General features: G+C 40.9%; 1 protein-coding gene and 1 long non-coding RNA gene across 2 annotated transcripts; one reads left to right on the forward strand and one right to left on the reverse strand.

The window, feature by feature from the left end:
- The first annotated feature begins 6,705 nt into the window (after positions 1-6,705).
- LOC126353790 (E3 ubiquitin-protein ligase TRAIP) lies at positions 6,706-205,769 on the forward strand. The gene is given in 9 exon segments (XM_050002879.1): positions 6,706-7,240; positions 46,211-46,334; positions 64,028-64,071; positions 64,074-64,242; positions 93,961-94,119; positions 94,207-94,320; positions 137,780-138,122; positions 187,364-187,465; positions 204,617-205,769. Coding segments are annotated over 8 exon segments (1,410 nt in total). The 5' UTR covers positions 6,706-7,240; positions 46,211-46,221; the 3' UTR covers positions 204,983-205,769.
- A 3,801-nt stretch (positions 205,770-209,570) lies between these two features.
- Positions 209,571-210,281, reverse strand: LOC126353791 (uncharacterized). Its single transcript, XR_007565204.1, has 2 exons — positions 210,153-210,281; positions 209,571-209,979 (listed from the first exon to the last, which is right to left on the reverse strand). It is a non-coding gene; the product is annotated as an uncharacterized LOC126353791 (long non-coding RNA).
- Between the last annotated feature and the right edge of the window lie 78,077 nt (positions 210,282-288,358).

Genomic DNA, 288,358 nt, shown 5'->3' on the forward strand with positions numbered 1-288,358 from the left:
TAGGGACAACTGCCACTTTTTGCACCATAAATCGTTTTGCAGTTTGTTTTGATCTTCTGATGACTTTATTAGTCGATAAACGACAGCGTTATCTGCAAACAACCGAAGACGGTTGCTCAGATTGCCTCTGAAATCGTTTATATTGTTCAGGAACAGCAAAGGACCTATAACACTACCTTGAGCAACACCAGAAATCACTTTTGTTTTATTCGATGCCTTTCTGTCAGTTACTACGAACTGTGACTGTGACCTCTCTGACAGGAAATCACAAATCCAGTCACGTAACTGAGACGATATTCCATAACAAGCCGCTTGTGTGATACAGTGTCAAAAGCCTTCCGGAAATCCAGATATACGGAATCGACCTGAAATCCCTTGTCAATAGCACTAAACACTTCATTTGAATAAAGAGCTAATTGTGTTTCACAGGAACGTCGTTTTCTAAACCAATGTTGACTGTATGTCAATAGACCGTTTTCTTCAAGGTAATTCATAACGTTCGAACACAATAAATGTTCCAAAGTCCTGCTGCATATCGACGTTAATGATATGACCCTGTAATTTAGTGTATTACTCCTACTACCTTTCTTGAATATTGGTACGACCTGTGCAACTTTCCAATCTTTGGGTACGGATCTTTTGTCGAGCGAACGGTTGTACATGACTGTCAAGTATGGAGCTAGTGCATCAGCATACTACGAAATGAACCTAATTGGTATACAGTCTGGACCAGAATACTTGCTTTTATTAAGTGATTTGAGTTGCTTCACTACTCCGAGGATATTTACTTCTACGTTACTCATGTTAGTAGCTGTTCTCGATTCGAATTCCGGAATATTTACTTCGTCTTCCTTTGTGAAGGCATTTTGGAAGGCTGTATTTAGTACCTCTGCTTTGGAAGCACTGTCTTCGATAGTATCTCCATTGCTATCGTGCAGAGAAGACATGATTGTTTCTTGTCACTAACATACTTCACATACGACCAGAATCTCTTTGGATTTTTTTCCAGGTATCGAGACAAAATTTCGTTGTGGAAACATCTCGTATTGAATTCCGCGCTAAATTTCGAGCTTCTATAAAAGATCGCCAATCTTGGGGATTTTGCGTCTGTTTAAATTTGGCATGTTTCTTTCGTTGTTTCTGCAACAGTGTTCTAACCCGTTTTGTGTACCAAGGAGGATCAGCTACGTCGTTTGTTAATTTATTTGCTATAAATCTCTAAATTGCTGCTGAAACTATTTCTTTAATTCAAGCCGCATCTGATCTACACTTATATTATTAATTTGAAATGAGTAGAGATTGACTCTCAGGAAACCGTCAAGTGAATTGTTGTCTGTTTTTTTGAATAGGTTTTTTTGTGGTATTACAGTATTCAATCTCGCTACGACAACTCTGTGTTCACTAATCCCTGTATCGTTTTTGATGCTCGTTATTAACTCAGCATTATTTGTTGCTGAGAGGTCAAGTGTGTTTTTACAACCGTTTACTATTCGCATGGGCTCATGAACTAACTGCTCGAAATAAGTTTCAGAGAATGCATTTAGCACCATTTCGGACAATATTTTATGCGTACCTCCGAAATTAAATATATTTTTTCGGCAACATATCGAGGGTAAATTATAGTCACCACCAACTATTATTGTATGAGTCGGGTACATGTTTGAAACCAAATTCAAGTTTTCTTTGAATCTTTCAGCAACTTTATCATCTGGATTGGGAGATCGGTAAAAGGATTCAATTATTATTTTATTCCTGTTGCCAACAATGACCTCTGCCCGTACTAACTCACAGGAAGTATCTACTTCAATTTCGCGACAAGTTATCAGTGCTTTCTATTAGCGCTTAGAGCTTGGTACTTTCCCAACACAGTTACTTGTTTGTCAGACAAACCAGGGAGGCCTTATGTGAGGTACATTTAGTAACAGTGACAATGTGTATATTATAATTCAACCACATGTGCTCATCTGCGTCTCAGCAGGCATTGTAGACATTAATTTTACAACACTTGGAACTGCTAAAAATCCAACAGTAACTACACAAATGCGTTCGCAGGTTATTAACAGGTACTATGAACAATACATTTTAGTAGAAATCAATCTACCAGAATCACCCTCTCCAAAGAAAATTTCGGGGGCCTCCATTAATGCTAGAAACTGTGGAAATGGATGCAAAAAAGTAATATAGATTACGAGCAATATACTTACAATGCATTTAAATCAAGCAATTCACATACGAACTCACATGCAATAACAAATAGCCATGAATCCTGAAAATACCACATTACGAGACCAGCTTCTGTTTTACATGAAACAAAAACAAACATGGACTCATTTGCCCCACCCGATATTATGGATGAAACAAAAATTAAGCAGATTACATGTAACATATTTACAGTGCACTATACATAAGAAGGTCATAATGAGGAGCACAATGTGATGAAACCACATTGTATGTCTATCAGATCATTTTTAAGTTTCGACATTTGGTGAAGCACAATTATTTCTACATAACAATGGTCACATAATCGAAACTGAAATATTAGGTTCTACGAATAAATAATTTTACAGTTGTAATGGCAGAATTGTACGGCCTTAGCGGACAGCGGGAGAGCCGCCACACTGTGCGCTTATCACTCGGAATGCTGACGGGTAATGCAATCTGAGTAGCACGCCATGTGTACACAGCCACCGGCTACGAAGAGTAGTCTGAGACGGGCCAGTTGCGAACAAGTATCGCTCTCAACACAGTAATGACGGATTACCAGACGCACGTAATGCATTGTCGCACCATCTTTATTAATAAATGGTAAAACTAAGTTTTCCGTGTTTCACATTTTGCACTACCCGGAACTACAGCCCACGCACCCCATCCTAAAAGCAAATGGAAGCAATATCATTTTATTCGACCATCCAAATGACCCCATTAGACAGTCAAAGGGCGACCATGATATCAAAATTCAAATGGTTCAAATGGCTCTGAGCAGTATGGGACTTGACATCTGAGGTCACCAGTCCCTTAGAACATAGAACTAATTAAACCAAACTAACCTAAGGACACCACACACATCCATGTCCGAGGCAGGATTCGAACCTGCGACCGTAGCAGTAGCGCGGTTCCGGACTAAAGCGCCCAGAACCGCGTGGCCACAACGGCCGGCAACCATGATATCATTTACAACATTTTAACTGGTTGTGAAACCAAGTCAGGAGAGATTAAGCTTAGGTTTTGATTGAGTTTTCTTGAATGTATTACTTTTCAAGGTAACAGAAACGTTTCTGGGTACATACCCATTAAGTATAAATGAAAAATATTGTCTCATATTTTCCCATATTCGAAGTTCGCTACCAGGCCACTAGTAGTGCTGCTGTCGTTCTCTGTTTTCTTATAGTAACACAGGCAGTGCACTTCTTATAATTTGCTACTTTGTGTTATGTGCTTCTGTGACTTTACATTCTCTCTAATGTATCTCCGTAGTATTCACGATCTCCATTATTTAGCCCTTTGAGTATCAATGGTTTCTGTCTGAAACTATCATTTCATTAACTTTTTTAAGTATCAGTGCCTCTAGCATGAAACCTCTGATGTTGTTAGAGAGCCTATATACAGCATGACAATTATTGAACAATTTTAAAACAAAGTAAATTAATTACAAACTACGGCGTGTACACACTTTATTCAACAAATAAACGTCCTTACAGATATTCGTATTCAGGTTATGACATATTCGATATGCCTGTCATCATTGGCGATGATGTGGCGCAGCGAAATTATACATGACATGCTGAAGTGTTGGAACATCGATGCTGACGATGACCTCCTGAATGGCTGTTTTCTGTTCAGCAGTGGTTTTGGGGTTATTGCTATACACCTTGTCTTTAATATAGCCCCACAAAAAGGAGTCTCATGTGTTCAGATCTGGAGAACATGGGGGCCAATTGAGGCCTGTGTTAGTGACGGCAGGGTACCTCATGGCCAGAATGCAGTCCCCATAGTGCTCCCCCAAGGCATCAGTCTCCTGCTTCGATGAGTCGAGCTCCATCTTCTATGACTCACATCTTGTCGAAATCAGGGTCACTTTGGATAATGGGGATGAAATCATCTTCTGCAAGCTTCATGTTCTGTTCGGTAGCCACGGTGCCATCAACGAATATTGCACCTATTATTCCGTGACTGGACACTCCACACCAAACAGCCACCCGTTGAGTGTGAAGAGAGTTCTCGAACACGAAATGCGAATTCTCAGTCCCCAAAATGCGCCAATTTTGCTTATTTCACGTGAAAATGACCGACAACAATAAGGTGCTTGCGCATGTGCATACTAATTCCCATCATGCTCCATGCAGTTTGAACGTCCCAACGCAAACCTTTCAGAATTTATGACAATTTTATTTGATATAGTTCAATAATTGTCATTCTATGTGTACAGAAAGAGGGTGGTCAATGCTCGTTAGACCATAGAGGAATAAATAAGACTATCCTGTCTGGCCCTTCAGTCCATGAATAGATAGGATATAATCAGTTACAGGATTAGAGTGACGAATGTATGGAAGTAAGGTAAATGCATAATGTTCTCAACAAAAGTCAGCAACAGGGGTAGATATAAATAAGCGAGGCAGTAAGTGGTTATTGTAATATGTCAGCAAATAAAACAAAGTAGGCGTTGGGCACAAAATTGCTCTGTCCATTGAGTACCCTTGTGGGCTCATGCTTTTTGGCCTTATGAATCTCCAACTCCTCTAACAACTCGAGAGCAATTTGTTGACTGTTAATATATGGGAGACGTATCACCACATACAAGAAGCCCTCTAGCGGTTAAGTTCTTACGATCACTACATGCCTATGTAACATCCTAGCGACTGAGCTAACAGAAGGCGCTCATCATTGATCAGTCTTTTGTTCCCTATAGTTATTTTGTCATATAGACATTTGTGTTTCATAGGTAATTTATAGGTTCCTATAAGCAGTGTATTGCGTGTATTTTATTTTTGAACGTAAATTCACCAAAAAGTGTCAAAATCTATTATTTTTATACATTTCCTTTAAATAATTTTATATGTTACTGTATTCGTCTTTTGTTTTATCACAGTTGGTTTCTATAGTAATTATCAAAATTTAAAAGTCTGCTATATGTATTTTACCTACTGTATTTCCATCATATTATGATTCTTAAATAAATGAAAAACACATCTAAGCCCACAGTAGCGACATCTGTGATGCATATAGTCAAGCATATTTCTTGTAGCTACTGTACTTCAGTATACTTTGTACAGTAACGCCAGTTGCAAAATGACTGTGTGGACGATGTGGCCTATTTTACACCATATTTCAGTTCTACATGACGATACTTTGCTGAGTGTATTTACACGTTTTGACGAACCCATTACGGCTTTATCACATTAGGACATGGTGTAGAACAGACAGACTTTACTTTAATTTATCTGTACATTCTCAGTTTGTACCAGAGTATATCGTGATAGGAAATACTGTATTGTTTTGAAAGATAGACTGCCCACTAGTTCTATAGTTTTTATATTGTAAATCTGAAGATGGTCATTACTGACTGAAACCGGTTATCGTCGAAGGACTTTATGTTGTGATCAAAGATTGGAATAAAAAACATTTATCAGTACCTGGGTCACTGTTTGTATTCGTGACTATGTCGCAGCTTATGGAATCTTTACTTTTTGCCAGTTTCTCCTTGAGTTCATTGGTTGCTATGATAATAAAAGTTAAGTATGTGAACAATTTAAAAATTGTATTTTTCGTGTTGCTGGGATTCAAAGGCTAACCTGGAGCAACCTTACCCATGTCTACTCCACTGGGTCTTGGACTGGCTTTGCAATCACTTAAGAAAAAGAGGAAGTATTGATCGATGAAAGAGTGGTATAAGAAGAGAGGAAGATTGAAGCATGAAAATTTACTAAGTGATTTGAGGATAAGCGAGCCTAATGATTATCGGAACTTTCTGAGGATAGACGCTCCCTCACTAGACGTACTTTTGAAAATGGTGACGCTTACAATTGTGATTATATCCGAGTAATATTTATTTATTTACATATAATTTTATGAACAAGAAGTACACACATTTTTATTTAAATTGTGTTCAAAAAAGTACCAAAGTGTTGGCTTCAGTAGAGGGTAAATTTTCCTATATTGCGACAACAACCGCCGTTTTGCTCCGTTTTCTTTTGGCAGTTGCTATATTCGTTTCATTTAACACACCATGTGGCTGGAAATCATCTCAAATGAACGACAGTTTCGCTGATTTTGAATTCTTTCCGCTTATCGACCTAACAAATCACGCAAAATAAACAGTTTAACTGTCGAACGAGACCAAGTTGATAAAGACATACAATATGGCCTGGTACTATACAGCATAAGCAGTTAGTTCAATAAAGTTCATAATTTTGGTAGTTCCGTCAACATATTACAGATATTCAACCGCATCTACTCCACTGTCAATTATATACAGTATGGCATTATTGACAATTTAGCGGCCGCTCGACCCCTGCACGACTTATTTCAGATAATACCTTGTTGGAATAAGTGTCAATTGAAAATCAGTTGGGTGGAAAAATTATTTAGACCACGAAGGTGATAGAGAGAATGTACGTGCAAGTGTTTCTTGTATGGAAAAGGCTGCTTTACATTTTTCGTCCTAATTGTTGGTACAAGTGATAGGTGGTTTGGCGCGCGCATGATTCCATAGCGTAATATTGGTATTCATGCAGCGGCAATATTTTGAAAGTGGTGGTGGTGTGAGGAGAGAAAGAGACAGTGCTTATTTCGTTCAGAAGTGAGATACCCGTGACTCTAGCTAAGTATCTGAACGAATTATACACAACTTTGAAGTTCATGACAGTGGCCTTCATGCTTTCTGTCTTAGTACAAGTATTTCGTTCATGACAGTGGCCTTCATGCTTTCTGTCTTAGTACAAGTATTTCATTTCTCTGCGGCGTTGACTTGAAGCATTAGTGCTCGTCGAAAGTAGCTCATGCCTAAACGACGCTCTAATTTGATCAAAGGCTTATCAGAAATGGATAGTGATGCGTTGTGACATAGGATAATTGAAAATATTTTACGGAAACGACGAAGGAGTTAAATGAGGGTTTTAAATATTTTGCCTCCTTGTAGCCGTCATGATATTACGTTAAGACTTTTAACTCATTGAATACTTTCTTGCCTTTTGCCGCTGAGATGGAAACACTGTAATAGTACAAACATATTACTATTTCAAAGGTAAAGTAAATTCTATAGGTGTGTGTGTTATTGCCTACATATTTACCTTACGTAACTACATTCATTTACTGTTCCGTTGGTTCCTGGAAGAAAATTTTATACATTAAGAAATAAACTACTTATATAAAATATTTAGTTGGCTTATTTTTGCTGTATGTTTCCAGTGCTATTCATATGCTTTGAATCATGCCCAATTTCAGTGTTTTGAGTGCAGTTTTTTTAAATTTAGTGTATCCTACACACATTGCTCATAACATTTACGATTGGAAGAACTACCAGTGATCCGGTGAGACTCAAAAAGATGAGAAAAAGAGCTTCAGTCTACAATTTTCTGTATAGTTATAATAAGAAGTTACATGCCAAAGTTTGTTTCATACTATTCTGGGCTGAATATAAAAATGAATGAAAAGTATCAGTTTGGTCGATCTTAAATTTGTGTGTGTTGTTGCTTGCTGTTCTAAAAGTCTTGTGGAATTTTCATGCTTGATTTACTGCATTCTTGGAAAAAAAAATCTCAAGTTGCATTAATCGTTTGGCTGAAAGAGTGGCTAAAATTGACAAAATGGTAAACAAAAAAATGTTTCGTCCTTTAGACACCACCTTCTAATGTACTGGAGCGGAAGAGGCAAACAATTTAAAATTATTTACAAATATTATGGTGCCTGTTGCACTTTATTAATAAATTAGACATCTAGTAGCAGATAAATGTGAAAGGTGTAAGATTAATATTATATTCTTGATTTTTTTTTCTTTCTTTTGAAAATCTACTCTATCATATATTCCTCAGAATTACTTTTGTTATGTTGTAAACAGTTCATTTTCTTTCCCCGTACAAAGTCAATCCTCTGATAAAATAAATGACACTCAGAAATGTTGTGTATTTGCTAAAAGTTAATACTTTATGGAAGACTGAGAATAATGTTTTGACCTGTGCTCTTCCAACTAAATCATTCAACTACTTGTAGATTCAGAATTTTGACCCGTATTGGAAGATTGTTGTAGTCTTCTGTGGATTTTGTCAACATATGGAAGCCAGCTTCATAAATTAACATAACAGTATAAATTACGTTACACACGATGTACCACTGAAATTACAATGCCAAGTAATCAGAGGCATATGTAACTTTTGACCAAAATCATCTGCACCACTACTCAAACAGTTCATTAACTTTATCAAAAATTCTTCTAATGATACCATTTTAGTTCATTCTACCATTTCACAGCCAGACTGTCAGTTTCCAATATAAGGAAGATCTCGGACTGCTCTGCAGATTAGTCTGTTACAACGGTCTTGCAGTCATTTTACGAGATAAGAATCAGAGGAAATGCCTCTTGTCAATGTGGGCTCTTGGAAATGAGAGATTCTTAGCAATGCTAGACACTTTTCTTGTAGTAGGTGTTATTGGATTTAATTGAGTGTTTAGTTGGCTCTCTCATGATACACTGCTGATAAAACAGGAATTAATTTGTTGCTCTCCCCACTTTGTTTTTGTCTATTCAGCTATTATTTGTCAGTTAGAATTTAGCATCATTTGTCTCTTTAGTGCAAATCTCTGTAGTTTCACAGTAACTTTCTAACATTGTTATAGAACTGGCAAAACGGAAAGCTGCAATTTAACATGTCTGCTTTGACTCATAAAAGGTGGCAGGCACCTCTATTTCAATATCTTATACAACTTAGGCTCACTATCACATCACTCATTACACCTGCGGAAAAAAAACTATATAATATGCAATATTTGGGCTTCTGGGTGGGGACAAACAAAATCTGACAATGAGAATAACACCACCATTCCAAAACAAGTAGTAACCCAAAAATCAAGCACACGAAATTCTCTACATTCAAGATCATGATAAAATACAAAAACCATTGGAATTGGTAATTTTGCTTGACCCATATAGCTCAAATGAAGACCACGATACTAGGAACCCACACAAAACTCACAACACCTGATCTCACTTGACCTACATGGAAGCTAAAATGAAGCCTGCAGTACTAAAAACCATCAAGTCGTCAAATTCGTCCACACACACACACACACACACACACACACACACACACACACACACACACACACACCTTCTGCAATCAGTCCAAATAACTGCTGGAACTTGGTTGTAGACAATCTTTCTCTGCCCATTGCAAATGAACAATAGCCATGACTGACAAAAATTATATTATAAAACTCGTGATTCTGCCATTGGCTGCCAGCCACTTGGTAAAAATGAACAAGCAGAGTCAAATGTATCAGGAGGTGCAGAACTGTCATGAGTATTGGGTGACATTGTAATCAGCACACTGGAATGAACAATTTACAGTGTATATTGCTGTGGTACATTGTACTGTTACATAGCTAAGGCTGACAATGGACAAAAACAATCCATATTGGCATGAAATCTGTTTTTCCCTGATGCCTCCAGACCCAGAAAAGTACTAGCTAGGTTGAGCAGTGCATACTATGGCCTTCAGTCATGTTTCATTATAAAGTAGAACTGGTCATCGGGATCAGTGGCAATCGTGGACCATGTCCTCTGTAGCACATAGGTTGGTAATGTCAGTTTTGCAAAGCCAATGGAAGGATAATTTTAGTTAACCCACAGCAAGTGAGAAAGAGGTGTCGTACTTAAAGTATTGGAATTGGCATTTCTTTACAAATTATTTTTTGTTTATTTAAGTTTTCATCTTGTCAGATTTGACAGTTTTGTACAGCTAGTTTGGAATGGAGGTTGTATTGGCAGCCAGATTAGTAGTGTACTGTCAGGTCTGGTTTAGGTTGAAAGATGGTAGCTTGTTTATGAGCTTTTGAAGCCAGAGAAAGTGGTATCATAACATGCTCTGCTACATTTACAGAACAGTTTAAGTTCTTATTCAGAAGACAGAGCGAGATGCTGCAGTCGTTAGCACACTGGACTTGCATTTGGGAGGACGACGGTTCGATCCCGTGTGCGCTTATCCTTATATAGGTTTTCCGTGATTTCCCTAAATCACGTCAGGCAAATGCCATGATGGTTCCTTTGAAAGCGCATGGCCGACATCCTTCCCTATCCAATGAGGCCGATGACCTCGCAGTTTGGTCTCCTCACCCCAAATCAACCCAACCCCCTGTTATTCAGAAGTCAGAGAGCACAGGTTCGGTACACTTACCCTTCCATAAATTGGCAGTGGAAAATTGCAGCCAGAGTCAAAGTCCAATACAGCAGAGATGTGAAGAAAATGCTAAATGCCTATTTCTTAGATTATCTTGAGCATGTGTGAAGCGGAATTATTATTTGAAATACTATGCAATAATGGACTTATTGGTATCGTAGACTAATTCCAACAAGACACAAAGGCTTTTGTGCAAATAAAATGTGCTTTTATTACCTATTTCCCTTCACAGGAAATTTTTGCTGGTCATCATTGTAGCTACATGGTCAATTTGTAGGGATTCTATGTAAAAGGGCAGAGGTTCAATTTCATGTCAAGCTGCAACAGTTACCACATGAAAAATAGAAAAACATAAGTATGAGTATTTGATTCCACTTCCTGACCGGAACGTAATTGCTCATCTTGCACTACCAGCTGCTCAGTGGAAGGTAGTAAAGTGCTCTAAAATGATGAGTGTTACCCAGATAGTTCTGAAATCTAGGGCCTTAGTGGCCCATAATAATACTTTATTCAACATCAAATGATTAGTTGTGTGCAGGTCTCTTTCTAGACAAACCTGTATGGACACATTCAGAGAGATTGAACTTCCGACCTTGTAGAATGACATTATCCTAAGAGGAACATCATTTTAGAGCAATTTATCATGTTAGACATTCCTTGCATTTGATGGCACTATTCTCTTGCATTTTGTGACAGTGAAATCTGGCTAGTTATGTCTGTTGTCGTGTCATTTGTTATAAGAGCCAACGACAGTACATGACTAAAGGTCAGACACGAGAACCACATTGCTTTGAGTTCAACAATTATATGCTAAGCCATGCCTCATTATCAAGAGGCTGTTCATGATTGTGTTATTACTCTTGTGGAGGAAGAGAATTTGACAGCGTCAAAGGCTGGGGCATGGTGTGTAATTCTGAGTACTCTGCACAGCAATGGATAAAACAATGTTGTGATGGTGGAGAATCCACTAAGTGTGTGGGAACTGGACATTGGCATGTAACACCAGTCAAGGATAACATGGCGAAATGATTTTTTAAACATGATGTAATTGAAACTGGCTCTGTGTTTCGTGTAGTGGCTGACACAGCTTTCGGAGGCTGTAGTGCAAAGAGAAATTGTAGCTATCAAGAGAAGCTCTGTGATCATTGATTCAACTGGTTAGTGTTTTCAGAAGAAAACAGTTGTCTGGTTGAATGTAATATTTTCTGGAAGATCAGTTTTCAACAGTGAATGATGGCCACTACAAGTTAGTTTTGACATCAATCATGTCCACAAATGGCTGTCTGGTGCTGGATGTATTCCCATGGACATAGGGTGCTTCACAGGGTAGATAGCTGACTTGTTGTTGTTCTCTGTGCTCATGTTATGGGTAATGTTATGAGCCCATCAGCATGACAACTGTTTCCTGAGGGCTTAATCTGTTTCCAACAGGAGCAGATTCCAGTATACATTATAGTTATGGTGCAGGAGTGGTCTGCAGAACAAAATAGGGTTTCTCTGTTGTTTTGACTTTCTTCTGTATTGTACCTCATGCCCATACAAAAAGAGTGAACAAAAATTTAATGGAACTTGCAAGAACACTGGTTTGACCCTGTGTCAACAAACCCCTGACTATTTGTGTAACTTTGCCCAAGCTGCTTTGGAGGAAATAGCATAAAATTACTCACCTCATAGATTCCCTTCCTCATAGGATGCAATTTGTCATATGTAGGAGACTTTTGGACTGGATATTAAGTGGTGAAAAAACTACATGTACCTTTCTTGAGGGCCAAAAGAATCATAAGAAATATGCATTATTTGTTCAGTTAATTTATGGTTTTACCGTGTAAACAAACTACACAGTAAAACAGAAAATAATTGCCAAATTTTGTTATAATATAGTTGCACATCAGTATGCTGACTACAGCACTGTCCTACATAGTCACTGTACTAAGTGCTGTAATATTTGGTTGCTTTGTGTCGTATTCACCAAATATCTTTGGCACCCAACATAAAGGTAGCAGGAAGTGAACCCCATACCACAGAAGTAGTTGCTATAAAGAGTTATTTGTTTACACATTGGCACCTGGTTTACTCACAGTGCAATATTAACTAGGTCACATAAAAGATCACAGAATGATGAACAGGTAAATAGCATCTGTTAAAATAATTTACTGTGAAATACTCAACTTTGAATGATGTATGATGAGGATCTGTAGTTGAAGCTGTATCTGTACATGCTGACTTAACCTAAGCTAACTTAACCTAACGTAAGAGAACCTAACAAAGTGAAAGAGAACTATCTAACCTATAGAAGTTCACTCTGGATTGCTGCAACAAAAAGTTTGTTGTACAGGTTCTAATAGTAAATAGCACTTTGACACTCAGTGTGTAATGTCCGGTGATCTCTATCACCTTGCTATAACTGTAAAATGGCAAGAACTGGTCAGCAACTGTTGCTGGTGATGAACTAGGTGAGTGTGGCTGTGTGCCCAAATGTATCCTTGAATGGTGGAATGATGTACATCTACGATCTTCCCATTTAAGAAAACCATCTATGTGGTGACAGACTGGAACTTTGTGGTGCCATGGGTGGAGACTGCCTGACTGATGGCACACTCTGTAGCTATCTACATCTACATCCATACTCCACAAGCCACCTGACGGTGTGTGGCGGAGGGTACCTTGAGTACCTCTATCGGTTCTCCCTTCTGTTCTAGTCTCGTATTGTTCGTGGAAAGGATTGTTGGTATGCTTCTGTGTGGGCTCTAATCTTTCTGATTTTATCCTCATCGTCTCTTCATGAGCTATACGTAGGAGGGAGCAATATACTGCTTGACTCTTCGGTGAAGGTATGTTCTCGAAACTTTAACAAAAGCCTGTACCGAGCTACTGAGCGTCTCTCCTGCAGAGTCTTCCACTGGAGTTTATCTGTTATCTCCGTAACACTTTCGCGATTACTAAATGATCATGTAACGAAGCGCGCTGCTCTCAGTTGGATCTTCTCTACCTCTTCTATCAACCCTATCTGGTACGGATCCCACACTGCTGAGCAGTATTCAAGCAGTGGGTGAACAAGTGTACTGTAACCTACTTCCTTTGTTTTCGGATTGCATTTCCTTAGGATTCTTCTATAGTTGAGTACCATTTGTGACTGCAGCACAGCATTCCTTCCATGGAGTCGGGGGAGGGGGGGGGGGGGGGTTATTGTGACAAACAGTGGAAATAAACACTGTACAGTTAACTTGTTTGTTGAACCAAACACCAAACTCCAGATGGCACAGAATAAAATTAGAAAAGTACAGCCAACAGCAAAACAAAGTCCATAACACAGTTCTTATCCAGCACAATGTTGTAGATTGGTAGTGTAACTAAAAGTGGTCCAACAGCACAGCATTCCCTAAATTTAGGGTGCAGCAAGCTATGATGACAGTGAACAGCATGATGGAGGGTGAATCTAAGAAACTGGCATTGGCCTAGATGTAGGCTGGCAGTTGTTACGGGCATTGTCGGCACTAGTGTTGAAGTCAGCAAGCACATCCAGTGTTATAGTCTCACACATTGACGTTGGACACAACTCTGTGGCTTGTGTGTGTCTTAGCTCAATGCGAAGAGATGTGATTGTGGCATGCTGGTATGATGAACTGCTCACGTGACCACGCATTGTACCCCTCTGTTAGTGCGGCAGGTGGTGAAGGGTAGTGGTAAATGTGTACTTACCATACTCCTCCCCTTCTGGAATGGGGTTGGGAATGGAGGAATGCCAAATCATGTCCTGGTCCCGTGCTGAGCCAAGAGCAAGGTGTGCATTCTCCACAACTGCAGCCCTGCGTGAGGAGCCAGGGGTAACTGGTTTGTGGGCCCCAAGTTTAGGGCTGCTAGTGGCCTGGACAGTGATGGCTGCACCTGGTGGGCCAATTTGGGAACACTGGTGTGGTGACTGAAGCTAAAGCCAATGGCAAGATGACATCTGGTCTCCTGAGTTGTGGCTATCCCTATGGTGTGTTGTCTGTCCCTGTGTTGGCTGCTATATCTTAATCTAAAGCTGTGGCCTGCTCCACAGTGAGAAAGCTGGAGGCGAGCCTTGATTCTCCGCCTGTTGCTGCGGTGGTGTGGAACAGCTAACAGTGGAATGAGAAAGGGTCGGGTGGAGAAGGGAGGGGGGGAGGTGGGCTCGAGAGTGAGCTTGTCTTCTGCTGACTGCTGAGAAACTGGGGACTGATGGAAGGAATAGTGAAAAGTGAAACGTGGACTGAAGTGGCATAAATGTCGCTGGTTCTGGGATCAAGAGATAGTTCGGTCTAGTGTGAAGTTCAATATCTAGTATGCAGACCCATTGCCCTCATTGCTGATGAATGATAACAGGTAAAGACTGAGCTTGTCAGCCAAACCCTTGGGCTCAAACCTGTGTGCTAGGTCAGAACTTAGGTGTAGGAGGAATGACCGGAGGCCTGTTTGCGGTGATCAGCAAATGCAGTCGAGAGTAGGGTTCGCATCCCTGTAATAGCACCGACAGGCTCTTGTCGCCATACAGTGTCGTTCTATATGGACTCTAGAACAGCATTAGGGCGTCTTCTACAGATGCATATTGCCTATATTTTTTCATTTGGTGTTTGAATGTCGGAACCAACCACTCAGCTTCTCCATTCAACTGGAGATGAAAGGGAGGGGAATATAAGTGCTTTACTCCATTTGTAGTGGACAAATTCTCAGAGAGCTTTTCCCACAATTGTCAATGACTTACATCTACACTTACATCTATATTCTGCAAACCACCATGAGATGCATGGCAGAGGCTATGTCTCATTGTACCAGTCATTAGGGTTTCTTCCTGTTCCACTCATGTACAGAGCACGGGAAGAATGATTGAATATATGTGTGGATGCAGTATCTATTCTACTCTTATCCTCACGATCCCTGTATGAGTGATATGTAGGAGTTTTTAGTAATTATTTAAAGCCGGTTCTTGAAACTTTGTTAATAGATGTTCTCCGTATGATTTATGTCTGTCTTCAAGAATCTGCCAGTTCAGTTCCCTCACTCCCTCTGTGACACTCACCTGTGGATTAAACAAACCTGTGACCATTGGTGCTGACCTTCTTTGTATATGTTAAATATCCCCCGTTACTCCTGTCCTGCATGGGTCTCACACACTTGAGCAATATTCTAGAATAGGTCACATGAGTAATTTGTAATCAATCTCTTTTTTAGACTGATTGCACTTCTCCAGTATTCTACCAATAAATTGAAGTCTACCACCTGCTTTACCCACAATTGAACCTATGTGATCATTCCATTTGATATCCATACAAAGTGTTACATCCAGGTATTTGTATGAGTTAGCTGACTCCAACTGTGACCCATTGATATTATAGTCATAGGATATTATGTTTTTCCTTTTTGTGAAGTGCAAAATTTACATTTCTGAACATTTAGAGCAGGTTGCCAATCTCTGCATCTTATTGAAATCTTATCTTGATCTGACTGAATATTTATGCAGCTTCTCTCAGATAGTAATTCATTATAGATAACGGCATCATCTGCAAAATTTAACTATAGATCATTAGTATACAACATGAACAGCAAGGGTCCCAACACACTTCCGTGGGGCGCATCCGAAGTTACTTCTACATCTGAAGATAAGGCTACATCCAAGATAACATGTTGTGTCCTCCCTACCAAAAAGTTTTCAATCCAGTCTCAAATTTCACTTGATACCCCATATGATTGTACTTTTGACAACAAGTGTGGTGCACTACTGAGTTGAATGCTTTTCAGGAATCAAGGAACACTCTATCTACCTGGTTGTCTTGATCCAAACCTTCCAGTATGTCATGTGAGAAAAGTGAGAGTTGGGTTTCACATGATCGACATGTACGAAATCCATGCTGGTTGGCATTGAGGAGGTCATTCTGTTCCAGATAACTCATTATGTTTGAGCTCAGAATATGTTCTAAGATTCTACAAAAAAACTTGTCAAGGATGTTGGACTGTAGTTTTGAGGATCACTTTTACTACCCTTCTTGTAGACAGGTTGACCTGTGCCTTTTTCCAAGAATTGGGCATGGCTTTTTGCTTGAGGGATCTGTGATAGATTATAATTAGAAGAGGGCTATCTCAGACAAAAATTCAGTATAGTATCCGACATGGGTACTACCAGGGCCTGGAACTTTGTTCAACTTTGATTTCAGCTGATTCTCAACACCACTGGCAGTAATACTTATTTCATACATCTTTTCAGTGGTTTGAGGGCTGAATTGGGGAAATTCTCCTGAGTTTCCCTTTGCAAAGAAACATTTAAAAATGGAGTTAATCATTTCAGCTTTTACTTTGCCACCCTCAATTTCAGTTCCTATCTCGTTTGCTAGTGACTGTACACCAACTTTGGTAACACTTACAGCCTTTACATATGACCAAAATTTCTTTGGATTTTGTGAAATGTTATTTGACAGTATTCTGCTACAGTAGTCATTGAAGGCTTTACACATTGCTCTCTTGACAGCAAATTGTGTTTCAGTCAGCATTTATCTGTCTATAGCCCTATGCTTTGTTTTACACCTGTTATGCAGTAATCTCTGTTTCTTCTGAAGTTTCTTTACAGTGACCGTATATCATGGAGGTATTTTTCTTTCTGGACTAGTCTACTGAGTACATACCTACCCAGTACATGGCCAGTTATTCTTTTAAACTTGAGCCAGAGTTCCTATACATACTCCTGACCTCTGCTGAAAGTTTTAAGTTCCTTATTGAGATATGACACTACTGATTTTTTTATCTAGTTTACTGAACACACATCTCTCTGCTTGTTTTAGTTGCCCTTTGTGCTTTGGTAATCGTTGTTGCCACAACCACATCTTCATTGCTGATACCAGTTTCAATGTGGATATCCTCAAAAAGATCAGGTCTATTTGTTGCCATTAAATGCAATATATTTCCATTATCAGTGGGGTTCCTAACAATCTGTTCTAGGTAGTTTTCAGACAAAGGCGTTTGATAAAGTTTCACAGGGCATCTTATCATGCTCACCACTAATGGAACTGTAATTTTCCCAGTTAACTGCTGGATGATTAAAGTATCCACCGATGATTACAGTATGATTGGGAAACTTACTTACAAGTGAACTGAGGCTTTCTCTGAAGTTTTTGGTTGCACCAGGAGGCGATTCTGGTTGGGGATAAAAGACTCCAATTATTTTATGCCCACCCCTGATACTGAGTCTTGCCCAATCAATCTCACATGCAACTTCAATTTGTATCTTGGTGGATTAGGGTTTTTTTTTTTTTTTTTTTTTTTACTGCGACAAATTCACCACCTGCATTTCTCATTTGCCTTTCCTTTTGATATACTCTTTCCCCAAAAATACCACTGCTATCAATTTCAGGTTTAGACCAGCTCTCTGTATTTAGTATTGTGTGAGCTTCACTGCTTTCATGAGTGCTTCAAACTCTGGCACTTTGTTGCAAATGCTTTGTCAGTTTAACCTTAGGACTTTAATACTACCGCCTGTGGGAGGCCCCTCAGTGGGCTCACGGTTCTTTCGTGAGTTTGTACGTGGCTCACCCGGGGCCCCGAACTACTGCAGCTCATTCTTTATTCCCTAACTGCATTTCCTTCTCCCTGCCTCCTCGCTCCCTATCCCCGCTCCTCCCCCTTTGCCACCTCCTTCCCATCTCTGTCTCCCCTGTGGGTCCGGGGTTTAGAATAGGCCCAAGGTATTCCTGCCTATCATAAGAGGTGACTAAGGCCGATATTACCCTATCAAATTTTTTTGCCCAATATCTTTGTCAAAGAAATTTGATTATGTAATAGGGAACTTTACTGATTGCTGACTCCATAGAGTGCTGTGTGCACAACAACCATATACGTGAAATTAGAGAGGTCAGCGTTGGCCGTAATATTGATGGTTTCTTGACAGCAAAATAGATTTTCAATCACATAGTGGTCATCTTCAGTGCTGTGGCGTACAGATTAAACTCGTAGGCACTGGTGTCAAGTTATTATCAGTAACCAAAGCTTGTGATCATTTCATAATCTTTGGTCTCTGATAATAACTTGACACCAGTGCCTATGAGTTTAATCTGTACACCACAGCACTGAAGATGACCACTATGTGATTGAAAATCGATTTTGCTGTCAAGAAACCATAAATATTACAGCCAACACTGACCTTCTCTCTAATAGGGAACTTTGGCAAATGTCATCAAATATTTGATCAAATCTTGAGCATCGTTGTAGATTTGATCAACGAAGTCGCTTGTCTTCTGTTCACTACAATGTGACATGTTACCACATGGAGCACTAGCATCGCTGCAGCATTCTGTCATCTGTAGTGTTTTTATAAACATTGACGGTAAATACAATTGGTGTGTACCGACACTACAAAATTAATAGAGATGTATGGAGCTGATGAAGCGCTTTACAACGTGAGGCACCCTGAATACAAAAATAGATTAAAAAGATTGGAGACCTAACCTAACCTATTCCTCTCCTGTAGCAAGGAATCTGAGTGTTCCAGTCAGCCTGTTTTCTGCAGATATAGCAGTCCTTAAGTGAGTATTGTGCTTTGTGATATGAGGATACACTTCACTGAGCACATACAGAAATATATGCTCATCCATTCTTAAGTAATTGATGTACGATTTGACATCCTCCACTATAAGCTCACGTAACAAGTTTTGTTGAATGCTTTTATTGTGCTGTCGTAAAACCCACTGCTTCACCCAGGTACGTATGCGGGACTGCCCCTTAAAATTTTGGAATCTTGTGCCAATGACTCCTACAGTTACTGACTGGCAGTGTAGTCACCTCCACTGTCTGACATATTCTTTCATACTCTCTGTAGGAGCACCTGTACATATTGTAACCACCACAGGAATATCTCACCTACTGAAGCACCACTTAAGGTTGATTCTGACAACATGTTACTAGAACATAATTCCTGTCGCATATCTTGTCCATTGTCATTCTGGATTAATGTAATTTTTTTTATGATTACCCATGTCTCATTCTCCAAACTACCATTTGGGCCTAGATGTTGTAGAAGTTAGTTTTCCAAATGAGTAATCAATGGTGAATTGCTCTTCATCACATCATTTCTGTTTGAACTATTGTTCTGCCAGTTCATCCCCATAGGGTAACTACTGAACTGAGGCTGCCACTACTAATTTTTATTTCTGTTGGCATATCTAGGATTGAAATACTAGTTTTGTTTCTTCTGTTTATGCCTATTGTGGTAATTGTGACCATTCTTACTACTATCATTATTATTGTTATGGTGGTGTGTTTCAGAAGGCGAGATACACTGGTGAAGTATCAGTGCAGTAGCGAGTTGCGTATTTAGCTTTCATATTTGCTTTGTAGTTTGATACTTAATTTCTTTCCGAGTGTTTGTGTGCTTGCATATTTAATTACATAAAATCCTTGCGCATTCTCATATGTGAGAGGAGTAATATTGCTTATTGATAGCTGTAGAGTATAAATTCGGAGAGTCATTAGATATAAGCAGTAGGATGGATAGGGTGTGTGCGGGCACAGGAGGAACTGGCCGCGGTTTGCAAGCAGCTGTGCATGCTGTTGGCCACGGTCACCCGCCTTCAGACTGCTGCCTAGAGGTGTAGCGATGGCGGAGGGTCTGGCTTGTCACTTGAGACACCCCAGGTGTTGCTTGCTGCGGCCACTGACTCAGCCGCCGATGCACCTTCTAGTGTACCTGTCGCTTTGGGGCTGCCCTCACCCTAGGGTGAGTGGCAGACTGCAACGCATTCGCGTCGTTCGAGGCGGAGTGCCAATGTGGAGGCTGGCCTCGCCCGTTCATCCTGTAAGTGGGCAGGTGGCCACTCCTTCAGCAGGGCCCGAGCAGGCACATGGGGGCAAAGGCTTGCTGGTTATTGGGAGCTCCAATGTTAGGCGGGTGATGGAGCCCCTTAGGGAAATAGTGTACAGGGCTGGAAAGAAATCAAAGGTGCACTCGGTTTGTCTGCTGGGGGGCCTCATCCAAGATGTGGAGGTGGCCTTGCCTGTGGCTATCGAGTGTACGGTGAAACTGTCGTTCCACTATTGTTATTTTGTAATAAAACCTGGCATAGATCAAATAAAGTAGTCACTTTTTTGTATATATATAATAGTTCAATTCCTTCAGGTGGCTTCAGTTGTCTAATATGAGTATGATTCCAATAGTGCCGTTTGTTGGATGCAGAAGTTCCGCTGTTCACCGCGTCTGTCTCAATTTGGGTGTTTCTAATACCATTTTTCTTTCTGGATGTGCTTGCTTGCTGCTACTTGATATAAAAAGTAATACAAAAAACTCATAAGTTCATCATTCACTTTCGATTTATTTCACAGGGAAGTACAACTTTGTTCCACGACTGTGTCTCAACCGACCACAGCCGACTCTACAAGTGACAAAGAATGACTCTAGCTTCAAAGATATTCCACTTGACACCCAAACTTTCGCTTGTAATAAGTCTCTTTGATATTGTTCGTCATATCCACCAATATCAATCAATATATTGCAATTTTTAAACATAATAGTAAATTAACATAAAAATAAGTAGATTATAATTTATAAAAATTCCGACAAAAATATAAGAGAAAAACATTCACCACTTCGCCCACTAAATTCGGTATCGATAACTTCAGTTGAAAATAATACATCTCCCAGATCCATTACAACGGGGTGCAGTCGTCTGCAAGTAGTTGCTCACATCGGCACCAATGATGCCTGTCGCTTGGGTTCTGAGGCGATCCTCAGTTCATACAGGTGGCTGACTGATTTGGTGAAGACCGCTGGCTTCGCACGCGGGGTGCAAGCAGAGCTCTCTATTTGCAGCATCGTTCCCAGAGTGGATAGGGGTCCTTTGGTGTGGAGCCGGGTGGAGGGTCTCAACCAGAGGCTTCGTCGACTCTGTGACGGTCTTGGTTGCAGATTTCTAGAATTCGCTATTGAGTGGGGAATTGTAGGACGCCCCTAGATAGGTCAGGAAGCAGCTACTCGGGTAGCAGAGTACTTGTGGCATGCACATGGGGCTTTTTAGGCTAGGCAGTAGTGTGAGGTGTCCTGATGAACACTCCCCAGTCGACGTGTAGGAAGGGAAATCAGGATGCACTCAATATAAAGATACTTCAACTATCAAGATATTAGCAGTAAATTTTCAGAGTGCTCAGAATAAAGTTCCTGAATTTAATACCCTCTAGGAAGTGTGTGACACGCAAATTATTCTCGGGACTGAGACCTGGCTGAACACTGAGATAGGAAGTTCTGAAATATTTAGTGAGGGTTGGAACGTGTATTGGAAAGACAGATTAGACACCGTAGGAGATGGTGTCTTCATTGCAGGTGACAAAAATTTTGTGTCTACTGAGGTCGAAGTAGTGTGATTGTGAAGTTATCTGGACACATTTAACAGGGCTAGGGGAAATAAAGTTAATTGTGGGGTGTTATTACCGGCCACCAGGTTCCACCATGACAGTTTTAGAATCATTCAAAGGGAGTCTACATTCCGTATCCCAGAAGTGCCCGGATCATGCTATATTAGTTGGAGGCGACTTCGACTTCAACCTACCTAGTATAGACTGGGGTGTCTATGGATTCATTACAGGTGGTACAGACAAGCTGTCTTGTGAATTACTTTTGAACACATTATCTGAAAACTGTCTTGAGCAGCTAAATCGACAGCAAACGCGTAATGGAAATATTGTAGAACCTACAGCCACAAACAGATCAGACCCCATCGACGGTGTCAGTGGTGAGACAGGGATTAGTGATCATGATGATGTCATTACGACTATTGTTACGAAAGTAGGCTAGGAGAGTATTCTTACTAGAAAGAGCAGATAAGCAGTTGTTAGCATCCCACTTAGTAAATGAATCGACTTCATTTACTTCCTGTATGATGGATGTGGAAGAATTATGGGCAAATTTAAACACATTGTAAATCATGGACTGGAAAAGTATGTGGCAAAAAAGTGGGTTACGGATGGAAAAGACCCACCGTGGTAATAGCGCAATTAGGAGAATGCTCAGGAAGCAAAGGCAGTTGCACTCGCAGTACAAGAAAGATTGGGAGAATGAGGGCAGGCAAAAGTTAGTAGAGATTCGTACTGCTGTAAAAAGAGCGATGCGTGAAGCATTCAACCACTACCACCGTCATACCTTAGCAAAAGCTCTTGCTGAAAACTCAAGGAAATTCTGGTCGAAGGTTTCCATCCAGTCACTCACTGATCAGTGTGGCCTGGCAACAGAAGACAGCAAAAAGAAAGCTGAAAATTTAAATTTAGCATTTGAGAAATCTTTCACACAGGAGGATCGTACAAACATACTGCCGTTTGTCGTGTACAGATTCCTGTATGGAGGACATAGTGATAGACATTCCTGGGGTTGTGAAGCAGCTGAATGGGTTGAAAGTAAATATATCGCCAGGTCCTGATGGGATTCCAGTTCAGTTTTACAGAGAGTACTCTACTGCATTGGCTCCTTACTTAGCTTGCATTTATCGTGAATCTCTTGCCCAACGTAAAGTCATGAGCAAATGGAAAAAAGCGCAGGTGATGTCTGTATATAAGAAGGGTAGAAGGACGGATCCTCAAAATTACAGACCAATATCCTTAACATCAGTTTGTTGCAGGATTCTCGAACATATTCTCAGTTCGAATATAATGAATTTCCTTGAGACAGAGAAGTTGCTGTCCATGCATCAGCACGGCTTTAGAACACATCGCTCCTGCGAAATGCAACTCACCCTTTTTTCACATGATGTCTTGCGAACCATGGATGAAGTGTATCAGACGGATGCCCTATTCCTTGACTTCCGGAAAGCGTTTGACTCGGTGCCCCACTGCAGGCTCCTATCTAAGGTACGGGCATGTGGGATTGATTCCCAAGTATGTGAGTGGCTTGAATACTTCTTAAGTAATAGAACCCAGTTCGTTGTCCTCGGTTGTGAGTGTTCATCCGAGGTGAGGGTATCATCTGGAGTGCCCCAGGGAAGTGTGGTAGGTCCGCTGTTGTTTTCTATCTACATAAATGATCTTTTGGATAGAGTGGATAGCAATGTACGGCTGTTTGCCGATGATGCTATGGTGTATAGGAAGGTGTCATCGTTGAGTGACTGTAGGAGGATACAGGATTTGTGATTGGCGTAAAGAATGGCAGATAACTCTAAATATAGATAAATGTAAATTAATGCAGATGAATAAGAAAAAGAATCCTGTAATGTTTGAATATTCAATTAGTAGTGTAGCGCTTGACAGTCATGTCTATTAACTATTTGGACGTAGCATTGCAAAGCGTTATGAAGTGGGACAAGCATGTAATGGCAGGTGTGGGGAAGGCGGATAGTCGTCTTCGGTTCATTGGTAGAATTTTGGGAAGATGTGGTTCATCTGTAAAGGAGACCACGTATAAAACACTAGTACTACCTATTCTTGAGTACTGCTCGAGCGTTTGGGATCCGTATCAGGTTGGGTTGAGGGAGGATTGTTAGTGGTAAGTTTGATCATCACGCGAGTGTTACGGAAATGCTTCAGGAACTCGGGTAGGAGTCTCTAGAGGAAAGGAGGCGTTCTTTTCGTGAATTGCTACTGAGGAAATTTAGAGAACCAGCCTTTGAGGCTAACTGCAGTACAATTTTACTGCCGCCAACTTACATTTCATGGAAAGACCACAAAGATAAGATAAGAGAGATTAGGGCTCGTACAGAGACATATAGGCAGTCGTTTTTCCCTCGTTCTGTTTCCGAGTGGAACAGGGAGAGAAGATGCACTGTGTGGTGGATTGTGGAGTATGTATGTAGATGTAGATTTCTGTGGTGGTTGCAATTGGTACAGGTGCTACAGCTAGTGTTGTCTCCTATGGATTGTATGAAAGATTATGTCACACAATGGAAGTGCCTACATTGTCAGTCAGCAATTGTACACTCTCCGTTACCATTACCTTGGTAGTAATTATTATGCACACAATTTCTGAGCCTTTAATTATTATCAAGAGTGTCACTGTTTTTACCATTTTGGTAACACACCTTGGCATCTTCTTTTATCAGATGAATGGAATCTTTTACTGTCATGAACTCCTCAATATTTAACTCCAACACGTTAATTAAATTTTCTCAAATATATACAACTATTTTGGCCTTTGATATCCGGATAACATCTCTCTGTGATGTTGGATTGTTCCAATATTTTGTCTTTTTTAATCTTCCCGGGACAGCACATAAGTACTGGAATTGCATGTTCAAAGTCATCATAACTCTTACAATACTCAGCAACACTTGTTGCCCATAATGATCTGTTTCCTGGTTGTATCTGGTCACAAATGCAATCTTTAGTGCATTAGTCCATGAACTCATTGCTCCTCTAAAAGTCTTAATGAATGTGGTCAACTGAATGCCTTTTTTATCAGGTACAAAGACTTGAAATTCATGGTGCCTGATTAGGTTTTCCTCCATCATTACATGTGCAAAATATGGCACTGCTCCCAATGGCACACATGAAGTTAGGTGATTTGGCATTGCCCGATTGCTTTGCATCCGTGGACCTTTCCTCTGTAGCAGTTCATATATTCTTCACTTCAATGAAATCTCTTGCATCACGTAAGTGTTTGTTAACTGCATTCCGCAAAACCAAAAGGTCTTGGTTTAGTTGATCATTTGATCACTGAGCTCCTTAATCCACTGGAGTGTCCAATCTTGGTTGTAATTCAGCCACTTCAGCATAAATCTGCCCCACGACTTCTTGAATCTTTACATCGGCTAGCTGCACAATCTGTGCTTCTGTGGCAGCCAACCAAGTATTAAATTCATAAGATAAGATCTTATGTTGGGTTCTGTTTGCTAAGTTATAGTTTTATCTTGATCAAAAGTTGGCTGTTCAGCCTTCCAGGTTAAATGTTCAACAGTTTTGGATAAATCATTTTGATCTCTCCGAAGACTATTAACATCCAAAGTAAGTTTGTGCACTGATTATGGCAAACCCATACTGTTGAGTTTGTACCATGGGAAGCAAGGGACAGGGTGTTGTTATGGCTGGTATTCTCTTTCTACAACACAAATGCATATGTGGATTAACATAGTTCTTCATTTACATGAACAGATAGCTTCTACTTAACTTTAACAGAGTCAAGAGCCCGTAGTTGTCCTCAGCAGACAATATCAGTAATGAAACTTCCTGGCACACAGTTTTAATCTGCCAGGAAGTTTCATATCAGCGCACACTCCGCTGCAGAGTGAAAATCTCATTCGGGAATATCGGTAATGTTGTTATGTCACAATGTGGACGCTATGTACTGGTGCAGACTGTGCCAAACAATGCCGCTCCGTGAATGAATCACAGATGCCAACCTCTAGTAGTGACTTGAGTGAGTGAGTCTGGCGACAGATTTCGCCAGCACATTCCTCTCCCCTGGAATGTCGCACCATTGTCATGTAGGGAAGACAATGACGATGGCAGGGGGGGGGGGGGGAAGGACACTGGACGTAGAGATGAGCTGGGAGCCGTGACTATGGTGGACAGTGTACCCCCAACTGTATCCTACCATCTGGCTTGCAAGGCAACAAGAACACCCTCCAGAAAACTGCTGCCAGGGCATATGTCCAGGCCTGAGGACTCATCCTGGAGGGATGATGGCGACAGTGACAACAGATCCACGTCTATCAGGTCGGCAAGCGGGGTGGGGGTGGGGGAGTGCATAGTCTTGTCCGTCGTCCCCTCCTCCAAGATGCCATGGTTGAATTTGGTTCTGTGGCTGTGCTCAAACCATCGGGACCTGCAATAAAGTGCATAAATGAGACAATGCGTTCCTGGATCATGCCTATTTCCCAGCGCCCATGGTTGCCACAAACCCTGAAAAGAACAAGATCACACCGTGCAAAGCAATACTTGCAGACCATTGGCGGAGCTGGATGCTGCGGTGGCTGTAGCAAGTGTAGCAGTTTCCAATGGCGGTGGCCATGCAGAAGTTCTGCTGGTGATGATCCAGCTTATGGGTGAGGACAATAGGAGGGGAGAGAGAGTTGCAGTGCCTGTTCCCATGTGTGGGTGGTGCAAAGATGGGCCATCTGTTGTATAAAAGTGTGTATCCAACTTTCTGCTTCTCCGTTGGACTGGGGTGAACTGGAGCACTTGTTAGATGACAGATGCCATTTCGTTCACAAAACTGTTCGGAATCATGTGAAGTGAACTGTGGTCCATTGACCAACACAAGTACTTCCGATAAACTTTCGATGCAAAATATGGTGCTATGTGATGTGCTTGAAGCCATAGGTACTGCAAATGGGAGTGTGCTAAAAGAGTCTACCACTATGAGCCAAAAAGTGTTGCAAACTGGTCCTGCAAAATCAGTGTGCATTCATTGCCATGGCGACTGAGGCTAAGCTGAGAATGTCTGTTTTGACAATGGTTTTCTGTGCATGCGTGACTATAACATCTATTCAATGTGGGCATCCATGCCCTACCAAGTACAGTGCCATTGCACTATCTGTTTAGTGCGAACAGTTCCCCAATGTCCTTGGTGTAGGAATTGCAACACATCCTTTTGCAACACTGTGGGAATAAACACACGTGATCGCCCACTGTCATTTTGAACTAGAATCTCAACTTGTTGAGGTATAACATTATGCTGACGAGCAAAATATCGGCACACCACTGAGTTCTGGATACTGTTCGATGAACGAGGCCAAGCTGTGTAAATGTAATGCAACAAAATCTTGAGATCTAGGTCTGCTTCCAGGGCTTGTGGAATTTTTCTGTAGTGCAAGGCAAAGATTCCAGCAATTCAGAGTCCTGTGCATTGGTTTGGTAACAAGATATGGCGTATTCATCAAAATCAGATTCTGAGCCAATCAGAAGGCGAGATAGGTTGTCTGCATTTCCATGCTTTGCCACAGGTCTCTACACAATTTCACACTTATACTCTGAAAGCAACAAAGCCCAACATTGCAATTTATTTGAGCAGTGCATGTAGGAACTGGCCTTAGATGAAACAAGAACTGCAAAGACTTGTGATCTGTCACCACAAAAAGAACTTGGGACTGTACAAATAGTAATTGAATTTTGTCACACCATACACAATAGCGAGAGCCCCTTTTTTCCTATTTGAGTTTGAGTTAAAAACTTTGGGACAAGAGCAATAGGTCTATCTTGTGCACCAATTCTGAACAAAAGCACAGTGCCGATTCATTAGGAAGAAGTTTTGACTTGCAAAGCTACAGGTTTGGCTAGGTTAGAATGCACCAAATATGTCACTGAGCAAGGTATTTTTGAGTTTCTGAAATGCGTCCAGACAACAGTCTTTAGTCCACACTAAAGGTACGTTTTCGTGACACAAGCAATGCAATGGAGTTGCGATCTGAGTGGCATTCAATATGAACCGAGGGTAGTATGTCATTTTGCCTAGTACTGACTGCAGTTCACACATTGCAAGGAACAGGCAGGTCAGGGATTGCAAGGAAATGAGATTGGAGGGTGTGCACTCCGTGACTGTTTATGCATGAACTAAGCACTGTAGTTCAGTTTGAAAAATGTCACTTTTCGAGACAACACTTGAGAATAGCTTCTGACAACACTTGAAAAAGAGTACGCAAATTGGCAATGTTTTCCTCTGGTGTATGACCTGAGATGACAATATCATTAAGATAGTTTGAACAGAGTGGCACTTTAGCAGTCAGCCATTCCAAGTAACGTTGAAAACTGGCGGGTATGGAAGAACTGCTGAAGGGCAAACACAAATACTTGAACAGTCCCAAGAATTTATCTACAAGAAACACTTTCTGCGATCCAATGGAATTTGTAAGTAGGCACCATGCAAATTTATCTAAGAAAAGTAACGTCCTGTACCAAGTCTGTCCACGAGTTCCTCAGGGTGAGGTAATGGATAAGTGTCAACTATGGTGTATGGGTTGACTGTAGACTTGAGGTCAACCAAATGCGAATGCTACCAGAATGCTTAGGCAACAGAACAAGAGGACTTCCCCTTTGACTAGCTTGAATGAAAGCAATTACATCATTATCTTGCAATTATTTAAATTCACTGGCTATCTTGTCTCTTAAAGCAATTGGAACAGGTCGGGCCCAGAAAAACTTCTAGGCTGTGCATTGTCTTTCAAAGTAACGTGCTACAAAGTCATTAGCTTTTCCCATTACATCTGAAAATAGTTCAGAAAATTCTTTAAGCAAGCTAGCTACACTGTGTTGCTATGCAAAAGCTGACACTGAAAGTACCTTGTCTTGGATGCTAAGGCCAAACAAATCAAAGGCATATAAACGGAAAATGTTTCCGCTGTGTCTTGATTTCAATACAATAAAATTCATTGTCCTAGTGTGAGATCTATAAGTGACAGGCAAACTACACTGTCCAAGCACTGGAATTTCCTGTCCAGTGTGAGCAGTGAGGTGCTAGATTTAGAAAGTCATGGTGAGCCTAACTGTTCATATGTGGCACAATTAAGCAAAGTCAATGAGGCACCTGTGTCTAACTGAAAGGTCACATGCAGGACAGCAGTTCGTAATGACACAAATAGTTCATAATGACACTAATAGTTTGTTAGAATGTTGCTGCACAGCATGAGGGCAAGAAGGAGGCACAACCTTCATCTTATTTATGTCAGAACCTGTTGTAGGTATTGAATAAACAGTGTTCACTTTATGTGCACGAGCCTGGTTTTTCTGGGAGCGGCCAGAATTGGTGTTTTTGTGCCATTGCAAACAAACTGCTTGGACATGGCCTTGTTTTCCACAAGTGTTACTGGATGGGAAATCCTGTCTTTCATTGTGAGTAAAACACCTGGAGCAGGACTTCACTAAAATCACAAGCCTGTTTACATGCCTGTGTGGCTGTGTGTGCAGCTGTGTATGCGTTCATTGTTGTGGCTGCTTGGGGTGGTCATGAGCAAGCTGTGACTCCACCTGACAAATCAAGGCTTGGTCATACTTATCGGCCGCTATGGCACCCAAATCATATTTCTCTAAGATTTGCAACACTTGATAAAGTGATAGATCAGAGTACTTTAAGATCTGTTCCTGTATTCTACTATCTGGGATATTGAATGTTATTGCATCCTGTATCACAAGATCACTGTAAAACTTGCCACAACAATGCTTAAATTTACACTTCCTAGTCATCCCTGTTAATGCTGTGTACCACTAGTGACACATCTGTCCTGGCTTTTCTGCTAGTGAAAGAACTGATAACTAGCTGCAGCTACTTGAACTTGTTGGTCATAGTACTGAGTTAATCCAGTGATTACTTTGTCATAGTTGAATTCGTCAGGAGATGTGGTTGGGTATAGTTTTTGTATTAACCTGAACACTGGGGACCTCGCAGTCGAAAGGAAGTATTCTAGCCTTACAGTACCTTGAAAGTGATGAACTAGACAATGTGCTTGGAAATGAGTCAGGTACTCAACCCACTCCTCTTCTGCTGCATTAAATTGCTGGGACATTTGAAAGCTGGTCAGCGACACTTTTTGGGCTGGCTGGTAGGTCAGTTTTGCGGCTGACACACTTTGTGCAGTCAGTAGTCCTACCGTTGCCAGTAGGGTAGCAATTTGTTCGTTCTGCAACTGAATAACTTCTTAGATCCATCACATTGGCCCTCTGCATGTCAGGGTCAGGGGGTGGAGGGTACAGAGAATTCATGATTTATACAAATACGCTCTATCAAAAAGCAAGCAAAGCTTCTGAAAAGAGAAATGTCATTGGTTCTGCAGATCCTCTCCTGGAATACATTCAAGAACACAACAAAAAATTAGCACACACTTGAGCATCATCACTCCTGTAAGCTAAAACATGAGAAGCAAACAAAATCTTCACCAAAGTTGTTGAACTTCGATCCTTACTGAATTATCTTCATTGCCACAGTAGAATCCTCATTGCCACTGACAAGTCTTGTACCGTAGGAACCAAGGGAGAGGATGTTGTTATGGGTGGCCGGTATTCTTTCTACAGCACAAATGTAGCCTGTGCTGAACTGTCACTCCGTGAATGAATGTTGGACACCAACCTGGAGTGTTGAGTCGAGTCAGTTACTGTGAGTTAGTGAGCCTCTCTTGGCCTCTCTTGTGATAGGTGTGCTTGATCAAGTGCCTACTGTTGATACTCGTGCTACATCTTTGCGAACTGGTGTGCTGGCGACAGCTTACGGCAGCACTAGTACAGTAGAACTTTGATTTTACGTTCTCCGATTTTTTTTTTTTTTTTTTTTTTTTTTTTTCGCTGTTCTACACCATAAACTCGTAGCCCCTAGAAAAACCTGTAAGATCATTTCCTCCTAGTAAGATTTACCTCAATTTTAACTTCTTACTCAATGTCTTGCTTGACTTTATCCCATTTTCTTCCTATTAACATTTATAAGTGGAACAAAAGACAGATGATTTGCACCATGGGCGGTCGTGGAGTTAGGGAATATTTTAGGCCACTGTGAAGAGGGGAGACGTGAGAGGAGTTGCTGATGTAATTCATGATCATTGTTGCCAACACAACTTGCAACAGTTAGCTTCACCATGTTGTTATGATAAGAGTACTGCTAGGATGCAGCAGTAGTGGAAAAGCAAGACAGTTGACGCGAAGTGTTCTGGACTGAGCCAATACGTGACAAAGGGGCCCAGCTGCCACGATTTCTTGTGCCACATATAACTCAATCTAATCTTTTTGCATTTATTTCCAATGTACTATATTGAGCAACAATATCAATCATCAACCTATTAAGTTCAAACACTGAGTCTCAAAGAATATGGTTGGCCATAATTGAGGAAATGTCACTCTTTTCCGGCTAGTGAACTCTTATTGGCTGGCGACTTGTTAAGTCACCCAACAGCCAGCAGGGACACCACACCGTACTAACACATATAAAATGAGATCACCTACTGGGTGCGTGGAGAGAGACTTCAATGACAGGAATGCAGGTAAGAGTGCAAGCATTTTGTGAAGACAATATGCTTTTCATGCATATGATGTGCTGTGACAAAGATTTCACATGGAAATAGAACAAGGGTTTTGCGATAGCACACACTTTAAAGACTATCATGTTCAAAACTGAAATGATACAATTGAAGTAGCTACATACACTACTCATGTATATACTTTGCACCACACACACTGTAGATCGTAAAGATTGGCAGCAGTGACAGCAAAACTGTAGCAACTGAGTTTTCTTTCAAATTTACATTTTACACATTGTACAGAAATTCACTGAGCCAACTTGTAACAAGCTTGTAACGTAAATTGGGGAAGTAAACCAATTTTTTCATGTTAACGTTGCTCTCATCAAGCCTAAAATAACACCTTAACGGTGCTGAGCATATGAAGTGTGGTTCATAAGAAAAGCATTAAACATCATTGCGAAGTTTGTCATTAAGCAGAGGTCCGCATTTATGCTTATGGTTTAACCACATAGCTGCTGTGATGTTTTTGGCTTAATTCAACATTTTTGTCAATTTTTGCTTTTTTTCTGGATGACCACAAAGGATGATTTCTCAAAAATGCTTGTTTTGAACGTATAATTTGTGGTCTTAGTATGTCGGAAAATAGCTCGATTACCTTGTACCCAGGTACCAGCTTCAATTTTTTGACGAGTTTTTACTTGCTGTTACAAATCTTTAATTTTTTTGAGAACTGGTGAAATTCATTACCGAAGATTATTGTATATGTACATTTAATTTCCTTTGCTTATACCGATTTTATACAAAGTATTGGAGAGGATTGCAGTTTTTAATCATGTATACCAATTTCATGCACTTTTGCTTGTATTTGGGGGATTTTAACATTTTCTCAATTCTGCATTTTCTTCAGTTTTGTGTTTAAGTTCGAACTACATGAAAACATAAAATAGGGGTTTCACTATATATGCTTGTTTTAGTGCTGTTATTTCATCCGTTAACTCTTTTGGCTATATCATCCTGTTTCTCTGCAAGCTGAAAAATTTATTTATTATTTTTTTATTTACATTTTCTTTGCATGGAGCCATCGTAATCCAGATTAGATAGCAACTTTCTGTTGTTTTGCAAACTCATAAGCAATAGAATCTTGTTTTTGTACTAAGTCTTTAACCATCGCATAATTTTTTTGATCCATTTGTTCAATTTTTCATAATAAAAGAGTAAAAGTATCTATTGTCTGACTAGCCGACACTATAGCAACTTCCATCTCCGAAGCTCTTTCAGTTGATTGCCCCCATGCAGACTGTATTTGACCATTTGTGGGGAAGCCTTTACCATTGCGAGAATTCTCACCAAATTTGAAAGAATCTGATTCCCACTAATGGAAAAACTAATATTAACACTGGTGGGCAGTAATGTTTTCATTAAGCAATAATGTTGCTGATGTTACAATTGATATGCATTTACAAAAAAATTTATAGTGCTTCTGTAATTATTGCACTGTGGTACAATAAAAATGACAGTTACTGATAACACTCTATAGCAGCTCTAAAAGTTGAATCACATTGCAACTGAGAGATGCTGTATTGTTTAATACAAGCATTCACTCTGAAAGAATGTAAATGTACTTACTTGAGCTTGCTGCTCCACTGATGCTAACCTGCTTGGCTATCTGTGGGTTCTTGTATTATGGATGTTATCGCCAATTTGGTTTCTTTTTTTACCAGACAATAAAATGAGGCAGAAAGAAAAATTATATTAATAACAAGAATAAGCAGTGTAAATGACTTTTAAGTGTTCTTGAATGGGCACAAAATTGAAGTAAGTCTCTGCTTATTTTACAAACAGAACATAAAAGTGCAATATTACACCCATCTCATCTGGTATTAGCAGGAATTATTCATAGGAAACTCTACGTTCAACAATACTACAGCCATGGCTATCAAACTGAAAATCACACACACACACACACACACACACACACACACACACACACACACACACACACCCATCCATACATATAGACACAAGCAGACATATTTAAAGGCACAGAGTTTGGGCAGAGATGTCAGTCGAGGCGGAAGTGCAGAGGCAAAGATGATGTTGAATGACAGATGAGGTATGAGTGGCGGCAACTTGAAATTAGCGGAGATTAAGGCCTGGTGGATAACGAGAAGAGAGGATATACTGAAGGGCAAGTTCCCATCTCCGGAGTTCAGATAGGTTGGTGTTGGTGGGAAGTATCCAGATAACCTGGACGGTGTAACACTGTGCCAAGATGTGCTGGCCGTGCACCAAGGCATGTTTAGCCACAGGGTGATCCTCATTACCAACAAACACTGTCTGCCTGTGTCCATTCATGCGAATGGACAGTTTGTTGCTGGTCATTCCCACATAGAAAGTGTCACAGTGTAGGCAGGTCAGTTGGTAAATCACGTGGGTGCTTTCACACGTGGCTCTGCCTTTGATTGTGTACACCTTCCGGGTTGCAGGACTGGAGTAGGTGGTGGTGGGAGGGTGCATAGGACAGGTTTTACACCGGGGGAGGTTACAAGGGTAGGAGCCAGAGGGTAGGGAAGGTGGTTTGGGGACTTCATACGGATGAACCAAGAGGTTACGAAGGTTAGGTGGACGGCGGAAAGACACTCGTGGTGGAGTGGGAAGGATTTCATGAAGGATGGATCTCATTTCGGGGCAGGAATTAAGGAAGTCTTATCCCTGTTGGAGAACCACATTCAAAGTCTGATCCAGTCCCGGGAAGTATCCTGTCACAAGTGAGGCACTTTTGGAGTTCTTCTGCGAGAGGTTCTGGGTTTGAGAGGATGAGGAAGTGGCTCTGGTTATTTGCTTCTGTACCAGGTCGGGAGGGTAGTTGCGAGATGCGAAAGCTGTTTTCAGGTTGTTTGTGTAATGGTTCAGGGAATCAGGACTGGAGCAGATTCGTTTGCCACTAAGGCCTAGGCTGTAGGGAAGGGACCGTTTGATATCAACAATTAAAGGGAACAGCCATGGGTACCAGGATGGCCCCCTCGTATGCCAACCTATTTATGGGTCGCTTAGAGGAAGCCTTCTTGGTTACCGAAGTCTGCCAACCCAAAGTTTGGTACAGATTTATTGATGACATCTTCATTATCTGGACTCACAGTGAAGAACAACTTCAGAATTTCTTCTCCAACCTCAACTCCTTTGGTTCCATCAGATTCACCTGGTCCTACTCCAAATCCCATTCCACTTTCATTGACGTTGACCTCAATCTGTCCAATGGCCAGCTTCACACATCCGTCCACATCAAACCCACCAACAAGCAACATTACCTCCATTATGACAGCTGCCACCCATTCCATATCAAACAGTCCCTTCCCTACAGCCTAGGCGTTCATGGCAAACCATTACACCAACAACCTGAAAACAGCTTTCGCATCCCGCAACTACCCTCCCGACCTGGTACAGAAGCAAATAACCAGAGCCACTTCCTCATCCTCTCAAACCCAGAACCTCTCGCAGAAGAACCCCAAAAGGCCTCACTTGTGACAGGATACTTCCTGGGACTGGATCAGACTTTGAATGTGGTTCTCCAACAGGGATAAGACTTCCTTAATTCCTGCCCCGAAATGAGATCCATCCTTCATGAAATCCTTCCCACTCTACCACGAGTGTCTTTCCGCCGTCCACCTAACCTTCGTAACCTCTTGGTTCATCCGTATGAAGTCCCCAAACCACCTTCCCTACCCTCTGGCTCCTACCCTTGTAACCTCCCCCGGTGTAAAACCTGTCCTATGCACCCTCACACCACCACCTACTCCAGTCCTGCAACCCGGAAGGTGTACACAATCAAAGGCAGAGCCACGTGTGAAAGCACCCACGTGATTTACCAACTGACCTGCCTACACTGTGACACTTTCTATGTGGGAATGACCAGCAACAAACTGTCCATTCGCATGAATGGACACAGGCAGACAGTGTTTGTTGGTAATGAGGATCACCCTGTGGCTAAACATGCCTTGGTGCACGGCCAGCACATCTTGGCACAGTGTTACACCGTCCAGGTTATCTGGATACTTCCCACCAACACCAACCTATCCGAACTCCGGAGATGGGAACTTGCCCTTCAGTATATCCTCTCTTCTCGTTATCCACCAGGCCTTAATCTCCGCTAATTTCAAGTTGCCGCCACTCATACCTCACCTGTCATTCAACATCATCTTTGCCTCTGCACTTCCGCCTCGACTGACATCTCTGCCCAAACTCTTTGCCTTTAAATATGTCTACTTGTGTCTGTATATGTATGGATGGATATGTGTATGTGTGTGTGCGCGAGTATATACCTATCCTTTTTTCCCCCTAAGGTAAGTCTTTCCGCTCCCGGGATTGGAATGACTCCTTACCCTCTCCCTTAAAACCCACATCCTTTCGTCTTTCCCTCTCCTTCCCTCTTTCCTGAAGAAGCAACCGTTGGTTGCGAAAGCCAGAAATTTTGTGTGTGTGTGTGTGTTTGTGTTTGTGTGTGTGTTTGTGTTTGTGTGTTTGTGTGTGTGTTTGTGTTTGTGTGTTTGTGTTTGTTTGTGTGTGTGTGTTTGTGTGTGTGTGTTTGTGTGTGTGTGTTTGTGTGTGTGTGTTTGTGTGTGTGTGTTTGTGTGTGTGTGTTTGTGTGTGTGTGTTTGTGTGTGTGTGTTTGTGTGTGTGTGTTTGTGTGTGTGTGTTTGTGTGTGTTTGTGTGTGTTTGTGTGTGTGTTTGTGTGTGTGTTTGTGTGTTTGTGTGTTTTTTTATTGTGCCTGTCTACTGGCGCTTTCCCGCTTGGTAAGTCTTGGAGTCTTTGTTTTTAATATATTTTTCCCATGTGGAAGTTTCTTTCATATATAGCACATTCATGTCGCTGTGTAAGATAGGGGCTGGGCGTACTGCTAGTAGCTGCAGTTATGTTGTGAGATAGGATTCAACATTATTACAATTAATTATTTACTGTGTTTGGCAATATCACAATAGTTGCTGGAAATGTTTTGCTCTTTTTTGAAGGCATAGTTAAACATCTTTACATTTATTTGCAAACACCTTTACCAAAATTCCACATGCAATTAAATGCAGATAATTAATTATTGCTTTCTTCTGTTCATCTATTGTCTTTGGGTTATTTTGATACACAAATGTTTTAGCCGCACTCCAGAGAAAATAGTTGGGTGGAGACAGATACAGTGAGTGTAGGGGCTTAGAGGCCTTTTGTAATTTCTCTCTCTCCAAAAATTTCATCTAAAAGTGTGTTTTAGGTGCAGTAACATTGTGTCACTTGAAAAATGAATGATTGATCTCATTTTCATTCAGAAGGGCAACAAGTGGATAAATTGTATGGGAATGATGGTAGTATCGAAAAAGATCGGCCCTGTAATTTGCGCTCTTGTTATGGCAATCTACACTCAGATTTTCTCTGCATGCAATGGTGCTTCTCTTAAGGTATGGGAGTTTTCTGATGAAGAAATTTATGAATTTTGGGTATTAATGTAGCCAGAGAGGTGAAAACAAGCATCATCAGTGAAAAAAGTTAGATATAAAACACAAACTCCATGTTGGCTAATAAATTGCTAAAACGATTCACAATACACTATGGGTTTCGCATGGTCCACATATTGTAATTGTTACACAGCAGTCATTTTATATGGATACATCCCCAGTTCTTTGATTATGTAAGAGATACTTTAGCCTATCGCGATAATCTCCTCACTAATTATGTTGGATTTCACAGCTTTATGTCCAAAATGTCATCCAGCTGCCATTCTGTTAAAACAGTGGACCTACCAGTTTGTGGAAATCATGAACTGAATCTGTTGTCTGGAATTTATAAGCAGGAAAACTTGATCTAAATTGCCACCTCACATGCTCCGTAAAGTTTCCTCACGTATGGAAAACCTTGTCCACTAGAAACTCAATCTCTGCAATATTAATTATTCTCACTACCCAGTTTATACATAATCTAGGCAATAACACAACTAAAAGCTGCAATGGACGCACAATACTACTACCCCTACCCTACCACTGCAGTTCCACAGAACACCTGCAGGTGAGACTTGAATGTATTGCCAACTTTGCACACCGCACAACGTGAGAGACACAGGGCTCACCGCTGTGGAGAGACTTTGCGGACTCCGTAGTTTACTCTACTTGTAGAGCAATGAAAATTGCTATTTGCCATAATTAATTCCTTAATTTTCATCAGATCCAAATAAGGTTTTTGGTCTACCTGAATGAAAGCAGAAATTACATAATATTTGATTTAGTACCGATCAGATATCATCATTCCTTTAACAAAAAGCGCCATAGCAAAATTGAATAAGTATTTTTTCATACAGATCATTATATTATATCTTCTGAGAATAACCCTAGTACAAGCAGTTAATACTGGATCACGATGACATTTTCTCAAATTATGTGGTTAGACAGATGTGGGAATTTCATCCTTAAGGATGCTCATTGGGCCAATCATCTTTCTTCATTGCTCACTGAAGAGATTGTTATTGCTTTATGGATACTACTGAAATGAGAATTGTGTTTATCGAGTTATGTGTGTAGGCAGGTCCCATTGTTTGGCAACAACATATTTCAGTGAGGAATGTGTGTGTGTGTATATATAACAGAAAGAAACTTCCACATGGGAAAAATATATTAAAAACAAAGATTCCAAGACTTACCAAGCGGGAAAGCGCCGGCAGACAGGCACATGAACAAAACACACAAACACACACACAGAATTACGAGCTTTCGCAACTGGCAGTTGCTTCGTCAGGAAGGAAGGAAGGAGAGGGAAAAATGAAAGGATGTGGGTTTTAAGGGAGAGGGTAAGGAGTCATTCCAATCCCGGGAGCGCACATCCTTTCATTTTTCCCTCTCCTTCCTTCCTTCCTTCCTGACGAAGCAACTGCCAGTTGCGAAAGCTCGTAATTCTGTGTGTGTGTTTGTGTGTTTTGTTCATGTGCCTGTCTGCCGGCGCTTTCCCGCTTGGTAAGTCTTGGAATCTTTGTTTTTAATATATATATATATAAATTTTTTTTTCCCTAGGTGCCCTACTATTTGATGGATATGATCTCATGTAGTGTAAAGCAACATTCAAAACACTCGTAAGTGATACAGATCACAGTGTGAATAAACTTTTTCACAGGCATCAAAGCTTGCTAGACATAGCAAATACCCCCCTGTGGGTCCAGGGGTTAGAACAGGCCCGAGGTATTCCTGCCAGTCCTATGAGGCAACTAAAAGGAGTTCCACACATTTCAGCCTTTATGTGATGGCCCCCTGTCGGGTTTGACCTCCATTCTTCAAAATTTTCCCGCAGAGCGAGCCAATTGGGGAAGGGCGCCTTGCAAGGTGCATCGTGTCCATCGTGCATTGAGATCTTTAGCCCACTTTCTTGTCGTCTCATTGCAGTCCTGCCCATTCTCCATCTCTTGGGCAAGGACTCCTTACTGGGTGCATTTTCCACCATGCACTATCCAGTGTCCATTTCTGCATCGATGATGACTATGGACTCCTTTGCACCTGATGTCCAGCACGTAGCCAGTCGTTTGTGGTGGGGCCACCATGTAACCTGTTGGTTGTAGCCCCCTGACCACACAGGGATCGCTGTGCTGATGCCTGCGCCGTTAACTCTCCACGTATGCCAAGGGGTAGATGCCCATTCCCCTGGGGCATCGGGACTCCCGGCAATGGCCATCCTGCCAGGTGATCTTTGCTGCGGATGGGTGGCGCCTGTGGGGAGGGCCCCTTGTTGGAGTGGGTGGCATCAAGGTGGATGACACGTGATGAATGGTAGTCCATTATCTGTTCCTGGTGGTGAAACACCAGCAGTCTCTAAGTGATCATGATATCAATTAAACCCACAGAAGTAGCCCCGGTACCTTGTATGTTCGAGAGCTGATAGGGAATCTTTCATGACGATGAAGCCTCAGTTTTTTGTTGAGCAGAGCATTTAGAGGACAAGTTCGGGAAGGTGGAGGGCTTGTCCAAAATGAGACCTGGGTCAGTCTTGATCAAAACAGCATCCTCTGTCCAGTCATGGGAGTTACCGGCTTGTGACAAGTTGGTGGATATTTCTGTAACCGTCACGCCCCATAAGAGCTTAAATATGGTCCAGGGTATCATATTTCACAGAGACCTTCTTTTGCAGCCCGACGAAGAGATGCGCCAATTTAGAATGGCGAAGTGTACATTTCGTCCGGCGTATCCACTGGGTTCCGAAGGGTAATCAGGTTGCCACCGGTGCCGTCATCTTGGCCTTTGAGGGTGATACATTGCCTGAGAAGGTCAAGGTAATGGTCTGCAGGTGTGATGTAAAGCCCTATATCCCTCCCTCGATGCGGTAAATCAAGTGCTGGAAGTTCGGCCATTTGTCTTCCCACTGTACTTCCAGTGTCACCTGCCGAGATTGCAGATGCCCATCACATCCCAATACTCCATGTGCCCCACCTCCCATCTGTGCCAACTGTGGAGAGCACCATTTGCTTTGCTCGCCTGGCTGCAGGGTTCTCCAGAAATAAAGGAAAATCGTGGAGTACAAGACCCTGGACAGACTGACCTACTCTGAGGCTAAGAGAAAATATGAACGCCTGCATCCTGTGTGTATGACATCGTCTTACGCCGCCATTACAACACTTCTGGCACCATCAGCTCTGCCAACCCAGGTCACCTCTCAGAGCCGGAAGACTACACCTGCCCCCTTGGTGGTGGTGGTGGTGGTGGTGGTGGTGGTGGTGGTGGTGGTGGTGGGCGAGGGGGGGGGGGGGAGGGCAGCACGTCCCAGGTTTCTTCTAGTGGGAAAGACGACACCCACCAGTGGCTGAAGAGCCCAAAAGAAGCTGGTCGTAGGGCTTCATGCTCATACTCAGTCCCGGAGACTGAGCCAGTGAATCCTCCCAGCCGGGAAACCCAAGGAGCAGTGAGAGAAATCCAAAAAGAAAACCCCCCAAAGAGCAAGGAACTTGCGGTGGCACCCACACCACCGCTACCAAGCTCTGTGGCTGAAGATGGGGTGGAGACTTTGGCATCCGCTGAGGACCTAGATCTCTGCAGAACCTCAGACACAATGGATATAGACTGCTGAGGCAATAGACTGGTGGCAGCATGTGACTCTGAGGTGTAAACTGCCTCATTGAATGTTCCATGCCTTCCCAGTCTCACGATGTCATCCTCCAGTGGAATTGTGGTGTTTTTTTCCACTGCCTGGCTGAGCTACGGCAACTGTTAAGCTTTACACCTGCTATATGCATTGCCCTCCAGGAAACCTGGTTTCTAGCATTGTGGACCCCTGCCCTCCGCAGCTATAAGGGATCTTACAGGAACGGTAGCGACGATAATAGTGTCAGGTGGAGTTTCCATTTATGTCCTAAACTCGATCTGTAGTGAACATGTGCCCCTTCAAACCCCTCTTGAAGCTGTGGCTGTCACAATATGGACGATGCAGGAAATAACTGTCTGCAGTGTATATCTTCTTCCAGATGGTGCAGTACCCCTGAATGTATTAGCTGGACTGATTGATCAACTCCCTAAACATTTCCTACTTCTGGGAGATTTTAATGCCCATAACCCCTTGTTGGGTGGTACCATGCTTACTGGCCGAGGCAGAGATGTCGAAACTTTACTGATGCAATTCGACCTCTGCGGCTTAAATACTGGGGCCACCATACATTTTAGTGTGGCTCATGGTAGTTGCTCGGCCATTGATTTATCAATTTGCAGTCCAGGACTTCTCCCATCTATCCACTGGAGAGCACATGACGACCTGTGTGCTAGTGACACTTCCCCGTATTCCTGTCACTGCCCCAGCGCCAGGAACACGGACGCCTGCCCAGATGGGCTTTGAACAAGGCAGACTGGGGAACTTTCACTATTGCTGTCACTGCTGATCTCCCCCACACGGTAACGTCGATATGATGGTTGAGCAGGTGACTAGCACAATTGTTTCTGCGGCAGATAACGCGATCCCTTGCTCTTTAGGATGCCCGAGGTATAAGACAGTCTCTTGGTGGTCGCCAGAAGTCGCTGAAGCAATTAAGGAGTGTCGGTGAGCTCTACAGCGGCATAAGTGGCACCCTTCCCTGGAGCACCTCATAGCTTTTAAACGGCTCCGTGCCCATGTTCGCTACCTTATCAAACAATGGAAGGAGGAGTGTTGGGAGAGATACGTATCTACCATTGGGTGCCACACGTCACCTTCCCGTCTGGACTAAGAGCAAACGTATTTTCGGGTACCAGGCCCCAACAACTGTCCCCAGTGTTAACATAAATGGCGAGTTATGTAACAATAACATAAATGGCAAGTTATGTACCAACGCAAACGCAATTGTCAAGTGCTTTGCTCGAGCCTCTGCGTCAGAGAATTGCCCCCCAACCTATTGCACACTCAAACAACAGCTGGAAGGGAATGTCCTCTCATTCACTACACGCTGCAGTGAATCCTATAATGCCCCATTTATTGAGTGGAAGCTTCTTAGTGCCCTTGCACATTGCCCCGACACAGACCCTGGTCTTGATCACATCCACAGCCAGATGATTAAACATCTCTCATCTGACTACAAGCAACATCTTCTCGTCATCTTGAGACGGATCTGGCGTGATGGCGTCTTTCCATCGCAATGGCGAAAGAGCACCATCATTCCGGTGCTCAAACCCAGTAAAAACCCGCTAGATGTGGATAGCTATCAGCCCATCAGCCTCACCAATGTTCTTTGTAAGCTGCTGGAATGTCTGGTATGTCGGCAGTTGGTTTGGGTCCTTGAGTCACATGGCTTGCTGACTCCATGTCAGAGCGGCTTCCGCCAGGGTTGCTCTACCACTGATAATCTTGTGTCCATTGAGTCTGCCATCTGAACAGCCTTTTCCAGATGGCAACACCTGATTGCTGTCTTTTTCTTTACTTACGTAAAGCATATGACACAACTTGGTGACATCATATTCTTGCCACATTGTATGAGTGGGGTCTCCGTTGACCACTCCCAATTTTTAACCAAAGCTTCCTGTCTCTCCATACTTTCCATGTCCAAGTTGGTGACTCCCATAGTTCCATCCATATCCAGGAGAATGGAGTCCTGCAGGGCTCTGTATTGACTGTATCACTATTTTTAGTGGCCATTAACAGTCTAGCAGCGGCTGTCAGGCCCTCCGTCTCACCTTCTCTGTAGGCAGACGACTTCTGCATTTCGCACTGTTGCTCCAGTACTGTTGTTGCTCCAGGGAGCCATCCACAAGGCGCAATCATGGCTCTAGCCAATGGTTTCTAGTTTTCAGCCGCAAAGTCGTGTGTCGTGCACTTCTGTCGGCGTTGTACCATTCATCCGGAACCCACACTTTATCTTACTGACGATCAACTCAATGTAGTGGAGACATGTCAGTTCCTAGGACTGGTTTTAGACGCTTGATTGACTTGGCTCCCTCATCTTCATCAGCTTAAGCAGAAGTGATGGCAGCACCTCAATGCCCTCCATTGCCTGACCAACATTAATTGAGGTGCAGATCGCTCTACGCTGCTGCAGCTCTACAGAGTGAGTGTCCAATCCCGAATTGACTATAGGAGTGTGATTTATGGTTCGGCACCGCCTTCAGCATTGCATTTACTCGACCCTGTGCACCACTGTGGGGTTCGATTAGCGACAGGAGCTTTTAGGACGAGTCTGGTGACCAGTGTACTGGTGGATGCTGGTGTCCCTTCACTGCAGATCAGATGTGTACAACTGCTCGCCAGTTACGCAGCACACATTCATAGTTCCCAAGAGCATCCGAATTACTGTCTTCTTTTCCTGCTGCCCGCGACAGTCCATCTCCTGCGTTGGCGGCCCAGATCGGGGCTAGCAATTTTGGTTCGCGTGCTGTCCCTTCTCTCCGAGCTGGAGTCCTTCCCTTTACCATCTCTACTTGCGGTCTGTTCACATACGCCTCCATGGTGTACGACTCGGCCGCAGCTTCTTCTGGACCTTTTGCATGGCCCTAAGGGCTCCGTTAACCCCGCCGCTCTCTGCTGTAACTTCATCTAGATTCTTGAAGTGTTCCGGGGATCTGAAGTGGTTTACACTGACAGCTCAATGGCTGATGGTCACGTAGGCTTTGCCTTCATGGAGGACATGTTGAGCAGCACTCCTTGCCAGTTGGCTGCAGTGTTTTCACTGCAGAGCTGGTGGCCATATCTCGTGCTTTTGAGTACATCCGCTCATGCCCTGGCGAGTCATTCCTCCTGTGTACTGACTCATTGAGCAGCCTACAAGCTATTGATCAGTGCCACCCTCGCCACCCTCTGGTAGAATCCATTCAGGAGTCAATCTATACTCTGGAACAGTCCCGCCGTTCCTTGGTGCTTGTGTGGACCCCAGGACACATCAGAATCCCTGGCAAGAAACTTGCAGACAGGCTGGCCAATCAGGCACTGTGTTAACAGCTTCTGGAGATAGGCATCTCCGAAGCTGACCTGCGTTCCTTCTTACACCGCAGGGTTTTCCAGCTTTGGGAGACTGAATGGCAGAACAACATGCACAGCAAACTGCGTGTCATTAAGGAGATTTTGTATGTGTGGAGGTCTTCCAAGCAGGCCTCTCGCAGGGAATCAGTTGTCCTCTGCCGACTCCACATTGGCCATATGTGGCTAACGCATGGTTACCTACTCCGTCATGAGGACCCACCTCAGTGTAGCTGTGGCTCCCAAATGACAATCGTCCACCTCTTGCTGGACTGCCCACTTTTAGCCACTCTGTGGCAGACTTTTAACTTCCCCAGCACCCTGCCTTCATTGTTGGGCGACACTGCCTCCACAGTAGCTTTAGTTTTATGTTTTATCCGTGAGAGTGGGTTTTATACTTCTATGTAGGTTTTATATTAAAAACAAAGATTACAAGACTTACCAAGCGGAAAAGCGCTGGCAGACAGGCACAATGAACAAAACACACAAACACACACACAGAATTAGCTTTCGCAACCGATGGTTGCTTCTTCAGGAAAGAGGGAAGGAGAGGGAAAGACGAAAGGATGTGGGTTTTAAGGGAGAGGGTAAGGAGTCATTCCAATCCCGGGAGCGGAAAGACTTCCCTTAGGGGGAAAAAAGGACAGGTGTACACTCGCGCGCGCACACACACATATCCATGCGCACATACACAGACACAAGCAGACATATTTAAAGGCCGTGCTGAACTTAAGTTGGTGAACAACAATGGGTGCAAAGGTTAGGTAGTTATGTTGTCTCCAGATCACGTTAAAGGGTGGGGAAATTCAAGAAAATTTCGAAAAAAGTTTCTAAAAAAATTTTCCGAAAAAGAAAAATTCGAAAAAATTTTTTGAATAAAATCTCAAAAAATATGTGTGTAAATGTATTCAAAGGACTGGTTGTGTACTGGCGGGTTATGAGAATGAGGCTAACAATTGTTTCATGAAGAAATAATAACGTTGAAACCTGTGGGAAGCTGCTGAAAAATGATCGGTTATGTGGAAAAAACGGGAATGGAAATAAAACGAAAGTTGTTGGAAATAACTGAGATGCTTGCTTAATGGGTGAAAGGCACTGAAGCTGTGAAATAGTATTCACGAGTTTAAACGAAATGTTTGTAAACTTGGAACAGTGGATTTTATAGCAGCGGTTATGTTGAAAGCGTTAAAAATTTTTAGGTTATGGTTTGGAAGTAAATTGCGTATTATTGAGTATAATTAGGCAGGATAAAATGTATGGTAGATTACGGAAAAAGGGAGGATGTATACAAAGTGAAACTACTTGTACAAACAAAAAGAGAAAGTAAGATGATAGAGAAGATTTTGAAATGCAACAGACAATAACAAACGTAATTGTTGGGTTCAAATTAATGATGATGTAAATAAAATAGAAAGAAACTTCCACATGGAAAAATATATTAAAAACAAAGATTCCAAGACTTACCAAGCGGGAAAGGCACAATGAACAAAACACACACACACACACACACACACACACACACACACACACACAGAATTAGCTTTCGCAACCGATGGTTGCTTCTTCAGGAAAGAGGGAAGGAGAGGGAAAGACGAAAGGATGTGGGTTTTAAGGGACAGGTTAAGGAGTCATTCCAATCCCGGGAGCGGAAAGACTTCCCTTAGGGGGAAAAAAGGACAGGTGTACACTCGCGCGCTCACACACACACACACACACACACACACACACACACACACACACACACACACACACACACCCATCCGCACATACACAGACACAAGCAGACATATTTAAAGGCCTATGTAGGTTTTAGCGCATGTCCTTCGTCTCTGTGTCTTCCACCCTAATGCTTTTAGGGTGGAGGTGTTAATGTGTTGCAGAGTGGCTAGCTTTCCCTTTTTATTCTCGTGGTTGGCCAGCCACGGTAATCTACTTTCTTGTTTTATTCCCTTCTATTTCTAGTGTCTCCCTCATGTTTTCTTGCCTTCTTTTGTTCCTTTTAGTATTCGTTGTCTTCCCTTTGTTCTTGTGGCTTTTCCTTTCTTTCCGTTTTGTGTTGCATATTTCGTCCGTTTTATTCTCACCCTTGTGGCATTGTTTTATTAGGAACAAGGAACCGATACTCTCATAGTTTGGTCCCTTCTCTTTCTTTAAACCAACCAACATAGCAAATAGCCATTTGAAGGTACACATTGACCCAGCATAGACAAGATGAAATGTGCATGGCAGACATGTCCAGTCACCTGTTCTTAGATACATATCTCCATTATCATTTCACAAATGGTTATTGATCTGTACAATATAGATTAATTTTAAATGGTGTTACCTTTTCTCTTACATTCACCAGCCTCATTTTTATTTATGATAAGGTAATAAAATATTCTTCACTTACAACATTATCTTGTGTAGTTTTGCATTGTATTAGCAGTGAGAAAAATAGTTATTTACAAAAAAATTATACTATTTCAGTTGATTTACCTTATCAAGGTGTCAAATTTTCCACTTCATAAAATATCCAAATATTAATTTTGATCTTGATGATTATCTGTTTCAGTGATAACAAATATGCATGTAAGTTGCGTAATCTGCAGTGACCTGTTCGTTGCAGCTGACGATACGTTCTGCACGCAGTGTGGTCACCTTTTTCATTACCAGTGTTTGATACAGTGGATTGAAAGGTGAGCCTTCAGTGAAGTGCATTTTTTTGGTAATTACAGAGGTACCAGTTATACAGAATAATTGTGTCCGAGTACATTGGTATTTAAAAAGAAAATGTTTATAAAACATAGAAAGTAAGTGAAATGGTGAGATGTGTGATGACAGTAAATGAAATTTGAAGCTGTGGCATACGAAAGAAGAAATATCATTGTACTTTAGTCTGGTTATGCATCCCATCAAAAGCTTGCAGTAAAACATGCTGATCAGTCTTCTGCAATTCTGTCTGAATTCTCAACATAAAGGTTCCAGCCTTTTTTTGCCAGAAATCTATTGTAGTTTTACACTGAAGAGCCAAAGAAATTGGTACACCGGCCTAATGTTCTGTAGAGCCCCTGCATGCAACATGACATATCATGGGCTACACTAATATCTGAAATGGTGCTTGAAGGCATTGACACCATAAATCCAGCAGGGGTCCATAAATCTGTAAGAGTATGAGGAGCTGGAGATATCTGAATAGCACATTGCAAGGCATCCCAGGTATGCTCAATAATGTTTGGTGGCCAGCAGAAGTGTTTAAACTCAGAAGTGTGTTCCTTGAGCCACTATGTAGCAGTTCTGAACGTATGAGGTGTAACATTGTCCTGTTGGAATTGCACAAGTCCATCGGAATGCACAGTGGACATGAGTAGATGCAGGTGATCAGACAGGGTGCTTACAAATGTTTCACCTGTCAGAGCTGTATCTGAATGTATCAGGGGTCTCATATCACTGCAACTGTACATGCCCTCATACCATTACAGAGCCTCCATCAGCTTGAACAGTCCCCTGCTGACATGCAAGGTCTGTGGATACATTAGGTTATCTCCGTAACCCTACATGTCCATCTGCTTAACACAATTTGAACTGAGACATGTTCAACCAGGCAACATTTTCCAGTCAACAACGATCCATTGTCAGTGTTGAAGGGCCCAGGCGAGGTGTAAAGCTTTGTGTCACGCAGTCATCAAAGGTACACGGCTGGGCCTTCTGCTCCAAAAGCCCATAACACTGATGTTTCATTGAATGAATCACACTGTGACCCTTGTTGATGGCCCAGCACTGAAATTTTCAGCAGTTCGGGGAAGGGTTGCACTTCTGTCACGTTGAACGATTCCCCTCAGTCGTCGTAGGTCTGCTCTTGCAGGGCCTTTTTCCGGCTTCAGCGCTGTTGGAGATTAGATGTTTTGCCAGATTCCAGATATTTAGGATACACTCTTGAAATGGTTGTACGGGAAAATCTCCAGTTCTTTGCTCACCCCCTCTCCCCCTCCCCCTCTCCCCCTCGAAATAACTTGGTACCCTGATACTTTCAGTTCAGGTATATTTTCATTTCCACAAGTTTCATATCAGCATAAAAACTCTTGCAAGTCAACTACATCAATAACCATCAGATACTATTAACTATAAATACAATGTGATGGGTTTAATAACCACCAAAAAGTAAAAGAAAACAAAAAAAACAGGTCTTGTTTCTAGCAAGTCTAACGCCAAGATTAAGTAAGAGTCACTGGACACATCATGTTTCAATTGTCTATAACAATTACAATTATTCGACCACCAAGGAAAAAAAGTAGTAACTCCTTGCACCCTCCATACAGGCTCTATGGCGCAAGTGGCAAACACTTGTCAGCATCGCTCGCCTGACGCAACTCCTGTCGTCCCACAACCAACATCCATCCTGCACACACACATATGTTGCACAGTAAACAGGCTCTCATTGTCACACTTATCTTTAAAACATCGTGTGTTCAAGACGGCAGAAGGTCGAGTGGTTCCAGAATTTATGTGGAAATTCTCAAATCATTACATATCCCCCTCCTTAGATCGAGCATGCCATATTTTATACATAATTACATGTACATTAATACCTCATAGGATAGTACTTCATTTTTCAAAAATACATTTTTTTCTATTTATCATAAATACTCTTGTTCTTATTGTTTGGTCATTCCTTTTTTCCATTCTACTACAATTTCAATCCATGTTGGAATTAGCTCGTTCAATATTTAAAATTGAGAGGATACAAATTGTTCTGTTTTTTGCTCTTTTTTCCAATCATAAATTGCAGGTGTGCATGACACATGAGTAATCTACTGCTTGTTCCTACTTTCCATACTACCTTTTCTAAGTATGTACTTATTTATTACTTATTGTAGTCTGGAGGAATTCTGGGCAGAATAAAAGTGTTATTATTGACACCCATAAAACATAATAATGCTAGTGAAATATAGAATTCAAACTTACCAGAATAATTTCTACAAAATGTGTGCCTGCTGTCACGATACTGCCCTTTATCCCTCGGATCAGCATCCATACCTTACACTTGGATTGATCCTATGAGTGCCCTTCCTCCTTCCATTTCTGAAGGTACGCCCCTGTAAATTCCTATTATCACATGGTACGGGTCAATCCCCTTCTTGGTGCCCCTGTCTGCACAGTATAGGTCAGCCTTCCTTAGGTCTGCCTATCTGCCCTTTATATCCAGTAAATGCTGGGTGCACCCTCCATATCTTTTTGAGTAGGCCTCTAGGTTCATTACCCAAGTATACATCTTTATGTGTTCTATAATTAAATATCCTCTGGTAAAAATATAAAATCTATTTCACACTTCACACTTGCTTTTTAATACTTCATTTAGTACCCTAGAGTCCTCCTCTACTTTTCAACTTTTTTACTCTTGGTATATGCTCTACCTCTGTATGCCATTCATACAAAAAATCTTTACTTGGGTTATGAGAGTCACACTACCCTAAAAGTCATCAGAATATTTGTCTGATCTTTCTTAACAATTATCACAAACCCTTCCTCTCTGGCTTATGCTTCCTACTTATGTATACTCGATGTAAAATTAGCATAGTTCTTCTATACTTAACGCACATAGGCGATATGGAATGATGATTATTCTTATAGATACACATGTGTGTGCAATGTAGAACCATTACAATAAACAACAATGTGTGCATACTTAACGATGTACACACACCTCTCCCCCCACAATACTTGATGGTTCTTAAATCATTTCAATCTCTCATTGTTTGCATCTTCGTGTTCCCTTGTGTGCAGGCATAAGCGTGTCTGTGCTTCCTTATTCTTCGGCCCACTTATATGAAATGAAATGAGTTGAAGGTTATTGGAAACCACGGAAAATAAGGAGGACTTCAGCGATAGAAGTGTAAGAATAAGAGAAAGATAGCCCCAAAGAAGGATCCGCCCATTCCCCAGGATCCCTACCATGCTGGTACTTGAGTTTGAAGCTGGAGGAGGCATGGTGTTAAATCACCTCCTACAGAACAGACATTCTCACCTTCACCCTTGAGGTCCCCAAAGAAAAATCTTAGCAACACCTATAGAACAGCAAATAGTGAAGAATCAGTCACACTTGTTTGCGAGGATTGTCTGGAAGGGGTGATGTGTGTTTAGTGTTAGCATGATTTACACGAACAGATAAATCATGACTATTTCTTACACCACCCACCCCTTTGCAAATTGATACAAACCCTCCCATTAACATTGCCTTTTATAAAAGGTATAAAACATTCTATAGAAAATTATACACTACGATAAAATAGTTGTCTAATTAGTCAGTTTATACCGTATTTTATACACATAAAATGCTTTGTTCAGTTTATATTGTCTCGATATCACTCTGTTTGAATAGTACCATGACATACTCATTTCATTTCATGTCTAGAGACCATTGTTGATCTGTGATTCTCTTAAATCTATTATTTTTCTGTCGTATCCGGTTTTCTATGTGCTAAAATTATAGGATAGTTTAAAAATTCATTAATAGTTAACAGAGTAGGTTAAGATTTGAAGGGAATTTGGTGCAGGAAAAATAGTACAGAAGGGACACCGAAAACAACTTGGGATCTGACTGTCGTCACTCTGCCCGTTAACACAGAATTTTCTCATCCCTGGGAGTCAGATGTGACTCCGCCCGGATCCCATGGACCTGACATTAACCTCACTTGACCAAGTGCAGACCAGTACTTCTCGTTAAATTTCATGTGAAAGTCTCCCCACAGAAAAACAATTACCACTTTACTAGGAAACACATTATTAGGTAAAGTTATTCTATATTCTTCTTTGTCATGGACAAGTTTGAATTATTTGCACAAGCCATCTATAACCTTATTTAGCATCATTAAGTTTGGAAAAAGCAACTGTTGAAATGTTTCTGGAGATTATACTCTCGGTAACTTCTCAATCTTTAGTTAGTTCAAATGGTTCTACCAAACTACTTACATTTATAATGTCAACGTTGGCAGTTTTTCCTTTAAAACTTTGTGCAATGTTATCTACTCGCGAACTAAAAACGCATGTAGTAACACCTGGGATTTTCGATTGAATAATTGACATTACTTCCTTAGGTCAATCTGTGCTCTTTCAAAGTATTCATTTCCTGTCTTACAGAATTAAATTTAACATTACATACATTATCACAAGATTCTAGTTTTTCATTTAGATCAGGTTCTTTATTATTATATTTGACTTCAATATCAAATTCTAACTTCTGGGTCAACTTCTGAAATTGGTCATTCTGTGTCTGACTTAAGTCAGTGAACAGTTGGTTTACATGGATAGTCAGGGAATTACTTAATTCATTCTTTAAATCTATTTGCAAACTCTCCACTTTATTATTTAAGACATTGAACTTAGCATTTAAAACCTCACTCTGTGCTTCTAGTTTTTTACTTAAAGTAGCACTTAGTTCCTTTCTTATAGCAGCTGAACCCATCTTCTGTTCATCTAATCTAGAATTTAGTTGAGTATTCATTGAGTCTAATTTAAGACTTAGTGCTTTAATTAAATTTGCGACCTCAGTCCAGTATGGCATTTCTTTTCTCACTGCCATGGCCATGACTGCTTCTGATATTTCCCAATTTTTTAGTATTATCCATATTCCCCATACTTTTATCTCTAGTGATCATTAAAATAAATTCACCTCTGAGTATAATAGCTATACTAACAGTCTATTATTGAACCGTGTCCTTAACTTCACACTCAAATAATTGTCTTTCGCTCAACCGGTGTAGAGTTTTAGGCTGCGTTGGTGAGCCAGTGTGGAATCAGCACCAGTGAACTGCATGGGCACTAGCAGCTTTGAAGGTTGGTTTCAGTGTCGGTGCTGTTGAACGGATTTGTAGTCGACACTGGCATTGTAACTCTTCTTAGTCCAAATTGTTGAGTTTTCCTTGTATGGTATTTATTTATTTTCACTCATTTTTACTGTGAAACAATTTCCCTTTCTTGTTACTATTGGTTGCTACGGCAACTCACAATATCTTTTTATCTTGATTTCGTTTCAAAATTCCTCTTTCTTAGAATCTTGATCATGTCAGTCGCCACATTCTAATGGATTCTGCGATGAGAGAAATGGTGCAAAACTGGATTGCAAACTTCACACTTCTGTTAAGACAATTGATTTACTTGGAACGTTTAGCCGACCCTCTTCTTTAGCTATGCGGCTGCGTCAATCTCCACAACTTCTTCTCTGAAGAAATAATGCTGGTCAGAGGAACAAAAAACTCTCTCTCTCTCTCTCTCTCTCTCTCTCTCTCTCTCTCTCTCTCTCTCTCTCTCTCTCTCTCTCTCACACACACACACACACACACACACACACACACACACACTAGAAATAACTCGGTACTCTCATACTTACAGTTCAGTTTATCTTTTCATTTCCACAAGTTTCATGTAAGCATACAAACTCTTGCAAGTCAGCTACATTGATAACCATCAGATACTATTAACTATAATTTATTACAATGTGGCGGGTTTAATAACCACCAGAAATTTTTTTAAAAAAGTCTTGCTTCTAGCATGTCCTAACACCAAGATTAAATAAGAGTCTCTATACACATCATGTTTCCATTATCTATAACAATTATAATTATTCGACCACCAAGGAATAATACGTAGTTACTACTTGCACCCTCTACACAAGTTCTATGGCACGAGCGGCAAACACTTGTCGACGTCGCTCGTCTGACGCAACTCATGTCCTCTCATAACCAACGTCCACCCTGCACACACAGACTTGTGTTGCACAGTACATAGGCTCTCATTCTCACACTTATCTTTAAAACATCACGTGTTCGAGGCATCAGAAGGTTGAGTGGTTCCAGAATTTATGTGAAAATTCTCGAATCACTGCAAGTGCTTTCTTGCTATTAAGGCAAAGAGCTATGCACCTATTCAGCAAAGATTGGCTGATGGTAAAGCAAAAGGGGCTGTTATCTTATCCCATGTGTGTTGTGCCCATTACCAAGTGAGTTAGTGCTCTGGTGAGAGAAGCCCCCAATATCTGCTGCTTGTGGCATATAGATCTCTTTAAAACCATGGAGTGTGTTTTGTGTTCTGACAGGAGTGTCCTCTATTTTTGCTGGCTGCTAATTTGAGGTTTTAATGTGTTGTGAGAGTGGTTTGCTTGTACCTCAGTCCCCAGTCTCCCCCTTCAGCCCATTTAGATTTATGTTGATTGTTTAAAGCAAATCCTGACATGATATGTAGACAACTGATTTCTTCCCTTTTTCTTGTTCATGTTTAAGCTCTGTCTCTCATGGCATTGCCTTTGATAATTCATTAAACTCTGATCTTCATTAATTTCTTAGACAAGAGATCAGATGGCTATCTTTTTTTGCTGTGTACAGTAGTTTCAGATCTTGTAGGATGGGATTACTTTTATTTTGGTTTTCAGAAATTACAGCTCTCATTGTTTTAGTGTGATGTAATTCAAGAGGATTGTATTTATATTGTTCTTTTCAATCTCTCTCATCCCACAATATTTCAGAAATGGTTCTTGCACAGTGCATGAATCATTAAACTATAAACTTAACTCAGTTTCACATAATTTTGTTTGATAAATATTAGTATGTCATTTTACTCAGCTAGTTAAAGTTGTAGCGAATGAATAGCTAGCAATACAGGTCCGCAGATTATTAATCGAAGAATCTGCAGACAATTTTTAAAAAACTGACCACTCTTTGCACCTGCACTAGCATTTGGGAGTTATGAGTAATGTTGTATTTTTACTTATTTAATAAAACTGTAAAAAATGTGATATAGGTTATGTCTAAATAAAACTTTAGAGAGAAAAGTTCCAACTCCTGCAAGGAACTCCTGCACAGAGTAGTAGTAGTAGTAGTAGTAGTAGTAGTATTCCACAAGGATGCTATTCATTTTAGATTTCAGAGTTAAAGTATATTATTAATTCTTTTTCTGGTGGAAGTTTGTTGAAAATTAACCTGTTCAATAGTTTCAAAGAGTTACAAGCTCTGCACAGATGATGCCGCCATGAGAGATTGGCTATATTAGGGAACACTTAATCAGTAATGTATGCTGCCAAAACTCTTCTCTGAGTATGTAATTGGCAAAATGGGACTCCAAGCCCTGCATGCATTGTATGTGAAGAGGTGTGGGATGGGAAAAAATATACAGGCCAGAAAATAAGACATAAGAAACTAAAAGGGAGTGAAGAAAAATAGAAGAAATGCTGACCCCCCCCCCCCCCCCCCTCTCTCTCTCTCTCTCTCTCTCTCTCTCTCTCTCTCTCTCTCTCTCTCTCTCTCTGTGTGTGTGTGTGTGGGGTGTGTGTGTGTGTGTGTGTGTGTGTGTGTGTGTGTGTGTGTGTGTGTGTGTGTGTGTGTCAGACATGTCTAGAGATGATGCAGCATGTTGTTCTAGGCTATGACCTGAGGCTGTGAAAACACCACTCTCAACAAGGTGGAATTTCCACTTGTTGAGACATGCTCTGCAGATTGTGTCTGTACCTCAATCATCAATGTACAAGAAAGTTGATAATCCACTTTCTGATCAGCTATTTAGAAACTGGCAAAATACAACAAAACATTCCGCATCTAAACACACAAGTGCTGTGTGGGTTTAGAAGTGATAGATTCTAATATTATACATCATGGTTGAAACAAGTTGCTGCTATGCTTATTTAAGAGCCTTAATATATAACAAAGTGACTGGCATTTTATTTTAATTTATTTATTTTAAGTCAAGTGAGATCAAGAGCTCGGAAGCTTCTTGTGAGACGTTTCTGCGCTCCACAGATCAATCTAGTGTTGGTAGTTAGATTTCTGTTATTTTACATATTGCTCCACAATACCAAATGGTCACTTTTAATGTCTGTACAAAGCATTTGCTTGCCTTGATAAGAAAAGCTTAAGTTTTCTTTGAAACTGTTAATGTTTTAAATACCTGGTTTCAATCATTCTTAAATAAAGGAATGCAAAAAAAATGATGCTGAATAATTCAACAATTTAGGAAGCAGAGAAATCATGAATGGACTCCTCCTAGCTTGAATTTTAGATCAGTCCTATTCGTTATTCGTGTGAATGACCATCTATGCAACACCTAAATTATACTGCAGAGCAGTGGTGGGCAGGGTGTATGGGTGGAGGTGGGGGAGGGGGGGGGGGGGGGGGGAGGAGGAGGAGGTGGTGTGTGTGTGGGGGCGGGGAGGGGGGGGGGTGGCATGTAGAAAGCCTTGTTGTTGTTGTTGTTGTCTTCAGTCCTGAGACTGGTTTGATGCAGCTCTCCATGCTACTCTATCCTGTGCAAGCTGCTTCATCTCCCAGTACCTACTGCAACCTACATCCTTCTGAATCTGCTTAGTGTACTCATCTCTCGGTCTCCCTCTACGATTTTTACCCTCCACGCTGCCCTCCAATGCTAAATTTGTGATCCCTTGATGCCTCAAAACATGTCCTACCAACCGATCCCTTCTTCTAGTCAAGTTGTGCCACAAACTTCTCTTCTCCCCAATCCTATTCAATACCTCCTCATTAGTTACGTGATCTATCCACCTTATCTTCAGTATTCTTCTGTAGCACCACATTTCGAAAGCTTCTATTCTCTTCTTGTCCAAACTAGTTATCGTCCATGTTTCACTTCCATACATGGCTACACTCCAAACAAATACTTTCAGAAACGACTTCCTGATACATAAATCTATATTCGATGTTAACAAATTTCTCTTCTTCAGAAACGCTTTCCTTGCCATTGCCAGTCTACATTTTATATCCTCTCTACTTCGACCATCATCAGTTATTTTGCTCCCCAAATAGCAAAACTCCTTTACTACTTTAAGTGTCTCATTTCCTAATCTAATTCCCTCAGCATCACCCGATTTAATTTGACTACATTCCATTATCCTCGTTTTGCTTTTGTTAATGTTCATCTTATATCCTCCTTTCAAGACACTGTCCATTCCGTTCAACTGCTCTTCCAAGTCCTTTGCCGTCTCTGACAGAATTACAATGTCATCGGCGAACCTCAAAGTTTTTACTTCGTCTCCTTGAATTTTAATACCTACTCCAAATTTTTCTTTTGTTTCCTTTACTGCTTGCTCAATATACAGATTGAATAACATCGGGGAGAGGCTACAACCCTGTCTCACTCCTTTCCCAACCACTGCTTCCCTTTCATGCCCCTCGATTCTTATTACTGCCATCTGGTTTCTGTACAAATTATAAATAGCCTTTCGCTCCCTGTATTTTACCCCTGCCACCTTTAGAATTTGAAAAAGAGTATTCCAGTCAACATTGTCAAAAGCTTTCTCTAAGTCTACAAATGCTAGAAACGTAGGTTTGCCTTTTCTTAATCTTTCTTCTAAGATAAGTCGTAAGGTCAGTATTGCCTCACGTGTTCCAACATTTCGACGGAATCCAAACTGATCTTCCCCGAGGTCTGCATCTACCAGTTTTTCCATTCGTCTGTAAAGAATTCGCGTTAGTATTTTGCAGCCGTGGCTTATTAAACTGATAGTTCGGTAATTTTCACATCTGTCAGCACCTGCTTTCTTTGGGATTGGAATTATTATATTCTTCTTGAAGTCTGAGGGTATTTCGCCTGTCTCATACATCTTGCTCACCAGCTGGTAGAGTTTTGTCATGACTGGCTCTCCCAAGGCCGTCAGTAGTTCTAATGGAATGTTGTCTACTCCGGGGGCCTTGTTTCGACTCAGGTCTTTCAGTGCTCTGTCAAACTCTTCACGCAGTATCTTATCTCCCATTTCGTCTAGCAAACAATATTAACATAGACCCAAGTGTTTTCCACTATGTGACTGTTGGGAATCGCTGCTGTTCTATATCAGCATCAGAATGTTGGCCATCAAACAAGGAACATTACATTGTGGTTTAAACTGTCAGATATATTTGTTGGAGGGGCTTGCACAAAGCATACTACTTACTTCAACCCCATCAAAAATTTTTTTGGTGGACTTAAGTGTAGTTACACGGTAGACCTAAACACCAGCAACTAGTGTGTACCAAGCTTGTAGACCAATGTAAACAGATTCCAGTTCAGAGAATCAGAAATAAGGGACAAGCATCCCTCATAAATAAAACATAATAGTAAGTAAGAAATCCTAAATACTGTTGGTTAATGACTGCCATCTATGGAGTGAACAGCATTGCATGTCTGGAGATGTGTGACCACAACAGTAAATATTAATTGGAAATAAAGAACTTAGATAGACAGATATTCAGCGATAACAGGCCCTGCAGACCACACGCTGCTTCCACGAACTGCCTTCGTTCCTTCCTATTTTGTGCCTGGTTCCTCCAAGTGTCTTCAATTCCCAGGGCTGCTAGGTCCTTTGCCAAGTTGTCCATCCAGTGCTGCCTTGGTCGTCCAATTGGGCTTAGATTCACAAGATCAGTAAACGTCCTTGTGTCTCCAGTTGTGGTGATAAGGGACGTCACAAGTAAATGAATAAAAGCTGGAAATCTCACTTTAGGAGCTTTTCATTATATTAATAATTTCCCATTTTCATCTTACTGGGCTGATGTTAACACACACAAGACTGATTGTAAAACAAAGAAATGAAAGGTCCTCTGATACTCCAAAGCAGTGTCTAAAATATTTTACAAATGGTTGATGCACTATCGATGTGAAGACAAATACCTTTTACATTAGCTCATGGCATTTGATTTGGATTGCAGGCTCCAGTTTGCTGCTTACATCACTATAGTTGGAATTACCTGTTCTTAAACTCCTATTTCAATGTAGGCCAATATGAAAGTTACAAAAGCATTTATTTTTCTGGGGACTGTGGTCTCCCAGTTGTTTTGAATGGAAAATTCCAGTTGTTTCCATACACACTTTTGCTTTATCTTTCCATGTCAAATAATCTTGTCTATATACCTTTCTTTCAGGAACTGTCAGTGTAGAGCAATTTGGAAAGCAATTTAACATGAATTTCTTTATATAATTGAAAAAAATTATGTAAGTAGAAGCTGCTCTCTAGCTGTATATGTGAAACTACTTGTTACTAACACGTGGTACAATCAGAAACACAATATATAATGTAATGAGACCACCCCTTATTAAAATGAGGGTTGGCACTTTCTTCTGCCAACCACTGCAGTTTTCAGTGATTTGCATATATCTGAATACTTTTCATGAATTTCATCCTCTGCTTCACTTTGTACCACAGAAATGACTTATCCGTTGTAGGTTTTATTCAGTTAAAAGAAATAGATGAAGAGCCGTAGTCTGTATGCAACAGCAGCAAAACAAATTGAGTATATTTAAGTCATTTGGTTACAACAGTGACAAATTTCGTCAATTTGCAACCACTGAAATCACCCCAGCCAAGCATATGATGATTGTAGTTGGGGGTTTAACTGTTAATTGACCCACTTTTGTATTGGAAACAATCTATAGTAGTTTGTGATTGAGTTTTCCACGTCAGTTATATTCAGAGATGGTTTTACTTTACCTTGAAATTTTCTGAACTTTTACTTAAATCTGTCTTTGTGCTTATAACGCATTTTCTATGGTCAGATATTGCCGTGTTGCATTTCCTTCTTCTAAATAATTAAACTGAGTAGTCCTCCGCTCTCAGATGTTACTTTGTTTCTTTTATTCCTATATTTATTTCCTGTTATGTTATGCTTCAGCATCTGTTTCATGACCCTATTCAGTTAAGAGCTGAGAATTTATAATATATTCAGTATCATATTCTTCTTCTTCTTGTCAGGACATTGGCTTATAAAAAATACTTTGTTTTTTAGTTTCAATCTTTCAGTTCCCTATTTCTGGACTGTGATCTGATTAACATAATGAAATGGTGTCGTTGGTCACTCCTGATTTTTCCTGTCTGATTAAGGTTTTCTAATAAGTTGTTGTTAATAAGTTATGGGTGATAAGTTACACAGCATGCCACTTAATAAATTGCTAAAGCCTTTCTGTTTTTTATTTGAAATATTATTTTCTTGTTGATGTTGGTATGATCTTTACAAGTACAGAAATATGCTGCCTTACGGGAACGCTGCAATGACAGGGAGTATCACTGAATGTTGACCGGAACTGTCTGATGATTAGTCTTTCTTATGGCTTTGTTGTGTTTGGTCATTTGTCTTGTGTATGCTCTGTGCTATAATAAAAATGTTTTATATTGTATCTGAGTTGTGTGGTTGTTCATCGCTGTCATCACCTTTACCCTGTAGAACCACAGCCTCAATGCCAAAGAAATGAGACTGTTGATATTATTAACTGTTTAATGTGGGGTGTTTGTGCATCACAGTTGATTTTGGGTTGTGTTCTAATAGAGGGATATTCCATGAATAGCAGTTAATTCAGTGGCAGTATACTGAGAGTTTAATTTATAAGTGTTCTTGCAATGGAAGACAAAATAGCATAACTGATGCAAATCTTAATGGAAAATATTATCTAGAAATATATTGAGCAGTGAAAGGAACAAATGCACATGTGTGGTCTCAAATGTCTCCTACTTACCAAATATGTTCAGTTAGTGTTGGTTTTCTCCCAAGTACACAAATTTGCAGTATCGAAACCCAAACACAAATATTTGATACAGATCAAAAGAACTTGTCTGTACTAAATTATTCCTCCATCAACTCTGAGTTGATCAATCTTGTGCAAGTTACCACTGCTTAAGGGTACAATTCAAGGCAGGAAATCAGTACACACTAAAACATAATGACGAATAGTGTCTGAATGATGTGAACAATCTTGTTTCTTGTGTGTGGAGTTAATCGGTCTATGCATGACAGTACACTGTACCAATACGTTCCAAAAAGCCACACGGGACAGTACAATTTTTCAGGGGGTCCTCAGTTTCTATTGCTCACAGAGGCAAGGGGTCAAGTGTTTCGGATAGCTCTTGCCTAGCAACTATTTGGGTATCCATGAGAAGCTATCCTACAATTCTGGGTCAAGATTTAAACATTTCATACTTTCTCCAGTCCAGGCAAATTGAACAAATCAGTAGATTTTTTTGTACTAGTTGTGCCCTGGGACAGATCTTGGGCAGCTTACAAAAGGAAAATAAGTTCAAGGGCATTTCATGAGAGAACCTCAAAAATTGCACAAAGGACAACAAGCAAATGTTAGTAGAGATTCATGCCTCTGTGAAAATATCTATGCACGAAGCATACAAGAACTACCAGTGTCACACCTTAGCTAAAAATCTGGCAGAGTACCTGAGAAAATTGAGGTCCTATGTAAAGTCGCTAAGTGGGTCTAAAGCTTCCATTCAGTCCCTTGTTGACCAGTCTGGTGTCGCATTTGAAGATAGCAAAATGAAAGCCAAAGCTTTAAATTTCACATTCAAGATATCATTCACATAGGAGAATCAGAAAAAACTTACCGTCGTTTGACCATTGGACAGACTCCCATATGGATGACGTCATAATAAGCATACCTGAAGTAGAGAAACAACTGAAAGATTTGAAAGCAAGTAAATCACCAGGTCTGGGTAGGATCCCAATTTGGTTGTAGAAAGAGTACTCTGCAGCATTGACCCCTTACCTAGCTTGCATTTATCGTGAATCCTTCGCCCAGCACAAAGTCCCAAGCGCAGGGTAAAAGAACAGATCCAGAAAATTACAGACCAATATCCATAACTCCAGTTTGCTGCAGAATCCTTGAACATATTCTCAGCTCGAATATAATAAACTTTCTTTAGACTGAGAAGGTTATGTCCAGGAGTCAGCATGGTTTTAGAAAGCAGTGCTCATGCAATACTCAGCCTGCTCTTTTCTCACATGAGATACTGCGAACCATGGATGAAGGGCAACAGACCGATTCCATAGTTCTATCTTTTTGGAAAGCATTTGACATGGTGCCCCATTGCAGGTTGTTAGTGAAGGTACGAGCATATGGAATAAGTCCACAGATATGTGACTCAAAGACTTCTTAAGTAATAGAACCCAATATATTGTCCTTGATGGCAAATCATCATCAGAGACAAGGATGTCATCAGGAGTGGCCCAGGGAATTGTAATAGGACTGCTATTGTTCTCTATATACATAAATGATTTGGAAGACAGGGTGGGCAGTAATGTGCATTTGTTTGCTGATGGTGCTGTGGTGTACGGTAAAGATGTCAAAGTTGAGTGATTGTAGGAAGATACAAGACAACTTAGACAAAATGTCCAGTTAGTGTGATGAATGGCAACTGGCCCTAAATGTGGAAAAATGTAAGCTAATGTGCATAAGTAGGAAGATCAAACTTGTGATGTTGGAATATGGCATTAGTAGTGTACTTCTTGACACAGTCAAGTCCTTTAAATATCTGGGCATAACATTGAAAGCAATATTAAATGGAACGAACTTGCAAGAACTGTGGTAGGGGAGGCGAATTGTCGACGTAGGTATATGGGAGACTTTTAGGAAAGAGTGGTTCACCTGTGAAGGAGACCACATATAGATGCTGGTGAAACTCCCTCTTGAGTATTGCAAAAGTGTTTGGGATCCAAACCAGGTCGGATTGGACGAAGATGTCAAATTAATGCAGAGGTAGACTGCTAGATTTGTTACCAGTAGGGTCAAATCACATGTAAGTTTGCTTCAGGATCTCATATCGGAATCCCTGTAGGGAGGGTGATGTTCTTCTCAAGAAACACTATTGATAAAATTTAGAGAACCAGCATTTGAAGCTGACTACCAAAAGATTCTACTGCCGCCAACATACATTGCCCTTAAGGACCAAGAAAATAAGACATGAGAAATTAGGGCTCATACAGAGGCGCATATGCAATAGTTTTACCCTCTCACTATTTGCTAGTGGAACAGGAAAGAAAATGGCTAGTAATTGTACAGGGTTCCCTCCACCACACACCATATGGTGACTTGCAGAGTATCTGTGTAGTTGTACATGTAGATGTAGATAATTGGGTACAAACAATACCTATCGTAGGGATGACCACATTTATAATTCCTATGCATGGCAAATTGTAGTAATTTTAACCATATGCTCTTAATAAAATGATATCGGGGAACCTTGAAACTTGTTTTGGTATCATTATTCATTATCAAGAGCCAGAGGTTCAGAGTTACTGTACTTACGCAAAAAACTGCAAAAAACTGGTTGTTACCCATTTATGCACCATGGGCCACAATTATCTAAATAAATAACCATAGCAGATGGTTCAAATTTTAAATGTACATTCTTGAGTCATTCATCTAGGAATGCTATTTTCCTGTTTTCAAAAGTCTGTATCACTTACGAAGAATATATATAAAAACATGATTTTTGGGTACAGAAAGTACCATTTGTGCAGATGGCCACTAGTATGTTTTCAAAGTTACTGTACCTGTGCACGTAAACTCTGCACATAATATCTGGTCTAACAGGTAAGATGTAATTGAAGTTTTAATTGTCATAATGAACACATGGCGAGGTTTCTAGGGCCATCATAGGGGTTCTAATGTTGCCAAACTATGCTTTTAATAGAATTTTTCCATCAATAACTTTATGATGTGCTGTGTATGTATAAGGGGCACTTCAAGCATGTAGAAATATTCCTGAAGTGGTACTGCAGTGACCAAACAATTGGTTAGATGTTTCTTAACATGCCTGGAAAGAACTTAAAATGACCTCAAAAATTTCGTAAAACTGTAATGACTGCAAAATCAGTGAAATGTTTCTAATAACATTTTACTCTTTTAAGATGCAAATCATAAGCTGGGCATTTTTGACAAATCGTGATTGATGAGCGTAGTATGCAAAACATGTAAAGCAAATGGTGTAGTGTGAACATTTAATTTAAGAGTACTTATTTTTTTCTTACAAGTGTCAAAGTATACAAGAGTGGTGAAGTACATAAATAAGCTGTCAAAATTCTACTGACTTATTGATTTTGTTTTTTGTAAGCAACATACCCTGCTGCAGCGGGGAAAAGAAGGGAACTAGCAAAAAATTGCTCCTGTTGGAGAACAAAAAAGGTGAATCTGTTCCTCTTGAAAAGACTGACAGAAAAGTACACTAGATCGCGTGTTACCTTCCTTGCCAAAAATTTTTGCACGCATATTTGCCAGTTTTTGAGCTAAAGAGAGTAGCAGAGAGACAGTGATCGTGGGGGGAGGGGGGGGGGGGGGAGAGAGAGAGAGAAGAGAGAAGAGATGAGAGAGAGAGAGAGAGAGAGAGAGAGAGGAGATACTGATGATCAGTTAGTTAAAGAGAAAGAGAGATGAAGAGAGATAGGGGATATTGTGAAAATAAAAAAATATAGAAGAGTGGAGACCATAAATGGGGGGGGGGGGGGGGGGTTGGATCCTCCCACATTGGTGAACTATAACACTTAAGTATGGGCGTGGGGGGGCTGAATTTTGCACCAAAATTTTAAATATGTGGGGTGGGGGAAAGGATAAGTTTGACCCCCCCCCCCCCCAGAATTTGTGAGCTGCTGAAGTATGGAGGAAATTGTAGCATGGAGTGGAAAGACAAAGGGAAACTGTGTAACTGAGAGAGGAGACTGGGGCGGTGGGATTTACTGTAAGTCAATGAGAGAAAAAGGGAGACAGTGTGCTTCAACGAGAGACCGTGTAAAAAGGATTTCAAATTTACTTTATTAAAATAGTGCATATATTTTCAGATGCCACGATTTTTGGTGAGGAAGGTGGAATGAAGATTTGGACAGCTGGTTCCTCACTTTTCTGGCACTAGTCTTTTAAAGAGACATACTGACCTTTCTTGTGCTCCAACAGGAGCAATTTTCTGTAGTTCACAGACAATGGCAGTAAAAGTTAGGGGTAAGAAGTGTTACAGGCACAGTCAAAACATTGATATGGAAGAGAGAGCAAGAAGTACCTAAACAAACACCAAGTAACTCACATTTAAATGAGAGAAATGCTGACACACACACACAACACACACACACACACACACACACACACACAACAGAGAGAGAGAGAGAGAGAGAGAGAGAGAGAGAGAGAGAGAGAGAGAGAGAGAGAGAGAGAGAGAGAGAGAGAGCGGGGGGGGGGGGGGGGGAAGGGGGCATTGTTGCTATATCTCTCTGTTTTGTGAGGGTGCAAGCTGCTGCTTCATGTATTACAATAATAATTGTTTTATCTAGTAAGTTTGTTTAAATGATTATAGGCAGAAAATTGGTTCTGTAACTAACAATAAGTTTAGATTTTCTTTCTTAGATGTCAGCTCTCAACTCACCATTTGCCATGTGAAGATATGAAGCCAAATTGAAGCATATAGCGTAATAAACTTCTTTCCCTGTCTTCTCTGCACGATTCAAAGCAAACTGGATTGTGAAACTATTTTATCTGATGATTATAAGAATTATGTCATAAGCCATATTTATGATCTTATTTCACAAGTTAGTTAAAGCAAGGCAGAAGCTAGAATTTGTTGGGATAAGACTGAATAATTTTAATTTGGTTTACTTTTCAGGTCTAAATCATGCCCACAGTGTCGAACAAAAACCACGGAAAAAACATTCATAGAATATATTTCAATATTCCAAATGTTGATGAAAAATATGAAGATCCAAGTGTCCTGCACAATAAAATTGATGGTCTACATTTTCAGCTTCGTTTGAGAGATACAGATTTGAAAAATTCTGAAGAAAAAAATGTGAAATTGGTTAATCAGAACGTGATATTGAAGTAAGTTTACTATGTGTATATTATTTCCTCCAGTTTGTTTTGCTATTTTTATCAAATGGAGGTTCGGATAAACTTTACAAAGGGCTGTCCATTCTTGCACTTGATCATGGTGTAAAGATGATGATAGCATGTCTCCTTGGCAGATTGGTTACAACCAAGCTATTGCTGTTTACAGGAGTTTCTCCTGTTGATGCATATAAAGCACTTTTTTTAAATTCTGTGTGGAAATATTATGAATGATTTCTTCTCAAAGGCAGAAACTAAGTGTAGTGATAGATTGATGTGTATTGCAGATTGAAATCTAGGTTAGGTTGAGAGTTGGTGAAACTTAAATTTTAGGTAGTGGTGGCAGACTGGTATGTAACAGAAGTGGAGGTCAATGTTTGTTTGGAACACACACACACACACACACACACACACACACACACACACACACACACCTAGAAATACAGATGTGTGTATGAGATCTGTAGGGGACTCAGTGAAGGTAGCCTCCCAAATTCAGTCATGTTAAAAACACCTTATATTACAAATTTTTAGGAAATTCAGATATTTTTGAAAGTGGATGAGTAGTACCTGGATTGCTGTTTGTTATGTTTTTTTTTTTTTTAATCGAACTAATTAGGTGCTCGTGACTTTAAAGTTACACTGTTCTGAAATTTACTGTATTTATTTGTAACAGAGCTTGCCTACAGTATTCTTTAAATAAGACGTGATGATCACAATATATTAGCTACTGATTCATCTATAAATTAATACCATAAAAATTAATTTAAATTGTGAAAATACGTTCTACTCTCACTTAAGTCCCATCTGTGACAATTTATTGCCCCCCAATCTGTGATAATCTTCGATTATAACTTTTACAAGTAAATATTAATAAGTTGTACTATTTATTGATATTTAATCTTGTAGAGAATTGTGTTAACAATGTGGATTCAGTGTTCTCAAAACAAAATCAATGCAATAATCCACAGAATTCTTGTAGTGAAAAGTTGGTGGGCATTCAGTGCTGTGTCAGTTGCTGTCCCCCCCGCCCCCCCACCCCCCCCTTTTACGGCACTGCGTAGGATCCTACGGTCTTGGCGTGCATCCGTGCGTCGCTGGCGGTCCGGTCCCAGGTCGACGGGCACGTGCACCTTCCGCCGACCATTGGCGACTACATCGATGTACTGTGGAGACCTCACGCCCCACGTGTTGAGCAATTCGGCGGTACGTCCACCCGGCCTCCCGCATGCCTACTATACGCCCTCGCTCAAAGTCCGTCAACTGCACATACGGTTCACGTCCACACTGTCGCGGCATGCTACCAGTGTTAAAGATTTCGATGGAGCTCCGTATGCCACGGCAAACTGGCTGACACTGACGACGGCGGTGCACAAATGCTGCGCAGCTAGCGCCATTCGACGGCCAACACCGCGGTTCCTTGTGTGTCTGCTGTGCCGTGCGTGCGATCATTGCTTGTACAGCCCTTTCGCAGAGTCCGGAGCAAGTATGGTGGGTCTGACACACCGGTGTCAATGTGTTCTTTTTTCCATTTCCAGGAGTGTAAGAAGCAATTATATAAATGTGTGAAGAGTGAAAAATAATTAGCAAAATACCTTCACTGTAATAGACTATAATCCTATTAGATTGCACCTATTCCACAAAAAATTAAATTTAAACTCCTCTTACCGCCTTCATACTGAAGTACAGCTTTTGTACATAGTGGTAACCAGCCGACATGCAAATAAGGTGAAGGTCTTGGCAGGTATTTGCTAAAAAGCAATTGCCTCAGTGCCTAGTTCACAAAATAAGTATTGCATATCGTAACATTCCATTCTATGTCCCATCGTGCACTGCTTATGATTAGTAATGAAAAAGTTTTCACTTCATAATAGGCATACTCCATATCATTTCAGGTAGGCTAGGAAAATAGATTAGATTGATTGGATTCAGTTTTCGTACCATAGGCCAAAAAAATGAGATGATTCTTGTGGGTGTGGAACATCTCAGAAAATATAACATAAAAACATAAAAAATTTGAATATAATATTTACTACCATGATCATTTGTCAGGAGATAGTCGAAATAGGTGAACACAATGCGGTAAACTGGAAAAGCTAATGTTTACAAAATTAATTCACTGTCAGAATGAAACACTGTTATGCACTGTTAGTAAATTTATCATACACAAAATACCTAATCTTGACTGTTGTGACCAAGTGCTGTCAAAACAGAAGTCTAACAGATATTTTTACTTCAGCTGGCTTAACAGCCTCTGCTAAGATATTCATCTATGGAGTAGAAGGAGTTGCCGGTCAAAAAGTCTCTCAAATTCTGTTAAACTGTGCTTTACCTGAAACCAAGTTTTTAATGATTGCTGGCAATTTATTGAAAATGTATGTTCCTGAATATTTGACCTCTCTTTGGACCAAGATAAGTGATTTTAGGTCTTCATGTAGATTGTTCTTATTCCTAGTATTGATACTATGTATTGAGCTATTGGTTGGAAACAGAGATGCATTACTTGCAACAAATTTCATCAAGGAATAAATATACTGAGTTCGTTGAATTGGTTTCTACATGATGTTCTTGAATTTACGCCACAAATGATTCTTACCATATGATTTTGCACCCTAAAAATTTTTGCTTGGTTTGATGACCTGCACTAGAATGTGACCCCATATGACATAATAGAACGAAAGTAAGTTTAAAAGTTTTTTTTTATATATTTATGTCTCCTACATCTGACATCATTCTCGCGGCAAATACAGACTTGTTTAGGTGCTTAAGCAATTCTGTGGTATGCCCTTCCCAACTGAATTTATTATTGACTTGTAATCTCAGAACCCCCCCCCCCCCCCCCCACTTGAACCATGGACCTTGCTGTTGGTGGGGAGGCTTGCATGCCTCAGTGATGCTTCAGATAGCCATACTGTAGGTGCAACCATAACGGAGGGGTATCTGTTGAGAGGCCAGACAAATGTGTGGTTCCTGAAGAGGGGCAGCAGCCTTTTTCAGTAGTTTCAGGGGCAACAGTCTGGATGATTGATCTGGCCTTGTAACACTAACCAAAACGGCCTCGCTGTGCAGGTACTGCGAACAGCTGAAAGCAAGGGGAAACTATAGTCGTAATTTTTTCCGTGGGCATGCAGCTTTACTGTATGATTAAATGATGGCGTCCTCTTGGGTAAAATATTCCGAAGGTAAAATAGTTCCCCATTTGGATCTCCGGGCGGGGCTACTCAAGACAACGTAGTTATCAGGAGAAAGAAAACCGGTGTTCTACGGATCGGAGCGTGGAATGTCGGATCCCTTAATAGGGCACGTAGGTTAGAAAACTTAATAAGGGAAATGGATAGGTTGAAGTTGGATATAGTGGGAATTAGTGAAGTTTGGTGGCAGGAGGAACAAGACTTTTGGTCAGGTGAATACAGGGTTATAAATACAAAATCAAATAGGGCTAATGCAGGAGTAGGTTCAATAATGAATGGAAAAAAATAGAAGTGCGGGTAAGCTACCACCAACAGCATAGTGAACGCATTGTTGTGGCCAAGATAGACACGAAGCCCACACCTACTACAATAGTACAAATTTCTATGCCAACTAGCCCTGCAGATTACGAAGAAATTGATGAAATGTAAGATGAGATAAAAGAAATTATTCAGGTAGTGAAAGGAGACGAAAATTTAATAGTCACGGGTGACTGGAATTCGATAGTAGGAAAAGGGAGAGAAGGAAACATAGTAGGTGAATATACGTGACCGCTACGGTTGCAGGTTCAAATCCTGCCTTGGGTGTGCCCTATACATAGTTCTTCAGTCTGTCAGCCTGTACACACCCTTTCACTTCTGCAATGTGTTGTTCAATTTTTTCAGATGCTGGTGTGTTATTGCTTTCACTAACCATTTACCAAGTTCATCAGTGAAACTGTCAATGGCAACAGTTTTCTTAATTAGTTTATCTTCCTCCCATATCACATATGGAATATCTGCGGAGTTGTCTGCTACGTCCTCCAGGCCAAGTGCCTATAAAGACAGTCCTCCTGTTCCACGGCAATCACCACATTCTTGAAACAAATAAGTCTATCACTTTACATCACAGGCTACTAATGAATCCGAAAGCCTAACCAAGGTGTCATATGTCATGTGCCCCAGTAAGTTCTTCAAAGTTAGTACACAAAAGTTCAAAGTTCATGCAGTACATGCATAAACAGACATCTCTGGCTGGGTGCGGAACTACCTGCTTAGGGTGTAGTGCATGAAATTTTGATATTTCAATATATGAAGTCGTATAGTTGCTCTTATAAATTGCAAAAGTTTCTTTAATACTGATAATTGTGTACCTTTTCACTTTCACAACTCTTTGACCTTCAACTGCCGGCCGGTGTGGCCGAGCGGTTCTAGGCGCTTCATTCTGGAACCGCGCGACTGCTACAGTCACAGGTTCGAATCCTGCCTCGGGCATGGATGTGTGTGATGTTCTTAGGTTAGCTAGGTTAAGTAGTTCTTAGTTCTAGGGGACTGATGACCTCAGATGTCAAGTCCTATAGTGCTCAGGGCCATTTGAACCATCTGACCTTCACCTGTTACGGTTACAGTATCTTTTTTGTTGACACTCTGGAGAGAACAGTTATATTTATCTTGCAGGTAAAATGACTGCACTATTTGAACTTGAGCTGCTTCTACATGATGACCATAATAGGGATCTGATCTTCCAGAGACTCCAAACAGGCCTCACATTTCTTGATTTGTCTACCATGTACTTTGGTACTGGTGGAACGTGGTTCAAAATTGTTTTCCTTGGAAATGTCTCTGGAATAATAGATAAAACTTGAACCTTTTCACTGCAGGATGAATGATATTCAACAGCTGAATTGATATTTGTGAAAAATTTCTGGCAAGAGGTGCTTTTGTTCATTTTCTTCTGAAGACGGAATTTCTACTTTGAAGCATATGGTCATTGTTGCTGTAGTATATGCATCCATAGCTTTAGTAATTTCTCTGCACTTTCTTGATACATAGAGCTTATGACTCAACTTCACTGACCACAGGACTAACACCTACCTCTGTAGTTGACTGATTCAGAGTATTTAACTTTTCTTCTATTGATGCAAAATCTGCATCATCTCCACCATGGGAGGCCTCATCTTGTCCAGATACTATCATTGTTGCTGTTCAGTCAAAAAATTTAGAAGACAAAAGTTCATCACTGTAAGCATATTCACTTTGAAACAGAGTCTTCAAATGAGAACACTTATTTCCAACCTGAACAAAGTCTGTTTCTTTGTTTGTCTTGTACAGGGTGTCCCATTTATCTTGATCACTCTGAATAACTGTTTATCCAGATGCAAATTACAAAATGTCAAGCAAGTGTTCTTTAGCTGTCAGTGGGACATCAATCAGCATGACTGCCTTTGTTGTAGTTTTGTTTTTTTACAAAGATATGAACAGCAGTATGACTTTTTTAAATGACACCCTGTAGTTTTTATTCGGTAATTCATTTCCTCTCCTAAAGACCTATTCAAAAATGTATCACAGTGTACCATTCACTGAAACACAATGTTATTAATTACATAACACAACATAGACGTTGACACTCTCAGTGCTTAGTGCAGGTACTCGGCGTAAAGGAACACATCCATGTGCTGACGTTGACAGAGGTCAAATGTAAACATAAGTAAAATGCACACCCGTCATTCCATCGACCATCGTCAGTTGCAGAGTTGTGCGAGTAGAATGTACACCAGCGAAAAGAAGGTAGAAATGCTACTTATTTATGGGGAATGTACGTTAGCAGAGCAGTAATTGCAACACGTTTTCTTATGTACGGGTACATTTAGTACAGTTGTTTAGTCCTTTTAAATACTGTATTGTAGAGTAGGTATACAGTAACAGATGTCGTTCCTACAAACTGCATCAAAATAACATTTCTTTTGTTGTTGTTGTTGTTGTTGTTGAAGGTAGGCAAAATGCTATGCAGGCAGCAGAACTGTACGGGAGGTGATATCCTGACAAGAACCCACCTTCCTCACGGATGTTTTCTCGTCTTGTTGTGATGCTTCAGGAGATGGGATGTTTCAATCCACAACAATGCAATCGTCATTACACTCGCACAGACAAAGCTGCCAAAGTTACTGTTCTCACTTCTGTTGCTATGAATCCACGTGTGAGCACATGGCAGCTTGAACATGAGATTGGCATTCCTAAAACCAGTGTACATCGTATTCTTATACGTCATCGGTTCCGTCTTTACTATGTACACCTACATCAAGAATTGCATGAGAATGATTTCCATAATGGTGTACAGTTCTGTCAGTGTGCAAAGCAAATCCTCACCAACACGAACTTCTTCTCCAATGTTCTGTTTACCGATGGATGTTCGTTCCTTCTCAGACAAAGGACAGGTAAATACAAGGAACTTGAATTATTGGTCCAACAACAACTCACGATGGATTAGACAGGTGGAACATAAGTGTCAATGGAGAGTTAATGTCTGGTGTGGGATGCTTGGTACTACTATTATTGGCCCTTATTTCATCAATGGTAGTCTAAATGGCACAGCATATGCCAGCTTCCTCAGACTAATTCTACCTCCTATTCTGGATGAAGTGCCGCTAAGCTCCCTTCCGGCGTTGGATAAGCAGCTGCAGCAGCAAGTCGTATACTCCTAGCTCACTCATTTGTTACATAGTTTAATTCTTAATTTCTTTGCATGTTTTTGGGACTTGCATTGTTCAATTCATAAATTTCGGGCGTATTATAGTACTTGAGAGTTGTAGCTTCGCGTTTTTAGTACCTGAATAGTGCAAAATCGCGTAGTCTCCTTCCGCCGCCAAGCAGTGTGTCAGCAGTGCGCAAGTAGCAGCATTACTGCATTTACTAGGCACTCTTGTATTTAAATTTTGTGTCAAATTGTTTGTGCTCTCTGTAGATTAATTCAGACGTTCTTTGCACAACAGTTTTTAGCATGGATAGGGACTGCAACTGCTGTGTTCGGATGCAGGCTGAGTTGGCATCCCTTTGTTCCCAGCTTCAGGCAGTGTTGGCTTTGGTCACACAGCTTGAGGCTGTTGCCAATGGGCATCACTGTGGGGGTCCGGATGGGGGTTTTTCGGGGACGGCCAGCTCATCCCACGCATCCCCCGATCGGACTATAACTGTGGCTACCCGGGATACCGCCCACATTGTGGCTGATCCCTCACCTGTGGTAGAGTGGGAGGTCGTCTCGAGGTGTGGCAGGGGGCGAAAGACATTCCTGAGGGCTGAATGGAAGGCCTCTCCAGTTTGTCTGACGAACCGGTTTCAGGCTCTGTCTCCGGCTGATACTGATGTTCGGCCGGAGATGTCTGCTTGTTCTGTTCCAGAGGTTGCCTCTCAGTCTGCAAGATCCGGGCAGTCGTAGAGGGTGGGCTTCCTGGTAGTTGGGAGCTCCAATGTCGGGCACGTAATGGGGCCCCTTAGGTATATGGCAGCAAGAGAGGGGAAGAAAACCAATGTGCACTCAGTGTGCATACTGGGGGTAGTCATTCCAGATGTGGAAAGGGTCTTTCTGGTTGCCATGAAGGGTACAGGGTGCACCCATCTGCAGGTAGTCGCTCATGTCGGCACCAATGATATGTGTCGCTATGGTTCGGAGGAAATCCTCTCTGGCTTCCGGCGGCTATCTGATTTGGTGAAGACTGCCAGTCTCGCTAGCGGGATGAAAGCAGAGCTCACCATTTGCAGCATCGTTGACAGGACTGACTGCGGACCTTTGGAACAGAGCCGAGTGGAGGGTCTGAATCAGAGGCTGAGACGGTTCTGCGACTGTGTGGGCTGCAGATTCCTCGACTTGCGCCATAGGGTGGTGGGGTTTCAGGTTCCACTGGATAGGTCCCGAGTCCACTACACGGGTAGCAGGGGCTGTGTGGCGTGGACTGGGTGGTTTTTTAGGTTAGATGGCCTCGGGCAAGTACAGAAAGGGCAACAGCTTCAAAGGGTGCGGGGCAAAGTCAGGACATGTGGGGACCAAGCAGCAATCGGTATTGTAATTGTAAACTGTCGAAGCTGCATTGGTAAAGTACAGGAATTTCAAGCGCTGATAGAAAGTACCGAAGTTGAAATCGTTATAGTTACAGAAAGCTGGCTGAAGCCAGAGATAAATTCAGCCGAAATTTTTACAAAGGCACAGACGGTGTTTTAGAAAGGATAGATTGCATGCAACCGGTGGTGGCGTGTTTGTCGCTGTTAGTAGTAGATTATCCTGTAGTTAAGTAGAAGTGGATAGTTCCTGTGAAATATTATGGGCGGAGGTTACACTCAACAATCGAGCTAGGTTAATAATTGGCTCCTTTTACCGACCTCCCGACTCAGCCGCATTAGTGGCAGAACAGCTACGAGAAAATTTGGAATACATTTCACATAAATTTTCTCAGCATATTGTAGTCTTAGGTGGAGATTCCAATTTACCAGATATAGACTGGGATACTCAGATGTTTAGGACGGGTGGTAGGGACAGAGCATCGAGTGACATTATACTGAGTGTACTATCCGAAAATTACCTCAAGCGAATAAACAGAGAACTGACTCGTGGAGATAACATCTTGGACCTACCCATAACAAACAGACCCGAACCTTTCGACTCTGTAAGTGCAGAACAGGGAATCAGTGATCATAAGGCCGTTGCAGCATCCCTGAATATGGAAGTTAATAGGAATATAAAAAAAAAAGGAGGAAGAATAATAGAAGGCAGATTTCAGACTACCTAACAGATCAAAACGAAAATTTCTGTTCCAACACTGACAATGTTGAGTGTTCATGGTAAAAGTTCAAGGCGATCGTAAAATGCGTTTTAGACAGATACTTGCCATGTAAAACTGTGAGGGACGGGAAAAACCCACCGTGGTTCAACAGCAAAGTTAGGAAACTACTGCGGAAGCAAAGAGAGCTTCACTCCAAGTTTAAATGCAGCCAAAACTTTTCAGACAAACAAAACCTAAACGATGTCAAAGTTAGCGTAAGGAGGGCTATGCGTGAAGCGTTCAGTGAATTCGAAAGTAAAATTCTATGTACCGACTTGACAGAAAATCCTACAAAGTTCTGGTCTTACGCTAAATCAGCAAGTGGCTTGAAACAGCATATCCAGTCACTCCGGGATGATGATAGCTTTGAAACAGAGGATGACACGCGTAAAGCTGAAATACTAAACACCTTTTTCCAAAGCTGTTTCACAGAGGAAGACCGCACTGCAGTTCCTTCTCAAAATCCTCGCACAAATGAAAAAATGGCTGACATCGAAATAAGTGTCCAAGAAATAGAAAAGCAACTGAAATCACTCAACAGGGGAAAGTCCACTGAACCTGACGGAATACCAGTTCGATTCTACACAGAGTACGCGAAAGAACTTGCCCCCTTCTAACAGCCGTGTACCGCAAGTCTCTAGAGGAACGGAAGGTTCCAAATGATTGGAAAAGAGCACAGGTAGTCCCAGTCTTCAAGAAGGGTCGTCGAGCAGATGCGCAAAACTATATGCCTATATCTCTGATGTCGATCTGTTGTAGAATTTTAGAACATGTTTTTTGCTCGAGTATCATGTCGTTTTTGGAAACCCAGAATCTGCTCTGTAGGAATCAACATGGATTCCGGAAATAGCGATCGTGTGAGACCCAACTTGCTTTATTTGTTCATGAGACCCAGAAATTATTGGATACAGGCTCCCAGGTAGATGCTATTTTCCTAGACTTCCGGGAGGCGTCCGATACAGTTCCGCACTGTCGCCTGATAAACAAAGTAAGAGCCTATGGAATATCAGACCAGCTGTGTGGCTGGATTGTCGAGTTTTTAGCAAACAGAACACAGCATGTTGTTATCAATGGAGAGACGTCTACAGACGTTAAAGTAACCTGTGGCGTGCCATAGGGGAGTCTTATGGGACCATTGCTTTTCACAATATATATAAATGACCTAGTAGATAGTGTCGGAAGTTCCATCCGGCTTTTCGTGGATGATGCTGTAGTATACAGAGAAGCTGCAGCATTAGAAAATTGTAGCAAAACGCAGGAAGATCTGCAGCGGAAAAGGCACTTGGTGAAGGGAGTGGCAACTGACCCTTAACATAGACAAATGTAATGTATTGCAAATACATAGAAAGAAGGATCCTTTATTGTATGATTATATGATAGCAGAACAAACACTGGTAGCAGTTACTTCTGTTAAATATCTGGGAGTATGCATGCGGAACGATTTGAAATGGAATGATCATATAAAATTAATTGTTGGTAAGGTGGATACCAGGTTGAGATTCATTGGGAGAGTCCTTCGAAAATGTAGTCCATCAACAAAGGAGGTGGCTTACAAAACACTCGTTCGACCTATACTTGAGTATTGCTCATCAGTGTGGGATCCGTACCAGATCGGGTTGACTGAGGAGATAGAGAAGATCCAAAGAAGAGTGGCACATTTTGTCACAGGGTTATTGGGTAACCGTGATAGCGTTACGGAGATGTTTAGCAAACTCAAGTGGCAGACTCTGCAAGAGAGGCGCTCTGCATCGCGGTGTAGCTTGCTCGCCAGGTTTCGAGAGGGTGCGTTTCTGGATGAGGTACCGAATATACTACTTCCCCCTACTTATACCTCCCGTGGAGATCACGAATGTAAAATTAGAGACACTAGAGTGCGCACGGAGGCTTTCAGACAGTCATTCTTCCTGCGAACCATATGCGACTGGAACAGAAAAGGGAGGTAATGACAGTGGCACATAAAGTGCCCTCCGCCACACACCGTTGGGTGGCTTGCGGAGTATGAATGCAGATGTAGATGTAGATGTAAGAACCAGAATGCTTATGTGGTATAAACACGATGGATGTCCAGCACATAATGCTTTGCGTGCACGTTGTGAAGGTATCTTGCCAGATGGATTGGTCGAGGAGGAACAGTTAGTTGCCCTGCCAGGTCTCCTGATTTAAATACGCTGAAATTTTTTTTTTTGGGGATGCATTAAAGACATTGTCTATCGCGATATTCCAACAACTTCAGAGGACATGTAAGAACGTATCGTGCTTGCTTGTAATTCTCTTCAGCAGGCAACACTTGAAACAGTAAATAATTCTTCCATTCAATAAGTGCACCAGTGTATTTGTGTCCAGGATCACCACTTTGAGCATTTTCGAATGTTCTGCTCCTGGGCAACGGTAAAGGAGAGTCAAAGTTAATTTTGCATTATGTTTTTACTTGGTTTTCATTTGTTTTCTGACAACTCCAGCAAGTGGACAAATTTGTGGTCCTGGGCTCAGAGTCTATGTTGTGTTATGTAATTAATAACATTGTGTTGCATTGAATGGTACACTGTGATACATTTTTCATTAGGTCTTTAGGAGAGGAAATGAATTACCAAATAAAAATACAGGGTGCCATTTAAAAAAAGTCGTATCGCTGTTCATATCTTTTAAAAAAACTAAGCACAACGAAGGCAATCATGCTGATAGATGTTGCCCAGACGGCTAAAGAACGTTTGCTTGAAACATTTTATAATTTGCATCTGGACAAATAGTTACTTTGGGTGCTCAAGAGAAATGGGACACCCTGTATATCACTCTCTTATGGATATTCACATAGTCAGCACACTTCACTCGCCTGTGGCCCCAGTCAGAAGACATTTCAAACAGTCCTTTTCACAACATACACTGCAACTGTGTCAACTGGCAAATTCCTCACGAAAACACAGAACTCGCTGGATAGTCTGATTTCTTAGAAGCCTCTTCAGTAAGCAAATTAGCAATGAACAACTACAATGCAGAAACCTTCGGTGAACAGCTGACAAGAATCTTTAACAACGTGTGAGAAGTATCTGCAACAATGACAGTGAAAAGAAATAACTGCCACAAAGAAAGTGATACAAAGTAACTGCAACAAAGATAATAGAAATAAACAGTGTAACAAAGGAATTAGTAAGAAACAACCTCAGTGAAGACGTAAATACCCTTGAAAGTTTTTTAAATAAATAATACCTGTCCAGCTCGAAACTGTAAGCTCTCCTTTACAGAGAAAGTATATTACATGGTACTAATCAACAGGAAGAATATAACTTTTCTGGACTGGCATTTTTGGAAAACAAATTCTCTAAATCATAAAAAAATTCAAAAGGCAATGGTAGAAGAAATTAGACAGATATGTCCAAACAGAGGATACCATTGTAATAATAAAGCAATTATCGTTCAAATAAAAAAAAAAGCCCTCTAACAGAATATCTACAACGGTTAGAGACAGAGCATTATAAAAAAAATTTCCAAAGTTATCACCTTCAAAATAGTGTTCACAGTGTCATCTTTGGAGGTCTGTATCCCGGGGTAGGAATTTTTTGGAGAAAACAAAAAAATGCATGTTTCTTACTTACTCCTGAATTTTAACATATGCTACATTCAATAACAACTGAGACTATGAAGGTAATCCCTTTCCCGAAGTGATACAGATAATGACAATACTTTTGGACTAAAGGAGACCCCACACTGGATAGGCACACACTAAAGACAGAAAATATCCTAGCTCAGAGTAATTTTTTTTAGTTAGAGTAAAACAAACGCCGCGTGCGCGCGCGCCACACACACACACACACACACACACACACACACACACACACACCCTGTCATCTGCCCCTCCTTCAAAAAGTGTGAAGTAAATTTTTCAGTTAACTGATCATTAACTGCACTAAATTTGCTATTGTTATCTGTCTTCATTTCTTGTAGTTTTGCCAAAATTAACTGCAAAATATCATTTTCACTGTTTCTTTGCTGACTATTATTTCACTTGCCTCAGATATGATGTGACTGGATCCTACAGCTATCACTTCTACCTTGCTCCTACCCTTGTCTCTCTTCATTTTGTTAACAAGCATATGAGTCTACAAACAAATTAACTTCACAAATAGTTCTTATTTATCAATCCTTTTTGATGTCCCTGGTTGCAGTTGTAAGTCCTTTTCATTAGATCTGGTCCATCATTGTTGTTAGTACTTTGTCACCATTGATATGACTTGCTTTATTGGGCAACCCTCAATCTTTTTTTCGTTTGCGATAGGAAATCCATTCATAGCTAATCTGCAAGACACAAATCACTCTCCCTTCTTCTGCAACAAACGAAACTTCATTATTAGTCAATTGACTCCAGATGACACCACCAGTTGCAGTCTCCCCCTCCCTCAAAATTCATCTACATCTACATGACTACTCTGCAATTCACATTTATGTGCTTGGCAGAGGGTTCATTGAACCACAATCATACTATCTCTCTACTATTCCACTCCCGAACAGCGAGCAGGAAAAACGAACACCTAAACCTTTCTGTTCGAGCTCTGATTTCTCTTATTTTATTTTGATGATCATTCCTACCTATGTAGGTTGGGCTCAACAAAATATTTTCGCATTTGGAAGAGAAAGTTGGTGACTGAAATTTCGTAAAAAGGTCTCGCCGCGACGAAAAACGTCTGTGCTGTAATGACTTCCATCCCAACTCGTGTATCATATCTGCCACACTCTCTCCCCTATAACGTGATAATACAAAACGAGCTGCCCTTCTTTGCACCCTTTCGATGTCCTTCGTCAATCCCACCTGGTAAGGATCCCACACCGCGCAGCAATATTCTAACAGAGGACGAACTAGTGTAGTGTAAGCTGTCTCTTTAGTGGACTTGTTGCATCTTCTAAGTGTCCTGCCAATGAAACGCAACCTTTGGCTCGCCTTCCCCACAATATTATCTATGTGGTCCTTCCAACTGAAGTTGTTCGTAATTTTAACACCCAGGTACTTAGTTGAATTGACAGCCTTGAGAATTGTACTATTTATCGAGTAATCGAATTCCAACGGATTTCTTTTGGAACTCATGTGGATCATCTCACACTTTTCGTTATTTAGTGTCAACTGCCACCTGACACACCATACAGCAATCTTTTCTAAATCGCTTTGCAACTGATACTGGTCTTCGGATGACCTTACTAGACGGTAAATTACAGCATCATCTGCGAACAGTCTAAGGGAACTGCTCAGATTGTCACCCAGGTCATTTATATAGATCAGGAACAGTAGAGGTCCCAGGACGCTTCCCTGGGGAACACCTGATATCACTTCAGTTTTACTCGATGATTTGCCGTCTATTACTACGAATTGCGACCTTCCTTACAGGAAATCACGAATCCAGTCACACAACTGAGACGATACCCCATAGCTCCGCAGCTTGATTAGAAGTCGCTTGTGAGGAACGGTGTCAAAAGCTTTCCGGAAATCTAGAAGTACGGAATCAACTTGAGATGCCCTGTCGATAGCGGCCATTACTTCGTGCAAATAAAGAGCTAGCTGTGTTGCACAAGAGCGATGTTTTCTGAAGCCATGCTGATTACGTGTCAATAGATCGTTCCCTTCGAGGTGATTCATAATGTTTGAATACAGTATATGCTCCAAAACCCTACTGCAAACCGACGTCAATGATATAGGTCTGTAGTTAAATGGATTACTCCTACTACCCTTCTTGAACACTGGTGCGACCTGCACAATTTTCCAATCTGTAGGTACAGATCTATCGGTGAGCGAGCGGTTGTATATGAGTGCTAAGTAGGGAACTATAGTATCAGCGTAATCTGAAAGGAACCTAATCGGTATACAATCTGGACCTGAAGACTTACCCGTATCAAGCGATTTGAGTTGCTTCGCAACCCCTAAGGTATCTACTTCTAAGAGACTCATGCTAGCAGATGTTCGTGTTTCAAATTCTGGAATATTCCATTCGTCTTCCCTGGTGAAGGAATTTCGGAAAACTGCGTTCAATAACTCCGCTTTAGCGGCACAGTCGTCGATAACAGTACCATCGGCACTGCACAGCGAAGGTATTGACTGCGTCTTGCCGCTTGTGTACTTTACATATGACCAGAATTTCTTCGGATTTTCTACCAAATTTCGAGACAATGTTTCGTTGTGGAACCTATTAAAGGCATCTCGCATCGAAGTACGTGCCAAATTTCGCGCGTCTGTAAATTTTAGCCCATCTTCGGGATTTCGCGTTCTTCTGAACTTCGCATGCTTTTTTCGTTGCCTCTGCAACAGCGTTCGGACCTTTTTTGTGTACCACGGGGGATCCGTTCCATCTCTTACCAATTTATGAGGTATGAATATCTCAATTGCTGTTGCTACTATATCTTTGAATTTGAGCCACATCTCGTCTACATTCGCATAGTCAGTTCGGAAGGAATGGAAATTGTCTTTTAGGAAGGCTTCTAGTGACACTTTATCCGCTTTTTTAAATAAAATTATTTTGCGTTTGTTTCTGATGGATTTGGAAGAAATGGTATTGAGCCTAGCTACAACGACCTTGTGATCACTAATCCCTGTATCAGTCATGATGCTCTCTATCAGCTCTGGATTGTTTGTGGCTAAGAGATCAAGTGTGTTTTCGCAACCATTTACAATTCGCGTGGGTTCGTGGACTAACTGCTCGAAATAATTTTCTGAGAAAGCATTTAGGACAATCTCGGAATACGTTTTCTGCCTACCACCGGTTTTGAACAAGTATTTTTGCCAACATACCGAGGGTAGGTTGAAGTCCCCACCAACTATAACCGTATGAGTGGGGTATTTATTTGTTACGAGACTCAAACTTTCTCTGAACTGTTCCACAACTGTATCATCGGAGTCTGGGGGTGGGTAGAAGGAGCCAATTATTAACTTAATTCGGCTGTTAAGTATATCCTCCACCGATACCAATTCGCACGGAGTATCTACTTCGACTTCACTAAAAGATAAACCACTACTGACAGACACAAACACTCCACCACCAATTCTGCCTAATCTATCTTTCCTGAACACCGTCTGAGACTTCGTAAAAATTTCTGCAGAACTTATTTCAGGCTTTAGCCAGCTTTCTGTACCTATAACAATATCAGCTTCTGTGCTTTCTATTAGCGCTTGAAGCTCAGGGACTTTTCCAGCGCAACTACAACAATTTACAACTCCACCACCCTATGGCGCAAGTCAAGGAATATGCAGCCAATACGGTCGCAAAACCGTCTGAGCCTCTGATTCAGACCCTCCACCCGGCTCTGCACCAAAGGTCCGCAGTCGGTTCTGTCAACGATGCTGCAGATGGTGAGCTCTGCCTTCATCTCGTAAGCAAGACCGGCAGCCTTCACCAAATTGTTGTTGTTGTCACTACTATTGCCGATGGTATGGTCTCTTTTTTCAAAAATACGAGAGGAGTAAGATTTGCAATAAACTTTTTACTTATCTTCTTTCCTCATAGTTGGCTCCAGTTCTTCATGTCTAGGGGCTGATACTTGAAGCTGAATTTTTCGTATTTTAGGATCTCATGGTTCCAGTTGACATAATAAACTTTGAAGTAACCCTGCACAAATTTTTTTTATTTAACGATAAATTAATCTTTCACATTTTTCTATATCACACTCTCTTTTGAATTTTACACATTAACAAAGCTTAAATTACATTATCAGATTGCATAATTTACAGTAGAAATTTTTAGTGTACCAAATATTTTGTAACTTTAAATGTTTCTTTCTTGCTTTTATTTTATTTTATTTTTTTTTTTTTTTAACTTTGCATCCAGAGGTAGTACATATCGATTGTAGTAAAGAAAATAAAGTAATTTCTTTTTACAGATTTTAGCTTGTACCACATTGTGTACAAAGTCATATGAAATTTTTCAGAAAAACAGCTGAGATAATATTCACCTATTCAGAATCCAAAAATATTTCTGGTGTTCCCTACTTATGTTGAGGAAAAGTAATGCTAAAGGAGGGTGTCCATTTGCCCCTATGTAGTGCCGGATTGATGAATGGTGCTGGTTCTGCATTTTTGCAGGTGGAGTAGGTTGTGCTGGGGGTTGTGTTGGGTGTGGTGGGTGGGTGTGGTGGGTGGGTGTGGTGGGTGGAGGGGGGAGAGAGGTGGGAGTCAGGGAGAGGGATTGGGGATGGGTGGCTAGTTGTTTAAAGATGGGCAGTCGGTTTGCTGGCTTGGAATGTGGGAGGGAGGGTGGCAGATATATGGGCTATGCTTGTGATGCATGTTTGTCAGAATACGTTTGTGTGGCACGTGTTGAAGTTATTTGGGGACTTGAATAGGGGGAAGGTGACAGTGTGGGGGATGAGGAAACTGTTAATTGTAGAGTGTGGGGTCATTTGGTTATCGAAGATTGGGGCCAAGACGATTATGAGAATCGATGATGTGTTGCAAGGGTAACTCTCATCTGCCTAGCTCAGAGAAACTGATTGTGGAGGGAAGGATCCAGATGGCCTGGGATGTGAAGAAGCCGTTTTAATAAAGGATGTTGGGTTCATCTACATGTTGTACCACTGGGTGGTCAACTCTGTTCTTGCAACAGTTTGTAAGTGGTCACTCATCCTGGTTGGTAGTCATTCTGACATAAAAAAACTGTTTGCAGCAGAGTTGGTATATGACATGTCTGCTTTCACAGTTGGCCCGGCCTCTGATGGGGCAGAATAAGGCTGCAGCACAACTGATGTAGAAAGTTCTGAGTGGGTGGATTGGGCAGGGCTTTGAGTACACATAACCATGCTTGGAAATGAGGGATTTCCTGTCCTAGATCCTTCCCATCCCTCCTAAAGTGGTAACAGGATCTTCGGCTGAGTGCCGTTTCACACTGTCGGTCACAAGCTCTGAGTAGTCGTTGAGTTGACGGCAACCTAGGTCACATTTTTCCATTTTCTGTCCACCCTATGTCCATTATCCATTGGAATATCCGTGGAATTCGAGCCAATCGGGATGAATTGACGATCCTCTTACGATCCTACTCACCAGTCATCTTCTGTCTTCAGGAAACAAAGCTGCATCCCCATGACCGCTTTGTTTTCCCCCATTTTCAGTCAGTCCGATTTGATCTCCCCTCTGTTGAAGGCACTCCAGCACTTGGAGGACTCGTGATTCTTCTCCATGATACTCTCCATTATCACCCAGTCCCCTTAAACACTTCCTTCCAAGCAGTCACTGTCCGTCTTTCCCTTTCTGTATAAACCTTCTCTCTTTGTACTATACATATTCCATCGTCCACACCAGTGGCAGGAGCTGATCTCCTTCATCTTCTTGGTCAGCTTCCAGCCCCCTATTTGCTGGATGGGGACTTCAATGCCCGCCACCCGCTTTGGGGATCTCCATATCCTTGTCCGCATGGCTCACTGTTGCTAGACATCTTCCACCAAGCAGATTTTGTTTGCCTCAACACTGGGGACCCTACATTTTTATCTGCCTCCACGACAAATTTCTCTCATTTGGACCATTCGGTCGGTACTGTTCCACTAGCTCGGCTCTTCGAATGGTTCGCCCTTGCTGATACATTCAAGTGACCACTTTCCATGTGTCTTTCAATTGCAGCCACAACTGCCATATTTGCGCCCGAGATCCTGGAAATTTGCCCAAGCCGATTGGACACTTTTTTCGTCTCTAGCGACATTCGATGACAGTCACTTTCCTAGCATCGACGATGAGGTCGCTCATATTACAGACGTTATTCTTACAGCTGCGGAACGTTCAATACTTCGCACCTCTGAATTGCCCCGGCGCCCCCCAGTTCCTTGGTGGAACGAGGCATGCCGTCACACAATACGTGAGCGGCGATGCGCTCTTCGCGTTTTCAGACACCATCCTACTTTGTCCATCTGTATCCGCTATAAGCAGTTTTGTGCGCGGTGCCGTCGCATCATCCGTGATAGCAAGAAGGCAATCTGGGACTTCTTTACTAGCTCATTTAACACCTTCACTCCCTCCTCGGAAGTTTGGAGTCCAATTCGCCTAGTTTCTCCCCGGTGTCTGGGCTCACTGTCACGCATGATACATTAGTGGACCCCGTCGCAATTTCTAATTCATTGGGTCAACACTTTGCTGAGATTTTGAGCTCTTCAAATTACCCTCCAGCGTTTCTCCCGAAGAAACATGCAGCGGAAGTGCGACCTCTTGCTTTCTCCTCTCAAAATCGCGAAAGCTTCAATACTGTTTTCTCCATGCGGGAACTCCAACATGCACTCTCTTCTTCTCACTCCTTTGCCCCAGGACCGGATGGTATCCACATCCAAATGTTGCTGCATTTATCATACCATAGACTGCATTACCTCCTTCGCCTTTATAATCGAATTTGGACCGGCAGTACTTTCCCCAGACAATGGCAGGAAGCTATCGTCATTCCTGTTCAATGTCTGCTTTAAGATCTGGCCCATCTGTATCCTTCCCTCTGTCACCAGCTACTCTAAACTACGCAGATGGGACCTATCCCTGCAACATATCCTCTGTTCCCATAATCTCCTATCCTCAGTCTGCAGTATCCCCACTGTCCCCTCACTCTCCACTCAGTGTGTGCTGCTCCCCACTAGCTCCAACAACCAAACATCACTTGCCTAGCCCATGTACTTGCCACCTCTTGCCCCTTCTGAGCCACTGGCCACCCACCCCAATCCCCGTATCTACTCTCTGCCTCTCTCTCCCTTCAACCACCCCATTCAACATAACACACACCACAATCTGTTCCACCTGCCAAAATGAAGCACTTGCACTGTTCATCTTCCATCCACCTATTTTGAATATTCTGCTCCATTTAATGTCACTTCTGCTACCATCATCATCCTCTGTGGCCTATAATCCTATGGATCCCTTGGGATTAAGGATGACCTCCTTCATCTCTTCACCACTATTTACATCAATTTCATGATTGGCATCTCTATCTGCTTCTAAAGTAGACCAGTCTTCTCATCTTACCAACTGTGCTACTCTTCATACTTGACAAGGAAGTCCATCATTTCTAGTTCATTTTTTTACATTTTTGGGTTAGCTTTTCTCCATATTTCACTGGTCTGAGTAGACAACAGTACAAAAATATTTTTATAATATATTATTCTGTACAGTATCTGCTGTTGTTCAGTCTTGTGGCCTTACCCAACTCTACATAGCCTCTGTAGATTATACAACCTTTTGTTGCACAGCAACAATTTTATTTGATAACTGTATTCAGCAGGGTCAGTGTGTGTTCCATTTGTTCACCTGATGCAGCATATTGATGGGTTTGGTTTTACTTTAAGTTAGTTCCAGCCTCTTCAAGTATATTAGGTTTACAGCTATATTTCATATGTACAGTTGGGTCTGCCCATGACCATTTAAGATGTATTTGAAGAGTATGCAGCAGCTTAGTATTCAATTGTTTAGTTGAAGTGCTCACTCCGATTGTTGAATATGAAATTAAACAAATCACTGAAGAGGCACCTCCAGAGCATACAGGTACAAAGACAACAACAGCTGTGTGGTGCTTACACAATTAAAGAATAGAAGTTTATTGTCACATAACATGAAATTTCAAGATTTTGACTTTAATGTACAGGAGACAGGTCAGAACACAGGCATCGCTTTATAGTTTTCGTTAAGATGTCTCTAATATAATAAATTTCACTGGAAACATAACTGATGTTTTTTTTTTTTTTTTAAAATAACAAACTTTTGTTTTAAGTATGCGTTTTCTACTGCTCAGCTTCTCAGATCATTCCTCATCAAAACTTCAGTCGGATACTAACATTTCTGTATCAATTTGTTGGTGGCCAGAGACAGTGGTCGTGTGTGTGTGTGTGTGTGTGTGTGTGTGTGTGTGTGTGTGTGTGTGTGTGTGTGTGTGTGTGTGTGTGTGTGTGTTTCCTGCTTTAGAAGAAGGACTTTTGGCTGAAAAGTAAGTTGTTTAGCAGTCTTTTTCTTGTGCCTGTCTGTGACTCAACATCTCCATTGTGGTGAGTAGCAATCTATCCTTTTCAAATATTGTCAATTTCTCTTATTAGGTTTTTTCCAGTGATTCTAAATTAATAGTGTGCAAAAGTTTTTTGATTTCTGACATTGTAATTTTGTTGACGTTGATCTGCTACCAATAAATCAAATTTTGTATAAACAAAGAAAATCAGTCATATTATATTTCTTTAGTTTGTGTTGTGCATATTTCTAATTATGGTTTGTTTGAGATGTTAATATTCAAGACATATTGCTTGAGCTGCCCCAAAATATAATTCTGTATCTCATTACAGTTTCATAGTAGTAGTACAGCATTTTTGTTATGTTCATGCTGGCTGCATTGTATAATATCATCATTGCAAGTGCAAGGTACCTAATTCAATTGGGAGCTACAGTATATGTGAGCCCCATGATAAATATTAATCCAGTTGCATTGAATAGTGGCGGGGGAAATAAAATGTGATATATCATGGAAACTGATTAAGAATTGCTACTTCCATAATTAAAAGAGAAATTTTGAAAGAATAATTGAAAGAAATTGGAAGGTACAGCATTTACATTTACATACTTCTTTTTCTTGTTATTGCCATTGTCCATAAAGCTTGGTGTGACAGTACTGGTTCTGGATCACCCCTCTTGTGCTCAGGTAAATTATTCTTGTCTGCTTGGATCCTCTTGATGCAGGATTCTTGGCTCGTCGCGGAATAATGAACAGTCGGGTATGGTCGTTGTGAATGTACAAATAAACTTTCCTATCTTGATCAGTTTTCATTTGAACCTTTTAATGTAAGATTGGATAACGAGGAAGAAAAGAAAAGGAAAAAAATAATGTGATACATTACAAAATTCACACACATTTCTTGCACATTCCAGTTTTTGTATTGATTTGAACATCACTTACCTTTGCTTGTTTTGTTTTTCCCTGTTTCATTTTAACACATATAGGTTAAACTATATATTTTTCTACACTATTTGCGACAGTTTGATGAATCTGAATTTGGTTGGTACTGTTAGTTTCAATGAATACAGGTGTGTCATCTGCAATTTAAACTGAGTGACAGTCAATATTATGTAAAGCAAAAACGGAATGGGTAATAAGATTGACTGTTGGGGGCTCTTGTGAAATGGTTTTCCACTCCAAAGCATAATATCCTCTCTTTGTTTTTATATGTAAAAGCACTCTTTGGTTGGTTAGGTAGAATTCAAAGCATGCTAATTAATGCAGTGCCTGTAATTTCACAGTTTTCCATGTAGACAGTAGCAAGCTGTGGTATACACTATTAAAGGCCTTTAATAGGTTACAAAAAATTATTGTGATGTGCAGGGAATTTTGCAGAGGAACTAATTTAGCCTAGAGATTTGTTAATAGTAGATACTGTGCGTATGCATTGTTAAAACCCTACTGATTTTATGAAATTATAATCAATTTTCATACAAAATTTTTTAATTTGTATTGTAACAACATTTTTAGAGTGATGGTAGAAGAAAAATTAGATGATAGTTTCCCATAAATTCTTCTGTGTCTCTTTTGAATAGTGATATAACTATTGTGCCCTGGAAAACAACTATTTTCAAAGATCTGATTAACTGTTGTGGGTAGTAGCTGCACAATTATTTTATACTGCTTTTAACACTTTGGTGGGTATTCTCTCTTACACTGCTGCTGTTGTATTTTTTCATTGATTGTATTGCATTCTCTGCATCTTTTGCTGTAGTTTCCCAAGAATTCAGAAAAAAACCTCAGAAATTGAGCTACTTTGTTCTGTAGTTCATTGGACCTTATTTAACCTGTGGTGGAGTAAGTTCATGTTTTATGTGTTGTGCTATTGTTCAGTACAGGTTTGTTTAGAACAATGTGCTATTGTTTTAGGTAAACCCATAAACAGAGCACAGTGGCAAGAAACCATTTTTTTTTCCTTTTATGTGGTTCAGGTTCCACAAGAACTAAAAATCTGTAGGTCTCTCTGAAATTGTCTCGGTGAGTTGCTTTGCAGGTTCGAGGAAGGTAAAGGTATTCCACCTTTAATAACAGGACAAGAGCATCATAAAGCAATGTGGTGTTCATGTAAGTTTAGTGTAACTCCTTTATGACTAAAGTCAGCTACAAGTGCTGTAACCAACCACTTTGCAACCATTTTAAAAGTGACTCACTGCTGCTTAACTGTGACTGTAGTCCTGCAGGTTGAAGTGTGGTTTTGCAATGGCATGTGAATAACTTTTCAATACTAAATTTTTCCAATACAATTCAAATTGCCCATTTAATTGATTTCCTCCTCCTGCTTAACCTGTACTTAAAAATTCTTATCATATATGCCCCTTCCCTTTCTTAGTTAGCATTATTAAATAGCTTCCATCTCCTACAAAATAATAGGCATAAAGGTCTCACTGTACATTAATCTCATTGAGGATAGAACATCAAATCCTGCATATGTTATCCAGTGTTCGACCCCCAAAGTGTGGAATACCTTTATTCTGCCATCACAGTTCCTTTCACCAGAACTGGTCTGTCATATTACATAATCCATCGCCATCACAACATGCTGTTCAAAACAGCTGAGTGGTACAATTTGAAACTGAAGTATACTGACCACTATTTGCTAAATTTTCAACTCTGCATGATCATAATCTATTGACCCAATAATGCTCAGAATACTCCATAACTTACCACCCAACATTGATCCATTCTTTTCCAAAAATGGTTCAAATGGCTCTGAGCACTATGCGACTTAACTTCTGTGGTCATTAGTCACCTAGAACTCGGAACTAATTAAACCTAACTTACCTAAGGACATCACACACATCCATGCCCGAGGCAGGATTCGAACCTGCGACCGTAGCGGACGCTCTGCTCCAGATTGTAGCACCCAGAACCACACGACCAGTTCTTTTCCAGTTTAGTCCTTTCAGCACAGATGTATACAGTATATTCCATAGGGTACATACAAAAACATTTTTATGGTGCCAGCTACAGTGTGTCCATTAATGATTTCACCTCATGCAAAGCACAGTGAAAGTGAAGGAAATGTCGACCCTGTAGTCAAGGGCCTGTAAATAAAGAAAATTTGCTGTGTAAGTTATTCATTTATATCGTAATTCTCTGGCATTTTATTTCTTCCTTTTCATTTCCTAGAGATGTGGTCACAATTTGCATTGCTTCAAAGAAAAGTGGATGCACATATAGACTTTTTTTGTTTGGAACATGAAAATCAAACTTACTTAATGTGCATGTAAATAAAATCAGTGCTGTTATATGTCGGACTTCCGCTGCAGTATTACACTGTACTAAGGTGTCAGAAATCATCTATACTAAAATACTGTAGCACTATTTAGCCATTCTATAAAAAAATTATAAAATTTACATCTTTCCATCTATTTACAGCTCTTCTGGCATTACAAATAGCTTGGTGTTTGTTTTTCTGAGTAGAAGAATGAAGCCAATATCTTGGTTTTCTAATTCATCTGTGATGATGATGATACAATACACACCTATCTCAGAGACTGAATCTCTACTTGATACAGTGAGTGTAACAGAAACAAAGTTGAATACGTAAAAACAAACAGTAGTATATGTCCATCAGCTCTCCCCCCCCCCCCCCCCCCTTCCCAAATGCCACAATGGTGAAGTTGCCATGCGGTTATTGTTTAAATTACTGTGGAGAATCTATGAGACTGGAGACTGTCATTATTCAGAAGCACATCACCCACACAGTTCCAAAGATTATGCGATAACTACAGTTGAGGCATACACCAAGTTGTTGACACAAATAATATTCAGAAGAATGGAAAAGAAAACTGAGGTTCTGTTTAATGTTAATTATATGGTCCAGTCACATTAATGTAACCACCAGCTATATTCAGTGTCAACATGCAATAAACACACACAGGCGGCCGGTGGCAGCAGTCTCATTGGAAGGTGTATAAAGCTTGTTGGGGAGATGTGGAAAACTGCAGTCATTGTCATAATACTGAAATGGAGTGATTTATCTGGTGTTCATTGACTTTTGGACCAAGGCTGAAAGCATTTCAGGATACCATGATGGCAAAATGGCACTATCCAGACCAGCTCCGAGGCAAACTTTGTTGCACCACGGGCCTTAGATTGCAGGGATGAATGACAACTGCCAAGATGAATAAACATGCAGCTGTTGAGCAACTGACTGCCCAAGTGAACTCCTCATGACCATTCAGTGAATGTTGCTGCTTATGGGCCTCTGCAGTAGGTGTCTGGTTCATATATCCATGCTGGCTGACTGTTCATTGGCCAAGAATGGTAGAATTTTGCATGCCAATACCTCAGTTAGATGTCCAGTGAATGGCAGCATATGGCTTTTTCGGATGAATCATGTTTTATGATCCATTGGACAGATGACTATTGGCATGTATGGTGTGAAATGTCTGAAAACAAATCCCTGCAACAACCATTGGACGGATCCAGGCCAGAGGGCATTCCATAAGCAATCTTGTCATTCTGGAGCTTCCGTGGGTCAACACAAGTAGTCATCTATCCTTTTGGACCATGTCCACCTCTACATGCAGTTTGTTTCTCATCAGTAGAAGGCATCTAGCAACAGGATGATGCAACATGTCACACAGCTTGTATTATATGTGCATGGTTTGAGTTCACCGTATTTCTGCGGCCACCAAACTTCCCAGATTTCAACCCAATCAAGAATCTGAGACCACCTCAATCGGGCTGTTTGCACCATAGATCCTCAACCAGACAACCTAATGGAGCTGGTCATGACGTGGGAGTTGGCATGGCTCTGCATGCTTCTTAGTACCTTCCAGAATCTCACTGACTCTCTTTTTGCACATCTCATAGCAATCTGTGCTGTAAAATATAGTTATTCAGGCTTTTGGCAGGTTGTCTTTTTAATGTGAGGGGACAGCGGAGTTTGGCTTTCGGAAATGCAAAGGTGCCAGAGGGGCAGTTCTGTTGTTGCAGCTGATAATGGAGGCAGGATATGAGAAAGATAAATATACATGCATAGGATTTGTCAACTTAAAAGTGTTGGACAATGAAAAATAATACAAGATGTTCGAAATTCTCAGGAAAATAGGTATAATATACAGGGAAAGACAAGAATATACAGTTTGTGCAAACACCAAGAGGAAGAGCTCCGAATTGAATGAAAGGTTCAGGGGTAAATTTAAAATTCAGGATGAGAGGGTATAAATGCTAAGATTCACTGACAACATTGTTAGTCTCAAAATTGGGGACGATGGCATGGAGGAATTCTGCTGCCATGCCTTGGAAGCTAAACAACACCCAGCGATAAAGCAAGGAGGATGGAGGAGGAAGAAGAACAAGAAGCAGCAGCCTAGCCCAGACAAAGGGCTTAGTAGGTGAAATCTCTTACTATCAGCCATAGGCAATAATTTGAGGAAGACATTTTTAGGATGTACATTTAGAGCACAGCATTGTATGGAAGTGAATCATGCATTGTGTGAAAACTGGAAAAAGAGGAAAATTGAAGTGTTTGCAAAGTGCTGTTACAGAAGGAGACCAAAAATTAAGCAGGCTGCTAAGATGAGAGATTATGAGATTCTCAGTGGGATCAGTGAGGGAAGGAATGTGATTAGCAGAAGGGGCAGGATGATAAGACATCTATTAAGATATCAAAGAATGACTTCCATGGTACTAGAGAGAGCAAACAGTTGTATATGTACCGATGGTATGTTCATGAATGAATCTTGAAACTCGAACAGCCTTCCAGAACTAGGAGTAACTTTACATATTACGCTGTATTCACAACACAACCAGATGTAGGAGCCAAAAATCCACAGTCTACATCCTTCCTTTATGTTACCACTATTATGACAGCATTATTTTAGCTCAGTTGCAGTAACACATTAAATTTTTTGTGTTAAACAGGTCCTTTTTGCTTTGTTCTTATTGCCCAGTCTTCTCTGTCCATGTGTTTTAGAAGTACATAATAAGACATCAAACTTTTCCATACCTCTACTAATCATACAAACAGCTACATATTATAAAACTTCCTGGCAGATTAAAAGTGTGTGCCACACCGAAACTTAAACTCAGAACCTTGTCCTTTCGTGGACAAGTGCTCTACCATCTGAGCTACCCAAGCACTTCTCATGCCCCGACCTCACAACTTTACTTCTGCCAGTATCTCATCTCCTACCTTCCAAACTTTTCAGAAGCTCTCCTGCGATGCAATGTTCTCAGGGGTGTGAGTTGTGCTAGGGTAGCTCAGATGGTAGAGCACTTGCCCGCGAAAGGCAAAGATCCCGAGATAGAGTTTCTACATCTACATCTGCATTTATACTCCGCAAGCCACCCAATGGTGTGTGACGGAGGGCACTTTACGTGCCACTGTCATTACCTCTCTTTCCTGTTCCAGTCTCGTATGGTTCGCGGGAAGAACGACTGTCTGAAAGCCTCCGTGCGCGCTCTAATCTCTCTAATTTTACATTCGTGATCTCCTCGGGAGGTATAAGTAAGGGGAAGCAATATATTCGATACCTCATCCAGGAACGCACCCTCTCGAAACCTAGCGAGCAAGCTACACCGCGATGCAGAGCGCCTCTCTTGTAGAGTCTGCCACTTGAGTTTGTTAAACATCTCCGTAACACTATCACAGTTACCAAATAACCCTGTGACGAAACGCGCGCTCTTCTTTGGACCTTCTCTATCTCCTCTGTCAACCCGATCTGGTCCGGCACACAGTTTTAATCTGCCAGGAAGTTTCATATCAATGCACACTCCACTGCAGAGTAAAAATGTCGTTCTAGCTACAAATTATGTTCAAAGAATTAAGATGCCCTAAGTATTGCCATATAACATGAACAAAAAAGAATGTGATGGTCTGAAATTGCAAGGACAGTGTACTCCCAATTATTCATGTGCAGATTATCTGGTTTGCAGATTATTCGTATATCTAAAAAAAGAAAAGGCACACACATCTCATACACAAGAAGTGACAGCACGGGTTGCTGGCCACAAGGAGCAGCAGTAGACGCTAAGCGAAACCAGCAGCAGATGATGACTGTGCCGAAGCATGTCTGGAAGTGCGCAGACGTCTGCCACTGCCACTGCCTCTATTACGCATCCAGCTACACATTACCTGAATACATGTATGAAAATATCTCTTTTATGAATGCTTTTGAGATTGTTCGTGCATTTTCTCAACCGCATTACGTCAAACAATTAGAAGTATATTGTGATTTTGTGAACATTTCCGTAACCTCATCAGAAGGTTTTGGTAGTATGCCCCCGAGCATAATCTGTTAGTGCAACACACTATGATGTTCACAGCTTACTTTGCTGCTTTGCCTTGGGTCATAGTGATACACCCAGTACTCATCTGTGGTAACTGGGTTACCAAAGAAGTCATTTGGATTGGGAACATACCTGCATTTCCACTGCTGCCTCAATTTGGTGAGCATTTTGAATGGGTGTGAGCAGTCATGAAGCCCAGTGGGTGGTGGTTTTTATCATGTTCCAAATGTTGTGGAAGACTGTAATAACTGATCCATGGCTGATTTTTCACTTTTCCCGGCATTGTTTAGATTGTGATAAGCCAGTCTAAGAGCACCAAGACCTTCAGTTCTTTTGAGATTCCTAGATTTTCTCAGAGAGTGTGTCTACCGTTTCATTTTTTGCCATATAGGCTCGCTTGATCGCACTAGAAGTGTCTGCGCCACTTAACCACTGTATCATATTACGGTAAATTTTTTTTTCTCAATGGTCCCACCAACTCAGCATAGATTGCTGCAGTATTGCACCCACTGAAATGCAAAAATAAATAAAATAAAATAAAAAAAAAAATAAATCCACACAAGACTCCACTTTGTCAGTAGTCTGTGCCTTTGCTTTTTTATTTTTTTTTAATAAAAAAAGCATTCTTCAGTGCTGTGGTGCAGGGATTCCATTGTATACTGTGGACTCAAACATGTACAGGCAAATGAACAGATTTTTGCCTGTGATAATTAGAGTTTTGACTACCATTCATAATTGCTGTTCAAGACTGGCTGTTTGTTTTCTCCACAGATACCTGGCTGGTAGGCCATACTTACACAAGAGGAAATGCTCAAATGCTAGAAAGATCCTTTAGAGATGTTTAAAGTATTTGTGCCCCCACATACAATTCACCTGCAGGAGAGTGGGGTCCATTTCTCCCTTTTTTTCAATTCTGGGATTTCACTTTCATGCCACTTAAAATGTGTTGTTTTACATTTGCAGTATTTAAAAGTCACAACTTAAACACCTAGAATAAATTTTGCTTGAACCACAACAAACCAGTCATTGAAAATCACTAAACAAGTTTTAAACAGCAAATTTTATCATAGATTATAATCATCTCAACAAATTCAAAAGAATTGTCCATGGAGAAAACAATCAGTATCTTTATAAAGACAATAACTTTGTAGCCGTGATGATCTAATGGGTAGAGCACTAGACTCTGACCATAGAGATCTCAGGTTCAATCTCATATAGTGGTAGGAAAATGTTCTTGTTACAGTCCCTTCGGGATGGCCCCAGGTCCACTCAGTTTGCTATCAGTTGAGTAAAGGGGGTGAAAGGAGAGCCTGCCACCCTCCCTCTCTTAGTGTCACAGTGAAGAATGGCTGCACACTGCCTGCAATCAGGTCAAGTGCCCAGGCTGAGTCTTGTGCCACCGATTTTACATTTTTACATCAATATTAAATGCCGGTGGAGCTTGTACTTAAAGACAACAGATCCAAAAACAGTATGTAAGATCAGTTCATGGTGTGCAATGGAATGTGACAGATTAAGATTTCTTTTTTTCACTTACAAATACCTTCTTTTATAAAGCTATGTCTGTAGCATAGTAGTTAGAGTGGACAATGTGGTTTAATTTTATTTATTTTCAATTACATGTGGGGCCTAAGGCTTCTTGTATAGCATGTCTGTGAGTGTGTATAGAGTATAAAACTAAAGCATCCTGCAGCTGCCCTTTATTTTTTATTGCATTGTTAAACTTTGTGTTGTCTCTTCCCTCCAAAGAGAAGAACTACTGCAGGCTCAACAAAAATGCAAAAACTTAGAAAGAGATATTTTAACACTTAAAGAGCAAATAAAATTCATGCGTGATCAGACAAAGAATGCTGAGCAGGCTCAGAATGATGCTAAGCAACTGAAAAGACAATTGGAATTCTTCAAAAGGTACCACTTTCCATATTTTGTATTTATTGTTGTTCAAACTAATGTTTCATTTAATATATTTTAATAAAATGATTATTATTTTAACAGTGTTGAGATGGTGGTTAAAGCTGCAGCAGCAGAAGTAGATGAAATGTTGGGCAATTTTGATGGTACATTTGACTCCTTTAAAAGAATGAGTACTTATGTTTCAGTTCTCAAAAGGTGAGTGATGTGTTTTTGTTTGATGCAGTGTGTATAATGATCAAATATTAGTTATTAGCTTATAGTTTGTTCTTGCAGAGGCTTTAGAGTTTAGCATACATTGTCATTACCCATCTCTGCATCCTTGCCTGTCAGTCCCAAATCTTGTCCATACACATACTGCGAATATTTCAGTCCCGGATTATGTTGGCAGGATATTAGGTGTCAAGCTGAGTGTTTTTACTTGCAGTCCTCAAAGAGTGTATCTATCCATGCAAATGAGTGACGAACTTGAGAATATTCTTGTATAGTTAGTGGCACATACTTTTAACATAACAGTAAAATTATGTTCATTTCTATATGATTGTGAGGCTATACGAACAGAAATATTAAAACAGAAAAGAAAGAACCACCACAATATTATATTCATAGATACATAAAATAAGGGGAAGGCAACCACTCACCTATAGCGGACTGATACATGGAGCACAATAACACACAATAGAAAACAGCATACACACTTTGAGCACTAGCTCTTTTTCCAATAACACACAGTAATAATGGCTCGTGAAACATGCTTTACCAGGCCTGTTCTACAGGAACAGATTAACTGTAATAGGCACTTGATTACTGAATTGAAAGAACCTTGCCACAAAATACAGACAGGGAAATGGAAATATTTCATTCAGTACCTGTAGATGCTGTCACACAGTAGAAAATGCTGATAATAGGTTACAGGAAATTATAGGGCAGGCAGCAAAGATTGGTAACCACACTAAAAGAATTGATAGTAAAGATAGTGGAGATAGAGATTGTAGGACCCAAACTATTGATTTGAAGTAGAAATTTGAGAAATCTGAAAACAAAGGAGAATTAAAAGGGAGTACTGTGCCCTTGCCCAGAATGATAAGCAATGTGAACGGTGGTGGAAGGAATTTTGCCTAGAAGGTGGAAGTCATCTATCCAGTAAGTTTCAGTGTTTCATGCCTGGAAAGGAAATACACCCTGTAATCTTTGTACAAAAATTTGAAAATGGTTTTCCACCAAAGTGGGATGAGATAGTCCTTGATATGAGTGATTGGTATTGACAGTTCAGGCGGGCAGACGGCAGTGTTGCCAAATGTGGCTTACAGAACTCTGTACTTAGTCTTTTCTTGTATGCTTTCTCTAGCGACAGAAACAAAAGCACTGATAACATGCAGATCGTATTTGTACATGTGAATTTATTTACAGTACTTGTAATACATAATTTCAAAAAACTGAAGAGAGCTATTTAGTATCTAATATGCTGTAATATTGGAAAGTTATTTGTCAAACTTCGCAGTATAAATGAAAACTATTTTCTCAAAAATCATTTAACATTAAAAGTTTTTGTTTCCATTGTTAAATATTAGCAACATTTATTGGTTCTTCGATGAGCAACTGAATAATTTATCAGTATATTATAATCTGAAGATAGTACACTCAGTATGATGATAGGTCAGTGGCGTGCTTACTCATTACATTCTTGAGTGTGTTGTAGTTATGCTAATGTAAAAACACCACTCTCATTACTGTCAGAATCTGATTTAAAATAGTCTTCTTTAGCACTGCTCGAACTATCACTGCTCACTATAATTAAATGTTATATGCATTCTTCCACAACACCTTCATTTTTGGCTGCCTCTCTGGTAGTACTTGTAGTACTGTTCACAATTTTTGTCCGTGTCTTGCTTGTCACTTGATTGATAGCTGCTAAAAGATTTTCAACTTAAGAGATCGTGAATTTTTTGTTGTTTGCAGCCATGTAAATTTTTTTTCCGCAGCTGGTCCCGCCGGAGGTTCAAGTCTTCTCTTTGGGCATGGGTGTGTGTGTTTGTCCTTAGGATAATTTAGGTTAAGTAGTGTGTAAGCATAGGGACTAATGATCTTAGCAGTTAAGTCCCATAAGATTTCACACACATTTGAACATTTTTTTTTTTAATTTCCACCTACACCCCTTCAGTGGAGTGACAATGTTATGGAAGAAGCTGAACAATTTTAAGCCTATGCCTTTTGGCATTCTCATCAATTACATACATACATCAGAAATTGTGGTTTCTTTTGTGCCACAATTTTGAGTAATTCTGCCTTCTTCATATCTTCTCTGAAATACACTCTTCATCATTTCAGCCACTGAATATCTTCTTTTTTTTTCGTCACCAAAGCTGGTGTCCAATCATGAACAACGGGATTATAATGACGATCACTAATGGACTTGTCAGATTCATCATAAGTGGTGACTTTTGAAAGGCCACACTGTTCATCTCTACATGGCAGTTACCTATCCTTTTTTAAAATTCCTTTTCCAGCAGGTACTGCCATGACACCCTCAAGAGTTCAGTCACTCCAGCCTCTACGTAATTAATGGCTGACATTAACCCAAGTTTCATCTGCCCACACTATATTTTTGAATCACACACCCATGATTTTGTGCAGAAATTTGCACCGCCATGTGACTACACCTGTCCTTTTCATGACTAGTTTGCATCTATTAAACAGTGAATAAGTGAAGCTATGTCTTTCAGCACTGTACATAATGAAAATTTGCTTCCTCTAAAAAAGATCATCTTTCTGAAGTGACATGAGTAATTTTGATAGTAGGCTGTTCCCTTCTCTTATAATAGCCACAATGAATAGCATCTTTCTGGAAACTGTCCAAAGCTGTCACTTGCTTCTCCCTCAGCCGCTTCTTTCCTGGTGTATGCAGCCTTGTTGTGCCACTCTCAGCCGGCCGGGATGGCCAAGCGGTTCTAGGCGCTACAGTCTGGAACCGCACGACCGCTACGGTCGCTGGTTGGAATCCTTCCTCGGGCATGGGTGTGTGTGATGTCCTTATGTTAGTTAGGTTTAAGTAGTTCTAAGTTCTAGGGGACTGATGACCTCAGAACTTAAGTCCCATAGTGCTCAGAGCCATTTGAACCATTTTTTCGCCTCTCTCATCACAGTCTATACTATACTGTACTGTTCTTTCCCTATTTTTACAGCTGTGTTCTTGCTTATTTTCAATGCTGCAGTAGTCCTTTTAATAACCTGAGGAACAGGAAATAAGAGCTCACCTTTTTCCTTTTCTTTTTCAAATTAGTTGCTCACTGAACACACGAATTTGCGGGCCTGGCTCTGTAGCACACTTTTCTTCCTCTATTCCGCTTCACATTTTGGGCCACCACTACTTGTTGCACTGGAATTGTTTAAAAGGAAACAGAAGCAAATAAACACTAACAAAAACAAAACGAATAAATACAAAATGAATTAGTAACACAAACTGTGAAACAACTGGTGCCTACTATGGCTCAAGTATAAAAATCAGGTAACCAGTGAACAATGACTCTACATAGCTGTCAGTATCAAGGCTTGTCTTCAGGACTACAAGAGCCAAAGCTGGAAAATGAGTCTTCAAAGCAAAGGAATTCCAGAAATGGAAAGGTTTTGAGAAGCAATTTAAAGAGAAAGATTGGTCTGGGGAGAATAGCAGAAAATAACTCCAGATTTACTCTACACAAGCCACACAATGCTAAATGGGGTGGGTTCTGAAAGTATTTAGACTGGTATCTAACAAGGATGAAGTTCTTACATGAACTAATAAGTGAGAGCCATCTAATGAGAGAATTAATTGGTAGGATCCCCAACTACGTTTGGGGAAAAATTATTGGAAAGGAGTGTTCCAGAGTCAGTTCAATATTGAATTACTGGGGACAGTTGTGAATATCCTTAATTAAGCTTGTGAAGAAGAGAAGTGGAAAAAGAATGGTCAGAACTCACAAGAGGAGACTAAACCCCACCAGGGTCTGACAGCAAGCAAAATAGTTACCGTTGTAAGTGAAGAAACAAAAACCAAGAGGTTCTAATATAGAGGAAGAAGAATAGCTGGAAGCAGATCTTATGAAGGGGAAATATGCACAAATGGAATTCTTGAAACTGAAGATAAGGAAAACTATTTGGACACCAAGAAAGAGGTGCTCAAAGAGAGTGTACTGTGTAAAACAGGTCATGAGGTATATTGGAGAAATACAAACTGCACAAAATCTCATGAAGAGGTGCCAGCTGTAAATTACAAAGATAACACTGATTTTCATAGTTTTGTAATCTGTACTAGCTCCAGTTTAGAGTAACAGGGAAGGACTCTTATAACTTCTGTAAGTCGTTTACAGACACTCATTAAGAAATTGAGGTTTGTAGTTGGCTGTGCAAAATACTAATGCAAAATATAATTTTATAGCTTTATGTTTCTCTAGTATTAAACAAAATTATGTCAAGGTTTTTCTAGTGTGATGAGAAAATAGAAGAAAATGTTTCACAGGACAAGTAAGAATCAAACCAGGGAAGTAGCTCCTTAGGTCACAACCAGTGATTGCTAATACTCAACTTGATTGTTCATTAAGTTAAGTGTTTGCAAATAGGAATACATTGTGATGGGTTGTAATTGTATTATTGGTATGTATATAGATTAAACTTTATTCTAAGAAGGGGGCAGGGGTCTCATGCAAAAAAACTTGCATATTGAGATGACTCTGCAAGCAGAACTGCCGTTGTGGGAAACCCAGTCACCTATCTGCTACAGATTAGAGCTTTCTTGAACACAAAGTCTTCACAGAATCTCCAGATGGAAAATTTGATTAACCGTCTGAACTGGTGTAATGAACTCTAAATGCAGTATCCCCCTCCCATGATATTGGACTTCACTCTCGACACGCTTTTTCTGAGCAAGACAACATTGGCATATTCCATTGGCTTGATTGTTCTTTGCTTTTGGGGACATGAGAATCCCACCATGAAGTTAACCCTTTGCCTTATGATTTAAGTTCTGTTAGCGTGAGCCATAAGTGCCTGTGAGGTAGGGATGCGCCTTAAGATTCCTGGCACTTACACACGCTAAGGCTGTGGTGCACTACGCATGGTGGCGTACGAAGTCGTGCAGACACCCTCGGGATTTGTAAGTACGTGTCTGATATACCAGTAACCATTTCTACAGGTATCGTAAATAACGACGATTAGTTGCCCATTGGAAACGAAACATTCATTGTCTCAAACGCAACTGTATATTCACTATCATTTTATTTCCCTTTATAATCGAACATACATTGATGATATATATCTTAATAATAATATTCACAACAATGCAATGATCTAAAATTGTATAATATTTTGTTCAAAACATTCTGGGACCTGTTACGTCAGTATGTCGGCAAACATGTTTTCAAGTGCGTCTTCACAATGACATGTACGTGAATTTAATAGTCTTCTGGCAAATGCAACCCTGCACTTTTTGTGTTCCCACATTATTTCGCTGCGTCGTTTATGCTTTCTGCACAGTACACAAGCTCTCGCAGGGTTTACATTTGATGGTGTTGGCTAAATATGTTTGGGGGAAATGTGCCCAATGTTGCACGTGTAGTCTTTGTGGTATATCGCCGAATGCTAATCAGCCCTTCTGATTATATTCCGGTAAAGGCGTAGTTTCCAACAGTTATTCTGCAATGTGAATCCCATATTCTGCGTAGCTCTGCTGTTTGCTGCAATGTATTTGGTAATATAAAATGTATGTGTTTAATAAAGCAACATCAATTAGGTAATAGGATATCTTGCGGTATCCTTTCATACATTTTCTCATCACAGGGAAGCATGCGAGCATCTGATTTTCGTGATCAATTCCAATCATGCCTCTATTGTATTCGACGACACATTTGTTTCCACGACGCATTGTGGAGAGGTGTGTCTGTGGCAATCATTTCTGCTGTTGAATGTTTTGTGGAAAGCATGTAAACGTCTCGTATATCTTTCCATTTTAGTGCCAGTATTCCATTACAACTCCTCACTGTATATTCTCCCTTCTTTAATTTTGCCTCCAGGAAGTCTGTGTGCATATTTTTTCTTTTTGGCACACTGTTCCAATCACATTAGTTTTATTGGTGAGGAGAGTTTTGAAAAGTTTTGGTGAAGAAAACCAGAACCAGTTATCTAAATATAGAGTATGCCCTTTGTGTAATACCGACTGTGATAGTTCTAGAACTACACTTTGAGGCACCACCACTAGCATCACATTTGTCACTACCCGTGTGTATCTTAAAATCATAGCAGTATCCTGAACTTCACTCACACAATTTATAAATTTTAATACCAAACCTCGCTCTTTTTTATGGGTTTGTAGGATAAACTCCCTTTAAATTTCGTTAATTATCCATCAATGGCAATATTCTCTTGAATTGTGTACATTTACTTAAATTTTTGACTGAACATATCTATGACTGGCCTTAGTTTGTACAGCTTATCTGTGTTGTTGGCTAAACTGTTATTCGCTAGATGCAGAAATCGACTTATGTGCAGAAATCTCCTGAATGGCATAGTCTTCCTAAATATTGGCCTTTCTATAACAGCCCTCCTAGACCAATACATATGAATCGACGGTTTCCTTACTTCATCCATGATTATACATAGTGCAATGCATATTTTTATTTCATTATAGCCTGATAGGAGACCACTTTTGGTCTGTTTTTCGTCTCTTCTGTTCATTGTTGAGTACGTCTTGTGCATATCTATTCATCTCGGTTACGGTGTTTTCTCAAAATGTGCTATTAAATATTACATAGAAAATGTCTAATTCTCTTATGCTTGTACTCTTGTGCTGTAAAGCTGCTTCCTTTATTCAGAAAATTTCTGTATACATCCAGATTGTTGGTTCATTGTCTTCCTTTTGCCACATCCACGACTCTGATTGTTGCTGGTAGGTTTGCTGTTCTTTGACAGTATCATCTTGAATCACCAGCCGCTTTCACCGTTTTCGTACAGGAGGTAAAACATCCCTACCTCTGTCACTGCCGCTGTCAAAATATCCTGCAAAATCATTGTTGGCTGTGCCACCATATGTCTCCCTTTTCTCTTGAACACGTTTGCTGCATGTCTGGAACATTGTGAAAGTATTTTTGTAACATCTGCAGGTCCAAATGCGGCGAAGAACACTTTGTGTATGCCGTGTGTACTCAGTCAGCTCCGCAACGTGTCAGACGTTCTGCTTACATTTGGCGCAGCTGACTGATGTCGTCTCTCACACGACATGTGCTTGTTTGGCGTGGTAAAGGTACCACATCTCTGATACGTCTAGTTGATGTTTGGCCAGGTCGGCATGCTACGTCGCTCACACAACATTGTAAGCTAAGTGGTTAACCAGTAATTAAAATTTTTTTGAAATAAGAAAACCACTTTTACTTGAATTTTTACTATTGTACTTATATTGCAAGCTGTTTTCAATATCATAACCAGAAAGCAAAATTTTACAGCCCACCTCTCTTTGCTTTTGCAAAAAAATAGGTGGGGAGTGGGGGAGAAACAGATACAGCAAAAAATTCACCATTTGAAAGACAAAACATTCCTCAGTGACCAGATGCCATACTGAACTTGCAAGAAGTTGTGCAACATACTTGCAGCTTGAAAAATGCATAATAAGCAAGCTGTGGCCAGAGCTGCTCCCTTTTGAGGAATTTTTGGATATCCCCTTGTATGTGAAATATGGTTGTGGTGTAATGTATGTCTGCAGGAGAGCTTATAATTATGAGTGATATATGGTCAACAAGATATCTTATTGTGTATTTGTTCAACAGCTCTACAGTTATTTGTCTGCTGCTGTGTACCACCAGTCAAATCAAACTCTTGGCTCCTTTATTAGCCAATCACTTGCTACTTATTGCTGTCCACTACAGTTACCAAGCGAGGTGGTGCAATGGTCAACGCACTGGACTCCCATTTGGGAGGATGACTGTTCAAACCCATGTCTGGCCATCCTGATTTAGGTTTTCTGTGATTTCTCTAAATCGCTCCAGGCAAATGCCGGGATGGTTCCTTTGAAAGGGCATGGCCAACTTCCTTCGCTAATCTGATGGGACTAATGACCTCACTGTTTGGTCCCCTCCTTCCAAACCAACCTACCTCTACAGTTGTGTGAATTGCTCATCATTTCCCTGTTCAGAATCTGGTGATAATAAACATTAACTAAAGCATCTCTGAAATATCACAGGGATACAGTCATTCACTAGATCTTGTCTGAAGACTTGGAGGCTCCAAGTTGGGGTTGTAAAGCCTTACAGACAGTAATTTATTCTGTAGAGTGGTATGCTCCCTCCTTGCTCTCCATTCTAAGCTTAGTCTTCTGAATTTTTTACTCTGATATTGGCAGACTGCTCATGTAAATTGAACTGGTTCTCCATTTTCTCTGTGAAAGTGGTTTTTATTCTCAATTATAACATTGTAAACTGCCTTCGAGAAAGGGACAGCATGGCTTGGGTTAAGGTTGGGTCTTCTTCACATGCTGGGTCTGAGGAAACCCATAATGCTGTCTTCTTTGCCAGTTGCTCTGTCATCTCTCTTATACTCTGTTGTAATTGCGTTTGGATGCTGTTCAGTTACTCCCTTTCATGCTTTGACTATAACTGACCGGGTGTGGGGCGGATATGGGAGAGATGGTCCCGTCGCATGCAGAGGCCCTCGTGTTACTCCCTTGGGTCAATTCACTTTCTGCTGTATTGTTTCTCCCATCTTGTTTTAATATTGGTGGCCCAACTGGTGTCCATGACATTTTTAGCCTTCTCACTTTTACTGGTATGTATCTTCCAACTAAAAGGTACTCTTTACTCTGTAAATGTCTTCATCCTTAATCGAATTGGCTGGGGTTCAAATACTGGTGGGGTTTATCTTGCCCCACATGAGCCCTGAGAGACACCCTCATCTTTTTTGATCTACTTACAAGCACTTCTATTTCTTTGTAAATTATTACTGTCTTTGACTTCAGTATTACCTTCAGTGCCTCGACTTTACCATTCATACGTACTTTCATCATCCTTGTCTTATTTCTGGCAGACATAACAAATCCAGGTGAACTAACTCCTGATGGAGGTATTCATGATCTCACAGTTCAGTTCCTTAAACCCAATCAACCACACAGACTCCAAAATTTGCCCTCTATGAAACACACAAAAATTATATTCTTTCATCATATTGTTAGAATTCAAGCTGTGCATAAACATTTTTCGATACAACACACTACACAAACGTGCAATAGTCTTTCATGTGTAAAAGACATGGGGGATGAATTTAATTGGAGTCAAAACAACCTTAAAAACTATAATTCCTTCATCATAAAAATAAACCTGATGTAAACATTGCACTATGTGTTCTTCCACATTTGCTGTAACCTCATAGGATTTCACTTTCATGTGGGAATTTAGACAAGCTGTCGTGAGTACTGACAAGTATGATAATAAGGATATGTTTTGTGCTGTGCATTATGTGCACGTCGACTTCAGCGAAAACAGGGGACAACAGCTTTACCTGTGCTTGGACAGCACTGGCCGGTCAGCTGGTACAGCTAGCCTGCAGTGACGCAGCCAGATGCAGCGCACACATAATAAGAGATGAGCAGATGAGCAGAGGAGCAATACAGCTTCGAATATCATTTATTTTTTTGAACAGAATGAAGTGATACATTGCAAATCTCCCACAATACACTTTTTAGACGACTAGACGAAAACCACAACACATTGTTTTTAGTTAACGTACTGTTGTAATTAAAAACAAAAATTATGAAAATTCCTGACTGAACCACAGGGTAATTTTTCTTCATAAGCTGTATGTCCCCCCATGAACCATGGACCTTGTCTTTGGTGGGGAGGCTTGCCGTGCCTCAGCGATAAAGATAGCCGTACCAAAGGTACAACCACAACGGAGGGGTATCTGTTGAGAGGCCAGACAAACGTGTGGTTCCTGAAGAGGGGCAGCAGCCTTTTCAGTAGTTACAAGGGCAACAGTCTGGATGATTGACTGATCTGGCCTTGTAACAATAACGAAAACGGCCTTGCTGTGCTGGTACTGCGAATGGCTGAAAGCAAGGGGGAAACTACGGCCGTAATTTTTCCCGAGGGCATGCAGCTTTACTGTGTGATTAAATGATGATGGCACCCTCTTGGGTAAAATATTCCGGAGGTAAAATAGTCCCCCAGTCAGATCTCCGGGCGGGGACTACTCAAGAGGATGTCATTATCAGGAGAAAGAAAACTGGCGTTCTAGGGATTGGAGTGTGGAATGTCAGATCCCTTAATCGGGCAGGTAGGTTAGAAAATTTAAAAAGGGAAATGGATAGGTTAAAGTTAGATATAGTGGGAATTAGTGAAGTTCGGTGGCAGGAGGAACAGGACTTCTGGTCAGGTGAATACAGGGTTATAAACACAAAATCAAATAGGGGTAATGCAGGGGTAGGTTTAATAATGAATAGGAAAATAGGAATGAGGGTAAGCTACTACAAACAGCATAGTGAACGCATTGTGGCCAAAATAGATACGAAGCCCACACCTACTACAGTAGTACAAGTTTATATGCCAACTAGCTCTGCAGATGACGAAGAAATTGAAGAAATGTATGATCAAATAAAAGAAATTACTCAGATAGTGAGGGGAGACGAAAATTTAATAGGCATGGGTGACTGGAATTCGAGTGTAGGAAAAGGGAGAGAAGGAAATATAGTAGGTGAATATGGATTGGGGCTAAGAAATGAAAGAGGAAGCCGCCTGGTAGAATTTTGTACAGAACATAACTTAATCATAGCTAACACTTGGTTTCAGAATCATGAAAGGAGGTTGTATACATGGAAGAACCCTGGAGATACTAAAAGGTATCAGGTAGATTATATACTGGTAAGACATAGATTTAGCAACCAGGTTTTAAATTGTAAGACATTTCCAGGGGCTGATGTGGGCTCTGACCACAATCTATTGGTTATGAACTGTAGATTAAAACTGAAGAAACTGCAAAAAGGTGTGAATTTAAGGAGATGGGACCTGGATAAACTGACTAAACCAGAGGTTGTACAGTGTTTCAGGGAGAGCATAAGGGAACCATTGACAGGAATGGGGGAAAGAAATACAGTAGAAGAAGAATGGGTAGCTCTGAGGGATGAAGTAGTGAAGGTAGCAGAGGATCAAGCAGGTAAAAAGATGAGGGCTAGTAGAAATTATTGGGTAACAGAAGAAATATTGAAATTAATTGATGAAAGGAGAAAATATAAAAATGCAGTAAATGGAGCAGGCAAAAAGGAATACAAATGTTTCAAAAATGAGATCGACAGGAAGTGCAAAATGGCTAAGCAGGGATGGCTAGAGGACAAATGTAAGGATTTAGAGGCTTATCTCACTAGGGGTAAGATAGATACTGCCTACAGGAAAATTAAAGAGACCTTTGGAGAAAAGAGAACCACTTGTATGGATATCAAGAGCTCAGATGGAAACCCAGTTATAAGCAAAGAAGGGAAAGCAGACAGGTGGAAGGAGTATATAGAAGGTCTATACAAGGGCGATGTACTTGAGGACAATATTATAGAAATGGAAGAAAATGTAGATGAAGATGAAATGGGAGATATGATACTGCGTGAAGAGTTTGACAGAGCACTGAAAGACCTGAGTTGAAACAAAGCTCCCGGAGTAGACTACATTCCATTAGAACTACTGACAGCCTCGGGAGAGCCAGTCCTGACAAAACTCTACCATCTGGTGAGCAAGATGTATGAGACAGGGGAAATACCCTCAGACTTCAAGAAGAATATAATAATTCCAATCCCAAAGAAAGCAGGTGTTGACAGACGAGAAAATTACCGAACTATCAGTTTAATAAGTCACAGCTGCAAAATACTAACACGAATTCTTTATAAACGAATGGAAAAACTGGTAGTAGCTGACCTCGGCAAAGATCAGTTTGGATTCCGCAGAAATGTTGGAACACGTAATGCAGTACTGACCCTACGGCTTATCTTAGAAGAAAGATTAAGGAAAGGCAAACCTATGTTTCTAGCAGTTGTAGACTTAGAGAAAGCTTTTGACAATGTTGACTGGAATACTCCCTTTCAAATTCTAAAGGTGGCAGGGGTAAAATACAGGGAGCGAGAGGCTATTTACAATTCGTACAGAAACCAGATGGCAGTTATAAGAGCCGAGGGACATGAAAGGGAAGCAGTGGATCGGAAGGGAGTGAGACAGGGTTATAGCCTCTCCCCTACGTTATTCAATCTGTATATTGAGCAAGCAGTAAAGGAAACAAAAGAAAAATTCGGAGTAGGTATTAAAATCCATGGAGAAGAAATAAAAACTTTGAGGTTCGCCGATGACATTGTAATTCTGTTAGAGACAGCAAGGGACTTGGAAGAGCAGTTGAATGGAATGGACAGTGTCTTGAAAGGAGGATGTAAGATGAACATCAACAAAAGCAAAACGAAGATATTGGAATGTAGTCGAATTAGGTCGGGTGATGCTGAGGGAATTAGATTAGGAAATGAGACATTTAAAGTAGTAAAGGAGTTTTGCTATTTGGGGAGCAAAATAATTGATGATGGTCGAAGTAGAGACGATATAAAATTTAGACTGGCAATGGCAAGGAAAGCGTTTCTTAAGAAGAGAAATTTGTTAACATCGAGTATTAAGTGTCAGGAAGTCGTTTCTGAAAGTATTTGTATGGAGTGTAGCCATGTATGGAAGTGAAAAATGGACAATAAATAGTTTGGAAAAGAAGAGAGTAGAAGCTTTCAAAATGTGGTGCTACAGAAGAATGCTGAAGATTAGATGGGTAAATCACGTAACTAATGAGGAGGTATTGAATAGAATTGGGGAGAAGAGGAGTTTGTGGCACAACTTGACAAGAAGAAGGGACCGGTTGGTAGGACATGTTATGAGGCATTAAGGGATCACAAATTTAGCATTGGAGGGCAGCATGGAGGGTAAAAATCGTAGAGGGAGACCGAGATGAATACACTAAGCAGATTCAGAAGGATGTAGGTTGCAGTAAGTACTGGGAGATGAAGCAGCTTGCACAGGATAGAGTAGCATGGAGAGCTGCATCAAACCAGTCTGAGGACTTAAGACAACAAAACAAGAGCTAAAGCGCGATTAAGAAAAATGTCAATGGCTGTTATTACATTTGAATATCGTAAAGTTTCATATAATGTAACTTAGTAATAAGATATCCAGTACCTAAGTAGGACCTACTTCCAAGAGCGTAACACCACCTGTGTACGTGTGCTACAGCTTCTGACCAATCAATGCGTTTGCGTTTGTTTAAATCAGGTTAATTCTTACGATTATTGGATTATTGAACAAATTTCAGAAGATGTCTCTTTATAAAGAACTAAAAATTTAAATCCACTATATGAAATGAGCAATGGGAAGGCAGTGGCTACTCTGTTGTCTGTAGCAATAGCCAGCTCTCTTATGGAGCGATTTTAGGATTGCACATTAAAGCCGATTTTATTTGCTAACTTTCATTTTCTTCATACAGTGACAACATGTCTATGGTCCACCCACATAGCACTGAAGCTCTTGAGCATTTTCTTGATAAAATGAACAGCATGCACCTGAGAATTTGGTTCTTTGTTGACCAGAAAGAGGTGAAAAGAAACGTTTTTAGTTGTTTTTGAAGAAAAAAATATATGAGCAGTTTGGCCAATCTGTATACTGCAAGCCATCACACATTCATTTATAACTCAACATCATCATCTAGTCCACAACGGTTTCTTACAAGGACCACTTTGATTCCAAGATGAAGCATGTAAAGTACATTTTCTAAAAGAATGTCTACAGAGTCTGAGATATGCACACAGGTGGCAGAAGTCTTGGGATTCCTCATAATGTCACGTCAAACATCATTTTACCCGGCATAGCACAACTACTCAATGTGGCATGGTGTCAACAAGTCGTTAGAAGCCCCTGCAGAAATACTGCCTCTATAGCTTTCCTTAACTGTAAAAGTGTTGCTGGTGGTGGATTTTGTGCTCAAACTGACCTGTTGATTGTGTCCTACAAATGTTTGATGGGATTCATGTCAGGCAATCTTTGTGGCCACATCATTCACTCGAATTGTCCAGAATGTTCTTCAAACCAGTTGCAAACATCTGTGGCCCAGTGACATGACACATTGTCATCTACAAAAAGTCATCATTTTTTGGGAACAGGAAGTCCGTGAATGGCTGCAAATAGCCTCCAAGTAGCCGAACATATCCGTTTTCAGTCAGTGGTCAGTTCAGTTGGACCATGGGACCCAGACCATTCCACGTAAACACAGCACACACCATTATGGGGCCACTACCAGCTTCCATAGTGCCTTGTTGACAATTTGTGTCCATGTTTTTGAAAGGTCCACACCACTCTCAAACCCTACAATAAGTTCTTGCCAATTGAAATAGTCTCTTCTGACCAGGCTATAGTTTTCCAATCACCTACAGTCCAAACGATATGTTCATGAGCCCAGGAGAGGCGCTGCAGTCAATGTCATGCTGTTAGCAAAGGCACTTGTGTTGTTCAATTGCTGCCCTAATCCAAAAGTGCCAAATTTTGCCACACGTTCCTAAGTGATAAGTTTGACATATGTCCCACATTGAATTCTGTGGTTATTTCACTGACAAGTCTATGCAGATGCTGCTGCTCTCAGCCTTTAAGTGAAGGCCAGTGGCCACTGCATTGTTCATGTTGAGAAGTAATGGCTGAAATTTGGTATTCTTGGCACAGTCTTGACACTGTGGATCTGAGTACTGAATTCCTGAATGATTTCTAAAATGGAATGTCCCACGCTTCTAGCTCCAACTACCATTCTGTGTTCAGAGTCTGTTAATTCCCGTTATGCAGCCATAATCCCTTCATAAACCTTTTCACGTGAATCACTTAACCAAAAGTGACAGCTCTGCCAATGCAGTGCTCTTTTATACGTTGAATATGTGATACTACTGCCATCTGTAAATGTGCATACCACTATTCCATGACTTCAGCATAAAGAGAAACAAAAATGCAGAAATCTTCGTTAATTATGTGATGATCCACCTATTGTGTTCCTTACTTTCTGTAGTGTTACATCTAGCAAAATAGCCAGCAGTGTGGGAGTATGAGGCATAAGACCTGCTTTCTATCTACCTAAGAAGATAAAGGAGATGCATCACCCAGCATTGGTTGCAGAGTCCCTGGGATTTGTAAGATTTGTTGCAAGTGTGGAAGTAACTAAAGCAGTCAGTCCATTCATACTATTTTTTTACTACTATGCAGAACACCAACAGCTCATTCACTACTGGGCACAAGAGAAATCAGCAACTGATACTCAGTCTCATGATTAAAGACAGAGTAATGTCTGAAGAAACTAATATCTTGCCTTATGCTACAATGTATTATAATTCTCTTATTTAAGAAGGAGTAGAAATCAGAATGTGCAAGATCAGCATCAGTTGGGACAGAAGATATAATCTTAGTGGAGCATGGAAGCAAGCTTTTAATGTTGAGAAGATACAGAGGAATTTACCAATTGGTTTAATCTCCTATGACAGCGATAGGGCCATCAGTATAAAAAGTTTCACCATCTGTTGAACCATGATGTAATTATTATTATTATTATTATTATTATTAGAAAATATAAAATTATTTTTGAGGCCCATAATTCAGGAGTCTTGATTGCTGGAGCATTTGCTGAAACCTGGTTCTCCAGTATGTAGGCTTCAGGCAACTTTGACTAGATGAAGAGTTGTTCAGCATCTTGAAGCTCTCTCCACATTTGCAAGTTGCATCTCCAGTAATGTAGCCCCATTGCTTAAATTTTTGTTTGCACTGCGTCACACTAGTTTGCAGTTAAGTTAGACTGGTTAGTTAGTTAGTCAGGTAGGTAGGTTGTTAGTTAGTTTCATGTTCCACTGATCATTTTGCATGATAAATCATGATGTGGAACGAGTCCTCTTATATTAACATCACAAATTAATTTGTACGTATGGTTCAATGTCGAACATTTCTAATTTTTTTCTCCTATTCAATGTCTCCACCTCTGCCAGGATAGTTGGACTACAGTAGTGGGTTCTTTCTTTAGGTTTTGGTTGTTAATTCCAGTTGCCTTATTTCATGAAAGTTCTGTTCGCCCAGCAGGAGGTGATGATATAAAGGCTTCAGTTCTCCAAAGAAAACTGTTTCTCGACTTGAGCCTTGGACATGATGGTTCGTTTCCAAACATGGGATTATTGGAATCATTCTCCTGTTCTTTCTTACCAACCTCTTTCTTTGTTCTTCGTCTAATGTCTGGGGGTGCTATGCCTATTCCAGGGTACATTTTGTCTGCTGGAGTTAGTCATAGGCAACGATTTATAATGTGACCTGTGTTGTTGATGGTGGTGTCAACATATCTGGTATGTGTGGAGTTCTGCCAGACTAGTGCAGCATATTCAGCCATAGAGAAGCATAGAGCTAGAGCAGAGCTGCACAGAACATTTGGTTGTATGCACCATGTGGTGTTTGTGAGCTTGCTTGTAATATTAGTTCGGTTGCAGACTTTTAACTTCATGTTCCACAGTCGTCTTTGAAAATAATTGTGTAGTTGAGCTTTACTCCAAGGTATGTTGGAGTGTCCCAGTGCTGTAGTTGCTTTCCCCTCCAGGTTACTTACAATTTTTTTCCTAGCTTTTCTATTTCTCAAGTTTTAGATGGATTAGGCTGTGGGTGGTTATTGTCATAGTATTCTGCCAGATCTTCAGGGACTGCAGTCAGGTTCATTGTTACTCCCTCAAAAGTTCTTCCTTGGGCTGCAACTTCTGTACATCAGCATAATGAAAGATCTTTTACCTGTTTCGACAAGTCAGTCATTGGTACAGAAATTGTATAGCAGTAGTGCCAACAACTGCTTTGAGGAAGACCATTTTTCTCGATTCTCCATTGGCTTTTCTTGTTGCTCAGGATGACAGTCACCTGTTCTGTAATAGGCTTTGGATGAACTGTATTAATCTGTAGTCCTTTGTGACTATAAATCTGTCTTCAAAAGTTTATGGTTTACAGTGTCATACACCACAGTTAGGTCCATGAATGCCATGCTTATAACTTGCCACCCTTCTCGTATCTGTTCTCTATGTGCTGAGTTACATTGAGAATCTGGCCACAATGTGACTTTCCTGGGCAGAATCCTGCCTGTTGTTTAATAAAGGTCTGGTCTACATGTTCCAAAATGCGGTTCATAATTATTGTTTCCAACAGATTGTATAGATGACAGAGAAGCAAGACTGGTCAAAAATTCTTGGTATCAGTTGGATATTTCCCAGGATTCAGTATGGCAACCACTTCAGCTTTACACCAGATTTTGTGTATCTTTAACTGGGAGATACATAATGAAGTATACTGAGTAATCACAGGACCTCTATTGGCTGTAAAAGTCCACCACAGCAGCAGGCACGACAGTCAGTTGCTCCCGAAGTAGTTCTTGAGGTGACAGTTAAGAGCTGGGGATTTTACCTAGATTTGATATGGCAAAATAATAGAGAACATGAAAAGGTATTTCAGAGAATAGTACAGAAGTTGATTGTCTCATAACATAAAATTTCAAGTCATTGACTTAATGTACAGGAGACTTGCCAAAACACAAAAATTGTTTTACAATTATTCTTATAATGTCGTTAATTTAATATACTGCACTGAATATGTATTTAATATGCCACTAATAATTTTTCTTAAAAAGTAACCATCTTTTCAAAATTAACAGATCTAAGTACTTGCTCTATTCCACTCAAATTTTCAGGTCGTCCCTCATGAATTATTCTACTGAAAGGTAACATTTCTGCACTAGTTACTAACATAAGGTTTTTTCAGTGTTTCTAAAATTATACTGAGCAATTCTCTTCCTTTCACTTTGTTATAAATTTTCGTACCCATGTACTGTGGAGTTTGAGCATAAAATTTTAAACAGTGGGTGGGCAGCATAAAATTATTTTGATTTCTGATGTAGTCATGTTGAAAACGATATGCTACAAATAAAGTAGGTTTACTATGTACAAAGATAACCACCTCATAGATGTATAGTGACGGAACACTTATTATACTTTAATTTTTTAGAAGTGGGCTACATAATTTTCTTTCCCGGCATTGTGCGTATTTCTAATTATGGTTTTCTGAAGTATTCAACACGCGCAGGTTGAGTTACCCAAAATACAAATTCATACCTTACAACTGATTGGAAGCAGCAGTGCTATACTACTTTTCTTATGTCCATACTGGTAGCATTGTACAGTATCCTCATTTGCAAGTGCTAGGCTATTTAATTTATTTGCAGGGTACTGTATATGTGAGCCCGAGGATATATTTTTATCCAGTAACATTCCTAGCAATTTCACACAGCTATCTTCCTGCAAATCCTGGTTTTTGAGAATGATTTGAACATCACTTAATTTTGATTGCTTTGTTTAAATTATTTTCCACCTTTAATTGTAACCTGTTTAAATCAAACCAGGTTTGTAATTTTTCTAAAGTATTTAATACAGTTTGAGGAATTTGGTCACTACTGTTACTTTCAGCAATTACTGATGTGTCATCTGCCAATAAAACTGAGTAGTACTCAATATTAAGTGGTAGATCATTTATGTAAACCAGAAACAAAGAGATACCTAATACAGTAACTTGAGATATTCCTTATAAAATGGTTTTCCATTTTGAAGTATAAGGTCCTCTCTCTGGTGATAACCACTCTTAGTCTTCAGTTGGTTTGGTAGGACTTAATCCATTCTAATACAGTGCCCCTAATTCCATATTTTTCCAGTTTACACTGTAGGAGTTGTTCAGACTATGAAAGGCCTTTTGTAGGTCACAAAAAAATCTTGTGGCATGCAGTGAGTTGGCTAGAGGAGCTAATTTTTCTACAAAATGGTTTTAGCAGATATTGTGTTTTTGCCTTTTTGATATCCATCCTGGTTTTCTGAGATTATTTTAAATATTTCTATGAAATTTTGAATTGGTTTTGTGACAACCTTTTCAAATATTTTTGGTAGCGATGGATGGAGAGTGACTGGTCAGTAATTTCCGATGTGTTCTTATGTGCCTTAACTACTGCGTACTTGCATTCTGGAAAATTACCATTTTGAAAGAACTGGTTAATTGTTATAGATAGTGGCTCTGTAATTATCTTAAAGACAGTTTTTAACGCTTTTGCTGGTATCCCATTCCATCCTGATGATGTTTTACTTTTTAATGATATTACATTTTCTATATCTATTACAGTAGTTCTGCTGAATGTGCTAGAAAAGTTCATCTTCAAATCTCACAGAGTTAAAGAAACTTAACTTCACTGGGTAATTTTCTACAATTATGTTTTATTTGTTCACATTTGTAAAGATCTCATTAAATAATTCTAAAATTTGAGCAGGATTTGCGATAGTTTTGTTATATATCTTGATTTCAGAAATATCATAGCCTATAGCTGTGGCACATGTTTCTGCTTTGATTACTCACTATAATGCCTTTGCTTTATTTTCACCATTCAAAATAAATCTATTATTTGTCAGTTCTTTTGCTGCCTTTACAACTTTTTAAAAGTATATATTGTAATTTTTTGCATAGGTAACAAAATCAGGACTTATGTTATGTTTTAGTTCCCTGTGTAGCTGTCTTTTTCTTGCATTAGAGATTTTTATTCCTTTAGTTACCCACTTTACTTTTATTTCTACCTTTTTATGATGTGAAGTAAGTGGGACAGTTTAACTAAAAACATGAGTAGAGTTTTCCAAGAAAGTAGTAAAATTTTCTGAACATGAAATACTATGAACTATACGTAGATCACACCACCTTATTTAATCTATTGTGGAATAAGTCAATATTTTCTGCGCTGAACTAGCATTCAGTGTTTGTTTTTTTTTTTTTTTTTTTTTTTTTAGCAAGGTTCTACTGTCTTTGGCAAGTCCTAAATCGAAACAAAAATTATTTGCTTCATTATAAATAAAGTTGGTTACAAAATTATCTGTACATGTTGCTGGCATTTCGTTTACCCAAGTAAAATCAGTGAAATTAGCACTGAAACCTGATATTTGAATCATGTAAATGAATTTTATTGGTTTCACTGGCTAAACCTGTGTCAAAATCAGCGGTTATTAAGAATCTTTCTCTTGATTTCTTTTTGAAATTTTTGCAATGGGCACTGGAATTTTGACATTGTTTCATTATTTCTGCATCTGGAATTCTATACACAGACAAAATTACAATATTTTGCCATAACTCTACACAGCAGCTTTCAAATATACAGTCTTCGTTAAGGGAATCAAAATCAAATCTTGCTTTATATTCCATTCATCTGTCCACAAGTGTGTACGATCCTCGTTGAGTTAAATTACTCCTACAAAAGCTGATGGGAACATAAAAATTAGTAATGTTATTTAAGATTTTGATACTATCCTTTGTAAGCCAGTGTTCATTCGAGCATACAACTGTGATTTTTGACAAAATGGTTTGCATGCAGGTCATTAAGGTTTGTTTCTCTGTCATTTGTATAGTTTGAACTTATTTAGCCCAATTATGTTCGGTTACATTAAGAATTCATTGCTACTTTTTTTAATATTCTTAATAGCATCTGTTTTGAAACTCTGTCTGTATATTTTCTTTCAATTTTTAGGCCCACATCTTTGCATACTAGTTTCCTTTACTAAGTATGATCTCACAAATATCACTGTTCATATTGCTGAATGTAGCCGAAACTAGCCTGTTTTGATGCTGCCCATCTTGTCCTAAACATTTATCACTAATAATTTTATTTGAGTGCACAAAAACTGCACCAAGTCTCTTGCACTGCTCTCTGATGTGATTTCTTATCCTGTCTAAGTATTTGTCACTTACCAATCTTCTGTGCAGGATACTACTTAAAATTAACTTTAATGCTGGGTACGTGTTTTTCGCCACCAGATTAATTTCATGCTTTGTTTACGATCTCTTCTTCACTGCTGTTTTGAAGCAAGGTCGTCCCCATATGGATGAAAACACCTTTATAGTTTTCATTGCGATTTACTCATGGGAGACTACTACCGGTCACAATTTTGTGGACTTACTTAAATTATTTAAGAAAGGTACAAAACTCATGATCTGGCTTTAGATATCCAGTGGAGAAAGAGGAGGATACCCTAATATGGGGAAATATTCCTTTCATTTGGGTGATTTGTTTAGTAACTTCATAGCTTCTTGGATCTTTTAAACCACTATTTAAGGATCTATGGCAATGGGGGAATAGCAGTGAGCATCCACATGACAGGGTGGACTGTGTTTTTCCCGGGGAGCCCCACCAGCAATGGCTGGGTAAAGGTGTGGCACCCCAGGTTACCTGAGCCAAGAGCTGGTTTGCACTGCCAGACCTCTTCTGCCATAAACTCTGGGCGTACTTAACAGACATTGTTAGGCGCAGCTTTGGAATATTGTGTGTTTCGAAGAATGGGGGCCTTGACTCTGCTGCCTGGACTATGAGGAAGGTATATACCTCTGTAAAGAAACCTCAACCTCAAGGTGTGCTACTTTCTGATGCGGTGAATAGCCGTTGTGATAACAATTGCTAGTGAGCAACATTTGGGGAATCTGCTCAGGCACATGAGGCTCTGTCTGAGTCAACACTTGTTTCCTTGGCGGCTTGTAGGATGCATGTGGGGCAATTGAAATTCAAATCTCCTCCTGACAGGACAGGCGTTGTGTCAGGTAGTATCTACGCCAACCCAACAGAGATACTTTTTTACAACCATATGAACGAGTTGAAAAAATAAACTCAGTATTCTACCCCACCTTTTGCAAGGTATATCTGCTATTTGACTGGACTAAAGAGGAAACTGCCTGTTCAGTTTTTTCATAATATCTCAGTTTCATTTGCTCCTATTGCTTTGACATCTATTTTCTTTTTAAAAGAGCGCAAAATTCTCTACTAATTTGATTCTTATTTTTTTTCTACTCACAGTATCTAAGGTGCTACCGCATGTCAAAAAATACCAATTTTTCAAATTTCGAGCAAAGTGGCAAATTACCTAATTTTTTAACACTGTTATTTCAGTTTCTATTTGTGTAGTATAAACATATTACTCATCATTTTGTTCACTGGAATTTACCATCTCACTCTGCTGCAGGGCCAGGACAAACAGCATCATATTCAGTAACTACAAACACATTCACTTTCGATTGCGAGAAGTTTATTTGTGTTACAGTATGTAATATGATTGCATGCAGGTGTCGCACATTTTCTACAGTTGATTGACATTAATGATCAATTATAAGAAAAAGTATGTAGGGATTGTTCTTTAGCGGACAAAAGCGTATTTATTCTTTGGCCAGTGGAAGGCGATTATCTCTGGTGATTGTTCACAGCGCGCTGACACAACAATAAGGGGCCTACAGTTTGGAGTATCTTCCATTCAGTATATGTTGTGGTGCTGAAAATGAGTATGTCTGACACGAATTTGTGTTTCATTTGCGAAAAAACTGTGGTGAGTGGTGGATGCAGTGTGAAAAGGAAAGGACTGAGCACACTTATCGATTGTAGTGCTAAACGCAGGGAGTTGACTCACCTGGATTTTTTTTTTTTAAAAAAAACACTGCTGAGTGAAGTGATGGTGCATGGAGCATGCTACAAGAAGTACATTAATGAAAGAATGATAGCAGCTAGCCTTTGACATCCTCAGGAACCAACAGGCGTGCTACGTCGGTCGCAGGAAAAAGGTCAGTTCAATTTTAAAGAGAAATGCTTCTTATGTGCAAAAGGGAATTCTGATGACTTTTTAACCAAGCAGTTACGATTGCCATATGCCAAACGAAATTTTGTTTACAAAGTAATGAAATTGGAAGTGCAATCGAAAGTATTAGAACAGGCTAAACAACATGATGATGAATTTGGTCAACAAGTGATAGAGCGGATTCAAAATGTAAATGATTTGGTTGCTGCAGATGGGTGGTATCACAGATTTTGCTTCAGAAAGTTCTTTCACAGTGTTTCAGCTACTGGACAGACACGAGAAGTTACAGACCTGCAACACAAGTAGATAAATGCATGGCGGCTATATTTGCCTACCTGGAAACCAATATGGAATCTATGGACAATCTGTTAGAGCAAATACTCACATCACCTCGTCCTGATATTCGAACTGTCAAGGCTTGCTTTTTCCAGCAAGAAAGACTATGAATCGTCAAAGCAGCTGCAAATATCGTATTAGACGATATAAGATCAGTAGTGTACGATGTAAAACAGTAGCATCCCTCTGATAATTTTGTATGTGATGTAGAGTCTCTCTTACCAGAATCTGTAAGATTGCCCTTTGAAACTATAATTTTGAAACACAAGTGGTCTCCCAGAAAATGGGGGAAAATGTTTTTCTCTTGTTCATGCACTCATAAGTGCTGTGAGGCCATGTTCATTTATTTCATCACTTTTGACTGCTATTAGTGCATGCTTGTACTGAAAGTTTGGCTCAAAACATCTCATCCAGGTTTTGTCTTCCCTTGGCTTTGCAGCATCTTACACGGAAGCTGCCCTATTGGAAGTGTCTTCAGTCCTTCAGCTTGACAACGAAAGACAACAAAGTGACGCATGTTGCCAATTTGTGTTTGATAATGCAGATTTCAATGTAAACACCCTAGATGGGACTGGTACTTTTCATGCAATGGGAGGTATAATGTGTGTTACTCCTCCTCAGTAGTAGTCACCTGCGGTGTTTCAGTCTACACCTAAAACTTGAGTCTGGGTGTGGAGTTCTCCCCCTTCTGCCCTCCAGATAGTATGGAGTTGTTCACAGTTGGTAGCCCATTTTGATAAGGAGAGACTGATCAATTTCCTTAGGGTTACAAGTTCATAGTATATAGCTATAACCAAATTATCACCTTCTACTGAGATCACAAAGTCATCCATGTATGCAGTCTTGTTTATAAGTAGTGCTACGGTGGGAAATGCTGTCATACACTTGTTGGCAAGTTCTCTTAGGGTTGCAGAAAGTAAAAATGGGCTGCAGGTCAGGCCGAATGGGAGTCTGTTAAAACGGTATTCTGTTAGTTCGTCCGTCGTTTGCAGATTTCCTGTTGGATCCTGGCTAATTTTGAACCAGAAAAATCTGGTAAAGTCTTTGTCCCTTTTGTTCAAGGTTAATTGAAGGAAAGCTTGTGTGATGTCCACGACGATAGCCATAGAATATAGTCTAAAACGCGGTAAAATTTCCAGAATCTCTGGTAATAGGTTTGGTCCTACTCCTAATACCTCATCCAGAGAAGGTGCATTGTTTTTGTGAGATGAGGCGTCAAAGACTATTCTCCACTTAGTGGTTCCGTATTTCTCCTTCCTCACCGCATGATGAGGAAGATAAAATAGCTCCTTTCCTGAGAGTGGGGTGGGAGCGACCTCTACTGGCCCCTTCGTAATGTAGTCTAGCATAAGATCGAAATACATTTGCTTAAAGGTCTCTTGACGTTGAAATCTTTCCCTAAGGTGCTTGAATCGTTTTTCCGCGATAGTTCTGTTACTCGAAAGCACTGTATGTTGTCTTTTGGGAAGTTTAACCACTGCTCAATGATCCTTTATAGAGAAAGATGCTCTAAAGTCTTCAAGAAGTCTCGTATCCTTGTTGTTCACAGGTAGATCCCGATCGGCAGTGATCCCTATAGTTTCCAAGTCCCAAAATCGTCTGAAATCATTGTCCGAGTGCAGATGAGATCGTTCAGTCTGAGCAAAATTCATCACGGTTGCATGCACACAGGCTTGTGACTTGTTACCACTAAGTATCCAGCCAAACAGAGAAGAAACTAACACTAAGGCTTCAGATATGCGTATGGGCGAATTGTGCTTCACTATCTTCCAATAAAAATCGCCTCCTACAAGAATCTCCATGGGAAGATCTTCCGTTGAATCGGTTTTCGGATCTGCTAGCGTAATGTTACGGGCATCTGGTAAACTCTTTATATGTTGTGGAACTGAAGGCTGGTGAGAAATAACATGAGTACTTTCGAAGGCTGTAAGTGGCACTGAAGAATTCTTCATATTAAACTGAACAAGCCTGCGGTGGCGTGGGTGTGTAGGGTTTGATTCAAAGGAACAAATGGTTAGTTCTTGTCGGTCTACCGTTTGTAGTTTCAGATCATCAATCAGCGATTTTGCTATGAAGCTGGCCTGACTACCTGCATCCAGTAGACATTGCGTTGTCCTACTCAATCCTGCAGGTCCTGAGACGCATACTTGAGCTGTCTGAAGGTACGTGTATCCATGGAGAGCAACAGATACTTTTCCCATGAAAGTAACGTTTTTCTGACCCGCAAGACCCCTAATATCCTTTCGTTCTTCACAAATGGACTTATGATGCAGTCTTTTGCAGTTAAAACACCGAACCTTTTCTTTCTTTTTGCAATTTGACACTTTATGCCCACGTTGAAGACAAAGAAAGCATCTGTTTGCAGTTTCAATTTATCTATTCAATCATTGACACGTACAATCTTCTTACAGTCTTGCACCCAGTGACCGCAAGATTCGCAAAAGACGCAGAATGGTTCTTTTATGCTGGTATCCTTCGGAGTTGATCTTTTAGATTTCGCGTGTACGTGAAGTGTGGACACTGTGGGAAGGTTACTAGAAATGCTGGAAAATTCACCGCGTATCTTCTGCGTGGTAAGCGCCCCGTCGACTTCCTCGTTCAGAAACTCCATCAGTTGCAAAATGTCCCCTTTGGGTATTCCTGTATGCTTGGCGTGAATTATCCAGTGGCGGCATATGTCATCCGGAAAAGCGCGTAAAATTTTCCGCGCGAGGACTTGGCCGTATCCATTCACGTCTTCCCCAAGTGCCCGGAGAGCTTGAATACGTCGCTGACATTCAATGAATGTTGAATTAAGTTTCTCTGGGGTGGACAGCTTAAATGGTTTTATGGCTTCGAGATAATCTAAGTGGGATTGAATTATTCGATCCTTGAGGCCATAACGCGCTTTGAGAATCCTCTTCATTTCTGCGTACGTCTCGGCCGTCACAGCAATACCGTCCACTAAATCCTTTGGTTCTCCTGAGAGATAGTCGCGAAGAAAGATGTGTTTATTAATTGTAGTTACCGTCGGATTGTTGTCAACCGACTGCTCAAACTGCTCCCAGAATCATGCCCATGTCTCCCCCCTGCGGGTCCGGGAGTTAGAATAGGCCCGAGGTATTCCTCCCTGTCGTAAGAGGCGACTAAAAGGAGTCCCTGCCCCTCAAGGGGGTAGTTAGCGCCTGCGTCCAGAGATCGACGGTTCCACGACCTATATTTTCGGTCATTTTGGTTTTTCACTACTTCTGGTTTCTTCCTTCCTTTGGTTGGTTCCTTTCTTTGTTCTTCTCCATCTCACTGTCTTCCTTACTCTTCTCCTTGCCTTCTTCTCCTTGCGTTCTCTGGTCTCCGCCTCGGCGTTTGACACAGTCTGCCCTCTCTTTCCCTCTGCCCTCTCTTTCCCTCTGCCCTCTCTTTCCCTCTGCCCTCTCTTTCCCTCTGCCCTCTCTTTCCCTCTGCCCTCTCTTTCCCTCTGCCCTCTCTTTCCCTCTGCCCTCTCTTTCCCTCTGCCCTCTCTTTCCCTCTGCCCTCTCTTTCCCTCTGCCCTCTCTTTCCCTCTGCCCTCTCTTTCCCTCTGCCCTCTCTTTCCCTCTGCCCTCTCTTTCCCTCTGCCCTCTCTTTCCCTCTGCCCTCTCTTTCCCTCTGCCCTCTCTTTCCCTCTGCCCTCTCTTTCCCTCTGCCCTCTCTTTCCCTCTGCCCTCTCTTTCCCTCTGCCCTCTCTTTCCCTCTGCCCTCTCTTTCCCTCTGCCCTCTCTTTCCCTCTGCCCTCTCTTTCCCTCTGCCCTCTCTTTCCCTCTGCCCTCTCTTTCCCTCTGCCCTCTCTTTCCCTCTGCCCTCTCTTTCCCTCTGCCCTCTCTTTCCCTCTGCCCTCTCTTTCCCTCTGCCCTCTCTTTCCCTCTGCCCTCTCTTTCCCTCTGCCCTCTCTTTCCCTCTGCCCTCTCTTTCCCTCTGCCCTCTCTTTCCCTCTGCCCTCTCTTTCCCTCTGCCCTCTCTTTCCCTCTGCCCTCTCTTTCCCTCTGCCCTCTCTTTCCCTCTGCCCTCTCTTTCCCTCTGCCCTCTCTTTCCCTCTGCCCTCTCTTTCCCTCTGCCCTCTCTTTCCCTCTGCCCTCTCTTTCCCTCTGCCCTCTCTTTCCCTCTGCCCTCTCTTTCCCCCTGCCCTCTCTTTCCCCCTGCCCTCTCTTTCCCCCTGCCCTCTCTTTCCCCCTGCCCTCTCTTTCCCCCTGCCCTCTCTTTCCCCCTGCCCTCTCTTTCCCCCTGCCCTCTCTTTCCCCCTGCCCTCTCTTTCCCTCTGCCCTCTCTTTCCCTCTGCCCTCTCTTTCCCTCTGCCCTCTCTTTCCCTCTGCCCTCTCTTTCCCTCTGCCCTCTCTTTCCCTCTGCCCTCTCTTTCCCTCTGCCCTCTCTTTCCCTCTGCCCTCTCTTTCCCTCTGCCCTCTCTTTCCCTCTGCCCTCTCTTTCCCCCTGCCCTCTCTTTCCCCCTGCCCTCTCTTTCCCCCTGCCCTCTCTTTCCCTCTGCCCTCTCTTTCCCCCTGCCCTCTCTTTCCCCCTGCCCTCTCTTTCCCCCTGCCCTCTCTTTCCCCCTGCCCTCTCTTTCCCCCTGCCCTCTCTTTCCCCCTGCCCTCTCTTTCCCCCTGCCCTCTCTTTCCCCCTGCCCTCTCTTTCCCCCTGCCCTCTCTTTCCCCCTGCCCTCTCTTTCCCCCTGCCCTCTCTTTCCCCCTGCCCTCTCTTTCCCCCTGCCCTCTCTTTCCCCCTGCCCTCTCTTTCCCCCTGCCCTCTCTTTCCCCCTGCCCTCTCTTTCCCCCTGCCCTCTCTTTCCCCCTGCCCTCTCTTTCCCCCTGCCCTCTCTTTCCCCCTGCCCTCTCTTTCCCCCTGCCCTCTCTTTCCCCCTGCCCTCTCTTTCCCCCTGCCCTCTCTTTCCCCCTGCCCTCTCTTTCCCCCTGCCCTCTCTTTCCCCCTGCCCTCTCTTTCCCCCTGCCCTCTCTTTCCCCCTGCCCTCTCTTTCCCCCTGCCCTCTCTTTCCCCCTGCCCTCTCTTTCCCCCTGCCCTCTCTTTCCCCCTGCCCTCTCTTTCCCCCTGCCCTCTCTTTCCCCCTGCCCTCTCTTTCCCCCTGCCCTCTCTTTCCCCCTGCCCTCTCTTTCCCCCTGCCCTCTCTTTCCCCCTGCCCTCTCTTTCCCCCTGCCCTCTCTTTCCCCCTGCCCTCTCTTTCCCCCTGCCCTCTCTTTCCCCCTGCCCTCTCTTTCCCCCTGCCCTCTCTTTCCCCCTGCCCTCTCTTTCCCCCTGCCCTCTCTTTCCCCCTGCCCTCTCTTTCCCCCTGCCCTCTCTTTCCCCCTGCCCTCTCTTTCCCCCTGCCCTCTCTTTCCCCCTGCCCTCTCTTTCCCCCTGCCCTCTCTTTCCCCCTGCCCTCTCTTTCCCCCTGCCCTCTCTCTCCCCCTGCCCTCTCTCTCCCCCTGCCCTCTCTCTCCCTCTGCCCTCTCTCTCCCTCTGCCCTCTCTCTCCCTCTGCCCTCTCTCTCCCTCTGCCCTCTCTCTCCCTCTGCCCTCTCTCTCCCTCTGCCCTCTCTCTCCCTCTGCCCTCTCTCTCCCTCTGCCCTCTCTCTCCCTCTGCCCTCTCTCTCCCTCTGCCCTCTCTCTCCCTCTGCCCTCTCTCTCCCTCTGCCCTCTCTCTCCCTCTGCCCTCTCTCTCCCTCTGCCCTCTCTCTCCCTCTGCCCTCTCTCTCCCTCTGCCCTCTCTCTCCCTCTGCCCTCTCTCTCCCTCTGCCCTCTCTCTCCCTCTGCCCTCTCTCTCCCTCTGCCCTCTCTCTCCCTCTGCCCTCTCTCTCCCTCTGCCCTCTCTCTCCCTCTGCCCTCTCTCTCCCTCTGCCCTCTCTCTCCCTCTGCCCTCTCTCTCCCTCTGCCCTCTCTCTCCCTCTGCCCTCTCTCTCCCTCTGCCCTCTCTCTCCCTCTGCCCTCTCTCTCCCTCTGCCCTCTCTCTCCCTCTGCCCTCTCTCTCCCTCTGCCCTCTCTCTCCCTCTGCCCTCTCTCTCCCTCTGCCCTCTCTCTCCCTCTGCCCTCTCTCTCCCTCTGCCCTCTCTCTCCCTCTGCCCTCTCTCTCCCTCTGCCCTCTCTCTCCCTCTGCCCTCTCTCTCCCTCTGCCCTCTCTCTCCCTCTGCCCTCTCTCTCCCTCTGCCCTCTCTCTCCCTCTGCCCTCTCTCTCCCTCTGCCCTCTCTCTCCCTCTGCCCTCTCTCTCCCTCTGCCCTCTCTCTCCCTCTGCCCTCTCTCTCCCTCTGCCCTCTCTCTCCCTCTGCCCTCTCTCTCCCTCTGCCCTCTCTCTCCCTCTGCCCTCTCTCTCCCTCTGCCCTCTCTCTCCCTCTGCCCTCTCTCTCCCTCTGCCCTCTCTCTCCCTCTGCCCTCTCTCTCCCTCTGCCCTCTCTCTCCCTCTGCCCTCTCTCTCCCTCTGCCCTCTCTCTCCCTCTGCCCTCTCTCTCCCTCTGCCCTCTCTCTCCCTCTGCCCTCTCTCTCCCTCTGCCCTCTCTCTCCCTCTGCCCCTCTCTCTCCCTCTGCCCCTCTCTCTCCCTCTGCCCCCTCTCTCCCTCTGCCCCCTCTCTCCCTCTGCCCCCTCTCTCCCTCTGCCCCCTCTCTCCCTCTGCCCCCTCTCTCCCTCTGCCCCCTCTCTCCCTCTGCCCCCTCTCTCCCTCTGCCCCCTCTCTCCCTCTGCCCCCTCTCTCCCTCTGCCCCCTCTCTCCCTCTGCCCCCTCTCTCCCTCTGCCCCCTCTCTCCCTCTGCCCCCTCTCTCCCTCTGCCCCCTCTCTCCCTCTGCCCCCTCTCTCCCTCTGCCCCCTCTCTCCCTCTGCCCCCTCTCTCCCTCTGCCCCCTCTCTCCCTCTGCCCCCTCTCTCCCTCTGCCCCCTCTCTCCCTCTGCCCCCTCTCTCCCTCTGCCCCCTCTCTCCCTCTGCCCCCTCTCTCCCTCTGCCCCCTCTCTCCCTCTGCCCCCTCTCTCCCTCTGCCCCCTCTCTCCCTCTGCCCCCTCTCTCCCTCTGCCCCCTCTCTCCCTCTGCCCCCTCTCTCCCTCTGCCCCCTCTCTCCCTCTGCCCCCTCTCTCCCTCTGCCCCCTCTCTCCCTCTGCCCCCTCTCTCCCTCTGCCCCCTCTCTCCCTCTGCCCCCTCTCTCCCTCTGCCCCCTCTCTCCCTCTGCCCCCTCTCTCCCTCTGCCCCCTCTCTCCCTCTGCCCCCTCTCTCCCTCTGCCCCCTCTCTCCCTCTGCCCCCTCTCTCCCTCTGCCCCCTCTCTCCCTCTGCCCCCTCTCTCCCTCTGCCCCCTCTCTCCCTCTGCCCCCTCTCTCCCTCTGCCCCCTCTCTCCCTCTGCCCCCTCTCTCCCTCTGCCCCCTCTCTCCCTCTGCCCCCTCTCTCCCTCTGCCCCCTCTCTCCCTCTGCCCCCTCTCTCCCTCTGCCCCCTCTCTCCCTCTGCCCCCTCTCTCCCTCTGCCCCCTCTCTCCCTCTGCCCCCTCTCTCCCTCTGCCCCCTCTCTCCCTCTGCCCCCTCTCTCCCTCTGCCCCCTCTCTCCCTCTGCCCCCTCTCTCCCTCTGCCCCCTCTCTCCCTCTGCCCCCTCTCTCCCTCTGCCCCCTCTCTCCCTCTGCCCCCTCTCTCCCTCTGCCCCCTCTCTCCCTCTGCCCCCTCTCTCCCTCTGCCCCCTCTCTCCCTCTGCCCCCTCTCTCCCTCTGCCCCCTCTCTCCCTCTGCCCCCTCTCTCCCTCTGCCCCCTCTCTCCCTCTGCCCCCTCTCTCCCTCTGCCCCCTCTCTCCCTCTGCCCCCTCTCTCCCTCTGCCCCCTCTCTCCCTCTGCCCCCTCTCTCCCTCTGCCCCCTCTCTCCCTCTGCCCCCTCTCTCCCTCTGCCCCCTCTCTCCCTCTGCCCCCTCTCTCCCTCTGCCCCCTCTCTCCCTCTGCCCCCTCTCTCCCTCTGCCCCCTCTCTCCCTCTGCCCCCTCTCTCCCTCTGCCCCCTCTCTCCCTCTGCCCCCTCTCTCCCTCTGCCCCCTCTCTCCCTCTGCCCCCTCTCTCCCTCTGCCCCCTCTCTCCCTCTGCCCCCTCTCTCCCTCTGCCCCCTCTCTCCCTCTGCCCCCTCTCTCCCTCTGCCCCCTCTCTCCCTCTGCCCCCTCTCTCCCTCTGCCCCCTCTCTCCCTCTGCCCCCTCTCTCCCTCTGCCCCCTCTCTCCCTCTGCCCCCTCTCTCCCTCTGCCCCCTCTCTCCCTCTGCCCCCTCTCTCCCTCTGCCCCCTCTCTCCCTCTGCCCCCTCTCTCCCTCTGCCCCCTCTCTCCCTCTGCCCCCTCTCTCCCTCTGCCCCCTCTCTCCCTCTGCCCCCTCTCTCCCTCTGCCCCCTCTCTCCCTCTGCCCCCTCTCTCCCTCTGCCCCCTCTCTCCCTCTGCCCCCTCTCTCCCTCTGCCCCCTCTCTCCCTCTGCCCCCTCTCTCCCTCTGCCCCCTCTCTCCCTCTGCCCCCTCTCTCCCTCTGCCCCCTCTCTCCCTCTGCCCCCTCTCTCCCTCTGCCCCCTCTCTCCCTCTGCCCCCTCTCTCCCTCTGCCCCCTCTCTCCCTCTGCCCCCTCTCTCCCTCTGCCCCCTCTCTCCCTCTGCCCCCTCTCTCCCTCTGCCCCCTCTCTCCCTCTGCCCCCTCTCTCCCTCTGCCCCCTCTCTCCCTCTGCCCCCTCTCTCCCTCTGCCCCCTCTCTCCCTCTGCCCCCTCTCTCCCTCTGCCCCCTCTCTCCCTCTGCCCCCTCTCTCCCTCTGCCCCCTCTCTCCCTCTGCCCCCTCTCTCCCTCTGCCCCCTCTCTCCCTCTGCCCCCTCTCTCCCTCTGCCCCCTCTCTCCCTCTGCCCCCTCTCTCCCTCTGCCCCCTCTCTCCCTCTGCCCCCTCTCTCCCTCTGCCCCCTCTCTCCCTCTGCCCCCTCTCTCCCTCTGCCCCCTCTCTCCCTCTGCCCCCTCTCTCCCTCTGCCCCCTCTCTCCCTCTGCCCCCTCTCTCCCTCTGCCCCCTCTCTCCCTCTGCCCCCTCTCTCCCTCTGCCCCCTCTCTCCCTCTGCCCCCTCTCTCCCTCTGCCCCCTCTCTCCCTCTGCCCCCTCTCTCCCTCTGCCCCCTCTCTCCCTCTGCCCCCTCTCTCCCTCTGCCCCCTCTCTCCCTCTGCCCCCTCTCTCCCTCTGCCCCCTCTCTCCCTCTGCCCCCTCTCTCCCTCTGCCCCCTCTCTCCCTCTGCCCCCTCTCTCCCTCTGCCCCCTCTCTCCCTCTGCCCCCTCTCTCCCTCTGCCCCCTCTCTCCCTCTGCCCCCTCTCTCCCTCTGCCCCCTCTCTCCCTCTGCCCCCTCTCTCCCTCTGCCCCCTCTCTCCCTCTGCCCCCTCTCTCCCTCTGCCCCCTCTCTCCCTCTGCCCCCTCTCTCCCTCTGCCCCCTCTCTCCCTCTGCCCCCTCTCTCCCTCTGCCCCCTCTCTTCTTCCTTCCTCCCTGTGCGTGCCTGAAGGCCAACCCACATGTTCACACGCGTAGCTGGTGACGGCTGGTGACGGGGTAACGCTTAATTCCCTGCCCTGTGTAGACAAGTAAGGCACGCACGTACCCCCTGGTAAAGGCCAGGCCCAGGGAGGGGTGATTGCCTGAGCTGACACCTTCCGACCATGCCGATTGGTCCCTCCGTCCGTTCCTCGGGAGGTGTGACCTGAGGTGTGAACAATCACCTAAGGCGGGAGTGCCCTCTGAGAGGGTCCCCACAAGGAAGGAGCACGCCATCGGAGACGCTGGCAATCATGGGGGATTCCTCCGCAATGGATTTCTCTTCTTCTTCTCTCTTGACTTCTGCCCACAAACGGAAACTTGACCATCCACCAGTGACAAAAGTACTGCCGCCTGCCCCACAGTTCCTCATAGTTTCTCGATCTGAGGACGGAAAGGATTTTTCCTCTGTCAACCCTTTCGTTATCCAGAAGGGCGTAGATGCCATAGCCGGATCGGTCAAGTCTTGTACCAGGTTGCGTAACGGTAATTGTGACTAGAAACTGAGAGCACCTTTCAGGCACAAAAACTGCTTCGGGCCACACTCCTGTACATGTTCCCTGTCCGGGTGGAGGCTCACCACACTTTGAATTCGTCTCGTGGTGTGGTATATACTAGATCACTCGACGGATTGACTGACGAGGAGATTCAGTCTTTCCCCACTGAGCAGGGTGTGACGGCTGTCCATAGGGTCATGAAAAAGGTCAACAATGACCTTGTACCGACCCGGACACTTTTCTTGACCTTTGATAGTGTTCAGCTGCTGTCGCGCATCAAAGCGGGCTACGAGGTTATTTCTGTTCGCCCCTATGTCCCGACACCTACGCGCTGCTGCCATTGTCAGCGTTTTAATCACACTGCCAGTCTTGTTCCAATGCGGCTAAATGTGTCACTTGTGGCAGGGATGCCCATGAGGGTGACTGTCCACCTCCGTCTCCTCGTTGTGTGAACTGTCAGGGTCACCATGCAGCGTCCTCCCGCGACTGTCCCATGTACAAGGAAGAACACTGTATACAGGAAATTCGGGTCAAAGAGAAAGTGTCCACCTCAGCTGCTCGCAAGCTATTTGCTAGTAGGAAGCCCACGCTGCTCCCAACGAGGAAATACAGTACTGTCCTCGCCTCTCCTCGGACTACCAGGGAGATGGCGACGCAGACATGCGATCTGACCTTCAGCACTACGGTCGTCCGTTCGGCCAGTGCTAAGATTGCCCGGTCGACATCTCCTCTTCCTCCCGTCACCCCTCAGACACAAGCACCTTTATCAGCTTCTGCCACGACGAAGACCCAGAAGTCAGATGCACGGGCCTTCAAGAAGGGACCGTCTCGTGCAGACCTACGTACCTCGAACTCCCAACCATCGACCAATACTTCCACAAAACGACCTTCCAAGAAGGCTTATAGGAAGCACAGTTCTCCTTCCCCGCCACGGCGCATTTCTTCTCCTGCGCCACCCAGCGGTTGCCGCCCCAGGCCGTCATCCGTTTTGCCTGGCCGCACCGCTGGTAGCCGAACATCTTTCCGTTCACCAGCGGAGGAAGCTCCCCCTCCCAGCCATCTTAACAAGATGGCCGATGAACCTACAGAACAAATGGACGATGACTGACCGCCTACTGCTAGCGGCGGCAGTGCTCGCTCGAAGCCGGGCCCTCAGCGGCCTTCGAGATGACCCCTCCTTGCATCTTCTTCTTCTCACGATGGCACTTATTCGCTGGAATATTCGCAGCATTCACTCCAACTGAGAGGACTTAAAGCTGCTGCTGCTCCGCTTGCACTGTCCGCTCGTCGTAGCCCTCCAGGAAACGAAGCTACGCCCATATGATCACATTGCCTTGGCTCACTACACCTCTGTGCGTTTTGACCTACCCCCTGTGGCAGGTATTCCGGCTCATGGAGGGGTTATGTTGCTGGTCCGGGATGATATCTACTATGATCCCATCACATTTGCACACCGGCCTGCAGGCAGTTGCCGTCCGCATTACTCTCCCCATTTTTACATTTTCCATTTGTACCGTTTACACTCCATCGTCATCTGCCATTACCAGGACAGATACGATGCAAATTATTGCTCAGCTACCTGCACCATTTTTGTTAACTGGAGACTTCAATGCTCACCATCCTCTTTGGGGCTCTCCAGCATCCTGTCCGAGGGGCTCCCTGTTAGCAGACGTTTTCAACCAGCTCAATCTTGTCTGCCTCAATACTGGCGCCCCTACTTGTCTTTCAGACACATCTCACACCTATTCCCATTTAGACCTCTCTGTATGTACTTCCCAACTTGCACGCCGGTTTGAGTGGTATGCACTTTCTGATAGATATTCGAGCGACCACTTCCCATGTGTTATCCATCTCCTGCATCATACCCCCTCTGCGTGCTCAACTAATTGGAACATCTCCAAAGCAGACTGGGGGCTCTTCTCTTCCAGGGCGACCTTTCGGGATCAAACCTTCACAAGGTGCGATAGTCAGGTCGCACACCTCACAGGAGTCATTCTCACTGCTGCTGAACATTCCATCCCTCACACTACTTCTTCTCCAAGTCGCATACCGGTCCCCTGGTGGACCGCAGCATGTAGAGACGCATTATGTGCTCATCGACGTGCTTTACGCACCTTCAAACGCCACCCTACAGTGGCGAATTGTATCAATTATAAAAGATTACGTGCGCAGTGTCATCGTGTTATTAAAGAAAGCAAGAAAGCCAACTGGGCTGCTTTCACAAGCACCTTCAACAGTTTTACTCCTTCTGTTGTCTGGGGTAGCCTGCGCTGGCTATCTGGCCCTAAGGTCCACTCACCAGCTTCTGGCTTGAGGGTCGCGAATGATGTCCCTGTGGCCCCTGAGGATGTCTCCAATGCCTTCGGCCGCTTTTTTGCAGAGGTTTCGAGCTCCGCTCATTACCACCCTGCCTTCCTCCCCCGAAAACAGGCAGAGGAGGCTAGGCCACCTAACTTCCGCTCCTCGAATGGTGTAAGTTACAATGCGCCATTCACCATGCGGGAACTCGAAAATGCACTTTTCCCGGACATGGTCCTCCGCTCCAGGGCCTGATTCTATTCATATTCCGATGCTGAAGAACCCTTCTCGTGCGGGTAAAGGTTTCCTTCTTCGTACTTACAATCGCATCTGGATTGAGGGACATGTTCCCGCATGCTGGCGCGAGTCTGTTGTTGTACTGATTCCTAAGCCGGGGAAGGACAAGCACTTGCCTTCCAGTTATCGACCCATCTCGCTTACCAGCTGTGTCTGTAAGGTGATGGAGCGAATGGTTAACTCTCGTTTGGTTTGGCTGCTCGAATCTCGACGCCTACTTACCAATGTAGAATGTGGATTTCGTAGGCACCGCTCTGCTGTTGACCATCTGGTTACCTTGTCGACCTTCATTATGAATAACTTCTTGCGGAAGCGCCCGACCGCGGCTGTGTTTTTTGATTTGGAGAAGGCTTACGACACCTGTTGGAGGGCAGGCATTCGCCACACCATTCATATATGGGGCCTTCGCGGTCGCCTCCCTCTTTTTATTCGTTCCTTTTTAATGGATCGACAGTTCAGGGTACGTGTGGGTTCTGTCCTGTCACACCTTTCGCCAGGAGAATGGGGTGCCACAGGGCTCAGTTTTGAGCGTTGCTCTCTTCGCCATAGCGATCAATCCAATAATGGATTGCCTCCCAGCTGATGTATCAGGTTCCCTTTTCGTGGACGACTTTACCATCTATTGCAGCACGCAGTGCACATGTTTCCTGGAGCGCTGTCTTCAGCGTTCTCTTGACCGTCTTTACTCCTGGAGTGTCTCCAATGGCTTCCGTTTTTCTGCCGAGAAGACGGTCTGTATTAACTTCTGGCGCTACAAAGACTTTATCTCACCGTCCTTACGACTCGGTCCCGTTGCTCTCCCATTCATGGAGACGACAAAATTTTTTGGTCTTACATTTGACAGGAAACTTAGCTGGTCTCCACATGTGATATTTGGCCGCCCGTTTTACCCGTTCTCTAAATGTCCTTCGTGTTCTCAGTGGTATGTCGTGGGGAGCGGATTGAACTGTCCTACTTCGCCTATATCGGTCGATCATCCTCTCCAAGCTGGATTATGGGAGCTTCGTATACTCCTCTGCACGGCCGTCCATCTTACGCCGCCTCAACATCGAGGTTTACGTCTTGCAATTGGAGCATTTTATACTAGTCCCGTCGAGGTTTCCTTGCTGAAGCCGGTGAATTGCCACTCACCTACCGGCGCAATATACTGCTTTGTCGTTATGCCTGATGGCTACTGTCAATGCCCGACCACCCATTGTATCGTTCTTTTTTTGACGACTCTCTCGACCGTCAATACGGGTTGTATGTCTCTCCCCTACTACCCCCTGAAGTTCGCTTTCTCGCCTCCTTCAACACCTTGATTTTGCACTCCCTGCAACCTTTAGAGTGGGCGAGAGCCACATGCCACCTTGGCTCCAGACTCAGGTTCGCGTTCACCTTGACCTCAGCTCGCTCCCAAAGGAGGTTACCCCCGGTTCGGTATACCACTCCCGTTTTGTCGAACTTCATTCGAAGTTCATTAATATGACCTTCATTTATACAGATAGCTCTAAGACCAATGACGTGGTCGGGTGTTCTTTTATTGTCGGGGCACAAAGTTTCAAATACCGGCTACATGGCCATTGTTCGGTCTTCACAGCTGAGCTCTTTGCCCTCTACCAGGCTGTTATTTACATCTGCCGCCACCGATATTCTGCTTATGTCATCTGCTCCGATTCTCTGAACGCCATCCAGAGCCTCGGTGATCCGTATCTGGTTCACCCTTTCGTGCACCGGATCCAATGCTCTCTTCAGCAGCTGGTGGACGACGGTTGTCCAGTTAGCTTTATGTTGGTTCCTGCCCATGTTGGTATCCCTGGGAACAAAGCTGCAGATGCTGCGACCAAGGCTGCGGTTCTCCAGCCTCAGACGGCTTCTTGTTGTGTCCCTTCATTAGATTGTAGCAGGGTCATTTGTCGGCACATTTTATCGCTGTGGCATGCCGATTGGGCTGCACTTACGGACAACAAGCTTCGGGCGTTGAAACCTCTTCCCACGGTTTAGACGTCCTCCTCATGCCCTTCTTGGCTGGAGGAGGTCGTTTTGGCCCGGCTACGAATTGGACACTGCCTGTTCAGCCATCGCCATCTGCTGACAGCTGCGCCGGCGCCGTTCTGTCCATGTGGGCAATTGCTGATGGTCTGCCACATTTTAATGTCCTGTCCGGATTTTACTACACTGTGTCTTGATCTTGGCCTGCGATGTACTCTGGATGCCATTTTAGCGGATGACCCAGGAGCTGTTGCTCGCGTTCTTCGTTTTATCAACTTGGCACACCTGTCTCAGGAAGTTTGATTATGCAGTTGTTGTTGTTATTGTTGTTGGTTTTTTTTTTTTTAAATCCTATTCCTTTTAATACGTCTTTTATAGTGTTGTCCCTTTTAGTTGCTGTTTTAACCTTGTGCCTCGCGGTGCATTCCTAACTTAGTCAGGGCGCTAATGACCATTGTAGTTGTGCGCATTAAAACCACAAAAAAAAAAAAAAAAAGCCCATGTCTCGATATCGCTTGAAAAAGGCTCAAGCTTGATCGGCGGAAGTTTTACTGAAGGTGTGGGAACATTCATTGTTACAGATTGTACCGGCGGATTGTCGGGAATCTATGTCTGCTACCGATTTCTCAAGCTGTTTCTCTATTTCATGAGACAATTGAGAAATTGTGATTTTCGCGGTGTCTATATAATCTTCGCATTTAGGAACATCATCTTCGTATTCGTCATCATCTAACAGCTTGTGAATATCCTCATCTAATGTAATGAGGCTGTCCAGAACGCTTCTCAATCTGTCATTGTAATATTTATAATCCGTGATTTCCTATGTGTCTGACAACCTTGCAACTTCCGCTATGAGTCGCGTAATGTTTGCTCTTTCTTTCAAACGTTTTCTCTTTAGAAAGTGTAACTGTGCTTCTGGTTTGTGGTCTGGCACGTCCATTCCGTCCGATTACTCCAAAGTTTAAAGCAGTGTCGGTGAGCGATCAGCTAGTCCTAGTAAAGTGTTATCTTTGGATTGCTAGGTGAAGTAGTTCAATTGATGGTCGCTAGATGGCAGCACTAGTCATAAACAATCTACAGGCGTCACGTAGGACCTGATAATTCGTTAAAGTGCTAATCGAACAGCTACAATAGCAGTACACAGTGGCAATAATGTAATCAGTAGTCTTTACAAATGGCACTACAAAACATGTTGGGTTATAATTCAATTGAACTTAGTTGTGTATGCAGACGGTTGTCATCGAAGAGCTTGTTGCGTGGTGTGACAAATCGCTGCAGTAATCCCACTCGTAGTATTGCCCTGTGACGTGCGTCCAAAATTCGGTTCACTACGACAATCGTGGAAATTGTATCGGGCAAAGTCTAGCCCGGGTTTCAGCACCAAATTTTTATGTCGTGAATCACAGTAGAACAGCGATTAGCAGTCTAACAACACTTTATTACATAGTCACAGAGCATACAATACAACAAGTCAAAGATACGTTGTCGTAAGAGTAAACAAACAGTCTCTCACTTGCCCGAAGTACATCACTGTGTGACACAGGGACATATGTGTTTGCAGTGGAACTTAAGACACCAGTCACATCTGTAAGAATTACAGCTCCTGTCTCCTGAGATACTGTTTAGTATTTACTTAGAAGAAACTTTTTTAAAGTAACTGATACACCTGCATTAAGAGCCTACCACTCATACAGGAAGGACTATGTTATTGATTGGAGACAGGGCGAATGGTGGTGTGGCTGTTTTCATTCATGTCAGACGCCTCTTCTCTCCTCTTTTCTTATCACAGCCTTTTGAGCAGTTGCTGTGGAAGTTTTCACAACAACAAAAAATCACAGTGTGTTCTTTATATCTTACACATCATGATCTGTTGGATGCAGATGCACTGACAGAACTCTTCTGTGCAATCCCCCATCCATTGTCCTCAGGAAATCTTCAAGGCACACAATGTACTGTGGGCTAGACTGCCCCTTGCTGCAGGGGTTGAATTATTGAGTGTCTCGCCCCGTTCAGAGGGTGACTTCCTTTTGATCTCTGCACAGATGACACACTTTTCCACAGCTACATGGTTATTTTCAGCCATTGACCTTCGGTTTTGCTCTCCAACTATTGCAACTCATTCCATTAACCATTTCCCAGATTCGTCTGCCGACTTGGATGGTTCAAAAGACAAATTGCTCACGATATACTCAGCAGGTCATCTTGAAATGACAGAACGGTGTCTGGGAGATAGTGGACATCACCACCTGTGAGATCCAGTGACCACCTCATATGATGGCCTGCCCTTGATGGAATGGCGAATATCGCTTGGAAATCAAAGCCAGGCATGCAGCTTTGCAGAAAGACCTCTGTACCTTCAGATCTGCTAGAGCACAAATGAGGCGAGTGAAAAAAGATCACAAGAGGATCTCCTGGAAGAAATTGTAACTTCCATTAATCCATCCCCTTCCATTGTGCAAGTTTGGAATTCAGTAAGGCAGATATCAAGCAAAAACAGTACACTTTCCCTTACAGCCTTCTTGAGAAATGGGATCATGCCGGATGCACCAAAAGAAATGGTTCAGGTTTTCATTGAACATTTCTTTACCATCACTGCATTATCAATACAAACTTCTTAATTCCAGTTATTCTGTAAGACTGTGGAGGTGAGGAGACTTACTGCTTCTCCTCATCTAACGAAAAAGTTTGCAACCTTCCATTCTCCATGTGGGCACTGGAATCAGCTCTGTCAGTGGCCCGAGATGCTGCTCCAGGACCTGATTAGATTCATTATACAATGCACCATCATCTGTGCCCTGAAGCCAATGACAAGCTCCTATCTTGTTTGAACTAGATCTGGTTTGATGGACAGAACCCCATGACTTGGAAGGAAGTGATATTACTACTATTGTGGTAAACAGACAAGGGTCATACTAACACTAGCAGTTATTGAACTGTAGCTCTTACCAGCTGCATGGGTAAAACTCTTGAACGCCTGGTCAATTGTTGCCTCGACTGGCTCCTTGAATCCAGAAGTCATCTGTGCTGGTCCTAGTGCGGTTTCAGGCACTAGCATTCTGGCCTTGTCAACTTGATACAGCTGGGGATGGCAATATAGGATTCCTTCTTAAGGTGTAGCCACTTGGTTGGAATTTTTTTTTTTTTTACCTCGAAAAAAGCATACGAGACCACTTGTGGGTACAACATCCTTTGCCGACTTCATAAATGGGGGCTACGTGGACATATGCCACTTCTTACTGAATCCTTTCTCAGGGACTGCTACTTCGGTATTGCATTGGTGATGCCTTGTCTGATTGCTATATTCGAGAGAATGGAGTCCTCCAAGGCCCTGTACTTAGTGTCGCATTGCTTGCAATCACTATCAGTGGTATCTCCTCCACTGTCAGGAGCCCTGTTAAATGCTCTTTGTTTGTGGATGACTTTGCAGTCTCCTACTGTTCCTTCAGTCTTACAATGACAATGAGGCAACTACAGCTGACCATCAAGAGGCTGCAAGCTTGGGCCAATAAAATTTGTTTTTGGTTATCACCACAGAAGACTACATATGTCAATTTTAGCCACGCTCTTCGAAGTTTTAACCAACCAGAGCTCACAGTGGGGGACATTTTAAATTTTAAGAGCACTGTGCACTTTTTAGGCCAACTATTTGACTCAGAATTAACCCTCAGAAAGACACCAGGAGCTGACAGGTCCCATTTCCTGCAGTTTTACAGGGCATTTGTTAGGTCACAGTTGAATTACAGCATGGTTTATGGAATGGCCCTTATTTCCTGCTTCAAGATGTTAAACACTTGATTTGGATATCAGCTGATGCGTTTCGGACCAGCCCAATTTGGAGTCTGTGTACAGAGGCTGGTGAACTGCCACTCTGGATTTAGTGGAATTTCCTGCTGGCTCACCAGGTCCTGAAAATCTCAGCCTTGCCTCAGTCATGGACATTTAGTGCAGCAGTCCACCCCAGCTTCGAATGGTTGTTCAGGAATTGTCCCCATGTGACCAAGCCACGGGGGAAACATGCTACTGACTGTCTGAAGGATCTGAATATGTCAGACCTCAGAATACACAGCCAGGGGTGGAACTAACTGTTACCTTCACATCTCCAGAAGCCTAAAGTGATTTTAAGCCTTGTGCAATACAAGACAACTTGTGCTCCATATTATGTTTTTACAACTCTGTTTTCTTCAATTTTAAGTATTTACTACTGTTTTATTGTTGTTTATAAAGATGGATACCAGCCAGAGAATGTCCTCAGTTGTTCCCCTGTGTTTTCTGAAAGGATTTCCAAAGTGTGTTTTCTGCAAAAATTAACAAATCATTGAGTTGTGTGGCATTATGATGACACTGGAGTGGATTAACAGGCACCACAGTACTAGGTTTCTCGTCTATTCTAAACTCACTCAGTGTGATGTAAGCAGTCCACCATATGTATTCGCTCATCCATGACTCCTTACAGTGGCTCCAACACTGTAGCAAGCATTTGTTCTTTTGCTAGGTACCTGGACATATCAGGATACAGGGAAATAACAAAGGAGTCAGAGAAGCATGTCAGGATGCTGGTGTATGTTGATGTGGCATTTGCTTGTATGCCACTATCTCATTATCAAACAGACAAATAATGTTACTGGAAAATTGAATGATTGGAGGTGGTGGGAAACTATGGTCACTCAAATTGACCAAACAGACATGGCAGATTTCATATCAACTGCACTGATGGAAAGATGGAAATTGAATGATTGGAGTGGCAGGAAACAAACTATGATCACTCAGATTGATCACACAGGCATGGTAGACTTCATGCCAACTGCTCTGATGGAAGGAAGTGCTGCTTGCCAGATTGCGCACAGGACATTGCTCTTTAAAGCGTGGTTTCCTCCTCTGGCAAGAGGATCCACCCCTCTATGAAGTTTGTGGTGTGGCACTTCGGTTCAGCATATTTTTGCTGTGTGTGTCTCATATACTGACATTAGGACTGCCCTTGGTTTGGCTGGAGATCTGTGCACCATCCTTGTCAATACTGACACCAGTGTTACATTGATTCTGAAATTTTGTGAACTGTTGGCCCTCATCCCCCCCCCACACACACACACACACAATTAAACTCTAATCTACTTTCCTTCCTATTACTCACCCCAGTTGATGAGATGCAGTCACAGTCAGGGCATTAGCACCCAGAGATGACAGTGTCTCTCTCTCTCTCTCTCTCTCTCTCTCTCTCTCTCTCTCTCTCTCTGTGTCTGTGTGTGTGTGTCTGTGTGTCTGTGTGTGTGTCTGTGTGTCTGTGTGTGTGTGTGTGTGTGTGTGTGTGTCTGTGTGTGTGTGTGTGTCTGTGTGTGTGTGTGTGTGTGTGTGTGTGTGTGTGTAATAATATCCCACAGTCTTTTCATTGTGCCATATTACCTTTGTATTATGTGGCACTTCCATATATTCTCAAGTCTTTGAAACATAATTATGCATTAATGTAACATGTGTAGCATTAAATACTAGGTATAGTTTTCCCATGCTGCCTAACCTATTCATGTACTAGTTATTTTCTAAATTCTTTCAGTATTATTTTCGTAATGTTTAAAAGGTACTGCAGCCAGTGATCCATTTTCACTAATTATTTACCAGTCTGTAAAGGGGAGTTTGTTTGTTTGCGTCATTCAACTGGAGAGAGAGAGAAAAAAAAAATGCTGATGTCTGTCTGGCTTTTCAGATTTTACAATGAATATTATAAAATACACTCAACAACACATTCGGCATTTCTCTCTAAGGCATAAACAATTTTTCTAATTGTTAATGATGATGTCAATTATTTATTGCTATTTAAACACAAGGTTTTCAATTATACATTCATGAATTTGTGTTGTAGATTTTCTAACCACTTTTTGTTAAAACAATGATAAATCTGTATGTTAAAGATACAATACATTGAAAGGAGCAGAATTTAGTGTCTCACTGGTAAGCGACATCAGAGTTGCCCTAAATTCATATGAGGTTCCTAGCTTGTTAATTTTGTCGTATTACACCTCTGTCGTGAACTATATTTTATAAACTGCAACAAAGATCTTACAATAATGCTAGGAAACTTAAAAATTAATATTTAATTTTTAAGGGAATTACAAGGTTCAACAGAGAAGAGGCGAAATCTTCAAACACAATTGAAAGAATCTGAAAAAGATTTGAATTCAGCTCTAAATGAGTTGAACCGTTTGAAGAAAGAACTGAGTAATCAGGTGGAAAAGAATGCATTATTAACAGACGATATCAAACACCAGGAAGAAGAGAACAGAAGTCTACAGAAAAAGATAAAAAACCTTGAGGCAGCCTTAGTATCACCTACAGCATCTCATCCTAGTCAGAGTGCTCTTAGGCGATTTGTAACTGAAAGCCCAGCACCTAACACACTGAAGTTGTCTCACAACATTATTGAGAAGAGGAAGTCTACACTTGCTGAGGTATAGTTGCATTATTATTCTTTTCTGTTTCTAAGATAGGATTTGTCTGTTTATGTGAGAGTGTATTTTTAGCTGTTGACCACACCACTGGACTAATAGGAATTGATAAGGGATTCTTGATAAACAGTATAGTGTAAAGTACTAAAGTATATAGGTACAGTTTTTGTTTTAAAATAATTTTTAAGTCTGACCAAATTTCGTGTAGTATTTCTCGGATTCAAGTGTGCTTTTTCATCTGTCTGCTTGGCTCAAAAGCTGAGTGCACACTTATGGTGTACTATTATCTTTCCATATACTGTCTCTGTGTGTTAAAGTGGATAAATAACTGTGTAACCAAATTCTGAAGTTAGCTTTGCACATGGTTGGGGTGGGCCACACAACTGTCACATTATCGTGTTATTGTTCTGTAAACTACGTATAATTTGATTAAACTGCAGGAAGGATGTGGTTGGTGAATGCAAATATGTTCTTAACACAAGCTGCGTACCATTTAGTAACGAAAATATATACAACCCTTGCTTAATACCATAAGAGCAGCGACTGGATCACTAGCTCTATCGAAATTAGACAAAGTCTGGAACTTTACGATGCTCTTCAAAGTTAAAGTTCAAAAGTAGGTTGTGGATAACTTTTCAAAGTCTGCAAAGCCATGCAGAAATTTTCCAAATGTCTGAAAGTGATGCTGCAGTTCAGAATTAAAAGTCCAAAAAGCTATGCAGAAATTCACAAGTCTTTAACTGCTCTACTGCTCAGGATTTAAAGACCAGAAGCACAACTGTCATAAACAAGCCATGTTTCCCGCTTGTAGGGCAGCAGCCTACACCTGTATTCTGCGTTTCACTGATCCCTTTTAGTGCTGTGGGGACCGTAATCTGATTCCATGATGGGCTAGCATTAGTCTGTTTACACATTTCAAAATAACAAAGAAAAACAATGAGCAACACACAATAAAAAGTATTTGGTAAAGGTTACCGTGTAATTATTTGCTGAGGTTCACATAGTTGTAAACAAAATAGGGGAAGAGGGGGGGAAAAAAAAGTGCAAGCCCAACCTCTACCAGTATTTGATGCGACAACAGTTCAAAACACTCAGCACCTAAAACTACCATGTTAAATGTGTGTACATAATACCAACAATTAAACTATAGCTAGCACACATACTTGCATCATCTTTATTGTAAGATGATAGGTCCAATGGCCGAGTTTTACATATTATGTGATACGTATCTTGTACAGGTCATTGAACAGCTCACAGTTGGCATTGCACCAGAGCATTCAGTACACTGATGCATTGTTGTGCTTGTGCCCTTTTTTATTTTGCAAACATATTATTATGCACATTATCTTTGGAAATTGGGCTTCACCAGATGATGTGCAATACCAGTTACTGAAAACTGATTACATTTTGGAATTTTTGTGCAGAAAATAAAGCTGTTTCAAATGACCTCTGAGAATAGTCATCTGGATACCATTAGGTATAAATAGCGTCTGTTGGGTAATTTCATGCTTCCACATTTTGAGGCAAAATTCACTCTGATAATGCAAATTTCTCATGTTCTTATTTATTAGTGCGGGTTTTACTTATGTGGTGGCTGTGAAATAATGTGCAGCCTCTGAGTTTGTGTCATGGAATCACCCTCACACCACGTACTGGCCAGCAAATACCACTCTCCCTGGGAAAACCACTTGCAGTAACTGTTCAGGTTATCTGCTGCCCTTATGATAGCTGCCTTTCCTCATGGCACCCATATTCCACTGATAACGGGCTGGTGTGTTAACTGCTGGTCAGGCAGAAAGCTCCACACGCTACCTCCTCACCAGTTATGCTTACCTGTGTCAGGTAACCCACATCCCGACATCTATCGGGATGTGGGTTACAGCCCAATGGATTGCTGGGGGTAGCTGATACACTAGGGCCCATCCATTTGGGTCTGGTGATTCAGTGGTGTTCTCATCACTCAAATATGCTGCTGTACTTCCATTGACAGAGATAGCATTGTTTCCCCTTTTATTCAAAATGTTAGTATCCTGTCACCCCTTTCTATGCCCGTGCAGAGGCCGTACACAGTGGTTCCAAAACCTTTCATAAAGAGAGACTGTGCAGAGAGACATGATTTGGTGTGGCTTTGTCTGTGAAAATAAGTTGGCTCATTTGTTGTGACCTGAGGATAACATTAGTCACTTCCATTCCATCTTCTTCCTCAGATTTGTTAGGATTCCTGGTATAGTGCACTTAGGCATGGTACACAGGAAAAAGAACTCACCTAGCAAACGTGGAGGCTCGTCACACATCAGTTGTTCTGCAGACCCCCTGACAGTTCTCACTCAAATTTCTGCCTAGTCTGAACAGCAGTAGTGGAAATACACCTGCCCATTGAAAGTTAGGAATTGAGAGATGGTTCTGACAAGACAAAGTGTCGGCACCAACATTATTGATGCTGCTGCTGTTTCCAAATTTCTGGAGGAAACTGAACAGTGAAATTAAAGTACTTAAACTGAATTGGTGGAAAATTGTGGGATTATGGAAACATGAACCATAGTGGCTGGTAATCAGTATAAACAATGATGATGATGTGACATTCAATGATAAAGATGAAGTATTTCATGGCTGTGGAGCCAGTGAGAAGTTTTTATAAAACAGTAATCAAGAACAATATTTTTCTGTCAGCTTTTTGGAGAAAAGAATAAGGGTTGCAACACTCCACTGGTATGCTACTAAAGAACTGCACCCAGAGACCACAGCATGGGCTAAAGCATCTGAAAAGATCACCAAGGGGCTTTTGGTGATGGGATGTGTGAGCAGAACAACCTGTGTGAGGCTCTTGTGATCTGCTTATAATGCATCGTGTTGCTATTTATTCCTTGCGTGAGTTATGGAACCATAGATGGTCAGCTAGGACCATACAGGGTGATGCTTGGATTTCTTCAGTTCAAGGTTTGCATTGGTGATACAAGTTTATTGTACGTAAGTATTGTCACAATTTACACTGTTGTTGGGGTTAAATACTGTTTTGAGGTGGCATTTTGTGCCTTGTTAGGAATGGGTGTGAGCAGCAGACACATTAAATTCAACAAAGATCACTTGTGTATAACAACAATTGAAATTCCTGGCTGGAATAATACGTAAAACAAAGGAAAACGTAATCATTCTCCAATAGCTGGTGTGTGGTGCATAGAAACCCACAGCAGAAAACTATTCATGCTAACTTTCGAGCTCTTGCTCTTTCTCTGGTAGAACAACATGTATAAGGCCTGGGACAACTAGGAAAACCCAGGAAATTTTTTCATTCGGGATAAAACTGGGAAAAACCCAGAATTTTTTTAGAATTCTGGGAATTTTTCGTTGTCTTACTTCTGAGTTAACTTTTTGTGATTTTGACTGGTAAGAACTGATACTCTAACAAAAAATTTTACTTTAGCCTGCTACTGTAGAATAATACTGTGGCAGTAAAACATAAACGAGAGAGAAACACCAATGTAAAACTTATAATAACGAAACACAGTGTGCACATAAGTGTTCACCGCAGCAAAATGTCATAGGCTTCAGGACGAAGTCTATGCAATACTTCACAACTGCTTTCGATGAGCATGATGTTACAAATGTTTAATTTCTAACAGGTCGTGGGAAAATATTCCAAATGATGGTTTGAGAAGCATTGATTTCAAAGTAAATTTCCTTTTGCGCAAGATGAATTATGTTACGTGCGAAAGCATGTGATGAATTCCTTAAATCACAGAGCGATTGACTCTCATTCAAAACTTAAAACTTTGAGGACGAGCCATTTAGAAGAATTTCAAGCCCAGAAGACAAGAAATTTGTCATCATTTAAAATTTTACTGGCATGTTTGTGTTTGACATATCTTCATCTTCTTCATTCTTCTTCTTTTCCCCTTCTCTGTGTTATATGTGGAAACTTAGCTTTTCTTTTAGCTGTGCTTCATATGTATTAATTTAAACCATAAACTTTTTCTGTTTGTTCATCTGCTCTACTTAACAGTGATGTAGCTACTGGCTGTCCTATGTTCTGAATATCTGCTTTCTTTTACTGGTGAGATAACGTGATGTGAGCTGTGATTAGCTGAGAAAAGCAAATCACAGTCTGGACCTCAGTGCTTTGGAAACTAATGTGATGTGCTTGGTATTCATTTTTATGTTTCCCTAATATGAAAATAGGCTGCATACATGGTGCTGCGCATCAAAGATCTTTACAAAACGCGTTTTTTACTGGGTTCCATTTCCTAAAGTGCCGGGATGTGGTGTCTAAAACCTTTACTGCTCCAGGAATTGATAAATTTTACTGTTCTGAGGGATATTTTCACCCAGGAAAATGTGTATTTTCACGTGGGAAACAGTGTATTTTTACCTGGGAAACAGTGTATTTTTATCCAGGAGAAAACTGGGAATTCTTTTTCCTTGCCCATATATACACTCTGTAGAAAGAAGTTCATGTATGTACACACACACACACACACACACACACACACACACACACACACACACACACACAAACTCATCCGCCTGTGGCCACTGCAATAATAACTGTTGATTGTCGATAGCAGATGCCTGGATAGATGGAGGTGAGGAGGGGGCAGGGACTGACACCTGAGTCTAGGAGGAGGCAGTGGGATATTGTGAGGCAGATCTTTCCACAGATTACTCGGCAGCTGCACAAGATTAAAGGGAGTTCAGAGGATGCGGGATATAAGAGATAGTGTGAGGGGAGGAATGGAGAGGAAGATGGAGTCACAGAGGGAGACAAGGGAAGAGAGAAAGGGAGAGGAAGGTTGAAAAGAGGGGGTAGGGAGGGAGTTCCTCTTTTCATTCCACTCTCCTTCTCCCCTGTCCCTACTTTTCCACCCCTCTCCCTGTCTCCCTTCCCTCCCCTCTCCCTCCTCATCTCCACCACCTTCCTCTTCTTTCCTCCCCTACCTTTGCGTCCCTTCCCTCCCTGTGTTCCTACATCTTATATAGTCTACCACCTGAATTCCTTTTATCTTCTTTGTAGTTGCTGAGTCAACTATAGGAAGACCTGCCTTACTTTATTCCACTATGTCCTTCTGTAGCACGGCAGGATTCAGTGGGCTGTCAAAGTGATTAGAAGACTCTTTGCAGGTGGTGGTCCACATTCTTCTGGCAAAGATGGTGCCACCAAAATATCATTAACATAGATGAAACAGAAGTCAAAGCCCCAGGGCACTTCAACAATTGATCTTTGGAAGGTTTTTGTGGTCCTTAGTGTGTAGAGGAATTCTCAATGACAGCTGGGCTCTAATTATAGTCCTTGACAGGACCCAGAGTGGGAAAAATGTACAGCCACAAGATGCTACAAAAAAATCACCAATGTGGCACACTGTGTCTTGATCATAGATTGTCCATGCATTTAGTGCTCTGGTTGTTATCACAATTCAGATGTCAGCCATCTAGCTTATTTGCCACTGGATGCAACAGTGACTTGCAGTACTTTCTGACAGTCCTGCTTTGCTGGCCTGAACCATTGTTCAAAAGCATCCTTGCTGCTTCGAAATTTTTTGGTAGCAATACCAATAGGACGACAAGCTGAAGCCCACACATGGTACATTGTTATGTGGGCTTAGTGCTCTGGTGCACCAAATGGACAAATAATTGACAGTTATTTCATTATCAGGTTTGTCAGCTTTAGTGATCCTGTGACAAAATGATCTATTAGATCAGATCCGTAGTGTGACTTAGATGGTTGGTTGTACTTACTGAAGCCATTCACTCGTGTGGGTGAGGATTATGCACATGTGAGATCCATGTGAAGTAGTGTATCCCTTTTTATTCTGGGCTGTGGGTGGGGTTAACCAGCCTTTACACACTCAAAAAGCAGCAAGGTAGCATGCAAGATTGTCAAGCTATGATATCAGATCATCCATAGTGGTCCTATGTAGCAGGGCACACATAGTGGAGCCACAACAAATATAGGAATCCATGTGATACTCCTGGACCCAATGAAAGGTGGAGATAGGGAGAGCTGCTGAAAGCTCTCTCTAGTGAGTGCATCTCTGGGGGATTCATACGAAATCACTCACTTCAAAAGCAGCACGACTGCCTTGAAATGAAATGCTGTAATTACATGTCTTGTGTATTGCGTTATGCCAGCAGGGTGCAAAGGAAAGCACAACATGACATAATACACAGGGCTATTCAGTCAGTCCAAAATGTCAGCGCTTTGAAGGCTAAATGGGGCACTTTTCTGCCTGAATGACACAGACTGTACATTACAAAATAGATTCACATATAGTGAATATGAATTGACATCCACTGTGTATGACACATGAAAATTTGTGGTTTTGATGTGAAGATACAGACACTGTATGAACACAGACATTGTAATCGTCATTGATGTATCCGTGCCTCATGAGGATAAATGACGAAGAAACGTTTCTCTCTCCCTGTACAGAAATCATGAAATGTGTAAGTGTAAGCTTTGTAGACTGGAAGACATGTGGAAGTTTGAATCGGTCTTGGAGACATAATCAGAGAGCCAAAGTGGTTAAGACGACCACTCGTGATAAGTGGAAAATTCTGGTTCCAGTCCCAGTCCAGCACAAATTTTCAGGTGCACAAACAGCTGACATCAAATCGTATTTGTGAAATGCAAATCCATTTCATAACATTTACCACAGCTGTAATCGTCAACAACAGCACATATTCCTTCAGACATGCATGCGTGTCTGAATGACATTGTAGTATGAAGATACAGGCATAAAGACAGACATTGTAACCATCATTGACAAACAGTATAGTTGGCTGGCTTTATCTGTGTAGGCAGCTACTGGCTGACTCATAGGGCCTGTCATTATGGTGGGTGGTTTCGTATTTACCGGCCCCGAGCTGCTGCTGCTGCTGCTGCTGCTGCTGCTGTTGTCTTGAATGTAACTAAGTTTGTTGCTGCAAATATATTTCACATCAGTGACATGTACTGTAGGTTTGTTGCAGTGTTGCCAGTAATTCTTAGAAAGATCTTGCTGGTTCCATGGGTGGGGGAGTGTGGAGCTTTGAGGCTGCCACATGTATTGGATAAAATATAAAAAAAAATCCTGTTCTGCATATTTAAAGAATAAAACATGTATTTGGTAAAATCTTGATAACTCTAATAATATAACTAGTATGCCAGTCTAGTTCTTCATGTTATTAAAATTCAGTTGTAAATATATTCTAAAGTATTATGTAGTGGTTTGTCGTTGAAAAGAGTACAAGGATGATTATATCCTGTGATAACACAATGATAGGTAGCAACATAACCATTAACTAGAATAATGGAAAATCCAGGATGTAATAATGACAGTATTATGGAAAGATAGATTGCTACTCACCATATAACGAATATGATGAGTCACAGATAGGCACAACAAAGACGGTCAAACAAATAAGCTTTCAGCTTAAAAGGCCAAAAATCTATGTGTAGTTTTTTAATCAAGTAAAGAAAAATCCAGAATGTAATAACAATGGATAGATGGAGATTGGCTGTACAGATGAGACTTTGAGTCACAGGCAGGCACAACAAAAAGGCTGCTTATACATTTGAGCTTTCAGGGAAAAAAATCCTTTAGACTGGAAGCTCAGATGTACAGCATTGTTTTTGTTATGCCTCTCTGTGAGTCAGCATCTCCTCTATATGGTGAGTAACAATTTATCAGAGTCTTCCCTTTTCATCTCATCCAGTCAGTTTCCCCTGATTCAGGGCTCTGGGCGACTTTTCCAAACTTCCTTTCCTAGATCTCGTGCATCCTTTTCCTTCATCCCACTTCCACGCTTCAACCCTTCTACCAGAAGGAGCCATTGGCTCCAAAAGCTGGCAAACTGTAATACTTTTCTTGTGTGTGTTCTGCTGCTGCTTGGTGAGAATCTTGTTTATTTATCCAATTACTTATATTTTCAGAAATTATTTTCATTGATAAATTTATCCTTTACATCGTAATGAGTTTTGTTGTTTCCAACATATGTTTGGAATTCCCATGCCTCTCTTTATGGTGTCAGTTATGTGAGAAGCTGTAATGGTGAGTGCAGTGGCACTGATAACTAGATTTGGATGTAAGGCATTCCAAATAATGAATATAAACAAATTTGACTGTATATGCTAGGTGATCTTTTCTAAGGGTATTTTTCTGGGGTGTAGACACGTATTGATGTGACGTATGGACAACTAATAGTTCCAACAAGAATGCAAACTTTTGGAATGTGGTGTTATTGGAGATTAAAGGGATTCACTGAATAACAAATCGGGAGCTACTGATTCAAATTGGAGAGAAAATAAATTATGGAACAACTTCACTAAAATAAGCGATGATTAATAGGACAGATCCTGAAACATCAAAATGTCATTAATATGGTAATGGAGGGAAATGTGTGCATGTGGTGGGAGGGGTGGGCGTTGTTAACTGTAGATGGAGACCAAGACTTGACTACAGTAAGCTGTTTGAACTATGTAGTTTGCTTTTGTTGTGCATAGATGAAGTCAGTTGCATAGGATAGACCAGTGTGGAGAGCTGCATCGAACCAGTATATGAACTGACTATAATACCAACAATAACATAATTTAACTTGGGGCAAAACTGTAATCATCAAAATCATGATGGATTTTACATACACCAGTTAACCCAGGCTTCAAATGTCTGATTACTTTACAAATGACTTACTGTGTTAAATATTTTCCTTCAACCATGTAAATGGAAAGAAAGGTTTGAAATTATACTTAGTTTATTGGAAACCACTAAGTACAGGCATTATGAAACATTGGATGAATATAACAGGATAATTTGTGTGCCATTTTAAGCAAAAGCTAGTTTTTCATTCATCTAAAGGTTTGGTGTCATATCTCCTGAACTATACGGTTTCTGGTGATTAAAGAGGGCAGTGTGGTAATGGTGTGCAAGACTCACACTCCTCCTTGGTTATCGAACTTACTTGGTGTTGCTTCGCCGATCTTCTTTTCAGGATAGCCGGCTGCAGTGTCCTGTACAACTTCTCCGAAGATAAAATGCTGCTTTTGAGGAATTTTTTATACTTTTGAAATAACTCCATACACTCAAGAATACTTTGAACTCAATCTCACTGTATCCTCATGACACATAACAGCTTTCATACAACTAAAACATTTTTCGTAAGCTTTACACCTTCCAGTCCGTCAAACTGTCACATTCATTTTTCCATAAATACAGTCTACAAATCTCTCCAAATTTAACAAGACAACTGTCTGGACCTTACGAAAGTAAGAGAATGAATGAATAAGTAATAGTCTCTTCTCTTCTTTCAACAACATTCAAATGTTCACACAATAATGTTTGACGTCACACGGAGTGTGGCGTGTTTATTCCTTGAGGTGGGCATGTAACTTCTTAGGCGGGCTTGGCGACTATCTGCCTACACTGATCATCCGTCCTGCACACACATAATTGTGGTGCAGTAGACAAAATTCTACTTTACCACACTCATCTCTAAAATAACATGTGTTCGAGAAGGTGGAAATAAGAGGGTCTCAGGAATTTACCTCAAAATTCTCGAGGCACTACATATCCCTCCCCTTAGCTCGAACACACAATGTTTGTTATATACATCAATATTTTATTCATATAATATTACTTTGCATTTCCATCAATTTATATAACATTTTTTATTATATTCATTGACCTTTTGATCAATGTAAACTTTGTAAGGACAAGAATCTTTCTGTTCCCTTTCCAATTGTAAATTCAGAGTGTATACGACCTGGGACAACCGGGAAGTCCGGGAATAACCTGTGAATTTTTTCATCTGGGAGAAAACCCGGGAATTAAAGAATTCTAGAAATTTTTCATTGTTTTAGTTTTCAGTTAAAATTTTGTGATTTTGACTGGTAAGAAGCAATACTCTAACAAAGGATATTACTGTATCCCGCTATTGCAGAATAATGCTGCAGCAACAAAACGTGAATGAGATAAAAGAAAACAAAAATAAAACTTAAATTGCAAAGGACATGTGCCATATACAACAAAGCACAGTGCTCATACAAGCTGTCTGCCAACAGCAAAGTGTGTCAAAGGCTTTAGGAAGACTATAATGCTTCAGAACAACAAATTGCCTCTGATGAGCGAGACGTGACAACCTGTTTAAATTGGATAACTTTGAGCAGTTGCGGGCAGGCTCTTGCGCATGCGCAGTTGAGTCGCATACGAGTTCTACCTTCTTTTGCTTCTGGTTACTGAAGCAGGCTGGGAGCCACTTCTTAATATCGTCCCGGTTCGGAAATATAGAAAAGCTAGCGCTGATGCCCAGAGCAGTCTGAGTTAAAGTGGGGAGGTGGGTCGTCTCCACGTGACCTGTGCTTACGTTCAGTGATTTTGTTGTTCCCTCTTCGTTTATTGCTCTCACGTCAAATTGTACGGATTTTTGCGGCCGGGAGTTATCAAATGGATTAAAATACGTTCGCATAATTGCAGAAAGCTAAAATACATTATAAGTTTTACATTTTATTTCCACGTTCCTGACAGTAAAGCATTAATCGCCTTGCAGAACAATTAAGTTATTTTTGTCAGTTTGCTAAAGAGATTTGGGTTTCATTAATTTTTTCTGTTTTATTTGAAACGAAATGTTTGATTTCACACCATTGGCTAGTTTCAAGCTATTCGCTGCATTTCAATTGCACCTATGGCATTATGCCATAATAAAGAACCAAACATCAGATAATATAGTACTGGTACTCCAAGAAAATTTACATACGAATCTGGACATATGAATGTGCATGTAAGCAGAATTATGCATTTCAGTATGGTTCACGAAATTCCGATGCTCTTTAACTATCCTCTGATGTCTTGTTTCTTTTATGACTTAATGTATCTATCTTTTAATGTTTTACAAACTTATTTCTAACAGGTCGCAGGAAAATATTGTGAATGGTGGATTGAAAAGCGTTACATTCAAATCAAATTTCCTTTTAAGCAAGATGAACTATGTGCGATAATAAACAATGATGTGGGAAAAACGGAAATGGAAATAAAGTGAAAGTTATTAGAACTGGCCGAAATGGTTGCTTCATAGGTGAAAGGAACTGTTTGTGAACTAGAAACGGTTGATTTTATAGTAGCGGTAGTGTTGAAAGCGGAAAAAAGAAACGATTTTATGGTTTGGAAGTGGGTTACGTATTATTGAGTATATATAAGCGGGATAAAATTGTATAGTAGATTACGGTAAAAAGGAGAAGGTGAATACAAAGTGAAACTACTGGCAAAAACAGAAAGAGAAAATAAGATGACAGAAAAGATTTCGAAATCCAACAGTGACAATAACAAATGTAATTGTTGGGTTCAAATTAATGATATGAATATAATAGAGGGAAACATTCCACGTGGGAAAAATATACCTAAAAACAAAGATGATATGACTTACCAAACAAAAGTGCTGGCAGGTCAATAGACACACAAACATACACACAAATTTCGAGCTTTCCCAACCGGCGGTTGCTTCGTCAGGAAAGAGGGAAGGAGAGGGAAAGAAGAAAGGGTTTTAAGGGAGAGGGTAAGGAGTCATTCCAATACACACGCACACGCACACGCACACGCACACGCGCACACGCACACGCGCACGCGCACACGCGCACACACACGCACACACACACGCGCACACGCGCACGCGCACACGCGCACACGCACACGCACACACACGCACACACACACGCACACACACACACACACACACACACACACAGAGAGACAGAGAGAGAGAGAGAGAGAGAGAGAGAGAGAGAGAGAGACATTTGTAAAGGCAAAGAGTTTGGGCAGAGATGTCAGTCGAGGCGGAAGTACAGAGGCAAAGAAGTTGTTGAAAGACAGGTGAGGTATGAGTGGCAGCAACTTGAAATTAGCAGAGGTGGACGCCTGGCGGATATCGATCAAAGGCAGAGCCATGTGTGAAAGCACCCACGTGATTTACCAACTGACCTGCCTACACTGTGAAGCTTTCTATGTGGGAATGACCAGCAACAAACTGTCCATTCGCATGAATGGACACAGGCAGACAGTGTTTGTTGGTAATGAGGATCACCCTGTGGCTGAACATGCCTTGGTGCACGGCCAGCACATATTGGCACAGTGTTACACCGTCCAAGTTGTCTGGATACTTCCAACTAACACCAACCTGTCAGAACTCCGGAGATGGGAACTTGCCCTTCAGTATATCCTCTCTCCTCGATATCTGCCAGGCCTCAACCTCCGCTAATTTCAAGTTGCCGCCACTCATACCTCACCTGTCTTTCAACAACTTCTTTGCCTCTGTACTTCCGCCTCAACTGGCATCTCTGCCCAAACTCTTTGCCGTTACAAATGTCTGCTTGTGTATGTATGTGTGTGTGTGTGTGTGTGTGTGTGTGTGTGTGTGTGTGTGTGTATCCCTTTTCCCCCCTAAGGTAAGTCTTTCCGCTCCCGGGATTGGAATGACTCCTTACCCTCTCCCTTAAAACCCACATCCTTTCATCTTTCCCTCTCCTTCCCTCTTTCCTGACGAAGCAGCTGCTGGTTGCGAAAGCTCGAAATTCTGTGTGTGTGTTTGTGTGTTTTATTCATTGTGCCTATCTACCGGCGCTTTCCCGCTTGGTAAGTCTTGGAATCTTTGTTTTTTAATATATTTTTCCCATGTGGAAACCATACATTTTATCCTGCCTAATTATACTCAATAATACGTAATTTACTTCCAAATCATAACCTAAAAATTTTTAACGCTTTCAACATAACCGCTGCTATAAAATCCACTGTTCCAAGTTTACAAACATTTCGTGTAAAATCGTGAATACTATTTCACAGCTTCAGTTCCTTTCACCCATTAAACAACCATCTCAGCTATTTCCAACAACTTTCGTTTTATTTCCAATCCCGTTTTTCCCACATAACCGATCATTTTTTAGCAGCTTTCCACAGGTTTAAACGTTATTATTTCTTCATCAAACAATTGTTAGCCTCATTCTCATAACCTGCCAGTACACAACCAGCCCTTTGAATACATTTACACGCATATTTTTCGAGATTTTTTTCGAAATTTTATTTTCGGAAAATCTTTCGAAACTTTTTCGAAAAAATTTCTTTTTTTTTTTCGAAAACATTTTCGAGAAAAAATTTTTTTTCGAAGTTTTCCTGAATTTCCCCACCTTTTAACATGTTTTGGAGACAACTACCTAACCTTTGCACCCATTGTTGTTCACCAACCTAAGTTCAGCACAGGATCAACATAGCTCATCTCAAACCAACACTTTTTCAACTTTTTTAACACCTTTGTTTCTCCCTATATATATTTCTATTTATTTTCACTTAAACCTCATATTACCCTTTCCACCTTCTAATACCATGTCAACCTCACAACATCCCTACGACCACCCCATTAAGCCTTTTTTCCCCCTAAGGTAAGTCTTTCCGCTCCCGGGATTGGAATGACTCCTTACCCTCTCCCTTAAAACCCACATCCTTCCATCTTTCCTTTTCCTTCCCTCTTTCCTGACGAAGCAGCCGCCGGTTGCGAAAGCTCGAAATTCTGTGTGTGTGTTTGTGTGTTTTATTCATTGTGCTTATCTACCGGTGCTTATATATTCAACTCATTTTTACCTTGAGACTAGAGCGGAGCATGCTTTTGACTTACATATTACAAGGCATTACCAAATCCTTCAGTCTTGACTCAATACAATAACAAATCCATCAAAGTGATTATATTACTGGGGATCCTAGTGTCCTTAAAACAAGTAAGTCTTTGTATAATGACAAGATCACTTACTGCTACCTCCACAAGAAGCAGTATGACCTTGATATCAGTGATTTGCTGCAACTCTTGCTTGTCCACTACGTCAAGACGAGTATACTGAAGTACTAGCCTATACAACAGTATAAGAGGATGAGAACAGAATACGGGATAGTTTAAGACTTGAAGATAATTCAGTGTGGGCAAACGAATATGGAAGTGACACCGAACCCAACTCGGGATCCAATGGTCGTCACTCTGCCTGTTAACACACAATATTAACGTCGCTGGGGAATGAGGTGACTCCACCCGGATCCCATGGATCTGCTCTTAACCTCACTTCAGCAACTGCTGACCAGCACTTTCCATTACATTTTGTGTGAAAGTCTCCCGTCAAGAAAACAATTACCACTTTACTAGTTAACACTACATTCTGTGAAGGTACACCTTTCTCTACCTTATTGTGGATAAGTTTAAATTCCTTCCACAAATCGTCTATGCCTTTTTTAGTATCATCTAGTTCTGACATTAAATGTGGTGGAAAGTTGTCTGAGTTTATCCTCTCGGCAACATTCCGGTAGATTAATTCCTCTACCTGTTCCTCCAGACTGCTTGTATTTATGGTGTCTGAGGTTGCTAACCTTTCGCTAAAATTTCTCTGTAGTGCGTCTACACGAGTGTTGAACCCTGCAATTTGCGACTGGACAATAAGAATCAGTTTCTCTTGTCTTTCAATGGTATCTTTTAAGGTATGTAATCTCTGTTTCAATGCGTTGAATGTAACATTACACACACTTTGAAATTACCCTAACTTATTATTAAATTCAGATTCCATATTGGTACACTTGTCCTCAATATCAAATTCTAATCTCTGAATTAGCTTCTGAAATTGATCATCTTGCTTTTTGTTAAAGTCCGTAAACATTTGATTTATTTGTACAGTTAAAGAATTACTTAATTCATTCTTTAAATGTACTCGTAAATTTTCCACTTTATCATTTAACACCTCAAATTTAGAATTTAAAGCTTCACTCTGTGCTTCTAGTTTTTCATTTAAAGAAACATATTGATCACTTATTTCGTTCCTCCAGGAGGAAATCTGAGCAGCCGAAGTTACACTCAGTGCTTCTAACTTTTCACTTAAAGTAGTTCTTATTTCATTTCTCAAAGAGTCAATTTGAGCAGTGGCGGCTACACTTTGCCCATCTATTTTTTTCACTTAACGTAGCATTCTGAGCATCTAATTTGGTATTTAAGTGAAGACTTAGTCCTTTAATTAAATTAGCTACTTCAGTCCAGTCTGGCATGGCCTTATTCACTGTCATTGCCATGGCTAGTTCTGCAGTTTCTGTAGGTTGTTGTTCCTTCTCCATAGTCCTAATTTTTTTTGATGTCATGATCATTAAAAAAATCACCTCTGTGAATAATGACCACCCTAGTTTACATTCAGATAGTTATTATCTTGAGCTCACATGGCACAGGTTTGTAGGCTGCGTTATTGAAGTGTAGAAACAGCACTGGTGAACCGCACGGGCACCAGCAGCGTCAAATGTTAGTCACAGTGTCAGCATTGGCGGCGGCGGGCACGAAGTCGGCAACTCTTAACAGCAACCAACAATGATGGCGGGTTACTGCAACTATGTCAGTGTCGGCTAGCTACTGCTTCGGCGTCGGCTGGTTACTGCGTGTGTGAGGATTGCTTCATCCTCACAACCAAATCATCTTAATCGAATCGAGACCAATTTTTTCATCTCATTATTATATATTGTTATGGCAACTCTCAACTTTTTCTCACCTCAATCTTCATAAAAAAAAAAATCCTCCTTTTTGTGTCCTGTTCACTTTGGTCGCCATGTTCTGGCAGTTTTAATGTGATGATTTGCTTTGGCAGTTAATCGATCAATTACACATCATCTATTGTACACCTCAAGTGGACAAAGCAAGTATACACACTGAGATTGTCTTGAGCCTTTGACACACAGGTATTGATGTTTAGTAAGTTTCAGTACGTCGTCTTAACTTCGGAGACTATCACGTACATTTTCAATAAATACAGTTTCAAAATTTTAACTTGACAACTGTCTGAACCTTACAAAAGTAAGAGAATGCATGAGTAAGTAATTGGGTCTTCTCTTCAATCAACAACATGTAAATGTTCATGCAATTATGTTTGACGTTGCGCGGAGGAAGACGTGTTTATTCCTTGAGCTGGACGTGTAACTACTTAGGCAGGCCGATCATCCGTCAGATACACGTCTGTCGTGCACACACATAATTGTGGTGCAGTAGACACAGTTCTACTTTACCATACTCATTTCTAAAATAACGCTTGTTTGAGATGGTGGAAATATGAGGGTCTCTAGAATTTACCCCAAAATTTTCGAGGCACTACAATGGTAATATAATTTTGCAGGTATATTCAGAGGTACATGTGGATACTGTGTGGAAACACTGTTGTGTACAGAGAGTTCACAAGTAACAAATTAAAACATTTTGCTAGATGTGGCAATCTGACTGCATGAACAGCGAAAATTTAGTAAGCAATAAACCTTTTTTCTTTCATCATTTTGTGGGGCATGTCCATGAGGAGAAGTTTCATAAAAGTTTGAAATTATATACAATGTTTGTTTGGGAGTTAAGTGATATCATTCTCAGATACTAGCTGAATGAATTCAGTATATTTTCATGTCATCAGTCACACTGCATAAAGACGCACTGTAAGTATCTAACTGCAGTATGTATCCCATTGTATGCAACTTTTAACATTGTTACAGTTTTCAGTGAGTATATTGCAAAATCATTTTAAATTTTTAAATTCAGTCAATAATTAGGTGAAATATTGAAAACTGAATTTTGTTGCTCCTACACTTAATCTGGCACCGGGTTTCCGAATTACATTATTGTAACATAGATTAGCTAAAGTCATATATTATGTAAGTACAACCAGTGACTTTATTTGCATCTCGAGTTATGCTTATTTTGAAATTAGAATGAAATCTGTTTTGTTGGTGTATTATTCAGACTCTTACAATGAGATGTAGATTAAAACTGGTAGCATAATAAACAAATTCACTTATCAGCTGTCAGTTTGTATTCCAACATGACATTCATAAATTTCATTTTCTGCTGGTCGTTCGTTCTGTTGTACAGGACAGTTATTTGTGTTCATGTTAAGGCACAGGCAGAAGAGTAAATCTCCTTGTTTGGGGAGATGGAAGCACAAAACAGTTCATTGTGTATGTATTTATTCTGCTTGATGTCATCAGAGAAAAACTAAATGAATTCCAATGGGAGACACTACAACAAAGATACTGTGTGTAAAAGAAAGCTCACATGGGTAAAGAAATGTATTACATCACATAATGACTGCAAGAGAGAAATTTGATTTATTTGGGAGTATACAGATTGTAAACTTTCTTGCCACATACCACCAAGTAGCATAGTTAGCTTCTCTGTTTGTGTGCTTGCAAAGTTTAATTCTTAAATTCATAGCATATTTTTGCATTTGAGAGGTGTAGTAAAGCATTTTATTAATGGTCATGTGTACATTCATGCGATTGTCATTAGTTTGTTTGTTTTTAGATAGTTAGTTATCATTGACCACAACTCAGTTAGCTGCCAGCCTCCATTTTGAAGCACCATGGGACTAGCGAGCCAAATATCCAAATATTTAGCTTTTTTAAAAAAAAGAAATAAGTCTCATTCTCAAGTTAATTGTACCATGTGCCCGGTCCCAGTGATCCTCACTCACTGCATGTTCAGTGGCGGCTCATTACACAGTTGGGTCGCTTGAGTCGGAAAGTCATTGTGGACAGGCGGCCTCTCTTTTACCAGAAAGAATTTCATTGTGCACTCAGGGTATCTACCAGGGGGCTTCATATGAGATATGGATGAGACCTTGCCTACTGTGAGAGGCGGATGAGACCTTGCCTACTGTGAGAGGCGGATGAGGCCTTGCCTACTGTGAGAGGCGGATGAGGCCTTGCCTACTGTGAGAGGCGGCTGAGGCCTTGCCTACTGTGAGAGGCGGCTGAGGCCTTGCCTACTGTGAGAGGCGGCTGAGGCCTTGCCTACTGTGAGAGGCGGATGAGGCCTTGCCTACTGTGAGAGGCGGATGAGGCCTTGCCTACTGTGAGAGGCGGATGAGACCTTGCCTACTGTGAGAGGCGGATGAGACCTTGCCTACTGTGAGAGGCGGATGAGACCTTGCCTACTGTGAGAGGCGGATGAGACCTTGCCTACTGTGAGAGGCGGATGAGACCTTGCCTACTGTGAGAGGCGGATGAGACCTTGCCTACTGTGAGAGGCGGATGAGACCTTGCCTACTGTGAGAGGCGGATGAGACCTTGCCTACTGTGAGAGGCGGATGAGACCTTGCCTACTGTGAGAGGCGGATGAGACCTTGCCTACTGTGAGAGGCGGATGAGACCTTGCCTACTGTGAGAGGCGGATGAGACCTTGCCTACTGTGAGAGGCGGAGGAGACCTTGCCTATAGCTATCGAGGGTGCAGAGCGCAATCTGCAAGTTGTTGCTCATGTTAACACCAATAATGCTTGTTGCTTGGATTCTGAGGACACCCTCAGTTCCTAAGGATAGCTGCCAGAAGTGGTGAGGACTGTTGACCTCAATTGTGAGGTTCAAGTGGAGCTCACAATTTATAACATTGTATCCAGAATCTATCAGGGTCTCAACCAGAGGCTCCATCCATTCTGTGACCGTCATGGCTGCAGATCCCAGGACTTTTGTTATATATTGCAGAGCTGTAGGACTCACCTTGATGGGCCAGGGATGCACCACTCAAAAAAAGCAACTACTCCGGTAGCAGAGTACTTGTTGGGTTCACAAGGGGGTTTTGAGGTCCTCTGATGAATGGTCGCCAGTTGATATGCAGAAAGCGAAATCAGATCACATACAAAGTACATACACTTCCACTGTCAGTATTTTGACAGTAAAATAGTCTAAGTATTCATAACCAAGTTCCTTAATTTACTGCCCTCCACGAAATTTCTCTCTTTCAAATTGTTCTCACAACCGAGAGCTGGCTGAAACCCTAAGTAGCAATCTCTGACATAGCAATTCATGGAACATATATTAGAAAGACACATTACAAGGCATACAAGGGGGTGTGTTCATTGCAGTTGACAAAAATCTTCTCTCTATCGAGGTTGAATTTAAATGTGATATTGAAGTTGTCTAGACCCATATAATACGTCCAGGTGAAATCAAGTTAACTGTTGAATGTTTTTACAGCTGTTTTGATTCCACTGTGACAGTTTTAGTCATTCGAGCAAAGTCTACAGTCAGTATTGTGGAAATACCCAGATCATGCAATATAAGCGGGAGATGACTTTAACCTACCAAGTATAGACTGGAACATTTATGGATTCACTACATTTACCAGAAGCGAATTTTATTATATCATCAGTGTGCTTTAATAGTTTAGTTTCTTGAGTTTCTGCATGTAAATTTAATATATAATAGCTGCAGTTCTTGTATTGGAAAGTAAACTGATTTTGTGACATATTACAAGTTCCTAATCAGGAGCAAATTATTTAGTTTCACCTGAGTGCTTCGGTAGTTAGATTTTTGAAATCTGCGTATTATTAGACACAGTTCCTGTGTTTTCATCAGTGTCTACAGTAAAGTTGCGGAGCACGTGCCGATAGCCTGTTTATCTGCACAGTTTAATTTTCCTCAGTCTTTAGTATGGACAGGACTTGTGTGTGGATGCAAGCCAAGTTGGTGACACTTCACTCTCAGCTTCGGGCTGTGATGGCTTCGGTTACACGGCTTGAGGCCGTAGTGGATGGGCACCACTGTTGTGGGCCAGCTATGAGGATCCAATGGACATCCATCACGTCAGAGTCCTCCGATCGGTTCTCACCGGTGACTAACCCAGTTTCTGCTTGCACTGAGGTTGACCCCTCACCTAGGGTCGAATGGGAGGTCACCCCAGTGCGAAGCAGGCAGCAAAAGACTTCAGAGGCAGCTGCACATAAGGCCTCCCTGGTTTGTCTTATAAACAGGTTCCAGGTGCTGTCTGTGGCTGACTGTCGCTGAGCCAGATGCTGTCGCCTGTCCTGTTTCAGAGGAAACTACTCAGCCGGTAAGATCCGGGCAATCACAGTGGTTGGGATTATTGGTAGTTGGGAGCTCCAACATTAATTGCATTATGGAGACCGTTAGGGACGTGACTGACAAGAAGGGAAAGAAAACCAATGTGCACTCCGTGTGCATACCAGGTGGAGACATTCCAGATGTGGTAAGGGTCCTCTCGGATGCCATGAAGAGCACTGGGTGTAGCCAATTGCAGATGGTTGCTCATGTCGGTATCAATGATGTGTGTCACTTTTGGATCAGAAAAGATTCTCTCTGGTTTCGAACGGCTAACAGAAATGGTAAAGGCTGCTAGTCTCGCTTGCAAGATGAAAGCAGAGCTGACCATTTGCAGCATAGTCGACAGGACCGATTGCGGGCCTCTGTTACAGAGCCGAGTGGAAGGTCTGAATCAGAGGCTCAGTCAGTTCTGTGACAGTGTAGGCTGGAGATTCCTCGACTTGCGCCAAAGGGTGGTTGGGTTTCAGGTGCCGATGAATAGGTCAGGTGTCCACTATATGTTGGAGGTGGCTGCACGGTTCACAGGGGCAGTGTAGTGTGGACTGGGCTGTTTTTTAGGTTAGAGGGTCTCAGGAAATCACAATAAGGGCTTCAGTTGCAAAGGGTTCAGGCCGAACACAGCAAAAACATAGATACAGGAACCATTGGTACAACAGTTGTAAATTGTCGTAGCTGTGTTGGGAAAGTACCAGAGCACCAAGTGCTAATAGAAAGCACTGATGCTCAAATCGTTATAGGCACTGAAAGCTGGCTAAGCTGGATATAATCTCAGACCAAATTTTTTGCAAAGATGAAGTGTTCCGGAAGGATAGGCTAATCGTGGTTGGCGGTGGTTTGTTGCTGTTAGAAGTAGTTTAACTTGTCGCAAAATTGAAGTAGATACTTCCTGAGCGTTAGTATAGGCAGAGGTCATTGTTGGCAACTGGAACAAAATAATAATAAGATCCTTTTACTGACCTCCCAGTTCATATGATACAGTTGCTAAAAGGTTCAAAGAAAACTTAAGTTTCATTTCAAACACGTTCCCGACTCATACGATAATAGTTGGTGGTGACTTTAATTTACCCTCGACGTATTGGCGAAAATACATGTTTAATTCTGGAGGTATTAAATTTACACGCAGACACTCAAGAAACTAAGCTATTGAAGCACACAGATGATATAATAAAATTTGCTCCTGGTTAGGAACTCATAAATGTCACAAAATCGGTTACTTCACTGTTGCTGCTTCAGTCTCTGCCTGCCTAATGCCAACAAGCGGTCACTAGTTTTCAAAACAAGCAAACAAACGAATATCGACTTGCACTATGGAAATCTACTGTAGGCCCTCACGAAAATGCAGGAACTGTGTCTAATGATTCGCAGATTTGAAAAATCTAACTACCGAAGCATGCAGGTGAAACTAAGTAATTCACCCCTGATTAGGAACTTGTAATTTGTAACAAAATCGGTTTACTTTCTGACGCAAATGAAAACGCGAGAACTGTGGCTATTTGATATTAAATTTACATGCAGAAACTCAAGAAACTAAACTATTAAAGCACACAAACGATACATTATAATTTGCATAAAAATATCAACCGAAATTGTGCAAATGCTTTCTCTGTTAAATTATTTCGAGCACTTAGTTCGTGAGACCACGCGAATAGTAAATGGTTGTGAAAACACGCTTGACCTCTTAGCAACAAATAATCCTGAGTTAATAACGACCATCAAAACCGATACAGGGATTAGTGAACACAGGGTGGTTGTAGCGAGATTGAATATTGTAACCCCAAATCCTCCAAAAAAAGAAAAGAAAAAAAAGAGGCAAAAAATATACCTATTAAAAAAAGCAGACAGAAATTCACTTGACGCTTTCCTGAGGGACAATCTCAACTCATTTCAAATTAATAATATAAGTGTGCACCAGATGTGGCTTGAATTCAAAGAAATAGTTTTGCCAACAATTGAGAGATTTATACCACATAAATTAACAAACGACGGAGCTGATCCTCCTTGGTACATAATATGGTTTAGAACACTGTTGCAGAAACAACGAAACAAACATGCCAAATTTAAACAGACGCAAAATCCCCAAGATTGGCGATCTTTTACAGAAGCTCAAAATTTAGTGTGGACATCAATGCGAGATGCTTATAACAGTTTCCACAATGAAGCTTTGTCTCAAAACACGGCAGAAAATCCAAAGAGATTCTGGTTGTATGCGAAGTATGTTAGCGGCAAGAAACAATCAATGCCTTCTCTGCGCGATAGCAATGGAGATACTATTGAAGACAGTGCTGCCATAGCAGAGTTACGAAACACAGCCTTCCAAAATGCCTTCACAAAGGAAGACGAAGTAAATATTCTGGAATTCGAATCGACAACAGCTGCCAACATGAGTAACATAGAAGTAAATATCCTCGGAGTTGTGAAGCAACTCAAATCACTTAATAAAAGCAAGTCTTCTGGTCCAGACTGTATACCAATTAGGTTCCTTTCAGAGTATGCTGATGCATTAGCTCCATACTTAACAATCATATACAACTGTTCACTCCACGAAAGATCTGTACGCAAAGACTGGAAAGCTGCACAGGTCACACCAATATTCAAGAAAGGTAGTAGGAGATATCCACTAAATTACATGCCCATATCGTTAACATCTATATGCAGCAGGATTTTTAACATATATTGTGTTCAAACATTACAAATTACCTCGAAGAAAACTGTCTATTGACACACAGTCAACAAGGATTTAAAAAACATCGTTCCTGTGAAACAAGACTAGCTTTTTATTCACATGAATTGTTGAGTGTTATTGACAAGAGGTTTCAGATGGATTCTGGATTTCTGAAGGCTTTTGACATTGTACCACACAAGTGGCTTCTAGTGAAATTGCATGCTTACAGAATATCGTCTCAGTTATGTGACTGGATTTGTGATTCCCTGTCAGAGAGGTCACAGTTCGTAGTAATTGACAAAAAGTCATCGAGTAAAACAGAAGTGATTTCTGGCGTTTCCCAAGGTAGTGTTACAGGCCCTTTTCTGTTCCTTATCTATATAAACGATTTGGGAGACAATCTTAGTAGCCGTCTTAGGTTGTTTGCAGATGATGCTGTCATTTATCGACTAATAAAATCATCAGAAGATCAAAAAAATTTAGGAAAGATGTCTGTATGGTGTGAAAATTGGCAGTTGAATTCAGTCCAATCTAAAAACCGTTAATTCAACTAAGTACCCAGGTATTACAATTATGAACAATTGGAAGGAACACTTAGAAGATGTTGTGAGGAAGGCTAACCAAAGATTGCATTATATTGGCAGGACACTTAGGAAATACAATAGATCTCCTAAGGAGACTACCTACACTACGCTTGTCTGTCCTCTTTTAGAATACTGCTGCACGGTGTGGGTTCCTTACCGGACAGGACTGACGGAGTACATCAAAAAAGTTCAAAGAAGGGCAGCACGTTTTGTATTATCGCGAAATTTGGGAGAGTGTGTCACAGAAATGATACAGTATTTGGGCTGGAAATCATTAAAAGAAAGGCGTTTTTCATTGCGACAGAATCTTCTCATGAAATTCCAACCACCAACTTTCTCTCAGAATGCGAAAATATTTTGTTGACGCTGACCTACATAGGGAGAAATGATCACCGCAGTAAAATAAAGGAAATCAGAGCTCATACAGAAAGATATAGGTGTTATTTCCGCACGCTATGCGAGATTGACATAATAGAGAATTGTGAATGTGGTCTGATGAAGCCTCTGCCAATCACTTAAATGTGATTTGCAGAGTATCCATGTTGATGTAGACTACAGGTGGTATGGTCAGTCAGTCTTGTGAAGTTCTACTGAATATGTCTTCCAACATCTGCCTTGAACAACTAGTTAGACAAATCATACACAATGGAAATGCTTTCTGTCCTTACCAATAGTGTCAGTATAGAAACAGGAATTAGCGATTGTGATGTCACCATAGTGACAATGGATACGTAAGTTAATAAAGCCATCAACAAGGCCAGCATATAAGTGGTTGTTGGCATCCCACTTAGACATGGATGGACATCATTTTAGCTCCAGGCTGATTGACATACACTCGTGGCGTCCTCTATCGGTAATGCTGGAATTCAATATGGTGTTGGCTCACCCTTAGCTTTGATGACAACTTGTCACAGGTATATTTTCAACTGAGTGCTGAAAGGTTTCTTGGGAATGGCAGCCCATTCTTCACAGAGTCCTGCACTGAGGAGAGGTATGGATATCGGTCGGTGAGACCTGGCATGAAGTTGGCGTTCCAAAACATCCCAACCACTTCGCCACAGCCCGTTCGGGAAGCAAGAAGGTGCTTAAAGCGTCAATGTAGGCCTGTGCTGTGATAGTGCCATGCAAAACAAGGGGTGCAGGTCCCCTCCGTAAAAAATACAACCACACCATAGCACCACCACCTCCGAATTTTACTGTTGGCACTACCCACGCCGGCACATGATGTTCACCGGGCATTCGCAATACCCCCACCCTGCCATCAGATCGCCACATTGTGTACCATGATTTGTCACTCCACACAATGTTTTCCACTGTTCAGTCGTCCAATGTTTACGCTCGTTACACCAAGCGAGGCGTCGTTTGGCATTTACCAGCGTGATGTGCGGCTTATGAGCAGGTCCACGACCATGAAATCTAAGTTTTCTCACCTCCCGCCTAACTGTCGTAGTACGTGCACTGGATCCTGATGCAATTTGGAATTCCTGTGTGATGGTCTGGATAGATGTCTGCTTTTAAACATTGCGACCCTCTTCAACTGTGAGTCAACAGACAAGGTCGGCCTGTATGCTTTTGTGCTGTATGTGCCCCTTCACGTTTCCACTTCACTATCACATCAGAAACAGTGGACCTGGGGATGTTTAGGATTGTAGAAATCTCATGTACAGGCATATAACACAAGTGACACCCAGTCACCTGACCAGGTTATAAGGTTGTGATTTCCGCAGAGCAACCCATTCTGCTCTCTCACGATGTCTAATGACTACTGAGGTCACTGATATGGACTACCTGGTGCTAGGTGGCAGCACAATGCACCTAATATAAAAAACGTATGTTTTTGGGGGTATCCGGATACTTTTGATCACATAGTATAGATGGATTATGAGCAAAGTTTAAACTGACTGTAAATCACACTCTGGGGGCTTGTGTGCCAAGTAAGTGGATTAAAGATGGAAGGGACCCACTGTGGCTTGATAATCAAATTCAGAAAATTCTAAGTTCAAAAACGAGCGTGCAGATGTTGACAGGGAAAAGTTAGCAGAAATTTGTGCATCTGTAAGAAGGGCACAACATGAAACATACAACTTCCCCCGTCACACCTTCGCAAAAGATGTTGCTGAGAACTGGAGAAAATTATTGTCATATGTAAAATCACTAATTGCGTTGAAGACTTCTATCCAGTCACTCATCAACCAGTCTAGGATGGCTACAGAAGGTAGCCAAAGGAAAGCTACAGTTTTAAGTTTCATGTTTAAGAAATCATTCACACGAGAGGATTATACACTGCTGGCCATTAAAATTGCTACACCAAGAATAAATGCAGATGATAAAAGGGTATTCATTGGACAAATATGTTATACTAGAACTGACATGTGATTACATTTTCACAGAAATTGGGTGCATAGATCCTGAGAAATCAGTACCCAGAACAACCACCTCTGGCCGTAATAACGGCCTTGATATGCCTGGGCATTGAGTCAAACAGAGCTTGGATGGCGTGTACAGGTACAGCTGCCCATGCAGCTTCAACACGATACCACAGTTCATCAAGAGTAGTGACTGGCGTATCGTGACGAGCCAGTTGCTTGGCCACCATTGACCAGATGTTTTCAGTTGGTGTGAGATGTGGAGAATGTGCTGGCAAGGGCAGCAGTCGAACATTTTCTGTATCCAGAAAGGCCCGTACAGGACCTGCAACATGCGGTGTGTGTTATCTTGCTGAAAGATAAGGTTTTGCAGGGATCGAACGAAGGGTAGAGCCAAGGGTCGTAGCCCGTTTGAAATGTAACGTTCACTGTTCAAAGTGTCGTCAGTGTGAACAAGAGGTGACAGAGACGTGTAACCAACGGCACCCCGTACCGTCATGCCAGGTGATACGCCAGTATGGCGATGACGAATACTTGCTTCCAATGTGCGTTCACCGCGATGTCGCCAAACATGGAAACATGGATGTGACCATAATGATGCCGTAAACAGAACCTGGATTCATCCGAAAAAGTGACGTTTTGTCATTCATACACCCAGGTTCACCATTGAGTACACCATCGCAAGTGCTCCTGTCTGTGATGCAGCGTCAAGGGCAACCGAAGACATGGTTTCCGAGCTGACAGTCCATGCTGCTGCAAACGTCATCGAACTGTTCGTGCAGATGGTTGTTGTCTTGCAAACGTCCCCATCTGTTGCCTCAGGGATCGAGACGTGGCTGTACGATTCGTTACAGCCATGCGGATAAGGTGCCTGTCATCTCGACTGCTAGTGATACGAGGCCTTTGGGATACCGCACGGCGTTCTGTATTACCCTCCTGAACCCACCAATTCCATATTCTGTTAACAGTCGTTGGATCACGACCAACGCGAGCAGCAGTGTCATGATACGATAAAGCGCAATCGCGATAGGCTACAATCCAACCTTTATCAAAGTCTGAAACGTGATGGTACACATTTCTCCTCCTCACATGAGGCATCACAACACTGTTTCACCAAGCAACGCCGATCAACCACTGTTTGCGTATGAGAAATCGGTTGGAAACTTTCCCTCATGTCAGCACGTTGTAGGTGTCGCCACTGGCGTCAACCTTGTGTGAATGCTCTGAAAAGCTATTCATTTGCATATCACAGCATCTTCTCCCTGTCGGTTAAATTTTGCGTCTGTAGCACGTCATTGTGTTGCAGCAATTTTAATGGCCAGTAATGTACAAATATACCATCCTTTGACTGTTAGACTCCACATGAAGGAAATTGAATTTGTTGTCCATGTCGTAGAGAATTTTTATTTTCTGCCATTTACAAATGCCCTGCCACCTAATTACTAAGGCAGGTCATATTTTCACAATATGAAATTATACGCACACAGAATGTGAAATTTACTTGGTATTATCTGTTTGCAGTAATGATTAATAGTATTGCAGCTTTAAATACTTATAGGGTTAAAAGTAATTTACAAATAAAAGTCTTAAAATTAACGATTTATGAATAGGAATTTCGAAAGATAGAAAAGTGGTTGGGACATATCATCACTTTATGACATATGACATCAGAAAAATTTTCTAAAATAATGCAATTCTTGCATTTAAGAATGAGAAAGAAAAGGTGATAGGGAAGAACATAGATTTTTATTAGGGATCCTGCCTTGGCAAATCATCCAGCTGTCGCATTCGAGTTATCGTACAAAATATATATTTAATGTTCGTTTGATATACTGACATGTACAGACATGTATTTGTATTAATTGTACACTACGTTTGTGATCCTGTGTACTTTACACAAGGAATAATCGTACCTTATTTGTGTATCTTTGACTTCCTTATTTTTGTGAATTGTGTTCATGATGTTTGTGTTGTCTGTAAGGTAAAACTTCGATGCGAGCTGCCATGAATTCCTCTCCGATGCGAACCTCTTCATCTTAGAGCAGCACTTGCAACCTATGTCCACAATTATTTGCTGGCTATATTCCAATGTCTGTTGCACTCTACAGTTTTTACCCTCTACAGCTCCCTCTAGTATCATGGAAGCTATTCTGTGCTGTCTTAACAGATGTCCTACCACTCTGCCCCAATTATCCAGAGAACTCATTCCTTACCTTATCAGTCCACCTAATTTTCGACATTCTTTTGTAGCACCACATCTCAAGTGCTTCTAGATTTTCATCTCCCTTTATGTTCTGAATTACCTGCTCAATATCTTCATTTACTTTCTCAATCTCTTCATCTTCAGCTTGGTATGTTGGCATGTATACCTGGACTATTGTTGTCAGTGATGACTTGCTGTCTATTCTGATGAGAACAACCCTAGTGCTGGACTCTTCACAGTAACTCATTCTCTGCCCGAACTTCCTCTTCATAATGACTCCTGCTCTCATAATACCATTTCCTGATGTTGATGGTATTACCCTGTACTCATGTGACCAGAAATTCTTCTCTTCGTTTCATTGCACTTCACTTACCCCCACTATCTCTAGACTGAGCCTTAGCATTTCCCTTTTCAGATTTTCTGGCTTTCCATTCACAATCAGACTTCTGACATTCCATACCCTGTCCTGTTGAATGTTATCCTTCTGTTGGTTATTCAGTCTGTTTCTCATGGTTACCACCCTTTTGGCAGTCCCCTCCCAGAGATCCAAATGGGGGACTAGTCCAGAATCTTTTTCTAGTGGAGAGATCATCATGACACTTTTCAGTTACAGGCTACATATCCTGTGGATACATATTATATGTCTGCATACTTATTCTGTTGATTATTGGTTATTTATCCAGCTTTAGGGGCAGTTTCCCACCCCAAGGGCAAGAAGTGCCCTGAGCCTCTGTGAGCTCCTCTGCTCTCTTTAACAAGGCCATTGGCTGAATGAGGGTGACATCTTATGCCAAAAGTCTTCGGCTGCCATTGCTGATGATTCTTATTCATTAAGTGATGGTTGGATTCGAACCCGGAACTGAGGACATTTTTATTACTAGACCACATCTTAGACCTTATCTAAGTTTAATAACTAATTACTACGAAAAGGAAAGTCGCCATTCACCATCTTGCGGAGATGCTGAGTCGCACATGTAACTCACACGCCAGTTTGTGTGTGTGTGTGTGTGTGTGTGTGTGTGTGTGTGTGTGTGTGTGTGTGTGTGTGAGAGTGTGTCTTCATGTTCAAGAGTTTTAGCTCTTCACAAGTGCACATTGCTACTTGGCTGAGACCAAACTGATGGAGGTGTTCTGGGTATGGACCATGTCCTATGAGGAAATGTGCCATGCCACTTGCAGGATCTATATGTTTTAGCCTCAGTTATTCCTTGATGTTTGGGAGAAGGTGCAGATGTGACACCCCTTTACTATGGAATCCCATTATCTCTGCCAGGTATAATTTCGCCATTGATGTAGTTGGTGCCTTTCTGTGATGTCTGCTTGTATAATTTCAAATACCTTGCCTTTCTTCAACCAGTACGCTACTGCTCTTTGATGGATAGTTATGTCAGTCAGGCACACTCCTGTTACCACACATCTATGTCCTCTAGGTAGTCTATCTGTGGCTCGATAGCAGTGTCCCAGAATATGAGTTGGGATTTTCGTTTGTCTTCACTTTGTGAATAGTGTAGGCCACTGAAGGTTATCGAAAGTGCCAGAAATATTAGTTAATATTGCCACCAAATATTCGTCCTGTGTGCTCTGTTATATGTAAATCTCCATTTACTACATCACTGATACACCTGTGTGGTTGAACACATACTGAAATGGACTGAGTCCAAGAAGCTGTCTGAATGACTGTGCTCTGTCACACAGCAGCCTCTCCTAGACGTTGTCTAGAACATTCAGTAGACAGATTGTCTGTATAATTTTGTGCGTGTTGAGACCTTGTCCTCTGACGTTTTTGTATCACTGCATTGGCTGTCTTCCAACAGGTGGTATTCTCCGTTACTGTAAGGAGTCATTAAGTAAGTCCATCAGGTAGGGATGGTCTGTGGTGCAGCAGTTTATATGGCTTCTGAGTAGACTCCATTTAGGCCCGGAGATTTTCTCTGTTTACATTTCATTACTGCCAGCCCAACCTCCTTCTCAACAAAATTCCACCATTTATGTATTTAATGTCCATTTGTCTGCTGAAGGTCTATGTGGTGGTTTTGGTCATATGGAGAGTCATTGTCTGGTAGCAGCTTGTCTAGCAGATGCTCTGCTGAGCATCTCCAGTCGTGTTTCATAGTACCGTTTGGTTGCTTTAATGTTGACATTACCATTGGTGTTTTAATTATCTCAGTTTGTATTTTGAGGGCTCTTTAGATATGTTATTTTGGTAAGTTGGTACTGACAAAGTTGCCCCAATGACACTGCCTTGTTTTTTTTGTAATTCATCTTTGTATCATTTGACTTCAAGGTATTGATGCAGTCTGACTACATTTTGTGGTGTTGTGTTTGCTTGTTGGTATATCGTCTTCTATCTTGTGAGCCCCTCCTTAGTTTTGTTAATAATTTTGATCACGATATCATATGTTTACATATGTCATTGATATATGGGATTTCAGTGATTTTGGGGGAGGGGGGTGGGAGGTAAGTCAAAGAACTGACCTGCATAATTACAGACCAATATTCTTAACATCGATTTGCTGCTGAATTCTTGAACATATTCTGAGTTAAAGTATAATAAGTTTACCTGAGACAGAAAAGCTTCTGTCCACAAGTCAGTATGAATTTAGAGAGCATTGCTTGTAAGAAACTCGGCTTGTCTTTTTCTCGTACGACATCCTACAAAGCATGAATGGAGGGCAACAGGCAGATTCTTAGGTTTTCAGAAAGCATTTAACATGGTGCCCCACTGCAGACTGTTGACAAAGGTCTGAGCATACGGTTTAGGTTTCCAGATATTTGAGTGGCTCAAAGACTATTGAAGTAATAGAGCTCAGTATGTGGTTGTCGATGGTAAACGTTCATCAGAGACAGGGGTATAAAGTTCTCCAGGGAGGTTGATAGGACTGCTTTTGTTCTCTATGCACATAAATGACCTTACAGACAGGATGAGCCGGAATTTACGGCTGTTTGCTGATTATGTTGTGGTGTACAGGAAGGTATTACTGTTTAGTGACTGTAGGAATATATAAAACGATTTAGACAAAATTTCTAGTTGGTATGGTGAAAGACCGCTTGCTCTAAATGTAGACAAATGTATGTTAATGAGGATGAGTGTGAAAAACAGTCCTGTAATGTTCGAATACGGCGTTAGTAGGGTGCAGCTTGACACAGTCACTTTGATTAAATATGTAAGCATAATGTTGCAAAGTGACATGAAATGGAATGAGCATGTCAGGTTGGTATCAGGAAAGACAAATGCTCAGCTTTGTTTTATTGTGAGACTTCTGGGAAAGTGTAGTTCATCGGTAAAGGAGACGGCATATAGAATACTAGTGTGACCCATTCTGGAGTACAGTTTGAATGTTCATGATCCCTACCAGGTTGGATTAAAGGAAGACATGAAAGCGATTCAGAGGTGGGCTGCTAGGTTTGTTACTGATAGGCTCGATTAGCGAGCAAGTATTACAAAGGTGCTTTGTAAACTCAAATGGAATCCCTAGAGGAAAATGATGCTCTTCCTGCAAGGCAGTAATGCGCAGATTTAGGGAACTGGCATTTGAGGCTAACTGCAACAGTATTCTACTGCCAACAACGTATCTTTCACGTAAGGACCAAGAAGATAAGGTGCGAGAAATTAGGGCTTGTAAAGAGGTGCTTAGACAGTCGTTTTTCCCTTGCTCCGTTTGCGAGTGGAATAGGAGAGGAAATGATCAGTAGTGATACAAGGTACCCGCCACCATGAACCTATGGGTATGTAGATGTAGGTGTAGAACAGACTAACAAATTGGTAGAAAATTGTGATGGTACATTTATCCTTCTGTTATGCATTATAAGATGGTTTGCAGACTATAGAGGTAGGTGTAAAAATCTGAAGAGCTACACTTTAATACTGTACTCCATATCCAAAATGTTCAGAACAAGACCTTCACTTTTTTTTTAGTCACTAAGTACCCTTCATTGCTTTAGCAACCTATAGTATACTACTGCTAGAAGGGGAGCAGGTTCTTTTACATAATCTTACAGGTATCTCATCTAGTCCATATGCCTGTCCCCTGTTAAGTGATTCTAGCTGCTTTTCTATTCCATGATCATTTATCTCTGTATCTGCCATTTCAGTGTTCATGCAATGATTGGAATAAGAGACTGTAATACAATACTCAGTAGTGAAACCGTTTTCGAAGACTGGGTTCTGTATTTCGGCTTTCTCTTTGTCATCTTACATTTCAGTGCTAATATGATGACTAAATGACTGAGTAAATGATTTCACTTACTTACTGAACTCGGGTAAGATCAAAACTACTTAGGGTTTTTAGTTACATTGACCAACAAAATTTTGCTTTCAAATTCATTGAACACTTCTCTCATTGATCCACTTATGTTCACTTTTCACTTCATTCAGCTTTATTTGTCATTTAGGTTTTGACTTCTCATAAATATTTGATGAAGCTCTCTTTGTTTCCATGGAAACTTTCAAACTCTGCTATTGCACGACAAGGGTTAGGCGCGTTAAAATGAGGCTCGAGAAGGCACTTATGGCAGAGGGCATGAGTCACATTGCAGTGGTACCTGTTGAGTCCATCAGTAGATCAGGTTTTACTAGACACGGTCTACCCTCAATAGGTATGGGAAGGGGAGGTTGGCGAAGCTTATAGGTGACAGTGTAATGGGTGGTGATGGTATCACTCATGGAAAAATTCCTGTAGTGTTAGAGGTGTACCTTTTTTTGATTGAAGTCAGCCGATAGGTATACCTGCTTAAAGGAATTCCCTCTAACTAAGGAATTATCTTCAGAGGATGTCATGCTTCCAAGTAGGGAAGGAATTAGCATATTCCATCAAAATATAAGAGATATTAGAGATGAAGTTAGTGAACTGCTTATAGATGTTGACTCTGAAATTATTGGTGTATCGGAGCACCACTTAAATAATTTGACAGTTCAGAAGCTTCCTTTGCCAGGATACAGATTAGCAGGCTGTTTTTCAAGGACTTCCTTGTGGAGTGGGGGAGTGGCCATGTACGTAAAAAAAGTTTTCAATTTGAGTCCATAGACGTATCACGGTGCTGCACTGAACAGATATTTGAATGTTGTGCAGGTGCAGCTGAATTTAATGACACTAAACTTCTAACTGTTGTTGTTTATAGGCCTCCTACCTCTTGACTTCAGAGCATTTCTGCTCAAGCTAGAGAGGGTTCTTGATTCACGTTATAGGAAGTACCAGAAATTAGTCATATGTTGTGATTTCAATATAAATTTTGTATATGATGGTGCAAGAAAAAGGTATTGGTAGATCTAAATTCCTATGATCTGATGCAGACTGTGGTTTTTTTTCCAACTAGGGTGGAGGGGAACAGCCATAGACATTATTTTTATTCATTCTTCATTACTAGATGGGTATTCTGTTAGTAAAAGGGTGAATGGAATTTCAGACCATGATGCACAAATTTTAGCATGAAAAAGCTTTTGTACCAAAAACAAATCTCGTATATAATTACAAACTATGCAGAAAAATTAATCCAATGGCAATAGATGAGTTTTTTTAATCCTCTTCTAGGAACAAGAGTGGCAGGATGTTTATAGTGCTGATAACATAGAGGACAGATACGATGCTTTCCTTAACATTTTCTCATGCTCTTTGCGAGTTGCTTACCATCAGATCTTTCTAGGGGTACTAGCAGTAAAAGGCAACCTGAGTGGTTGACTGGGGTGAACAGTATTGTAAGATTCTTAAAAATGTTATTAGAAAGGCAAAGAGTATGTGGTATGAAAATAGAATAGCTAATTCACAGGATAAAATTAAAACCATATGATCAGTTGTGAAGGAAGTGTCTGATCAGCAACACAAGACTGATGATATAAAGTCAGTCAGTAGTGAAAATATTTCTATTACTGAAAAATCAGATATATGTACAGTACTTAACAATCATTTTCTGAGCATTGCTGGTGAATTAAATAAAAGTTTAGTTTCTGCAGGGAATCATATAACTCTATTGGCAAATGCCTTTCCAAGATTGATGTCTAATTAAATCACTGAAGACTAAGGACTCCTATGGATATGATGGAGGCTCAAGCAGAATATTAAAGCACTGCACTGCACTTGCTAGCCCTGTACTTAGGCATATGTGTAATTTTTCTTTAGGAATGGTCAGTTTCCTGAACGATTAAAGTACTCAGTAGGAAAGCTGCTTTATAAAAAGGGAGTAAGGGATAATGTAGACAATTTTAGACCTACTTCTATGCCATCAATGTTTGCTAAAGTTATTGAAAAGGCTGTGTATGTAAGGATAATTGATCATTTTATATCACATAATTTGCTATCAAATGTACAGTTCGGCTTTAGAAGTTGTTTAATAACTGAAAATGCTATATTCCCTTTTCTCTTTGTGGTACTGGATGGTTTAAACAAAAGGTTTCGAAAGCTAGGCATATTTTTTTGGTTTAACTCAGGTGTTTGTTCGTGATGACCACAAAATATTGCTCCAGAAGTTGGACCATTATGGAATACGGGGACTAACTCACAATTGGTCCACATCTTACTTCAACAACAGACAGTTCATGACATGTTCATGGCTTGTAGAAAATAAAGTAATGCTAAATCCCAGTAAGACTCAGTTTTTACAGTTTCTAACACACAATTCAACAAAACCCGACGTTTTAATTTCACCGAATGGGCATATGATTAGTGTAACTGAACAGTTCAAATTTCTAGGTGTTCATATAGATAATACACTGTCATGGAAAGCCCACATTTAGGATCTTGTTCAGACTTAATGCTGCGAAGTATGTGATTGTTTGACACGAAAATTGGTCTACTTTGCTTGTTTTCGATTATGTCATATGGTATTATATTTTGGGGTAACTCTTCCCATTCTAAATGGCTAATTTTGGCTGAGAAATGGGCGGTTCGGGCAATAAGTGGCGTAAATTCACAAAATTTCTTGTTAACATCATCAGCTTATTCCCAAGAATAAGCAGCTTTCACTCAGTTAATATTTGGCAGAAATCCAACCTGCATTTGGATCGGACCGCCTCAACTCTTGTGCAGAAAGGGTGGCAGTGAAGAAGAAGTGTAGCTCATGGCGCGCAGGTACCATGACTTCATCCATTTTCAATAAGCTACCACAAGAATTCAAAAATCTTAGCAGTAATCTATGCACTTTCAAATTGAAACTGAATGGTTTCCTCATGGGTCACTCCTTCTATTCTGTTGAGGAGTTCTTTGAAAAATTAGCAGATTCTTATGTTATATTGTTGATTGCATTTACTTAATCTTGTAGCTTGACTTTTTTTTTTTTTTGTTCATAAACATTTTTATTTTATCTGTTATTACTTTTATGTTGTAATTTCATGTACTGACACGTTCGATGACCTTGGAGATTTGCTCCTCAGTTTCATCCTACAGAATTTGATGTGTAAATGAAATAAAAAAAATCACTTAAATCTTTGTTTGGATTGTACTTGTCTATTATTTATATATGGATACTTTTGAATTTTACCCATTTGTGCTCCACACCTTTGTCCTCAACACTGAATGCTTGATCTTGACTCTCAGATACTATGCAATTTGTAGCCTGTCACTCTTGCTAAGCAAATATATTTTCCTACCTTTTTAACATTCCTCAGTCGCAGTAGTTTGAGAAAGCTTTTGATAAGATACTTAACTATCATTGTTGATAGCAGTCAACTACATGAAACATATTTGTTGTTATGTTTTTCCATAAAATAGACAAAGATAAAATTAACCTGAAGTTGTGCAATGGTTGAGCAATACCCACACATATTATAAAAATGTGTGTATGTACATATGTTCCACATCTCCTCCTAAACCAGTAAACATATTTCATTTAAACTTGGTACAGATATCACTTATTATCAGGAAAGAATCACTGTTGGAGTAAGAACCATGTACCTATCAGAGGCTTGAGGGTGGGAGTGAAAAAGAAGTGTAGCTCATGGCGCACAGGCGCATCTGACACGTTCCACATCATTACGAAGTGTCGTATTCATGATCTATGGAACAAGTATTAATCTAATCTAATCTAATCAGGTAACCTGACTTCATTCACCCAGTATGTGAGAAAGAGAGCACTTAATGACTTGCAACAAACTTTACAAATGGTTTCAAACATTTACGAAACTTTTTCTCACTGACAGCCCCCACAAAGTGATTAAAGGGAAAAAGTTTATTGCTTAGTACATAGTTGCTGTTTATGTAGTAAAACTGCCACATCAGGCATGATATTTTAATTTATTACTTCTGTCTGTAGTCATGACAAATTTTGCAGACAGTACGTGCATATACCACTAAAAGTACATGCAAAATTATATCATTGTATGAGAGACACTTCAGGAGATGTGACGTCATAAACACTAAGATGCCCAAAAAACTGCCACATGCTGCATGGCATCTAAATTTATTACTTCTCAGCTATTAACTCTATTCTCAACACATTTTACAAAGAGTACCCACATAGGCTGCTGGATCTACCCAGAAAAATATATCACTGTATGACACAGTATTCAAGAGATAAGATGGCATAAAGATTGAGATGCATGAAAGCAAAACTGCAGAGTGAGATTTTCTACAGAAATAAGATATGTGTATGAATATGTGTGAAATGTGTTAAATATATGAGAAAGATGTGTAACATGCGCATATTCTGATGAAGCTGCAGGTAAAAAGCTGCTCCTGCACCACTTAATAGACTTCAGCCACACTTGGTAGACATATTCCTTACTACCAGTAACAACACACGTTGAGGGTAAAAACTACCAGCCTGCTAATGGGGGGAGGTCATAACTTGGAGAGAGGGTGAGGAGGAAGGGTGGACACAGAGGAGGAACAAGGAGATTAACACAGATAGGGGTGAGAAGGACATAGAAAGAGAGAGGCTAAGGAGGAAATAGCCAGAGCCAGGGAAGAGGATGAGATGGAGAGGGGGGGAAGAAGAAGATGGAGAGGGGGGGGGCAGGTCAATATTAGAGGGGAGTGAGGGGGGGAAGGGAGGGAGGGGGAGGAAAGAAGCAGACGGACTAGGGACTAGAGAGGGGAGTGAAACAGGTGATCATGGAGATGGGCAGTAGGAGATTGACGGGGAGAGAGGGGGGGGGGGGGGGCAGGAGATGAGAAGACTGGACTAAATACATATCCAGGCAATGCTGGGTACCCAGCTAGAGTGGGAATAAAGTGTTTTGTGTCACTAAGAGTAACTTCTGCCTAATTCAGGTGCAAAACTGCAGCCATAAGATTAAATTCAGTTTGCAAAGTACTGTCAAGTCGTACAGTCTGCTACCAGAAAAAGACACACAGTTTGTACAGAATAGAGAATCTTATGAAGTAAATACACTATCTGGAGAATTTTAAATAGTAAATAAATAAAAAAAACTGTGGCAAATAAAATGGAGTTTTCAGGTAATACAGGTGACAGAAGTAATTTCACTTTGAAATCATTGACCACCAACTTCAGTGACTGCTTGCACATAATGAGAACAAACTGTTGTTCCTACTACGAAACAATCAAACCCATATGCATTTGATTTCAGGAAACTGAAATATTTGCTAGTGGTACTAGGGTAGGAATCGAGGACACAAACTCAATTACACTAGACATATCCCAGAAGATAGTTCAACAAGTTCTGTTTCAGTCAAGAAACTAAATTACTTTCAAAATATCATTACTATTGTCACAGTTTTGTAAGAATCTAATATTGATTATATAAGTTATCAGTAATTACTTTTGCTCAAGTGGTAGCATTAATTCAGTGGAGGTTCCAGGTGCCTCACATATCCCATCCACAACACACACATGTTGTGCTTTGTCCCCTACATTGCTGATGATAAAAGTGAGACATAAACATAAAAATGCAGAATATTTCAAGGAAATGTCTTCTCTAATTTGTAGATAGTTCTGCAGATGTCTAGAAATAGCTTCATTACAGTTTGAAACAGATAAATGAATTAATCCCCCCCCCATGAACCATGGACCTTGCCATTGGGGGGAGGCTTGCGTGCTTCAACGATACAGATAGCCATACCGTAGGTGCAACCACAACAGAGGGGTATCTGTTGAGAGGCCAGGCAGACATGTGGTTCCTGAAGAGGGGCAGCAGCCTTTTCAGTAGTTGCAGGGGCAACAGTCTGGATGATTGACTGATCTGGCCCTGTAACACTAACCAAAACGGCCTTGCTGTGCTGGTACTGCGAAAGGCTGAAAGCAAGGGGAAACTACACCAGTAATTTTTCCCGAGGGCATGTAGCTTTACTGTATGGTTAAATGATGATGGTGTCCTCTTGGGTAAAATATTCCGGAGGTAAAATAGTCCCCCATTCAAATCTCCGGGCGGGGACTACTCGAGGACGTCGTTATCAGGAGAAGGGAAACTGGCGTTCTACGGATCGGAGCGTGGAATGTCAGATCCCTTAATCGGGCATGTAGGTTAGAAAACTTAATAAGGGAAATGGATAGGTTAAAGTTAGATATAGTGGGAATTAGTGAAGTTTGGTGGCAGGAGGAACAAGACTTCTGGTCTGGTGAATACAGGGTTATAAATACAAAATCAAATAGGGGTAATGCAGAAGTAGGTTTAATAATGAATAAAAAATAGGAGAGCGGGTAAGCTACTACAAACAGCATAGTGAATGTATTATAGTGGCAAAGATACACGAAGCCCACGCCTACTACAGGAGTACGAGTTTATATGCCAACTAGCTCTGCAGATGACGAAGAAATTGCAGAAATGTATGAGATACAAGAAATTATTCAGGTAGTGAAGGGAGACGAAAATTTAGTAGTCATGGGTGACTGGAATTCGAGAGTAGGAAAAGGGAGAGAAGGAAACATAGTAGGTGAATATGGATTGGGGGTAAGAAATGAAAGAGGAAGCCGTCTGGTATTTTGCACAGAGCATAACTTAATCATAGCTAACACTTAGTTCAAGAATCATAAAAGAAGGTTGTATACATGGAAGAATCCTGGAGATTCTAAATGGTATCAGACAGATTATATAACGGTAAGACAGAGATTTAGGAACCAGGTTTTAAATTGTAAGACATTTCCAGGGGCAGATGTGGACTCTGACCACGATCTATTGGTTATGAACTGTAGATTAAAACTGAAGAAACTGCAAAAAGGTGGGAATTTAAGGAGATGGGACCTGGATAAACTGACTAAACCAGAGGTTGTACAGAGATTCAGGGAGAGCATAAGGGAACAATTGACAGGAATGGGGGAAAGAAATACAGTAGAAGAAAAATGGGTAGCTCTGAGGGATGAGGTAGTGAAGGCAGCAGAGGATCAAGTAGGTTAAAAGATGAGGGCTAGTAGAAATCCTTGGGTAACAGAAGAAATATTGAATTTAATTGATGAAAGGAGAAAATATAAAAATGCAGTAAATGAAGCAGCCAGAAAGGAATACAAACGTCTCAAAAATGAGATCGACAGGAAGTGCAAAATGGCTAAGCAGGCATGGCTAGAGGACAAATGTAAGGATGTAGAGGCTTATCTCACTGGGGGTAAGATACATAATGCCTACAGGATAATTAAAGAGACCTTTGGAGAAAAGAGAGCCATCTGTGTGAATATCAAGAACTCAGATGGAAACCCAGTCCTAAGCAAAGAAGGGAAAGCAGAAAGATGGAAGGAGTTCATAGAGGGTCTATACAAGGGCGATGTACTTGAGGACAATATTATGGAAATGGAAGAGGATGTAGATGAAGATGAAATGGGAGATACGATACTGCGTGAAGAGTTTGACAGAGCACTGAAAGATCTGAGTTGAAGCAAGGCCCCCGGAGTAGACAACATTCCAGTAGAACTAATGACAGCCTTGGGAGAGCCAGTCCTGACAAAACTCTACCATCTGGTGAGCAAGATGTATGAGACAGGCGAAATACCCTCAGACTTCAAGAAAAATATAATAATTCCAATCCCAAAGAAAGAAGGTGTTGACAGATGTGAAAATAACCGAACTATTAGTTTAATAAGTCACAGCTGCAAAATACTGATGCAAATTATTTACAGACGAATGAAAAACTTGTAGAAGCCGACCTCGGGGAAGATAAGTTTGGATTCCGTAGAAATATTGGAATCTTCTGAGATAAGTTGTAGGTCAGTATTCTCTCTCATGTTCCTACATTTCTCCAGGTCCCTAACTGATCTTTCCTAAGGCCGATTTCTACCAGTTTTTCCATTGTTTTATAAACAATTTGTGTCAGTATTTTGTAACTGTGACTTATTAAACTGGTAGTTTGCTAATATGCACACATGTCAGGACCTGTTTTCTTTGTAATTGCAATTATTACATTCTTCTAGAAATCTGAGGATATTTCACCTGCCTCGTGTGTCTTGCGTGTCATGTGGAATAGTTTTGTCATGGCTGGCTATATCTACAGCTATACTCTACAAACCACTGTGAAATGCATGGCAGAGGATAAGGCCCATTGTACCAGTTATTAGGGTTTCTTCTGTACCATTCGTGTATAGAGCATGGGAAGAATGATAATTTAAATGCCTCTGTGTGCTGTAATTAAGCTAATCTTGTCCTCGCAATTCCTATGTGAGTGATATGTAGAGTGTTGTAGAATATTCCTAGTCATCTTTTGAAGCTTCTCGAAACTTCGTAAGTAAGCTTTCTCGAGGTTGTCTACATCTATCAAGTGTCTGCCAGTTCAGTTTCTTCAGCATCTCTGTGACATTCTCCCACAGCTGAAACAAATCTATGAAAATTAGTACTGCCCTTCTTTGTATGTGTTCAATGTCCACTGTTAGCCCTATTTGATATGGGTCTCTGACAGTTGAGCAGTATTCCAGAATGGTTTGTACAAGCGATTTGTAAGCGATCTCCTTTGTAGACCGATTCCATTTTCCCCAGTATTTTACTAATAAACTGAAGTCTACCACCTCCTTCACTCGTGACTGAGCCTGTGTAATCATCCCTGTGTCCTCAGAGTCTTTCACAGTGGCATGCTTCAATGAAATCTCGGTGTACAAGCCATGTCATTTTGAATAAAACACTTGAGCTTTCAACAGCTGTCTCCACCATTGTGATCAAGATTTTGAAATCGCTGACTGCCAGGGGTCCCACTGTGTTCCGCTTATATAGATGTAATGGCAGTGTTGGGAACCTTCCAGAGAGGACCCGAGTGACACTTGCGCAGAAGGTAAGTTGTGCAGCTCGTTGCGACTCCATCCACCATGGGACATTGAGTGGAAGCAAATTCATAGACTTGAAGCTTGTAAGGTCACGGGAGCAGCAGATTCAAATGTCACCAGCCACGTACTACATTTTTCTCAGTTTGTGAAGTGTACAGTTTTAAATTTCTCGACATTTAAACAAATTACCAGTTTTTGCACCACTTAGAAATTTTTCCAACATATGACCGAATATTTATGCAGCTCGTTTCAGACAGTACTTAATTATAGATAACCTCATCATCTCCAAAAAGTCTGAGGATACTATTTTCCACAAGATCATTAATATAAAACATGAACAGCAAGGGCACCAACACACTTCCCTGGGGCATACCCAAAGTAACTTCTAGATCTGACAATGACTCTCCATCCAAAATAACATGCTGCATCCTCCCAATAAAAAAATACCCAATCCAGTCACAAATTTTTCTTGATATCACATGTGATTGTACTTTTGACAGTAAGTGTAGACATGGTATTGAGTCAAAAGCTTTTTGGAAATCAAGAAATACTGCATCTACATGGTTGCCTTGTCCAAAGATTTCATTATGTCATTTGTGAAGAGCACAACTTGGATTTCACATGATAGAAGTTTTCAGAATCCATACTGATTGGCATGGAGGAAATCATTGTGTTTGACCTCAGAATATGTTTGAAGATTCTAAAAAATCGAGGATATTGGATGGTAGTATTGTGGATCACTTCTACTACTCTTCTTGTAAATGGGTATGACCTGTGCTTTCGTTTGTCTAGTGGGCAAGGTATTTTGTTCAAGGGATCTAGGATAGATCATAGTTAGAAGAGGGGCCAGCATGGCTGAAAATTCAGGCCCCAGAATTTTGTTCATTTTTAATTATGTCAGCTGTTCAACACCACTGACACTAACAGATTTCACTCTTTCTTTCTGTGGTACGAGAATTAAATTGGGACAGTTCTCTTGGTTTTCTTTTGTAAAGGAACAAATGAAAACAGAGTTAAGTGTTTCAGCTTTCACATTGCTATCCTCAGTTTCAGTTCTATCTCATTCCCAAGTGATTGGACATGAACTTTGGTGCCACTAACAGCCTATACGTATGAGCAAAATTTCTTTGTGTTTTGTGAAAGATCATTTGAGGATTTGCTGCTGTGGTAGTCATTGAAGGCTTCACACTTTGCTCTCTTGACGGCCAAACGCATTTCATTCATCATCTCTCTATCTGTAGTCCTATGTTCTGTTTTACACCTTTTAGGAAGTATTCTGTTTTTGTTCTTTACAGTGATTGTGTACTGTGGAGGGTCCCTCCCATTATGAACTATAACAATCACCAATAACAAAACTGTAATATTCACAATTGATTGTTGGATGATTAAGATTTCCACTGACTGACATCAGAAGGATCCAGTTACCATTTTATGCGCACCTGATTTCTTATCTACTGTGACAAATACACCACCTCCATTCCCCATTAGCCTACCCTTTCGATATAGACTTAAATTTTCCTCAAAAATCTCATTGCTATCAAATTCAGGTTTCAACTAGCTTTCTTATTATGCAAGCTTCACTGCTTTTCAGGAGTGCTTCAAACTCTGTCACTTTGTTGTGAATGCTTCGGCAGTTAGCTACTTGGATTCTAATACTGTAGCCTGTAGTGGACATTCTTTTGCACCTTACACTAATACTTCTGGGCTCGAACTGCTGTTGTTATTTGGACTGGATGGAAAGTTGCCTAATCTAAAAAAAAAATTGTTTGCAACCCACATACGGTCAGTTACCTGTAGTGCAGCCTCTGATGTGTAATGCACATCTGACCAATTTAGGGGTACCCCACAGTTTTCAAACCTTTGGTGCAAGTCCTGAAAGTCTCAGCCTAGCTTGTCACAGAACCCTTGAAGTCTCTGGTTCAATCTTTTGACTAGACTCAAAACCAGAAATCAGTTTTGGAGACAACACTGCAAATTGTGAGCTCCATTGAGACTCAGTGTGCAAGGATGGTCTTCTCAGTCTTCTCTTCTGGTCGCTGTAATGATCCAAATATTATCTCAGAACCCAAACGACAGGTGTCATTTGTTCCAACATGCATCACAATCTGCAGTTGGTTGCAACATGTTCTCTCAGTGGCTGCAGGAATAGTCTCTTCAATTTGTTGAATGATGCCCCCATGCATACACAATTACTGTGTTTCTGCCTGTCCCTTGCTGACATTTCCCTATGATGTACCATTACTTGCCACACATTTGAAGTGCCGACAATTAATAAACCCCTGCCCTTCTGTTTTTGCCTCTTCTTGATACAGTCAAAGCAGGTTTCCCCAGACCAAGTAAAGTGGGCTCCAGCGGCTCAGTTTCAGTGAAAGACAGCACCTTTAACTTGTTGGTTAGAAGGATTTGTACAGCATGTTGAGTCCTCCCTGGTTCCTGTCTGCCCTGTACAGGACATCTAGATCTTCCAGTGACATGCCACAAGCAGTCAAGTGGACAAGTGGTGATAGATCCCGTACTTCCTGCAGAGGAGGTAGGACCTGCAGGAGAGGGTAGTACTTGAGATACCTTTGGTATCCTCGCTCTCCCAGGGATCTCAGTAATTCTGAGGTAATTTCATCTACTCCAGGGTTCTTGCTTTAGCTTTGGTCTTTCAGTGCTCCTTAAATTCTTCTCATGGTGTCATATCTCCCAACTCATCTTCATTTGCTTCTTCTTCCCTTTCTCTGACATTGCATTAAAGTTCACAGTAAAAGTGGGGAAAATAAAATCACTATAGAATTAGTCACCTTGTGTAGGATTCAGAGTGGCATTTTGTATGTTGGTGGGAAGTTTCTGAGGAACTTCCATCTAATGTTAAGCAAGAAACTGAGATTTCTTACGAATTAAAAGACAATTAAAAACATACATTACTGATCACCCATGCAAATTGTATGGTATACATTCAATGACTGAAGACTTCTATTAGCCTTGAACAGTGTGATTGTTCTTTGGAAGTATGACAATGTCTTTGTTACCTTGATACTGGTGTATGATAAATCTCATTGTGGGTATGAACCCAACTGTAGAAAATAAATATCATCTATTTCATGTTAGCCATTCGTGGGTTCTTGGCACTGCATTAGAAGGCAGTTATTATGATTGCTTCACCATTTTATGTGCTAGGCTAATGTATCCTTTCATGTCAAGTCATGTAGACAAATGTTTATTTAAGGTAGTCTTACACATTAAACAATCTGAAAATATTTCTTACTATGTATGGTACCAGAGGGAAAAGCATAATGTGTGATATTTCGTTTGATCTGAAAAATACTTTGACTGACATTTGTTCCATATTGGTAACTACTTCTATAAAATAAATTTAATTTGACAAAGTTCTTAAAATTAGAGAGGCAGAAAGATTGAGCAGTACTTAGAGGAGGTACACCTCCCAGCATGGTCTACAGATATTACCTTACATTAAAAGTTCTGTAGAGCTGCAATGTAACATCCCCCACACTCAGTCGCGCGCGCGCACCCACACCCACACCCACACCCACACCCACACCCACACCCACACCCACACCCACACCCACACCCACACCCACACCCACACCCACACACACCCACACACACACACACACACACACACACACACACACACAGTGCTTTAAGTAATTCCAATTTTACATGCTACTAGTTTAGGAGATGCATTCAAGTTACAACACCCCCATTCCCCACCCTCCACCTCACGCAAAACACAAACTAATCATATGAAAACTGTGAACCTTGTGTCACTTCCCTACATAATCTGTCCACAGCTGTGCATATTTTTCCAAACGTTGATGCCATGATTCCATGGTCACTGCCTTGTCTATTGTTACAGCTGATTTAAAGTTCCATTCGTGCTATCATCACACATCAACATTGCCTGGAAATATGCCATAAACACAGTCATGTGGTCGTCTTGATGGCACTCAGCATTTATGGCACCCACGAGGAAGACTTTTTGCCATTATATCGAAAACAGTCCCCACTCTTACCGCAGCCTGAGATCTGTGTGCTGTATGGTGCTGCCATCTCCATCACACATTCACAATGAGTACAACACAACACTGGGTGAGAGCTAGTGGCTCCACCAAACAAGAGACAGTTATTTTCTGGGATACATAAGGAAATCTCTCTATTCATTAATATAAGAGAAAACAACACATGAATAATTTGCTAGTCTTTCGGTCCAACTGGATGCAAAATATGAGAAGAAACTTACACTGCAAAAGTACAAATACTAATACTAAAGAACCATTGTAGAAGATGCATTGCCCTGATGAAAGATGGTATGTTGAAGTGTGTATTTTTAGAACATGTCTCACTCACCAGCTTGCTGACATGCATCTATGTCCATATCTAAGGAAATGGTGGCTGACGTATATTTTGAGTCTGATGAAGTAATTATGGCAGCCATAGGTGTTGTTTTTTTTTTTTCACACTTTCAAGAACTGTGTTTTGGAGATGCAGTGTACTCATTAGAAAGTAATGGAAAAAGTTCTTTGGCCTATATAGGGCCTATATTGAGAAATAAGATTTTTCCCCCCTTACTGAAAAGGAATCTTTCACTGCCAGGCCAAGAAGTGTATATCCTCACTTTGTAGTGTTGTTGAACACATACATGGAAATAAGCTATTAGGTCAGAATTGCTTGCCACAGAAATTAGAATCACTCAATTCATCAGCGACATATGTATATGATATAAATGTCACTAGCAATATTATAAGAAGAATAGTTACTTCTCACCCTATAGAGAAGATGCTGAGTAGCAGATAGGCACAACAAAAAAACTGTCAGAAAGTAAGCTTTCGGCCAACAAGGCCTTTGTCAAACATAGACAACACACAACTCAAACACACCAGTCTCTGGCAACTGGAGCCAGACTGTGAGCATCAGCGGATGATGGAAGAGACAAACATGTAGGGGTAAGGAGGCGGCTAAGTAGGGGAGAGGGAGGGGGAGGGATAGCAGGGTAGGTGTGAAAGTGCTGTTAGTGGGAGCATATAGGGATGAGGTGGAGAGTAGGGCAGCTAGGTGCAGTAAGGCAATTAGATGGAGGGTCAGGGAGAGAGGGGCTTAGCAGAAAAGGAGATAAGTAAAAAGACTGAGTGGGAACAGGGAAGGGGCTAGGTGGGTAAGGACAACGGCTAATGAAGGTTGAGGCCAGGAGGGTTATGGTAATGTAGGATGTATTGTAGGGAGAGTTCCCACCTGTGCAATTCAGAAAAGCTGCTGTTTATGGGAAGGATCCAGGTGGCACAGGCTGTGAAGCAGTCAGTGCAATGAAGAATGTCAGCAACAGTGTGGTCCAGTTGTTTCGTGGCCACAGTTTGTCGGTGGGCATTGATGCAGGCAGACAGCTTGTTTGGTTGTCGTGCCCTGAAGAATGCAGCAGTGTGGTTGCAGCTTAGCTTGTAGATCAAATGACTGGTTTCACATATAGCCCTGGCTTTGGTGGAATAGGTGACCTTTGTGACTGAACTGGAGGAGGTTGTGGTGGTGGAAGGATGTATGTGACTGGTCTTGCATCAAGATATATTACTGGGATATAAACCATTAGGCAAGGGTTTGGGAGCAGAGGTTGTTTAGGGATGGATGAGGATATTGTGTAGGTTTGATGTGTGGGAATATCACTGGGGGGGGGGGGGGGGGGGTAGTGGGTAGGTCTTTTCTCATTTCAGGGCACAATAAAAGGTAGTCAAAACACTGGCAGAGGGTGTAATTCAGTTGCTCCATCCTGGGTGGTACTGTTGTCATGAGGGGAATGTTCCTTTGTGACTGGATGGTGGGACTTTGGGAAGTGGCCAAGAAACAATTGAACCATGCCACTCAACACGTCATTCTTCATTTCAGTGACTGTTTCACAGCCTGTGCCAACTGGATCCTGTCCACAAACACCAGCTTTTCTGAATTGCCCAGGTGGGAACCTTCCTTCAATATATCTTACATTCCCGTAACCCTCCTGGCCTCACTATTCCTTTGTCATTGTCCTTTCCCATCTAGCCCTTTACCTGTTTCCATTCCACAAATGCACTCAGTCTTTTTACTTCTCTCTTTTTCTGCTACCCACCCTCTGTCCCCCGCCCTCTGACTAACCTCCCGACTGCACCTAACTGCCCTATTGTCCACCTCATCCCTGCCGACTCCCACTAACAGAACTTCACTGTTCCGCACTCCTGCCCTACAATCCCTTGTGTGTGTGTGTGTGTGTGTGTGTGTGTGTGTGTGTGTGTGTGTGTGTGTGTGTTGCCTATATTTGACAAAGGCCTTGGGGTCAAAAGCTTATCTACTGACAGTCTTTTTGTTGTGTCTATCTGCAACTCAGTATCTCTACTATATGGTGAGTAGCAACTACCCTTTTCATAATATTGTTACAGTTCATCTTGGACTTTTCATTGTTGATAAATGTCACCAACATAAATATAATATGCTACTAATGTAAATGCTACTCATCAGAATCTTCTGTCGTCTACAGCATTCAGTTATGCAAATCATAGCATTTATTTGGAGAAAGTAAAATTTCATGTACCTAAAGATGGAACTATTACTTTCTTTAACTCATGGTTAGCTAACAGGAAACAAAGTGACAATTAGGAAGCTCCACTGACAGCAAAAAAGAATCACCTCCCAACTGGACTTGTCTGTGACAGCTAGAGCCCTGTAAAGATCTTTAAAAGTTAAGTACTTAACTTGCGTTGGCCTGTGGTTCATCAATGTTGTGGAAGCTGCAAATAATGAGAACAGTATGAAAATTTCAAGCTTGACAAATTATTTATTGACATCATCTGATCAACAGAGCTGACATAAGTGCAAAACATCTGATGAAACTGAGCTAAACCGAACTGAACTGCACTGACTCCTGAAGTAAACAAAACTTGACTGACTGCCTGCACAGCGTCGCTGCATTGCTTTAAATTCAATTTTAACAATTGCTACCACTGTTAATTTATTACAAAATGTAACTTACAATTAAAAACAATTCCATCTAAACTAACTGCTGTTACATTTATACAGGTTATAAAATATAATGTCAAATAACATAATATTTTTATCATCATCTTGGTTTTATGTGTGAAAATTAATTTACAATCTGATTTCAACAGTTATTTTGATTTTACTTTAATTTCGAATTAGTGACTGTATGGATTTTATTGCTAACATTTGCTCAAAGTATACATATCCTGCTTCGCCAGATTACATAAATTAATTACACATTTTCTCAAATATCGGAATTTCTTAAATTTGGGAGGTGTAACTAACAAGAGGTAAATATCTGCATAATTTACAGTCATCATTAATTACAAAGAATTACATAAAAATGAATAACGAATGAAATTACCTCACTGGATAATGATTGTTATTTTCATTTAAATTGTAATGAGCTTTTTCCATTGGTGAATTTACAGATTCAATTGTGGTAATTAGAGGCATTAGTTATTTATGCTAACATTTCCACAGCCTCATAATATTTGTTGCTAAACATTTATTATTTCAGTTTCATGATCTGATATTTAACTTGGCATACGTACATATTTTTGTTAATGACAATAATCTATTAACAATCACGAGAATGTACGTCATTCCAGAATATTCTTTATGTATTTACAAAGAAGAATATGTTTTTGGGCAAATTGAAATGAATGATACCTATAAAAATACACACAAAAGGTCCTAAGAAGCATTGAATCATACGATAAATACACGGATGCATATAAAAAAAAAGTGGTGTCGGACAGTTCATAATGATCTTGGGGGAGGCTGTTGCATAATAACCTTCAATTGATATCGGGTCCATTTCAGGTCATGTTATGTGTAAATAATGTCTCATGTAATGGAAATTTAGCTTAAGTTTTACATTGTTTCTCTGAATTTCATTGCTGGTTTGGAAGAGGTAATTCTCACAAAGTTAGTTTGTATTTCTCAGTTTGTTTTGTGACTTATGAAATATTATTTTTGCAAATGAATTCGCATGTGCCATGTGTGAATGTAATCTACGTGACTTAGAAGTAATTATCTTGTTTATTGCAGCATCAAGGTTGACCTTAATTCCAACCATTTCTAAGTTCCACCCTAGTATTTTGTTGTTGAGACAGCTGTACATTGTGGTGAAGTTACGCTGTAGCTGCAGTGAGAAAGTGTTATGTATATCTGAAGACAGGTGATAAAAGCCAAGACCAGTTATCACCTGTATTGAACTGCAACTGTGACTGAAATAAACAATCAACTAAAACTTTCCAACAATTGCTTCATCTCTGTACAGACAATATGAGTGCCCTAAAATTATGTCTCTTGATGAGAGTAACTAGCATTTTGCTTGGCATCATTTTTTGCCTACCTGTGAATATTGGTAAAATCTTAATTGTGTTAGCTACTAAGATATTACTGTATTTTGTTCTTACCTTAGTTAAAACAATAATGGTTCTTTTTTATTCTGAACACTCAGGGAAGTACTGCAAAAGAGGATGTGCCTTATGGGGAACTTACGACTTGTCCACAAAGTACATTCAGTGAAGAGAAGTTTGATGATGATCCAATGGAAAATTGTGTAAGTGACAATGTGAATTTGTTTGCTAACTTCATGTACTGTCCCCTCACCTGCCCTCCTTCCCCCTCCACACATTCCACTTAAGTTTAAAATTACAGCCAGTTTTCATTTATGGTTCTCTTGTGAAAGCTTCTTGTAAATTGTATTTCTATGAATTATATTGATGACTCAAAATATTTATACTTTTATGGTCATTACCTGTGGTGTGACAACCAGTGTCCATTTTTAGCAGTTATCTGTTACCAATATTCATGGCACTTCTGTGATATAAGTTACCATTATTAAAAAATTACTTTAATGTATCAGAAAATGTTTGTACTCTACTTTTACTTAAAAATCCAGAAAACCATCTTGAAGTTTAAAATATCATTTGTGTTCTCACATGTCGCTGCCAAAAAATTTTCTTGCGCCTAGTAATTATCCTTAGGTTTGTAAAGCTCTAAAGTGGCTTAATTACCTGACGAAACAATAAAATGGGATTCTGTAATTTTTGCAAAAAATGGTTGTCTCAGTTTTCTTGCTGAAACATGTTTGAGCAACTCTATGCCACCTCCAGCAGTTGGTTTCTAGAACAGTCAATCATTTTTATTTAGTTTGGTGCAAGTCAGCATAGAATTCATTAAAGATACACCCCCTAGGGTCACATCATTCTTTTGTGAGTTTGTGTTTGGCCCCAGACTTTGCAGCACCTTCTCCCTTTCTGTGCTGCATGTCTATTCTCATAGCATTCTTTTTCCCCTCCCTTGGGGAATGTGTCTGGGATATTTTTGGTAAAGTGTTGTGGGGTTGTAATAGTCTGACACCAGAACAGCACCTCATATGTTTTTCTTTCTTTCCTCATTCTCCATCTCCTATCCTTCCTCAGCTTTGGCATTTGAGGTTCCTCCACATTTCTTCTTCCTCTCTGTGAGCACCTGAAGGTGAGCCCATGCATTTGACATGTAATGGGTGACTGGGTAACACTTATTTCCCACCTCTGGGTTGACAGGTAGGGTTCACACGTAACCCCCCTCCCCGGGGAGGCCAAGCCCAGGGAGGGGCGATTGCCTGAGCTTTTACCTTCCTAAATTGCCAATTCGTCCCTCCTCTGTAAGGAGTTAGGAAGGTGTGGCTTTAAGCAGTCACCTAAGGCTAGGGAGGCCCCCTGAGGGGGGACCCCCAGTTGGAAGGAGCACACACACCATCGGAGATGCTGACAGTCATGGGGGATTTTTTTTTTTTTTTTTTTTTTTTTTCTTCACAGTGAGCCAATCACCATCTCAGTCTGCTTCTACTAAACGTACATGGAGTGAGACTAAAGATTGAAAGAATCATCCAAAAGCACTTTAGTTCCTCATGGTACCATGTACTGAAGGTGGTCAGCCCTTTGCTGCAATTAATTCATGTATTATTCAGAAAGATGTTGATGCAGTTGTAGGCCCTGTGAAATCCTGCTCTCATTTATGTGATGGAACTTTACATTTGAAGACCAGTTGTGATTTTCAAGTCCAACAACTGCTTACGGCTTCACTCCTCCATGGCTATCGTGTTTGTGTCGAGTCCCATCAAACACTGAATTTTTCACATGTGTTATTGACACTCAGCTGTTTGATCGCCTGACGGAGGGATATATCCAAACTTACCTCTTTGACCAGGGCTCACTGCAGTCATCGAGTAATGTCAAAGATTGATGAAACCATAGAGCCTACACGCAATCTGTTTCTCATGTTTGATTGGGTACTGCTTCCATCAAAGATCAAAGCAGGCTATGAAGTCACCATTGTCCAAATCCAATGTATTGCTACCAGTGTCAATATTACAACCACACTTGCATATCCTGTCAAAACATGACTAAATATGTTACTTGTGGTAGGGATGCTCACAAGGGTAATTGCACACCACCTCTCCACTGTATCAATTGCAATGGCAACCATGCTGCCTCATCCTGAGAATGACCTACGTATTTCGATGAGCGGGCTGTCCATGAGATCAGGGTGAAGGAAAAGTACCTTACCCTGTCGTTTGCAAGTTGTTGGCTAGTCAAAAGCCCTGCATTTTACCATTTGCCACTTAACAGTACTGTTCTTCCTATGCCTCACTCCATGAAGGACATGGCCACGCAGACTTGCGACCTCAAATTCAACACTCCAGTTGTATCATGATAGCATCCCCATCTCTTTCTTGTCCAACTGCACAACAAGGCACCAAATCTATGCCCATGACAGCAAAATCATCTGCTTCACACCCAGCAGGCTGCAAAGGGCAAAACTCGCACTTCCGCGAAAACTTCATACGTCCCTCCAGCCACAAACATCTGAGTCTTCATCTGCCAGCCACAAAAGAATCAAAGAAAGAAAAACAGTTTTCTCCTTCCTCAACTCGGAGATCCTCTTCAACAGTGTCATCACATGACACCCTCACCCAGCTGTCCTACCATTTTGCCAGCATGCACTGCCTGCTGTTTCTCTGTTCTGGAATCTGCAGGCTGACCAAGAGAGAAGTCCAACACCTATGCAGATCTCATGGAACAGGATCCTCCAGCCTCTGCTCCATGTAGCGCTGAGTCTTCAAAGGCTGGCATTTGGCAACTGCCAAGGTGACAACCGTTCATTTGTTCCCTCTTCCTTTTTTCATGATGACTCTCCTCCAATTGTATGTTTATGGCGTTAGATCCAACAAGGAGGAATTACGGTCACTCTTGAAATCGTAGCATCTGCATGTTTTCTGCCTCCTAGTAACATAATTGCATCCTCATGTCTGCCCTGACCTCTCGCATTTCCTTCTGTCTGCTTTGACCTTCCTTCCCTAGGGTGGCATTCTATCTCATAGAGGGAGTCATGCTGCTCACCCAGGACCATTTTCATAGCCAAACCATATAACTGAACACTTGATTGCAAACTATTGGAGTCCACATTATCCTTCCTCACTTCGTCTTTTCTCTTTACAAACTGTATTTCCCTCCATCATTCGGCAGGACCAGGACAGACTTCCTCCGCTTATTGATCAACTCCCTCTTCCCTTTTTGTTGCTTGATGACTTTTGTGCACACCATCCCCTTTGTGGTTCTTCCAGAGCCTGTCTGACAGGTACCCTCTTGACTGACGTTCTCAGTCAACTCAATCTCATTTGTCTTAACACTGAAGAACCCATGTTCCTTTCAGACTCCATGCACATCTATTCTCATTTAGACCTCTTTATGATGTCACACATGGTCAGCCCTGCCCTAGTCTTCACAACACATCTTCAATCTCCATAAAATGACGCCCATCTGTGACACAACAGAAAGATTCATATTAAGCCATTGGACCACATCACTTTGTGACTGTCCTACTTCGATTTTTCCTATGGCCCTCCACCAAAGATTGTCTGGTAGGTGTCTTCTCTGTGCCATACTGCACAGACAGCTGAATTTCATTTACTAGTTATTTTAACAGTTTCACTTCCTCTTCTGTTATGTGCGGCAACATCTGTTGGCTCTCTGGGATCAAGGTCCAATGCCCAATTTCCAGCCTGACCGTAGCAGATGATGTCACTGTGGACCCTATTGCTACCTCCAACACCTTAGGCCATTATTTTGCGGAGATTGTACACATGGTGTGGCCTGCACGCTCTCTTGATTTGGATCCCATAGAGCATGCATTAGGGACATGGGTTGCATAACATCACCATCCACCAACCACTGTCCAAGACTTTCGAGCAGCTCTGCAGATATAATGGGCATTATTGCCTCAACATGAGATTGATGATATCATTCACAGCATGCCACATTGTTGTCAGGCCTGTATCGCTGCCAGAGGTGATCGCACTGCATACTGAGCACATTAACCAGTTGTTTGTCGGAATCTGGGTTTAAATCAGTTAAGTTGGAAAAAATGCAGAACTTTTTTGTCTACTGTCACGCATGTTACAGTTGTTTAAGTTCTGTATTCTTTACATCTTTACTATCACTTGTTTATGCTGTTTTGTGGCAAAAGAAACACAACCTTGCAAAATTTTTGTTTGTTGCTTTAATTTTTAACACAGTGGAGATCATACTCTCACTTCATCCTCATCTTCCGCTCCAGGGCCAGACAAAGTTCACAATCAGATGTTGCAGCATCTTTCCCTTGCAGGCAAGCACTCTCTCAATTTGGGCAGATGGCACATTTACCAGGTGCTGGTGCGAAGTCACTTTCGTACCGATACCTAACCCTGATAGAGACAACACATTCCTTCTAGGTACCACCCATTTCTCTCACATGCTGTGTTTGCAGGGTGATGGAATATATGATTCATGGCCAGTTGGTATGTTGGGCTCGAATCTCACAATCTTCTAACCACTGCACAGTGTGGATTTTGAGTGTGCCATTCTGCAGTTGAGCACCTAATCACTTTGTCAATCATGTCATGAATGTTTCTCTGTAGAAATACCAGCAGACTTTGGCCCTGGTTTTTAAAATTACAGAAAGCCTACAACACTTACAAGGAGATTGGTACTCCATACTCTATACATGTGGGGCTTCTGAGGCCACATGTCCCATTTCCTTCACCAATCTTTAAAAGACCGAGTTCTCAAGATATGTCTGGGTTTGGTCTTATCAGACATCTTTATCTAGGAGAACAGGGTGCCTCAAGGCTCCATCCTGAGTGTCAGCCTCTTTGCTGTAGCCATTAACCCTGTTATGCCCTGTCTCCTGCCGTGCATCTCCAACTCCATTTTCGTCGATGACTTTGCAATCTATTGCAGTTCCCCATGGACTTGTCTCTTTGAGTAGTGTCCTCAGTGATGTGTCGGTCGTCTGTACCTGTGGAATGGCTTTTGCTTTTCCACTGACGAAACCTTTTGTATAAATTTTTGGCGGCGCAGTGGGCTTCTTCCAACATCTTCAGTTTCTCGATTTGCCACACATTAAGGTCCTAGGCCATGGTTTTATTCATAATGAGCCAACATCCCCCTCACCGACTCAATTTACTTACAGTCTTCAACCATAATTGGCTAAAAGATATTTTCCTTTCACAAGGGAGGGATAGTGTTTTCATCCCCACTCCATGACAGGCTTTTGGGGATCCTTACTGATTCTTATTAGGCACATTTTGTCTCAATGATCATTTCGTGGTAGAGTTGATACATCAGTCTCTCAGCTTCACACAGTTCCTAGAGAATAGTGTTACTCGCGTTTACTTGCTGAGTGTAACACACTTCCTTATCATCATTGATGGGCTAGTCACCTCTGTTGGACCAGTGGTTACATTCTCACTGTACATTAATGACTTTTGAATTTGGTATAAATCCAGTCTGAGTCTTGGTTGATCACGATCTCTAAAAAGCCATCTGAAGGGCATCCATTTGGACCATTTCCCATGGTTTCACATTTTCTCTCATAACTTGGCTGGCCCATATTCATGAGCTTAATGTTAGCTGCACAAACTAGGACAGATATAATTCAAGGAAGTAAAGTTTCAGTCCCCCTCAAAACTATTTAGCATCTAGACGTCTCAGTGCAGCTTGTCACCCTATGATATCTGCTTTTTGCTATCTTCTCTCTGACCTTAGTCATTAGTGCCAGCTCATCTGTCTTTCTGTGAGTGGATGTATCAAGGAAATTTCTGTCCAATATATCTAATTGCTGCTGGACTGTCCCTTGAATAAGGGATTGAGGACCTTGCTGTTTAGTCCCTTAACATCCCCTCCCAACCAACCAGCAAACCAAGTTTATGAGTAAGAAATGCTTTTACAATCATAGTCAGTAATGACATTAAATTATTTTTATATGTGAGACAGTATGTCCTCCTTCCTTTTTATTGTAATTAATGTTTGTTTATCCATTTCCTCATATAGTTGCAACATCTGTGTCTCATTGTTGCTTAACACCATATTAGAGTAACCATTATGAAATATACCTTCGAACTGTAAAATGTGATATGTTGTAGTGACCCAGAGCAGTAGACAATGTGAAGCATGTGAACAGTTATAAGAAAATAAATTAGCAAGGATTGATGCCATTTAAACATTCTGCAGAATCAGTTCATTACAGCCAAACTAGTTAATGCAATAGCTGTGTACTGCATTGCACACTTATTTAAAAGTAAACCTTTTACATACAGGGTATAACAAAAAGATGTGGTCAAATCTTCAAGAAATATTCCTAACACACACAGAGAAATAAAATGTGTTACGAAGATATAGGTCCACATAAACATTATTTCCATGTTGGAGCTCATTTTTGCTGCTCTTCATAATCACATTAATCATTGGGAACACAGAGAAATAGAGCATATCAATATTACACTAAACATTTTCCTACATGAAATGTTCCAAATATCCCCTTGATTACATTTGGTTAGAATGTACAGTAAGTTGTAATTCTTAGGCTCACCACCAGTGTTTGTTGTTCCAGCCGAACAAAGATAATATTGACATGCGCCTCGCGTCACTTCTTGTGTTGGCATACAACTAAATTCATTGCTATATTACCATCAAGTATGTAGCATCAGCTGTGTATTGTTCATCACAAACTGATTTCTGGCACAGTGCAGTCGAAGTGCACTCAAATGCGGAGTTGGAGGGAACCCATTTCCTATACTGATTAGCAGGTGGTAAATTGCTGTAGTGCTCAATATTTGTCTTAGAAGAGATTTCCAGAACAACAGTGCTGCTACAGGAAGAAGTTTGAAGCAGTTGATTGTCATCTTAGGGAGCATGGGACAGCCGACTTCTCACAACTGGGGGAGGCCTAGAGGGATGAGGACACCTCAACTGGAGGAAGAACCTCTTTGTGCAGTTGACAACAACATTGTCAGTGTGAAGACAATTAGCTGCAATAAGTGATGTTGAGCACTTCTGTGAATGGTTCATTCAACAGTGTGTCAACCTTAACTTTAGTGCAAATATGCTGTTCACAGATGAGGCTTTGTTTCAAAACAGATGATTAATGTGTTGAAGAGTTGTAAGAAATGAGCTCTAACGTCGAAATAAAGTGTTGCTGGACCATGTCCATGTAACCTGTTCTTTTCTGTATATGTGGGAAATGCTTCCTAAAAGTTTGGCTACATCTTTTTGTTACACCCTGTGTACATATGATACTAAAATAAGATTAACTGCATTGACTGTCTGTTTCAACAGTCTGTGGTAGAATATTTTATGTATTATGAATGAAACGCTCACAACCCTGGAATAATTTTCTACATTAATCCTTTTTTTACAATCAGTCTTTCAGCTGTTACACCATCATCAGGTAGAAAGATAAATACAGTATGTGTGGCTACAAAATTTTGTAGGAGTATAGATTTTAAGCTACGGGATTACAGAGTATCTCAGTGAAATGTTATGTAAAATGATTGAATTGAGACAAAATATGTGACACATTAAATAATGACAAATTACAACAGTTGTTCTGCAAAGAAAAAAAATGAACAATAAAGTTTGGTCACACATTCCAAGGGAGTGGCCAAACACACTAATCTTACCTGTAATAGGTCAAATATTACAAGTAGGTGAGATACACAAATCAGATAAACCAGATAAGTGAAGTAACTGACTATAAAAAGTATTTTTTTTTTTTTTTACATTGCAAATGAAACTATAGTAAATGATGTAAAGGAAAAACAAATGGGCATTTGAGTAGGAGGGGTAATTTGCAATATGTTCTGGATGAGATTAGCTGCAGCTAGCAGTGGTGGTCATTCACTACTAAGCTTGGGGAAGTTGAAATACACTGGTGTCCAAAATTACAGCAAAAAAACTATTTTCCCATCCCGTGTCTAATTCACGATTGAATCATACAAACTGTCCGCCAGATATACATACAATATTGATCTGCATGGAAGATGGCACCCCAGTCAACGGACAATCATGCTAACGATGGCAGCAGGGCAAGGCACGCATAAAACTAGGTAATGTTTGCCAGGTAGTCCCACATCCTTAATCGTTGTGTACATAGTCAGAGATGGCTCAGTATAGCAGAGAGAAAATACCTACCAGACGCTCTCCGGAAGAGGGTCATAGAAAGAATGGAAGCATAAGTCGCAGACTGATTTGACATGATGGCTGGGTGTGAATCGCTCTATCATTTCTCAGTTTACAGAGACCGAAACTATATCTGGAAGACCAGGACAGGGCTAACTATGTCTGACTTCAGAAGAGAGAACAATCATTTGGCTGTAAGGGCACGACAGTACTGCCTTAGTATTGCATGGCAACTGGCTTGTGAGCTCGCAGCATCCACTGGATATGTTTTATTGAGGTTTTAGCAGAGTGACCTTTATTACCGGAGACCTCTGTCTACATCTTGACATGTCTTCACAGAAGGAAACATCTAGTCATCAACATGCCACCTAGGCAGTTGAACAGTAGGCCAGTGTTACTTTAACAGACAAGTCCTGATTTAGTCTGGAGGGTGATTTTTGATGGATTCGCATCTGGAGGAAACATGGAACATGAGTTCGGAACCCAAACACTGTGGAAACAACAGATATCGTGGAGAATCCTTCGTGGTGTGACCAAGGATTATGTTTACCACTCGAACTTCTACTCATGAAACAGTACGGGTGAATCACAAGGTTCAACTGCTGTCAGGTATCATGATGAGATCTTGGGACCCTATTTGTGGTTATTGCGAGGTGCTGTGGGCCCGTACTTTGTACTAATAGACAGTAATGCCCAACCTTATGTTGATGTTTTGCCGGAAACAGAAGATACCATGTGATGGCAAGGCCTGCTTGCTCTACCAATTTGAATCCCATAGAACATGTCTGGGATGCACTAGGGAGGTGGCTTGCATCATGTCAGCAGCTACCAACCACTCTCCAGGACTGTGAGCAGCTCTGCAGTAAGAATGGACATTATTACCTCAGCATGAGGCTGGTGACATTCACAGCATTCCCTATTGTTGTCAGGCCAGTATTGTTCCAGAGGGGGGTCACACCGCGTACTGAGCACAGTTGTCGGAATGTGGGTACAAATCCGTTAAGTTGTAAAAAATGAACATTTTTGTCTACCATTATGCATGTTGCACAGGTGTTTTATGTTCTGAATTCTACCTGTTTATGCTGTTTTGTGGAAAAATAAAAGCAACCTTGCAAAATTTCCGTTTGTTGCTTCAATTTTAGACACCAGTGTATGTTCATTAATTTACATCATTTCAAGGCAGTTCACCTTCCTCTCTCTATGGATATAATGTAGGACTTCATGTTGCACCATGTAAGTATGACCTTTTTTAAATAGGTGGTCTGCAATTTAGAGTCCTGTTTTCCATGTTTCCAACTTTTATGATGTTCCTTCAAGGCGGTGCTTATTGCCCTGCCGGACTGACCTATATGTAATTTGCCACAATTACAAATAATTTTATACACTCCATTCTTTTCCAAAGCGGGAATGCTGCCTTTACCATTGACCAAAAACTGACCCAAAGAGTTCTTCATATCTCAAAATTCATCTATGGAGTAGGAGGAGTTGTCGTTCAGAAATACTTTTAAAGCTATTTGGTACATGAGCAAAGATTTTTGTGGCAGCATAATTCACCCCTTTCTGTGCCAAAGTTAGATTTAACCCAAAATAGTGAAGCTGTGGACAGATCTCATAAGTGAATATATATATTGTGAATATACTGTGTTCCTTAAATAAATGTTTGCAAGGTGATCTTGGTTGGGCTCTAGCTATTATTCTTATTAACAGTGTAGGAAATGACAGATTGCTACTTACCATAAAGAAGACATGTCAAGTTGCAGTCAGGCGCAAGACACTAACAATGGTGTTTGGCTATGGCTTTTGCCACACACACACACACACACACACACACACACACACACACACACACATACACATATGTTTGAACGCTTTCTGGCCTAAGATGCTGCAGCTGGCAGTTTCTTTCTTTCCTCCCCCCCCCCTTTTTGTGTGTGAGAGAGAGATTTGTCATAGTAGGCTAATTTACTGATATGTGTATCTTCAAAATTTGTAATTTCCCTGTTAGCATAAGTACATGAACCTAAACGTTCCAGCAGATCAGCAATGTGTTTTTTTCCAGTTCAGTTTCTCATCAATGTGTACACCCAGCAATTTTGAATATTCTGCCTTAGCAACAGACTTCTCTTCAAAGTCTATATTTACCAATGTTGTTATGCCTTTTTCCTATACAGAATTGTATATACTGTATTTTCTCAAAATTTAGTGAGAGTCCATTTGCAGTGAACCACTTAATAATTTTCTGAAAGATATTATTTACAATTTCGTCACATAATTCTTGTTTGGTGGACGTGATTAGTGTACTTGTACCATCAGCAAAAAGAACTAGCTTTGCACCTTCATGAATATAGAGGTGAGTCATTAATATATATTAAGAACAATGAGGGACCCAAGACTGAATAGTGTGGGACTCCATTCTTGATGCCTCCCCAGTTAGAGGACTCCGCTGATTTTCACTGACTATCTGTCATGTTAATTTCAATTTTCGGCATTCGTCCAGTTGAATACGAATTAAACCATTTGTGCACTGTCCCAGTCATACCACAATATGTAAGCTTATCTCGAAGAATTTCATGATTCACACAGTCAAAAGCCTTTGAGAGATCACAAAAAATCCCAATAGTCCAGTTATTCAGAGCATTTAATATTTGATCAGTGGAAGCATATATAGGATTTTCTGTTGAAAAGCCTTTCTGGAAATCGAATTGACATTTTGTTAGTACATCATTTTTTACAAATACATGAAGCTGCTCTTGAATACATTACTTTTTCAAGAGTTTTGGATATAACTGTCAGAAGTGAGATTGGATGGTACTTAGCATCAGACCTATACCGATTTCTTATGCAATTGTTTAACAATTTTTCATTCAATAATGTCATATGGTATAATATTTTGGGGTAACTCTTCAAGTCAAACAAAAGTTTTCAGAGTCCAAAAGCGTGTAATACATATTATTTGTGGAGTAAACTCACAGACGTCTTGTAGAAACCTCTTCAAAGAACTCTCAGTATATTTACTTCTTAATGAAATTTGTCCTAAATAATATATCTCTTTTTCCAACAAACAGCTCAGTTCATACACACAATACCAGGAACAAAAATGATCTGCACGAGGACTTAAAGCACTTACTTTAGTTCAAAAAAAGGGGTCCACTACTCAGGAACACTCATCTTCAATAATTTGCCAGCAAACATAAAAAATTTAGTTACAAATAGAGATCAGTTTGAAAGGAGCCTGAAAGACTTACTAGTGGCCAACTCTTTCTACTCCATTGACGAATTTTTTAATAGAAACAAATGATGTGTTGTATATATTTATACTATTAGTATTGTTATTGCAGCTTTTCTCAAAAAAAAAAAAAAGAAAAAAAAAAGTGACATGTTCCACATCCACAAGGATCTCCTCAACACGGATCTGTGGAACGAAAAACTAATCTAATCTAATAGCATATTTCAGTCTATCCAGAAAACTTCCCTGTTTCAGTGGAGCTATTACTTGTGTGGTGTAGAATCCTACTTACCTTTTGAGTGAATTTATTATTTACTTATTTTCAGGAGGAGAGGTGGCTTGAATTTCAGTTTTATCAAATTGCATAGGTATTGTCTCTTCCATGACCAGCTGTATCCTATTTTCCTATAACACTTAAAAAAAGATTATTAAAATTATTTTCTAAGTCTGACTTTTTGTTAACAAACTTTTCATTGAATTTACAATATTATGAGAAGGGAAGTTGCTACTCACCATATAGCGGATATGCTGAGCCGCAGATAGACACAACAAAAAGACACTCACAACTATAGCTTTCAGACAATTAAGGCCTTCGTCAACAATAGACTCATATATGCATGCGTGCGCGCGCCAACAAACACACACACACACACACACACACACACACACACAACACACACACACACACACACACACACACACACACACACACACAAACTGCATTCTCAGACAACTGAAACCACTCTGCGAGCAGCAGCACCAGTGCATGATGGGAGTGGCAATTGGATGGGTACAAGGAAGAGGCTGGGGCAGGGAGGGGAGGGATTGTACAGTGGGGTTGGCAGACAGTGAACTGCTGCAGATTAGGCGGAGGGCACAGCAAAAGTGGGGAGGGGAGGGGGACAAGTAGTGGAAAAGGAGAGGAAAAAACTGGGTGTGTGGGTGGAATGATGGCAGTGTAGTGCTGGAATGGGAACGGGGAAGTGCCTGGATGGGTGAGGACAAGTGACTAATGAAGGTTGAGGCCAGGAGGGTTACAGGAACGTAGGATGTCTTGCAGGGAAAGTTCCCACCTCCGCAATTCAAAAAAGCTGGTGTTTGTGGGAGGGATCCGTATGACACAGGCTGAGAAGCAGTCACTGAAATTAAAGATATCGTGTTTGGCAGCGTGTTCAGCAACAGGGTGGTTTTTTTTCCTCCACAGTTTGTCAGTGGCGATTCATGCCCCCCCCCCCCCCCCCCCCCCTCCGTCCCCCACTTCTCCCAACCATTTGCCCACCATCTGGTAGATCAGTGTTTCAGGAATGTAGGGGTATTTATATTTCACCCAACGCTCAGCTCCTGTGTGTACTGAAGGTGGTGCTTGAAATTCTTCAGCCTCCAATGCTGGCAGTAACTGTACGCCTTCCTCTTGTGGCATTAAGAAGGTGTCGTTCGTGTCCAGTAGAGTGGAAGGTGACACTATGTTTGGCGTGTACATCTTCTTCGGTATATAACTGATGTGCAGGTTTGACCGTTCTGATGATACCACTTGGCTCTTCCCATTTTGATCTACATGCATGGTATGTTTGTCCCAGGAGAGCACTCTGTAGGGCACAGAATAAGGGGGCTGCAGTGGTGACATAGTTACTGCCTCATGTCTCAAGACAGCAGATGGGTGAAGTCTGTCCAAATTCTCGCTCACCTTTGCAGTTCAGTCTGTCATCATGCCCCGATTTGGTCAGCGAAGAATTCCAGCGAAGAATTCTATGGGCAGTCATATGGGTTCACTTAAAACCAGTTCTGCAGTGAATGCTCCTTAATCTGCTTTTAATGCTGTACAAAAGCCCAACAAGACTGATGGCAAAGCTGACAACCAAGATTGCACATGGAACATTAATGCTGCTTTAAATGCCCTATGCCAGTGTTCCACCATTACATTGCATGTTGGGTGGTACGCCGTGGTATGATGGTGTTGGAAACTGCAGAGGTTGGCCAATTCCAAGAACAGCTTCAATTCGAATTGACTCCCCTGGTTTGTGGTGACATGTAAAGAACAGCCAAAATGTGTGATCCATGATGAAAAAAATACTTGTGCCACCGTGTCTGGGGGAAATGTCAGATAATGAAATCACCTCCACCCATCTGGGGAAGCAGACCACTGGAGTGAGGAGGTAACAGTAGTCCACAGTGTCCAGGTGTACATTTGTGGAACATTGCATCGTAAGTGGGAACTCTCCTACAGCTTTGTTCAGATGGCAACAGAAGTCCACAGTATCTAGGTGCACATTTGTGGAACGTTGCATCGTAAGTGTGAACTCTCCTACAGTTTTGTGCATGTGTCATCCAACCTTGGCCCTCCGACAACCTGAGTACATTTTTGTCCAACTACGGCAATTGTTATTTATATTGGACCACACGTATCTGTCCATCATCAGTTTGACGGAAGTGTTTATTCCCAGGTGAGCCAGCCCGTGGATGCTGTCAAACAACTGCCATCGCAATTTCTCAGGTACAAAAGGTCTTGGATTTCATCGTGATAAGTTGCACCAAACTTGGAAATGTTTAGCAACAGGTTGTATTTGCCGCAGATATAACCTGGATGTACTGTCGTAACAGAATTCGGCAAATTGTTGGTTTTTCTGTTGCACAGTAGCTAGCTCCTTGTAGTCAGTAGCCTGAGAGATCGATTCCAACTGAGACAAGACATCTGCCATGGCGTTCTCAGCTCCTTTTATATGCTGTCATGAATTGGGTGATGTGCTGAAGTTGTCTAAATTGTCATAGTAAGCATTCATCTTTTTTTTTTCTTCTGAAGGTGAAAGTAATCAGGTTGTGGTCTGTGAAAAGCGTGAATGGTTTGGTTTCAATTCTTGAGTGGCAAGCAGGAGTTCAATGGTTGCTGTTCTATTGTCAAGCACACTAATGGCAATCATAAATTTGATATCTTTGTTTACAGTGCCATGGTACTGGAAAGTCGGATCAAGCATTGCAAAGACATAATTCAGGTGTATCAGAATGAACTGCAGTGGGCGTATTTTCATATTGCTACTGTTATCCGCTGAATGATGCAATGGAAAAGTTCAATGCAATGTTTTCCTGGTTTACTGTGTGTGTCATGTGGACGCGCCAATTCTGCAGTAGATGACACTGAACAGTGCTGTATTTGTAGAGCGTGATTTGAGGTACCATGTGGACTTCGTGGCCCCTCCCGCCAGAGGTTCGAGTCTTCCTTTGGGCACGAGTGTGTGCATTGCTCTTAGTATAAGTTAGCTTAAGTAGTGTGCAAGTCTAGGGACCAATGACCTGAGCAGTTTGGTCCCTTATAAATTCACACACATTTGAACATTTGGTGTATTTGTTTGTCGATGACAGAATTCAGTGTACGTGGTCACCAATTTGGTTGGTTAATTTGGGAGAGGAAACCAAACAGGGAGGTCATTGGTCTCATTGGATTAGGGAGGGATGGGGAAAGAAGTCGGCCATGCCCTTTCAAAGAAACCATCCCGGCATTTAAGTGAAGCAATTTAGGGAAATCATGTGAAACCTAAGTCAGGAGACCAGACACAGATTTGACCCATCATCCTCCCGAATGAAAGTCCAATGTGCTAACCACTGCACCACCTCGCTCGATTGGTCACCACTTTAGCCAATTACAGCTTCTCTCTGCTCACTAACAAGATTCAACAAAGTAGTTAGACAATAGCTTTTTATTTTAAGCTCAAACACCATTAACTGAAAAATGTAAGCCAATAAAAAGAATAGTGATATAAATCGTAGAGTAAAGAAGATTGTCTGTGCACTCGTCACCACGGGATAATGCTGCACATCACTGTGCTTTCACAGATGTTCTTCTGGCGAATCCCACAATTTTCATACAAGCTTAGTACATGTATTTTGCGCTCAATTTCTAAAAAAAAAAAAAAAAAAAAAAACCAAGAAGCTCGCCTACTTTCTTTTGTAATGTCCTGATATTCTGATGTAATATACTAACATTACTTTTCACTGTCCTTTAATGAGAATATTGTGATATTTCAACATCTCTAGTACCTGCCTGTCTAAGCTTCTCGTTACGCTTAATTTCATTCAATGTTCAATCACTGGTCCCTGATCTTAGGGTAAAAAAGGATACTCCCATGAGTTTCAATGCCCCTTCCCACCTTAAAGACTTTGCAATCATCCTGGCCATTTTACCTTTCCCTTTCCTACTGAAAAAAAGACAGCAAAAACATCTGTAGCGTGTATCAAGAAGAAATTGGGAAGTTTAGACAGTTTAAAGTGCTATGTAACAGAACTTCCTGAGTGATTTTCCTAAATTCCTTTAATTTATTTTCCATTGTGTGCAGTTAATATTACAGGCATCACAAAAGTAACTTAAAATTTTGCAGCAAGTAACTGATAAAAAGTTGAAGCACAGACAAAGCACTAAACCACATGCAAGTGCTGCCTGAAAGCTGCCAGTACTAAGAGATATGAGCGGTGTTGAGACTCTGACATTAGATATTGATTCAGTAATGTGTCCACTTAACAATAAGAATACTTTCGGGATCAAGATTGTTATTTGACAATAAACTATGTAAATTCATTAAAATAATGAACTCTGTAGTACTAAAATAATAAATTTCTGCAGAGTGGATGACTGAAAACTTCATTACTAAATCACTACTTTTTTCAATATTCATATTGTACATTTAATAAAAACAACATTTATTTGCAATGTGGATGAATAGTACTTACAACCTCAGCACCCCACAAATTAAACAAGGAGAACGATGCGCAAGATTTATTCTTCACATGAAGCTTTATGATGAAAGCTATTAAATCTTGTCTACTACAATATATCCACTGGGTGTAAGCTGTTGCAATCAATCACTGAAACATCCGCCATTACAGATAAACAGTTCTACATTTTCATAAAGTGTATGATACGTATGCAATATTTCCCACATCCCTTTTTTGTGTGTGGATATTCTATGGGAGATAGTGGCTACAATACCTGTTCAACACATATAGGAAAGTTTGTATTAATCCATTCAGTTTTATGTTCTTAATGGCATCAAATAAATATTAATTGTATAAAATGATAGTCAAGTTACACCAAATTTTCATATTATAATTACTAAACTACAGTCAGTATACAAAGTAACACTTGAAAGTATGTTGCACTGAAGAGAATGGTTCTATTTATGCTGCTTGAAGGAACTCCATAGAAACTGGAAACATAAGAAAGGGGGCTCTGCTTGTGCAGGTCATGTACTTAAAATAGGTCATAGTTACAGGATGCACTGAAGTCCTACAACACATCATCAATAAAGGGAGGAAATTGAACTGCCTTGAAATAATGGAAATTAATAAACATATGTCAATTTCCTCAAGCTTAGTACTGAATGATCAGCCACATTTTCCATTCTTGCTACTTCTAACTGCAGTTACTACGGTACTCATAATACCATCCAGATCATGTACTTTATACCACCAATGCCCCATTTTTTTCCTTTATACCACTTACTATAGTTCCATGTGCACTGTTAAAAAATTTTTGCTTTGTCTAATCACAGCTATTTCACTTGCTCGCTTATTCTCATTTGTATATGTTACCTATCTGTAACAAGATTATTTTGTTCAGCCACTCCCATGGAACACATCATCAAAATTTATTGTTCAGTTTATTTTCTTCTGAACACAACTGTTGTAATTTTTTATTTAGTTCATTCTTTGTGTCGCATATTAATTCATTAATTTTACCTAATGTTTTCACTGAGATACTCTATAACGCACTAGTTTAAAAACTTTGATCCTGCAGAGTTTCACAGCCACACGTCATCATCAGGTACAAAGATTAATACACTAGCAGCAGCCAAAAGCCTCTTTGTAAAATAGTAAGTGTTGTAGAATGTAACACTAGTGTTGTGTGTATTTCCTTCATAGTGTCAAAAAATTGATTGCTTACTATATCAATGTTTCTACTATTTGTAGGGCATAATGAAATGTAAAAAAATAGATAAATAACTTCTTGTTCCAGCTGCAGAATCAGGAGGAGGAGCCCCAAAAAAAGACTCTGAAATTGAAATTTAACTGCGAAGAAACTGCTACTGATTTGACTCCACTGAGAGGAATTAAGTTCAGAACCATTCCAGTGTATAACAAATTCAGTATTTTTAAAAAACCTAGAAGTGAAGGTACAGCTGATGTAATAGGAAGTGTAAATTATGATAGTGAAGTAACATACGATGGACATGGAGGTCATTCCAAATTAGATGAATTTCCGAAACTTGGCCCAAAATTAAGGCCAGAAAAAAGAACTATGAAGATACCTATAGCACGAATGAAGAAGAAAGCAGCAAGTTCAGATAGTTTAAAACGCTATGTAACAGGACTTCCTGAGTGATTTTCCTAAATTCATTTAAGTTATTGTCCATTATGTGCAGATAATATTACAGGCATCACAATAGTAAATTAAATTTTTGAAACAAGTAGGCGTTAAAAAATTGTAGCCATTACACAGACAAAGTGCTAAACCATATGCAAGCGTCATTTGAAACTTCCCAGTACTAAGAGATATGAATGGTACCGAGACGTTGATGTTCGATATAGACCCAGTAATGTGTCCACACATTGCACACTAAGAATACTTTGGGAATCAAGGCTGATACTTGAAAATAAACTATGTAAATTCATTAAAATAATGAACTTTGTGGTACTAAAATAATAAATTTCTGCAGAGTGGATGACTGAAAACTTCATTACTAAATGACTACTTTTTTTTCAGTAGTCATATTGCACATTTAACAAAAAAACATTTATTTGCAATGTGGATGAATAGTACTTACAAACTCAGCAGCGCACAAATTAAACAAGGAAAACAATGTGCAAAATTTATTCTTCACATAAAGCTTTGTGACGAAATACTACAATATATCCACAATACTACAATATATCCCTTGTGTAAGCTGTTGCAGTCAATCACTGAAACATAAGCCATTTCAGATAAACAATTCTACTTCTTTTTACAAAGTGTATGATAAATATGCAATATTTCTCGCATCCCTCTTTCATGTGTGAATTTTCTATGGGGAGTAGTGGCTACGAGACCTGCACAGTACATATATTAAAATTTGTGTTAATCCGTTGAGTTTTATGTTCTTGATGGCATTAAATAAATATTTTGTATAAAAGTTGCTATGTGGATCTTGATTTTTGATGCCTCACTTTTTAAACAGTGAATAAAAATGATGGTGAAATTACACCAAATTTTCACATTATAATTACTAAACTATAGTCAGTATACAAAGTAATGGTTGAAAGTATTTTCACTTAAGAGTATGATTCTATTTTTTGCTACAGCTTTGTCATACACAACATGGAAATTGCAGTTTATTTTCAATCTTTCTCACACAAACGATAAATACAAAATTATAGAAGGTGATGAACATTACCTGTACCAGTACCTTAACTGCACAAATATGAGTTATACTGGAGGGCAGCAACTGAACAGTGCAAGCTCTCAGTAAGGCAGTAATTTAGTGTTGTAATTTGTTGGCCAAAAAACTGCCATTTTTAAGAACAATAACTCCTACTTTGCTGGTTATATTATTTGGCTGCTACTCAGTTAGTAGTAAATATTTCATGATGATGTCCCATACTCAGAGGAGTGTAGGGGACGATGCAGGAGACCCGCACCGCTGTACTAGGCAAGGTCCTAGTGGAGGTGGTTTGCCATTGCCTTCCTTCAACCTTAATGGGGATGAATGATGATGAAGACTACACAACACCCAGTCATCTTGAGGCAGGAAAAATCCCTGACCCCGCCGGGAATCGAACCTGGGACCCATGCGCGGTAAGCGAGAACGCTACTGCAAGACCTTATTTAAATAAATATTGAAGAATAACTGTTATGTTCTCGTATAAAGGTGACCTTTTTGCAGTGAACATTGTTTCTTACATTGTAAGACAGGAATAAAGGTGACCTATTTGCTGTGAACATTGTTTGTTACATTGTAAGACAGGAATTAGCAAATCCGCTATTCCAAAAACTTATTATACTGGCTAATAAAAGTGCTTTTAGTTTTTTGGATTTCTTAGTTTTCTGTGCCAGGTCTATGGGTAACTTGTTATTACAGTTTGCATCAGAGTATAAGGAACTCCTTTGCATCTAAGACCGAGATGCAGAATCCATGTGGAAATTACTTTTATACTTCTTATTACCTACAGAATAACAATCATCCATTTCAAACTGATTTTTATTACTTGCTGATAACATGCATAGATGTAATATACAGATGGGAGTACAGTAACTTCAGTATCTATAAGGTGGCCTGTGCAAGCTATTTCTTTATCTGATGTAAAAAATATTCTTACTGTTCCTTTTTTTGCTCATTTAGATATGCTTCACTGTAGAGCAATATATGCTAGTATTTCTGTCTGGTGATGACACTGAGAGGAGCAGATTCTTAGTACCAAAACAGGCCAAATTGTGATTTTTGGTTATATTAATAATACATTGATTTTGTTTTAAAAACTCATCAAAAAAATTGAAGTCTGAATCTGGGTACAAATTAATCGATCTGTTTTTGACATGCTACAATTACAAAATATATGTTCAAAACACGAATCTTTGAGAGCGCCTACTTTGTGACCATTGAGAAAAAAGCAAAAATCGATGAACATGTTTAATTAAATCATAAACATCACAGCAGGTAAGTGGTTAAACTATGAGCATAAATGCAGACATTTGCTTCATTACATACTGTGTCACCATTACTGTTATTGTTAAATGCTTTTCTTATGAGCTGCACTTCATATGCTCACCAGTGTCAAAGTGTTATTTCAGTTCTGATGAGAGAAACAGGGATGTGAAAAAATGAGTTTACTTTCCCAAATTGATGTTACAAGCTTATCAGAAGTCAGCTCAGTGAATTTCTGTACAATGCAAAATGAAAATTTGAAAGAAACCTTAGGTGCTACAGTTTCACTTCATGCCCTCTATCACTATTGCCAATCTTCATGACTACAGTGTGGGCTGTGTGTGGTGCAAAGTGTATGCATGAGTAGTGTATGTAGCTGTTGCAACCGTATTATGTCAGATTTGAACACGAAAGTCTTTAAAATATACTACCGTAAAACCCTTGTTCTATTTCTGTGTGACATCTCTGTCATAGCATATCATCTGCATGAAAAGCACATTTTCAGCACTTCACAAAATGCTTTCACCCCTGCCTGCACTCCCGTCGCTGGAGGCCCACTCTCCCTCACCGCACATCTCATAGGTGAGCTCATTTTATATTTAATAGTGTTGTGTGGTGGCTGCACTGGCTATAGGGTAACTTAACAAGTCACCAGTCAATAAGAGTTCACTAACCGGAGATGGGCAACATTTCTTCGATTATGAGCGAGCATATTTGAGACTCAGTGTTTGAATTTAAAGGGTTGATGATTGATATTGTTGCTGAATACAGTACATTGGAAATACATGCAAAAAGATGAGACTGAATTATATGAGTGGCACAAGAAAAGGTGGAGTCTGGGCCCCTTCGTCACATATTGGTTCGGTTCAGAACATTTTCTGTTGACTGTCTTGTTTTTCCATTCCAGCTGCAACCCAGCAGTAGTTGTATTGTAATTGTGAAGTAAAGCTAAATGTTGCAACTTGTGTTGGCAACAGCAATTGTAGTTTTTCGGCATTTCCCCTCTCACATCTCCCATCGCCACAACAGTCTAAAGTATTCCCTTGATTCTGCCACCACCCGTGATGCGAACCATCTGTTTTTTGAGCTACTTATAACTTGTTCTGTCACACAAAATGTCAACAGAAAGAAAACAGGAGAGCGAGACACCATGTAAAAACTCAAAATTGAGGTAAACCATACTAAGAAGAAATGTAAAATCGGGGAATTTTTAGCATTGATCTTATGGGTTTTTCACAGGGGCTACGAATTTATGGTGCAGAATTGTGAAAACCATAAAATCTGATAATGTAAAATCAAAGTTCCACTGTAATCAAGAAGTGTAATATAAATTCGTATACAATGAACTTTGCTGGACATTTTATAAGATTAAATTACATACATTGCTTAGCACTCTAGAGTGCTTCGTGGAGAGCACTTCACACCATATTGCAACTTTGTCACATTCCGTTCCCATATGAAGAGAGTCAAAATTGACTGACTGTGCTTTAATCTGTCTTACCTGATTCTCACATGATACAGGAAGGCAACGGGGCTATTGAACAAACTTCTTTGGTTATAAGTTTTCTAAGCTTACTCCAATAAGGCTTTGCATGAACAAAAGTATCATCATTACAAATATTTTGATTATGTTAGTTGAGCACCATTGTTACACTTTATATTGGCTGTACTCAGGATTTCAAATGTGTCAGATAAATGTGAAAAAACACTAGAAAAACTTTATTTTTGTCTCAGTATATGAAATGGTTTATTTACTGAGATGTCATGCATCATCGCACATGCACCGCTTCCCTACTCCCTCATTCCCATTGCTTCCCCCCTTCCTACCACTCCCCTCAGCTTCCAGTCAGTGCTGCCAAGCAGCTGCTGATGAGGGGCAGGCAGGCATGAGGAGTGGTTTGTTTGGATCTGATTCTGAGAGACTAGATGCAGTGGCTGGAGAGCAGGAGTTGTGTCTGTGTGAATGTGTGTGTGCGTGTGCTCTCATTTTCTGACAAAGGCTATGGCAGAAAATTTAGTTATGAGAATGTTATTGTCTTTGCTACGTGCATGTCTGTGGCTTAGCAATCATCAGGGGGAGTTGCTAACTATCCTTATTATTATTGATCCTCAGGCTATTCACACAAGTTATCTGTTGCTTGGATTGATCCACGCAGCCTCATTTCATGAACATGTTTTTCGTCTGCAACTCGTGAAAGCTGGTCACACGAGTGGACTTCCACGACGGGCCAAAACTGCAGGCCATTTCTGCTTATAATACCTGCAGTTGTTATAAAGTAATTAACGACAATATGGCCACACAAATGGAGAATTTTTTTTCTGAAACTTACAATTTTGTTGCTTAATTTTTATATCAACACTATGGTCCACAGCTGGAATACTGTCTACAAATTTTGCAACCATCTCTTTGTAGGCACAATTTGTTTCATTCTTGGTTGTGTAATGTTCCTGTAGCAGCCTTCTCAAAACACGGTACAATTGCATGTTTTTCGATATGGTTATTGGTCCAGCCCCATCATTATATTTTTAGCAACTAAAACTTGCTGTCTCTTCTAAAACACTCACTCAGAAATGATGAATTTCAAGTAACAGCTACATTTCTCATTTCTGTATTAAAATTTACTTCCTTTGGCAAAACGAAGCATAGTTTGCACAATGTCATCTCACTAACATCCTAATTCACTTTAATTATGGCGGAATCCTGAAACAGTGATTTCTGAAATGAGGAAATGTCGGTTCAGGTCAAAAGTGTATGAAAACAAATGTGTAATATCTTAACTTTTCCAAAGCCACCCTAATTCTTATTTCAGCTGCTATCAAAGACTTTAAAAAATTTCGTCATTCCATTACATAAGTCTACAGTTACTCATTTACCGTATTTACTCGAATCGAAGTCGCACTTTTTTCCGGTTTTTGTAGTCCAAAAAACCGCTTGCGGCTTAGAATCGAGTGCAAAGCAAGCGCAAGTTCTGAAAAACGTTGGTGGCTGCCGCCACCAGTCACGCCTACCAGTTGCAGTGCTGGCACTACAAATTGTGTGTCATGCTTAAACGAAAGCAGACGAAAGACTTGGAAGTAAAACTCGCTTTAAATGTTGTTCGTAAACGAACTGAATTGGTCATGTACATTAAAATCTATATATGTATATATAAATGAATGTATGTATGTTTGTCTACTATGGGCTCACAAACCATTCATTCGATTGCAATGAAACTTTGGTGAGTTGTTCACCGAACGCCCGAAAAGAGTAATGGACAATGTTTCAACAGTTGAGTCACTGTAGAATGCGTAGCGCAATTGTTTTGTTCGGTCAGAGAGCCAGTTGGACTCAGTAATAAACTGATTGGAAGGATCAACAAACGAACTTGGACGGATGTCACTGTGACGTCCGCAACGACCAAACACAACGATCAACAACGAACAAAATGAAAAAAAAAAAAAAGTTTAGGTAAAGGCTCATCATGCAGCGGACCAGGGTTCCATTCCCATTACTCGCAATTTTTTTTCATTTTACTTCTTTCCCCGCAATGTTAAACTATTAATTTTAAAATTTAAATATACTTAAACAGGTCATATAGTATAACATAACTGTCAATCTTTATATATAAAAATGAATGTATGTATGTCTGCCCTCTGTGCGTTCCCAAACCATTCATCCGATTGCGATGAAATTTTGGTGCTTTGTTCTCTGTACGCCCACAAAGGTACCTAGCCGAAAAAAAAGTAAGACACATTCTTGAGGAGATATGACGTCATAAACAATGAGATGCCACGGCGAGAAAATACCCAGATTTATGCATCCACTATTTGAGAATGAGAGCACTTAGCGACTAGCAACAAACGTTAAATACAATTTCAAACCATTACGAAAATTTTTCTCGCTGACATCTCCCACAAAATAATGAAAGGAAGAAAGGTTGTCGCTTACTACATTTTCCAGTACATACCGTAAATCTGCCGCAGTAGTTACTATTAACTCTAATCGCAACATATTTCGCATACAGTATCCACATACATCAGTAAATACGCCGGCAAATTTATGTCTCTTTACGACATAAAATTCAGGAGATATGACGTGGTAAACATCGAGATGCGTGAAAAAGTGCCGCGTCAGGCATAACGTTTTGTTCTATTATTTCTTCACTACTAACACTATTCGCAACACGTATCGCAAAAGTTTTTTTTAAAAAAAGTATATAAAACCACGGGGGTTGTTGGCAACTCCCGAGATGGGCCAGCAACTGCCTCTTCACTCATTCTGATAATGTTTAGCACAACTGCACAATAAAAACACGCAGAACAGTACAGCGCAGAACAATAAAGAAGCAGACGACAATGGCTACCTTGTACAACACAGTCGGCTACGTAATGCTGGCAGCAGTCGAAACTGCGTGCCCACCGAAGCCTCCCGACTTCTACCGATTCACGACTAGGGAGAGGTCTGCCATCTTAAAAGTTTACACACTGTACAGTCTCAAGGTCGGGCCTCCACAAATAAATAGGCTGAGCCTGTTGGTATCAAAGAATCTGCTGGAAATATTCGTGGCTCGTCGCCTAAATCCATTTTTTGTGTGGCATCTCGCCTTCGAAGTCGCACCAGTTTTTTATTGTTGCAGGAATGTTGTCAGCAAATAACTTGAAGTCCTCAATCATGTGATGTGGCAACTCTCTCTGTATTCTCGTAGTATTTAATGATGAAAAGGAGCAAGGTGAAATTCAATGCCGAATGGCTGGAGATTTGAGAGCATCAAGACCAACAAGACATCAGGATTCCATGTGTATTGCACAGTCTGAAGCATGTCTATCGCTCCCAGCAACACAGAGAAGATGACCTTAATATGCCGTATGGAAGGAAATAAGCGCTCCAAGGCAGTTGCAGCAGTCAACAGACATTCTTTTTCATCAGTCCTCAGTAAGCGAAGTGGTAAAACTGTTAAGTGATGCATAGGCTGCACAACATCTCACTGACTGTAATGTTTTTTTTTGTTTTTTTTTTACCCTGCCAGTTTACTGATGTGGTAGGCTATTAAAAGGGTATTCCAGAAATGCTTTAAAACGCAAGCGAGGAGAACAGGAACATCGTGGGAAACCTTAACAACAGTGTGTTGCTCAAAAGTGACCAAAACCAGCAGACATTGGCATTTTCGACATATCCTTGCGCAGCTTGATGTAACCTATCCTTTTCTAGTCAAATTTTGGCATTCATTACAGAAACTTTCCACTGGTTTTTCAGTGAAGAGAGAGGATCAGCAAGATACACCTCACAGCCCTTTTGTCCCAATATTTCTGTTCTTGCTTTCTCTTTAAACGGCGGGGTTGATTTCATTAATCTCTTCTTCATCGCGCATGTGTTCTGAAACTGGACATACCCATTTACTGGTGACAATTGGTCTTCCCCTGATAGCACATGCCTGCCAACTCTTCTGATTTAGTATGGAGACTCCTGATTTCAGCTTTTTGTCCCGCCTTCCGATTATTCCCTTATTTCTCCAAATTTTTAGCTAATGATTGTCAAACCTACGACAGTTGTTTTGAAAAACCACCATTTCGGTTTTTGGTCAATTGTTGAAAGTCCTTTGCTTATTAATCTTTTTAATCAATGTACTTCTTGGAGTCTGTAGAAAACAGGAAGTCGCATGCGAACTGTTGTAGATTGGACTTATTCCTCTTTCCAGTGTGTTTTGTAGAATGTACAATCGTATTGATCAACTTTGTGCTCTGTCTGGACTTGAGCCTGTGGCTTGTCACTGTGCCAGTGCTGCCAAGTTATTGGTTTTCCTACTAAATCTGGTGTTTTTTTGTACCTGTCTAGTGGCTAGTGGGAATTATGGTAGATTTTAAACACATTAGGATGGTTTAGCACTGAAAGACCTGAGTCGTAACAAGGCCCCAGGAGTAGACACCATTCCATTGGAACTACTGATGGCCTTGGGAGAGCCAGTCCTGACAAAACTCTACCATCTGGTGAGCAAGATGCATGAGACAGGCGAAATACCCTCAGACTTCAAGAAGAATATAATAATTCCAATCCCAAAGAAAGCAGGTGGTGACAGATGTGAAAATTACCGAATTATCAGTTTAATAAGTCACAGCTGCAAAATACTAATGCGAATTATTTACAGACGAATGGAAAAACTGATAGAAGCTGACCTCGTCGAACATCAGTTTGGATTCTGCAGAAATGTTGGAACACGTGAGGCAATACTGACCTTACGACTTATCCTAGAAGAAAGGTTAAGGAAGGCAAACCTACATTTCTAGCATTTGTAGACTTCGAGAAATCTTTTGACAATGTTGACTGGAATACTCTCTTTTAAATTCTGAAGGTGGCAGGGGTAAAATACAGCGAAAGGCTATTTACAATTTGTACAGAAATCAGATGGCAGTTATAAGAGTCAAGGGACACGAAAGGGAAGCAGTGGTTGGGAAGGGAGTAAGACAGGGTTGCAGCTTCTCCCCGATGTTATTCAATCTGTATATTGAGCAAGCAGTAAAGGAAACAAAAGAAAAATTCGGAGTAGGTATTAAACTCCGAGGAGAAGAAATTAAAACGTTGAGGTTCGCCGATGACATTGTAATTCTGACAGAGACAGCAAAGGACTTTGAAGAGCAGTTAAACGGGATGGACCGTGTCTTGAAAGGAGGATATAAGATGAACATCAACAAAAGCAAAATGAGGATAATGGAATGTAGTCGAATTAGGTCGAGTGATGCTGAGGGAATTAGATTAGGAAATGAGACTCTTAAAGTAGTAAAAGAGTTTCGCTATTTGGGGAGCAAAATAACTGATGATGGTCGAAGTAGAGAGGATATAAAAGGTAGACTGGCAATGGCAAGGAAAGCGTTTCTGAAGAAGAGTAATTTGTTAACATAAAGTATAGATTTAAGTGTCAGGAAGTCGATTATGAAAGTATCTGTATGGAGTGTAGCCATGTATGGAAGTGAAATATGGACAATAAATAGTTTGGACAAGAAGAGAATAGAAGCTTTCGAAATGTGGTGCTACAGAAGAATGCTGAAGATTAGGTGGGTAGATCACATAACTAATGAGGAGTTATTGAATAGAATTGGGGAGAAGAGAAGTTTGTGGCACAACTTGACAAGAAGAAGGGACCGGTTGGTAGGACATGTTCTGAGGCATCAAGGGATCACAAATTTAGCATTGGGGGGGCAGCTTGGAGGGTAAAAATCGTAGAGGGAGACCAAGAGATGAATACACTAAGCAGATTCAGAAGGATGTAGGTTGCAGTCTGTACTGGGAGAAGAAGCAGCTTGCACAGGATAGAGTTGCATGGAGAGCTGCATCAAACCAGTCTCAGGACTGAAGACAACAACAGGGTGGTTTTACAGTAAAATTACTTTATCCATTCAACATGCACAAAATAGCACCGTTTAATTAATTAACATCTACTAACTTTGAATTTATATCACCTAAACATTTATAATTACAGTATTCTGTCTCCTTACCTGTAGTGTTGTGTGGTTCTAGTATTAACAAATCTGCAGCTGCATGCAGCAACACCCTTAGTGCTGGTGTTAATATTGTGTTTTTTTACATCACTGGATATTGTTTTAGCACTAAACATGGGTAAAGTAAATGCACAGAAATGTAATGCTGAATGGCTACACGATAGGAAATTTGCAAATTGGTTAGAAAGAATTTTTGGTGATGATACAAAGGCATATTGTAAATTGCCAATCTCAAACATTTTCATTCTGTTTTCTTGAAGCAATATTGCTACAATTTCCATGCATTACTAGCCCGTAATACACATTAAAGAGCCTGGCAGAGAGGTCATCGTATTATTTTCAGATTATTTCTTTACCATTCCGCCTTGCATAGTGCACTGGAAAAACAAACACCAGAATCTTTTCACCCGTGCTCTGATTTATTTTATTATGATGATACTTTCTCCCTGTGGATGTGAAAGTCAACAAAACATTTCTGCATTCAGAGGAGAAAGTTGGCGATAGAAATATTCTAAATAGCTCTCTTCGCAAAGAATAATACCTTTGTTTTCATGATCGGCACCCAGTAATAAAATGTGGCGAAAATATTTTTGTCGAAGTTAGGGATGTGTATTATTGCTTAACACAAGAAAAACAATATTTCAATATACCAAGTCTTATTACAGCTATTCTTACTCTAAACAAGTAAGTATCTTGTGTAATCCGGGGCGCTGCTTCATGATGCTGCCATAGGTTCATTTTGGTGTTACTGCATCACCACATGGGATTTATGTAATATATTTCATTTCACACACCAGATGTTCGGTGGCAAACTTACAAAGTCTGACTATATGCTCTTGATACAAAATTCAATCTAACATATGACCTCTGGCCATGTACTTGTCGCCTATATTTATATAAGTTTAAACAATTACTATCATTATTACATATTGAATTTTGCATATTAACAATTAGAGTTCTCACATACATCTTCCCAAATTACTAGGAATAAAAGTGAATAATTTCATACAAAGTCAGAAAAGACTATTAATTACGTTTTATCTTTGCAACAATATATTTTGTTAATTTGCATATACTATTTTATTCACTTAATGGAAAATTATCTTATCATTTTCAGGTGAACAGAGTGATTAGTTTTATTGAGTGAAAGGCCTAGATACAGTTAATTAAATTTTGTATGAGTGCAAGTTTACATTTCTATCTGGTTGTAATTACTGTTCTGTTAACTAACACCAATTAGATCATGAGCATGTTTGATTCTGACTGTAAAATCATTGTCATATTTCTGTTAGGGATACAAATAATTTCTGATTTAAGATACATAATATTAGCTGTCTCTCGATGACCTGGAAATATTGCGACTTTAATTGTTAATTACTCTATAATTACAATAGCAAAACTGTTCCTACCATCTGCTCACAGTCTGAATTGTGTGTAAATTATGATGGTACATCAGCTCTTAATCCAACATGTTTGTTTCACTCTATATACTGGTGAGATGCAATGTAGACAATGTCAAAGCAACAGTTTAAATTGGTGTAAGTTACTAATATTACTTATATGTTCTCTTCAGGAGAGTGGAGATGAGATTGGAATATGATACAGGATCCCCAAAGAGGTTGTGGTATTACAATACCCTCCGAAGAGGTTTGACTATCACAGAGAGACAAAGCTCTTCTAAATCTCTGGCTAAAATTAAGGGAATAAAATCATGAGTAGTGATACAAATAAATAATTTGTGTACCTGAAAAATATCCAATACCATAATGAAATTCCACAATATATGTGTGATTTTAATTCAATATATGTGTTATTGTGTATAGGTTATGTATAAAGTTTAGCCAATCAACTTTCTCATATTCAAGACGAAGTTTTTGTCACTATAGAAAAAAAGCAAACAAAATTTTACAGATTTATGATCTTGCTGCACTCCATTGAATGTTCTATGACATTTTCTATCACTGTGTTCAATTGTTCATATATTATTAGCTAAGAAATTTTGTCTTAGCTCTAAAAATGTTAAGGCGAGTTAGTTTCTCGCAAGTTTCTGTTTAGTTGTGTCTCAAGATATGGATATGGATTTGATTTTGGCAGGGAAGCTAAACCAGCTTTGGTCTAACCCACCATTGCCCACACCGAAACCAAGTTTATTATGTGTTATCGCTCCCTGTATATCTACTAAAGCCAACTAATGCCCTTACATAGTGCAAGGAGTCCCATTACCAGTTTTTTGTTGAACACAATTTCTTCAGGTGTAATTGTCCCGAAAATTCAGTGTCTCGCTCATCACAGATCCTAGATTTAGGGTCTTCTTCCATTATACGCATTGTATGTAGGTGAGGTATGGATATATTATCACATAAATTATTATTATTATTTTAAATATGTGGTCACAAATAAATAATAATAATAATAATATTTATTCAACATCGAATAATCAAATACAATCCCTAGAAATAATACAGTTTCAGGACATCATATAGATTATTCTTCTGAATACGTCAGTTTATAAATTTAAAAACTAATGGTTTGTTTGTATTAATAAATTTTACATTTGATGCATTGTATACAATCACAATATTACAAATATTGTTGTTATCAACATCGTATTAGTTGTAAGTTACTTTAAACTATGAGCTTGACATACTTATGAAGCACTTTTCATATAGATATAGTACTCGTCTAAGGAATAAAAAGGGTTTTCAATTAGAATTTTTTTTAGCTGATCTTTTAATTTGTTACTAGGAAGGGTTGTGAAACTTTTTGGTAGGGCATTAGCTAGCTTCAGCCCAGCATAAAGTGCATTTTTTTCATATAAAGCTGTTCTGTGGCTATTTACATGGTCTCTGAACTTTTGCCTTGTATCGTACTGGTGCAGGTCACAGTTGAAATTTGGATTTATTGTTTTAACGAGAAATATAACTTTCAATATGTATAAACCTATAATGGTAAGCACTCCTAATTTTGGGAACAGATTTCGACATGATTCTCTGGGTTTGGCACCACAAATAATTCTGATAACTTTTTTCTGTAGTATTAATAATGTGCTTCGGTTGGCTTGAGTTGTTGCACCCCATATTTCTACAGCATAGTTTAAATTTGATGAGAATAGTGCATGATAAGCAGTTTTTAGTACACCCATATCCTTACAATATTTGCTCATCATATTTATAGCAAATACATTCTTTGACAGCTTACAGGCTAAGGAATCGATATGCATGTCCCATTTGAGGCTGTCCTGGATTGTAATTCCCAAGAACTTACTCCATTTTTCTTTTTTCACAATGTCATTTCCTATGGGTAATTTCATACCGAATTCTATTTGTTTCCTTGTGTTAAATTCCATCATTGCAGTCTTTGAAGCACTTACATTTAGATGGCTTTCATTAAAATACTTCACTATTTCATTAGTTACACTGTTGCACAGCACCTCCAGACTGTCATAGTCTTCGTGTCTACACACAATTGATGTATCATCTGCATACAATATTTTTTTTACAGTTAGGGGAACAATACTGTATGTCATTAACATAAATTAAGAAAAGAAGGGGTCCCAAGACAGAACCTTGAGGCACTCCATATTCGGTATCAGTAATTTTAGATTTGAAAGACCCACTTTTTGTTTTAAGCAAGACAAATTGTTTTCTATTGCACATATAGGATTTTATTAGATCATAGCCAGTTCCTCTAATACCCAGGTCATACTTTCATTTTTCTAAACAAGTACATGGCTCAACCGCAATGACAGACATTTGACGCTGTATCAAACCGACCTCAATGTTAAAATTTCAGTAGACCAAAGAAATGCATCATCTTCCAAATTTAATGGTCAGATTGATTACATTTATATCAGTGTCCTCATCAGGGCCGCCGGGAACGGGCATGCAAGGTGTGTGGCGCACACGGTTGGCACGCCTAGGGGGAGCAGCAAATTCAGCCAGATCACTTTCATTGGATTCGTTTGTCTCTAAATATGCATGACACAATTATATAATCTTGCCCTAGGAATGTAATCTATATCAGACTGTTCTAATTAAAATACGAAACGTCTGTCTGTTGGGCCTCATTAACAATGGCAGGTATTCCTACATGCGAAGGAACATCCCCAACGGGGATATTACTAAGTACAAGCCGGCAGAGGCGGCCTCCAGATGGCGGTTCCCGCATAGGGAATCCCCGAGGCTCCTTGCAGGTGCATTTAACTGACGAAACTCCTCTCTTCGTTCACTTGTTGTGAGCTGTTAGCGCGACACACAACGCAGCACACTGCCTACTGATTGTTTGCTGCAACTTAAGAGTGCTATCAGTGCATATTCTTTTAAGTTTTAGAAACTATAGGCGGAGAAAGAAGCGTCCTTATGATGAGTACAGTTTTCCATTTTTATTGTACTAATTTCTAAAACTAAATATTTCATGTTTTATAGTCGCTGTTTTAGCACATTGTTTGTTGACGGCAGTGTCTATACAGAACTTTAAATCCTCGGTCGGACGTAACATTCTCCAAAAGTGGTCGCAATTCACCTTTGACATAAAAAATAAAATTTTCGGTGTATTTTATAACATGTGTGCAGTGATCATTTAGGCTAGTACTACTCTAATTTACTTTCCTATTGCCTTTTCGGAGTGATGGTATTTTTATTAGTAACGCCACTTGAAAGCGTCATTTACAACCAGTAAGTAACTGTATGAACGAAGAACTTTTAAACAATAATAGCACAGTTAATTCTCAAAATAATGTAGCCATCATCTTTATCTGCTTTTAAGGAAGGAGGGCGCAAATTTATGCCAATACGCATTTGATTCTTGTGGTAAACTGACTTTATGAAATTTTGCCAGTAATATAATCATGATTTCTAACTTTCTGATTTCTAATCTATCATAAATAGTTTCGCATATAAGCTCAGTTGTCTTGGCGAGTTTTGCCGTCTTGTAGGATAATTTCAATGCCCCCACCTAGTACACCTGCAAATATTACGTAAATTTCATTCGTTGTGCCAATCATACATAACTTGCTGCTTTCACATATTACACTGTCTGACACATACGAGTTTTTGATATCATAGGCTGCGTTGTTAATATCAGAATTAATATCGAAAAAGAGTTCGTTTTAGTTATATACCAACACGCGATAGAAAAGAATTAACCTAATTTTAGTGCGATTTCCGGCTCACAGTCGAGGAGAAATGACGAAATTTTACTGCGATTTACGACTTGCATTCGTAGATAAATGGCATAATTTGCGTACTAGACTTGCAGTCTGCTGTTGCACAGTCAGTGGCGAATATAGAATTTGTTTTTTTTGGGGGGAGGGGGGGAGGGGGGCAAGATTAATGTAAAAACAACTAATTTCAAGTGATGATATCTTGTATCAGTTTTGGTGGTCAAGCGTAGAGGATAATTTGCGCTTAAGGCCCTTTCACTTTACCAAGATCAAGCTTTTTAATTGTTCAAATGAAATCATAAAAAATATAGCTATTTAAAAAAACAAATGATGAAAAGATCTGGGTTACTATTGCCTCGCTATGATGGTTGTCCAGCGGCTCGCTTTGTTTCCTCTCCGCTTTTATAATTACAAAATCCCGACTATCGCGTCAACGTCGAATTCAGTAATGTACCATACGTTGTCATGGTAGTCGGCATCGCGTGATTACAACAGCGTAGAGGAAAATAAGCGCGGGCGCTGAAGACCTTGCTGTCGTACGCCCAAAACCCCTCTACTACTACGAAAATAAGCGAGTCGCCGGAGGACCAACATAGCGAGGCAATAATACTATATTTCAAACATTAGTCAAGATTTTAAGAATCTCTCATCTACAAAACACTTACCCAAATAAAAAGAGTGGAAAGGTGATTTAAGCTGCTGGTGTGGAGATACTTCAACTAACAGAACTTGATCACAAAACTTTTTGTCTCAAACATAGCTTCAGCTCAGACGAGGCTAAGATATACGGCATTTGAACACTAATCTCTTAAAACCTCTTTCAGGAATTCCTTGTGCAGAAATCAGCTTACATTTTTACAATTACCTAAAGACAAATAACATGTTTCGAACGATGAATATTGATAAAAAATCAAGATTGTTTTTGAATTGGAGCAAAACGGAATCGACGCGATTTAATGAGTATTTTGATATACTCTCTTGCGCTTATTTTTAAATACATTATACATGTACACGTCACACAAAAACAGCTGGACGATGAGAAGCAGGAGTCTTGTCACGTCAACTTACGGAAGGTTGACGGAAGCTAGCCTGAATGCTACACCATTTTCTGAGACGGTACACACACTGAAAGGAACGCAAATAAACAGGAGCGGAAAGGGATAATGTGACTTTGCCTTTATTCCAAACGTGGTAGAATAGTCCGCATACGCGCATTTGACCGGCTGGAGCACGACTCGAACCGAATCAACCCGAACTGGCAAGAACTTCACACCACCCCCTTCACCAATTCAGTGAAGTATGGCTGCCTGCCACGGCGATACCATCACACATTCACCAACATAATTCATATGCCATACTTTTCCTATTATATTCATTATTTCGGTAGTTGCCGGGACCAGCCACCCCCCTCTTTATATACGCCCCTGTGCACAGTAACACGTGATCACCAGCAGCCACTGGCTACAAACTCATGATGTAGCAGCGCATTCAAGGAGACTTGGCTTCTGTACCAACGATTAACAACAAACATATTGTCGCTTTCTTTACTGGTTGCTTATCATCTCCAGTATATCATCAATAATCTCACTGTTAAACCCGACCACATATGGATGCAATGTCAACCAAAAAGCGAATCAACAGTTTCCAACAAATTGGCTAAACGATTTACTAATGTTAAAACAGTAAATGCTCCATATTACATTACCATACATAAAATTGGTTTCCTATTAAGATAGATTAATTGGCTCTGCCTTACTGTCTCTGTTGTCAATTGTAATATAAATTAATAAACTCTTCGTAAAAATTAAGATACATTGCATAGTGTTATCAACCACATGCTGAATATAGTCACTTATATGCGGGGAAAATTTATTTGTAAATTTGTTCAAGTAGCCAGCCCCTGTGGCCGAGCGGTTCTAGGCGCTTCAGTCCAGAGCTGCGCTGCTGCTATGGTCGCAGGTTCGAATCGTGCCTCGGGCATGGATGTGTGTGATGTCCTTAGGTTAGTTAGGTTTAAGTAGTTCTAAATCTAGGGGACTGATGACCTTAGATAAGTTCCATAGTGCTTAGAGCCATTTGAACCATTTTTTTGTTCAAGTACCAACAAACAATTTCATTAGTTTCACCAAAAATTGTTTCAGGAATCACAGAATAGAAAAAAAAACCTCTGGGGCTCAATTTCATAATCGGAAACGATAGAAGGAAAGGCAAAAGGAAAAACTGGCAGGTTCTATTACGAAACTTTTGACCAAATCTGTAAATGACTGTCAAGAAGCTTTGCCTCTACCACATGCTCGGTGTTTGGATTTGAAAGTATGGAAGCAAGTGAAGACAAGACATCTTGCGCTCCTAGTTCCAATGGCGGAATCAACGATAGAAATGACACATGTAACGTTGTTGCTGAAGAATCTTCAAGCAATACAGCGGCAGTTTGTGAGAGTTTGTCAATTAGCGAAGACCCAGGGCTGTGGCCTCTTAATAGTAATCTAGTTAACATTCTAGTTGAACGTGGTCTGTTCAAGTACATAATCATACTTATCTCATCGCTGTTATTAATTTTCTGTCACAACAATGTCTGGCTTCTCACGGCTCTTTCAAAAAAATATATGAATACGAAAATGGAAATTTTTTTAATAGCAGTAGAGATGGCGGCATCTTTTGATTCAGTTATCTGGGAACATATTTGTAGAATTGAATCAAAATCTGACTCAAGTCAGGTGGGTATGGCCCACTATTTCGAAGATCACATTCAAAATGAAATTATCGATTTACTAGGCACGATGACACACAAACATATTTTGAAGAAAGTAAAAGAATCTAAAAAAATTCCACCATATTAGACTGTACACCAGAAGCAAGAAATGCAGAACAAATAACAGTAAAATTGAGGCATGTTTATCTAAATCACACAGACAAGAAAGTAGATATATGTGAACATGTCATTGGTGAGGATTTCTTAAATTTCGTTTTGAATTTATTTTCTGAATTGAACATGGACATTCAAAATTTGCACAGACAGTATTATGGCAATGACTCTAAGAGGCGTGGAAAACACAGCGGACTGAAGAAAAGAATTTTGGATATCAATAAGCATGCATTTTACGTCCCATGCTCAGCTCATAGTTTATGTTAAACAATGCAGCATATATTTGTCACGAAACCATCAATTTCTTCGACATAATTGAAGAAATTTACATCTTCTTTCCATCATCAACAATTAGGTGGTCAATCATTTGCAAACGTTTACCAGATCTAAAGCCAAAAGCTTTAAGTGCTACAAGATAGTCTAGCAGAATTGAAACATAGAACCCTTACAGTTCTACAGCGAAAATGTAATTGACGCTCTGTTGCGAATATCAGAAACTGCTTCTAGTTGGGATTGTACCACCACTTGAGCAAAGTCACTTGCTTTAAAAATTCAAATTTATAAATTCATTTGTTCTGTTGTAATCTGGTATGATGTTTCGAGCAAAACTAATTCTTTTAGTACAATTTTGCAAAACGCATCAATTAATACAGAGATATGCATTAATTTCTTAAAGAGCTTGATTGAGAAAGTTACACATTATTGCACAGATGAAAACTTTGAAACAGTTTTAAAAGGCACCTACCAATGTGGCAAACAAATTAAATGCTAAAGCAAATTTCCCTCTAGTAAATATACTTTCTCCAAGAAGAAAAACCAACTCAGTTTCAGTATGAACATCATGACAAAGTTTTGTTAGACCCCCAAAATGAATTTCGAAATAGTTTTTTTTCGAATTCTAGATCAGACATTAATTTACTTAACAAACGGATTTGAAGAGTTAAAAAGTTTAGACAACGTTTTTGGTTTTTTTAGCAGCGCATTATTTAGTTATCCTAAAGAAGAACTAATGAAACATTGTAAAGATTTGCATATGAAGCTTAAAGAACATTCAAGGAATGAAACCGACAGTGACAGTACTGATTTGTACAATGAAATCAACACTATAAGGTTGCATTTCCTATAAAATCGGTATTGTGAACTATATACAATTCTTCAATATCTTTTCAAATATTATTTAATATCAATTTTTCCCAACACAACAATAGCCCTAAGAATATTTCTTACTCTGCCAGTCACAGTTGCATGTGGTGAAAGATCATTTTAGAAATTAAAAATTATAACCAATTATCTAAGATAAACAGTGCACCAACAGACTTACAAATTTGGCTATTATTTCAGTAGAACATGAGAGCTAACACAATTTAGATACTAGAAAGATAATAGAAGATTTCGCAGTTATGAAAGCGAGAAAAGTTCAGGTTGTGTGAATATATGTATGTGTTGAAGAAGCTTTCACTTTAGTCAGCAAACAAGCTGGAAATACAGTATTCTTAAATTTGCTAACAGTAATTCTCATTTCTATGTAATAGATAGTGAATCAGTATGTAAATTGATTTTCTATTTGTTAAAATTATTATTAAAGAAAAATTATATCAGGAAAATGTCTATGACAAGTCTTTAATACATGTGTGAAAAAAACTTTTGTATTTTTTGGAGGGGGGAGGGGTGGGGGGCAGCAAAATCTGATTTGCATGCGGGTGGCATGGAGGCAAGCAGTGAGCCTGATTGGAACCCCAACTTGTGTATCATTTCCGAGACACTCTCCCACCTATATTGCGATAATATATAACGAGCTGCCATTCTTTGGACTTTCTCGATGTTCTCCATCAATCCTATCTGGGTAAGGATCCCATTCCGTGATGCAGTACTCTAGCAAAGGGTGGACAAGTCTAGTGTAGGCAGTCTCTTAAATGGGGTTGCTGCATCTTCTAAGTGTTCTGCCAACAAATCTTAGACTTTGGTTCGCCTTCCCCACACATTATCTGTATTGCCACCTATCACGCCATACAGATATCTTGTCTTTGCTGATGCGACATTTGTATATTACATGCTGGAGAAAGTGTTAGTTCAAACCACCGAAAAAATGTTAAGTTTGTGACTAATTTTTTTAAAAAAGATTGGAATTCGGTGTTAGAATTATTTACATCATTTATAATTTTCCAATTAATTGCACTGACCATGTGAGTGACCTGTTCAGGAAAATGTTACCAGATAGCAATACAGCAAAAAAATAGAACTCTTCAAGAACAAAAACTGTCACAATTATAGGAGAAATGGTCAAAAACCATTCCAACCTAGTACTGCAATTGAACTACACTACAGATAGTGGGTATGGAATTGTCGCTTCGGTTAGTTCCAGTGTTCATATGTGTATTTTTATAGCCATTATACTGAAAATGAGCCATGCTTTTTATCATTCATACCTCCTGACTTTGATCTTTTAATTTTTTTTAATGCATCTCCCAATTTTTCGATTTTAAATGTTGGCAGATATTTAGTATCATAAAAGTCATGTCATCATCTTATTTGGATATTTGATTGTCTTCAGGTTGCTGGTACTTCCAGATCATGCTCCCCGTCGTCTGGCAAGATAACTGGGTATGATGAAGTTGCTCCCTTGACGCTGATAAGATCCCAGTGACTGGTGAATCAGGAAGCTCATAGTTGATGATTGGTTTTCTGACCTCCCAGCTATTGTAGCCCAGCATCACCTTCACCACTGCTGCTAACACTGTGTCAACTATCAATCATATTGTCACCTCCACCATTGCCACTAAAGCTGCATCAGTTGACGTTGTATTTCAAAGTATCTGATCCGGGATAATGATACAAGGGCAGAAATATTATGGACTTTGTAGGCTGTCGAAAATCATGTGTCCTTTGCTACTGTAGAAAAGCAGACTGCTTTGTTTCCAGCCTGTTCTATAATGATAATGTAGTTAGTAAGTTGCAGCTTGGGCAGACCAAGACATCATACAGGATTGTAGCTCCATACTTTAGGAAAAATATTCTCAGAGATCTTGAAGGGAACATTCCTTTTGTAATTTTACTTGATGAGAGCCTTAACAAGGTGGCCGAGTTGCAGCAAATGGATATTGCATTCAGATATTGGTACAAAGTTAACAAACAAGTTGAAATGTACAGTTCTTCATCTGCTTTTTAGGCCTTACCACTGCTGCCAATATATTGAATGATTTTAAGACAGAAACTTCTGATATGAATCTTACCAACATGCTTCAGGTATCAGTGGATGGGCCTAATGTCAATTCTTGAAGGATTTACATCTTGATCTGAAGAGTATTCATCGGGGCAGTGCATCTACTTTTATTGATATGGGATCTTGTGGTCTTAATACAATTAATGAGTTTCAAGAATACAACCTTACAGATTAACTCGGGCATTGTACCTTTACGGAGACTGATTTTTAATGTGTTGAAGAACGTACCTGCAAGAAGAGCTGATTGCAAAAGATTTAATAAACCCTTCGCTAAAAAAAATGTACTTCATGCACTGGCTGGAAAACAAGGAAGCAGCCAATCTGGGTATAAAAATCGTCCTCCATCTACAGACTTACATGTACAAAGTAAAGTAGCACAAGATTAAAATAGATACTTACAGCTGGCAAACAATGTTAAAGAACCAAAAGATCCTCTGCTGTCAGCTAAAATATCTTTTTTAGTTTTGTTTCAGGACATGTCACTCCCTTTTTGAGGGAATTACAATGTGTGGCCCCAAAGGCACCTTCCCCTACACAGTACTTTTACATCTGTACTTGTTGATGTGATGTCCCTACTTGTTAAGGCTGAAGTATTATCTGCCACGAAATCAGTGTTTGATATAAAACCTGATAACAAAGCTGGTGTTATTCCTGCAATGGACATGAACATAGGTCATGCTGTATGGCCTGAGCTCAGAAAAGTAAAAGTGTTTGTGAAAGATATTTTAACTCTCAGGACTGAGTGCAGGAACTTTCTGATCAAAATGTGCACAAACCTCCTTCTAAAGTCATCCTTGAAGCACAACAGTTGTAGATACATAATCTTCTGTGATCCAGTTGTGATAAATAGCAGCCCAAGAACTAGCAAGGATAGAACCTTGACTGCCTTGCGGAAATTCTCTTCACAGAATTGGATAAGGGCTAAGCATTGTGATAAAGTTGAAAAAGAATTCGTGCAACTTCTTGGTAAGGAGGTAGTTTTGGATCTCTGCGCAAACTACAGGAGGACTGAGAAGGTGATCTCTCACTTTTGGGGAAGGTTATTGGATGTTGATACCACCTGTCAACATTTGTACAGCTTTTATCAAAAACTTGTCATTCTGAGCCATGGTCATGACTTTGCAGAGTAAGGTCTTTCCATCAATAAAGATTGTGTTATAGTCAACCAAGTCACTGTTAGCCATACATCAAGTATACGATGATCTGAAATCAGCCGGTTGTGTCTTCAAGATTGACATTGTCATGTAATCCCCACCGCACTTTGACTTTATATGCAGTTTGTGTGGCATAATATTTTAATTAACTATATATTGCTTATTGTTGTGAGCACAACAGATAAAATGCGATTCTCACTATCAGTTTCTGCAGTTGAAAATATTTCAACTTTGTGCACCTTGATCTATTATGTGAGGATTCGCACAACACTAAAAGATTTCCTGCTGTGTACATATGATCTTTTCTTTGCAAACAATTTTTATATAATCCTGATCTGGCTTGTTAGAAGTGGAACATAGTATCATTACTGTAACTAATTATGAAATTAAACATGTCCTTCGCTACTTTCATCTCTGAAATGCACTGAAAATTACTCTTATTATACATACAAAAGTTACAGTATTCTATGTTTCCGAATGTAAAAGCTGCAGTGTATTTTTTTCATATATGAACACTATTGATTGCCACGACTAAAACGAGAACATGAAACTAAAAATGAAATTTGGTTTTTCTGTTATTAGTCAGAACAGGTTTCATCACTGTAGTCTTTGATATCACACAAGTAAAATTTTATTGTTCTGATTTACAACCCTGTAGTGACCAGTGGGAACGATAGTTCCCAGTTATCTGTTTTCACCTCCATGGTTTTCGCTGTAAGTTCAGTGGTAATCCGTGGTCCCACTTCTAACTTGTTCTGCCATCTCTGTTAGAGTGCGCTAACTACATGTAGATTGTCAACGGGTGCGTGAGAGTGGTTGTATTTGTACCTTGTTACTCAATCAATGCAGAAGCGTAGTTCCCACATGAAAACGAGCCACTGTTTCGACCGCTACAGCGTTTTTTTGTATAGTGTGCTTTCCTTTTGCATTTGACTTGTGTTGTGTTTATCTACTTTTATATTTATGCGGGAGATAGTATTCGTGTATATTTGCTGGATTTGGCTGAAAATTACATAAATAATACAAGGTAAGTTAGTGGGAACAATTTATCACACTGAACTTGAGTGAAGTGCAATGCATATGGCTGTGCAATAGGCATCGTAGTTATTGTTTGTTTCTTATTGTCTAGAATGCCTGGACTGACGCCAGAAGAGGTTTTCAGAATTTTGTACACTTTACCAGAAGACGTAGATGATTCAGATATCGATGCTGACTTTGATGATGATTTTGAGTCACAAAATACTTCACAGATTTTGAACGAAAATAGTGGTAACATTATTGTTTCAAATGAAGGCAATTGTTTCAATTTGACAATAGACACTAGTGACATTGGGAACATGTCTCCTTGTCAGGCAAGTTTATCTGATTCAATCCCAGAAACAGCTGCAGCAAACTTTTCTTCTAGTGATAAAATGTGGAATGAGAATATTTCTTATTTTAAAAATCTTCCACTGAAATTAGAAGAAAGCGCAGAAAATATTGCAAATTTCTCAATGTCTATATTTACACAAGAGCTGTTGCTTCATATTTTCAATCAGACGAACTTATATGCAGGATAGGAAAGGTGCGTTGAGAAGTTAGGGAAGAAAACAACTAAAGTATCTTCCAACTGGCAGGACACTACTGTCCCTGAGCTAAAAGCTTTTTTGGGAATGCTTATTTTGATGGGTGTTCATCAGCTTTCACAGCTCAGCAATTATTGGAGCAGTGATGCTATTCTTGGAGTAACTGCTATCTCATCAGTCCTGACAAAGCTTTGATAACCACGTTAAAAAAAAAAATTACCGTGTTATGAACCTGCTTTGCAATGACAACAGCACACATGTCAAAAAAGGAAAACCAGGTTATGACAAGTCACACAAACTTCAACCTACATCAGTGCAATTTCAAATAAGCTTTGTCAAGTGTACAAACCTGTGATTTAGCAGTTGACAAATGTATGGTGGCCTTCAAAGGACGGTCAACACTTAAACAATATATGCCAATGAAACCAGTGAACTGTGGATATAAAGTGTGGTGTCTAGCTGATGTTAGTACTGGGTTCATCATAAATGTCAACATCTACACTGGAAAAAAAGAGATACAAATGATACGTCTGTGTTTACTTTGGGTGAAGAAGTTGTGCTTGCTCTAACAAAGGCAATGGCTGGCAGCAAAAGTTGGTAGCATTTGACAGTTATTTTACAACAGTACGAATAGTGCAAGTGTTACAGTCTCGTGGACTTTATGGCACTGGAACTGTTCATTCAAACAGGAACGATTTGCCTGATATGCTGAAAAAAAATTCTAGACTTAGCAAGGGAATTCGAATTTGCTGTCAGGTCATGTGTTGCAGCAGTGAAGTAGCAGGACAGTAAACCTGTTTGTATACTGTCAAATTACCACAATCCCAAACACTTTACAACTGCTTTGAGAAGAAACAAACATGGTAGCAAAAGTGAAGTATTCTGCTCATTGGCTGTGGCAGAGTATATTAAAATAATGGGAGGAGTGGATAGATTTGATCAGCAGCATGAACAGTACACTTTAGGCCGTTGTTCATGCAAGTGGTGGCACAGATTGTTTTTATTTTTATAGATTTTTCAGTTGTCAATTCCTACATTATGTGGAAGCTACAGAAGACAGAAGCAAACCAGCTAACATTTAGATAGCTCTTGGCAAGGCAGCTTATCTCCGGCTTCTCTAGATTGTCGCACAGTTGACAAAATGGTAGATATCGAAATAGACGACAGAGGGATAGATAAACAATTAAAATCGCTCAAAAGAGGAAAGGCCGCTGGTTCTGATGGGATACCAGTTCGATTTTACACAGAGTACGCGAAGGAACTTGCCCCCCCTTCTTGCAGCGGTGTACCGTAGGTCTCTAGAAGAGCGAAGCGTTCCAAAGGATTGGAAAAGGGCACAGGTCATCCCCGTTTTCAAGAAGGGACGTCGAACAGATGTGCAGAACTATAGACCTATATCTCTAACATCGATCAGTTGTAGAATTTTGGAACACATATTATGTTCGAGTATAATGTCTTTTCTGGAGACTAGAAATCTACTCTGTAGGAATCAGCATGGGTTTCAAAAAAGATGGTCGTGTGAAACCCAGCACGCGCTATTCGTCCATGAGACTCAGAGGGCCTTAGACACGGGTTCACAGGTAGATGCCGTGTTTCTTGACTTCCGCAAGGCGTTTGACACAGTTCCCCACAGTCGTTTAATGAACAAAGTAAGAGCATACGGACTATCAGATCAATTGTGTGATTGGATTGAGGAGTTCCTAGATAACAAAACGCAGCATTTCATTCACAATGGAGAGAAGTCTTCCGAAGTAAGAGTGATTTCAGGTGTGCCGCAGTGGAGTGTCATAGGACCGTTGCTATTCACAATATACATAAATGACCTGGTGGACGACATCGGAAGTTCACTGAGGCTTTTATCAGATGATGCTGTTGTGTATCGAGAGGTTGCAACAATGGAAAATTGTACTGAAATGCAGGAGGATCTGCAGCGAATTGAAGCATGGTGCACGGAATGGCAATTGAATCTCAATGTAGACAAGTGTAATGTGATGCGAATACATAGAAAGATAGGTCCCTTATCATTTAGCTACAAAATAGCAGGTCAGCAACTGGAAGCAGTTAATTCCATAAATTATCTGGGAGTACGCATTAGGAGTGATTTAAAATGGAATGATCATATAAAGTTGATCGTCGGTAAAGCAGATGCCAGACTGAGATTCATTGGAAGAATCCTAAGGAAATGCAATCCGACAACAAAGGAAGTAGGTTACAGTACGCTTGTTCGCCCAATGCTTGAATACTGCTCAGCAGTGTGGGATCCGCACCAGGTAGGGTTGATAGAAGAGATAGAGAAGATCCAACGGAGAGCAGCGCGCTTCGTTACAGGATCATTTAGTAATTGCGAAAGTGTTACAGAGATGATAGATAAACTCCAGTGGAAGACTCTGCAGGAGAGACGCTCAGTAGCTCGGTACGGGCGTTTGTTAAAGTTTCGAGAACATACCTTCACCGAAGAGTCAAGCAGTATATTGCTCCCTCCTACATATATCTCGCGAAGAGACCATGAGGATAAAATCAGAGAGATTAGAGCCCACACAGAAGCATACCGACAATCCTTCTTTCCACGTACAATACGAGACTGGAATAGAAGGGAGAACCAATAGAGGTACTCAGGGTACCCTTCGCCACACACCGTCAGGTGGCTTGCGGAGTATGGATGTACACTCCTGGAAATGGAAAAAAGAACACATTGACACCGGTGTGTCAGACCCACCATACTTGGTCCAGACACTGCGAGAGGGCTATACAAGCAATGATCACACGCGCGGCACAGCGGACACACCAGGAACCGCGGTGTTGGCCGTCGAATGGCGCTAGCTGCGCAGGATTTGTGCACCGCCGCCATCACTGTCAGCCAGTTTGCCGTGGCATACGGAGCTCCATCGCAGTCCTTAACACTGGTAGCATGCCGCGACAGCGTGGACGTGAACTGTATGTGCAGTTGACGGACTTTGAGCGAGGGCGTATAGTGGGCATGCGGGAGGCCGGGTGGATGTACCGCCGAATTGCTCAACACGTGGGGCGTGATGTCTCCACAGTACATCGATGTTGTTGCCAGTGGTCGGCGGAAGGTGCACGTGCTCGTCGACCTGGGACCGGACCGCAGCGATGCACGGATGCACGCCAAGACCGTAGGATCCTACGCAGTGCCGTAGGGGACCGCACCGCCACTTCCCAGCAAATTAGGGACACTGTTGCTCCTGGGGTATCAGCGAGGACCATTCGCAACCGTCTCCATGAAGCTGGGCTATGGTCCCGCACACCGTTAGGCCGTCTTCCGCTCACGCCCCAACATCGTGCAGCCCGCCTCCAGTGGTGTCACGACAGGCGTGAATGGAGGGACGAATGGAGACGTGTCGTCTTCAGCGATGAGAGTCGCTTCTGCCTTGGTGCCAATGATGATCGTATGCGTGTTTGGCGCCGTGCAGGTGAGCGCCACAATCAGGACTGCATACGACCGAGGCACACAGGGCCAACACCCGGCATCATGGTGTGGGGAGCGATCTCCTACACTGGCTGTACACCTCTGGTGATGGTCGTGGGGACACTGAATAGTGCACGGTACATCCAAACTGTCATCGAACCCATCGTTCTACCATTCCTAGACCGGCAAGGGAACTAGCTGTTCCAACAGGACAATGCACGTCCGCATGTAACCCGTGCCACCCAACGTGCTCTAGAAGGTGTAAGTCAACTACCCTGGCCAGCAAGATCTCCGGATCTGTCCCTCATTGAGCATGTTTGGGACTGGATGAAGCGTCGTCTCACGCGGTCTGCACGTCCAGCACGAACTGGTCCAACTGAGGCGCCAGGTGGAAATGGCATGGCAAGCCGTTCCACAGGACTACATCCAGCATCTCTATGATCGTCTCCATGGGTGAATAGCAGCCTGTATTGCTGCGAAAGGTGGATATACACTGTACTAGTGCCGACATTGTGCATGCTCTGTTGCCTGTGTCTATGTGCCTGTGGTTCTGTCAGTGTGATCATGTGATGTATCTGACCCCAGGAATGTGTCAATAAAGTTTCCCCTTCCTGGGACAATGAAATCACGGTGTTCTTATTTCAATTTCCAGGAGTGTAGATGTAGATGTAAGCGAAGAGGAAGGCCCATTCAGTTTCAAACACCAAAAAGAGGCGTGTCTGGAGTACCAGATGAAGGTCATCTGGAGAAAGTTGGAACACATTTGCCTAAAACAGGTACAACAGAAGATGCCACCAATGAAAAGCACCAAGAACAAAGAAAAGAGAACAAAAATAATGTGTAGCAACTGTTGTGTACCTTTGTGTGTAGCATCATGCTTCTTTAAGGTCCATAGTACATCACCTTAGTGAATTCAGAGGACAGTATGAACTAATACAAATATAAATGTAATGTTTAACATGTTTTTTGTACTAAAAAATAAAGGATATACATTTTTTAAATTATCAGGTGAAGTTACTCCAGAGTTCGATGGGAACAATAGTTACCTCTGATTTCTTTATACTCTAACTTTCAAGACTTAAAGTATGATTTTGTGAATGGTTTCTTATCCCAATAAAGTGTTCATAAAAAGTCTACAACTTCTGGAAATAATTTGGTTACTAATTATTTACGTCACTGATATTGTAATAGCAGTTGCCCATGTCCACCTGAAAATGACATAATAAAATCCACCATTCACCTCTGAGGTCTCTGGGAATCTGAAAGAAATAATTTTAATGTACTGTTACCTGCCCGCTTAATTGCAGGAAAACTGCTTTCATACAATCTGATTTGAATTTGCCGTGGCAGCGGCTTCCGCGATGTCTGCACAGCTCTGCGTCATGAAAAATTCTAACTATGCTGAAAACGGCTAGAAATGTGGAATGAAATATTGGTCAAGCTAGCAATAAATTATTATAAGTATTTTTAACAATTTCTATATTCAAAATCAATATAAATTTAAAGTACACACCTTTTTCATTCATCAGCCTACAAGGGCGTCTTTCTCGAACAAGAAACAAAAGAAAGCTAACCAATCATTCAATAAAGGGTTACAGCCTCTTACACAACTTTAACTGCTACAAGAAGACAGAGAAAGTAATGTTTTAACATCCACTATTTATAGGCAATTTAATATGCATCTTTGTTATCTTTTTTAATTATCATTGTCTGCTTTGATTTCTACTCTTGCCGACCACAGACATTATTTGCAAAATACAGATATATAAATATTGCACAAACATAAAAATGAAAAGAATTTTTTTTTTTTACAGAATCAAAATAACCGACAACCGTTCATACAGAAATGAAATAATAATAATAATAATAATAATAATAATAATACAGATAAATGTTTCTTTTTTTTACATACATTTCAACGATTTTGTGAATGCATGCCAGGGGACTTCACAACTATTCTGGAATATTGCAGTGCTTGAGATTGGTACAGTGAAGCTTTAAAGCAAAACCAACATGAAGAAGATGAAGAATCCAAGAGAGCTAGATGGGAGAGGTCCATCGTCCAGCAAGTTAAAGAACTGTGCGACGAAGCAAGCTGGGATACTTTTAATGCCCCTCTTGTTTCGCCACTTGCCTCATTAAATTCGTTTTTTTCCTTTTTACAATTTACCATTAACATATGCGAATATAATCTGCGTTTTTCATAAAACTTTAAAGAATATAACACCAGATCTAATTCGTGCTTAGTTTTATGTACAATTGCTTTTCTAATTTATTTTGACTATTACTACTTAGTATCTTTCGTTATAGGGTGAATTCAGTAATTATTCCATAAATTAAATTCTATTGTTGACATATAAACATATATAAATTCTGTACTAATTATAAACATATGGTAGACGAACTAACAATATTCTTAAAGGATTCATTTGGCACTATTCGAAAACATGTTAGCAAAACCAGCCCTGAATTAATTCCAAAGTAATTAACACTCTTGTCCTAAGTATTGTTTGCGTACTTAAATTTGTTAGTTTCATGCTGTAAACCAATAATTGGGCCTTAACTCTTGCAGTAGAAGAAACTGTTAAAAAGAAGCAATTTTTCGATATATTCAGTTAATGTAATGAGTTAAGTTTTAATCGTAATTTCTGTAAATTAAACTTCGAACAACATATAGTTTAAGTATCTATTATTGTGATGATATATAAGGGCCAGATTTTTGGTCACGAGGCAGTCAGTCCATGGCAGAGTTACGGACAAATAACCTGTGCTGGTTAGAACAACAACAGTGCTATGGTTTAACAATGTAAAAGTGTTACACAGTTAGGCTGTGGGGAAGAAAACAATGACAGTGTCACCTCGATATGTACCTGATTATTCAAGAACTGTGAACTTTGTGGTTAGGTTTTTACTGCTAAGACATGTTTATCAGTATTGTAGCAGTATGTGGAGGTTCACATACAAACTATTAATGAGACTTATGGAAAGTTTAAACAATAGTGCACTGGCCATACATATACAACTGTATTATTGGGGGATTGTGCAAAGTGAAAGTAAAAGTCAGTGAAACGCAACTGTGCATTTGTCGGCTACATTATTTACTGTAGTCAGCGTCCAAATTACAAATCCCATTTTTCAGCCAGTGTAGCAACGCAGACTAGACTCTAGCGACAGTGAAACACGGAAGTTACGTAATTCACAAAAGTTACCACATCCATTTGAAGGTGTTGCGAGTATTATCTTTGAAGAAGAAATTTTTGGCGGGCAGAGAGATCGGTGTTTGTTATTGTTTTCTTCGAGGTGTTTGGATGATGTGTGGAACTTTTGTGGTAACTCAGTAATAGGCTTTATGGTATTGTGATTTCTAAGTGACGAAAAGCAGAACGCAAAATTGTTGGAGAGAAAACAGGAAACGTAATATACATTCGCATTCTGGGAGGCAAACAAGCTGATTGGCTAAAATGATTGTGGTTAGGATATCGTGTTTTCTCAGAGTATAAATGCATAGGATTTATTTAATACTGTGACTTATTTACTCAAGCTGCACGTGTAGTGTTGTATTCGTGAATGTTACAAACGGCAGATTTAGCTATATAGCTGTGTTGTGTGCAACTTAGTACTGTTGCAGTGGCTGTTGGAAGGCTTCTTTAAATGTAACTATCGTTTAAACATGTTGAGATGTAATTAATGGAGTTGCTGGACTTTATTTTTAGTCACTGAAGTATATAGCGATGAAACTCGCCGAAAACAGGAAGTGAAATGCAGCAAAACTGGAGATACTGTGGGAAATTCGCATTTGCAAAATAAGGGTTCAAATGAATGTCTCGCCTGACATTTAGAAAATTCGTAAATCAAATAAGTGTCTAGTAAATTCAAACTTCATTATTAATCATAAGGACAATTAGGGAGTAAATGGTTTAGGATGTAAGTATTAGAATTTCAATGTTAGAATTGAAATTTTTTTAGATCTTAGCTGCCATGCTTAGAAAAAAAAATGGTGTAGGACGGATTGAATAAAAGTATTATGTTTATACTCTGAACAAATGTTCCAATAGTAATTGAGTTTCATTCTCGATAGAGATATTTATCAGGAGCTCATTGCTTGTTGGGCGAAATTGTTTGTCTATATTGAAATTGGTGGTGGCGAAAGTTTTCATGAATTTTTGGGATTTCCTTGATAGTAATTGTTGGAATGTTATTGGTAGGTATCATGGGTACTCATGTACCATCGTTGTTAAGGATACATTTCTGAGATTACTCATATGAGCATTGTTTGGTTTGTTGTACTGAGAACTTTGTTTTAGATAGAGTAAGTGAAAGTGTTGTATCTAGGGCTTTGCTTGAGCTTTGTGGGTGAAATGAAGTTTACAATGCCATGTTTTAGAGTGGTTGGTTCGTGGTATCGAGGGCTTTGTTGGAGCTGTGTAGCTCAAGTGAACATTGAGTTGAGTTTTTGAGTTCTGTATGGATTAGTGGTATTGAGGTCTTCATTTGCGATATATAGGTCTTGTGAAATTTACAACACCAATAGTTTTCATATTTGTAAGTTTTTTGTTAAATTTTGAGTATTTTGTGGGCTTGATTTTTGGGTGAATACTTGTTTTGCACTGATTTCATTATTGAAAGTGAGTGGAAGAAATCACTATCCTTTTGAAATTGTGATTATTTATGTCATTCCACATTAGTAAATGTAAATATTGTGGATGTGCTGTGAGAATGCTTAATGCCTTGAAGATGCATCCAAGAAATGACAGTTGTTAAACACTAGTGTCTATCTCCAGCTTCTCACTTACAATTTTATGCAATATGTTATCAGATTAGCTGGATAAGTGCTTCAACATTTTACAACTTAATATTTGTTCAGATGTAGAAGATTTTACTCATGGGTACCTCATTAGATGTTGATTTGTATCTCACTGGTGACAGCGTAGGTGTACTCTACATACAAAATTCATGTTACCATTCAGTATGTACTTAATACTTTTGTAATTTGACATGTAGTGATGATATTCTACTTATGTTTGATGTTTTCTATACTGCCAGGTTCTACCAACAGAAACACATCACATATCCACTACCACACCAGAACTACAGGATTGTACAACCAAATGTTACCATCTGTGCCTTATTAATGTGTCTCAATATATTAATGTTATGGCACTGTCAATAGCAGTATCACAGATAAACTTTAATAAAATGAAACTGTCATATAATCTTATTGAAGTGGATGATACTTGTATCTCTTGTATTGGAGTTACTGTTGCAATGAATGTGATTTTTTTAGTACGACATGTTTAAAAAAAACTGCATTAAAATAAATATTTTTTACTGCAAAAGGAGTTATGTCTTTTAAATATGTTGTATTGTCCCATTTTATATGTATGTTGTTCACAATCCCTGCTCCCATCCCCACCTAGAGAAAGTAATTAAAGAATCACCCACTGTCCCTGCTGTCGAGACATCTTCGCGGGTACCGGGCGCAGTTGGGTCACCCTCTCCCCAAGGGGAGTGGCGGGTTCAGCGGCGTTCGCGGCGCACGAGGCGGAGGGTCAATGTGGAGGCTGGCCGTGTGGCATCGCCCGCTCTGCCTGTGAGTGGACATGTGGCTGCTCCTTCAGCAAGGTCCGAGCAGGCACACGGGGGGAGGGGTTTATTAGTTATTGGGAGCTCCAACGTTAGGTGGGTGATGGAGCCCCTTAGCGAAGTAGCGGAAAGGTTGGGGAAGAAGGCCAGTGTTCACTCTGTCTGCTTGCCGGGGGGTCTCATCCGAGATGTGGAGGAGGCCCTACCGGCTGCGATAGAGAGCACTGGGTGCACCCGACTGCAAATTGTTGCTCATGTCGGCACCAATGACTCTTGCCGTCTGGGTTCAGAGGTCATCCTCAGTTCGTACAGGCGTTGGCGGAGTTGGTGAAGGTGGAAAGCCTCAATCGCGGGGTGGAATCAGAGCTAACTATTTGTAGTATCGTTCCGAGAACCGATCGCGGTCCTCTGGTTTGGAGCCGAGTGGAAGGCTTAAACCAGAGGCTCAGACGATTCTGCGGAGAGCTGGGGTGCAAATTTCTCGACCTCCGCTATCGGGTGGAGAAATGTAGGGTCCCCATGAATAGGTCAGGCGTGCACTACACGCCGGAAGCAGCTACGAGGGTAGCGGAGTACGTGTGGAGTGCACATGGGGTTTTTTTTAGGTTAGAGAATTCCCTCCCTAGGCCCGACAAGACTCCTCCTGAGACGCGGCAAGGCAGGAGTAGGCAAAATGCAACCTCTATTAATGTGCTAATAGTAAACTGCAGGAGCGTCTATAGAAAGGTCCCAGAACTGCTCTCATTAATAAACGGTCACAACGCCCATATAGTACTAGGAACAGAAAGTTGGCTGAAACCAGACGTAAACAGTAATGAAATCCTAAACTCTGATTGGAATGTATACCGCAGAGATAGGCTGGACAGTGAAGGGGGAGGCGTGTTTATAGCGATAAACAGTGCAATAGTATCGAAGGAAATTGACGGAGATTCGAATTGTGAAATGATTTGGGTGAAGGTCACGGTTAAAGCAGGCTCAGACACGGTAATTGGATGTCTCTATAGGCCCCCGGGCTCAGCAGCTGTTGTGGCTCAGCACCTGAAGAATAATTTGGAAAATATTTCGAGTAGATTTCCCCACCATGTTATAGTTCTGGGTGGAGATTTTAATTTGCCGGATATAGACTGGGAGACTCAAACGTTCATAACGGGTGGCAGGGACAAAGAATCCAGTGAAATATTTTTAAGTGCTTTATCTGAAAACTACCTTGAGCAGTTAAACAGAAAACCGACTTGTGGCGATAATATGTTAGACCTTCTGGTGACAAACAGACCCAAACTATTTGAATCAGTTAATGCAGAACAGGGAATCAGCGATCATAAAGCGGTTACTGCGTCGATGATTTCAGCCGTAAATAGAAATATTAAAAAAGTTAGGAATATTTTTCTGTTTAGCAAAAGTGACAAAAAGCAGATTACAGAGTACCTGACGGCTCAACACAAAAGTTTTGTCTCAAGTGCAGATAGTGTTGAGGATCAGTGGACAAAGTTCAAAACCATGGTACAATATGCATTAGATGAGTATGTGCCAAGCAAGATCGTAAGAGATGGAAAAGAGCCACCGTGGTACAACAACCGAGTTAGAAAACTGCTGCGGAAGCAAAGGGAACTTCACAGCAAACATAAACATAGCCAAAGCCTTGCAGACAAACAAAAATTATGCGAAGCGAAATGTAGTGTGAGGAGGGCTATGCGAGAGGCTTTCAATGAATTCGAAAGTAAAGTTCTATGTACTGTCTTGGCAGAAAATCCTAAGAAATTTTGGTCCTATGTCAAAGCGGTAGGTGGATCAAAACAAAATGTCCAGACACTCTGTGACCAAAATGGTACTGAAACAGAGGATGACAGACTAAAGGCCGAAATACTAAATGTCTTCTTCCAAAGCTGTTTCACAGAGGAAGACTGCACTGTGCTTCCTTCTCTAGATTGTCGCACAGTTGACAAAATGGTAGATATCGAAGTAGACGACAGAGGGATAGATAAACAATTAAAATCGCTCAAAAGAGGAAAGGCCGCTGGTCCTGATGGGATACCAGTTCGATTTTACACAGAGTACGCGTAGGAACTTGCCCCCCTTCTTGCAGCGGTGTACCGTAGGTCTCTAGAAGAGTGAAGCGTTCCAAAGGATTGGAAAAGGGCACAGGTCATCCCCGTTCTCAAGAAGGGACGTCGAACAGATGTGCAGAACTATAGACCTATATCTCTAACATCGATCAGTTGTAGAATTTTGGAACACGTATTATGTTCGAGTATAATGTCTTTTCTGGAGACTAGAAATCTACTCTGTAGGAATCAGCATGGGTTTCGAAAAAGACGATCGTGTGAAACCCAGCTCGCGCTATTCGTCCACGAGACTCAGAGGGCCTTAGACACAGGTTCACAGGTAGATGCCGTGTTTCTTGACTTCCGCAAGGCGTTTGACACAGTTCCCCACAGTCGTTTAATGAACAAAGTAAGAGCATACGGACTATCAGATCAATTGTGTGATTGGATTGAGGAGTTCCTAGATAACAGAACGCAGCACGTCATTCTCAATGGAGAGAAGTCTTCTGAAGTAAGAGTGATTTCAGGTGTGCCGCAGGGGAGTGTCATAGGACCGTTGCTATTCACAATATACATAAATGACCTGGTGGATGACATCGGAAGTTCACTGAGGCTTTTTGCAGATGATGCTGTGGTGTATTGAGAGGTTGCATCAATGGAAAATTTTACTGAAATGCAGGAGGATCTGCAGCGAATTGACGCATGGTGCACGGAATGGCAATTGAATCTCAATGTAGCGAAGTGTAATGTGATGCGAATACATAGAAAGATAGGTCCCTTATCATTTAGCTATAAAATAGCAGGTCAGCAACTGGAAGCCGTTAATTCCATAAATTATCTGGGAGTACGCATTAGGAGTGATTTAAAATGGAATGATCATATAAAGTTGATCGTCGGTAAAGCAGATGCCAGACTGAGATTCATTGGAAGAATCCTAAGGAAATGCAATCCGACAACAAAGGAAGTAGGTTACAGTACGCTTGTTCGCCCAATGCTTGAATACTGCTCAGCAGTGTGGGATCCGCACCAGGTAGGGTTGATAGAAGAGATAGAGAAGATCCAACGGAGAGCAGCGCGCTTCGTTACAGGATCATTTAGTAATTGTGAAAGTGTTACGGAGATGATAGATAAACTCCAGTGGAAGACTCTGCAGGAGAGACGCTCAGTAGCTCGGTACGGGCTTTTGTTAAAGTTTCGAGAACATACCTTCACCGAAGAGTCAAGCAGTATATTGCTCCCTCCTACGTATATCTCGCGAAGAGACCATGAGGATAAAATCAGAGAGATTAGAGCCCACACAGAAGCATACCGACAATCCTTCTTTCCACGTACAATACGAGACTGGAATAGAAGGGAGAACCGATAGAGGTACTCAGGGTACCCTCCGCCACACACCGTCAGGTGGCTTGCGGAGTACGGATGTAGATGTAGATGTAGATGTAGAATCATTGCATAATGTTAGATCATGTGAGTGTATGTCTTAGAAGGGGGGAGGGGGAGTGCACACACTTTTGAGAAGAGTTTATCGGTCCATCCACTAATGATTATAGGTCGTAGGATAATATTTTTTGACCGAATTGCTTACATTTCTTCAAAAGTAAAGCTGTGAAAAATATGAAATTAAAATATTTTCTCATTGGCTCTGCATGGAATGTTGAATCTTTTGTGATAATATATTCAATTACTCAACATTCATTCACTTACTGTTAACTGTTAGACATTTGCAGTATTAGGGACAACTGTAATACCATTAGTGACATGAAAATTTCTGCCGGACTGCAACTTGAATCTACATTTCTCTCTTGTGAGGAAATATTCCATGAAGTTCTGGGTTTGCTGTCAGATGTCTTTTGACTGCATAGCTTCCAGCAATGTGAATGGGATGAAGAAATACTGAATATTCATCTGTCCTAGAAAACTCAGCAAAGATTCACTGTGTTTATTTTCAGAATAAGGTATAATGATCCATTTGTAACACAGTCAGCCAATGATACACAGCTTCTTATTTGTCATGTGTTCAGTTCTTTTCCTTTGATTCTTTCCACATATCACCTCTCCTCTGCTTGTAACTTCAGATTGATCCATCTGTGAGAGTACATAATGGGCTCTGAAAATGAACACTAAGTTCTTCTAGATATGTTGTTTGGTTTGTCATTTTGGATATGACATGATCTTAAAGAAATAGAACAAGCAGAAGTAGCAACTGTTATGACCAGTGCTTGATCTGTAAAAATGTAGTAGTGCCAGTACTGTGACCTACCATGGACTTTTTTTATTTATGTCTTAAAATATTGTTTAAATGGTTTCGTATCAGAGGTATCGGTATGGTATACCATCACGAATCAAGCATTGGTTATAATAACAAAAACAAGTGACTGATTTAAAATAATCACACTGACTGTACCTGGATTGCTTTGTCACAGCAATAAAAAAGAAAGATTGTTTGACAATATTATAAAAAAAGGATAGGTGCTACTCCTTATATAGTGGAGATACTGATTCACAATTAGGCACAACAAAGAGATTGTCAAACAAAGCTTTCAGCCAAATGCATTCATCACAATCAGACAACATATATTCAGTATCTCCACTATGTGGTGGGTAGCAGTTACCCTTTTTGTAACATTGTCATTATTATGTAATAGATTTTCCATTGTGTGAAGATTAGTGTTTGATGTACCATTGACCACAGTAGAAAGGACAGACTATCAGGTTTCTACCAACAGACAGAGCTTATCTCTTACTATGTGGTTTCCATCAAGATGGACACAATCTTCCTCAAAGCTTTTCACATCAGGTCTGTGTCTGATTAGCAGCCAACTGAATGTTGTCTCAAACTGAATTAGTGATAAGTAATGAATATAAAAAGAGAGGAAATTTGTTCAGTGCATAAACTTGAAACTGATATTAAATTGACAGATTCTTTGACCAAAAGTTGGCTTACACTACACAAAGTGTTTTCGCAGTAAAGTTTGCTTCTTAATTGAAATTCATGACAGTTTCTTTTCATCAGTATGTTTGAAAACTATTACCAAACTAAATGCATATATGTAAAAGATTTTAGTGGCAACTGAAGTGTAGTAAGTTTGATTTCATCGCTATTATTTATTTCCTTTTATCTGCTTTCCTTTCCTCATTTTCTTCAGCTGCCATATGTGGCACAGCTGTTCCTGCCAGAATGATGGATTTTTATTTCCTTACATTGCAAAAGAAGGTGGAAAATATACTGCTTAAGTCAAACATGGTTAAAAAAAAAAAGTATGGAAATTCCGTGTAACATCAAAAGAATGAAATACTGCGCAACTGGAGCTTCAGTAGTTACGCGAGACTATTTGTCTGTATGGAGGCTGAGAAGCTGGAAGACAGCAGTGAAGAGAAGGAAGGTTTGCAGAGAATCGGCAATTGCACTGTGAATAACTGTCAAGACAGATCTCCATGTTGATGCACCACTTTCTAGTGAGCAACAGTTTGTCACTGAAGAGATCATTCCAATTTCCATCAGCTGAGAGCTTGGTACAAGAACTGCTCTCCGCACAACAATAACCTGTGCCTGTGCACATTTATGCAAAAGCAAAGTCAATTATGTTGTATTTGTATCTTCAGTGACAGTATGTCTATAGGTAATAAGTTTCCAGTAACATTACAGTGAGAGTTACAGAAGATGTAATGGGTTGTTGCTAAGACTGTGAATTCGTTTGTTTATCAGGTACAGTGATGTAAATTCTTTATCAGAGGCCATCAACTGATTTGGACATAAACTTACAAGATTGAAGTTACTTCTTTTGTCTGGGATAAATACATTTAAAAATAATGTAACATATCATACAGCGATGTTACTTACCTGGTTCATGCTTCAGGAGTAAAGGGTGTGAGAATTTCAGGTCTTCTGATGCTATAAATCCATCATTTTAGGATGATCTGGGCAATAATTTACTTATTTCTGCAAGCACATGTGGGAAAAATAACGTCTTAATAGAGACTCTGCTTCTGTGTATGTAACAAGATAATATCTAAAAATAAAGATGCTGTAACTTACCAAACAAAAGCGTTGATATGTTGATAGGAGACAATAAAAAACACACACACAAATTTCAAGCTTTCGCAACCCACGGTTGCTTCGTCAGGAAAGAGAGAAGGAGAGGGAAAGACGAAAGGATGTGGGTTTTAAGGGAGAGGGTATGGAGTCATTCCAATCCCGGGAGCAGAAAGACTTACCTTAGGTGGAAAAAGGGACAGGTATACACTCGCACACACACACATATCCATCCGCACATATACAGACACAAGCAGACACTGTAAAGACAAAGAGTTAGGTCAGAGATGCCATCGAGGCAGAAGTACAGAGGCAAAGATGTTGTTGAGTGAGAGGTGAGGTATGAGGGGCGGCAACTTGAAATTAGCGGAGGTTGAGGCCAGGTGGGTTATGGGAAGAGAGGAAATGTTGAAGGGCAAGTTCCCATCTCCGGAGTTCTGGTAGGTTGATGTCAGTGGGAAGTATCCAGATAACCCAGACAGTGTAACACTGTGCCAAGATGTGCTGGCCGTGCACCAGGGCGTGTTTAGCCACAGGGTGATCCTCATTACCAACAAACACTGTCTGCCTGTGTCCGTTCATGTGAATGGACAGTTTTTTGCTGGTCATTCCACATAGAACGCTTCGCAGATTAAGCATGTCAGTTTGTAAATCACGTGGGTGCTTTCACATGTGGCTCTGCCTTTAATCGTGTACACCTTCCGGGTTACGGGACTGGAGTAGGTGGTGGTGGGAGGGTGCATGGGACAGATCTTACTCCGGGGGTGGTTACAAGGGTAGGATCCAGAGTGTAGGGAAGGTGGTTGGGGGATTTCATAGGGATGAACCAAGGGGTTACAAAGGTTAGGTGGACTGCGGAAAGGCACTCTTGGTGGAGGTGGGGAGAATTTTATGAAGTATGGATCTCATTTCATTAAGGATGTTGTATCCATGCTGGAGAGCCACATTCAGAGTCTGATCCAGTCCCCGAAAGTATCCTGTCACAAGTGGGGCGCTTTTGGGGTTCTTCTGTGGGAGGTTCTGGGTTTGAGGGGATGAGAAAGTGGCTGTAGCTATTTGCTTCTGTACCAGGTTGGGAGGGTAGTTGCGGGATGCAAAAGCTGTTTTCAGGTTATTGGTGTAATGGTTCAGGGATTCAGGACTGGAGCAGATTCATTTGCCACGAAGACCTAGACTGTAGTGAAGGGATCGTTTGATATGGAATGGGTGGCAGCTGTCATATTGGAGGTACTGTTGCTTGTTGGTGGGTTTGATGTGGATGGATGTGTGAAGCTGTCCATTGGACAGATGGAGGTGAACGTCAAGGAAAGTGGCATGGGATTTGGAGTAGAACCAGGTGAATCTGATGGAACCAAAGGAGTTGAGGTTGGAGAGGAAATTCTGGAGTACTTCTTCACTGTTAGTCCAGATTATGAATATGTCATCAATAAATCTGTACCAAACTTTGGGTTGGCAAGCTTGGGTAACCAAGAAGGCTTCCTCTAAGTGAGCCTATGAGGGGGCCATCCTGGTACCCATGGTTGTTTCCTTCAATTGCTGGCATGTCTGGCCTTCAAAAGTGAAGAAGTTGTGGGTTAGGATGAAGCTGGCTAAGGTAATGAGGAAAGAGGTTTTAGGTAGGGTAGCAGGTGATCGGCGTGAAAGCAAGTGCGCCATCGCAGCGAGGCCCTGGATGTGCCGGATATTTGTGTAGAAGGAAGTGGCATCAATGGTTACAAGGATGGTTTCCGGGGGTAACAGATTGGGTAAGGATTCCAGCGTTTGAGAAAGTGGTTTGTGTCTTTGATGAAGGATGGGAGATTGCATATAATGGGTTGAAGGTGTTGATGTACGTAGGCAGAGATACATTCTGTGGGGGCTTGGTAACCAGCTACAATGGGGCGGCCGGGATGATTGGGTTTGTGAATTTTAGGAAGTAGGTAGAAGGTAGGGGTGCTGGGTGTTGATAATATTAATGACAAAATTTCTGTGATTGAAATGGAAATGTCTAGTTGCGGGCACTGACTTGGTTGTGTAACTTAAGCCATACCTAATGTAAATGATGTGGTTGAGAGATGGTTATGACAGTGCACTTCATGGTGTATGGCTGGTGAGTGCCAAATCTAGACTTTTGTGAAGGGATATATTTTTTTTTTTTGGGAGGGGGGGGGTGTCTGATGTGAAAGTTTACACTGTCATATCATATCTATAACTGAGTAGGCTGATGACCAAACAAAAAGATAGCACCACTGTAGTTTATTTGTTGCAGTAAACATGATGCAGCCACATGGTTTCAATGTCTGCCTGATCCCTCTCCTGTTATGCAGTGCTGTAATGGGAGAACTCAGCAACATCTTTTGACACGCATCTGGCTGTTGGTGTTAAGCACTTTTCCGGATCACCGAACCCATTCACAAGAGTTTCACTAATATATTGACAGCAATAGTACAATTAACGCTGAAACACACACTGCCTGAGAAAGCAGAGAAATGTAATTATGACTTTTGCAGAAAAGTTGCAGAACATATCAACAATGTTTTGTGTTCAGTAGCTGCAGAAGATTAAATTAGTGTCAAACCCCTCCTCTGTTTGAAATGGGGGCCCCACTCTTGGTACCAAGTTTGATGACACTTTGCAAGAAGTATGCAATTTCCTAGAGTCTTCTTCGAAATCCCAATTTTCACTGTAGGATTTATTACAGAAAGCCAATGAATGACTTCCGGACTGTAAAAATGCTTAGAATACAAATGGACTGAACAGTACAGTTATGGAGTCATTCCACAAATATTCAGTGATCCATCTCCCAGCCCCCATCCTGGTTAAGGTTCGTTGATGATAGATCCGATCTCAGGGCCAAGGCAACCTATCCACATTCCTTCAGAACCTCAACACGATTTCTCCTATCTGCTTCACCTGGTCCTCTTCTACACAGTGTGCCACCTTCTTGGAAGTTGACCTCGACCTCTCTGATGGCTCCATCTACACCTCAGTCAACATCAAACTCACTAACCACCAACAGTACCTCCATTTTGTTAGCTGCCATCCCTTCCACACACAAAAAATTCCCCCACATACAGCTTAGCTACCTGTGGACGGCATGTCTCCTCTGAGAAGAACTCTCTTGCCTGGTATGCTGAAGGGCTCACAGACGCCTTCGCAGACAACAACATTCCCCTAATCTAGTCCACAAGCAAATTTCGAATGCCCTATCCTCACACACCTGCAATCCTCCCACCATCCCCAAGAATCGGCTAAAAGGAGTGCTCCCTCATCACCCAATATTACTCTAGACTGGAACAAGTGAACCATATTGTCACCAGTGCTTTATCTCTCTTTCTGCCCTGACAGATGGACATCCTACCCAAGGTCCTTCACTCCCCTCCTAAAGTGGTGTTTCATTGCCCACCCAACCTACACATCACCGTAGTGTATCTCTATGCCATTCCTACTTTCATCTGCTTATTACAGAGATCATATACATGTGGCAGACCAAAGTAAAAGATCTGCCTAATCCACGCACCCAGCACCTACTACTCTAGTAATCTCACTGGCTTATCCTACCCCATCAGAGGCTGGGCCACCTGTGAAAGCAGCCATCATATACCAGCTCTGGTGCAATCACTGCACAGCTTTCTGTATTGTATGACTATCAACCAGCTGTTCGCCAGGATGAATTGCCACCCCCAAACTAAGGCCAAAGGAAAGTAGACCATACTTCTGGCACAACATGCAGCTGAATGTAAAATGATTGATTTTAATGGCTGGTTCACAACCCAGATTATATAGACCCCCCCCCCCCGCCCCCCCCCCCCCCAGCACCACTAGCTCTTCTTAACCACACAGGCCAGAGTTATCCTTACAATATATTCTCTGTTTCTGAAATTATCCCAGCCTAAACCTACTTTAACCTGCTGTCCTCACATCCTCCTCTCCATCCTGTCACCCCTCCCAAGTTAAATTGCTTTCAGCATGTGCCCCTTCCTACTGGCCACTACAATTGTGCCAGCTAATATACCTGCCACCCCTCCCTACCACATTCCTACCTGGCAAACTGGCCATCTCTGTCCGAGCTACTAGCTACCCATTACCAGCTCATCTCCCTGTCCTCCCACCTCCTTTGCCTCTACCCACCCTGCTTGACACTACCGCGCCACAATCAGCCCACGTGCCACAAAATCAAAATAGCACTGACACTGTCAGCATAGCTGGCAGCATGCTGAGAGAGAGTGTGTGTGTTTGTTTTTGTCAGTCTAGCTCGGCAAAGGATAAATCTTAAAGCTAGCAAGTTTTCCTTCTTTTGTTTGTGCCTAGCAACAACTCAATACTTCTGTTTTTCAGTGAGTGGTCTCCAGTAATCCTAATATGTTTGTCTTGGTTAAAACATCCATATGAACTTCTTTGAGCAGAATTTCACTATAAATATTTGTTGCAATAATAGATGTCTTTGAAAGATGAACCGTTTTTCATAAAAACAGAAAAATAAAGATCAAAAAACTGAATTAAGGGGTGGTGGAGTAGTTGCTCATCCACTAGGGGAGGGAACTTTGCTGTTTCTCACTACTACATCCAGTATGACTATTTTCCTAAAGTTTCAAAAGCTTATAAATTATTTCCCCTATTTTTCTTAATTTACCTGGGGTATAAGAAAGGCTGCAAGCTACAGGTTCTCCATTGATTATTCTTAACTGTTTAGAAAAAGATAATGTTATCTCGAAGAAATAACACAGATAAATAACTATCAGCTATATTTGCTGAGTAACAGAAATTTAGAACCATGGGTACGCCATGGTTTAACACTGTATCTTATAGTTATTGATATTAACAAACACAAATCGCTCCATTGCTATCCGAGCCCCCAAAATTCAAGGTAAGGACATTATCATCTATACCCTCCCCCCAGTCTGTTTGAGAGCATGCTAACTATCCTTTCCAGCCATAGGTTTTAACAAATTTTATTTTTATTACATTTATATCCCTTTTCTTGCAAAAAGTGGGTAATTTCTCTTGTTCAGTCTTACCATTTTAAGTTATTTCTTTAGATTGCTGTTACAAATTTTACACACAAATAATACATATAGCTAAAGAAAAGAGAATAACAATGAATTTATATGTGGTACGTGTATAGCTAAAGAAAATATTATAAGAAAGTATCAAGTAAATAATGTTATGTCTTGGGGTTTTTTCCTCGAGTTCCAGACTAATCTTTTCCTTTCCAGTATGGTAGCCAAAATGGTCTGCCATGGTGTCTCACAGATGACTCAGACTTGGGGTGCCTTTTATCTTCTTCGAAGTTGCTAATATTATGATACAGTTCTTCCTACTGTGCCAGCTGCCGTTTGAAGTGCATTACTTCATCAGTTATCACTGTTTCATCAGTCTTCACCGTTCAAGTTGATCTGACCCTATCCTCTCAGGTAGCTCCCGTCATTCATGTGCAGTTTGCCAGCATCACCTCTTTGCGTTTCATATCAGAGTGATCATTTTGGATGTCCACCTATGGTATCAGTGTCTCTCGTGTTGTTGATCTTAAATTTGGAGGTTGTTGTGACACCCATTTATGCACTGACCTACATCAATAACGATTCTGCTTGTGCTTGCCAGTAGTGGGCTGATCAGTAGGTGGCAAGCCTCCTTCGGTAGGGACCAGGCTGCTTCCAACTCGGCAGATTGTATGCTGCTCACAATGAAATTGTATAGGATTCCCAATGAAGTATTTAAATGAATGTGATGATTCTCGTTGTAAATGCATCGAATCCATGTTCACCTGTAGTAACTGCATTAACAAACTAGAAACATGTAATTTAAAAGAGGTGTCTTATTTTAAATAGGATTCAACAGAACTTTTAAAAAATCAGCAAAAGACTGTTCCCACACCAAAACATGGGAAGTAACATCATTCACAGAAGTTGCCCCATCCACTTCAACTACTGAGTATTGTCTCTATGCTGTCAGACTATGCCCAAATATTGATGCTGCATGCTTGAGGAATGTGCATAAAATACAGAAGAAGACATTGTTATGTGCTTTAAGAATGGCTACAGATTTTTTGCTTATTTAAGATACATAGGCAGGAAGAATACATTATGGCAGTGCTCAAAAAATGACTGTATTCCAATCATGGAATGGTAAGTAAAATATGTAAGATTTTTAAATTGAATAGCTTACGATGTGTGCATTTAAGGTAGTTTTATTTTTCCTATCAACAAGTGAAGAACAGTTCGGTATATTTCTCGAGTTTCATCCATTGTGGCCATTATTCTGATACAGTTTTAAAGGCTTATTTTGATGTGTGTATGAAGATTTTTCTTTGTATTAACGCCTCATCTTCTGAAGAATTTGCTTCTATTCTACATTAAAGTCATAAACATGCTAATCAACAATGGTTAATGTAGTGTCTAGTTTTGTTAGCTAATAACAGTACTCACTGTAATTTGTACAGTATTGATAGCATATCTACACACTGTATTGTGATCATTACAATTACATTTTTACAGATTTATTATTCAGTTGTGGCAAAGAAAATGCACTGAGAGTAAAGATGAGCAAAATGTGGAATTATAATTGTATTAAACATTACAGTATTGATTGAGTTTTATTACACTGGCATTCATTGCCTAATATTCCAGGTTCAACTTGGTTTGCAGGGATCAAGGGCATAAGGTATATTGCATTAGTAACACCACTGACAAAGTACTGCCAAAGGATGTGAATTTTGCCTTGAGGGAGTATCCTGTACAGCTTGCTTCCTGTGTTGAAATACATATCTAATGCTCTTTATCCGTGGGAAAGCAATTTCTAGATAGCCAATTTTTTAATTAGTGATTTTATAACATTGAAATAAAAAATATCGCAAACATGCAAATCTGCTAGGAGTGATAATTCTACACAGTAAACATAAATATTTGGAGCTCATAATGATTAAAAATTATTTTGTATTTAATGTTTTTTGTGTAAACATTCTGATGTCTGTGAGTTATGTAATACACCAAAGAACATGTGGAAGACAATTGCGCCCTAGTTTCCTTTGGTCAAACCATAATAAAAAATCCCCCCTGTGGGTTCGGGGGTAAGAATAGGCCTGCAGTATTCGTGCCTGTCATAAGGAGTGACGAAAAGGAGTCTCAAACATTTCAGCCTTTATATGATGGTCCCCTGTCGGGTTTGACCTCCATATCCCAAAATTGTTCCAAACAGCGAGCCAAATGGGGAAGGGCGCCTTACTTGGTACATTGTGTCCATTGTGCATTGAGACCTTTTGCCAGCTTATTCATCGTTGCATTGCAGTCCTGCCCGCTCTCCATCTCTTGGGCATGAATATGTTCCTGCATGCATTTTCCACAATGCAATGTGCAGTGCCGCTTTCTGCACTGATGACGAACATGGACTACTTGTCACCTAATATCCAGCATGGTAGCCAGTCCGTTGTGGTGGCGCTGACATGTACCCTGTTGGTTGTAGCCCCCTGACAACACAGGGATCGCTCTGCTGATGCCTGCTCCATTAACTCCCCATGTATTCCAACGAGTAGATGCCTCTCTCCCTGGGGCAGCAGGACTCCCTGCAATGGCCATCCTGCTAGGTGGACCTTGTTGAGGCTGGGTGGCGCCCGTGGGGAGGGCCCTTGGTCAGAGTGGGGGGCATCAGGGCAGATGACTCGCAGTGATGTATGGTATATCATCTCTTACTTGTGGCCAGCCACCAGCAGTCTCTAACCATTCTTGGCCTCAATTTAAAGCTCAGAAATATGATCCCAAAATGTTGCCCTCCCTGGTCACACTGTGGGAGGAACGTAAGTCTCAGGATGGCAGTGACAGTTATTCACTCCGGTTCCTAGTTTGTACAAGAGCTGATGGGGAGTCTTTCACGTCTACAAAGCCTCAGTTCTTCATAGAGCATTTAGAGGACAAGTTTGAGGAGGTGGAGGGCTTGTCCTAAATGCACTCTGGGTGGGTCAGTCTTGATAAAAATGGCATCCTCTGCCCAGTCACGACGGTTACTTGCTTGTGACAAGGTGGGGGATGTTCCCCTTACCATCACACCCCATAAGAGTTTAAGTATGGTCCAGGGTGTTATTTTCCATAGGGACCTTCTCTTGCAGGCTGATGATGAGCTGTGCGCCAATTTAGAGCGTCGAGGTGTTCATTTCATCAGGCGTGTTCGTTGGGGTCCAAAGGATAATCAGATTGCTACCAGTGCCTTCATCTTGGCCTTTGAGGGTGATACATTACCGGAGATGGTCAAGGTGATGGTCTACCGATGTGATGTCAAGCCCTATATACCTCCCCCGATGCGGTGCCTTAAGTGCTGGAAGTTCAGCCATATGTTGTCCTGTTGTACTTCCAGCCTCACATGTCGAGATTGCAGACACCCATCATGTCCCAATACTCCATGTGCCCCACCTCCCATCTGTGTCAACTGCGGAGAGCATCATTCATCTTGCTCTCCAGACTGCAGGATCTTACAGAAAGAGCAAAAAATCATGGAATATAAGACCCTGGACTGACTGACCTATACTGAGGCTAAGAGGAAATATGATCGACTACATCCTGTATGAATGACGTCTTCATATGCCCCTGCTAAAACAACCGTGTTAGCCCCTTCTGTTCCACGAATTCCAGTCGGATTGCCAAACCATACAATACATGCGCCCTTGCCCGTAGGAGGCACTATCCCCCCTGTTGCTCCTGCGCCACCTACCTCGGGAGCATCACCCCCCCCCCCCCCCCCCCATCGCCCACCCATCGGAGACATCCATCCCCACTTCTAAGCCGGAGAAGCGTCCAACTTCTTTGGCTCCCCTAGTTTGCAAGGGGTCCTTTGGGCCCCTCCCTTCCCAAGTTTTCCACAAGAGGGAAGGCTGATGCCCGACAGTGGCATAAGTGCCCACAACCAGCTGGTCATAGGGCTTCGCAATCCTTCTCTGTCCCAGAGACTGAATTGGTGAAGCCCTCCCAGCCAGTGAAACCCAAGGAGTAGCGTGAGAAATCCAAGAAGAAGACCTCTAAGACCAAGGAACTGATGGTGGCACGCACCCCACCGCAACATTCAAGCTCTGTGTCTGAGGATGAGGTGGAGATTCTGGCGTCCACTGAGGACCTGGATCTCGCCAGTCCCTCAGACACAATGGATAGCATTTGCACAGGTACCCAATCAGAGGCAGCAGGTGACCCTGTGGCATAATTTGTCTCCTCGGTCCCTTCACGCCTTTCTCAGCCATGGAAAATGTCGTCCTCCAGTGAAATAGCAGTGGTTTTTTCCACCATCTTGCTGAGCTTCGACAACTTCTCCGCCTTCACCATTTCCTCTGCACTGCTCTTCAAGATACTCGGTCTCCAGCAATGCGAACCCCCACCCTCCGTGGCTATCGAGGTTACTATAGGAACTGGGCAGCTTATGAAAGGGCATCTGGTGGCGTTTGCATCTACGTCCTTCACTTCCTTCACAGCAAGCCTTTCCCTCTGCAAACACCTTTAGAGGCTGTCGCTGTTTGGGTGTGGATGCCTCAGGCTGTTACTGTCTGCAGTCTGTATCTTCCACTGGATAGTGATGTCCCACAGCAGGTCCTGGCTGCACTGAGAACCCAATTACCACCACCTTTTTTCTGTTACTGGGCGACTTCAATTCCCATAACCCTCTGTGGGGTGGATCATTCATCTATCCAGTGGAGTGTGCATGATGACGTGTGCGGCAGTGACCACTTTCTAATCTTTCTGTCACTGCCACAGCGTCCCTCTTTTGGGCGCAACTGCAGATGGGCTATGAATAAGGCTGACTGGGACTTGTTCTCCTCCATTACTACTATTGAGCCTCTTTCCACTGACGCCATTGATGCAGTGGTTCACTCAGTCGCCACCGGCATCATTACTGCAGCAGAATCTGCCATTCCCTGTTTTTCTGGGTCCCCTCGGCAGAAGACTGTGCCTTGGTGGTTGCCCAAGATCGCTGAGGCGATTAAAGATTGCAGTCGGGCGCTCCAGCATCACAAGTGGCATCCCTCATTAGAAGACCTCATCGCCTATAAATGGCTCCATGTGCGAGCCCGCCGCATCATTCGCACACAGAAGCAGGAGTGCTGGGAACAGTATTTCTCCACCATTGGCCTCCATACCTCTCCATTGTAGGTTTGGGCCAAGCTTAGGCGACTCTATGGCTATCAGACACCCGTCAGTCCCTGTGCTTTCACTGAATGGAGCACTGACCCCGAAATGATTGCCAACTGCTTAGCAGAGCATTTTGTTTAGAGTTCTGCTTCTGCGAATTACCCACTGGCCTTCCACTCCATTTGTGCCTTTCATTTCACACGCACCACCCTGAATCCTAGCCGCTTGCCCTGGTACAGCTCCCGGGCCAGATCCCATCCACTGTCAGATGCTCAAACACCTCTCAGTGGACTGCCAGCAGCACATCCTAGACCTTTACAGCCGTATCTGGGTCAAGGGTGAGTTCCCGTCGCAATTATGGAAAAGCATTGTAATCCTCATTTTGAAACCTGGCAAGAACCCAGGTGGACAGCTAATGCCCCATTAGCCTCACCAACATTCTTCGCAAGTTACTCGAACACGTGGTGAGCCAGCAGTTGAGTTGGGTACTCGAGTCTTGTGGCCTTCTGGCTCCTTCTCAGGGTGGGTTCCATAAGGGCAGCTCCACCGCCAATAATCTGGTGAGCCTGGAGTCTGCCCTTTGTACAGCCTTTGCCCATTGTCAGAATCTCATCACTGTCTTTTCTAACATGCGGAAGGCATATGATATGACATGGTGACATCACATCCTCTCTATGCTTCATGGTTGAGGTCTTCTGGGTCCGCTGCTGATTTTCATAAGAAAATTTCTGTCACATCATACCTTCCGCATGCAAGTTGCGGCCACCCATAGTTCCCCCTGAGTTCAGGAGAAATGGGTACCGCAGGGATCTGTCTTAAGTGTCTGCCTGTTTTCAATTGCAATTAATGGGCTCACTGTGGCAGTGGGAATGTCTGTCTCAGCTTCCTTGTATGCTGAAGACTTCTGCCTCTACTATAGCTCCATTGGCATTGCAGCTGCTGAACGTCAGCTGCAGGGCGCTATCCGCAAGGTGCAGTCGTGTGTTGTAGTGCATGGCTTCCAGTTTTTGGCTGCCAAGACCACCGTTTTGCACATCTGCCAGTGACGCACTGTTCACCCTGAGCCACAGCTTTATCTTGACAGCGAACTTCTTGCTGTGGTGGAGACACATTGGTTTTTGGGTGTGGTTTTTTGATGCCCAGTTGACTTGGCTCCCTCATATTCAGCAGCTTAAACTTATGTGTTGGCGGCATCTTAATGGTCTGCGTTGCTTGAGCCACACCAGCTGGGGTGCCAACCGGTTTACCCTCTTACGACTCTATCAGGCGTTAATTGAGTCCCATCTGGATTATGGGAGCCTGGCTTATGGTTCAGCATCCCCTTCTGCGTTGTGGGTGCTGGACCCCATCCTTCACAGCAGGATCCGACTTGCCACTGGAGCTTTCCGGACCAGCCCTGTAAACAGCATACTTGTGGAGGCAGGTGTCCATCCAATGCGGTTACAGCTCCAATGTTTACTGGCCGCTTATGCTACACACATTTGTAGCTTGCCTGGGTATCCCAATTATTGTCTCCTGTTCCCTCAGTCTGTCGTCCATCTCCCAGAACGTCGGCCCCTGTCGGGCTGTACGATCGCAGTTCATGACAGAGAGCTTCTCTCTGGGCTTGGAGTTTTCCCTCTTCCACCTCTTTTCTGGGCCCCTCTGCATACACCACTGTGGTGTGTGCCCCGCCCATGCCTTCAGCTCGAATTGGCACAGGGCCCAAAGGACTCGGTCCCTCCGCTTTTTTTCCAACCTTGCCACATATCAGGGCTCTGGCACTGACGACACTGATGGTTCGATGGTTGCTGGTCGTGTTGGTTATGCTCTCACACTAGGGGAGCATTACGAACAACACTTATTGCCGGTTGGCTGCAGCGTTTTCACTGCTGAGCTGGTCGCCACCTCTCGTGCCCTAAAGTATATCCGCTCCTGCTCAGGTGAGTCCTTTGTTATCTGTAGCAACTCCCTGAGCCTTTTACGAGCTATCGGCCAGTGTTTCCCTCGCTCTCGTCTGGTGATTGCTATCCAGGTGTCCCTCCATACTCTTGCCCATTGCAGCTGCTCTGTGGTCTTTGTGTGGGCCCCTGGTCATGTTGGCATCCCAGGCAATGAACCTGTTGACATGCTGGCCAAACAGGCTGCCAGTGCACCAGCCTTATCGATTGGCCTTTTGCAGAGTGACCTCAGGGCAGTTTTGTGGCAGAATGTACTTCATACCTGGGGTGAAGAATTGTGCACCCTGCCTTCACCAAACAAACTTCAGACCTTCAAGGAGGCTACCGGTATGTGACACTCCTCCTTGCAGGTCTCTCGCAAGGAGTCTGTTGTCCTCTGCTGGCTGTGCATTGGGCACACCCAGATGATGCACAGCCACTTATTGCACCATGAGGACCCACCCCTATGTCGCTGCAGATCCGCTTTGACAGTGGTCCACATTTTGTTGGCCTGTCCCCTTTTAACTGTGCTCAGGCAGACGTTTGCGCTGACTGATTTGCTCTCTGCCCTTTTAACAGATGACACTGCCATGGCAGGCTTAGTTTTGCATTTTATTCAGGCAGGGAGCTTTTATCACTTAATCTGACTTCTCTCTCTCTCTCTCTCTCTCTCTCTCTCTCTCTCTCTCTCTCTCTCTTCTTTTTTTTTTTTTTTAGTCAGGCCTTTGGCCTACGATTTTAGACAGGGTTATTTATTTTTTTTTTAGTGTGTTTCTAGGTGGTTGTCTTTTCCCTTTTTGTCTCTATGGTCGGCCAACCACTGTCACACTCTGTGTGATTTTAAGTCCTTTTGTCTGGTCTATATCTGAGTCTTTCTTGTCCTGTGTCATTTGTTCTCATCTCCATTGTTCGTTTTTATTCTGTGTGGGTGTTTGAAGTTTTGGAAAAGGGACCGATGACCATAGCAGTCTGGTCCCTTCAAGCCCACAAACAAACCAATCATAATAAAAAGTGAAACCAGTGGTAACACCAGTTCCCGTCAGATCACCGATGTTAAGAGCTGTTGGGCTTGGCTAACACTTGGATGGGTCACCATCCGGGTCTGTCGAGTGCTGTTGGCAAACAAGGTGCACTCAGCCCTTGTGAGGCCTATTGAGAATCTGCTTGACTGAGAAGTAGTGACACTGGTCACGAAAGCTGACAACTGGGAGAGTTGTGTGCTGACCACATGACCCTCTGTATCCACATCCAGTGATGCCTAAGGGCTGAGGATGACACAGCAGCCAGTCAGTAGCATTGGGCCTTCAAGAGCTGTTCAGATGTGTGGTTTTTTTTTTTTTTTTTTTTTTTTTTTGGAAATACGTTCTTGAAATGCTGGAGCCATGTTATAAATGGGTCTACATCACTGACTATTATATCAAATGTTTGTTGATAGTAAACATTGGAAATGAGAATAGTTGATCAAAAATAATAATGATACAAATGTATATTTGATACCCTTAAGAAGCAATCCTCATGATTTGTACTGATGCACAAATCTGTGAGGATATCACACTTAAAAGCAATTGTTGTAACTGTAATTAATTTATTCAGGAAACTTGGATACACTTTGTTGTAAGGCACAGTTCCATTACATTTTGTTATAAGGCACAACTTCCATCCATTTGAACCTGCTTACAGTAGTCAAACCTAGGTGCACCTCTGTAATTTTTATCGCACCAACTTCCCCCCAGTACCAAATTGACTTGATGATTCCTTGATGCCTCAGGATGTGTCCTAACAGTCAGTCCCATTTTTTAGTTGTGCCTTTAATTTCTCTACTTTCAAAATTAATTCAGTACCATCTATTTAGTTATTCAGTATACCCATATAATCTTCACCATTCTTCTGTAAAACATTTCAGACACTTTATTCTTATGCAAATTAATTTTCAGGTTGTGTAAACACCTACTTTATCACCCTAAATGATCACTGACATAACAAGATGGAATAGGTGTTTTGTTGTGATGACTGATCTGCAGTGTAACCAGAGGATTAGGTTAGGGTGGCTAGGTGACAGTTCGGCTACTTGTGGCCAAGCTGAATGTGAAAGCAGAGTGTTAAGAGTTAAGTAGTATCCCATACATGTGCAGATAGTATTCAATGGGTGGGTACAGTGGAAGTGGTGGAGGTTTTATTGTGTTTGAGCACTATCTGGAAGGGGGGGGGGGGGGGGGGCGAGATCATGCTTACAACTCATCCCAGTATAGCTAATAATATAACTGACTGAAGTGACTAATAAGAAAATTACCCCATTGACAATTAATGCAACTGCCGATAGTGTACTATGTACACTGCTCAGCAGATTACTGCGTACTGAGATGGTCACTCCTTTCTAACAAATAGGTACACACGCCTGGGGCTCTGTGGCTGGCAAGCTACACTCCTGGAAATTGAAATAAGAACACCGGGAATTCATTGTCCCAGGAAGGGGAAACTTTATTGACACATTCCTGGGGTCAGATACATCACATGATCACACTGACAGAACCACAGGCACATAGACACAGGCAACAGAGCATGCACAATGTCGGCACTAGTACAGTGTATATCCACCTTTCGCAGCAATACAGGCTGCTATTCTCCCATGGAGACGATCGTAGAGATGCTGGATGTAGTCCTGTGGAATGGCTTGCCATGCCATTCACACCTGGCGCCTCAGTTGGACCAGCATTCGTGCTGGACGTGCAGACCGCGTGAGACGACGCTTCATCCAGTCCCAAACATGCTCAATGGGGGACAGATCCGGAGATCTTGCTGGCCAGGGTAGTTGACTGACACCTTCTAGAGCACGTTAGGTGGCACGGGATACATGCGGACGTGCATTGTCCTTTTGGAACAGCAAGTTCCCTTGCCAGTCTAGGAATGGTAGAACGATGGGTTCGATGATGGTTTGGATGTACCGTGCACTATTCAGTGTCCCCTCGACGATCACCAGAGGTGTACGGCCAGTGTAGGAGATCGCTCCCCACACCATGATGCCGGATGTTAGCCCTGTGTGCCTCGGTCGTATGCAGTCCTGATTGTGGCGCTCATCTGCACAGCGCCAAACACGCATATGACCATCACTGGCACCAAGGCAGAAGCGACTCTCATTGCTGAAGACGACATGTCTCCATTCGTCCCTCCATTCACGCCTGTCGTGACACCACTGGAGGCGGGCTGCACGATGTTGGGGCGTGAGCGGAAGACGGCCTAACGGCATGCGGGACCATAGCCCAGCTTCATGGAGACGGTTGCGAATGGTCCTCGTCCATACCCCAGCAGCAACAGTTTCCCTAATTTGCTGGGAAGTGGCGGTGCGGTCCCCTACGGCACTGCGTAGGATCCTACGGTCTTGGCATGCATCCGTGCGTCGCTGCGGTCTGGTCCCAGGTCGACGGGCACGTGCACCTTCCGTACTGTGGAGACCTCACACCCCACGTGTTGAGCAATTCGGTGGTACATCCACCCGGCCTCCCGCATGCCCACTATACGCCCTCGCTCAAAGTCCGTCAACTGCACATACGGTTCACGTCCACGCTGTCGCGGCATGCTACCAGTGTTAAAGACTGCGATGGAGCTCCGTATGTCACGGCAAACTGGCTGACACTGACGGCGGCGGTGCACAAATGCTGCGCAGCTAGAGCCATTTGACGGCCAACACCGCGGTTCCTGGTGTGTCCGCTGTGCCATGCGTGTGATCATTGCTTGTACAGCCCTCTCGCAGTGTCCGGAGCAAGTATGGTGGGTCTGACACACCGGTGTCAATGTGTTCTTTTTTCCATGTCCAGGAGTGTATTTGGAGCTCAATGTAACATATTGATATGTAGAGCAGCATGATGCCTATGTTCATACCATATTTAGTGCACTTTTTGTTATAAAAATGAACTGCAAGGTAAATTCAGAAAGCACATACAGGCTAACAAACAAGTATTTCATGAGTGCACGACATACATTGTATGTAATCTAAAAAAAAAGTGCAGTGGGGTAATGTCATACTGTCTGTTAACCACATACAATAAATAGTTCTAGTTTATTTCATGATAAATAGTTGAGAAGCTCTAACTGATATTATTACATGACTTCAGTATATCACTGTTTGTTTATATTCCATGCAATGACTAAAAATTTAAATATTACATTCTTTGGTCATGTTTTCATATTTACTGTTACTGCTACAAATGCATAGACAAATCGATGAAAAAGGAAACAGCTACATTTCTTTCATAGGACAGTATTACAAATGTTCAATTATATTCGTAGGACGTTGCAAAAAACAAATACACAGAATTTTGATGAAAACAGAGAAGTCATTGTATGAGAGTCTACCAGAACAAGAAAGGAACAATGATTTTTTTATGGGTGGTTCTGAGCAAATTACTTTGCTGGAAGCATCTGAATTCAATGCAATTAAGGCTGCTGTTGTATGTACACAATGTTCTTATGACAGAAGACTATGTATAAAGTGAAGACAATTATGTGCTGCTGCCTAAGAATCCAACTTTACCCCTTTGTGGTGATGACTCATGATTACTCCTACATATAAATTTTAGGTAATTAAAAAATAAAATTGGTATTCTTAGTATTCTGTTAGGTGTAAACGTGTTAATAAACACTGGCTCATTGAAGATAAGCTACAACTGTACATATCACAGTGGATGGTCCTGGCATACTGCAGCATATTGAGTTGGCATCCACCACCTGCTCTAATTACACCCCAACTACTACTAATAATTTTTTCTCTCTGTTTCTGTCTCTGGGTGTCTTCTGGTTCTGATTTTCAGTAATATTTGTATGTGATGTAGGCATAAATCTGCCCATTTGTTATTTAGTTCAGGTTTCATTGGTACAGTTGTAGTCTTAGTATCCAACAGCAAAAATACAGTTAGTTATGTTTAAATCCATGTTAATTAAAACTTATGTCTGATTAAAAATTTTACTATAGTAAATAGCAGTGAAAATATTTTGAGCTAATAAACAGATTTGGTAAGGAAGATACCACTCATTGTAAAGACTAGAATTCCTACTTCTCAGTAACATAGTTAAAATTTTGTGGAAAAAATTAACTTACAAGATAATTATCACTAAAGTTCAGAAGTACACACATTTTATATTGCAAATTTTGACTCTGTGCTTATTAGATTTCATCTCTGAGTGCTGTACTTCTGTTACTCCAAATTTTATGCACATGGTGGCTTACTTCCTTAACTGATTGAGCCATTAATTATGAAAATTGTGTAATCTCCCATGATGTTCAGTGCTTGTACGTGTAAATGGATTAGTGCCAATGAAGTTGCATAAAATGATTCCATATACTATTCCAAAGTCATAGATCACTACACTTTTTACTAACCAAATTATTGTTAATAATTACAGTCTATTCTGAGTAGTATTTTTTTTTTCATATGACTTTAAGAAATTGGTCATTATCCAACAATGGGACCTTTAGACAACATACGAAAAAGTGAAACCAAAATTGTGGTGGTGTGTACATTTTTGTGCAAACATCATCAAACACCATCCTGAACTCAAAATTTTCCACTTTATGACTTCAGAATGATGTGCTACCAAAGAGACATCATAGAAGAGACTACATAAATCAGGTTGGCGGGCTTACAGTACTTGTGCAATACAGTGTCCTTAGTGTGGGCTGGTACAAGCTAAAAAATGCAATGGAAGCAGCTGCACTGTTATAGCCCATGTCACTGTTATAGCCCATGTAAAAAATCATAACTATATTTTTTTACTGTATGCCAGACACCAATATTGAAGCATTTGTGCAGTCCTTGGAGAAAGTTAACTTATTTTTTGCAAAATGGCCTAAGGAAAGGATACATATTCTTGGAGACATAAATACTGATTTAAGACTAAGGCAACCACACAATTTAGTTTTCTTAAAATGCTAAGATAGGATGACTTGCATTGCATTAATGATAGTTCATAACAATTGTTCTGTCATCATCAGGGTTCATTAATGATACTTCAGAGAATGGCAGGGTTTTGACTACCTCCTATAATGTCCTGTCTGGCCTTAATCCACCACTGCTCTGAACCAATTGTCCCATGGGGCTTATCCTGTAATAGATGTAAAACCTGACCCATACTACAACATGTTCCAGTCTTGTCCCTGGCATCTCCCACCCATGAAAGGCAGGGCATATGTGAAAGCAGTCCTGTGATCTACCGAGTTATCTGCAACCACTTTCTGTCATAATACATGGTCATGACCACTGCCAAGTTGTGTGTCCACATGAATGGCCAGTGCCAAACTGGCCAAGAGACAGCTGGATCAGCCATTTGCTGAGCATGCCATCCAACATGATATGCTTGAATTCAGTGACTGCTTCACTGACTGGATTCTTTCCTCCCACGCCACCACCCTGATCTCAACCTTCCCCGCTCCCACTCCAGCCCTACACAACCTTCTACCCCACTGGCAGAATCCGTTTCCCTTCTCTACTTTACCCCACTTCCCCCACAGCACTAGCATAGCCTGCAGATGCTGCAACTAGCAGCTCATTAACCTGTCTCTACTATGTCCCAGCATGCTCCCACTCTCTCTCTCTCTTGCCTGCTCAGTTTCCTTTTTCCATTTTCTAGATTCACCAATGACTCTAAAATAATATTGTTCACATTTCACAAGTGGGATTTCAAAATGTTTACACAAACAGTTTTTATCAGTTCTACGTGAGTACATAAAATGCACAATGATTTTCATTGTAAGTGTCAATCACTCATAGTGATATCTGAAACTGAGATCATGATTTAATATATATTTTACTGCAATAGGTGTGCAAGTGGTGCCACTTGCAGAATTGTAAGATTCAGTTTTCGGATTCTGCTATCTCGCAATTGCACAATCACAGCTCTTTTATTTTGGACTATGCCATACAGTACTGAGATGTTCACAATCCACGTTGCTTATTAACTACCTGTATAAATTTCAGTTACTGCTCTTAAAATATCTTGGCAGGCTGTTCTACCACTTGTGTTTATTCATAAATTTTTGTTTGTTTTTAGTAATGGTATGGTGATCAGGTATCGTATTACACATATTTGATTAATCTTAATGGTACACGGAAAATAAAAAGTAACTGTGAAAGTAAATACCTTATTTATGTTTTCTTGTATCATGTCCTGACATGAGGTCCTTCCTACACAAGATTATACCTACTTAACCCAAAGTCCTTTTTTGCATCTCTTTGTCTTAGGTACATATCACAAAATATTTATGCTGAATAGCACCTTCGTGGATGTAGATCTGGTGCAAGTGTTACTGCTCTCATTTACAACAGCAGTGTTTTGTTACTTTGTGTACTAACCCAAAGAAATACTATTATTATAACATGCTACCATTTTGTCAAAAGGAAGGAATTATGTTTGATCCAAGAGCTATAATGCTTATCCCTGAATTAATTAAAATTTTGGTGATTAACACAAACTGAATTCAATATTATTCATCTGTGAAAGATAATATTAATCCAGAAAGTTACACAAATGCAGTGAAAAGTTTCATGTACTTTTTTATTTATTCTATTTAGCCTTCAGCAGTATAACAGTATTTAGCCAAGGTTTCCTTTACTTGGAATGCGTTTATTGTTTATGGATTCATTGCCTCAACAAACTCATTGCATTAGAATGTAGACTACTCCATAATTTCATTGTAAGATGTGCGTATTAACACTTTCTATAGGTATCTAACCCCCATTTGTAATTTTAGTTTTCCTAAATTTGCCTGATGAACCTATAATTGACTTAACAGTAACTCTTACAGGCAATCTTGTACATGAAGAATAGAAATCTTTACAAAATGGATTCATTCCTCATATGATTTGTTTACTTCATGAAATAGAAACTAACACTTCAAGTGTCAATGAGTGCACCATACAGTATAGCATTTAGTATTGCAGTTTTGGGCAACCCATTTTTCCAGTTGGAAAGGAAGTTGCTTACAAAATGCTTTTTTTAATGTGCACTCCTCTCATACTTTGTTGTATAGGTAGGCACATTTTATGTTTAGTGTATCATTAGGAAGCTTTTCATCATCATCATCAAGGAGTCTACAGTTGCCCAGTGAAAAGCTAACCACACTATGTAACATAACTGAACTGGTTATATTACTGGAATTCTTTCATAATGCTAAACTTTTGAAGTACCATTCTCTGAAATTGATTGAAGATGTAGTCTAGTTCAGTGATGGACATAACATCATTGATTTAAACTTGAGATTATTTAACATTTCTTAGTGCCAAAACACAATGACGAAGATTAACTTCTGCTATAACTATTTTTATAGTTCAAATAGACCAAGTCAGCTACTACACTTGAACTCTAAACAGTGGCAGGTTCTTTCCATGGTGAAGTCGTCATCCAAGTCTGCAAAAAAGTAACATTTGCAAGAACTCAGTCACTGAAGCTTTACTAACACCTTAACACAGAGAAGTAATGTGGATGACTACAGACAGATTTTCCAAACAAGTTCATTAAATAATTACACTGAGTGACTGTAACAGTAAGATCTGCTGATATTAGTGACTTTGACATTGAAATGTGGAGTGGATGCGTGTATTCTATGGATTTTTACATTGAGATATTAAGATGAAAATAGCTAGTCGTGACTCTGCAGTGGAGAAGTGACTGTGATGATTACTAGGACCTAAATTCCTATCGCTATATAAAGAGAACAGTTTTAAAATTAGTGGCAATGACATTATGGGGAAGCAACTAATAATTTGGTTTATCTATGTGATAGATATTAGGGAAATGAAAAAAGTTGGGTGGATTATTTTATTCATATCATGCGCACTGCTGTGGGAATTTACCAAGCCCCTTGTAAATTTAACAGGATAATAGTTGTCTCCATTTCTTAATTGTCAAATTACTCTGATAACCAAAGCTTTTTCTAGTTCAGAAAAATTACAGCAAGAAAATTATAACTACACCTATGATTTTATAAACATACTTAAAGGTCCAAATAATGACATTGTTTTCATGGTGTGGAAAATTTAATTATGAATAACATTTTAGTTAATTACTTTTTACAAATAATAAAATGTTTACAGATAGAGTGGAACGAGGGCTTTCAGATAATTTACATCATTCTGGAAATAAACAATTGTTAGTTCACAATATGTTCCTGAACATATGGCTTCTGAATAAAGCAAATTACAGATTTCTCTTAAAAGACCACATACAGTGTTGACATTAGCAGAGCTCAGTTAATCTGATAGATAATGAATTTTACTGAAACATCACCTAAATAGTAATTTTGGTGCTTTATGTAAAGGTGGTACATCCACTACCAGTAAAATATTAAAAAGAAATAAGAATGTTATCTAAGGAGTAGATTTATAGCAAATGGAATTACTCCAACTTGCTAAGTTTCAAGCCCTCATCTGTACAATAGAAGTACGTATTCTACTGTCCCTATCTTAAAAAAGTGAGTGTACAGTTCTCAAATCCAAAATGGTACATGTCAATCAATGTTTATGAAGCGACTGTTGATTGCTTTAGCACTGCAGATAATCTAGCTGGATTATGAAAACCTACCAGATTTGGGATATCTTTAACCCAGTACACAGCTGCAAGTTCCTGAGGGGTATGGTATTTAAAAAAATAAAATGCTTTAAAATAAAAATAGAGCACTTGTGTACATAGTACACAGATATACAAAAGCAAACTTAAGAGAGTGGCATACAAAGGCAGTCAAATTAATGCAAAAAAGGTGGCAAAAAGTAAGTAAACTATTAATTAATACTGAAGTACTTGCCATAGTTGTTAACAGATTTATTCCACTGTAATTGCCTCACAATGGTCAACACCTTTGTGGAAAAATTTTGTCAGGCACGCACCTCTTTATCTGAAGCAAAGGGACAGCCATAAATGTCTTTCTTCAGCACTTTAAAAATATGGAAATCACTTGGGGAGAGATTGGGACTTTATGGAGAATATGTGTTTCCCAGCGAAACTTCTACAACAAACTCTATACAGCCTTGATAGGCACTTTATTGGCAGGTTGCTTAACACTTTCACTGCAGTATTGGTGCAGGCACGCAACTCTCCAGTGCAGCCCAGCAACATGCAAGTGCGGGCCGGTAACACTCTGAAACGGCAGGTACTGTCATGAAACGGATTTGAAAGCTGTGCTTCCACACTATCATCACTCTGCAATTCTTCTGCAGCCTCTAAATGATAATCTCCGTGGTATGCCTTGTTCTCACTACACAGAAAATCGCTGCCGTCTAGTACACTAAGTAACTGTTACTCTGTCAATTTAACACTTTTCCTGCTCATTTTCACATTGGAAGGTCCAGGTGTCTGTTCATTAGTCTCCATTACGATCAATATATGTTTAAGAACTGACCATACAAAGGTGTACATGCTTTGATGCTAGCTCAGACACTGCAACTAGACTTAGTAATCTGACAGTGAGCGCGGACGCTTATAAACGTCAGCCGCACTGGCTCATGGCTTGTTGTTATACTTATAAGTGTCACCCGAAGTGAATGTGTTAAACTATGCTGCAGAATTTTGTCTGGGAAAACCTTCACACAACCTCCATACAGTCCCAATCCCTCCTCATGTGATTTCCATATTTTTGGAGCCCTAAAGAAACATTCTTGTCCAATCATTTGGTTCACACCAAGAGGTACACACATGGGTACAATCATGATTTCGTAGAACACCGCAACATTTTTCCATGAAGCAATTGACCATCTTGTCTCACAGGGACATAAATGTATTCACAGCTATGGTGATTACTTTTCAAATACTAAACAGTTACCTTACTTTTTTCCATCAGTCTTGTTTTCATGGAGCTTTCATCTTGTGTACTCTTTCTGCAGTTTTGCATCAGTGTAACCAAATATATTACAACAAAAAAAGACAAATGCGACACGGTTCAGATCCCATGCAGAGCCAATCACAAAATATTTTGATTTCATTCATCACTTTCAAATTATTTTTTAATTCTGCTATGTTGACTAAATGATAAATCTATAATTGCAGATCCATGATGAGGTTGGGATTTCTTAATTAACTTGTACTAAGATAGATTTTTCCAAGTGAGCAGCGCAATGCTTCCCCTCTGCCTCCAAGCCCCCCCCCCCCCCCCCCCTCCACCACATAAAAATTCAAAAGACCAATTTTGTTTATCAGTTTCTTTGGATGGTAGTGGCAGTGTACGTACACACAACTCAAACACACATACCTGACCACAGTCTCTGGCTGCCAAGGCCAGAATGTGAGTAGCAGTGCAAGATGCTAAAAGTCTTGCCTTGGCAGCCAGAGACTGGCCATGTGTGCCCATGTTGCATTTGTGTTTTGTGTTGTGTGCTGTCTAAATCTAATGAAGACCTGTTTAGCCGAAATCTGTGTTTGACAGTCTTTTTGTTGTGCCTATCTGTGAATCAGCAACTCCACTATATGGTGGGTAGCAACTATCCTTTTCATAATACTGTCAAACATAAATCTTCCTCTTTCACTGCTGTGAGAAGAGAAAGCAACCCAGGTACAATTACTGGCATCACTATTTTAAACAACTGCTGTTGTTGTTATAACCAGTGCTCAATTTGTGATGGTATACCATACCGATACCTCTGGTAAGTCACAGCACTGGTACCTTTTCTTTTTTATAAATGAGGCACTGGTCATAACTGTTACTACCTCTAATTGTTTTATTTCTTCATGATCATGTCCCATCCAAAAGGTAAACCAAACTGAATGTATCTAGAAGAAACTGTTGTAAACAAGTGTTCATTTTCATAGCCCATTATGTACTCTCACAGACTAATCAATCTGAAGTTACAAGCAGAGAGAGGTGATGTGTGGAAAGAATTAAAGAAAAAGAACTGAACACATTCCAAATAAAAAGCTATTTATCACTGGCTGAATGTGTTACAACTGGCTCACTATACCTTGTTCTAAATATATACACAGTGAATCTTTGATGAGGCTCAAGTTGCACTCAAGCAGAAATTTTCATATGTCAATAATATACCTAATACAGTTGATGTCTAATAGTTCACAGTAAGGGAATAAACTTTGAATAATTGAATATATTATAACGAAACATTCAACATTCCATGCAGAACCAATCACAAATTATTTTAATTTCGTACTTTTCACAGTTTTTCTTTTAAAAAATGTAAACAACTCAGCCAAAAAAAATTATATCTAAAAACAAAGATGATGTGACTTACCAAACAAAAGTGCTGGCAGGTTGACAGACACACAAACAAACACAAACATACACACAAAATTCTAGCTTTCGCAACCAATGGTTGCTTCATCAGGAAAGAGGGAAGGAGAGGGAAAGACGAAAGGATGTGGGTTTTAAGGGAGAGGGTAAGGAGTCATTCCAATCCTTGGAGCGGAAAGACTTACCTTAGGGGGAAAAAAAGGACAGGTATACACTCGCACACACACACACATATCCATCTGCACATACATAGACACAAGCAGACATTTGTCCTTTACAAATGTCTGCTTGTGTCTGTGTATGGATTTATTCATACAAAATTGGAGAATGTACTTTGCTTTGAGCAACTTCCCCCACACTGAGAACATACTCGGGTGAAGTATATTCTCAGACTCACTTTATTCATGCCAACCAGAGAATTTTCTCCGAACATCTGAGTATAAAGTATTTCTCTGTTTTATTCTATAGTGAGCCAGTTGTAACACATTCAGCCAGTGATAAATAGCTTTTTATTTGGAATGTGTTCAGTTCTTTTTCTTTAATTCTTTCCACACATCACCTCTCTCTGCTTGTAACTTCAGATTGATTAGTCTGTGAGAGTACATAATGGGCTATGAAAATGAACACTTGTTTACAACCTAATTATTGTAAGTCTCTACAGATCACCAAGGGGTGACATGTCTGTTTTCTTTGAGAAATTTGAATTAATAATGGAAAAGTTGTTAAAATCTAAATCAAAAATTGCTGTCTGCGGGGACTTCAACACAGAAATGGGAAATGATTGTGAGCAAGCCACAAAGTATTTTTTCAACCTCCTCAGAATGTTCAATCTATATTGTAGCAATAGAAATGCCACACGTGATGGAGCATGTATAGATAACATCATTGTTAACTTTGATAGGGATTTGTACACTGTCAGTATTGTAGGTGGGGGATTTGCAGACCACGATCCAATACTCCTCACACTCAACCTGAACAAAACTAAAGGACTCCCCTCCAACACTAGTGCCAATGCTAAGGAAAAGGTGACTTGGGTTAGAGGGCAGAAGGAAGAATTGGTATACCAGTTCATTCAGAAACTCAGAGATATTAACTGGGACTGTGTATATAACTGTCAAGTGGGAATAAATAAGACTGAAGCTGCTTTTGAGAACTTCATTAAAATATATTTAGATTTGTGGTATTCTTGTTCTCCTCTTATAAAAATCAATCATAAAAGTCGACCTAAAAAGAAAAACATTAAGTGGTACACAGATGAACTTACCAATGTGAGGGAAAATATGTTATCATTGTACCACATGTATAAAAATTCTCTTAAATATGGAACGGAGCAGAAAGATGAATTGTACAAAGCATATCTTGAATGTAAGAGAACCTACAGAACTAAGCTTAGAATGGCAAAAAGAACAGCATACGAAAGATACATTGAAGGGGCTACTAATAAGTGCAAAGCTGCATGGAATGTTGTTGCACAAGAGCATTGCAGGAATGATGAACATAGCGTAGCTCTTGACCCAGATGTAGTCCATCGTTTTTTCATGGACTCTGTAACTGATATTAGGAACAAAATTGAAACAACAAACACTAATGCAAGTGGTCTACTTAAGCAAACAGAAGCTGGGAACTATACCTTTAAATGGAGGACAATCACACCCATTGAGATCACAAAGGTAGTGGCAAAATTCTCAAACTCCAAGAGTATGGACTACTCTTGGTTGTCCAATAACATAATTAAAAAAACAGTCCATATAATTAGTGAACCATTGGCCTTTCTGTTTAATAGGTGTCTAGAGTTTGGAGTTTATCCTACAACTCTAAAAATATCGAAAGTTATCCCAGTGTATAAAAAAGGGGACAAACAAGATCTCAAAAATTACCGACCAGTTTCAATAGTTCCCATTTTCTCGAAAATATTTGAATCTCTTATTTATAACCAACTAAACTACTACTTTGAGTCACATAACTTACTCTCTAATAGTCAATTTGGCTTCCGCAAGGGAAGAAATACCACCAATGCTGTTCTTTCAATTGTGAATGAAGTAATAACAGCCTTTGAGAATAAAAATAAAGCATCACTTCTTTTATGCGATTTAAGTAAGGCATTTGACTGCATTTCTCATGATATCTTACTTGCAAAACTCAAATTCTATGGTGTACAAGACTCTGCATTGGCAGTAATTGAATCATACCTAAACAATAGGAAGCAGTTTGCCTCTGTCGGAAACAAAGACTCACAATTGCTAGATGTTAAGACAGGAGTTCCACAAGGTTCTGTCCTTGGGCCCTTCCTTTTTATAATTGCAGTCAATGATTTACCCCATTGTATCCCCAATACTGTTATCTGTTATGCTGATGACACAACTTTGCTTGCTCAGCATGAGAACATGTCAGTTCTGGAAGATATGATGCGAGATGGCCTGGAAGTGGCACTAAATTGGTTCTCATCAAATACACTGCTTTGCAATCCTGATAAAAACCAGCAGATTATACTTGGATTGTCAAAAGAGATAGAGGTGAAAGCAGTTAAAATTCTAGGAATTCATGTAGATTCTAAGTTAACGTGGGAAACACACATCAACCATATCTGCACAAAATTGTCTCGAGTTATGTATTTAATATGGAAACTGAGAAGCCTAGTGACGAAAGAATATTTAAGAGTTATTTATTTTGGACTCTTTCAGTCACATATAGAATATGGACTGCTGATATGGGGACACTCTCTTCACATCACTGAAGTTCTAAAAATTCAGAAGAAAGTGATAAGGGCAATGAGCAATTCTGGTAGATTAGAGCACTGCCGGCCACTGTTCATTCAGCTGAAAATATTAACAGTTATTAATCTTTATATATACACCTCAGCATTGTATGAAAAAAACAATATAGCAGATTTCGAAATGACAGAAAACATACACCACCATAATACCAGAGGCAAAACAAAATTAGACATACCTAGGCACAGGCTGACAAGAACAGGAAATGCCCATCTAATCAATAGTATAAAAATATTTAATAAACTTCCATTTTCTTCTCGGTCGGCTCACATAAGTAGCTTCAGGAGCAAGCTACTAAAATGGTTACTAATCAATCCTTTTTACAATATAACAGAATTTATGAATATAAAATCAATTGACATTAATTTTTAAGTATTTCATTATGTGATGTCACTGAATGTATTTATCTTATGTTATGGTGTATGTTAGCATCTATGGGTACTATTTGCAATGTTCATTTAGCTTTAAGATATTATTCAAGGAAAGTGTTATATTATACCCATGTAAATTGCCTATTCCACCTCAGGTGGTCAATGGTGAATAAAGAATATGAATATGAATATGAATATGAATATTCATACCTTGCCTGGAAAGTTCATAAATCTTATATGGTTGGAGAATGTGTTACCAACATATGAAACCTAATGAAAAAAGTGACTGAAAAGACCCCTGTCTACATTTTGATGTTCAGTTTGCTAGGTGTATCAGGATATAAATGTGTGATTTATATGCTCTAGTTTGTGTCCATTTTTCCCCAGACCTCCTTGAAATATTAGTGCCAGAATCTTGACTGTAGCAGACAGCCTATACCTCCATGGTAATTTAGTGAAATAATGGCCAGGCAACTTATGTGCCAGGTGTAGACAGCACACAAAGAAAAGAAAATTTATAAAGACATTAGTTACAAAATGTGTGGCACAAACTAATATCAAAAAGTGTTTCAAGCCATGTATCTTAAAACATTTGTTGTTTTGTTTCCATAAGTTGTGAAGGAGCCAGGAGCCTCACCATCATTTTGTGGATGAACCTCTTACTTCACAGCCTCTTTAAGCATGTGTCATTACCCACATCACTGCTTCATTCTGTTGGTACCTACCTGAACTTTCCAAATACAGTTGGTGTTCTATGCGAGAGTGTAGGTTTGTGTCCTAACCAAAAACACACTTCTAATCTGTCGGGGCAGGGGGCTGACAACTGATGATCCTCTGCAGAAAGAAATATGTATTTGAAAGACTAGTTTTTGATGCCATCTCTGCTGCAATATTAGCCATCGGCCTATCATTTGTAAAATGACTTATATGGTGTGAGACAAAACTTTAAAACGAGGTAGCAGTAAATCAATATTGTTAATGTGCAGGTGACTTGCTATTTCCAGCAATGTGTTACAAGGATGTGTGCTATAATTATGATTTGAATTGCTGTTAAAAATTCTGATTTTCTTCCTTACCAACTTTTCATTTATATTGTGTGTGTTGTTGGGTACGTAAACATTCAGTGTTTGCTGAAAGTTAACTTCAAGTACAAATTTTAAATTTCCTATGCCAGCACCTAATAATATATGTGATAACCCTTGTATGCAAAGGATGAAGAAATGTGCTGTTATTATTTTTATCTGTATGTCTTGTTATACTACTTTAGCAGTTGTATACAGGTGTTCCATTTGCTTAGTCCATCACTCCCAGATGGTAATTATTGGGATTGCAGCTATGTAAAAATATATACACTATCATTTAATACTGAATATAATGCTTGAATCTTTTGACTGCTCATTTTATACATGCAATGTTTTTTCTCACAACTTAAAATGGTATTAAGCTGAAAATGTCACCTAATTTGCTGAAAACTTCTGAATCAGATATTGTAACACCTAATGAAAAGGCAAAGCTTTGGTTCTCATTTAATCGTAAGATTGTCAGCACTTTAGATACAAAAGAAGTTTTGACAAAATTCAAATATGTTATTCACTATAATCTGATGAACTGTTTTCTGTACAAATTAAATTTTTGCAAGATGAGTCAAGCAATTTGTATGATGATTTGATGCTGATGTCATCATGTAGAAACTATTACATGGTCTTAATAAAAACACCTTAAAATCAAAGTATTTAACATGATGTAAGAAATTTTGGAGTCATAAAGATTAATTAAATATTGGGTTCTGCCAAAAGAGTTTCTTTTAAATTATGATTGCAAATATGTCACTGTCAAAGCTGTTACATGAAAAACAATTTTAACCAAGTAAAATTTTCTCTACACACTTTAATTCTTTGCTGTGATAAATTTGTGTTTTTAAGGATACACCATAATATAGAGATGTGTCCCGGTATTTGTTCTGAATTTGAAGAGGACCAATATTTTTCTAGCATTTTTACCTGAGTGTTTTATGACGTAATGTTAACCATCTGTGTATTTAAAAATTGAATAAAGCAACTAAAAAAGCAAGCTAACACGAACAGAAGAAAAGTTCTTGAATAAAATATTTTTGTCTCAGTTTTTCCTGATTCAGTGTCACCAATTATGGAATTGCTCATAATTCAAAGTTAGAGTTAACTCGTTAGTAAAAACAGAAATTCTTCATCTAAAAATGGCGTTTGTTTATGCAACTTACCCATTTATTTATCCTTCAGATCTTAAATCCTGTAAAGGAGACAACTTGCTGTTGATTCAAAAGTGGAGGGTTATAACATGTTTGGAAATACAGAAGTCCTTACATATTTTTGTCAACTTGTGTCTTTACTTACCCTTGAGATCTTAAAATATGTCAGGGAAAAATGCTAAAATTTGTCTGTAAATTTGGGAAATATCAGGGAATTTCCCTTGGAGAAACTTGTGGCAACCCTGATACTAATCTAGTACATTGTTAGGCTATACAAAACAAAATGCTTATCTGAGACAGGCAGACATGAAGGAATATTGAAAGAATGACCTCAACATTCACATCCTGTGGTTCTGAGGAACACCAAAATCACATTGGCAAAACAGTAATTTGAGCTATGTTAACCTCAAACATGAATACATTGCTAAAAGTAGGATTAAATCAAACAATGGAAAATCCAGGATGGAATGTAACAATACGAGAGTAGGAAAGTTGCTACTCACCATATAGCGAAGATGCTGAGCCGCGATAGGCACAATAAAAAAAATTGTGTGAATCTTTTTTATTGTGCCTATTGTGGCTCAGCATCTCCACTATGTAGTGAGTAGCAACTTTCCTTCTCTCATATTGTTGAAAGAAGGATTAGTATGACTAGTATTTTTCCTCAGTCGTAGGAAAGACTGTACTGTTTGCATGAACCAAATATAAGATAGTTCAGTCATTGTCTTGGCTGTGTGTGCTTCAGTTGAGGTAAAGTCAATTCTTAGGTGTGTGTCTCCAGCAAAATTATCAGCCTTAATGGTGTAAGTAAAAAAAAAAATGAAGATGTCTGCTGTGTACTGTGTGGAGCATAATATTTGACTTTCTATGAGTTGGAATTTATTTTTTCCTCTGTGGTGCATGCGAGCAGATCATTCTTAGGGTCAGAGTGGCCTAGACCCACCAGAAATTTTCTGATACAATTTTGTTGTGAGTATTTTTCAATATTAATCAAACAGTTTCAGTATGACATGAGTTTGGTGTAGTACAAGTGGGTAATCAGGCCCAGTTTCCACCACTCTGTTGGAAACAATGTTACATTGAGCTGTGAGCAGATGCAGCAGGTCTTGTCTTGTCTTGCCATTACTCTTCTCTCAACCCCCTCCCCCAAGTGCATCTTTCCACAGTGATGAACTAGTAACACTTTTCCCACCATATTCATGCAACGCTGAAGGCCAGCGTCACGTGGTCTGTACTCCCTCCACATCCCACTAGCTCCAAAAGCTGCACTCATAGAGACATGGCTGAGTTGTTTCCGTTTATCCACCCTCACCACTTGCCACAGCCTAGTTTAAGGCCATCTCTTATGGGTCCAATGGCCAGGCCACAGCAAACTCTACTGTCCTTCATGTTACAACTCTCCTCCCTTTGCCCAATGTTTGGGGCCAGCAGGCTTTGGCCCATAACACCTACCTGTTTTCACTGAGAAGTACCTCACTGCATTCCTCCCCCCCCCCCCTCCCCCCCCCTTACTGCCAGCCATTAGTGAGAAATGTCACAAATAGCAAATGAGGCCATCTCTCTGTAGTGTTTCCTATTCTGGTAATGTGTGGCTGAAACTCGAGTATTCATACAATGATTTTAAAATGAATAAAGTAGGCTACTAAATTGATTAAGTATGGAAGAGACGCTAGAAATCAAGTGGTTAGGCACACATCAACCAAAAGGTTTGCTAAAGTCTCAATGTGATAGAAAGAAGAACAGAACTTTCTGCAATACATGGGTCTGCAAAACATTGTGGTTAATAGTGAGTGAAGAAAAACAAAATTATTTTGTTTCTTTTGTGTGTTATTTGGTAGTGAAAGATTGTGGACAACATTTGGCTGTAACAATCTAAAGCATGTAAGCGAACAAATTAAGAAATGTAATCAAAATTGACTACATTTAGACAATGCTTGTAAATACAAAATGTTTGGCAGAATTAACATTATTGCTCAGATTTATTCAGTGTATAAAATTGGAGTTGAGAAATATAATGAATTAGTTACAAAGAATAGACACATTAAACAGAGTGGTGAGTGTTTAAGGTCTTGTCAAAGTCTCAATTAGCAATTCAGGCTCATAGTGAAAAACTGGAGTCAGCTACCTGTGGAAATTTCTCAGATTTGTTGTAGCTTCTAGGACACAGTTCTAGTACCTCCATCTTGAAATATACTTCACACATTATACAAAATGAACGTTTAGGGTGTATGTATCATGTTCACATTGAATAACTAATTAAAAACATTAATGCTGCTCGTTTTGTTTCTGTGAAGGCAGATGAAACAATAGATTTATGAGTAAAAGTCAACCTATCATTTTCCTGTGGGGTATTAAGCAGAATAAACCTGCTGAAAGATTCCTTGTTTTTGATCATGTTAATGACAGGAACTGGCACACGGGCTTACTGAGGATCCAAAAAGAAGGCTGACATCTTTCAATGTTTAAGGCAAATGCATTGCGCGAGCATATGATGGCACCCCAGTAGTGAGCAGCAAATCATGATGTATAGACTCTGATGCAGAGTACTTTTCCATATTTAAAATGTGTTCACTGTTATACTCGCCAAATGAATATGCTTGTGCTCAAAAAACAAAGTCTGTTATTGATATTTGCAAATAGTGCTGAGTTTACAACACTGAAGCACTATTATTTGCTATGGATAAACTACGATAAGAGAAGTCCATCAGCTTCTTCAACTATGGAACTTCCAGTCTCAAGTTGTACATAGTGTTTAAGAAAACAAATTACGATTATTTGATTGCTTTGATAAGACTGAGGAAGAAGATACGTAATTGAGATGATGTTATAATAAGAGAATCTTTTGCTTTAAGAAATTTATTTCATAATACATACTTTATGTACCTTCTAAATTTTTTCTACAAGATCACGAAACATTGATATTTTGTATAATACGGTTCAGATTCAAAGTGCAGATGTTGTTACTGTACCCAGTGCATTACCTCATTTTGAGTCAGTAGTCCATCAGCAGATGTCAAAGAACTGTCTGATGTAGTGACCAATCAACTGAAAGGAAGAATTAAAAACTCTCATGTATTCAGTAGATTCGAAATTATTGGCCTAAAAAAGTTTGCTTTGTTTACAGAACATTTTCCAACCATTTTACTCAATACATTTTCCACAATACATTTTCATTAAGTTGCTGTTTAACATTTTCATTAAGTTGCAGTCAATTTCTTTCCACACTAAGTTGAAAAAGAAACTGCCAGTGTTCTATTGCAATGATACACACATCAAAGAAAGTTTTATATCACATTGGTTTCAGAACCTGTACAGAAAATTGGAACTGAGATCAACATGAACACCATTTTTGCCCTTTTTATTGCTCATGAAATCCTCGCATTGCATGTTGTACCACATACAGTGAGACCTTCAGATGTGGTGATCCAGATTGCTGTACACACCGGTACCTCTAATATCCAATAGCACATCCTTCTGCATTGATGCCTGCCTGTATTGGTCATGGCATACTATCCACAAGTTCAGCAAAGCACTGTTGGTCCAGATTGTCCCACTCTTCAACAGCAATTCAGCATAGATCCCTCAAGAGTGGTTGGTGGGTCACGTCGTCCATAAACAGCCCTTTTCATTAATAATAATAATAATAATAATAATTTTATTGTCATTTGGATGATTACAGCAATAGACAAATCCAAGAGCATATATTTCTACATACACTACTATAGTGATGTAAATTGGTTTACATAAAATAGGTACACGTTAGAATACATATTTTCATTTTCAAATAATTCCTCGGAGGTGTAAAACAGATTGTTCACTAATAGCTCGTATAATTTAGCTTCAAAAATATTTACTGTCAGTTCTTAAAAGTCATCACTTGTGTATTAAACATCCTTAGTCCAAGAACTAGGTAGGAGTTCTGCGATTTTGATAATTTATGATATGGCATGTCTACAGATATTCTGTTTCTAGTGTTATGGCTATGAATATCAGTTCTCAACACAAAAATAGAGAAATTGTTTCTAATGTACAATAAAACATTTTAGATAAATCAGTTTACTATTGTAAGACACTGCAATTTAATAAACAGAGGTTTCCAATGTTCTGTTTTATCAGAATCTGTTATTATTCTTATTACTTTCTTCTGTAAAAGTAAAATGTCATTTACATGACAGCTGCTACCCCACAGTAAGATTCCACAAGAGATGATGCTTCGGAAGAAGGCAAAATATGCTGATCTCACATAGCCATTGGGAACATGTCTTTTTAAATTTCTAATTAGATAAATAACTCTTGAAAGCCTAGCCAATATATTTTTAATGCTCGGTTCCCATGTCAATTTATTGTCAATAGTAACACCTAAAAATTTAACAGTTTCTAATTCTTGGTAGTTAGGAATCTCTTTGAGGCTAAAGTAAATTGTCTGGGTTTTGTTTTCATTTAGTAAGAAGCCATTAGCTTTGAACCATAATGAGCACTGAGCAAGGGTATTTTCGGTCAGTGTTATCAATGTACATAGATCAGATCTTTTATGTAGGAAAGTTGTGTCATCAGCATACAATATTGTGTGAGAATTTATGAATAACGGTAGGTCATTAATCATTGGTATAAACAGTTAAGGTCCAAGCACCGACCCTGGATGCTCTCCATACCTAACATTAACCAAATTTGATTTCTCCCTACCAATGCACACAACTTGTTCACGGTTCTCTAGAAAAGACCTGAACGTATTTATACTGTTGTCATCAAAACCATAGTACACAATGGTGTGTGGCAGAGGGCACCTTAGGTGCCTCTGTCACTACCTCCCTTTTCTGTTCCAGTCGCGTATGGTTCGCGGGAAGAACGACTGTCTGAAAGCCTCCGTACACGCTCTAATCTCTCTAATTTTACATTCGTGATCTCCTTGGGAGGTATAAGTAGGGGGAAGCAATATATTCAATACCTCATCCAGAAACGCACCCTCTCGAAACCTGGCGAGCAAGCTACACCGTGATGCAGAGCGCCTCTCTTGCAGAGTCTGTCACTTGAGTTTGCTAAACATCTCCGTAATGCTATCACGGTTACCAAATAACCCTGTGACGAAACGCGCTGCTCTTCTTTGGATCTTCTCTATCTCCTCCGTCAACCTGACCTGGTACGGATCCCACACTGATGAGCAGTACTCAAGTATACGTCGAATGAGTGTTTTGTAAGCCACCTCCTTTGTTGATAGACTACATTTTCTAAGGACTCTCCCAATGAATCTCAACCTGGTACTCGCCTTACCAACAATTAATTTTATATGATCATTCCACTTCAAATCGTTCCGCACGCATACCCCCAGATATTTTACAAAAGTAACTGCTACCAGTGTTTGTTCCGCTATCATATAATCATACAATAAAGGATCCTTCTTTCTATGTATTTGCAATACATTACATTTGTCTATGTTAAGGGTCAGTTGCCACTCCCTGCACCAAGTGCCTATCCGCTGCAGATCTTCCTGCATTTCGCTACAATTTTCTAATGCTGCAACTTCTCTGTATACTACAGCATCATCCACGAAAAGCCGCATGGTACTTCCGACACTATCTACTAGGTCAATTATATACATTGTGAAAAGCAATGGTCCCATAACACTCCGCTGTGGCATGCCAGAGGTTACTTTAACATCTGTAGACGTCTCTCCGTTGGTAACAACATGCTGTGTTTTGTTTGCTAAAAACTTTTCAATGCAGCCACACAGCTGGTCTGATATTCTGTAGGCTCTTACTTTGTTTATCAGGCAACAGTGCGGGACTGTATCGAATTCCTTTCGGAAGTCAAGGAAAATAGCATCTACCTGGGAGCCTGTATCTAATATTTTCTGGGTCTCATGAACAAATAAAGTGAGTTGGGTCTCACACGACCGCTGTTTCCAGAATCCATGTTGATTCCTACAGAGTCGATTCTGGGTTTCCAAAAATGACTTGATACTCGAGCAAAAAACATGTTCTAAAATTCTACAACAGATTGACATCAGAGATATAGGTCTATAGTTTTGCGCATCTGCTCGACGACCCTTCTTGAAGACTGGGACTACCTGTGCTCTTTTCCAATCATTTGGAACCTTCCGTTCCTCTAGAGACTTGCAGTACACGGCTGTTCGAAGGGGGGCAAGTTCTTTCACGTAGTTTATTCAGCATAGTGTCATGCTCTACATAGTCACAGTCTCTGCTCAGGTCACAAAATGTAGCCTGGGTATAGAGCTTTGAACACACCTAGGAGTAATTTTTGCAAGGGAGTCCATTGCATCCGTTGTAGATTTACCTTTCCTAAATCCAAACTGTTTATCACTAATTACATTTAGTTTACCCAAGTAGACACTAACTTGCTCATACATAATTGTTTCTAAAATTTTTGAAAAAACTGGGGTTATGTATATAGGTCTGTAACTAGTGGGACAGTTCTTTTCCCCTTTTTTATTTATGGGCACGACTCTAGAAATTTTTAGTATGTCGGGGAACTTACTTTCAACTAGGCATTCTGTCCCAGGCATGTTCAATAGGGTTCATGTCTGGAGAACATGCTGGCCACTCTAGTTGAGCAATGTCATTATTCTGAAGGAAATTATTCACAAAATGTGCACGATGGGGTCACGAATTGTCATCCATAAAGAGGAACACCTCGCCAATATGCTGCTGCTATGGTTGCACTATCGGTCAGAGGATGGCATTCATATAGCGTACAGCCATTATGGTGCCTTTCATGACCACCAGTGGCGAACGTTGTCCCCACATAATGCCACCCCAAAATAGCAGGGACCCTCCACCTCGCTGCACTCACTGGGCAATGTGTCTAAGGCATTTAGCCTGACCGCCTTGCCTCCAAACATGTCTCTGACGATTGTTTGGTTGAAGGCATATGTAACACTCATCAGTGAAGAGAACGTGATGCCAATCCTTAACAGTCCATTCAGCAGTTTGTTGAGCCCGTATGTGCCATGGAGCATGGTGTTGTGGTTGCAAAGATGGATCTCGCCATTGATGTTGGGAGTGAAGTTGCACATCATGCAGCCAATTGCACATGGTTTGTGTCATAACACAACATCCTGTGGCTGCATGAAAACCATTATTCAACATGGTGGTGTTGCTGCCAGGGTTCCTTTGAGCCATAATCCGTAGGTAGTGTTCATCCACTGCAGAAGTAGCCCTTGAGCGGCCTGAGCTAGGCATGTCATCGACAGTTTCTGTCTCTCTGTATCTCCTCCATGTCTGAACAACATCACTTTGGTTCACTCCAAGACGCATGGACATGTCCCTTGTTGAAAGCCCTTCTTGGACGTGATCAAACCATGGTATTGACTGTCTAGGCATGGTTGAACTACAGACAACAGAAGCCTTGTACCTCCTTCCTGGTGGTATAACTGGAACTGATAGGCTGTCGGACCACCTCCATCTAACAGGCGCTATTCATGCATGGTTGTTTACATCATTGGCTGGGTTTAGTGACATCTCTGAACAGTTAAAGGGACTGTGTCTGTGATACAATATCCACAATCAACGTCTATCTTCAGGAGTTCTGGGAACCAGGATGATGCAAAACTTTTTTTATGTGTGTACATTCACAGGCATTACATTGGTATGCAGTTTGTTCATTTTACTTGTCTAACACTCCTTTGGAGCATTATTCACTGAAGTGCACAGAACTTTGTAAATTCCACTGACTACACCTGTTTCAACAACAAAAACACAAGACCTCCCTCAGAAATGGTACAGTTCCAGAAAGATTGAACTTGCTGGCTGTTTGTTCCATTCATAAGCAGAAAATCAGTGAAATTCCTGACATCAACAAAAGAGTAATTGATATATTTGCCTGTCAGAAGAACAGTTGTGCACAATTACTGTGTACATAACCTGCCAGGATACAGACCTCATTAGCTAATTATTTTTGTAGTGCCCCATTTCAATTCTTGCACCAGTGAAAAGATGAGTGGTATAGACAGTAGAATTAGTGTTGTTGACAGACAACTGAAATTGTGAAAATTGAACAAAGCTTGAGGACCCAATGGAATCCCTATCAGATTCTGTACCAAATTTGCAGCAGAGGTCAGTTATGTCTTTCAATTCTAATGTACCATAAATCCTCAGAACAAAAATACTTGCCCAGTGCTAGGAAGAAAACACAGGTCACACCTGATGACAAGGTAGCAATAGTGATACAGAAAAGTACCATCCAACATTTTTGACATTCATTTATAGTAAGATCTTTGAACATGTTCTGCGTTCAAATGTAAGTAAGTATCTTAAACAGAATGATCTCCTCCATGTCAACCAGCATGGATTTCTAGAATGTCAATCACATAGAATCCAACTTGCAGTTTTCTTACAGGACATCCTGAAAGCTATGGATCAAAGCAGTCTGGTAGATGCAGTATTTCTCATTTTCTGAAAAGCCTTTGATTCAGTATCACATCCATGCTTATTATCAAAATGACAATCAAGCGAAATTTGTGTCTGTATTGAGGATTTTTTTGGTAGGGAGGATGCAGCAAGTTAGTTTGGATGAAGTGTCATTGACAGATGCAGAAGCAGTAAGTTCCTTCTTCCCGTTCACATTCTATATTGATGACCTTGCAGATACTATTAACAGTAAGCTCTGACTTTTTGCAGATGGTTCAATTATCTATCATGAAGTGCTGTGACAAAAGCTGCACTAATGTTCAGTCAGATATTGATAAGTTTCATTCTGGTGCGACTTCCTTTAAATGTTCAAAAATGTAAAATTGTGCCCTTCACAAAATGAAAAAAGGAATAGTGTATGACAACAGTCTCAACAAGTCATAGTTGGAATTGGCCAAATCACACAAATACCTGGCTGTAACAGCTGGTAGGGATATGATATGGAATGACCACATAGGCTCGGTCACATGTAAAGCAGGAGGCAGACATTGGTTTATTGGTATAATATCAAGGAAATGCAATTCATTTACAAAGGAAACCTCTTAGAAAACACTCTTGCAACACATCCAACAGTGTGTGGAAGCCATACCAAATAGGACTAATAGGTGACATTGAAGGGCATCACAAATGTCACAGGTTTGTTTGACCATTGGGAGAGAGTAACAAAGATGCCAAAGAAACTGAACTGGCAGCTACTCTGAAAATACGTGCTAACTATCCTGAGAAAACATACTTACAAAGTTTCAAGAACAAGCTATAAGTGATGAATCGGGAATGTACAACTCCCTATGTACATTCCTGTAGAAACTATGAGGACAAAATCAGATTAGTCAAGTGCACACACAGGCAGTCAAATAGTATTTTGCTCCATACATGAAAGAACCAGGAAGCAGCCTTTAAGAAAATGGTAAAATGTGAAGTACCCTCTGCCATGTACTTCAGTGGTTTTCAAAGTATGGATGTAGATGTACATATTTGTAAAATGATTTCTTTTTTATTTCTTATCATTTTACATTCTTTTAGACTCCTTTCCCACAGAATTTCCTGGAAATTTTCTAAACTAATCATTAGTTATGGTTTTCTCCAGAAAAGCATTTTTTGTATTTAATGTCAACACAATACTATACTCACACTATTTGACAATTATATTCAGACTATTTTTATACAACACAAAATAAATAGTCGATTCTTTAAAAACAGCATTTGTGAATACTGTCAATGTGAATACTGTCAATGTGAATCTCAAAGCATTAGTGTCAAGTGATGGGAGGACATGTGTATTTGTGAGATTAATATTGAATTAAGTTTTTGTATGTTCATTCTTTTGACTGGAGGTCTTGGGAACCAGGACCATTCACTATTGTAAGAAAATAAAATGCTCACAGCTCTTCTTATGATTTTATTTATTATGTAGCCACCAGTTTTGGTGCTTTAAAGAGCCATCTTGTTGTTAATGGTTAGAGTGCTGACACCACAGTCACAGATAGTCTGCAGAAACCAGTTACGTTGGTCATTGCTGCAGTGTATATATGGATCACGGAAACCCCTTAAGCGTCAATTACAGCCTGAGGATGGTGCATTTAAGTGCAAAAACTGGTAGCTACACAATAAATAAAACCATAAAGATGGCTGTAGTGTTTCATATTGAATTAAGTGGAGAAATATGAGGAACTGGTGTTACAACATATAGGGAATATTTAACTTAGATGGCTCCTAGCAAATGTCATTACTACAAATAATGTGTCCAACCAAACTGTGATTTAGCAATTAACAAAAATTATAAGACAGATGGTGGAATTTTTGCATTTCATTAACCACACTGTCTTAAATAGTAATAAGACACAATGGCAATGGAGTAATGTTTGTTACAGGTTTAATACTTAATTCAACAGACTTTGGATCTGCAATCAAACTGAATTTCTTGGGTCTACCTGTTAAGTGAGCCATGGAAAATCTATCTGTAGTATTTACAGAAAACTGACTTATACCAATGGGATCATAGCGGTTGACTCATGTCATTCACAAACTCACAAATGGGACTATTTTCAATATTTTCAATCAATGTTACGTAGGATTTTTTTTTTTTTTTTCATAGATATAAATCCAGTGGATATGAGGGCAATGAGGTACAGTTCTTGTATAGTGGACTAAAAAAATAAAATTACTCAGAAGTGTAAAAATAAACAGAGGATAACGGTCACCATGACATATAACAATACCTTTATAAATGGACTAGCGAACCAATTTTGAAAAAAATGAATGTAATGCTCCTACACATTTCATGAATACTGTACAACTAGTGTCTTCAACATTGTTATGCCATGGAACAGTGTGGAGGTTGTTTTATTATTTTGCAGTTTAAATGATATGTAATCAGCTTCTACTGATGTGAACCCCTCCCCCCTCTGTCCCCTATTATCTTGTTTTTATGTCAGTATTAATTACCAGTTGATGGATCTTAGAGATTATGGTATGCTCATTCCTCACAGACCCGAGTACAACTTCACAATAATAACTTTGTATTTTCCTGTTGGTACTCATTACTGACTATATTTGACCATGTCTACACCTGTGTATAGTTTGATTATGATCTACATTTTGTACTTATATTACATATACAAAGAAAGAAATGTTACTATTAAATTCAACCTATTCACAGACGAATTCATGTCCTCTTTGAAGCAGTATTTCACAAGAAAACTATTAAAATTAACCCCCAGAATTGCAAAATCAAACCCTGGATTACAAAAGGGATAAAAATTTCATGTAAAACAAAAAAATGGTTATATATGTCACAAAGATGTTCTGAAGATCCTGCAATAAAAGAACACTACAGATTATATTGTAAAATCCTAAAAATAATTATAAAGTGCTCCATAACCTTACATATTAAAAGTGAAATAGACAACTCTAACAATAAAATAAAAACCATCTGGGATGTCATCAAAAGGGAGCTGGAAAAAAAAGAGGAGAGTGTATCCAGCGTAGAAATAAGACAGTGCGGTAATTTAATTAAAGAAACGAATGCAGTTGCAACAGTCTTAAATGAGCACTTTCTAACAGCTTCTGAGAAAACTGGCTGAAGGGGTTCAGTCAATGAGGCTTTGAACCTTCTGAAAGGATCTAGTCTGTGCAAAATTAATCAAATACTCATAGCCCCAGTTACTGTCAGTGAAGTGAAAAGGATCATCACTCAAATGCAAACCAAAACGTCATCTGGCTTTGAAAATATCTCCACTAAGGTATTTAAACATTGTCATAATGCTATTTTTGTAATACTTTGCCATATATTTAATGAATCCCTTCAACAAGGTATTGTCTCTGATAGAATGAAATATGCTGATGTGAAGCCACTGTTCAAGAAGGGGGAAAAAACTGATGCTTCTAATTACCACCCTATATCCCTTTTAACATGGTTCTCCAAAGTTCTTGAGAAACTGATGTATAAAGTATTTGTAACTCAGAAAAGAGCAATTCAAATTATAAGTGGAGTTAACAGGAATCATTCATGCAGAAATCTTTTTAAAACACACAAAACATTAACAATGACCTCAAAATATGTGCTTTCCAGCTAAGAACCTACACATGTACAAAACCAGAATAAGAATAAGAATCTTTATTAGCCGTTCAGTATTTTCTTATACAATGGGCTTCATCAATAAGTTCAATTACAGTATAAAGATGGTTATATTCTCATAACAATGTATATATAAATCATCTGAATGTTAGTGTAGTACAATAGCACACATTTGGAATTTTATATATTGTTAATTTTACAATAAAAAGGAAAACATTATACAGATTTATATTAAGCAGGGAGTATTTATGTTGATGGAGGAGGAGGAGGAAATTAGTGTTTAACGTCCTGTCGACAACGAGGTCATTAGAGACGGAGCGCAAGCTCGGGTGAGGGAAGGATGTGGAAGGAAATCGGCCATGCCCTTTCAAAGGAACCATCCCAGCATTTTCCTCATACAGATTCAAGAGTCTGTCCTGATTTGATAAAAGTTGTATCATCTGCATAGAGGACTGTTTTACAGGGTAAATACTGTGGCATACCATTAACACACACTGCAAACAGGAAGGGCCCAAGTATGGAGCCCTGTGGCACACCTCTTCTTATCATGACTATGATACAAGAACAAAACATGACTTTCATGTTGACAGAAAAAACTTGAGTCTGATACAAAAGGGAGTATACTACTCAAGTATAAAGGTGTTTAATACACTACTGTCTGACATAAAAAATCTTATCAGTGAAATGCCAAAATTTAAGAGTAAATTGAAGGAATATCTTCTGGAAAAAGCGTTTTACTCTCTTAATCAATTCTTTAATGTAACATTGTAACATCTATGTAATACTCTACTTGCAATATTTGTTATTGCCACTTTGTAACTTAATACATCTTACACCAGTATAGGAATTCGTGTTCAGGCAACTGGAACTATCTATTCCTGCTAATGTATAGTTTGTAATATGGAAAATTTTTATTTACTATTTTATCATTTCATACCTCTGTTTTACGGTGGAAAATGCTGAAGCCTGTGACTATTAACATATGTGGTTTCTTATACACTAGTTGCAATTAACATTTGTTAGCATGTACAATTAGGTTACTGTGTTAATTTATATTGTGACTCGTTCCATATCCATGCAATTCTTTTGTGTACCAAATGTACAGAACATGAATAAATAAATAAATATGATCTGTAATTTTCTAAACTTTCTAAACACTGTATTGACAAATGGTAAAGACATAACTAAATTCCAGCAACATCTAGTTTGGAACTTGCACAAGATGTTTTCAGCTTTAGCTGTAAACAGAATTGTATTATTGTTACTATAAATTTAATACCGAAATATAAGTTCCCGATATTATATAATGATCACAAAATGTAAGTTACTTTCGTAATGCCAAAAATCATACATCATAACCACCGTGTGTGAAGTGCACTTTGTGGATTTCCTTCCTTAAGGCTTTCATGAGTACATTTCAATCATTTTACACTTACATTTCATGACATTAAGACAGATGAGATACTGTGTATCTGTATATGTTGGATGTTATTGCCACTTTGTAACTTAATACATCTTACACCAGTATGGGAATTCGTGTTCAGGCAACTGGCACTATTTGTTGGTCCATACAACAGTCTGTGTCATGTATTTGACAAGTGTTAATTCATTTGTCATGAAAATTTGCTACTATTTGATGTCATCACAGGTTTCTTATGTATACTTGTTTTATTGTAGATCCTTTGACAATGGCTTAATTCCATAGTGCATAAGGTGTAAAAAAGTCACTAAAAACTGTGGTCAAGATAAAAGAACTATTATAGTGCAACTAAGTTACTGACATGTGTGGAATAATAATTCTGTGATTAAGTGCTACATGAAATAAAAATCATTACAATCCTCACATTTGGCTTCCAGATCATTCCTGTAAGTACACAAGATAACTTTATTCCTTTTTTAAAGGGGTTCAAAGAAAGCTGGGTGTGGACAGCAGGTTTTCTGCTGAAGATGGATGCAACAGGAGAAGGCAAGTTGTATATACAAGTACTTCTTTCTTACCGTTTGTTCACAATAATTGGATCTTCTAGCTCTTAGCATTGATGGTGAACTAGGCTAATACATGCTGCGGTGTCTCCATCCTGGAGTCAGTAGGTGATTGTGCTGAGCATGCACCTCCACTATAGCTGTTGCATAAAGGGAAGGCTCATATTTCATGGCCTGTGATGAACCGGCCAGGTGTAGCTGCTCTGCTGTGAATGTGTCAAATTGCGCCATGCTCAGTGGTGCAGGAGCAAGGAGGTTGTGTTCCCTGTGTTGCACTTCTGTGAAGGTGGCAGAATGTTCAGCTGCTTGTTCAATTAGATGTTTGGACAACATACAGAATTTTGAAGCCCGATGATGGCAGATAAGATCACATCATTGATGCAGCATAGAACAACACAGGCTGGATGTTATACTGCTGCCCACTGCTTCAGGCATGCCGAAGTTCCCTTCCCAGATCTCACCCCCACCCACAGGGGTGTTAGTGGCGCCTTACGCCAACAATATTATTTCACAGATATTAACCCACACTTCTACCAAGTTTGGTTGACATTAGGCGTCCCAAAGCCGTTCTTCACTGAACGGCTGCCAATAGATTCAGTTTCTTTCTACATAAGAAAGCTATCAGTCATTGTTGATAACAATGAGATTGTGTTACGATAGCATTAAAATTCGATGCTTATCATTGTTCAACAGTTCTGGCTGGTCTGGGCAGGTTTAAATTTGGCTGTTCCCACTTGACTTTGCAGAAGTGTTTGCATTTGTGTGTCATGCAAAAATGATCTGGATCAGAGACAATGACCGAAATGGCTATAGTAATGTTGCAATCGATCAACTTGAAGAAGCTTCCCGAGGCTGTTCCACTCCCAGGCCATTGAGACAGGGAAGTCTTGATGATATGGGACTGGCAACTTCTGCTGGCATGCTGCCCACACAGATGGTCAATCAATATCTGTTTCCTTGTGTGCAGCTTTTGGTTCCAATAGGGTGTGGCC

The sequence above is a fragment of the Schistocerca gregaria genome, chromosome 3, assembly GCF_023897955.1.
Source record: "Schistocerca gregaria isolate iqSchGreg1 chromosome 3, iqSchGreg1.2, whole genome shotgun sequence".
Classification (NCBI taxonomy): Eukaryota; Metazoa; Arthropoda; class Insecta; order Orthoptera; family Acrididae; genus Schistocerca; species Schistocerca gregaria.